At 43.5% G+C, this 243,793-nt stretch overlaps 2 protein-coding genes and 4 long non-coding RNA genes across 12 annotated transcripts; 3 read left to right on the forward strand and 3 right to left on the reverse strand.

Moving 5' to 3' along the window:
* Window positions 1-68,379: 68,379 nt before the first annotated feature.
* Window positions 68,380-121,529, reverse strand: LOC122461147. The gene is made up of 3 exons (XR_006282914.1): window positions 119,621-121,529; window positions 108,069-108,165; window positions 68,380-70,622 (listed from the first exon to the last, which is right to left on the reverse strand). It is a non-coding gene; the product is annotated as an uncharacterized LOC122461147 (long non-coding RNA).
* Window positions 121,530-121,588: 59 nt separating this feature from the next.
* Window positions 121,589-140,694, forward strand: SMNDC1 (survival motor neuron domain containing 1). Of its 3 annotated transcripts, none has more exons than XM_038411635.2 (6): window positions 121,589-121,810; window positions 124,016-124,135; window positions 130,117-130,259; window positions 134,328-134,489; window positions 137,265-137,418; window positions 138,907-140,694. In XM_038411635.2, the coding sequence occupies exons 2-6, from the start codon at window positions 124,016-124,018 to the stop codon at window positions 139,042-139,044; spliced, it is 717 nt and encodes a 238-aa protein (XP_038267563.1). In that variant the 5' UTR covers window positions 121,589-121,810; the 3' UTR covers window positions 139,045-140,694. The 3 variants fall into 3 exon arrangements, with proteins under 3 accessions (XP_038267563.1, XP_038267565.1, XP_038267566.1); XM_038411637.2 differs by lacking the exon at window positions 121,589-121,810 and adding an exon at window positions 127,370-127,525; XM_038411638.2 differs by lacking the exon at window positions 121,589-121,810 and adding an exon at window positions 127,447-127,525.
* Window positions 124,134-134,436, reverse strand: LOC119859469. 2 transcript variants are annotated; one of them, XR_006282913.1, is made up of 4 exons: window positions 134,301-134,436; window positions 129,026-129,101; window positions 128,164-128,492; window positions 124,134-127,501 (listed from the first exon to the last, which is right to left on the reverse strand). It is a non-coding gene; the product is annotated as an uncharacterized LOC119859469 (long non-coding RNA). The 2 variants fall into 2 exon arrangements; XR_005294223.2 differs by having other exon boundaries at window positions 129,026-129,106; window positions 134,301-134,434.
* A 1,355-nt stretch (window positions 140,695-142,049) lies between the features above and the next one.
* MXI1 (MAX interactor 1, dimerization protein) lies at window positions 142,050-233,044 on the reverse strand. Of its 4 annotated transcripts, none has more exons than XM_043519472.1 (7): window positions 232,813-233,044; window positions 215,290-215,422; window positions 190,944-190,973; window positions 157,576-157,690; window positions 156,261-156,432; window positions 153,104-153,273; window positions 142,050-143,037 (listed from the first exon to the last, which is right to left on the reverse strand). In XM_043519472.1, the coding sequence occupies exons 1-6, from the start codon at window positions 233,042-233,044 to the stop codon at window positions 153,110-153,112; spliced, it is 846 nt and encodes a 281-aa protein (XP_043375407.1). In that variant the 3' UTR covers window positions 142,050-143,037; window positions 153,104-153,109. The 4 variants fall into 4 exon arrangements, with proteins under 4 accessions (XP_043375407.1, XP_043375408.1, XP_043375406.1 ...); XM_043519473.1 differs by lacking the exon at window positions 232,813-233,044 and adding an exon at window positions 216,134-216,534; XM_043519471.1 differs by lacking the exon at window positions 142,050-143,037 and having other exon boundaries at window positions 151,370-153,273.
* LOC122461145 lies at window positions 216,895-233,250 on the forward strand. The gene is made up of 3 exons (XR_006282911.1): window positions 216,895-217,052; window positions 227,584-227,707; window positions 232,845-233,250. It is a non-coding gene; the product is annotated as an uncharacterized LOC122461145 (long non-coding RNA).
* Window positions 233,251-236,929: 3,679 nt separating this feature from the next.
* On the forward strand, window positions 236,930-239,275 carry LOC122461146. The gene is made up of 3 exons (XR_006282912.1): window positions 236,930-238,011; window positions 238,239-238,391; window positions 238,946-239,275. It is a non-coding gene; the product is annotated as an uncharacterized LOC122461146 (long non-coding RNA).
* The last annotated feature ends 4,518 nt before the right edge of the window (window positions 239,276-243,793 follow it).

The raw sequence follows: 243,793 nt of genomic DNA on the forward strand, positions 1-243,793 counted from the left end.
AAGGGACATTTTTGAGGTATGGTACCTCCTGGTGATCTGCCTTAACTCCAAGACCTTAAGAACATAATTTTAATAGATACCTAACTGCTTAAATATTATCCCTCCATACATCTCACAATGATTATGATAACCAGTTGGCAACTGGTTCTCAGAGACCTCACCAGCTACCCTATTATTCACATAGCTGACCCAGGGGATCACTGTAAAATCCTATGCACCCCTGGGCCCTCTGCCAGTTGGCATCAAGGGGTCCCTGGACAAAGGAAGTGAATTTTACATTTAAATCTCTGGCATCTCCATTTGTTTTTGTTAACATCTATTGGGCGTTAAACACCTGACAAATAGATGAAGGAGTCAAATGTCCCAACTGTTCAGTTCAGCGATGAAGGAGCTGCTAGGTTAAAAGTAGGTAGAAATAAAAGGCCAGATCCTCAGCATAGTGGTTGTAATATACACCACTGCTCTGAAGTCAGTGGAGTTGTATTAATGTCCACCAGCTGAAGAGCTAGCCAACCCTCCCCCGCCTTTTTTTTTTTTTTAAACAGAAACACACACTACCCCTTTTAAGACCAGCAGACATCATAAAGGTATGACCTCCAATTTCCACCCCTCTCTTCAACTCAATTTTAAAGAGTGCACCAAAACTGCCAGACTCAATAGAAGGTCAATAAGTCGTAATATACTCTGGTTAATTTTTAACCTCGCTTGGCTGCACAACCTGCCAGCTTCATAAATAACACACACCCCTCGAGCATCCATGCCATGAATCAAGTGACAGACTCATGAGGCCTGTTTGTCCACTACCTTGTACCTTTTATAGCGGTTTTATACTAACTTTGCACAGGTATAAATGCTACCAGGGTGTGAGTGGAAAAATCTAATTTGCTAGCATCATAGGCTTTCCAGAGCTGTAGATTACCATGAGGCACATTGCAGTGAAGAATTAGTTCAAAGGAATTCAGAGAGGAGTGACAAAAACAGCCAGAGGGCTGAAATGATTGACGTAGGAGGAAAGACTAAAAGAGTTTGATGTGTGTATCTTAGCACTGTGACTCTGAGCAGGGTCACAGCAAGTGTACAGACCTACAGGAAGGGTGGTTGTGTCAAACAGGAAGAAGATTGGTCTATCATAATAAAAGGGGGTATGTTTAGGAGCATTGGGATGAAGATTTAGGCTGAATATCAGAAAAACCTTCCCAATAGCGAGCTCTTTGCAGTCCTTTCATAAGGAAGGGATGGAACGGAGGCCCCATCTTTTGCCACACTTAAAACTAGACTTGGCAAAACAGCAGGAAATGTACAACAGAGACCAGTCCTTTGCCACCTGGGAGATAGACTAGATGACCCAAAAGGGTATTTTCTCTTAGATTCTGTGGGTCTGGTTCTCCATTGCCTCACATCTTGGGTAGGCATTTACACCTGTGAGGCCTGAATGCTAATTGCTACCAGATCAGAATGGTTGTGTGTTGCACCCAATTCGCATTGGTGAAAAATGCAATAAAAGGCACAAGGAATGGAGAATCAGGTCCTATGATTTTGTGACGTGAGATCTGTCTAATTTTGATGGATGATAGGTGAGTACTGTGACACTGCACTCCACATTCACCATAGTGATATAATTATGATATGTTTTGTACAAAGCATGCCTTGTGAGGTATTTTAAAAGTCAATCTGTTGAATATTAATATCCTGTTAAGTTGTATGTGTTATCATTGTGTATGAAGTTTTGCTATGTGTGTGCCACTGAAACATGTTGTGAGATTGGGAACACCCACAAGCCGCCTTTAAGGTACAACAATAAAAAGGCCAAATAATGTTGATGGCTCATTGAGGTGAATGCGAACACTCACAAGGATTACCCCATGAACTGTGTACAATAGAAACCTCTCTGAGACAGCACGGACCCAATGGAGACTGTGTGACTCATGTCACAGCAAAAGATCTTTCCAGAAAGCTGGAAGAAGATATAAAAGGGGGAAGTGACATCATCGCTTGGACTCACTCCCCCTACAACACAGCACCTGAAAACGCCTAAGGAACAAAGACTAAACTGGGGAAAGGGGGTCCCAGGCGGGAAAGAGGAAAGCCTGCTGTGTATGGAAGCTTGGTGGACTGTTTGTACTATCTACCAGGGTGAGACACTGTTTGATTCAAATCCTATCCAGTTTAGAGAATTTAGATTGTGTTTTTGTTTATTTTTTATGGTAATCTACTTTGATCTGTATGTTATTACATATAATCTCTTAAAATCTATCTTTCTGTAGTTAATAAATTTGTTGTACTTTTTTTTTTTAATCTAAAACAGTTGTTTTTCTAGAAGTCCTTGGGGAATCTGCTCAGGAACAAAAACTGGTGCATTGTCTTCTCCACATTGAGGGAGGGGTGGACTTATACTGGTCAGGCTTTTGACCAGGACAAGATGGTACAATCCTGGGGTCCTAGGCCGTGGAGCTGGAGGGTGAGCTGGCTAAAATCTCTCTATTGTTAGTTCATGAGTAGCTGAGGAGAAGCCTTCAGCTGGGTGTGTCCCTGACTGGGTAAAAGTTTGTGTTTTAGGACCGGAAGCAGTCCACAACTTGCCACAGCAGCACAGTGTGAAAGGAAGCCCTAGCTGATGAGACAGAGGGCTCAGTGGTACCCCCGTTCCAGGTTGCACCCCTGGGGGGCAGGTCATAAGTACAAAAGTGAGACTGAGGCTCTCTCCATATAGAGGGTTGTTCGCATTAGGGTAACCACACCCTCAGCATCGACTCATTGCACTGGTATAAAATGGGGCTTGTGCTAATCTGATTACCCTGATCAATTGCACCAGTGCAATCCCTGTTTTGCTGATGCGATGAGTCTACGTTTGCTTCAATGTAATTATTACATGGGTACAATAGCAGGTTGAGGGAATGATCCTCTCTCCCTCACACTGAAAAACTCCTATGAAAACTGAAACATCTTTCTTTGAAATTTTGACACCGAGGCCTTCCCCCAAAATATTCAGTTTTCAGGTTTTATAGTCAACCTGTGGAACTCTTTGCTAGAGGATGTTGTGAAGGCCAAGACTATAAAAGGGTTTAAAAAAGAACTAGATAAATTAATGGAGGATAGGTCCACCAATGGCTATTAGCCAGGATGGGCAGGGATGGTGTCCCTAGCCTCTGTTTGCCAGAAGCTGGGAATGAGCAACAGGGGATGGATCACTTGATGATGACCTGTTCTGTTCATTCCCTCTGGGGCACCTGGCATTGGCCACTGTTGGAAGACAGGATACTGGGCTAGATGGACCTTTGGTCTGACCCAGTATGGCTGTTCTTATGTTTTTAACCAAAAAACTCCACAACAAAAAACCAAACAGAAATTGTAAACAAAAATGGAATTTTCCCAACACAATTTCCGTTTAGCTGAAAACCAATCTTTCACCAAAGAACAGCTGTCAGAAAATATTTGACCAGTTGTATGAAATATCCTAATCTATACAAGCCTCAAGTTCGAAAGTATGGCTTGGGGGCCGGGTGAGGAAGATGAATGAGCCAGGAAAATATGCTGAAAAGGCAGCTCCATCAAAAGTGTAGGCTATGCCTGAGATTTCATCCAATGGTGGGAGGAAAAAACCCTAAGCACTTCTCCAACCCCACCGGCCACTCACATTGATTAAAGCGAAACTGTTGAATAGTTGAGGCTGAAAACATAGGTGTTTTTGTAACTAAACCTACTTAAACATTCCCCAGCAACTGTGGAAATCTAAATAGCATGAGAACCAGAAAGTGAAGCTCACTAGAAAAAGAAAGTTTCACTGTTGACTGTGAGCGAAATGCAAAACACAATGAAACAGCATTCAGTGATGAAAGGTACCATATGCTCGATTCTAAAAATCATTTCTATTTTAATAAGCCTCAGATGTCAGTAGTAGCATGAGAAAAAGAAACTTCATATGCTTTTTGTTTTCAGAGCAACCCTTTAAAATAGGGCATAAATAAATAAATAAATACATATTTTTTAAAAACTATTGATCACTTTATCAAAGGCTTCCCATGCCCCCATTCATCCTCAGCTTTGAGTGATTAGACAGTCTTTAAGGCAGCCAATAAAATGTGACATGTTAGTACAAATACAATTATTTCTTGCTTCCTGATTCAGGACCAATTTAGGTGGCCAGGCTGACTGGCTGAGGCTGATTTAAGAGGTCTGATTCACTCCAGAGACCCTGCACAGTATATGAGAATCTGCTGCTAGCTACCATTACCATCATTGTCAAACTAAATAAAGCCTTTCTAAAAGCCAAGAAAAAGGAGACTGGCCATAGCATGGTGAAAAATTATCTGCCTGCCACCCCAGCACCGTGCAGTGAATGCTCCAGACTGGCTCCAGAGAATAGAAAGACGATTTGTTTGTTTACAGCATAAAGGGAATGGAGGGCAGTAACTTAAGCTCTCAGCAACGCACGTAATGAGTAATAACGGAGAGGGAATGTGGGAAAATATTCCCTGCAGCCCTAGTGAGACCATACCTAGAATATTGGATACAATGCTGGGCACCCTAATACCAGAAAGAAATTGACAAGCTGGAGGGACAGGCAACAAAAACAACAGAGACAGACTAATGTGGAAAGATTAGAAATACGTGCAACTTGGCTGGATAACTGTAGGCAAGAGAACATAACTGCCCGCAAGTGTTTGAAAGATGCGAACCCAGCCTGGAGAATGAGACAAGGCACTTGTACAGTGGGTGAGTTCACATTTATTGCCACCGTAATGAGCTGTGACAGATGAGGGACTGGAGAGCTCAGGGTATAAGTAATGGGATCTAGAGCTTTTCATCTCTAAATTGCCAATTCTAATCCAGATCAGGTTGGTACTAACCCAGCACTTATTACCTGACAGCTGTTTGGTAGCCTATGTGGAGTGAATTAGCAGTCTGAGGTCCAGCTCAGTGAGCTGGTGTGCCTGTATCAGAGCACAGCCACGGTTTAACACTAATGCTAAGAAAGACCCATAGCTCAGCAGAGGTGCCCAGGACTGAATGGGCTATGGAAATTCAACTCCCTTTGCAGCCCCAGTAATCGCTGGGGGTTCAAGGCAGCCTGTCAGGACAGCATGAGAGAAGATAGCCCTAGTCACTGCCCATATTGTACCTACTGTCCTTTGTTCTAACCAAGGACCCGATCACCGAAAGGCATCTATCTATTGAGACATCTTAGTTATATGGTCCTCTGTCACCATAGTACCTATCTGAGCACCTACAATCTAAGGCACTTATCCTAACAACACCCCTGGGAGGTACTGCAGTGCTACGATTCCCTTTTTACTGGGGAACTGAGGCAGAGAGAAGCTAAGTGACCTACCCAAAGTCACTCAAGAAGTCTGTGGTGGAGCATGATATTGAATCCAGCTCTCCCAAGTCCTAGGCTAGTGCCCTAATCGCTGGACCATCCTTCCTCTCCACTGGAGCACCACTGCCGAGTCAACAGGACTCCACACCAGCATGATCGGATCCCTTTGTAGGATCAGGCCTTTACATAGACTGTTTGGTGAGGCAGGATGCACATATAGAGCACCACTGAAACCGTATATAAAACCAGACAACTGAACTTTGGAGAATTCTCTTCAATGAGGGGGCAAGACAGAGCCTTCTTGCATACAGACAATGTTTGTCCTGGGAGCAATAGGTGGTAAATTAACTAAATCACACATGAGGTCAAGGCTTGTCTTTACAATCTTTCAGAGTTATTCATAGCTGTGAGTAGGGTGGGATGGGAGGATCCAGTCTCGTTTGGGATTTAGCGAAACTTCTACAAGTTTGTGGGAGGGGGTTAATTAAAGTTTTGGTCTATGGAGAATCCCAGAGACAAGCTGAAGCAGCGTTGAGGGCTCACTGGAATAGCTGGGGGCATTAGAAAGGGCCGAACTAAACACCATGGGAGAAAGCATGACTTGCAAAAAGTTCCCTCCTGATCCCCATAATGGCCACCAGCCTCTCCCAAGCCACAGGGTGACTAACGACAACAAGAATGGTGGGTCTGACAGAAACTGTAGCTTTACAAGAAGATCACAATGATTTATTACCATGTAAAGTGATTTTCACTTCCCTCTCTCCCCTTGCTGAGTTTCCAGAAAACCAAAGGGAAACTCAGCGCAAACTACAGGTTTTCCATCAAAACCCTAAATTCCACGTTGGAGCACGTGGGGAATGAAGGCATTTGCCAAGGTTCCAGCCATAGCCAAGACAGACCTAAGAGACAAAGTCCAGAGCTAGATCTGAACATCTTGACTAACATGTGTGCCCAACTCTGGGGTTTCAAATTCAGCCCACTATAAGGAACCCCAAAAGCTCACTACAAAAATTCTGGGGAGAGGAGTTGGTATCTGGTGTTTTGATTTGAACCACTCTCTAGTCAAAGAATCAGAAAACCTCAGCTTCATTTCATCTCAGAGCAGTTTCATAGGTCACTTGGCTCTTCTCATAAGCCCTTTAATTTGCAAACTCTACACATAGTCATCCCATTTTTGCTTTAAAACGTGACAACCTGACTATCAGTTGGAAGCCTATTTCTTTTGCTCACCACATTCTCCATGGAAAAGCAACAGCCTTCAGATCCTTCTAGAGTAGATTCTGCATTTAAACCTAGGTCTGTACCTGTACCTGTCCAGTAGCCTCAAATAGTCCACCAAGCTCAATTTGAGAATCACCCTTAGTTAATTTAAATGCTTCCATCAAGTTGGCATTGTGTGACATGCAGTGTCACTTCCTCACGAAACTTCTTTTAGAGATTCTACTAAATTTGTCTTTTCCTGTTTCACTGGAGTAGGAGAATGAGTAAAAGAATCTGGGTATTGCTCACCTGGCACACATTTGCGGCCAGCACATTCTGTTGAGTTAGAAAAAGGAACTGGCAGGACGGAGCCTGTTCTCCCAGTTCTGCAAGTTCTTCAATGGAAAAAAGAGAGAAACCAAGTGATCACAAATGCAAAAAACCAAACAAACACCACATTACAAACTGAAATAGCTGTCTTTGAAATGAAAAAAATCCAGCTTTTTGGCTGAAAACTCTTTTTTCTTAGTAACAAATTCTGAAACAAACATAAGCCCATGAGCTGAATTATACTTAGATGCTTAGCTTGCATATTTCCCAGAATACACTACTCAGGACTGAAGGATTAGAGGGTTACTATCAAGTTAAAAATAATACGTACAAAGCCCTTTTCTCCCCATACTCCTCCCACCCCAATTTTCTTACCTGTATTACCAACAGAGGTGTGCAAAACAGGTGAAATTCAAAATGCTCAGAAAAAAGTAAAAGAAAGAGTACTTGTGGCACCTTAGAGACTAACAAATTTATTTGAGCATAAGCTTTCGTGAGCGACAGCTCACTTCATCGGATGCATTCAGAATGCAGAAAAAAATAGTTTGGTTGCAAATTTTCCAAAATGATTCCTTTTTCAACTGGTCAAAAAGAAAGCACGTTTCTAAATTTTACATTTCTTTCCAAACAAACCAGTTTGCACTGAAAATACATACAATGTGCATAGTTTCCAATGTGAAACTTTCATGAAAACTATTTCCAGTTTACAAAATTGCCCAAAACAAGAAAAATTATTAACTCTATGATTAGACCAAATTTTTAAAATAAAAGTTCTTTCCCATATATGTTATTTGTTGACATTTTGTATTTTCCTCCAACGTGGACAGTGAAAATAGATTAATCAGATTCATTTCCCTATTTTCATGGGAAAAGGGTCTAATGTCTGGGTTGCACATATTTCAGGGGAATGCTGAAATCCGAACAAAAATGTGTTCAGTCATATTTTAAAAGCTTACAAAAACATTTTTAGTATTAGATTTTGTACGACTGTTTTTGAACAGAAAGCCTAAGACTAGAACCCAAAATATTAGGCAGTGTCCCTTTAAATAAATAGCAAGAAGAGATCTGTTTAGATTTTTATACTAACATAAAACGTTTTTAAAAGGTGAGTGTATTGTAACCATACACAAGTACATATGCATGACTAAAACAGTCTTTAACATATGCTGTGCAACAGAACTTTAGTTTGAAGGAAAACACCCAAGATCAAGTGGTAAATGTGGTGAAGAGACCCTTGTTTACAGAGGTTAATTTAGTACTGTAGGTACCAAGTTACATTTAGGCGGAGCAAGGCTGTGGTTGAATTGTGGATGTTTTTGCTTTTGCAACAATGGCAAAAGCACCTCCCAGAATGAAAACAAAAACGTAACAGGGCTGAATAAAAATGACACATTATTTACAAAGTTTAACTTGAGAAAACATCACCTCTGCCACTAACTTTACAACAACTGAACAAATAGTCACAGGGACAGAAGTTATTTTTATATCTTGAGTTAATTTTGGAATGACACTGCATTTTATTACAAAAATACGAATACATGAATCAGTTATCATGAGTAAAACAAACATCTGGCCAGATCTGCAAAGTATATTTTGCAATGCATTTTATTTCCATAATGTTGGAGGTGTTGAAGTTGCACTACATTACAAACACGCTACAGTAACTTTAAAGTTTACAATAGTAAATGGTGAAAATGTACTAAGAACCATTGGGTTTTTGCAACCCAGACAGATCCTTTCAGTGAAAATGACCTTTATTTTAGACTGAGAAACACTGACAATTAGGAGCAAAAGGAAAATCTCCTGTAGTATGTATGTCTCCCCACACAGTCTTCATTGAACTAAACACAAAATGGATTCCTAAATCTTTAGAGATTTAAAGGTTCAATACACAGAAAACATGTCACGTAGCTAAATACACCACAAATATAAACCACAACCTATTCCTTCACATACCTACTATAGAAATGACATACTGTATAATGTGGAAATTGCATGTGCAATATATTGCACTTTAGTATAAACTTGTTTGATTTTTTCATTTCCCTGCTGTCTCGTGTAACTACACATAGATTATTGGTGTCAATATAATGTAGTGGGACATAGTCACTGATCGACATTTCATCTTTTCCTGAACTGCTCTAACAGGCATTCCTAGCACTCAGGTAAAGAAATGTTGGATGAAGAACATTTCTATCTGCAGTTCTTAACAGGGAATTCCAGGTCTGAGGTCTTACTACAGCTCTAAACCTTGCCCTTCTCAATGTTTCTTCCTGTCCTTTAGCTATGGAGCCTCCAGTCAGGACATCCTTAGTAAACAATTATTTCCTCACTTATGCAATCGAGATCCTATTGAATCACATGTACTAATTAAACCATTATTAACGGGATTTCTAATTAATCCTTATTGTCCTATAAACACAAACTAGAACAGCATTTAACATTCACGTCCATTCAAACCATTGTTGCTAAGGTCAACTTCCCTTCTCTGTGTCACCACTTCCCCTTTGTGTATCTCCATTAGTTCCCCCTACAACCCTGTATCAAGGTCAAGCTTCTCATTGGCCCCTCTATGGCCCTTCACAAGGTAGCCCATCATTACTTATCGGCTCTTGTATCTTATGTGTTCCTCTCCCTCTGCCAAGTACACCAATCGCCATTACTGTATCGTTCGCTTCTCCCAAGAAGCACCTTTGCAGTTTCTCCCATGCAACACCTTCTGCATAGAACACCCTCCCTGATGTAATGTCTGATCCTACTCCCAGTGCAACCAATGGCAAAACTCCCAAACCACCATTCAAATTATAATGTCACCATGCTCCTCTAAATTTCTTCTTGAGAGACCCACGTCGACCATGCTGCATAAGGAAAACAGCCTTGGCTAGGCCAGAAGCCAGTAGGGGATCTCTGATCTCTACTTACTGCTTATTTATCTCTTTAAAAAAAGAAAGGACGATTCAAGCCTGCAATTGTGTGTTCCTATCCCTGTTTCTTTCATCCACCCTCTCCCTTCATTCACTTTTTACACTTGCATGTTGCATCTTGTACTTCAGACTGGACCCACTTAGCTATAGGCTGATCAGATATCAAGTGTCAAAAATCAGGACAGGAGGTGGGTGGTAATAGGCCCCTATATAGGAAAAAAGCCCAGATATCAGGACTGGCCCTATAAAATCAGGACATCTGGTCACCCTACTTAGCTACATGGACTGTCTCTACCTCTGGGTTTGTGCAGTGCCCAGCAAACAGATGCTCCAACACTCCTAACTGGGGTCTCTATGTGATTCTGGAATACAAAAGGTATGGTACTAACAATAAGCCATACCACACCACATTTCCATATATTTGTCAGGTACCAAACACTTCAAGACTATATACTACTGTAGGAAACTGTACTGTGGTATCATTCATGGCTATGCCAATCCCAGTGGTTTAATACTCAGAAGAGACCTCTAGGTTTGGAAGCTACTTTTGTCTCTTCCACATTGCACAACCTTAGTCTCTCCAACTCCACCTTCCAAAAGAATAGGAAGGAAATGAAAATTACAGGGTTAATTTCTCTCTCTGGTGAGCCTTTCAGCGGCTATTCCGTTTCCTTTTAGACCCCATCCTATTGGAGGCACACAAGGTGAAGGACAGGATTACACACTCAGCATATTTCCTGTACTTAGTGGGTGGATGGAGCATGGCTTCCGTAGGAATAATGTCAAGATAATCAGGAAATCCTGCAAAACCTGCACCAGGGAAGAAATAGCTATTGTTTATTATTATTACTATGTCTGAGGTGGTGGTTCCCCTCCAACTCCCATCTATCCTTGCCTTTCGTTTTGTAGTCGAGAGCACAGAGAGGGAATCAAACCAAAGCCACAGATCTAAGTCTCTGGAACTTTGAGGGAATTTTGAATGTGAACCTGGATTTGGATCTGAATTTTGCAACTGCCAACGTAACAAAAGCCTGGGGTATGAATACCTGCGAACTAGGAGTGAAGATCCAAATCTGGATCTAAATGTTGTACCTTTGGCCCATCTCTTTAGTAAAGATTTCTTACATATTGCTAGGATCTTGAGTTACTATATTTTATTTGGCTAGTGTTTTCTACAGATAGGAAGACTGGTTTGGCAGTCAAGGCATTAGATGAAGACTCAGGAGATCTAGGTCCAAATCCCATTTCTGTCACAGACTTTCATGTGACCTTGGGCAAGTTACATAATCTTTCTTTAAAATGGAAATACCAATCCACCCTTTGGTCTTGTCTACTTTGATTGCAAGCTCTGTGGAGCAGGGGTTGTCTCTTACCATGGTAAGGTACATAGGTACATTGCTGACCACAGTTGAGCCCCTAGGTACTAATTAATACAAATAATAGTAATTATTTAATCATGGCTGTTTTCTTTAGTAGCCCTCTCCTAGGCAATGAGTGCTGAGATTTATAAACCCTTCAGAAGAGCATCATTAATTTTCCCCTCAGGTGGAGAATTTCACAGTGCCTCGTGCCTCTTGTTTGCCCTGCCAAACAGACATTTCTGAGAGTAATGTTTTTGCACACATTAAAAAAAAACCCACAACAGCCACATCAGCATCCAGAGGGAACTGGAACAGTAATTAATGACAGTCTTGCTGAAGGTGTCTCAATGAAGCCTGCACACACAGACAGCCTACTAGGAAATTTCCTCCCCATACGTGGAACAAGCTGTTGCAGTCTGCAAGAAATATTGACAATACTAAATGTTTCAGTGCTGCTGCTGGGCTGCACATTTTAAAGGCCAGCAGCTGAGGCTCAACATATATGACAAACTTCCATGTTTGCTTCTCAGAAGGGAGACATTTCAGACTTCATTTGTGAGGGTCACCAAATTCACGTTAAAAAAACCCAGCCATGCCTCAGAGTCAGCAAACCGTTGCAGATGTTTAAATCCTTACAGTGATTGTGAAAGGCTGGTATGTTCTAAAAAGAGATCACACTGGCTTGGGACCCATCATAGAATCATAGAATATCAGGGTTGGAAGGGACCTCAGGAGATCATCTAGTCCAACCCCCTGCTCAAAGCAGGACCAATCCCCATCAACACTGGCTTGTCTGTGGCACAGCAGGGAAAATAATAGTTTACAGCTGATGATGCTTATTCACCTTAAAACAAACACTGGTGTCTAAGCGTGTGTCTATGTGAAGAAATTTTACCAGTATAATGATAGTTCTATAGTTATACAGGTATAACTCCCCATGTGGACACTCAGATTCTAGAACAGAGTGTCAAGACAGGACTTATAGCAGTATAACTATAGCAGTTTAATTGTACCAGTACCTTTCCCCATGTTAACAAGCCCTAAGAAAAAGCCTGCCTAGTTCATTGTAGACACCAAGTTTAGGTGCAATCGCAGGCCCACAGAGGAAAAGAAGCCAGCACACAGGCTGGGTGACCTTTCTACTGGGTCAGTTTATAATCATAGGGCAGAGGGTTACAAAAAGGCCATATTGCCATGGAGCTTTGGAAGAAGCGGTATGGTGGGCAAGGTGACTAAAGCCCTGTCTATGCTACCACTTATGTCAGCAAACCTTACGTCGCTCAGGAGTGGGAAAAACCACCCCACGGGTGACATAAGTGTCGCTGGCATGAGTGGCAGTGTGCCCAGTGCTATGTCAGCGGGAGAAGCTCTCCTACCGACAATAGATACTGCCGCTCGTGGAGGTGGTTTTATTATGTTGATGGGAGAGCTCTCCCCCCGTTGGCATTAGGGTGACCACACAGAAAGTGTGAAAAATTGGGATGGGGGTTGGGGGAGGTAATAGGAGCCTATATAAGACAGAGCCCCCAAAATATTGGGACTGTCCCTATAAAATCGGGACCTCTGGTCACTCTAGTTGGCATAGACAGGGGTGTCAGGTTTGTATAATTTTTGGTGGTGCCCAGAATGGGTCCAAGTCTTCTCCCCCGCCCACACACACACACACACACACCTGCCTAAGGCTCTGGGAGGGAGTTTAGGTGCAGGATAGGGTTTGGGGTACAGGCTCTGGGAGGATATTTGGGTACGGAAGGGGTGTGGGCTCTGGGAGGTTCAGGTGCTGGGTGCAGGCTCTGGGCTGGGACGGGGCTTGGGGTGGAGGAGGGGCGCAGGCTCTGGGAGGAAGTTGGGGAGCAGGAAAGGTTTGGGGTGCAGGCTCTGGGAGCAAGTTTGGGTACTGGAGGGATTATGGGAGGGGGTTGGATGCTGGGTGCAGGCTCTGAGACGGGGTTTGGGTGCTGGGTGCAGGCCCTGGGCTGGGACAGAGGGTTGGGGTGCAGGAGGGGCTGCGGGGCATGGGGCTGTGCCAGGGATGAGGAGTTTGGGGTGCAGCAGGCAGGCTGTCTGGGGGCTAGGGCGGGGGGCCAGAGAAGAGGACTCCCCCCAACTCTATCCCCACCGTCAACACTTGTGCCACTTGTTTCCCTCTGAGAGCAATGGAAGTTTCAATACAAAATGCTCTGTAACTCCCTCTTTGACCTTCAGACTGTGGAGGTTAACGACCAACAGCACGGAAGCCTTGCTATCCATGTTTCAGAGTAGCAACCATGTTAGTCTGTATATGCAAAAAGAACAGGAGTACTTGTGGCACCTTAGAGACTAACAAATTTATTAGAGCATAAGCTTTTGTGGGCTACAGCCCACTTCATCAGATGCATAGAATGGAACATATAGTAAGATAGATAGATAGATACAGATAAGTTGGAAGTTACCATACAAACTGTTTCAGAGTAGCAGCCATGTTAGTCTGTATTCGCAAAAAGAAAAGGAGTACTTGTGGCACCTTAGAGACTAACAAATTTATTTAACAAACTGTGAGAGGCTAATGAGTTAAGATGAGCTACTATCAGCGGGAGGAAAAAAAAAACTTTTGTAGTGATAATCAAGATGGCCCATTTAGACAGTTGACAAGAAGGTGTGAGGATACTTAACTTAAGGAAATAGATTCAATATGTGTAATGACCCAGCCACTCCCAGTCTCTATTCAAACCCAAGTTAATGGTATTTAGTTTGCATATTAATTCAGGCTCAGCAGTTTCTCCTTGAAGTCTGTTTTTGAAACTTTTCTGTTGCAAAAAACGTATTTGCTCCAATCACTCAGACAGAGATAAACACCTACAAGATATCTATCAAGCATTCTTAAAACTACAATACCCACCTGCTGAAGTGAAAAAACAGGTTGACAGAGCCACAAGAGTACCCAGAAGTTACCTACTACAGGACAGGCCCAACAAAGAAAATAACAGAACGCCACTAGCCATCACCTTCAGCCCCCAACTAAAACCTCTCCAGATTTTCTCCTTGTAAGCAAGGCCAGTCCTTGCTTACAGACAGCCCCCCAACCTGAAGCAAATACTCACCAGCGACCACACACCACCCAACAGAACCACTAACCCAGGAACCTATCCTTGCAACAAAGCCCGTTGCCAACTCTGTCCACATATCTATTCAGGGGATACCATCATAGGGCCTAATCACATCAGCCACACTATCAGAGGCTCGTTCACCTGCGCATCTAGCAATGTGATATATGCCATCATGTGCCAACAATGCCCCTCTGCCATGTACATTGGTCAAACTGGACAGTCTCTACGTAAAAGAATAAATGGACACAAATCAGACGTAAAGAATTATAACATTCAAAAACCAGTCGGAGAACACTTCAATCTCTCCGGACACACGATTACAGACCTGAGAGTGGCTATCCTTCAACAAAAAAACTTCAAAAACAGACTCCAACGAGAGACTGCTACATTGGAATTAATTTGCAAACTGGATACAATTAACTTAAGCTTGAATAGAGACCGGGAGTGGATGGGTCATTACATAAAGTAAAACTATTTTCCCATGTTATTTCTCCCCCCACCTGACCCTCCACTGTTCCTCAGACGTTCTTGTTAACTGCTGGAAATGGCCCACCTTGATTATCACCACAAAAGGTTTTCCTCCTTCCTTCCTGCTGATAATAGCTCATCTTAAGTGATCATTCTCCTTACAGTGTGTATGATAAAACCCATTGTTTCATGTTCTCTGTGTGTATATATAAATCTCCCCACTGTATTTTCCACCGAATGCATCCGATGAAGTGAGCTGTAGCTCACGAAAGCTTATGCTCAAATAAATTTGCTAGTCTCTAAGGTGCCACAAGTACTCCTTTTCTTTTTTGCGAACCTATCCTGAAAAATGATCCCTCACTCTCACAGATCTTGGGAGACAGATCAGTCCTCGCTTACAGACAGCCCCCCAACCTGAAGCAAATACTCACTAGCAACCACATACCTCACAACAAAAACACTAACCCAGGAACCTATCCTCGCAACAAGGCCTGTTGCCAACTCTGTCCACATATCTATTCAGGGGATACCATCATAAGACCTAATCACATCAGCCACACTATCAGAGACTCATTCACCTGCACATCTACCAATGTGATATATGCCATCATGTGCCAGCAATGCCCCTCTGCCATGTACATTGGCCAAACCGGACAGTCTCTATGCAAAAGAATAAATGGACACAAATCTGACATCAGGAATCATAACATTCAAAAACCGGTGGAGAACACTTCAACCTCTCTGGCCACTCAGTAAAAGATATAAGGGTGGTAATTTTGCAACAGAAAAGCTTCAAAAACAGACTGCAACGAGAAACTGCTGAGCTTGAATTAATATGCAAACTAGATACCATTAACTTGGGTTTGAATAGTGACTGGGAGTGGCTGGGTCATTACACATATTGAATCTATTTCCTTAAGTTAAGTATCCTCACACCTTCTTGTCAACTGTCTAAATGGGCCATCTTGATTATCACTACAAAAGTTTTTTTTTTCCTTTTGCTGATAATAGCTCATTGTAACTAATTAGCCTCTCACAGTTTGTATAGTAACTTCCAACTTATCTGTATGTATCTATATCTATATCTTACTTTATGTTCCATTCTATGCATCCGATGAAGTGGGCTGTAGCCCACAAAAGCTTATGCTCTAATAAATTTGTTAGTCTCTAGGGTGCCACAAGTACCCCTGTTCTTTTTGTTATCCATGCTGTCCTTGAGCCTGGGGGCTAAGGTACATACCTGGTTGGGATCTCTGAACATGGTCAGATCCACAGAGTCTTCCAGGTATTTTTTACAGATCTGAGCCCAACACAAGCTTTGAAGACTGGTCTTGTTTTGCAATCCTATCCAGACCAGTGGAAGATGTGGGGAACCAAACAGGACTGCTAAGCAATAAAATTTTCCACACAATTTTCCCCCAGAGAGGAAGATATGGGCCATAGAAATTAATGGACTAGAGGACTTAAATCCTCAGCATCATGTCCTTTGGCCAGTACAGGATTGTTTCCTGCTATTGTGTATACCTCAGTGCTCTGCACAATTCAGTTTTCAATGACTCACGAAACAGGGTTTCAATCACTTCCCTTGAGACACCTTTCAACAGTCTAGCTCTCATCACAAGAAGTTTTCTCCCATGTTCACACTGAATTTTCTTTTGCTCTGTTTCCTGTTACTACTTCTCTCCTTTGGTTGGCACAGCTTTCAAATACTTACAACCCTCCACCATGAAAGTGAACATACACAGCTACCGAAAAGCATTTTCAAAGTTTCAGAGTAGCAGCCGTGTTAGTCTGTGTTCTCAAAAAGAAATGGAGTACTTGTGGCACCTTAGAAACTAACAAATTTATTTGAGCATAAGCTTTCATGAGAATGCATCCGATGAAGTGAGCTGTAGCTCACGAAAGCTTATGCTCAAATAAATTTGTTAGTCTCTAAGATGCCACAAGTACTCCTTTTCTTCTTTTCAAAGTTAGTTCAATAAAAAAAGTAGACATCTAGGACACGGACATTTCTTTTTTCTACTGTCTCCTCAGTTCCAAGTACCTTGTAACAACATTGTGGGCTTCAAGTGGCAATTCAGAACTTCACTGACAGCAAAGAAAGAACACACTACCTCTGACTCCTAGAGTGCCCCCTTGGGCTAACGGAGAATTTCCATTAGCTATTAGCCACACAGAGCCTCTGACACACAGCTAAGCAGTTCTAACTGTATCTAGTAGAAGGCAGTGGTGCGTATACACAATAACCAGTTCATTACAATATTAATAGATTGCTACTGCCTCCATAATTCACTCCATGGACTTTCTGAAGGAGTTGTTTTCTCAACAGAATAGGTGCCCAAGATGACGCCAAAAGCCACAATTCGGAATCTGTGCTCAGCGCTGTCTCGCCACTCAGGACTTGGGAACATCGCATAGGTATAGGAACCAACTTCTGGGGGAACGAGTATCAAGCCTGTTATGGTCATGTATGAAGCAACTCTACTGCCTGCACTTAGCTGCTGGGAACAGGGAATGGTCAAGCAAGTCAAGGGGAAGAAGCCTAGTATAAAGACTTCACCAGTCACAGCCACTTCAGACAAAAAATTAACAAACTCCTCCCAACTGAGACCTTTTCAGCAGAGATGGACTGAATCAACAGAGGGGCCTAACAGCAGGCCTCAAACAGACCCATTCCAACCTCCCCCCCCCCAGGATCAGAGCAGGAAGTGAATTCCAGAGTCTAGGGCCTTCATCTGGGAACTCCCTACTGTTAGCGCGAGAGCCTCATTGTATCTCAGCTGTAAGGGCAGAGCATGGACAGAGGTCGGGGTGTTATCTATACATTTATGGAAACTTTCCTAAAGACAGCATTCAAAACCACAGTGCTCTTCCCATCAGTTAAATGGAGTGTGTAAGTATTGTGGGGCAGGGACCGTCACCTTGGTCATAAAAATACCTCTCACACCAATAGCAATTTAATAATAAATACCCTAAACCGCACTTCCTGTCTGTTCAGGGAAGACAGCAGCCTGAGTGGAGTAAGTTCTATTCATTTTTGTTGCTGCCTAATACAGAAGTAACAATAAAAGCAAAGCAAATTCCATATGGTGAAATTTGAGAGAGTCACTGGAGTTTTCCTCTAAGGAGTCCGAAATGGATCCCTTCTCAATAGCTGAGACAGTAGCTTGAGTAAGCAATATTGTGGTTGAGCTCATTCCATTATCTCGGCAGCTGAGGCTTAGTTCAATACAGAAAATAACTGAGGGCTGTTAACACTACAAAGTTAGGTTAGTTTAACTAGATCGCTCAGGGCTGTGAAAAATTTCAATGTAGTTAAGATGACTTAAGCCCTGGTGCAGACACCTCTCGGTGATGAAAGAATTCTTCTGTCGACCTAACTACAGCCTCTTGGAGAGGTGGATTTACTACATCTTGGCGAGGTGATGGAAAATCCCTTTCGTCTCTGCAGCAAGTGTCTATACTACAGCAATGTAGCTGCGATGCCATATCTGTGCCACTGTACCGTTTCTAGTGTAGACATACACTGCGATAGCCTCTCTGGCTCTGCATGGGGCCTTGTTAGGAAATATGCCTTTTTCTAGATCACCCTGAAACCATGTCCCTTCCCTCAGTCCAGTCACATTTATATAGCAACACAAGTATGCTCCAGCACCATCTAGCTAACTCCCAAGGTAATGCACATCCGCACACCTGAAATAGAAAATCAAGCTCAGAAAAGCTCCCCAATAAAGCTGTACAAAACTAGCAACGCCTGTCCCAAAACAGGAAATTCTCGTGGCTTTGCTACAGACTTGAAACAGAACCCTAGTGTGTTGAGAGCTTTGTTAAAGGGGAAGGGCCTCTTGAGCCAACCTGGGCTGCCTAATGGTTTTGGTGAGACAAAGTGGGTGAGGGAATATCTTTTATTGGACCAACTTCTGTGGGTGAGTGAGACAAGCTTTCAAAGCCACACATAGTTCTTCGTAAGTTCTGGGAAAGTATCCTGGTATTGACATGGGTACAACTACATTGCATACAATAATGGTTTGGGTGTCAGACTTAGTCAAGGGTGCAGTTTCTTACACTACAAAAATATGTGAAACCCAGTGGTTTGAACTGGCTTTCACTTCAAGTTTTTGAGTTTCTTTTCATTTGAAACTAGCAATGAAAAGTGTGTGTGTGTATACATATAAAAACCCTGAAAAGATCAAAGTCAAAAGGAAAATTCCTGCAAAGTGACACCAGGGTTATGTTTAGGTCTGTTCATCAGAATCGGAGATGGCCCCTTCCCTTTGGCATACTCCACAGTAAGAACATACGAGGCAGGGTGCAATGGAAGCCAGACATCTCAAATCACTCCAAACAGGCCAATCTATCTGTGGGCTTGGTACTAGGATGACCTTGAAATTAATGTAATATTTGGTACTTATATAGTAATTGCACCTTATATCAAAATGCTTTGCAGGCATTATCTGATTCACAATAGCTGAGTAGTGAGGAATACGTTATGCTTATACTGATTCTGACTGTCCTCCCACATTGAGTAAGCTTTCCAGGAAAACACATTTTAATAATAACCACTATAGAATGGCTTGCCCTCACATTTTCAGAAAATTCTGATCAGGATCTGAAATCTGCTAGAAGCGCTATAATGGGCCAAACATACATTTTGTGTATTATATATATTAATAAAGTTATGGATCCAGCTTGGCTGCATCTCTAAAAGACATGTGGAACAGTCCTGAGTACTGGTACTCTGTACATTCTGTGCTAAAAGTCGTGCTGCTCACACCACACAAGAAACTAAAAATGGGCATTTTGCCATCTCTGCACATAGCCAACCAGTACTGCTTAAACTAAGACATACCAGCATTCACTTATACTAAGACAGCCCAGCATGAATGTAGCTGATAGTGTCTGAGAATGGGTGAATACTCAGGCATGGGGATGCAACTAAAAATCTAAGGCACGGTGGTTTACTTTCTTGTGAAGGACCTGACTGAGCCAATTTCTCTTTATAGCACAAAATATACACTGGAAAAAAAATCAAACCAATAAATTTCACAGCCAGCCATGTCCCTCACGTGGGACAGTGATCCTGAATGAAGGCTACACAAAGTTTAGTGGAGGAAGTGGTTAGAGACTTAGTTATTTAGCATTAACAATGTAGTCTGCATTCTTAGTATTACTGTTAGTCACTTCGATACGAGCAATACAGTCAGGGCCATCCCTAGGCAGGTGTGGGGCCTGGGGCAGAAGTGACGGATTCGTCTGTTCTGGGACTGACTCTGCCGGCCAATCACACCAGCTCGTGGGGCCCCCCAGAGCGCAAGGCCTAGAGCAGTCGCCCCAATTCGCCCTAACCAAGGGATAGCTCTGACTGCAGTAAAGCTGAGCTGACACTAAGCACCTGATTTTTGGGGTACCAGTTTTTGGACACTCAGCTTTGGACATCTTGGGTCTAATGATTTTCAGATCTGCTGAGCTCCCAGTGACTTCCCCTGGAGCTGTGAGTGCTCCGCACTAATGAAATACCAAACTGTAGGTGGCTCAAGTTGGGCACTCAAAATCAGAGACTACTTTAGAAAATCTTGGCCTAACCCTGCATGGGAGAGAGGGGTAAGTTTGCCTCTGAAAGGAAGGCTGGTCCTTCTTAAGGAGGGACAGCTGAGAGGAAAGCCTGCTTATGTCCTCTATCCTCTGAAAACAGAGGAACAAAAAAATGCAAAAAAAAAGAGAATTACGTATGAAAAGTGCCCGGCTGTGAAGGTAAATGCTGACATCCTCTACCTACCGTACAAGTCATGGACGAGGCCAAGTAACCTTCACTCACTGCTGTGCTACCAACATACCTCAAACCTGACCGAGAGACAACCACTAGCAAGAAGCATGGGTCAGCTGCGATTCATTCAATTTCCCAGCTGCAAGTGCCAACAAGGATGCCAACCAGTGCTAAGAGTGATGGCTGTTTATTGTGATGTTGACACTTGTCCCCCAAGAACAGAGCTGAGGACATTAGCTTATTCCACATACCATAGGGCATGATTAAGCCATCAGATGGTAATGAATTCCAATCCCGACCTGCCACCAAATAAATGGTTTCTTAACTATGGCATGCAGGCAAGATTTTGCCGCTATTAAACCTCTCTCACCCCTAAGAAACAAAATAAAACTTAAACTCTCACCCATTGTACACATTGTGTCTATCCAGAAAAATCACTGGACTGATAGGAAGCAATAGCTTTAGATTGTTCACTTTGGGCCACCATCAGTTCACACCTGAGATTTTTATATTTTGGTAGGTTATCAGCAATTTTTTTTTAAACTGGTGATTGATCCAAGTCAAAAATTTGGGATCTGGATTGAAGCTTTCCCACAAGTTGAAGGGTGTTTGGATCCAGAGTTTTGGTTCAGGTCCATGTCTAGCTCTGACCCACGCTTATAAGGGACAGTTGACAAGATCCAATAGGTCCAATTCTTCAGGCTTATAACTTTGACAATGGAGTGAACTTTGCCAAATGGAACATTTTTAGGGCCATGCACTTGTTACATGGACTTTTGCTGATTCAGGTCTTCTGACTTCTTCAATTGGGAAGGCAAAGTGGCTGAATGGGGTATAATTAAGCTGAGATTTAAAATGCAGGTGTGTATATATATTATATATATATAAAGGCTTTCTGTGTTACCTCTATCTTCAGTCTAATTTATTCTATTTGAGGGGTTATCCCTGTATGATTAAAGATAATAATGAAACACATTTTTAAACAGTGAGGGTGATTAATCATTGGAACAAATACCAAGGGAAATGATGTATTCTCCACCTCTTGAAGTCTTCCCATTAAGACTGGTCTTTAAGGAAAGTATGCTTAAGACAAACAGAAGTTATTGGGCTCAATGCAGAGGCAACTGGGTGAAATTCTATGGCCTGCATTATACAGGAGGTCAGAAATGAACGAATGGTCCCTTTTGGCCTTAAAAAAAAAAAAATCTATAAATCTATGAATTTAAGAACATGTTTCAAGTTGACTGTAGCAGCAAGAAAATTATTGTATTATAATAAACAGGCTAGTGCAAAGTGCACCGTGGCCCACTACTGCAGAGAATCCAAAATGATCAATTGTATATTATAACCCTGATACTGTAAACACCTAAAAGGAGATTTTCTGGTGGCTCAACTGATAAAAACCTGTGCTCTTGGAGCAGGAGGTCTGAGTTGCCATGAAGTTTTGAGTGGCCACAATCTTCAACATAACAGCCAGGAAATCAGCCACTAATTTCTCTCACTATTACAGGTCTCAAATGGACACCACTTATCGTCCTATGGTAGCAACATGAGTGAAAAAGCTACAACTTGACTGAACACTGGTGCACATATCAGTGAAATCTATATTGCACATGCAGGTACTAATAAGGTAGCTATTGGCAACTAAGTGATCTTACAGCAAGAGAGCTGTGAATAGTTAGTTGGAATTTCAGAAAAAGGTAGCTGAATGAAGCTATGCCTGGATAGGCAGAAGGGCTGGCTTTCAGATATATTCTTTATTTTGCAGAGGGATAGTTGGCTTGGCAGCACCATTTTCCATATTGTAATATCACTGTAGCCTTAAATGCAGGCTGCTTTGTGCACTGAATTTCTAATTCTGGCATCTTGCTCATCTCAGACAATTTTGGGCTGGTATGTAGCTACAATGACTAAAGCTTTATTAGGTTTAGAAAGGCTACCTTGCAGCTTTTTGTGCTACAGTGGAACAGGAGTATGTTCCCTGGCTCTTTAAGCAATGGCACATTATTGCTCTGTCATCACCATCCACCAATTACTGTGCTCAGTCCGCAGAGTCATCAGGGAAAATGGAGAAATTTCATTGGGGGGGAATGCAGCAGAGGGAGGAAGCACAAGTCTGTGATTTGTAACGGGCTTGAGAGAGAGAGAGATGGTCTGATGATTCTATCAATAGTTGCAAAAAGAAAAGGAGTACTTGTGGCACGTTAGAGGCTAACAAATTTATTTGAGCATAAGCTTTCATGAGCTACAGCTCACTTCATCAGATGCATTCAGTGGAAAATACAGTGGGGAGGTTATTTATATACACAGACAACATGAAACAATGGGTGTTATACACACTGTAAGGAGAGTGATCACTTAAGATGAGCTACAACCAGCAGGAAGACGGGGGCGGGGAGGAAGAAAACCTTTTGTAGTGATAATCAAGGTGAGCCATTTCCAGCAGTTGACAAGTTCACCTTTGGGGACAATGTATACCTTCAAATCAGCAGCACTGCGATGGGTACCTGATGGCCCCACAGAATGCCAACATTTTCATGGCTGACTTAGAACAACGCTTCCTCACTCTCATTCCCTAATGCCCCTACTCTACTTGCACTACATTGATGACATCTTCATCATCTGGACCCATGGAAAAGAAGGCCTTGAGGAATTCCACCATGATTTCAACAATTTCCATCCCACCATCAACCTCAGCCTGGACCAGTCCACACAAAAGATCCATTTCCTGGACACTACGGTGCTAATAAACGATGGTCACATAAACACCACCAGTTTCAGAGTAGCAGCCGTGTTAGTCTGTATTCGCAAAAAGAAAAAGAGTACTTGTGGCACCTTAGAGACTAACAAATTTATTTGAGCATAAGCTTTCGTGAGCGACAGCTCACTATATTGGAAACCTACTGACCGCTATTCCTACCTACATACCTCTAGCTTTCATCCAGATCACACCACACGATCCATTGTCTACAGTCAAGCTCTACGATACAACCGCATTTGCTCCAACCCCTCAGACAGAGACAAACACCTACAAGATCTCTATCAAGCATTCTTACAACTACAATACCCACCTGCTGAAGTGAAGAAACAGATTGACAGAGCCACAAGAGTACCCAGAAGTCACCTACTACAGGACAGGCCCAACAAAGAAAATAACAGAACGCCACTAGCCATCACCTTCAGCCCCCAACTAAAACCTCTCCAATGCATTGTCAAGGATCTACAACCTATCCTGAAGGATGACCCATCACTCTCACAGATCTTGGAAGACAGGCCAGTCCTTGCTTACAGACAGCCCCCCAACCTGAAGCAAATACTCACCAGCAACCACACACCACCCAACAGAACCACTAACCCAGGAACCTATCCTTGCAACAAAGCCCGTTGCCAACTGTGTCCACATATCTATTCAAGGGACACCATTATAGGCCCCCCCCCCCCGCTGGTAATAGCTCATCTTAAGTGATCACTCTCCTTACAGTGTGTATGATAACACCCATTATTTCATGTTCTCTGTGTATTGTGACAAAGCTCTGTCCTTGCCTCCGTGGGTCCCGTGTTTCCTGGTGGATTTCGCTAGCCTCAGAGGCTCACTGTGACCCTCCACATAACCCTTCTTTCTCTAGAGACAAGGGTCACAGTCTACTGAGCCATTTTCATCATAAGCCAGCGAGGGAGGTGAGGAGAAGTTATCCTTCCTTGCACAGTCTCTGTTGTCTCCCAGTCTCAGTGATTAATCAGGGGGCAAAGGTTGGGGGGGAGCCCGGGCCTACCCTCTACTCCGGGCTCCAGCCCAGGGACCCTAATAGTATCAGCTATGGTAGCTGACCTTTTAAAAACATGACATGTACAATTCCCTGGGCTCCTTCCCCCACAGCAGCCCTCACTTCCTCAAGCTCTACTTTACCCTTACCTCAGGGCCTCCTTCCTTGCGCCTGATATGGTGTGTACTACTCAGCCTCTCCAACTGCGCAACTTCTTCCCACAACTCCTGACATGCACTGCCACCTGACTAACTGGGAGGCTTTTAACTAGTTTCAGCAAGCCCCTGATTGGCTTCAGGTGTCCCAATCAACCTAGCCTTCTCCCTGCCTTCTGGAAATTGGCCCCAGGTGTCTTAATTGACCTGGAGCAGCTGCCATTTCACTTATCCTGGTACCAGGGATTTGTTTAGCCTGGAGCGAATCTCTCTCTCTCTCCCTCCCACTGCTCTCCCATAGCCTTCTAGCTTGGAGGGAGGTGGGAAGCTGCTACTCCTGCTGCTGCTAGGCCCTAAGCTCTCCCTGCTGCTCCAGCTGCTCCCCTGGCTGGGCCAGACACCCCCCATTCTCTGCTACTTGGCTGCTGGACCCCCCACTCTTGGGTGCTGCTACTGCTGCAACTGCATCCCCGGGGGGGGGGCTGCTAGCCCACTCCCCAGAGAGGAGGAGTGAGGACCCCAGCCACTGCTGTTGTGGACACCACCACCACCACCACCTGAGAGGGGTCCATTCTGCCTGCCTGGACTACAACCTGGAGTTCCTGGAGCTGCTGCTGCTGCTGTGGAGTCTGCTGCCTGGAGCTGCTGAAGCCCGAGGAGGAGAAGAAGAGGATCATCTGCCAGTGGGGCAGCACCTAGAGACTTTGCAGACCACTGTGGAGGGGGCCCTAAGACTGAGTAATTTTCAAACTGTGCTCTTGTGGTGGGGGTTTTGACTGTTTTTCTAGGGACACGGGGGGTGTGGCGTGGAGCTGCCCCCCCGATCCATCTGTGTGTCCCCCCCAACCCCCACCACTATTACCACCACCGCTGCCCCCTCCACCATCCCCACTAGCTGTATACCATCTACCTCAGCTCCTGCCTCTGGACTCAGCTGCTTGCTTGGCTTGCCACGACCTATTTCCACCCTTTGGGCCAGAAGCAGCAACCAGCTAAAAAAGACTTGTGCAAGTACACATGGGCACATGTGCCCCCCCCCAGACTGCCTAACCCCCAGCTTTGCCCTTTACTACCTGCCCCATTTGCCACTTGCTTTGCCTCCTCTTTTGCTCCAGCCCCCCTTACTAGCTTCAGTTTGTTTGCCTGCCCCGCCCATTTCCTTCTGCAGCCTTTGTTTGTTTGCCCCGCCCCAGCCTCTGAAGCTAGCCCTTTGGTTTCCCTGTTCTACCCCCAGACCGCTTAGCCCCTCGCTCCGTGTGCCCATGCCCCCTCCCATGTGCTTGTGCAATTCCCCTTTTTAGTTGCAACCCTCTTCACTGCACCCTCAATGTTGTTGAATCCCCCCCCCCCGTAGTGCACCAAGAGGAGCCGGAATTTCCACCTTGTGTCGGTGACTGACCCCTAACCCCTGATTGCCCCCCGTCCAGCCCACCCCTTTTGGCGCCCTCCTCCCCTGCCTGCAGCCTAGCGGGGAGGAGTGGTCAACCTGCTTCCCCTCTCCCCTCCTCCTTTTGATGTCCTCCCTTTCCTCCTTGCTCATGATGGCGGGGGATGAGACGGGTGAGACCTCTCCAGTAGCCCGAGCTCTCCCTCCCCCGCCTGCCCCTCTGTCACCCCCCCAAGCTTCTACCTATGCTGCCAAACCATCTGCCATCGCCCCCGTTGGGGCACCAGCAGCGATGGGCACCGGGGTGACCTCCACTGCTGCCACGTCTATCACCCCCTCAGATTTGCGGGGAGTCCTCCCAGCCGGCGGGAAGGGCCAGGGGAAGAAGAAGGGGAAGGGCCCCGCTAAAAAGACCAGGCCCTCCATGGCAGGGGCTGTCCCCGATGCCCCGGCCCCATCTCCAGCTGGGGCGCCCCTCCCCGCTGTTCCCTCCACCAGCTCTGCAGGTGTCCCTCCCCCGGCCCCTAGAGCATACGCCCAGGTGGCGGCAGCCCCCCCGCCTGCCGCTACATCTTTTCTCCAGCCCACCGCCTCCGCTACCATCTATAGCGGCCGGGGCCCCTTTCCCACCATGACCAGGAAGCACGGCGTCCGTTGCCTCCTGGTGCCCGCCTCACCCCACGTGGAGACCTATGTGCGGGCGTTGGCGAGGGTGGTGGGGCCCACGGCCATTGTGGCGGCCTCCAAAATGTATGGCAAGGTCGTCTTCTTCCTAGCATCGGAGGCCGCCGCCCAGGAGGCGGTGGAGAAGGGCCTGGCGGTGGGGGGCGTGTTCGTCCCCTTAGAGCCACTAGAGGACCTGGGCGTCCGCCTGGTTCTGACCTCCGTCCCTCCCTTTCTGCCCAATGCCTCCCTGTTACCCGCCCTTTCTACCTTGGGAAAGCCCATCTCTGTCATCAGCCCTCTCCCGTTGGGCTGCAAAGACCCCGCCCTCCGTCACGTCCTCTCGTTCCGCCGGCAAGTGCAGCTTCAACTGCTGCTGGCGGCGCGCGAAGGAGAGGCACTCGAGGGGTCCTTCCTAGTCCCCTACCAGGGGGCCCATTACCAGGTGCATTATTCCACCGGGGAGGCCCGGTGCTACCTCTGCCGGGCGATGGGGCACGTCCGGAGGGACTGCCCCCTGGCCCGGGAAGAAGGGGCATCCAGGACACCCGAGCCCCGGCAGGACATCGGCCCCGTCATCGCCGACGCCCCTGGCTGCCCGGCACCCGAAACCGCCCCTCCTCCTTCCCAGTCCACCATTGCTCCCGCTCGGGCCCAAGGGGTACCTCCCCCACTATGCCCAAACAAGCGGGAGAACCCCGCCCCCGCTGTTTGCAATCTGGCGGAGCCTGTGGAGGAGGGTGCGACAGGGACACCGCCAACTATGGGAGAGGGCCCGCCCCAAGGGGAATCTTCCCTCCCTTGTGCTGCCCCACCGTTACCCCCTCGAGTCCCTGAGCCATCGCCTTTGCCCCCTGACACAACCCCTGCTAGCCAGCCCCCGGATGATGCCATGGAGGGCTGGGCCCTAGTCCAGGGGAAGCGGGGCAAGCGGAAGGCTCGAGCTCCGCTCCTCCCATCTGATGTGGAGGCCCCCCGGAAGACCAGGAAGGGGGGCACCGATGCCGAGCCTTCCGCTCTACCCACGGGTGTGTTCCACCCACCAGAGCCGGCTGGGGAAGACGTGGCAGCACTGGAAGGCGGTATCTCCCCTCCACGGGAGTCCCTCCCCTCCAAGAACCCCGAGGCACCATCTGAAACCCCAGTGTGCCCCAAAGTAACCATCGCGTCAGGTGCCGGCGGGGAGAATCCTGGGGTAGCGGAAAATAATTTCCCCTCTATATATGAGGAGATCGAGGCCCTGGGTCTGACCCCGGTCACCCAGGGGAAGGACGATCCTATGCCAGCGGGCCTCGATCTGGGCGACTTCTTTCCAGCCCCCCTTTCCCCATACTCCCTCCCCCTAACCGTTGCTTCTGCTCCCACCTCCGAGGAGCCCCTGGACTCCTCCATCAACCCGGCTGCAGAAGGCACCCTGCTGAGAGCCACCGAGCCAGTTGAGGCGACGGCCAGTGCCACGCGGCTGGAACCTGAGCCACCAGGGGCATCCCTCGCTGGTGAGAAGCATTCGACCTCCTTTCCGGGAGAGGACCCTACAGAAGAAAGTCCACCTCCTGATGCCGTGGCTGCCAAATCCACCAGACAGCTTGCGCCCGGCATCGGTGAGAGCCCTCTCTCGACCCAGACTCTCACCTCTACCCCTGCCCCTGCCCTTCTCCCGCCCACCTCCCGAGATATTATTGCCACCCCTGGGACAGTCTCCTTCCCCTTTCCAACAGATGACTCCCAGGGAATGGCCTTTGTGTTTGCCCGTCCCGACCCACCAGGGGCTGCTATCCTCCCTCCGCCGCCCCCTATCGCCCCAGCATTCAGGTCAACCCATCAAGAGCCCCGTCGGGGGTCCGCACCCTGTCTGCCCGTCCCGCTGGGCCAGGGGGCTGTACCAAGGGCCCCATCGGGAAGCAACCAGACCATAACCCCAGCCCCCCATGCGCTGCGAGAGGAGTTGCGGGAGTTCCTAGAAGACGTCCGTGGCTCCCGCAACAAAGTCCAGCTTGCCCTCCAGCGATGGGGGGACTTTAATCAAATCCTCCGGGCCGCAAGGGCCCTCATGGGGGAGGGGAAAAGGACCGGGAGACAGGGCGCCGCGGCCTACCAGCGGGTCCGCCACTTCCGTGACTCCTTACTCACCTACGGGGTGGGTCACGGACTGCTACGCGGCCCGCCGGGAGCCACGAGCATTCCTGCCGGCGAGGATCCCCCCCAGCCCTCCTCATGGCACCCTTTACCATCGCAACATTGAACACCCGTGGCTGTAAGATGGGTCTCCGCAGGTCCCAGGTGCTCTCCTTCCTTCGAGAGGGGAGGTACTCTGTGGTTTTCCTGTAGGAGACCCATACGGATCCGACCGCTGAAGACAGCTGGCGGCTGGATTGGGGAGACAGGGTCTACTTTAGCCACCTCACAGTTCATACGGGTGGAGTGGCGACCCTGTTCTCCCCCGACCTACGGCCCGAGGTGCTGGGGGTCGCCGAGGCTGTGCCGGGTCGCCTGCTGCACCTCCGGGTCCAAATGGAGGGGCTCGTAGTCAACCTCGTCAACATCTATGCCCCAGCAGCGAGCCCAGAGCGGCTGCAATTCTATCAGCAGGCATCCGCCTTCCTCGGCACCTTGGATCCTCAGGAGTGCCTGGTCCTGGGAGGGGACTTTAACATCACCCTTGAGGAACGGGACCGCTCGGGAACCGAGCAGAGCCCGGCCGCCGTGGCCGTCCTCCAGGAGATAGTCGAACACCACTCCCTGGTGGACGTCTGGCGCGACCACCACCCGGATGACACTTCCACGTTCACCTTTGTCCGGGTGGAGGCCCATCGGTCGCGCCACTCCCGGTTGGACCGCATTTATTTATCACGCTTTCATCTTACACGAGCCCACTCCTCCAGCATCCGGCCGGCCCCATTTTCTGACCATCACATAGCCACCGTGACAACCTCCCTCTGCGCGGAGAGGCCGGGGCCGGCCTATTGGCATTTTAATAACAGCTTGCTGGAGGATGCGGGCTTCGTGGCGTCCTTCCGGGAGTTCTGGCTGGCCTGGCGAGGGCAGCGGCGTGCCTTTCCCTCGGCACGGCGGTGGTGGGACGTAGGAAAGGTGCGCGCCCGGCTCTTCTGCCGTGACTACACCCGGGGCACCAGCCGACGGAGGGATGCAGCGATAGAGCAGTTGGAACGGGAGGTCTTAGAGCTGGAGAGGCGTCTGGCCGCCAGCCCCGAGGATCCACCCCTCTGCGGAGCGTGCCGGGAGAAGCGGGAGGAGCTCCGGAGCCTCGAGGACCATCGGGCCCGGGGTGCCTTTGTTCGATCCCGCATCCGTCTCCTTCGGGAGATGGATTGCGGCTCCCGCTTCTTCTACGCCCTGGAAAAAAAGAGGGGGGCTAAGAAACATATCATCTGCCTACTGGCAGAAGATGGCACCCCCCTCACGGATCCGGTGGAGATGTGCGAGAGGGCGAGAGCCTTCTACGCAAGCCTTTTCTCCCCGGAGCCGACCGATCCTAACGCTTGCAGAGTGCTGTGGGAGGAGCTCCCGACGGTCAGCGTGGGCGACCGAGACCGGCTAGAGCTGCCTCTCACTCTGGCCGAGTTCTCGGAAGCCCTCCGTCACATGCCCACCAATAAATCTCCGGGCATGGACGGGCTGACCGTGGAGTTCTACCGCGTGTTCTGGGACGTCCTGGGCCCAGACCTAGTCACCGTCTGGACCGAGTCTTTGCAGAGCGGGGTCCTCCCTCTTTCGTGCAGGCGAGCCGTGCTCGCCTTATTGCCGAAGAAGTGGGACCTCCGCGATTTACGAAATTGGCGTCCCGTCTCGCTCCTCAGCACGGACTACAAAATCGTGGCAAAAGCCATCTCCCTGAGGCTAGGGTCCGTGCTGGCGGACGTGGTCCACCCAGACCAGACCTACACCGTCCCGGGCCGCAGTATCTTCGACAACCTATATCTGGTCCGGGACCTATTGGAACTTGGGTGTAGGAATGGTCTGTCGTTCGCCCTCCTGTCTTTAGATCAGGAGAAGGCGTTCGACAGGATGGATCACGGGTATCTCCTGAGCACTCTGCAGGCATTTGGCTTCGGACCCAGGTTTGTGAACTTTCTCCGGGTGCTGTACGCTTCCGCAGAGTGTCTGGTAAGGCTCAACTGGACCCTGACCGAACCGGTCAACTTCGGGCGAAGAGTACGGCAGGGGTGCCCCCTCTCAGGCCAGCTGTACGCTCTGGCGATCGAGCCCTTCCTCTGTCTCCTCCGAAGGAGGTTGACAGGGTTGGTGCTGAGGGAGCCGGAGCTGCGGCTGGTCCTGTCGGCGTACGCTGATGACGTGCTCCTCATGGTCCAGGACCCGGGCGACTTGGTGCGAGTGGAGGCTTGCCAGGCCATCTATTCAGCAGCCTCCTCTGCGCGGGTCAACTGGGTCAAGAGCTCTGGCTTGGTGGTAGGGGACTGGCGGCAGGCGAGCCCCCGCCCACCCGCGCTTCAAGCCATCCGGTGGAGCACGGGTCCGCTGCTCTATCTGGGCGTTTACCTTTCTGCCACGCATCCCTCTCCGCCGGAGAACTGGCAGAATTTAGAGGGCGGGGTGATAGAGCGGCTCCGGAAATGGACAGGACTACTTCGGTGCCTCTCCCTTCGAGGGAGAGCGTTAGTGCTTAATCAACTAGTCCTGTCCATGCATTGGTACCGGCTCAACACCCTGGTCCCGGCCCCGGCTTTCCTGACCAACCTGCGGACATCGATTCTGGAGTTCTTTTGGTCAGGACTGCACTGGGTCCCTGCAGGGGTTCTCCATCTACCTGTGGAGGAGGGAGGGCAGGGCCTCAAATGTCTGCTTACTCAGGTCCATGTCTTCCGCCTCCAGACCCTGCAGAGGCTCCTTTATGGTGCAGGTAGTCCGGCGTGGAGCATACTGGCGCACGCCTTCCTGCGCCGCTTCCGAGGGCTCCGATACGACCGACAGCTCCTTTATCTCCATCCGAGAGGTCTTCCGCGAGACCTCTCCGGGCTGCCGGTCTTCTACCAGGACCTCCTCCGGACCTGGAAACTCTTTACAACGAGCAGGTCCGTGGCGGCCACCGAGGGGGTAGATCTCCTCGCGGAGCCCCTGCTACACAACCCCCAGCTCCGTTTGCAGGTGGCGGAGTCCCGCTCGGTGCGCCAGAGGTTGGTCCTGGCAGAGGTCACAAGAGTCGGAGACCTCCTGGACTATGACCGGGGAGACTGGCTGGATCCCCTAACCTTCGCTCAGCGCATGGGGCTTTCCAGACATTGTACTCCCCGATGCATACTTCAGGAGGTGAAGGCCGCTTTGCCGCCCGCTGCTCGGGTTTATCTCGACCGGGTCCTGCACGAGGGCACGCCCCGCCCACCCACTACCCCAGGCCCGCCGGACCTTTTAATTGGACCCCTCCCCCGTGGACCCAACCGATCCCTTCACCCCTTCACTAGAAGCCGGCTGCACGAGATGCAGCCGGTCTGTTTTCAAACCGCGCCAAGAAAACATCTCTACACGCTCGTGTTCCACACCCTTCACGCCCGCACCCTCGTGTCCCGCCCCGATACAAAATGGCGGGACCTCCTGCCACCTTTGGAGGGTGAAGAGCCCCGGTGGGCCAGCCTATATTCCATCTTAGTCCCAAAGCCCGCCGGGGATGTCAGTTGGCGGCTCCTTCACGGAGCCGTGAGCACGGGCGTGTACTTGGCGCGGTTCACCACAATCCCAGACACCTGCCCCTTTTGCGGTGTGAGGGATACCCTGGCACATGTCTACCTGGAGTGTGCCAGGCTGCAGCCCCTATTCCGGCTCCTCACCAATATCTTATTACGTTTTTGGTTGCACTTCTCCCCTCACCTTCTCATTTATGCACTCCCTATCCGTGGCCCCACAAAGTCCCGGGATCTCCTGGTCAACCTCCTCCTGGCCCTAGCTAAAATGGCCATCTACAAAACCAGAGTGAGGAGGTTGGCCGATGGAGTCTCCTGTGACTGTGGGGCCTATTTCCGATCCTCGGTCCGTTCACGTATCCGGGCAGAGTTCCTCTGGGCGGCGTCCTCTGACTCCCTTGACGCCTTTGAGGAGCAGTGGGCTCTGTCCGGGGTTCTCTGCTCGGTGTCCCCGTCCGGTTCCCTTCTTTTGACCCTTTGACCGCACTCCTGTCCCTGTTATTTTATTAGTTGTCCCCCGGAATTTTTTGGGTATCTAGGTCCTGTGGATCCCCCTTTTAGGCTGGGGGGGACCCTTTAGCAGTGGACGGGCTTCGCGGGCTTTGGGTTTTACGACAATAAAATGTAGCCTATAGGATTAACCAGCTTGCATATATATCTTTTTTTGTAGTTTAAGTATTTGGTTTATTGTAATAGGTTTATAGATTTATATTAAAATAAGTTTGGCTGTAATGCAAGGGACGTACAGGCCATATATTGTGTGTTAAGCTAAGACAAAGTTAGCATATCTATATCTGAGATCTTTCACCGAGATAGCAAGTCAACACCCACGCATATGTCTGAGATCTTTCACCTAGATAGCAAGTCAACACCCATGCATATGTCTGAGACCTTTCACTCAGATAGATAGATAATGGTAAAATGGCATAGGGGACTTCCAAGCCTGTATCCACAAACTTAACAGATACACCACAAGGAAAGAACCGGAGAACAAAAATAACATATGTTTGTATGTCCATGTCACCAATACATACAAACATACTAGCCTATGGAGTAAGTGTACCCTAACATTTTTGAGGGTGAGGAAATGAATTTTGGGCATAGGAGAAAGAATTTCAGGCACTTGTGCCCTATAAAAGAGGTGACCCACATTGCTAGAGGGGCGTTCTATCTACGACAACTACTACGAGTAGGCTGTACTTGTTTTCCTTAACTTTCTAAGGGTATGTCTACACTACGAAATTAGGTCAAATTTATAGAAGTCGATTTTTTAGAAAGCGATTTTATAGAGTCGATTGTGTGTGTCCCCACTAAGTGCACTAAATCAATGGAGCGTGTCCACAGTACCAAGGCTAGCATCGACTTTCGGAGTGTTGCACTGTGGGTAGCTATCCTACAGTTCCTGCAGTCTCCGCTGCCCACTGGAATTCTGGGTTGAGCTCCCAATGCCTGATGGGGCAAAAACATTGTTGTGGGTGGTTTTGGGTACATGTCATCAGTCGTCCCTCCGTGAAAGCAACGGCAGACAATCTTTTCGCACCTTTTTTCCGTGCAGGCGCCATACTACTTTCAGCAGATGGTGCAGTAGGTCTGCAAGCCATCGTCATCGAACGACTGCTTCCGCTGCCACTCTGCTCTCCTGATGGTCTCGCAGGTCCTCTATATGACTGTCATCATCTGCTGCAACTCCGCTTGGCTGCTCTTGTCTCGCCATATCATGGCAAGTGTGCAGTCCGCTCAGCTGTTGTGTCCTGGCAGCAGATGGTGCAGTAGGTCTGCAAAACTAGTCATCCAACCACCACTTCCCCTGCACCTCTGCTGTCCTGCAGATGCCATACCACGGCAAGCATGGAGCCCGCTCAGATCACCACAGCAGTTATGAGCATTGTAAACACCTCGCACATTATCATGCAGTACGTGCAGAACCAGAACCTCCAAAAGCAGGCGAGGAGGCGACAGCAGCATGGTGACAAGAGTGATGAGGACATGGACACAGACTTCTCTCAAAGCATGGGCCCTGGCAATTTGGCCATCCTGGTGGCACTGGGGAAGGGTCATGCCATGGAATGCTGATTCTGGACTCAGAAAACAAGCACAGACTGGTGGGACCACATAGTGTTGCAGGTCTGGGATGATTCCCAGTGGCTGAGAAACTTTCACATGCATAGGTTTCAGAGTAGCAGCCGTGTTAGTCTGTATTTGCAAAAAGAAAAGGAGTACTTGTGGCACCTTAGACACTAACAAATTTATTAGAGCATAAGCTCTCGTGAGCTACAGCTCACTTCATCGGATGCATCTAAGGTGCCACAAGTACTCCTTTTCTTTTCACATGCATAAGGGCACTTTCATGGAACTTTGTGACTTGCTTTCCCCTGCGCTGAAGCTCAAGAATTCCAAGATGAGAGCAGCTCTCACAGTTCACAAGCGAGTGGCGATAGCCCTCTGGAAGCTTGCAACTCCAGACAGCTACCGGTCAGTCGGGAATCAATTTGGAGTGGGCAAATCTACTATGGGGGCTGCTGTGATCCAAGTAGCCAATGCAGTCACTGAGCTGCTGCTATCAAGGGTAGTGACTCTGGGAAATGTGCAGGTTATAGTGGATGGTTTTGCTGCAATGGGATTCCCTAACTGTGGTGGGGCGATAGACGGAACGCATATCCCTATCTTGGGACAGAAGACAGTACATAAACAGACACCCTGGACAGTAGTCAGGAGCTGTTCAACTATACGCTGAGCAAGTGCAGAATGGTGGTAGAATGTGCATTTGGATGTTTAAAAGCACACTGGTGCAGTTTACTGACTCGGTTAGACCTCAGCGAAACCAATATTCCCATTGTTATTACTGCTTGCTGTGTGTTCCACAATATCTGGGAGAGTAAGGGGGAGATGTTTATGGCGGGGTGGGAAGTTGAGGCAAATCGCCTGGCTGCTGATTATGCGCAGCCAGACCCCAGGGTGATTAGAAAAGGACAGCAGGGTGCGCTGCGCATCAGAGAAGCTTTGAAAACCAGTTTCATGGCTGACCAGGCTATGGTGTGACAGTCCTGTTTGTTTCTCCTTGATGAAAACCCACCCCCTCGGTTCATTCTACTTCCCTGTAAGCCAACCAACCTCCCTCCCCCTTCGATCACTGCTTGCAGAGGCAATAAAGTCATTCTTGTTTCAGATTCATGCATTCTTTAATTTGTCACACCAATAGGGGGATAACTGCCAAGATAGCCAAGGAGGGGTGGGGGAGGAGGGAAGCACCGGGTGGAGTGGGGAAGGTTGTGAGGAGGGAAGGACAAGGCCACACTGCACTTCAAAACTTATTGAATACTAGACTTCTGTTGCTTGGGCAGTCCTCTGGGGTGGAGTGGTTGGGTGCCCGGAAGGGCCCCCCACATTCTTGGGCGTATGGATGAGGAGGCTATGGAACTTGGGGATGAGGGCAGTTGATTACACAAGGGCTGCAGTGACGGTCTGTGCCTTTTCTGCACCTCAACCATCCGCCGGAGCATATCAGTTTGATCTTCCAGAAGCCTCAGCATTGCATCCTGCCTCCTCTCATCACGCTGCCACCACCTGTCTTGTTGCTCCAGCCATCTGTCCTCGCGTTCATTTTGTGCTTTCCTGGACTCTGCCATTGTCTGCCTCCATGCATTCTGCTAGGCTCTTTCAGTGCGGGAGGACTGCATGAGGTCAGAGAATATTTCATCGCAAGTGCATTTTTTTCGCCTTCTTATCTGCACTAGCCTCTGGGACAGAGATGCTACTGGCAGCATTGAAACATTTGCAGCTGCGGGAAGAAAAAAAGGGAGAGTAAAACTGAAAAAGACAAATTGGCCATTTAAAAGGAGGGGCTGATGTTTTCGGGTTAACGTGCAGCACAAACCCAACTAATCCCCTCCCCACACCCAATTCTCTGGGATGATCACTTTACCTCTCTCCCCACTGCGTGGTTAACAGTGGGGATGATTTCTTTTCAGCCACAGGCAAACAGCCCAGCAGGAATGTCCACCCCTGAATGTCCCCTTAATAAAATTCCCCTATTTCAACCAGGTGACCATGAATGATATCACTCTCCTGAGGATAACACAGAGAGATAAAAAACAGATGTTGCTTGAATGCCAGCAAACACTGGGACCACATGCTACCATGCTTTCTTATGCAATGATTCCAGACTACGTGCTAAAGTGTCCTACCATGGAGGACACAATAAGGCTGCCCTCCCCAGAAACTTTTTCAAAGGCTTTGGGAGTACCTCCAGAAGAGCTTCATTGAGATTCATAGATTCATAGATAATAAGGTCAGAAGGGACCATTCTGATCATCTAGTCCGACCTCCTGCATAGCGCAGGCCACAGAATCTCACCCACCCACTCCTATGAAAAACCTCACCCATGTCTGAGATACTGAAGTCCTTAAATCATGATTCAAAGACTTCAAGGAGCAGAGAAGCCTCCCTCAAGTCAACCATGCCCCATGCTACAGAGGAAGGCGAAAAACCTCCAGGGCCTCTCCAATCTGCCCTGGAGGAAAATTCCTTCCCGACCCCAAATATGGCAATCAGCCAAATCCCGAGCATATGGGCAAGATTCACCAGCCAGATACCCAGGAAAGAATTTTCTATAGTAACTCAGATCCCATCCATCTAATATCCCATCTCAGGGGATTTGGCCTATTTACCCTGAATATTTAAAGATCAATTACTTACCAAAATCCCATTATCCCATCATACCATCTCCTCCATAAACTTATCGAGTAGAATCTTAAAACCAGATAGATCTTTTGCCCCCACTGCTTCCCTTGGAAGGTTATTCCAAAACTTCACTTCTCTGATGGTTAAAAACCTTCGTCTGATTTCAAGTCTAAACTTCCTGGTGGCCAGTTTATACCCATTTGTTCTTGTGTCCACATTGGTGCTGAGCTTAAATAATTCCTCTCCCTCTCCTATATTTATCCCTCTGATATATTTATAAAGAGCAATCATATCTCCCCTCAACCTTCTTTTAGTTAGGCTAAACAAGCCAAGCTCCTTAAGTCTCCTTTCATAAGACAAGTTTTCCATTCCTCGGATCATCCTAGTAGCCCTTCTCTGTACCTGCTCCAGTTTGAATTCATCCTTTTTAAACACGGGAGACCAGAACTGTACACAGTATTCTAGGTGAGGTCTCCCCAGTGCCTTGTATAATGGTACTAAAACCTCCTTATCCCTACTGGAAATGCCTCTCCTGATGCATCCCAAAACCGCATTAGCTTTTTTCACAGTCATATCACATTGGCAGCTCATAGTCATCCTATGATCAACCAATACTCCAAGGTCCTTCTCCTCTTCCGTTACTTCTAATTGATGCGTCCCCAACTTATAACTAAAATTCTTGTTATTAATCCCTGAATGCATAACCTTACACTTCTCACTATTAAATTTCATCCTATTACTATTACTCCAGTTTACAAGGTCATCCAGATCCTCCTGTATAATATCCCGATCCTTCTCCAAATTAGCAATACCTCCCAGCTTTGTATCATCTGCAAACTTTATTAGCACACTCCCACTTTTTGTGCCAAGGTCAGTAATAAAAAGATTAAATAAGATTGGTCCCAAAACCGATCCCTGAAGAACTCCACTGGTAACCTCCCTCCAACCTGACAGTTCGCCTTTCAGTAGGACCCGTTGCAGTCTCCCCTTTAACCAATTCCTTATCCATCTTTTGATGTTCATATTGATCCCCATCTTCTCCAATTTAACTAATAATTCCCCATGTGGCACGGTATCAAATGCCTTACTGAAATCTAGGTAAATTAGATCCACTGCATTTCCTTTATCTAAAAAATCTGTTACTTTTTCAAAAAAGGAGATTAGGTTGGTTTGGCACGATCTACCTTTTGTAAAACCATGTTGTATTTTGTCCCATTTACCATTGACTTCAATGTCCTTAACTAATTTCTCCTTCAAAATTTTTTCCAGGACCTTGCATACTACAGATGTCAAACTAACTGGCCTGTAGTTACCTGGATCACTTTTTTTCCCTTTCTTAAAAATAGGAACTATATTAGCAATTCTCCAATCATTTGGTACTATTCCTGAGTTTACAGATTCATTAAAAATTCTTGCTAATGGGCTTGCAATTTCAGGTGCCAATTCCTTTAATATTCTTGGATGAAGATTATCTGGGCCCCCCGATTTAGTCCCATTAAGCTGTTTCAGTTTCGCTTCTACCTCTGATATGGTAATATCTACCTCTATATCCTCCTTCACATTTGTCATGCTACCATTATCCCCAAGATCCTCTTTAGCCTTATTAAAGACTGAGGCAAAGTATTTGTTTAGATATTGGGCCATGCCTAGATTATCTTTAACCTCCACTCCATCCTCAGTGTTAAGCGGCCCCACTTCTTCCTTCTTAGTTTTCTTCTTATTTATATGGCTATAGAACCTTTTACTATTGGTTTTAATTCCCTTTGCAAGGTCCAACTCTACTCGACTTTTAGCCCATCTCACTTTATCCCTACATGTTCTGACCTCAATTAGGTAGCTTTCCTTGCTGATCTCTCCCATCTTCCACTCCCTGTATGCTTTCTGCTTCTTCTTAATCACCTCCCTAAGATGCTTGCTCATCCAGCTTGGTCTACAACTCCTTCCTATGAATTTTTTCCCCTTTCTTGGGATACAGGCTTCCGATAGCTTCTGCAGTTTTGATTTAAAGTAATCCCAGGCCTCCTCTACCATTAGATCCATAAGTTCTTCAGTCCAATCCACTTCCCTAACTAATTTCCTTAATTTTTGAAAGTCAGCCCTTTTGAAATCAAAAACCCTAGTTGCAGATTTATTTTTGTTAATCCTTCCATTTAGTTTGAACTGAATTAGCTCATGATCACTTGAGCCAAGATTGTCCCCTACAACCATTTCTTCTATGAGGTCCTCGCTACTCACCAAAATTAAATCTAAAATGGCATCCCCTCTAGTCGGTTCAGCAACTACTTGATGAAGGAATCCATCAGCTATCGCATCTAGGAAAATCTGAGCCCTATTATTATTACTAGCACTGGTCCTCCAGTCTATATCTGGGAAGTTAAAGTCTCCCATGATCATGCAGTTTCCATTAGTATTTACTTTATTAAAGACATTAAAAAGGGCTCTATCCATATCCAAATTAGATCCCGGAGGTCTATAGCACACCCCAAGCACTATCATAGAATCATAGAATCATAGAATATCAGGGTTGGAAGGGACCCCAGAAGGTCATCTAGTCCAACCCCCTGCTCAAAGCAGGACCAAGTCCCAGTTAAATCATCCCAGCCAGGGCTTTGTCAAGCCTGACCTTAAAAACCTCTAAGGAAGGAGATTCTACCACCTCCCTAGGTAACGCATTCCAGTGTTTCACCACCCTCTTAGTGAAAAAGTTTTTCCTAATATCCAATCTAAACCTCCCCCATTGCAACTTGAGACCATTACTCCTCGTTCTGTCATCTGCTACCATTGAGAACAGTCTAGAGCCATCCTCTTTGAAACCCCCTTTCAGGTAGTTGAAAGCAGCTATCAAATCCCCCCTCATTCTTCTCTTCTGCAGACTAAACAATCCCAGCTCCCTCAGCCTCTCCTCATAAGTCATGTGCTCTAGACCCCTAATCATTTTCGTTGCCCTTCGTTGTACTCTTTCCAATTTATCCACATCCTTCCTGTAGTGTGGGGCCCAAAACTGGACACAGTACTCCAGATGAGGCCTCACCAGTGTCGAATAGAGGGGAACGATCACGTCCCTCGATCTGCTCGCTATGCCCCTACTTATACATCCCAAAATGCCATTGGCCTTCTTGGCAACAAGGGCACACTGCTGACTCATATCCAGCTTCTCGTCCACTGTCACCCCTAGGTCCTTTTCCGCAGAACTGCTGCCGAGCCATTCGGTCCCTAGTCTGTAGCGGTGCATTGGATTCTTCCATCCTAAGTGCAGGACCCTGCACTTATCCTTATTGAACCTCATTAGATTTCTTTTGGCCCAATCCTCCAATTTGTCTAGGTCCTTCTGTATCCTATCCCTCCCCTCCAGCGTATCTACCACTCCTCCCAGTTTAGTATCATCCGCAAATTTGCTGAGAGTGCAATCCACACCATCCTCCAGATCATTTATGAAGATATTGAACAAAACGGGCCCCAGGACCGACCCCTGGGGCACTCCACTTGACACCGGCTGCCAACTAGACATGGAGCCATTGATCACTACCCGTTGAGCCCGACAATCTAGCCAGCTTTCTACCCACCTTATAGTGCATTCATCCAGCCCATACTTCCTTAACTTGCTGACAAGAATGCTGTGGGAGACCGTGTCAAAAGCTTTGCTAAAGTCAAGAAACAATACATCCACTGCTTTCCCTTCATCCACAGAACCAGTAATCTCATCATAAAAGGCGATTAGATTAGTCAGGCATGACCTTCCCTTGGTGAATCCATGCTGACTGTTCCTGATCACTTTCCTCTCCTCTAAGTGCTTCAGGATTGATTCTTTGAGGACCTGCTCCATGATTTTTCCAGGGACTGAGGTGAGGCTGACTGGCCTGTAGTTCCCAGGATCCTCCTTCTTCCCTTTTTTAAAGATGGGCACTACATTAGCCTTTTTCCAGTCATCCGGGACTTCCCCCGTTCGCCACGAGTTTTCAAAGATAATGGCCAAGGGCTCTGCAATCACAGCCGCCAATTCCTTCAGCACTCTCGGATGCAATTCGTCCGGCCCCATGGACTTGTGCACGTCCAGCTTTTCTAAATAGTCCCTAACCACCTCTATCTCTACAGAGGGCTGGCCATCTCTTCCCCATTTTGTGTTGCCCAGCACAGCAGTCTGGGAGCTGACCTTGTTAGTGAAAACAGAGGCAAAAAAAGCATTGAGTACATTAGCTTTTTCCACATCCTCTGTCACTAGCTTGCCTCCCTCATTCAGTAAGGGGCCCACACTTTCCTTGGCTTTCTTCTTGTTGCCAACATACCTGAAGAAACCCTTCTTGTTACTCTTGACATCTCTTGCTAGCTGCAGCTCCAGGTGCGATTTGGCCCTCCTGATATCTTTCCTACATGCCCGAGCAATATTTTTATACTCTTCCCTGGTCATATGTCCAACCTTCCACTTCTTGTAAGCTTCTTTTTTATGTTTAAGATCCGCTAGGATTTCACCATTAAGCCAAGCTGGTCGCCTGCCATATTTACTATTCTTTCGACTCATCGGGATGGTTTGTCCCTGTAACCTCAACAGGGATTCCTTGAAATACAGCCAGCTCTCCTGGACTCCCTTCCCTTTCATGTTAGTCCCCCAGGGGATCCTGGCCATCTGTTCCCTGAGGGAGTCAAAGTCTGCTTTCCTGAAGTCCATGGTCCGTATCCTGCTGCTTACCTTTCTTCCCTGCGTCAGGATCCTGAACTCAACCAACTCATGGTCACTGCCTCCCAGATTCCCATCCACTTTTGCTTCCCCCACTAATTCTATCGTAGGAGAGGCTTTACTAGTTTTCTTCCCCAATGTAATTTTTGCCCAGACGGACTCTGTCTTATCCATTGCATCGCTTCTTATTTCTTTACATTCTACCTCATCATTGATATACAATGCTACTCCACCCCCTTTACCTTTGTTTCTGTCTTTTCTAAACAGCACATACCCTTCAATACCTGTAGTCCAGTCATGACTACTATTCCACCATGTTTCTGTTATCCCTATAATATCTGGTTTCACTTCCTGCACCAGTAGCTCTAGTTCCTCCATTTTGTTACCTAGACTCCTCGCATTGGTGTACAAACATCTTAATTTTTGCTGTTTGGACTCGCTCACATTTTGTACCCTATTAGGCACAGTCATTCTACAGCCAGTATAACCTATTAGACTAGTATCCACACCGCCCTCGCTCCTTATATACATTGTCCTACCCACGGCTGTATCCTTTCTTACTTCATCTTCTTCCCTCTCAATGCTAAAATCTGGTGTGGAGATTTTCTGGACATCTCCCATCCATCTCCCCACAATTCCTAGTTTAAAGCTCTCTTTATCAGTTGTGCCAGCCTCGATCCTAGAAGTCTATTTCCTTCCCTACTCAGATGAAGTCCATCCCAAGAGAACTGACCTCTGTCCGTGAATGCCTCCCAGTGGCCATACATCCCAAAGCCCTCCTTATAGCACCACTGCCTAAGCCATCTGTTGACAGTCATAATCTTGTCAGACCTTTGTTGCCCTTCTCTAGGAACAGGAAGGATCCCGCTAAAGATCACCTGAGCTTCAATTTCCTTAAGTGTCTTCCCCAGCCTAGCATGGTCTCCCTTAACACTTTCCAGCGAGAATCTAGCTGTATCATTTGTTCCCACATGAAGGATAATTAGGGGATTCTTTCCCGCTCCCTTTAGGATCCTTTTCAACCTCAGGTCTACATCCCGTATCTTAGCACCTGGAAGACAGCACACCCTTCTATTCTCAGGATCAGCTCTAGTTACAGGCCTGTCTATTCTTCTCAATAAAGAGTCCCCGATCACATAGACCTGCCTTTTCCTGGTGACAGTGCTATTCTCCAGTCTCTCCCCTGTTCCCTCTGGCTGTAAGTTCTTTCCATTCCTATTTTCCCTTACAATCTTCTTCAACCCATCCTGTATCCTCCTGGGGCTCATATTTGGTGTAGTCTCCCTTGACTCTTCCCCTTTTTCTATAGGACTAGCCTCTCTTCTCTTCTTCCTTACCCTTCCACCTTCAACAAGTACCTGCTGAGCCCCTTCTTCATTTTCCAACTCTGCAAACCTGTTCCTAAGCTCTATTTCTCCTTCACTAGCCCGTCTTTTTCTCTGCCTGGTTCTTTGAGTCACATGTTTCCACTGACCACTTTCCTCACCCAGTCTCCCCTCAAAATTCCCCAGCCCTGCTTCCATCTGTGAGTCTGAGCTTTTCCCTTCAGATACCTCATATCTTTGCTCCATCATCTGCTCAAACCCCTTCCTAAACTCAACCAGACTTTCCACCTGCATCTCCAAACCTCGGATCTTTTCCTCCATCAGCTCTATCAGACGACATTTCATGCGGAAAAAACTCTTACCGGTTCCCCCCCTCCAGGATCATGTACATACCACAGCTTCCACATGCAGTCATCCTCAATGTGTCTTTCACTAGAGGAGTCACTCCCACAGCTGCCTCTGTATCTGTCATCTCCTTCCCACCTAAATCCTGTTAATCTGGGAAACACAAGCCACACCAAAAAGACCACACCCCCCCCAGCAAAAGCAAACCCCAAACAAGCACCACAATACAAACTCCCCTTGCAAACTCCCACTCAAACTCCCCTGTTTAGAGCTCTGTTTGCTAGCTCCTGTGCCGCTGCAGCTGTCTGAGATGTCCCTGGAGGATTTCTGCTCCTTCCCCAGACACATTAACAGACTTTTCCAGTAGCCGTACTGGCCACAAATGCATCCCAAGTCTTCAGGTCAAATTAATCATTAAACACACTTGCTTTTAAACTGTGTATTATATTTACAAAGGTACACTCACCAGAGGTGCCTTCTCCACCTTCAAGGTCCAGGAGCCCAGGTTGGGAGGGTGATAAACAGTTCCTGGCTGTCGGGGAGAACGGTTTCTCCAGTTGCCTGGTGTGCGCTATCTTCCTCATCCCCAAAATCCTCATCCCTGTTGCGTGAGACTCCCTTGCATGAGTCCATGTACAGGTGTGGGGTAATTGTAAGGGCATCCCCTAGAATTGCATGCAGCTCATCATAGAAGCGGCATGTCTGGGGCTCTGACCCCGAACGGGAGTTTGCCTCTGTGGTTTTTTGGTAGGCTTGCCTGAGCTCCTTAAGTTTCACGCGGCACTGCTGCAGGTCCCTGTTATAGCCTGTCCTTCATACCCTTAGAGATTTTTTCAAATATTTTGGCATTTTGTCTTTTGGAACGGAGTTCTGATAGCACGGATTCGACTCCCCATAAAGTGATCAGATCCAGTACCTCCCGTTCGGTCCATGCTGGAGCTCTTTTGCAATTCTGAGACTCCATGGTCACCTCTGCTGATGAGATCTGCATGGTCACCTGTGCTGATCAGCTTGCCAAGGTGGCCAAACAGGAAATGAAATTCAGAAGTTTGCGGGGCTTTTCCTGGCTACCTGGCCAGTGCATCTGAGTTGAGAGTGCTGTCCAGAGTGGCCACAATGGAGCACTCTGGGATAGCTTCCAGAGGCCAATACCGTCGAATTGCATCCACACTACCCCAAAAATGACCCGGCGATGTTGATTTCAGCGTTAATCCCCTCGTCTGGGAGGAGTACAGAAATCGATTTTAAGAGCCCATTAAGTCGACAAAAATGGCTTCGTTGTGTAGACGGGTGCAGGGTTAAATTGATCTAACACTGCTAAATTTGACCTAAACTTGTAGTGTAGACCAGGGCTAAGTTCCAAGGGAAATAGTCTAAGCTTGGTTTCCCTAAGCTTTTATTCTTAATTTTGTTTATTAGGTTTGATTTTAAGTTTAAGTTAGTTAAGTAAACTCTAAGTTAGCTTTGATAGTTCTTGGCATTAGCTTCTTTTAAGCGTTGCACCTCTGACTCAAAAATTGAGAAACCTGTACCACCAGAGGTGAGGCTGGTCCTGTGTGTCTCACCAGCAGGTTATCAAAAAAGGGTGTAAGTATATTAACCAACACTTTGTAGCATATAATACCATAATACCATATGTATCTTTTGAATAGCAATAATGCAATTGTAACTTTGTAACTTTAATTATTTTACCCTGTAATTATTACTTCATTTATTTTAATAAAAAGTCTTTACGGCTATATCTGTCTCAGTGTGAGCTTCCTGTCATGCCCCCGAGGGTCCTTTGTAAATTCTGTGGATCCTGATTCGGACAAGAACTTTTATCTTCTAATCAAACAAATTGGTGAGCCCAAAACCCATATTATCCAAAATTAATATTATTAACACCCTAAATCAGGCAACAAAGAGAGGATTTGAATGTGCCTTTCACAGTGCTTAATTTCTAATGAAAGAGGTGCCAGGGTTCAAGCAATTAGATGCTGGTCTCAAGAATTTATTTTTACTTTCAAAACTGATGCAGCAAGCCCAGAGATGCCAGGGCGATGAATTGCCAAGCCCAGAGGTGCCGGGGCTATGAAATGCCAAGCCCTGGCACAAATTAAGCACTGGCCTTGCATCTACCAATAGGAGAGGAAAGATGAACTTCCAGTTAGAGAGGTGGGTTCTAACTCTTGACCATGCCACAGCCCTCAGGAAAGTCACTGTGCTTTAGTTTTCCTCAGTGTGAATGGTGATGATAATATGACAACTGAGACACTAGGTTGATAAGCATCCTATAAAATGCCCTAGCCCTTGTCTACACACAGAAGTTGTACCACTTCAACCATACCAGGACAAAGTGATATAACCTCCCAATATGGACATAGTTATATCTGTACTAGTATCTCTGTATGCTTATTCCCATGTGGGAAGGAAAATAAGCTACACTATAAGCATGCACACCATCAGTTAAAAAAACCACATCCCTAACTGACATCAGTATGCTGGTACAAAAAGAAAAAAATGTGTAGATAGGCTTGGTCAGATAACCAGCCACTTCACAGGGTGTTGTATGGCTTAATTTGTGAATCTTTAGCTTGCTTGACACTTTTTACTGAATGTGATTATCCAATTTGTATGCATGTATCATTTCTGTATCTAAAGTTCGGAACATGGACTATGTAACAATTACAACTGGGTGTGTATTGGGAAGACACCCAACAGACAACAGGCCATCAGATTTGATGAGCCATCAGGAAGGAACAACAAAACCACGAAGATACTAATCTCTCTCCCTCCTAGGAGGCCTCCGGGACATCACTGTGACACTACTAGGTCAGGTGATCTTGTCACCTGATACTAAACATTATCTGGCACTTCTTGTAACTTTCCACTGAAAGGGAAGGGGGGTCAAGTTTGGGAAACAAAGGATTCCCACCTTATGTAAATCTTATTAAAGGTGGGGAGGAAGGCAAACACGACTTCTCTTCTCCACAGCCTGTCTGCCCAGGAAGAAAGACTGCTAAAGCCACCTGAATGGAAGGCGGAGGGGAGTCCAGCCTGAGACAAGCATCCAGTCATTTCAATAGGGATTCAACTTCCTTTATAGGAACACACTCCTGAAACTCTTACCAGTCCACAAAAGTGGTCCATAGTCGTGCAAATAGTCCCATTGTCTTCAATGGGATTGATCAAATGATTAAAGGTTTACAGGATTAGATTCCAAGTTTGCAAATTGTTCTGGATGAAACTGACAATGCCTGAGCTGACAGATCAGAAGGAGCTTCATCCGAATAAAGGTTGGCAGATGTGTGATAAGTCTTAGCTCCATTGTTAAGATGAGGAACATATTTTCAGCAAAGTTCTTGGCAGATTCCTGAGGCAGCTGGTTTAAGGCTGTTAGTGACCGGCATTATAATGACAGGTTTCAGAGTAGCAGCCATTGTAGTCTGTATTCGCAAAAAGAAAAGGAGTACTTGTGGCACCTTAGAGACTAACAAATTTATTTGAGTATAAGCTTTCGTGAGCTACAGCTCATAATCTTCACTTATAGTTCTCTCACCCACAAAGCTGGAAAATGAGGCATTTGTTTTCTTTGTTTTGCTGCTCCAGTTCCAGTTAACAAAATGCATGTTAGACTAGTTTGGCTGCAAAGAAGAATTCTAGGTACGCTGGGGACAAACACCTGATTCCTGTAAGGCTGCAGAACTGGGCTGACATCAGAATCCAAACATCCTCTGGTCAGTGCAAGCAGAGGCATTCCTCTAATGATTTGGACTTGATGTGATGCAGTATGGAAGTCATGGATAATTGAGACCAATTGGAAGAAACAGAATAAAAAAACCACTGTTTAAACACCTTCTGTCCTCCCCACCCCTGCCCTCTTGAGGACTGCTGACCAACCTAACAACACAATATGTATGCTAACAAACTTAAACAAAGCCTTTGTTTAAGTTTGTTAGCACATGTATTGTGCTGTTAAAGCCATTTAAAGAATGAATGCCCTCCCTAGCCACATTCTGCTCCTTTAAGGAGCAGAGAGCAGTCCCCACCAGTCTTTCCGGTACCCCGTTCCCCCTAAAAATCTCTTGCTGGTACTGTGTACTGGCAGGTACCACCCTACTTGCACTCCTGCTCCCAACTGAATCCCTATAGCCAGCCACCTTTCAACTTCCCACTTACTTGATGGAAGTTGCTCACCACAATGTTTTGTGCTCTGTAGCATGCAGTGTCAATGAGGGCTTATCAAGCCCCAGAGCTACAGGGTGACATTAGGAAGGAAAGTGCTCCCAGATTGTTTTAACCAAACAGAGATGCCTCTGGAAATGCCCCTGAGCCTCCCACCACTTTGAATCTGGATTCAAAACTTGTAGCAAAGTTCATTCCCAGTGCAAACATCTCCGATCTTGTTTTGTTCCCGTCCAGTTTCCCAATTCATCTTGAATTAGCTCTTAGGCCTCATCTGCGCTACTACTCTGACTGGCAAGGACTCAGTTACATGTGTTGCAACCAAGTCAGAGGACAAACGATTTCCATGTTGTTGGAAAGAAAGTCCCTATAATCAGGTTAAAACAAAGGACAGCCCAAAACTTTAGCCCAATTGAAGGCTGATGGTCTAACCTGCACTATAAAATGGAACCCTGTTGTAATCCAGTTCTCTGGCAGGGTTGTTTTTGCAGCAGAAAGAGAGTCTTATTGAGAGCAGATTTCTCTCTCCTTCCTTTCATTCTACCCCTCATACACACACACTTTTGGTGGGTGGCACATCTGGCTCTACATCTCATTGTTTGTCTGACTGAGAATTGGCAGAGGTTGGTGGGTGATTTTCATAACAAAGAATCTTTTGTTTGGTGCCTCTCTACAGCTAGCAGATGAAAAGCGAAGACACGTAGTAATGTACAATGGATGAACACAACAGAACTCTTCCCAGGGTTATTTTTATACTGAAAATCATCTTTTTTGTTAAAAGTTACTAATGCTAAATCCCAAGAATTTCTGTAGAACATTTTATTTGCATTGTTCCTCCAGCTCTAATAGGAGCTGGACTCAGAGGATGGAATAGTCTTGCCTGGATATATATTTTTAACTGGATATCCAGTGTAGTCCTAAACTGCAGCATCCCCTCACCAGCCTGGCCTTCTAATCATGCCCTCATGCTGCTTTCTAACCCTGCCCCGATGCTGCAAGGGGTGGGGGCACAGTGGCGTAGTGGAGCAGAAATGATATTCTGGCTCCACACCAACACTGAGTCTCCCTGCACTTGTACAGCACCTTCCAAGGATTTCAAAAGCACCTAAAAATATTAATTGCTCAGATCAGACCTGAACCTTGCAGCTCAGCTCCATTTCTTAATAAATCAGACCTGAACACTGCGGTGCAATAGGGAAGGGCAATCCTCATTGTACAGAAAACTCATGTGAAGTGACTTGGCCAAAATTACAAAGGAAGTCCTTGGGAGAGACAAAGGTAGAATCCTGGTCTTTTGACTCTCAGGCCTGTCCTTTAACCAGCTGAACATACTAGTTTACATCCACTGAGGTATCATAGTGATGTAGATACTTCTACATCCTGCAAAAAACTCACAGAGGGAGCTGTATCTCTGGAGCACCTTCCAGCAGCCTGTTGGAGTTTAAGGGAAAGTTTTGTCTTTGTTCTTTTATGTCAGAAGTGCAAAAAATGCACAGACAGGAAGCGAGACCAAGACACCTGCATTTCCCATCCCTTCGCTATGGTCCCTGGAAGTTCCACATCCAAAATTAATTACTCACTGCGGGTAGTTTTCAAATACGTATCTGCAGATACTTACGGTGCACGTTTCCTTTTTAAAAACTGCTTTTCTCTAGTGTTTGAAGAAATGCCTATTAACTAATTGGAAGAGAAAGGAAATCCACCAGGGAAAGCCAGAAGGGTATAAAATCTTTGCATAATTTTAATTGGGAAACATTTCTACACACATTAGAATTGGTTGAAGTAAAGCTAGATTCCAGGCTTTAACTATAGGGCAGTGTCCACTGAGAGCTTCACATCTGTCAGTTACAGTTGCAATGCTGGCACAGACAGCCCAAGGATCCTATACCATTTTATCTGGGATGCTGAGTCATGCTGCTCACACTCACTTCATTTTGTTCCAATTTTGTTCACACAGCAGCCAGCATAACTTGCTGAGATACCAACCAATTCTAATGACGAAGACTGTCTTTACAATAGACACCCTTTGGGCGGAAAAGGGACTTTCTGTCTTTTAAATCAAATGGTTCATGGAAGCCTCACAGTACCTCTACCACAGACTTTACATGTCCACCTGACTCAACTTCTATCTAAGATGCTCAGTGAGTTGCTATTACCACTAAAAATAAATGGACTCCATGTAGCCACAGTGTCCCCCCAAAATTCAGTGCTATAACTGGGGAAGAGATTCTTGTTAGAAGAAGACAGCACAGATTCTTGTATACGACTTATTTTAAAGGTGCTCAGTGTCCTTGTGTCTGAAACAAAAGTGATCAGGGGACTCAAATAATATACAGAGAATAAGATCTGTACAGAAAATTCTGGACCAGGGCTTCAATGTGCTAGGAGCTGTACACACGCGCTCTGTCCGAAACAGCTCAGCAAAATTCACACTTGTGCAACCCACTTACAGGCATACTCTTCTGATGCCACTTATCTAGGTAAGTTACAGTGCAACATGGCTACCTTAGGGGGTTGCACTCATGAAACTACACCAACTTATTCAGGTTAAAAATGAGTCCCCACCTAGTCATCTCTTGGGACAAGCTGGTCTTTGAAGCACCAAAGACACCTGGCTGTCAGCCAGGGAAAAGGCCAACATCTTCTCCAGGCTGAGGTCTATAGAACAGAACCAAAATACACTGCGCTACATGTGCCCTTTGAGGATAAATCCTTGGGAAAATGCCTGGGTCTACTTCACGCAGCGAGCATTGAAATTGACAAGAGTTCAGGGCTCACTAGTCAAGGTAATTTGTCTAACATTACCCTAGTCTTGCTTATCTGGGATAACCTTTCCTACTGAGGAGGGTAACTGTAGGCTACATCAATTGGTCCCTCTTAGGAAGAATTACTGTTATTCTCTAGCAAGTGCTTTGTCATAATAAGGCACTTCCCTTTATGTTATTCTGTTCTTTTCTAAATAGATTCATAACACACTCATCACCATAGCATCTGTGAAGAGGGGGGAAAAGCATGTATGCTCTTTTTACTACTACTTGATAATGTAAAAGAGAAGCCTGTTTACATACATAAAATACTTAAAAGAAAGCTTGTTTATTTCACTGGAAATATCGCATATTCCCAATTTCTGCTAAAGAACCGGGAGACTACAAGAGACATTACAAGAGACTGAAGCCCAATCAATCAATGAGAAGGAATTTTTACCTAAATTGTTCAAAAAAACCAAAACAACCACCACCACGCAGCACTTCTTTTGGTTTTGCTAACACCTATTTAATTCAACTAACCAATTTACATTTGGGAGAAAAGCTCTCTGTGGAAAACACATCTGCCTCTTTCCTTCAGGGGCTGAAAAAGCCACCCCTTTATATTATCTGCCCTCCAAGGAAACCTCCAGGCAAAAAACAAGACATCAAGACTTACAAGTTCTAATGATAAAAGAATCTGAAAATACCCTGACTTCTCTTCAGCTATTCAGTACCACATGAGTTTGTTTTTGTCCTGACACCACCTTCAGGTGTGGAATAAGCGAATACAGAGTGCATTCCAAGGCCAAGTGGCTTTAACAAGGAGGCATTAATTGGAATAGAATGGAAGAAAGTCTGAGGGACTGTGTGTCCACAGAAGCATATGGTTACCAATTTGCTGGACATATGTTGTATTCCTCACAGGGCACAGAAGGGTTTTTGGATTACAGGGAGTAAATCATTGGTTATCAACATAGAATTAAGGTCTATTCTATATGTGCAGGGTCTAAATATAGACTTTATTTCTCCAGAGAGATTTTTCTCTAACCACCTCTCAAAACACTAACCATGCTGTGCATTTCTTTCTCAAAGCAAGTGTAAATGTCTGTTGGGGCAGACTTTTGTTCAGTGCTGCGATACCACTTTTTTCTGGGTAGGAGGGGCAAATTATTCATGACACTTTCATCCCACAGTGTCCAGCAAAAGCCTTTCATCACACGAGTCCGTACACCACAGTGGCAACTAATTATTTATTTTTTCAGGCTCACATTATGACATGTTTAGGGAGCTCTGAATAATAGAGTCACATGGCCGCATTGTTAGAAGGGGGAAAATAGAAGTCCATTCTACCAATGCGGGGGGGGGGGGAATGCATTCAGAAATGGATAGAAATAGAAAACAACTTGCCAAATATAGAGTGAGCAAAAAGCAGGAGCATGACTTTGAAGAGAGAAAAAGATTTTTTTAGTGTTCTCAGGAAAAGAGTTTAAAGTGTGTGTGTGTGTGTGTGAGTGAGAGAGAGAGAGAGAGAGAGAGACTGACAAAAAGAGGCTCTTTTCCCACTCCATTTGGTTTTTGACGACTACATACACTCACCTGCGTGGGAGTTTCAAAAGGTAAAAAACCCACTCAGCTGGAATCAAAGGCATCACAAGGTGACTAAGGCTGTACCTGACCTTTCAAGAAGCCTGTGGTCACCACAATCTCCACAGCACGGGACAAGGTGAATGGCAATTGTGGGAAGTGCTTTTTATTCATTACCTTTTATTGAGCCTGCCTTCCTGATTGTGTCTATCCGAGAAACCTTAGGGACATTTCTTTCTGTTGTTCAATGCGATGCAATTTCCTCTCTCTTCCTGGAGAGTGCATTTTAATCAATCTATGATGGACCAAACAGCTTAATTGATCCAGTGAGCTAATTTTAGATTTTCAATTTAAGTTTGTTTCAGGTGCACCATAAGAATGAGCAATATAAATGCTCACACTCAACAGGTCACATTTTTAAAGGGCCTCAGAATCTCCTCTGTAATTGCACCTGCAATCCCTTGCATGCATAAGTAACTACAGTGATAAACAATGGCTCTTAGTTATCTACCTATTCTGCGGACAGCACTGGGTGGCTAAAGTCTCCAGATAGCAATTGTTGTGACCACAGTTGATTTAAGGTAAAAAATTGGAACCTGCTTCATAAAAATGGGCCCATAAAGTGAAAGAATCAATCACTGATGATAGAGATGGAAAAAACCTACAGATTAGGTCATCTAGTCCTGCCAAAGAAGGATTAATTCCTTATATTCTTACTTATATTAGGCCTTGTCTCTATTACCAGTTCTTCTAGCTGTGTATAAAAATAGATTTAGTTAAACCATTGCAAATCCCTGTCTGAACACACTTACATTGGTTTACAACTGGCTTACACCAATTTAGCATAAACCAGTAAGGAATCAGTTTAAGATAAATGAATATAAATCAGGTGTAAAGTGATTTGTTTGTCCACATACAGATTTGCACAGATTGAACTGAAATCCATTTAAAAGCCCCACCTCTCATTAAACCAGTAAGAGTTTTGTGCATAGATGAGCCTTTAATCTTTGCCCATGAGCTAGTCCCTGTATTCTCCCAGTCATTTTGGATATGTCATGACTAGGGAAAGGGGTTGAATTTAGGTTGGGCTTAGTTAACGTGTGTTAGCCAAGCCTGACCTAAACTTGACCACTTACCAGTCAAGACAAAACCTTTATTGCTCTTTAGAGCCGCTTCCAACTGGAGGGCAGATCCTTCCCAAAAGTGGGGGGGTGAGGGGGCCCACCCCCTTTGTGGCCCTGCCCCTACCCACCTCTTCCCTCTCGAGGCCCTGTCATCAGCCAACCCAGTCACTCAGGGCCGTCCCTAGCTATTCTGGGGCCCTAAGCAGCCCCCCCCCCCGCAGGGGGCTGAGGGGGCCAGGCCTCCATGGGGGGGGCTGGCTTGGGGTGCAGGGGTGGGAAGAGGTGGGGCTGGGGCAGAGCAGGGTTGGGGGCCCTGGGGAAGCAGCAGGCCAGGGGCTGGAGCAGCTCGCAGCTGCGTACTTTGCGTATGGGTAGGAACAGCCCTGCAGCCACTGGAATCAGGCCGGGAAGTCTGGGCTCCTCGACCTGCCTCGAAGCCGCAGCCGGGCCATGGTAAGAGCTGTCCAGGCAGCTGTGGGGAGCCACAGCACCTCCTCCCGTCCTGGGACGGCGGGCCTGGGGGGCAGCAACATGGGCTGAGGGCTGCTTTCAGGCCCCCCACCCTGGGCAGGTGGAGGGTCCGCAGCTCCCCACAGCTGCCCAGGATCCAGCTGCTAGCCTGGCTGGGAGGAAGGGAGAATATAAGGCGCAGAGATGGGGCATCAGGGGAAAAAGTGGGAGGGCCATGGCTCCCTGGCCCCCACATTCCAGCACCCCGCTTCCAATTTGTCATGATCTTTCAGAACCTGAGCTCCCAGTGTAATGCTGTGGCCAAAAGGGCTAATACAATCCTCGGATGCATAAACAACGGAATCTTGAGTGGGAGTACAAGAGGTTGTTTTTCCTCTATATTTGGCACTGGTGCAACTGCTGCTAGAATCCTGTGTCCAATTCTGGCGCCCACTATTCAAGAACAATGTTGATAAATTGCAAAGGGGTCAAAGAAGAATTAAAGGATTAGAAGACATGCCTTATAGCAGGGGTGGCCAAACTGTAGCTCGTGAGCCACATGTAGCTATTTTACCATTAAAGTGCAGGTCACAAGCCCCCCCCCCCCCCCGCGCTCCCCATTCTCTGCCTACCAGACTGGGGACGGGGGAGGGAGCTTGGGACTTCTGCCTTGCAGTGGGGTGGTGGGGTAGGAGCTTCTGTCCAGTGGGGAGGAAGGTCTTAGGGCTTCAGACCTGCGGGGTACACCTGCTGGGGGTTGGGGCTTCAGCAGGAGTGGGGCTGAAGCCTGGAGCCCCGGCTCCCGGCAGGTGTGCTCCGGCTCGTGAACTTCTGAAGATTGTTGTATGCAGCTCAGAGGGCCAGTGAGTTTAGCCACCCCTGCCTTATAGTGATAGACTCAAGGAGCTCATCGATCTATTTAGCTTAACAAAAAGAGGTTAAGGGGTGACTTGATTACAGTCTATAAGTACCTATATTGGGAACAAATATTTAATAATGGGCACTTCAGTCTACCATAGAAAGGTATAACCTGATTTAATGGCTGGAAGTTGAATCTACACAAATTCAGACCAAAATAAGGCACAAATTTTTAACAGTGAAATTAATTAACCATTGGAGCAACTTACCAAGGGTTGTGGTGGATTCTCCATCACTGACCATTTTTAAATCAAGACAGGATGTTTTTCTACAATATCTGCTCTAGGAATTATTTGGGGAAGTTCTATGGGCTGTGTTATACAGGGGCTAAACTAGATGATCACAATAGTCCCTCCTGGCCCTGGAATCTATGAATCTGTGTCCAGAAATGAACACACTATTGCAGGAGTTCATCTCAGAGTTATTTAGAGTGGGTGTACTTTCTGATGGGATGTCTTTTCTTATACAGAAATATTGCATTGTTTTTTCTGTCAGATTCCATTGCAATCTTTGCAATCTCATGTCTAATTTGCTCTCCAGTATAACCTCTAGATTTCTTTTTAAAATCACTACTTTCCAGGTTTCTCCCTCTCACTTAGTGTGAGATTTGGATTATTTCTCCCACAGTTTCAGAGACTTTTCCAAGCTGAATCTCATTTTGTTATTTTCTACCCATGTTTTTAATAGCTAGATCAAAGCTAGCATATGGTGACACATGCAGCAGTCACACCTCCAATGGCAGTGTTAGACATACCTTTAGTAATGAAGGCTCTGTTGTACAGGAGCTATCCCTCCCACTTCTCTGTCCCCGGGGGGGGGGGCAATAACAATGTTCAAGAAGCTTCATTTAAAATTAAATTAAAATGCTGATCTTATGCTGTTGGCCCGCTCAGCCCGTTGCCGGCCTGGGATTCCGTTCACGTAGGTTGGCAGCGGACTGAGCGGGGCCTGCGGCTCAGAGAGAACAGAGGCACATCGTATAGAATGAATTTCTCTCTCTCTGACTTTTTAAAATCCCACCATTTACAGGAATGTATAGGATAAAAAGGATGTGCTGAGCTGGAAAGCGCGTTTTGGCTCTCTAGGAACAGGGCACCATCAACATAGAGGTGTTTGAAAATATCCACATGATTAGGTTGTCATCTTTGGTGGCTTTATGATTTCAGGTGGAAATTGTGTGAATGTCTGAGTTTGTTTGGTTTCTACCTGAAAACAGGCACGACTCTGAGGTTTTATCTGAAGGAACAATAATACATCCTGATTCAAGTGCCTTTATCCTAAAGAGATCAGTGGATAATATGCAGCACTTGTTGCATGTGAAGTGGGTAGTTGGAGAGTAGGATGCAACAATAGGAGTAGTGTTTGTAGATGCATAAAAGAGACTAATCAAACCACTGGCAACATGAGGCCATAGAGACATCGCAGGAATAGCAATAGGTGGTAGCATAAAGTGTCGTTCCTATTGTTATTCCTGCAATGTCTTTATGGCCTCATATTGCTATTACCAGTGGCTCTATTACAGTCTGATTTGTACATCTACCAGTAACGCTGCTGCTATCACAGCATCCTGCTTCCTAACAACTATCTCATGTATTTGGGATCGAGGCATAACTTCTTGTTCAGATGAAATCACCAGCGTTAGATTCTCTAGTGCTAGGAGTGGTACAAGATCAGAGAGAGAACCAAAAGCTAAGTATCTTCTGGAAGAAAACAAGCAAAACCCTGGAGCCCTACAGTTCGTTAAATCTACAGGTTTTCTACAAGATGAGCCTAGAGTGTAGTGGAAGATTTTTGCAGGCAGGCCTCTGATTGGATAGAAATTGCTGATCCACTGTGTCATTTGGCACTGATCAGTGCTACATAGAGCTTAGTCTCCCCTCTTAGCCGTACCAAGATTAAGGTTGTGGCTGCATACTCACATCTCGCCCTAGACTTCTGTAGCCCCATGCTATTATGGAAGCTTCAGAGAAAAACCTGTGACACGAACAGAACTGTGGGAGCATGGCAAGAGGCCTGATTGACATGCTGGGGCTAGCTTGCCCCTTTCTGAGATTGCCCATACGTGTGAACTGAGCCTGGAAAAACAAGGTTTCGGTGAAGGGAATTTGATTGCAAGGAATCTTCTTCCAGGAACAGTAGGAGTAGATGCAACCCCTGTCAAAGGGAAAGTACACAGAGAACTCAGAACACCCAGTGAGCCACAGAGTCAGTGAAGAAGGCTCTTCCACTCTTGGGGACCAGGAATACTCCAGGAGGGTGCTACACTTGGATACCCTCTCACTGTACCCTTCATGTCCACTAGCCTATCATGGGAACAAGAGTGGCATACTCATGGGACTGAGGGGTCAGCTGGCCTCCTCGGTTCACTTAGCTTTGAGAAGTGTTTGTTTAAAGGAAAGAAGAGCTTACCCACAGGAATTGGTTCAGCTTTCCTTACCATGTTATAAACTCTAGTAGGCACGAGGACGATGACATAGTGATTCAGTCACACCTCCTTCCCATCTGGGCGTGGGGACCTCAGTGGCTTTGCCTCACCAGGTTTTGTGCAAACATTTTATTGTGTTTTGATGTGGTGGTGATGGTGGTGGTGGTGGAGGAGGAGACGACAGTAGCAAGAGCGAGAAGCCTGGGCTGGTGGGCAGCTTCTTGAGCCTGCAGTCCTATACCTATGAAGAGTTCCTGCAAGCAGCTACATTTAAGGCCACACAAGAGCAGGGGAGGGACAGTGGGTGGCTTTCAAGGAAGCACCTTCTGTTTGACCTCCAGAAATAACAGCATATTTGCAAAGCATGTGTGGTGGGAGAGGTTCTATGTGGTCCTTCAGCTTTCCCCCCCACTTTACTGTTGCCATTTGCCCCTTCCTGAACATAGCTGGGGCCCAGCACAAAGGAGACCAGTCCAGGAAATACTGCATTACAGCTTGCTGCAGCTTTCTCTTTCCTCTGTAATACATCCTGTTCCTACTCTTTACCCAGGAATTTAAATACAGGCATGGAGGTTATTCATGTGAGTGGGAGAAAGCGGAACTGAGGAAGGGAGCAGAAGGGGAGGAGGAGGTGAAAAACTGCAGGAGCACAGCTTTTTCTGTGAGAGAATAGAAAGGAATTTGTGGTGAACAAAGCCGTCGTCAGTTATTTTTGTGCATTTTTTAAAGTTCACCTAGACAAGCTTTTGAAATGGCATCTTGTGTTTTTGGCTGTCAGTATCAACACACCTTATGGAGAGGCCTCATTTTAATCTTTACAATATTGTGTGGATTTCATATTGATGTATTTTCATTACCAAAGCTGCTTTGGATTGTATTTTCTTTTCTTTCAACACAAGACAGGCAGTGATCTCCATTTTTTTAAAAAAAGTCTGGGAATCCCGAGGCCAGTATCCTATCTCTGACAGTGGATAGCATCACAGTCTTCAGAGGAAGGTGCAAGAAACACCACAGAGGCCAATTACAGAATAACTTGCAACAATTAGGAACAATTTACCTTTAGGGGCAAATTAGTGGTTGGCTTGTCACTCTGAAGCATGAAGGATCACCTATATCCCTTTTAGTCCTATCTAATGTAACCAAAGGTAATGAAAGGGACATCTCGGCCCTAACGGAAAGGTACTAAAATGATAGTCATGGACACAGAAGCCTTCTCTTTAGTCACAAACTAGATACAATACGGGCAGCGACAGAGCAAGTCTCCTCATGCTGACCTGTCAATGTCAACCCTGAACCAGAGGCATCATCACAATGAAGGAGATGAGGCTACTTATAGTATTTTGACTATTCTATGTTTCATCTGTTTCGCTGATTGTTATTGTGTCATTTGCTATGTGTTTACAATGGGTTAATTCAAGCACGGGGCAGCTGCAAGCAGACAGTAAAGAGGACAATAGCTTCAGATGGCCCCCCATTTAAACACAAAGCATAGTGCTGATGTCATGGGGAGCAGGCCACAGCTCCTGAAGGGAACCACCACAAGTAGCCAAACCCAGCCAGACCTGCTGAGCAACCCTACCTGGTACACAGGGTGCTGTAGCCTGGGCACATGGTCTTTGAGTGTGAAAATCACAGGATTCCACCCCAGAACTGGGGAAGGCAAGAGGACTAACATCAGCGGATGGTGCAGCCAGACAACAGGATGGGTCAAAGGTGCAGCTAGTCCTGGAATTGTGACTATCATATTTAAGGGAGAGCATAATTCATTCTTCTTGGCCCTCGCCTGAGACAGAGGAGGGTGCCAATTAATCATGCAGACTCCCACCCGCTGGAAATTGGAATGAGATCAAAATAAACGTACAGAGATCACTGATTAGCTATCAAAAGGACAGGGAGGCATCATGTGGCAGGGAATAGGCACTAGTCTCGTACTCAGAGACTTGAGTTCTAGTCCTGCCCCTCCCACTTACCTGTTGCGTGACTTAGGACAAGTCGCTTTATATCTCAACTTCTATTTTCTACCTTGTCTATTTTGATTGTAAGCTCTCTGGGGCAGGGATACCTTACTCTGTGTGCGGTGTGCTGTGCTTAACACAATGAGCCCTGATCTTGGTTGGAGGGCTCCAGAGGCACTCCAGAAATACAAGAAATAAATAACATTTGACCAGCACTGAGCTGAGCTGGACTTGAACTGATGATCTGGAGGTTGCCCATTAACCCATCTCCTAATTCATAGATATTAAGGTCAGAAGGGACCATTATGATCATCCAGTCTGACCTCCTGCACAATGCAGGCCACAGAATCTCACCCACCCACTCCTGCGATAAACCTCTCACCTATGTCTGAGCTATTGAAGTCCTCAAATCATGGTTTAAAGACTTCAAGGTGCAGAGAATCCTCCAGCAAATGACCCATGCCCCATGCTACAGAGGAAGGCGAAAAACCCCCAGGGCCTCTTCCAATCTGCCTTGGAGGAAAATTCCTTCCTGACCCGAAATATGGCGATCAGCTGAACCCTGAGCATATCGGCAAGATTCACCAGCCAGATACCCAGGAAAGAATTCTCTGTAGTAACTCAGATCCCACCCCATCTAACATCCCATCACAGGCCATTGGGCCTATTTACCATGAATATTTAAAGATCAATTAATTGCCAAAATCATGTTATCCCATCATACCATCTCCTCCATAAACTTATCGAGTTTAATCTCGAAGCCAGATAGGTCTTTTGCCCCCACTGCTTCCGTTGGAAGGCTATTCCAGAACTTCACTCCTCTGATGGTTAGAAACCTTTGTCTAATTTCAAGTCTAAACTTCCCGATGGCCAGTTTATATCCATTTGTTCTTGTGTCCACATTGGTACTGAGCTTAAATAATTCCTCTCCCTCTCCAGTATTTATTCCTCTGATATATCTATAGAGAGCAATCATATCTCCCCTCAACCTTCTTTTGGTTAGGCTAAACAAGCCAAGCTCCTTGAGTCTCCTTTCATAAGACAGGCTTTCCGTTCCTCAGATCATCCTAGTAGCCCTTCTCTGTACCTGTTCCAGTTTGAATTCATCCTTCTTAAACATAGGAGACCAGAACTGCGCACAGTATTCAAGTTGAGGTCTCACCAGTGCCTTGTATAACGGTACTAACACCTCCTTATCTCTACTGGAAATACCTTGCCTAATGCATCCCAAGACCGCATTAGCTTTTTTCACAGCCATATCACATTGGCGGCTCATGGTCATCCTGTGATCAACCAGTACTCCAAGGTCCTTCTCCTCCTCCGTTACTTCTAATTGATGCGTCCCCAGTTTATAACTAAAATTCTTGTTATTAATCCCTAAATGCATGACATTACACTTCTCACTATTACATTTCATCCTATTACTATTACTCCAGTTTACAAGGTCATCCAGATCCTCCTGTATGATATCCCCGTCCTTCTCTAAATTGGCAATACCTCCCAGCTTTGTATCATCCACAAACTTTATTAGCACACTCCCACTTTTTGTGCCGAGGTCAGTAATAAAAAAATTAAATAAAATTATTCCAAAACCAATCCCTGAGGAACTCCACTGGTAACCTCCCTCCAGCCTGACAGTTCACCTTTCAGTATGACCCGTTGTAGTCTCCCCTTTAACCAATTCCTTATCCACCTTTTGATGTTCATATTGATCCCCATCTTTTCCAATTTAACTAATAATTCCCCATGTGGCACCATATAAAACACCTACTGAAATCTAGGTAAATTAGATCCACTGCATTTCCTTTGTCTAAAAAATCTGTTACTTTCTCAAAGAAAGAGATCAGGTTGGTTTGGCACGATCTACCTTTTGTAAAACCATGTTGTATTTTGTCCCATTTACCATTGACCTCAATGTACTTTACTTTCTCCTTCAAAATTTTTTCCAAGACCTTGCATACTACAGATGTCAAACTAACAGGCCTGTAGTTACCCGGATTACTTTTTTTCCCTTTCTTAAAAATAGGAACTATGTTAGCAATTCTCCAGCCATACGGTACAACTCCTGAGTTTACAGATTCATTAAAAATTCTTGCTAATGGGCTTGCAATTTCAGGTGCCAATTCCTTTAATATTCTTGGATGAAGATTATCTGGGCCCCCCGATTTAGTCTCATTAAGCTGTTTGAGTTTCGCTTCTACCTTAGATATGGTAATATCTACCTCCATATCCTCATTCACATTTGTCATGCTACCATAATCCCTAAGATCCTCATTAGCCTTATTAAAGACTGAGGCAAAGTATTAGTTTAGATATTGGGCCATGCCTACATTATCCTTAACCTCCACTCCATCCTCAGTGTTTAGCGGTCCCATTTCTTCTTTCTTTGTTTTCTTCTTATTTATATGGCTATAGAACCTTTTACTATTGGTTTTAATTCCCTTTGCAAGGTCCATCTCTTCTTGACTTTTAGCCTGTCTCACTTTATCCCTACATGTTCTGACTTCAATAAGGTAGCTTTCCTTGCTGATCCCTCCCATCTTCCACTCCTGTATGCTTTCTGCTTTTTTTTAAATCACCTCACGGAGATGCTTGCTCATCCAGCTTGGTATACAACTTCTGCCTATGAATTTTTCCCCTTTCTTGGGATGCAGGCTTCTGATAGCTTCTGCATCCACTCCCCTGAAGTGATACTTTTGCTATATCCAGCCTTATGACAAACTGCACTTTTGTCTTCTAATTTATTCTCCTAGATTACTATCAATAGTATGAAGCCAAGCAATAGTAGGAACCCCTTTGCCATACCTTCCCCCATCTCATGGAAGCCCATGCCCCTACATCCTGTTTATCTGCATTTTCAGAGCACCCTTTCTTGAGATTAACTAGAAAAATACAGATAATCTGTTTACAGTAATAAATAGAGTGATTACAATAAGACTTTTGTATGACTGTCTCTCTTCATGCGGCTATTTTTGATACACAGTTAAAAACAGGAAAGATGATGAGAGGATCAGAAAGCTTCTCAGAAGTTACACGATGACTAAGGAACACTGTACTTATGTTTGCCACAGATAAAGAAAAAGCAGTGTTGATAACAGATTTTTTTTCCCGGAATTCCTTAGAAGAAGTTTATTACCATGGACCAAATTATATTTTGTTAGATGTGTTGCTTCTCACTGGTAAGGATGAAGAGGGGACACGATATACTAGTTCAGATCACAGATCCTTTGGTGTTGAAAAGAAGCATTTATCTATCCGCTGCCCTTTGCATAGGCCAGGCTCCACGGCCAGGGTAAATCTCTCTCATGATGCAGCAAGAGTCATGCAACCCTGTAGCGAGGCGGTGTGGCTCCCTGCCTCCCCGGAGAGGGTCGAGCCCCTCCAGACACCAGAGTGGGTGGACCTGCCTCGTGCCCGCTCTCCAGGGGAGTGGCTGGACCTGCTGCTTGTCCACTGCCCCGATGAACCCATGGTGCTGGACCCCCCCCCGCGGAGAACACCGCCGTGACCCAGGTACCAGAAGAAGGGGAGTTAGGAAATAGGTCAGGGACAGCCGACCCTATTCTGGCGTAACTCTGCCAGAGCCCATGCCAGATCCCCACTGACCCAGCAGCAGGTCGTTTGCCGCTGCTAGGGCCTCGGGCTGGGACGCAGGGGCATAGGTGGGCCTGCGTCCTCCCTGCCACCCAACTCGTGGATGGCTGTCTCCCCCTCTCCCAGGGCCTTGAAGGCCTGGGCTAATTCACATATGCTGTGAGCTATTGACTGTTTGTTGCCCTGCCCTGACCCAGGGCCCGTTAACACTGAACTATTTGCTCAGCCCCTACTTGAGGGCCTGAGCTACTGACTATTTTGATGCCCTGCCCTGATCCAGGGCCCGGGGCTACGGTGCTCTTGTTACCGCAAGGGCTGCTGAGGGAGACTCCGGTGGCCGGACAAATTCCCCAAAGTCAACTGTGTGTAGCAAGCCGGTGTGGCTCCCCGCCACCCCGGGGAGGGTCGAGCCCCAGCCTAGCCCCTTTACAAACTCCCACAGTGCACCTTGCAGAGCTTGGACAGAGGGAAATCTATAATGAGAGTCCTCAAGGGAGCTCAGCCCACAGGAGATAATAGGGGCCAAACTACAATTCCCATAAGGCAATACACTCAGAGGGAAATGCAGTTTAGTGTTTTATTAAACTGATTCAAAAGAAGGACTTTCTGCGCAATTAAAATTAAACATTTTCTAGTTCAGGTCAACCCAACCCAAAATGAAATATTTCATTTCAATTTTCCTGATGGAACAAAAATAAAAATTTAGCACAATTGAGAGCTTCCCCATATAGAAAATTTCAATGGTCCTTCAGAAACTGCATTTTCCAGCAAAAAGTCATTCTCATGGGAAACTCCTGACCAGTTGTGCAGGTTGCCCCTCTTCCTTCCCGCCCTCCCCCAGGGATCCAAGTTTCTAATCGCTTTTGAAACTTTACTGTTTGCTCTGGTTTTGCAAACTAGTGAGAATAATTGATCACAGGACTCGAACATCTCTAAGTATTTACTTATTCTCCCCTGCCATTGTTTTCTTAGACTGAACACACACACACACACACACCCTACTAGAAACTCTTTTAGAAGAAAAACAGAAGAAAAAAGTATTGAGCACACTGAGATTACACATCTCGTATGTAACAAGCTGTCGCAGCTCTTAGTACAAAATGGCTGTCATCTCTGCTGCAGGCTGGCAGAGTTCTTAAATACTTGAAGGAGCAACATGCACAAGACAGAGGCTTAACAGTTTCCAGCTATGTACAACACATGCCTAGTTCTCTGAACATTCTCTACTTCATGTATGCTTTTAAAAATCTGGTACTTATAACTAAATGTATAGTTTAATGTATAAATAACAGCTGATGTCTAACCACAACCTAGTACAATGAAATAATTACCTTGTTTTACATACGAGTCTCCCGTTGACAGTTGCTGTCTTCGCAACAGTGTCAGAGTGAGTCATTCAATTCATCATCCCCAGATCTTTTTCTGGGAATATTACTGCCTCATGTTTCTCATACATTATATTTGTGCAATGATTATTCCTGATTCAATTTGGAAAAATGTTAAATGTTCATGAATCTCAAATTGAGCTCAGCACATTTCCAAAGTTTATCACGAAATGTGACTAAGCCTGCATTTGAAAAAATTTCTTTTATATATGAATGGCAATAAATAATTCCAAAGGGTTTGCATCAATTTAAATTTTTCCACCTGTAGAGAATGTATAGAAACCTCCAATACTAAGAGTCATTTATTCAAAATACATTGACATAGAAGCAGAGATGCTGTAATCAGCTGGCAATGTGTTCCTGAAACACCCCACCTGGTTAGGTGTTGATATGGCTGGGAAAGGATTCAGTGGACTTTGCTGGCTCATTGAGGCCTATCTGGTAACTCTGTTGGGATGTCAGAGGTGGGAGTGGAAGTTGTAGGGTATGGGCAAAGCCATCCTGAGGGAGGAACTGTAAGCGCAGTCAAACTGGAAGAAAAATTTCAGCTGATCTTTATGTTTATTAACAGTACTCTAGCATCTAAAAGACCAACTGAAATCATGACTCCATTGAGCGAGGCACTGTACAGACATAGTAAGAGACAGCCCCTCTCCCAAACATCTTACAGTCTACATAGACAAGACTCACCAACAGTAGGAGAAAGGCTTCTATTTTTAAAATTGTGGCCAGTAATATTTCCTACGTTCATATTTAGGTGCTTAGAGGTGGGATTTTTCCATAGCACCTAAATGGCTTAAGAGCAAAAATCCCATTGACTTGCTCCTAAATCCCATCTCTCCTAATCCATTCAGGTGCTTTGGTGCACCTATTTCTGAAAATTTTGGGCACAGTCACCATTGTGCAACTGGGGGAGGTGAGGTACAGAAAGGTTAAGCGACTGTAGCCTAAGTCTCATAATGAGCCTGTGGTAGCGACAGGAATGGACTCAAAATCTTCCCAAGTCCCAGTCCAATGCATTATCTACTGGACCACATTGCCTTTCCTTCCTCCTCTCTATCTTTGTATTCCCTTGTTGTTATCTTGGTTAATGAAGCCAAGCCCCATGCAGAGGTTGAGTATGGACCTCACAAGATGTGTGGACTCTTTGCTGAGGAATTAGGAAGGAGACTGTTTATCATATTTCATTTTTAAGCCTCATGAATCACTGAAGTATTTGCTAGAGTCCCCAGCACAAAATACATTAAAAATAACTTTGCTTTCTCTATACATTTCAGTTATGGTGGCTCTTTGAAGCAGAACTCTCTACTCTCGTGCATGGTACAGTGTCAAATGCACCATTGGCACTCACAGAAACCAGCCTTTTCCTATTTTTTTTTTAAATGGAGGAAGATATCAGTGGTTATCAATACTTATAGATTAAAAACTGATGGGAGGGACAACAGGTTAGCAGGTGAAAAATGGGGCGGGTAAGATCTTTATTCCTAACATAAACAACACTCATGGGGCAAAACACAATTTCAGTTCAAACCTTTCAGGCTTTCCTTGCTCAAGTAAAAGAATGCACGGCCCAAATTTTTCATTTTCTTTACAGGTCACATTTAAAACAAGCCTAGACAACGTACTGCATAATATACCCTAGGGATCACTGATCCCGACTGCACCTGGGGATAACCTACAAGATGACCTACTACATCTCGCATATCTAACTGGACATGTAACACTAGCTATGGCCTGCTTAACTGCAGCTTGGCATGAGCCTAGGACTTGGAGGACATAGGTTCCATTCCCTGCTCTGCCACGGACTTCCTATGTGATCTTAGGCAAGTTACTTGGCCTCTGTGCCTCAGTTCCTATCTGTTTAATGGGGATAATAGCACTGCCCTCCCTCACAAAGGGGCTGTAAGGATAAATATATAAAAGACTAAGGCACTCAGATACCATAGTGATAGGAACCAGATCAGTACCTGAGACGCACACAACCAGAGCTGGGTACATTCTGCAGAAAACTGCTTGCAATCATTAGTTTGAATAAACATGGCAAAGTGACTGGTGATATTCACAATTCTTTCAGAGGCTGCTGTCCCTCTCTTCTCCCATTCCTTATCCCTGATGCTCTATGGAGTTTAATGGTGCCTCTGGATCAACTCTGGTTAAAAACAAATTCCCCTTCCCTCCACCCCATTATTTCCTTCAAAAGACAAACAAAATACCATTGACTCTCCTTAGCTTGAGAAAAGGCATGACACACTAACAGTTCTACTCAGTAAGACTATAGCAGTAGGAATATACTACTGCTTACCTGACCAGAATGATGACAGCAATTGTAAAATGCTCAAGGATATGAGAGAGACTACAAAGGCAGAAAACATAATCGGTGATTTCAGTTATCCTCTTACTGATGGGTATGTCACCTCAGGAAGGGAAACAGAGATAAAATTTCTAAACACCATAAAAGACTTCTTCTTGGAGCAGCTTTGGAACCCACAAGAAAAAATTCTTGATTTAATCCCAAGTGGAGCTCAGGATCTTCCCCAAGAGGTGAATATAGTTGCTGAAGAACAACTAAAATATAATTAAATTTAACATCCTTGTGGAAGGAAAAATGCCAAAGAAACCCACCACAGTGCATTTTAACTTCAAAAGAGGAAATACACAAAAACGAGGAAGCTAGTTAAACAGAAATTAAAAGGACCAGTCAAAAGGGTGAAATGCACACAAATTGCATGGAGACTATTTAAAAACTTCATAAGAGGGTCAAACTAAATGTATACCCCAAATAAAAATAATTATAAAAAAAGAGGACAAACATATGCCATTATGGCTAAATGGGAAACTAATGGCGGCCATTAGCAATAAAAAAGGCATCTGTTTATACTTGGAAATCCAATCTGACTGAGCAAAATAGAAAGAAAAATTCTGGCAAATCAAATGTAAAAGTATAATAAGGCAGGCCAAGAAAGAATCTGAAGAGCAATTAGCTAGACACGAAAACTAACAACAATTTTTTAAAATTACATCTGAAGCAGGAAATCTGCCAAATAGTCAGTGGAGCTGCTGGACAATCGAGGTGCTAAAGAGTACTTAAGGAAGACAAGGCCATTGCAGAGAAACTAAATGAATTCTTTGCAGCAGCACTCACTGCAGAGGATGTGAGTAGATACTCACTTGAGACATTCTTTTTAGGTGACAAATTTGAGGAACTGTTCCAGACTGAAGTGTCAATACAAGAGGTTTTAGAACAAATCACTAATTTTTTTTTTTTTTTAAAAAGGCTCCAGAGGCAAACCTGGCACAGACAGACTGATAAGCCAAACTTCAGTACCACACAAATTGGTTGAAACTATAGTGAATAACAGAATTATCAGGTACATACATGAACAGGATATGTTGGGGGAAGAGTCAGCATGGCTTTTGTAAAGGGAAATCATGCCTCACCAATCTATTAGAATTTTTGCGGGGGTCAACAAGCATATGTAGTTGGTCTCTCAGAAACTTTTGACAAAGTCCCTCCCCAAAGGCTCTTAAGCAAAGTAAGCAGTCATGGGATAAGAGGGAAGGTCCTCTCATGGATCAGTAACTGGTTAAAAGATAGGAAACATAGGGTAGAAATAAATACTCATTTGTCACAATGGAGAGAGGTAAATAATAGGGTCCCCCAAGGAGCTATGCTGGAACATTTGCTGTTCAGCATATTCGTAAGTGATCTGGGAAAGGCAATGAACGGTAACGTGGCAAAATTTGCAGATGATACAAAATTATGTAAGATAATTAAGTCCAAAACTGACTGTGAAAAGTTACAAAGGGATCTCGATAAACTGGTTATCTGGGCAACAAAATGGCAGGTGAAATTCAGTTGATAAATGCTAAGTAATGCACATTGAAAAACATAATCCCAAATATACATACAAAATGATTAACAAATTTATTAGAGCATAAGCTTTCGTGAGCTACAGCTCACTTCATCGGATGCATCCGATGAAGTGAGCTGTAGCTCACGAAAGCTTATGCTCTAATAAATTTGTTAGTCTCTAAGGTGCCACAAGTACGCCTTTTCTTTTTGCGAATACAGACTAACACGGCTGCTACTCTGAAACCATACAAAATGATGTGTCTAAATTAGCAGTTACCACTCTATAAAGATATTGGAGTCATCTCTCAAAACAGCAGCAGTCAAAAATGTTAGCAGAACGTTAGGCAACATCTTCTGTCTTATTATCTATCCTTTTCCTTGCATAATGACAGGTTTCAGAGTAGCAGCCGTGTTAGTCTGTATTCGCAAAAAGAAAAGGAGTACTTGTGGCACCTTAGAGACTAACAAATTTATTAGAGCATAAACTTTCATAAGCTGTAGCTCACGAAAGCTTATGCTCCAATAAATTTGTTAGTCTCTAAGGTGCCACAAGTACTCCTTTTCTTTATCCTTTTCCTATTATCATAATGCCACTGTATAAAGCCATGGTATCCCCATACCTGGAATACTGCATGCAATTCTGGTTGCCCCAGCTCAAAAAAGATATATTAGAATTGGAAAAGGTAGAGAGAAGGGCAACAAAAATTATTAGGGCTCCATATGAGGAGAGATTAAAAGACTGGAACTGCTCAGCTTAGAAAAGAGACAACAAGGGACATGATAGAGGTCTATAAAATCATGAATGGTGTAGGTAAAGTGAATAAGGAAGTGTTTACCCCTTCACATAACACAAGACCCAGGCCTCACCCAATGAAATGAATAGGACGCAGGTTTAAAACAAACATAAGGATCTACATTTTCACACAATTCACAATCAATCTGTGGAATTCATTGACCGGGGATGTTGAGGGTCAAAATATAACTGGATTCAAACAAGAATTAGATAAATTCATGGAGGATAGGTCTATCAATGACTATTAGCCAATATGGTCAGGGACAACCCCTTGCTCCGGGTGTCCCTAAACCACTGACTGCCAGAAGCTGGGACTGGACAACATGGGAATGATCATTTGAAGTTGCCTTGTTCTGTTCATTGCTTCTGAAGTATCCGACACTACCCACTGTCAGAAGACAAGATCCTGGGCTAAATGGACCATCAGTCTGACACAGTACAGCCATTCTTACACTCCTAAGAGATTGTAGCCAGTGCCCTGCTTGCCAAAAGAAGCTTCAACAGTAGGGGAAAGGACTGGTGCTGTAAAAGGTAAAGCAGATACACCGGAAAGAGAATCAACCCCCAGAGAGAAGTAGAAAATATTCAATAGAGAACCAGAAGAAACAATGCTATATACAGACTTCTGCTTCTCTAAATTCAGAGGTGGTGATAGTTCTGTTGAATTTGATGTGAAATGTATTCATGATTTCTTGTGAAGTAGATTTGACAGGGAAAAGGAAGTAAAAAAAAAGCACATTAGTTTCAAAGTGAAGGAAAAGGCAAACCAAGGCCTCTAGCACTAAAGGGTTGCATCTCATTTTCATCACATTTTTAAGTACAGAGAGAATAAAGTTTCCACTGACGTGAAACTGAAAAACACTGGATTTTGCTTATGATTTGCCCAAGTAAGCCATTTGCAAATGGAAAAAAAAATAATAATGTAAAACGAGCAACGGAAGCATGTGAGTTCCCAATTTAGTTTATTCTAGCCTGTTCTGTTCCCGATTACGATACATTTAGGAGAAGGCGCCACAAAAAAGTATCAAGTGAGAAATATGGATATAAAATGAGCAACTGGCATTTATTTAAATCTTTACTGTTCATTTGCTCTCTTCTGTCCCGGAATTCAAGTTTTCGACAAGCTAGATTACACCTGCTAGAAGAGTAGTGTTATCTAACACAAACAAAACGAACAAACAAAAGTGCTCATGCCAAACTTCAACTACAATGTGATTTTATGAAAATCCCTGTCGAGAATTGGCAATCCCCATGCAAGGGTACTTCTTCTGGAAAATTCTCTCTAGAGAAATGCTACTGACTCCTCATTTGACACCTACACCTGTGTGCAGTCAATTTTGGAAATTTTAAATGGAATGTTAATAAGATTTTTTAAAAGTAGTGCTCTCACAAGACCTGGCTCTCCCCAGTCCTTGCTGTGAATCTCCCTTAGTATGTTTGTTCTGTGTAACATACTGTAGGCCAGAGCTCACCCAGGCACCTGAAAGTCAATGGCATTACTTACCTCTGGGTTTAACCCAATTTTGCTTTTACTATCCATCCACAATATTGATCTAAAATTGCACTGAACATTAGCAGCTGGTATGCTTGAGAAACCAGTAGGAACATAAGAATTGCTACACTGGATTAGAGCAGTCTTGTCCAACAGATATAGGCACTCTGGGTGAAATCCTGACCCTATTCAAGTCAATGGAAGTTGTGTCATTGACTTCACTGGGGCCAAAATGTCACTCCTTATCTCCAACAATGACCAGCGCCATGTTCAGAGGAAGGCACAGCACTCATCTCTTCAAACACAAATGAGAACCTGAGAATCTTTCTGCTATAATTGCGTTCTTTGGTGGACAATTGTAAAACGAAAGGAACTGGATGCAGCCAGCTGTGGATGCTCAAAGCTTGACCATATCTAATCCAAGTTCTATCAATATGGAATTTGACTATAAACAAAATTCTCTCATCTCATCATGTAAGGCTGTATTCAACTCCAGTGTACCTGGGCACAACTCCCATTGAAATCCACGGAGTTTTACCCACTTGTACCAGGGATACATTTGGCCCACGGAAGTATAAACCAGCAGGATGGGTAACGTCGTCCTGCACAACTTTTTCTTAAAGAAGTTTGATAAATTGAGGTATATTTATAAATTTTTTTTTCACAACTCTGAACTTCTGGACTCTGGCCAGGACTGGAAATTAAAGGATCAAAATGCCACTGTTCTGGTAAGATTTCCAGCCTGGTTTTGCTGAATCGGGCAGTTCAGATAAGCCTCCAAACTTTAATGTGCTTTTCTAAACTCGATCTCAGTTTGAGAGGAAAGATGATTTGTACTTAAGGCAGCAGAGTTAGAATCAGATTCTATTCCTAGCTCTGCCAGCTCCTCTGTGACCATGGTCACTTACATTTCTCAATTACCACATCTGTAAAATGGGAATAAAAATTCTTACTGACCACACAGGGGTATTGTTGGACTTAACTGGTGCTTGTGAGGATGCTCAGATCCAAATATGATGTGATATGCATCATAGAGGTCTCTATAAATAAATATATCAAACCTCAACATTTTGAAGTTCACCTAATTTCTTTATTTAAAGATGAGCTCAAGTCACAAAATGTGGACCCAGATGTCAACCACCCTCAGAGTTGGTTAGATCTGGGGTTTTGGTATTTGCATATTACCAAGATATGGGCAATTTGCAAACTGAGATCTGAATTTTGCTTTCCAACACCCTCAAAATTCTGGGATGCTTAGACCCAGAGTCTTGGTTTGAACCCCATCTCTAGTTTTATTTCTCTCATAGAATTATATAAGAATTATTAGAAAGGGCCAAATGATTGCATCAGGGCCTAGCTAACATGGCATTGTTAAAAAAAATCATTGTCTATAGACCACGATTTTGAATGTGGATTGGCAGACAAAGAAGGCAGCGGTGAAGCCACTATTTTTACCTGTAGGCATATTGGTCTCATACAAAGTCACCTAGCTTACATTGTTTAGGCATCTGCAAAAGCTGGGTGACTGGTGATATGAGTCATCTGGAAGCATTATCATTATTAATGAGGTAGAAGGGAACCTGTCATGGAAGAGGAATCTGACGGTACCGCAACAACAGGTAAGACCGATGAATCATTGCAAATAAGCTAGAACTATGTGGGAGTTGCCCAAGAAATCTCTTGACTGTGTTGCATATTTTTGTGAACACATCTTTAGAGAGTTCCTTGCTGATGCATCATGCAGTTGAATAGCAAAATGCTACATGGTGCATCAGGTGTGTGGAGTTCATAGCTTCACAAAGCATTTTGCAGATTTCCCAGATGCTGTTTTAAGCACATGTATTTCCCATACTCCTATGAGGAAGGTGAAGTGAGTTTTGCGTTTGTGAAAGGTAGCAAAATTGAGTGACACCTTGGTAAACCAAAACCTGTTTATCCATGGACAGTGGCAGTCAACTTCCCTCCTACACAATACACCTTAACTCTATGGATCCCCTTTAGGGTTGATGAAACAGTCATTCATTCTCTGTCCCAAGACTACCAACTAATGAGGGCGGGGGGTTGGTAACTGGACACCTTCCTACTATAAACTTAACTAAAGCTGCCAAACAGCATTTAGATGATCACTAGAGAACTGTGAGAGTCAGGCAGACACACCATCTAAAGGAGGAAGGGGGAGGAATCCTAACTACCCTCTCACCCTTAAAGAGGGTCCCCCCAGAACTGGGATGAAGCTCAAAAGTGTGAGGAAAATGTACATTATGCACAGTGCATGAGAGCCTATCCAGTTGCTAGAGCACTTCCGTTTCAAAAACTAAAAAGAGGACTTTTTGTGAGCACTATAACTCTATTTCAAACAAATAAGAAAAGGAATTAAAAGTCCAGTTGGTTCCTCCCCAGAAAGTGAGAGATGTCTCACTTGGCTTTATAGAACAGCTGGACTGTCTCTGCTAAACATGATACCCAAAAGAGGAAGGTTAGGCACAATCCACTGACACAAGCCACTGCAGCTACTGACCTCAAAGTATCACTTTTCCTTATGTAGGGGAAATGTAACAATTCCTGAGTAATGAAGTCAGGGTAATTTGCAAACACCTAGAAGATAATAAGGCAATAAGTAACAGGCAGCATGGATTTGTCAAGAACAAATCCTGTCAAACCAACCTAATAGCTTTCTTTAACAGGGTAATAAGCCTGGTAGATAGGGAAAATGGTAGATGTGGTATATCTGGACTTTAGTAAGGATTTTGATAGGCAATTAGGGACATACAACCTAGATGGAGCTACTATAAGGTGGGTGCACAACTGGTTGGAAAACAGTTCCCAGAGAAGAAGTTATCAGTAGTTCACAGTCAAGCGGGAAGCATAATGAGTGGGGTCCTGCAGGGATCAGCTCTAGGTGCGATTCTGTTCAATATCTACGTCAATGATTTATATAATGGCATACAGAGTACACTTATAAAGTTTGCAGACAATACCAAGCTCAGAAGGGTTTGTCAGTGCTTTGGAGGATAGAATTAAAATTCAAAATGATCTGGACAAACTGGAAAAATGATCTGAAGTAAATAAGATGAAATTCAATAAGGACAAATGCACACATACAAAATGAGAAATGACTACCTAGGAAGGAGTACTGCGGAAAGGGATCTGGGGGTCATTGGGGATCACAAGCTAAATATGAGCCAACAAAAGTGTAACACTGTTGCTAAAAAGCAAATAGCATTCTGGGATGTATTAGCAAGAGTGTTGTAAGCAAGACATGAAAAGTAATTCTTCTGTTCTACTCTGCGCCAATTAGGCATCAACTGGATTACTGGGTCCAGTTCTGGACACTACATTTCAGGAAAGATGTGAACAAACTGGAGAAAATCCAGAGAAGAAGAGTAACCATTTTTTTTAAAAACGTCTAGAAAACTACCTATGATGGAAGAATGAAAAAATTGGGTTGGTTTAGTCTGGAGAAGAGAATATTGAGAGGGGACACAATAACATTTTCAAGTACATAAAAGGTTGTTACAAGGAGGAGGAAGAAAAATTGTTATCCTTAACCTCTGAGAATAGGTTGAACATGAGGAAAAACTTCCTGTCAGGGTGGTAAGCACTGGAATAAATTGCCTAGTGAGGCTGTGGAATCTCCATCAGTGGAGATTTTTAAAATCAGGTTAGAAAAACACCTGTCAGGGATAGACTAAATAATACTTAGTCCTGCTTGAGTGCAGGGGACTGTACTAGATGACCTCTCGAGGTCCATTCCGGTCCTACGATTCTATGATTTCCTTAGAATAGTAAGAAGGGAATCTCTAGTTTGCTGTGTATACATGGACACTTCTCTTAATCCCTTACTATTGCACTAATTCCAGCACAGTTCCGCTTACGGTAGTTCTAGAGTAAAACCAGCAATAAGTATTTCTACCATCGTACCATTGAGATTTACTCGGAACCTTACACACAGTGGGCTGTGGTTTGAAGTAGTTATTCTGAGGCAGTTTTTCTTAAGAATTGAAGATTTTCCTGTTATTACTGCAGGGGCAGGACCTTTGCTTGATTACGGAGGCATTGGTAGTTTTTCCCCAACATAAGGGATGTGACAGTTTGAGGTCAGAAGGGCAGCTGTTCAATACAACGGGGATTCCTCCAAGGACTTCTTCATTTTGAGTGTTACATTTAGGGCTTGTCTACATTACCCCCTGGATTGATGGGCAGCAACCGATCCATGGGGGGGGGGGGTCAATGTATCACATCTAATCTAGTAGCGATAAATCAACCACCTAGCGCTCTCCCGTCGACTCCGGTGCTCCACCAGAGCAAGAGGCGCAGGCGGAGTCGACGGGGGAGCGTCATCTGTCGACTTATCACAGCGAAGACACCGCAGTAAATCAATCTAAGTGCATTTCTATGTTCATAGATACTAAGGTCAGAGGGACCATTCTGATCATCTAGTCCGACCTCCTGCACAGCGCAGGCCACAGAATCTCACCCACCCACTCCTATGAAAAACCTCACCTATGTCTGAGCTATTGAAGTCCTTAAATCATGGTTCAAAGACTTCAAGGAGCAGAGAAGCCTCCCTCAAGTCAACCATGCCCCATGCTACAGAGGAAGGCGAAAAACCTCCAGGGCCTCTCCAATCTGCCCTGGAGGAAAATTCCTTCCCCACCCCAAATATGGCAATCAGCTAAACCCTGAGCATATGGGCAAGATTCACCAGCCAGATACCCAGGAAAGAATTTTCTATAGTAACTCAGATCCCATCCATCTAATATCCCATCTCAGGGGATTTGGCCTAATTACCCTGAATATTTAAAGATCAATTATTTACCAAAATCCCATTATCCCATCATACCATCTCCTCCATAAACTTATTGAGTAGAATCTTAAAGCCAGATAGATCTTTTGCCCCCACTGCTTCCCTTGGAAGGCTATTCCAAAACCTCACTCCTCTGATGGTTAAAAACCTTCGTCTGATTTCAAGTCTAAACTTCCTGGTGGCCAGTTTATACCCATTTGTTCTTGTGTCCACATTGGTGCTGAGGTTAAATAATTCCTCTCCCTCTCCTGTATTTATCCCTCTGATATATTTATAGAGAGCAATCATATCTCCCCTCAACCTTCTTTTAGTTAGGCTAAACAAGCCAAGCTCTTTAAGTCTCCTTTCATAAGACAAGTTTTCCATTCCTCGGATCATCCTAGTAGCCCTTCTCTGTACCTGCTCCAGTTTGAATTCATCCTTTTTAAACATGGGAGACCAGAACTGCACACAGTATTCTAGGTGAGGTCTCACCAGTGCCTTGTATAATGGTACTAAAACCTCCTTATCCCTACTGGAAATGCCTCTCCTGATGCATCCCAAAACCGCATTAGCTTTTTTCACAGCCATATCACATTGGCAGCTCATAGTCATCCTATGATCAACCAATACTCCAAGGTCCTTCTCCTCTTCCGTTACTTCTAATTGATGCGTCCCCAGCTTATAACTAAAATTCTTGTTATTAATCCCTGAATGCATAACCTTACACTTCTCACTATTAAATTTCATCCTATTACTATTACTCCAGTTTACAAGGTCATCCAGATCCTCCTGTATAATATCCCGATCCTTCTCCGAATTGGCAATACCTCCCAGCTTTGTATCATCTGCAAACTTTATTAGCACACTCCCACTTTTTGTGCCAAGGTCAGTAATAAAAAGATTAAATAAGATTGGTCCCAAAACCGATCCCTGAGGAACTCCACTGGTAACCTCCCTCCAACCTGACAGTTCGCCTTTCAGTAGGACCCATTGCAGTCTCCCCTTTAACCAATTCCTTATCCACCTTTTGATGTTCATATTGATCCCCATCTTCTCCAATTTAACTAATAATTCCCCATGTGGCACGGTATCAAATGCCTTACTGAAATCTAGGTAAATTAGATCCACTGCATTTCCTTTATCTAAAAAATCTGTTACTTTTTCAAAAAAGGAGATTAGGTTGGTTTGGCATGATCTACCTTTTGTAAAACCATGTTGTATTTTGTCCCATTTACCATTGACTTCAATGTCCTTAACTAATTTCTCCTTCAAAATTTTTTCCAGGACCTTGCATACTACAGATGTCAAACTAACTGGCCTGTAGTTACCCGGATCACTTTTTTTTCCTTTCTTAAAAATAGGAACTATATTAGCAATTCTCCAATCATTCGGTACTATTCCTGAGTTTACAGATACATTAAAAATTCTTGCTAATGGGCTTGCAATTTCAGGTGCCAATTCCTTTAATATTCTTGGATGAAGATTATCTGGGCCCCCCGATTTAGTCCCATTAAGCTGTTTCAGTTTCGCTTCTACCTCTGATATGGTAATATCTACCTCTATATCCTCCTTCCCATGTTATTCACACAGCTGAAGTTGCGTAACTTAGATTGATTCCACCCCCCCAGTGTAGACCAGGCCTTAGCTGGGACAGCCCAGCCATCTTGGGAGCCAAACAAACCATCCTAGGTGGGGCAGTCTGCACTATTGTTCCACACTGGTGCTAGTGCACTGTGGGAGTTATGAAAGATGCCAGTGCAAACAGTCTAGGAGGGCGCTCATGAACACTGCAGACAGTGCTTAGAACCTGCTTCAGAAGCGAGTACTGCATAACATAAGCAATGCAATTCTGTGTGAACACATGTGAACGCAAATGCAAGGAGAGTCACAGGTCCTCAATGACTTCAAAGCATTGTGAAGGCTTGTTTATGACAGTCAGGGAGCCAAACAGCTAATGAATGCAGGCATGGGCCTCAGATTGAAATCAGTGGAAACCCCGCATGTGGATCCAAGGATAGAATGGGATCCGATGGATGTGTGTGGCCAGATACCATGCAGAATTTTGAAAACTGAGGGGGACCTTTTTCATTACTATATGAAGAAGCCACTGTGTGTATGGGCATTTTTCATAACGTTTGCTCAATTTCTGGACGCTTATTTGAACCCAACCAAGTTTCAAAGCCTCTTGAGTTTTGCCCAGCACTAAAACTCCTACGTCTTGAACCTCCTACCCGTACACAGCTCTAATCTGATGCAGGGACAGGTATGTGAGTCAAAGTCTTATGACAGTGATAACACTGAGCTCATAGAATAAACTCACTGATGTTTGTATTCAGTTCCTAGCAGAGATGGGCCCGAGCTGGATAATTTAGTTTTTAGTGCTGTTCCAAACCTTCCCAAAGCTAGGAGATGCTCAGATCCAGGATTTGGGCCCATCCCCTCTTGGCAAGATTATGGGAGGGGGAGGAATTGAAGCAGCAGCAATCCTTAGTCCAGCTATGTGCTGCAATAACATACCATGAAATAATCATCTATTTAGCAATGACAATCTTTGACCTGAAAAGGATCTCCTTTCCCAGGAGCGGGAATCAACAGTGTCTAATCAACGGCTGTCAATCACAGTGCAAGTGCAATTAGCCAGATTTGCTACTGATAATAACAGGCTGCTATTTGGGTTTAAAAAAACAGGTTTAAAAACAGTTACAGATTAAATAAATAAATAAAATAGGAGTCATCACTTCAGCTGCTGAGTTTTCACGACCTACTCACATACCCTATACAGATGCACTTGGGGTTCTGTCAGATGTAAGCAATCATTCTCAGATTTTTCTGGTACATAAGGAAAGATTTAGTTCACTTCTTGCAGTGGGTGGGCTTTTTTTTTTTTAAATACTAATACAGATAAGGGAGCTTGCTTGCTAAGTAGGAGACAATTATTTATTTCCAAGGCTTTCCCCCCACATCTTGCACTTCCATTCCGTTTCTTCCTTGATTTTTAATATACACCCACTGCTTTATGACTGGTGCATTACACATACTCAGCATGTTGGGTGACTAGCTTTGGGTAACAGGGGAGGGGCCTTTCTCAGATTCTAGGCTTTATGTGTATATACTGCACTAAACCAACACCTGATATTTTCCCCTTTTCTGCTCCCCATTCCCATGTAGTTGGAAGGTGCCTGAAAACTAGATGGTGCCCCTGTCTGCAGGTGTACTTCTGCCCAGTACTGAATATCTGCTCTTAAAAGGCACAAGGCTGCTGACTTAGCAGTTCACTATTGGACCAGAACGGGAGGAGAGTGACAGCCTGATATTCTATTCTATCACCTCCACCCACACACTTCCGACATCTCTGGCTCAGTGCCTGCAATGCAGTAGCTTTCCCCTGAGTAGCTTGGACTGGGTGATGGCAAGCCATGTGGTAACTTCTCCCATCCTTCTGAGCCAGCCTTTTTGTTGCTGGCCCTTTTCACTTGCTCTCTGCTGGAATGGTGAGAATAGCAGCCTGGGCTCACATTCCTAGAGTTGTCCCAGATACATACCAGAAACAAAGAGGCAGAGGCAGCTTGGTCTAAGAATGAAGGAGAAGGAGCCATGATTTCCAGTTCTAATTCCAGCTCTGTCCCTGAATCACACTGTTGCCTGAGCCAAGTCACTTAACACCTGTCTATTAGCCCATGTGTGAAATGGGGAGGTTAATTCCCTACCTCTCAGGGATGTTGGGATAATTAGATAAAGTTTGTTAAATACTTTATAGACAAAGCACTAAGCAGCAGTATTATAGATAAGCCAATTTGCTCAGTAGTCTTCTTTTATAATCACTTAATTAGTATATTCAATGCAAAGGAAACACACCAGTACTTTTCTATTTTTAAAGACACAATACCATGATCCTTAAACATCATAGGTGCTGATTGACTAAATTATTACTGCATGTTATCATCAGTTGAGTAGTCTGCTTGACAAGATGTTGCATTTCTGGAAGATGATTAGTTGTATTTTTTAATTCAGAGTTTCTCTCCTATTAGTACAAATCCTCCAGAGGATGTATAGAAGAATTATTTACCACAAAATGTCAAATGCTGGCATTACAGGAGCCCTGCAAAGTATTCCAGCCTTATCTGTGTTAGACAGCTTGTAACTCTGGACTTCCATGGTGTCCTAGTTACTCCCATATGCAGTCTCATACTGCTGCACTGTAGCAGTTCAAAATGTATCAGTCTTTAAAAAAAAAAAAAAAAGAGGAAAATATGTAGCCCCAGCCAGCTCTGGGTTCCCTGCTGTACATTTCAATTGAACATTATAAGAGCAAATAAATTAAGTAACAGGCACATCTACACCTCAGAATTTCCCACAGGGTAGCTTTACTGGCAAATCTAGCCTAGGACATACACAACATAATGTTGCCAGATTACACATCACTAATAAAAACAGCTGGAAATCAAACAGCAGCTATAATAACCCTTGAGACGCCACAGACACAATTTACAAGCAATACCTGTTGTTATTTAACACCTATTGCCACTTATTCTACTTTATTTTTTCCTCTGTTAATCATATAGAGTTCTTTTATTATATGCACTGGCAAGGGAGAGAAACTTGCCAGAGAGATAGAGAGAGAGACTAGATCTGAGCTTTATATAGCTCCTAGCCCCCGCATGGTACTTCAGGGCAGTTGGCCACATTCTCCCACTGACAGTTAAAAAAGTACAGTAAAAACAAAGATCTGCAAAAAATTAACTGTCAAAAGTGAGCTATGTACGTTGGTGCACAGCACGACATCCAGGGCTTAGGCAGAACTCTCAGGACACAGCTACTAGCAAAATGCAGGTTTGCAAAAATTGCATTAAAAAAAAGTTACCAGACTGTGCCAAAATCTAACCCCTTCCTTCACACTTACGGAATACTCAATACTTCCACCACTGTCTCCCCATCCTGGGGAAGTAACTACAGAATGTCACATGATTGTCCAACATAACTGAGAGGCACAAAGGTATTGGCATTGGGAACAGGTTAATGACTAGTAGTGATGCCATCATGGTGAGGGATGTTGGTGTACAGGGAGGTGACAGGGTGCTCTGGGGAAGAGTACTGATGTTGGGGAGTTTCTGGAGGAAGTCGGTAGTGTCTTACAGGAAGCCGGCCCTTTGTGTGGTGATTGGTTTGAAGATGGTTTCTAGGAGTCCCAGTATTTGTTCAGTAAGAGTAATGCCTGGTCTAACTGAAAACTTACACCGGCACAGCTACAACTCTCAGGGGTGTGGAAAATCCCTGAGACATGTGTCTGCATCAACCAAGCCTGCACTAGTCAACAGAAAAATTCTTCCTTCAACCTAGCTACTCCCTCTCAGGGAGGTGTACTGTAGCATTTTAAGTGTAGGCCTAGCCTCAGAATAAACTCACACAGAAAAATGATAAAAATCAAAAACATCACATCACCCAGGGGAGAACACTTTTCACAAAGCAAACACACTATATTTGACCTCTCATTCCTCAGAGGACATCTGCACAACCCCTTCAAAAGACGAACATAGGAACTTACATTCATAGATACTAAGGTCAGAAGGGACCATTCTGATCATCTAGTCCGACCTCCTGCACAGCGCAGGCCACAGAATCTCATCCATCCACTCCTATGTAAAACCTCACCTATGTCTGAGCTATTGACGTCCTTAAATCATGGTTTAAAGACTTCAAGGAGCAGAGAAGCTTCCCTCAAGTCAAACATGCCCCATGCTACAGAGGAAGGCGAAAAACCTCCAGGGCCTCTCCAATCTGCCCTGGAGGAAAACTCCTTCCCCACCCCAAATATGGCAATCAGCTAAACCCTGAGCATATAGGCAAGATTCACCAGCCAGATACTACAGAAAATTCTTTCCTGGGAAACTCAGATCCCATCCATCTAATAACCCATCTCAGGGGATTAATCCTATTTACCCTGAATATTTAAAGATCACTTACTTACCAAAATCCCATTATCCCATCATACCATCTCCTCCATAAACTTATCGAGTAGAATCTTAAAACCAGATAGATCTTTTGCCCCCACTGCTTCCCTTGGAAGGCTATTCCAAAACTTCACTCCTCTGATGGTTAAAAACCTTCGTCTGATTTCAAGTCTAAACTTCCTGGTGGCCAGTTTATATCCATTTGTTCTTGTGTCCACATTGGTGCTGAGCTGAAATAATTCCTCTCTCTCTCTCCTGTATTTATCCCTCTGTTATATTTATAGAGAGCAATCATATCTCCCCTCAACCTTCTTTTAGTTAGGCTAAACAAGCCAAGCTCCTTAAGTCTCCTTTCATAAGACAAGTTTTCCATTCCTCGGATCATCCTAGTAGCCCTTCTCTGTACTTGCTCCAGTTTGAATTCATCCTTTTTAAACATGGGAGACCAGAACTGCACACAGTATTCTAGGCGAGGTCTCACCAGTGTCTTGTATAATGGTACTAAAACCTCCTTATCCCTACTGGAAATGCCTCTCCTGATGCATCCCAAGACCGCATTAGCTTTTTTCACAGTCATATCACATTGGCGGCTCATAGTCATCCTGTGATCAACCAATACTCCAAGGTCCTTCTCCTCTTCCGTTACTTCTAATTGATGCGTCCCCAGCTTATAACTAAAATTCTTGTTATTAATCCCTAAATGCATAACCTTACACTTCTCACTATTAAATTTCATCCAATTACTATTACTCCAGTTTACAAGGTCATCCAGATCCTCCTGTATAATATCTTGATCCTTCTCCGAATTGGCAATACCTCCCAGCTTTGTATCATCTGCAAACTTTATTAGCACACTCCCACTTTTTGTGCCAAGGTCAGTAATAAAAAGACTAAATAAGATTGGTCCCAAAACAGATCCCTGAGGAACTCCACTGGTAACCTCCCTCCAACCTGACAGTTCGCCTTTCAGTAGGACCCGTTGCAGTCTCCCCTTTAACCAATTCCTTATCCATCTTTTGATGTTCATATTGATCCCCATCTTCTCCAATTTAACTAATAATTCCCCATGTGGCACGGTATCAAACGCCTTACTGAAATCTAGGTAAATTAGATCCACTGCATTTCCTTTATCTAAAAAATCTGTTACTTTTTCAAAAAAGGAGATTAGGTTGGTTTGGCACGATCTACCTTTTGTAAAACGATGTTGTATTTTGTCCCATTTACCATTGACTTCAATGTCCTTAACTAATTTCTCCTTCAAAAATTTTTCCAGGACTTTGCATACTACAGATGTCAAACTAACTGGCCTGTATCAGAGTAGCAGCCGTGTTAGTCTGTATTCGCAAAAAGAAAAGGAGTACTTGTGGCACCTTAGAGACTAACAAATTTATTAGAGCATAAGCTTTCTGGCCTGTAGTTACCCGGATTACTTTTTTTTCCCTTTCTTAAAAATAGGAACTATATTAGCAATTTTCCAATCATTCGGTACTACTCCTGAGTTTACAGATTCATTAAAAATTCTTGCTAATAGGCTTGCAATTTCAGGTGCCAATTCCTTTAATATTCTTGGATGAAGATTATCTGGGCCCCCCGATTTAGTCCCATTAAGCTGTTTCAGTTTCGCTTCTACCTCAGATATGGTAATATCTACCTCCATATCCTCATTCCCATTTGTCATGCTACCATTATCCCCAAGATCCTCTTTAGCCTTATTAAAGACTGAGGCAAAGTATTTGTTTAGATATTGGGCCATGCCTAGATTATCTTTAACCTCCACTCCATCCTCAGTGTTAAGCGGCCCCACTTCTTCCTTCTTAGTTTTCTTCTTATTTATATGGCTATAGAACCTTTTACTATTGGTTTTAATTCCCTTTGCAAGGTCCAACTCTACTCGACTTTTAGCCTGTCTCACTTGATCCCTACATGTTCTGACCTCAATTAGGTAGCTTTCCTTGCTGATCCCTCCCATCTTCCACTCCCTGTATGCTTTCTGCTTCTTCTTAATCACCTCTCTAAGATGCTTGCTCATCCAGCTTGGTCTACAACTCCTTCCTATGACTTTTTTCCCCTTTCTTGGGATACAGGCTTCCAATAGCTTCTGCAGTTTTGATTTAAAGTAATCCCAGGCCTCCTCTACCTTTAGATCCATAAGTTCTTCAGTCCAATCCACTTCCCTAACTAATTTCCTTAATTTTTGAAAGTCAGCCCTTTTGAAATCAAAAACCCTAGTTGCAGATTTATTTTTGTTAATCCTTCCATTTAGTTTGAACTGAATTAGCTCACGATCACTTGAGCCAAGATTGTCCCCTACAACCATTTCTTCTATGAGGTCCTCGTTACTCACCAAAATTAAATCTAAAATGGCATCCCCTCTAGTCGGTTCAGCAACTACTTGACGAAGGAATCCATCAGCTATCGCATCTAGGAAAATCTGAGCCCTATTATTATTACTAGCACTGGTCCTCCAGTCTATATCTGGGAAGTTAAAGTCTCCCATGATCACGCAGTTTCCATTAGTATTTACTTTATTAAAGACATTAAAAAGGGCTCTATCCATATCCAAATTAGATCCCGGAGGTCTATAGCAAACCCCAAGCATTATCGTAGGAGAGGCTTTACTAGTTTTCTTCCCCAATGTAATTTTTGCCCAGACGGACTCTGTCTTATCCATTGCATCGCTTCATAACTCTGCTAGACACCAAAAACCATGGAACTAAACAGAGTTTTATGGCTTATTACAATAATTTGTAACACGCCCTACTACTTGCTAACTCTTCACTGGCCACTTCATTTTAAATAGTCTCCTACAGGATGCATGAACTTCTTAAACTTAATCTGTCCCAACTTGTATTTAGCTCAGACATTCTGATTACCTTTCCCTGACCTGAAGAAGAGCTCTGTGACGCTCAAAAGTTTGTCCCTTCCATCAACAGAAGTTGGTCCAATAAAAGATCACCTCACTTACCTTGTCTCATATCCTTGGAACAACATGGCACAACGATTACTGGGCAATGACCAACTTGACACCTTTCCTTTAAATAAAACTTTCCTGCAAAGCCGTCAGATTCATTTTTGATGTACAGCCCCTCCCCCTTGTGTGACTTCATTTGGAGTTAAATGGGGTCCGATTGGAGTTGTAAATAAGGTGACAATTGGACTAGTCCCTATAAAAGCTCACTACATCCTTTCATACTGCACCACCGCCTCAACAGTGCGCATTGGCCTAGATCCTCCAGTTTTTCTTCAGAGGCAAGAGTGCTACCAATTAAACATTGTGAAAGTCCATAGTATATAATTGTGTGTTAAGTTTACCATGAAGAATTAAGAAATATTCCTCTTTCTATATACACTAGCTCAGTGGTTCTCAAAACATTTTAATGGGGTTGCCAAGGCTGATTTAGACTTGCTGGGGCCCAAGCCCAAGCCCCACTATCTGGGACCAAAGCTGAAGCCCGAGGGCTTCAGCCCTGGGTAGCAGGGTTACAGGCCCCCTGCCTGGGACTGAAGCTCTTGAGCTTTGGCTTTGGTCCCCTGCACCCAGGTCAGCAGGACTCAGGCAGGCTCGGGTTTCAATCCCTCATCCTGGGGTTGTGTAGTAATTTTTGTTGTCAGAAGGGGGTCACGGTGCAAAGAAGTTTGAGAACCCCTGCACTACCTGGAGCCCTGGAACACTTAAGCACCTAAAGAATATGTCAGTTTGCAGCAAAGGGCTAAGTAACTCTGGCTGCACTAAATGTTATGTCATTCTCAACCCAAGATTCTTAGAATTCCTGGTGAAGTGACTACTGTAATGATTTCTCATGTTACCTTGGATGTATTCTACATGAAGGGGATTTTTAAAAAAAAATACTTGCATATAATGCCTGCTAATTAACCAGCAGTTTCCCTCTTCTGTCACTATTAATAAGCAATGAACAGCTCTTACTCATCACAAAAGGATAAGAGAACTTTACCATCAAATAAGTCAGTTGCCCATAACAATAAATCAGAGCTGATCAGAGGCAATGTTTGATGTGTGCATGGAGAATGGGAAAGGAGCTCAGCTATCAGCTGAATCAGTGTGTAGAAATGTGTTAGATGCTGGACAAGGCATGTTCATCTCACAGATTCGTGATGGACAATGACATTGGTTTTTGCTAGGCATTAAGATCCCATTAGCTGGTGACTCATACACTATTAGCTGCAGAAATGTTACTTTGTTCCTGCTCTACTGCAAACCAGGCAAATTGAAACCTGTAGTCTGAAGATTCAAATTCCTTTATTCAGAGTCTTTCTTGTGCTAACCGTTAGCCCTGCTTTCTGCTTTGGCAGTATGCCTTCTCCACTGTTCTCATTATCTCAAACTCAGTTGTCAAAAAACTAAGCAGCTAGTTTAAAATATCTACCTTCCAGATTCATAGAGCTTCAATCATATTATGCAGGTGCCAGGTGGGTTAAAAATTTCCCATTCAACCTACTTTAGAAAAAACTAAACTGCAATTAAAATAAATGTAGAGAAAGGTGGGACGAATGGAGGAGGCAGACCATTTCATGTAATTAGGAAAGCCATCTTTTCTTTACAGCATCAGGACTAAAGGGATACAGTAGCATAGGGTTAAGTTGATATTCTGCTGAAGGTGTCATGTTTAAATAGAGTGGTAATCAGCTGGGGACACTAGATTCCATTGCACTTTTCAGAAAATTGTCGAACTATGTAGCCTAATGGGTAAGTGATTGGGATGGCATGCCAAAGGCTGTCCTTTCAGCTCCTATTAATTAATGATTAGGTGCTCATATACTAAGGCAGTAGTTGTAGTATAAGAACCTGAATAGAAAAGAAAGGGGCACATTTCAATTCAGATAACATTTTACCTGCCCAGCTCCAGGGTTCCGCTTAGGATCTGTTTGCCACTGTCCCTTTCTAGGGTCCCACTTGAGTTGGAAATGACATGCTATGCTTTGGCCTACAGGAAACAACCAGCTACCAGACAGCAACTTCTTTGAGTCACTCTGGCTTTGAGCAACACCAGAATCTTTGGGCATGTCTATGCTGGGGGGAAAAAATAACTGTTTTTCAGAATGGTTTGAGCTACAATGTAAACCCAGTCTGAGGTGATCTGACCTGTTTTTACCAAGCTGGCTTCAAGACCAAGATGGGAGATCAATGGTCTTGAAACCAAGAATAGGCCTGGCTGTCTTTAACCAATTTTATAACCATTTATAAAAATTTCTTCAGTATAAAACAGGACCATAGACGTGAAAGAATTGATAGCCCATTGCAATCCCCAGAGACACCCAGCTCCAGCGACAAAACCCAAAGTTGCTCTCTCCTTCATCTGGAAAAGGAATGGGGGAGGGAAAACCTATCCTGGTTATGATTTATATCACAGTAAAGCACAGATAGGTGTCAGCATGTTTAGCATCTAGCTGAATTGGACATTGGTTTGGAATTCTTTATTTGGGTAAAAAAGCACAAGAGTTGGGCAGGAGGGAGAAAACATGGGCTACCTTTAACTCACTGTGAAGCCCATGAAATTGATTTGTGAATGGCCTGTTCATCACTAGCACTATTTGCTTCCAGAATGTTTGTAGGCAGAGGTGACATGTGGGAGGGGCATGCAAGGTCATGTGCCCTTCCATATTTCTTTCAGGGTTTATATGCTCTACCCTGAACCCTGTTGCTTACTACCAGAACCTTTGCAAAAAGAAAAGGAGGACTTGTGGCACCTTAGAGACTAACAAATTTATTAGAGCATAAGCTTTCGTGAGCTACAGCTCACTTCATCGGATGCATTTGGTGGAAAAAACAGAGGAGAGATTTATATACACACACACAGAGAACATGAAACAATGGGTTTATCATACACACTGTAAGGAGAGTGATCACTTAAGATAAGCCATCACCAACAGCTGGGGGGGGAAGGAGGAAAACCTTTCATGGTGACAAGCAGGTAGGCTAATTCCAGCAGTTAACAAGAATATCAGAGGAACAGTGGGGGGTGGGGTGGGAGGGAGAAATACCATGGGGAAATAGTTTTACTTTGTGTAATGACTCATCCATTCCCAGTCTCTATTCAAGCCTAAGTTAATTGTATCCAGTTTGCAAATTAATTCCAATTCAGCAGTCTCTCCTTGGAGTCTGTTTTTGAAGCTTTTTTGTTGAAGTATAGCCACTCTTAGGTCTGTGATCGAGTGACCAGAGAGATTGAAGTGTTCTCCAACTGGTTTTTGAATGTTATAATTCTTGACGTCTGATTTGTGTCCATTCATTCTTTTACGTAGAGACTGTCCAGTTTGGCCAATGTACATGGCAGAGGGGCATTGCTGGCACATGATGGCATATATCATATTGGTAGATGCGCAGGTGAACGAGCCTCTGATAGTGTGGCTGATGTGATTAGGCCCTATGATGGTATCCCCTGAATAGATGTGTGGACAGAGTTGGCAACGGGCTTTGTTGCAAGGATAGGTTCCTGGGTTAGTGGTTCTGTTGTGTGGTGTGTGGTTGCTGGTGAGTATTTGCTTCAGATTGGGGGGCTGTCTGTAAGCAAGGACTGGTCTGTCTCCCAAGATCTGAGAGAGCGATGGCTCGTCCTTCAGGATAGGTTGTAGATCCTTGATGATGCGTTGGAGAGGTTTTAGTTGGGGGCTGAAGGTGATGGCTAGTGGCGTTCTGTTGTTTTCTTTGTTGGGCCTGTCCTGTAGTAGGTGACTTCTGGGTACTCTTCTGGCTCTGTCAATCTGTTTCTTCATTTCAGCAGGTGGGTATTGTAGTTGTAGGAATGCATGATAGAGATCTTGTAGGTGTTTGTCTCTGTCTGAGGGGTTGGAGCAAATGCGGTTATATCGTAGCGCTTGGCTGTAGACAATGGATCGAGTGGTATGATCTGGATGAAAGCTAGAGGCATGTAGGTAGGAATAGCGGTCAGTAGGTTTCCGATATAGGGTGGTGTTTATGTGACCATCGCTTATTAGCACTGTAGTGTCCAGGAAGTGGATCTCTTGTGTGGACTGGTCCAGGCTGAGGTTGATGGTGGGATGGAAATTGTTGAAATCATGGTGGAATTCCTCAAGAGCTTCTTTTCCATGGGTCCAGATGATGAAGATGTCATCAATGTAGCGCAAGTAGAGTAGGGGCATTAGGGGACGAGAGCTGAGAAACAGATTGATAGAGCCAGAAGAGTACCCAGAAGTCACCTACTACAGGACAGGCCCAACAAAGAAAACAACAGAACGCCACTAGCCATCACCTTCAGCCCCCAACTAAAACCTCTCCAACGCATCATCAAGGATCTACAACCTATCCTGAAGGACGAGCCATCGCTCTCTCAGATCTTGGGAGACAGACCAGTCCTTGCTTACAGACAGCCCCCCAATCTGAAGCAAATACTCACCAGCAACCACACACCACACAACAGAACCACTAACCCAGGAACCTATCCTTGCAACAAAGCCCGTTGCCAACTCTGTCCACACATCTATTCAGGGGATACCATCATAGGGCCTAATCACATCAGCCACACTATCAGAGGCTCGTTCACCTGCGCATCTACCAATGTGATATATGCCATCATGTGCCAGCAATGCCCCTCTGCCATGTACATTGGCCAAACTGGACAGTCTCTACGTAAAAGAATGAATGGACACAAATCAGACGTCAAGAATTATAACATTCAAAAACCAGTTGGAGAACACTTCAATCTCTCTGGTCACTCGATCACAGACCTAAGAGTGGCTATACTTCAACAAAAAAGCTTCAAAAACAGACTCCAAGGAGAGACTGCTGAATTGGAATTAATTTGCAAACTGGATACAATTAACTTAGGCTTGAATAGAGACTGGGAATGGATGAGTCATTACACAAAGTAAAACTATTTCCCCATGGTATTTCTCCCTCCCACCCCACCCCCCACTGTTCCTCTGATATTCTTGTTAACTGCTGGAATTAGCCTACCTGCTTGTCACCATGAAAGGTTTTCCTCCTTCCCCCCACTGCTGTTGGTGATGACTTATCTTAAGTGATCACTCTCCTTACAGTGTGTATGATAAACCCATTGTTTCATGTTCTCTGTGTGTGTGTATATAAATCTCTCCTCTGTTTTTTCCACCAAATGCATCCGATGAAGTGAGCTGTAGCTCACGAAAGCTTATGCTCTAATAAATTTGTTAGTCTCTAAGGTGCCACAAGTCCTCCTTTTCTTTTTGCAAATACAGACTAACACGGCTGCTACTCTGAAACCTACCAGAACCTTTAAATCAGAGGTTTTCAAACAGGGGGCATGTCCCCCGTTGCCCCCAGTGGGGAGCCGAGGAACATTCAGGGTGGCTCAGGCTTCAGTCCCAAACGGCGGGGAGGGGGTTTGGGGAGGGAGCACCATCTCCACCTTGACTCACCTCTTTTTTCTGGGTTGGGGTGGGAGACACACAACGAAAAATTGTAACTCACAGGGAGGCTCAGCTCAAAAATTTTTGCCCCCTCCCACTATCAACAGTCAGGCCTGGTCTCTGATTGTAGGTCATTTGCATCTCATTACTGGCTCTTTCAAAGCCTGTGTTTTTGTGGCTTCTCTCATTTTCTTTTTTAAAAGTACAAAGTTGCCTTGATCTGGAAAGACAATAGCATGTTTGACAAGATCTATATATTGTTTGGCTCAGCTGCAAGCCTGCCCACGCACCATTTAGGTATGGAGCACCTAATCTCTTCTCTGCTCTGAAATGGAAAGAGTGAATCTGTTTCTTTCAACACCACTATTTGCTTTGCTGAAGAATGTGATTAACTGACAAGTGCTTGTAGAATGAGCATTCACTTGACGAGATTAGGTTGCCCAGGAATGAACTATCACATTGGTGGGAAATTGTATTGATTCAGTAAGAATCCATTTGAAATAAAGTTAGGTAAATTATGCTCAGCACAGAGGACCATATTATTATAGTAGGCTTGAATAGCTATTGCTAGTAGGGTGACCAGATGTCCTGATATTAGGGGCTTTGTCTTACATATGCAAAGCAACTACACCTCTTCCTCCCCCCAAAAAAGGGTCCTGATTTTTCACACTTGTTATCTGATCACTCTAATTGTCACAGGTTTCAGAGTAGCAGCTATGTTAGTCTGTATTTGCAAAAAAGAAAAGGAGGACTTGTGGCACCTTAGAGACTAACAAATTTATTTGAACATAAGCTTTCGTGAGCTACAGCTCACTTCATCAGATGGATGTAGCTCACGAAAGCTTATGTTCAAATAAATTTGTTAGTCTCTAAGGTGCCACAAGTCCTCCTTTTCTTTTTTGCTAATTGTCACTGTTATTAAGACAGACCATCCATTTCCTGCTACAGCTATTCAGGTTTTTCCCACCACCAGGTAAGATAACTGTAATATGCACCTGCCTGGGCTTTCTTTTAAGACTATCTGAAAGCTACAGCTGTTGCAAATGAATATCTGTGCATGGGAATCAACAGCACATGGCCTCCAGGAACTGCACTGTTCTAACCCAACAAGATCAAGTTCATATTTTTTTTTTAAGAGCTGAGTAAATAATACACATCAAATAATTTATTCAGTGACATCAGACTCCTTTCCTGCTCCTGTTATATCCTGGGCAAATTGTGAGTTCCTCAAATTTCATATCCTTTTAATTTTTATTCTGTGGCTTAATTGCCAATGTTCAAAATTCAGTGTTGCTTAGCTGAGAGTGGTCAAGCAATTCAGACGGTATTATTTCTGTTCTCTGATTGGATGAGCTCATAAGCACTTCTGGAACACATACTTGCATGAGCAAATCTAAAGCCTGGTTCCCGGAGTACTTGCACAAGAAACTGATGTTCATTTTCTGTGCATATTTCTGCCAGTAAAATCCCATTGCTCTAGGGGGACATGAACAGGGCTGAAAAGAAATCATGTACCAATTTAGAGTGATAGTTGTGGGAAATCAAATTGTATTGTTGTACATATACAGCCTTTAATAGTCTTGGAGTGGTTCTGCGAGTACCTTAACTGCCTTATAACCCACTAGGACTATTAAAATCAGGATGACCACCTGCCAATTCAGTCTGGATTATGCTGGAGGAGCAGGACCTATTGAATGTTTGGGCTTATGCAGAATTACTTCCTCCCTCATTGTGGCTGTTAAAATCCTTCGGAGGCAGTTTGCCAAATTCACAAGTTCTTCCCCGGCCTCAGGTACAAGTATTGCTGTGCAGTACCACCACCAAGCCAGGTGCTGGCTCGGTCATCATATACAGTCCCTAAATGTTATGGCTCTGGGCAAACCCTTAAGTCATACATATATCTGTCAGCTCAACTTTTAATGGGGTATATATGTCCTCAGCTACATACTTGGCTGGTGTGAACTTTGGTCCAATTGCCAAATATGACCTGCTGTGGCCATTACGCTGGTTCTGAAGGAGAGTGGGATGCTCACATGCCAGTCCCCAGTACTTCCAGTTCACTGCTATTGTAGAGCAGCTAAGTTGGTTTCTGAGCTCTGGGAACCCATCAAGCTATTACCTAGGCAAGAGGATGATGGGTATATTGGTACTATATAGAGATATTTTTATCTATCTACAAGTAGCATTAACACAGGATGTCTAAAGATGGCTTATCTCTTCGTTTGTATCAGGTAAACATCAGCGGGCTTCCATAGAAGCTCATTTAAGCCTGTATTCTTCAAAAATTGAAAAAACAACAACCTTTCTATGCCTATATTCTTTGACATCCTCTCGACTTGTGGAAAGTTTTTTCAGTGACTTATCCCACAACCCATTCTCCACTCCTCTTCACATGAGCTGTCAGCCACTGGAGTTCTGAGACAACCCTCTATGATGCATATAATGAGTGTGACAAGATTTTGTAATGTCACCTTAATTTCCCACACCGTCCTTCCCACCAGGCAAGGAGTTCAGAGAGTCAGAAAGGAGCCAACCACCCACTGCCATATTTCATCTGAGCAGCTGCAACCTGAGTTGAATCAGAGGCTTTTGAAATTTGGGGACCTTTTGTTCAGTTTGCTCTAATGCGATGAGCTAGAAGTCCTAGCTATCATTAACACAGAATTAATTCAAAATGTGGAGCTTAGATAAAAGCAGAGTCCAAGGAGGGTTAATCGGTGCCTGGCAGCCCACGCTATAATCACATGCCTTTTACTTTGTTAGTCATCTCTTCATCAGTGCTCTCAACCCACTCCCTGCTCCTTCTGCAGTAAACTTTAATTAACCACAGAAACACTGAATTGGAGACACGCGCTGAGCATAACAAGTTACAGAGATGGAGAAGTCCACGGTCTTGCACCTCAGATGCTGGAGATACAGTTATAGGGCCAGAGGGAAGAAGCCAACTATGTAAGTAGCACTTTAATAGGAGCACTTTGTTTAAAAATTATTTTAAATAAACCCAAGTGTAGACTTTGCTCTGTGTAACTGTTTTTATCTCTTTGGCATCTAAACATAGCATCTAGTCTCATCCAATAAATGTAATTGAAAACAAGCAAATACAAAAATACATGAGTCACCCACACCGATGGCTCAGTAAAATTACTGCCTTTCATCTGTCATGCATTTTCCTTTCTCTGATGCAGCGATTGTTAGTCAAAAGACAAACAAGCAAGTAACATACTAGCAATACAGCACTTTGTACTTTCAGCGAAGGGACTAAGTTCTTTATATACCTTACTGAATTAAACTGCACACCAACTCTACATGGCATGATTGTTGCCATTAAAATGACAGCATTTGCCAAGTTGCCACTGAATGGTACCAGACACACAAGTTTTCTTCTATACTTTGGGTACTAACAAACAACTGTTGGAAAATATTGATATTTCAATAGAATGGTGTCATGCCCAATGTACAACGTGTGAAACTGAGGCACAAAAGAGCTGACAAGACTTGTCTAAAGTCACACAGGAAAGTTGTGGTAGAGCTGTGAATACTGTAGGACTTAGAGCTCCTGACTCCCAGTGTTGTGATTTGGCCACACGACCATTCTTCTCCCACCTCAGGTTCTGGGAGAACATCAAAGACAAGAAAGCTCTACAGGCACAGCTCAGAGATCTCTGCCCACCAGTTCTCGGATGCTCCACACAAAGATGGGACACCGAGAGAGAGGCAATTTTCACAAGTCCTAGACCACAAAGGAATATGATCCTGTGACTATCTTGGTCCTAAGTGGAGGGGAAGGCACAGAACACGGATGTTATGAGATCATCCTAGCCTATTAGCATTATGCACTTGCAGAAGCTTCCAACTGGTGTTCAAAACGTAGCACCACATATCTGGCAGACCGAGGTAATGGGAAGCAGCCCAGTTAAAAGGTGATGATGGCATAACTGAGGTAATGTTTGCGTTAGAGGATGTGTCTCCTGGCCAGCTGTAGACAAAGGTACTTCCCTCCATCTTCTGTCCCACTGTCTCATCTTCTCCTCCAAAGCTCTATTGCTGCATCTCTCTCAAACTTTTATTTCCTTCCACTACTCTGACTCTACATGCTGCCCACTTCTGTCCTTTGCCCTGCCCTTCATCCATTCATGACTCAGGGTCTCTCTTCATGCCAACTCCTCTGCCTGGAACAGCCTCCCACTTCCAATGCATGGAGACCTCCCATCTCCTGTGCACCATCACCTGCTTGTGTGTCACATAAAACAAACGGATGCAAATGATCTAAGAACAATAAACCAAGGAGAGATTAATGCCAAACCTGAGAAGCACCCACCGTCTGGACAGTGTTTCATACACAGCTGTCACACAGCTGGACACTTACATGCCAAGGTGATAGACAAATCCACAGATAGGTATAAGTGTGTACCCACACTATACTGCACAGCAGAGCCAAGGCAGAGCTCAAAGGAGCTCTGTCCATTTTTGTATGTTCTTCTTATATCAGACACTGTTATATAATGAATGTTCCCAATTTGGCAGTTGAGATGGCACAGCTGCATTCCAGGCCATGGAACAAATGCCTCAAGTATTAAGGGCATCACCCTTGAAGCACAGTGGAAGCCTATGGGGCTGCACAAAAGGAGGGGGCAGAAAAGTCTCTAAACCATAAAGGCCTCATTTTATTAAGCAGTAAACGTAGTCACCCTAGGAAACATTCACTTCTGGTCTAGCAGGATGCTAGCTTTTTCCCCTCATTGGCAGTAAATGCACTTCACTGCATTTGTATTTTATGGCCTCCAGGGTGGAATGACTGTCATTTTGGAGCAGAAGGGATATACAGGCACTAGGTCAGAAATGATCTAATCCAGAATGTTCAGATCTAATATAAGACTATTTCCAGCCCCTGCCCACCCACCCACAATTAAAATGGGGGTGTTGTGAAGAGTTACAATTCTTGAGTGGCTGGCGTCAGACAGGTAAAGCACTATTTGGAACGTTGTACTTTTGAGGAGTGAACACTAACCCCTGACCACGTCAGCAGAGGTTGCTTAATGGGGGAAATCAGTTTGGTGGCACAGCGGTTTGGTGCAGTAGCCTGTCACCCTAGAGACTTGACTACAAATCCCAGTTTAGATCACACATGGAATGAAGTTTGGTGGCCTATCCTGAATTTGGGAAGATCAAACACATTGCATGACAAGGTAAACTTTTGATTCAGAGTAGCAGCCATGTTAGTCCGTATTCGCAAAAAGAAAAGGAGTACTTGTGGCACCTTAGAGACTAACAAATTTATTTGAGCATAAGCTTTCGTGAGCTACAGCTCACTTCATCAGATGCATTCGGTGGAAAATACAGTGGGAAGATTTATATATACACACAGAGAACATGAAACAATGGGTTTTATCATACACACTGTAAGGAGAGTGATCACTTAAGATGAGCTATTACCAGCGGAGGGGGGGGAGGAGTGATGAAAATCAAGGTGGGCCATTTCCAGCAGTTAACAAGAACGTCTGAGGAACAGTGGGGGGGTGGGGTGGGGGGAAGAAATAGTTTTACTTTGTGTAATCACCCATCCACTCCCAGTCGCTATTCAAGCCTAAGTTAATTGTATCCAGTTTGCAAATTAATTCCAATTCAGCAGTCTCTCGTTGGAGTCTGGTTTTGAAGTTTTTTGGTTAAAGGATAGCCACTCTCAGGTCTGTAATCGAGTGACCGGAGAGACTGAAGTGTTCTCCGACTGGTTTTTGAATGTTATAATTCTTGACGTCTGATTTGTGTCCATTTATTCTTTTATGTAGAGACTGTCCAGTTTGACCAATGTACATGGCAGAGGGACATTGCTGGCACATGATGGCATATATCATATTGGTAGATGCGCAGGTGAACGAGCCTCTGATAGTGTGGCTGATGTGATTAGGCCCTATAATGGTGTCCCCTGAATAGATATGTGGACACAGTTGGCAACGGGCTTTGTTGCAAGGATAGGTTCCTGGGTTAGTGGTTCTGTTGGGTGGTGTGTGGTTGCTAGTGAGTATTTGCTTCAGGTTGGGGGGCTGTCTGTAAGCAAGGACTGGCTCGTCTCCCAAGATCTGTGAGAGTGATGGGTCGTCCTTGATGATGCGTTGGAGAGGTTTTAGTTGGGGGCTGAAGGTGATGGCTAGTGGCGTTCTGTTATTTTGTTTGTTGGGCCGGTCCTGTAGTAGGTACTCTTATGGCTCTGTCAATCTGTTTCTTCACTTCAGCAGGTGGGTATTGTAGTTGTAAGAATGCATGATAGAGATCTTGTAGGTGTTTGTCTCTGTCTGAGGGGTTGGAGCAAATGCGGTTGTATCGTAGAGCTTGGCTGTAGACAATGGATCGTGTGGTGTGATCTGGATGAAAGCTAGAGGCATATAGGTAGGAATAACGGACAGTAGGTTTCCGATATAGGGTAGTGTTTATGTGACCATCGCTTATTAGCACTGTAGTGTCCAGGAAGTGGATCTTGTGTGGACTGGTCCAGGCTGAGGTTGATGGTGGGAGGGAAATTGTTGAAATCATGGTGGAATTCCTCAAGGGCTTCTTTTCCATGGGTCCAGATGACGAAGATGTCATCAATGTAGCGCAAGTAGAGTAGGGGCATTAGGGGACGAGAGCTGAGGAAGCGTTGTTCTAAGTCAGCCATAAAAATGTTGGCATACTGTGGGGCCACGCGGGTACCCATCGCAGTGCCACTGATTTGAAGGTATACATTGTCCCCAAATGTGAAATAGTTATGGGTGAGGACAAAGTCACAAAGTTCAGCCACCAGGTTAGATAAAGTTTGTTCAGGCAGGGCCTGGGAGAAGAACAGCACAGTGCTTGAGAGTCAGGATTAAAGGGCATTGACCAGATCTCCACAGGAATTGTTTGCACATGCCACACTGCCTCAAACCACGTTTTCATGAGCACTAAATTAACTCATTTTAAATACAAACATGTATAAATTAATTCGTGAAATGTAAGAGGGCAGCAAAGTTTAAAGGATTATTTTCTTTTACTGTCACATATGTCAACATCAGATCCTCCTTCTTGGGTTACAGTTCTCACCCCAGCTTTGTACCATATGTATTACAGCTTGACTCATATGGAGAGGTCTCTTCTTCTCTTCACTGCATGGAGGAGTTGTGGTAGGTGAATAATTGCCCACACAGCGAGAGAACAGTAGACTCCAATACGCCTTCCATCACTGCATATTACAATCTCATAGTCCAAAGCAATATCATCATGAAAGTTGTAGTTAGTATGTATTTAGCTTCCTGTGTATTCAGCAAGAGATACAGATCAAGGGTGGGATTCTCAAAAACACATAAGGGACTTGGGAGCACAAGCCCTTGCCCTCAATGGGGTTCATGTTCTTAAGCCACATAGGCACTTGAAAATACCTCAGACATTCAGAAGTGTTAGTGATTTTAAGCGGGTCACCGGGTACCCACCTTGAGACACATTAAAAGGACCTGATTTTCAACACTTTCTGTAAATCAGGCTCCTTTAAGAGGTCTCAGTTAGTTATCCACAAAACAGAGGCACCTAAAAAAAATCACTAGTCATCTTGTAAATCCTTGGCTGTATTTATCGGATGATATTATTGATACATACATAGAATGAACTATTAACTTATCTCCAGGGTCAGACAGACTGACACCCCTAACTCTGGAAATAAATTCTTGCTGTATTCAAAGGTTGTCCATGCCGGTAGGAAGTTTGTATGTGGCAGCTGGCAGAGTTTAGGGCAGAGAGCTAAAGAATGATTTCAGCTAGGCTCTGTGGTCAGCATGAACCACAGATCAATATCAGGCTTCGTTATACGGCCTCATCCATCAGAATCATCTTCCCTTCATTGCCCAGTGGTGGTGTCTTCGGAGTCCTGTCAGATATAGGGTTCCTACCAGGGTCTATCCTGTCAACCCAGCCGGAACTTTGCTTGAAGGGGAAAAAAAAAAAAAGTGTCGCAATAGCCCTTTCTTGATTAGCTAATTGATTTAAAAAAATTAATAATGCTCAAACACCAAGAAGCCTAATTATCCACAGCTTCTCATTTGTGCTTGTTAAATTCCCAGCTGCTTTACAAAGTGGCAGGCTACTGCATAAAGACTCCAAAAGAAAGTGTGCAGGGAAAATCTCCCATTTATTCCATAGAGAAAAACAGACATCCAGTAAAATCAAAATGCTGCCTCAGTATTTGGTGGCTGCCCTCTCACATGAAATAATATTCAGGGACTGAGCAGCAAACAAGCAAGACATGCATTTCCCCCTTCCCCCCCCCCCACTTCCAGCCGGGCATCAAAGCTGTTAATTTGTGGCTAGCCCCTACCTTAACTACCCATTAGAATTCCATGATGTGCCAAGTCTTGCTGGTTAGTTTTGTGGCACTGAAGCGTACCTGAAAAATGAAGAGTTGTGAGTCTAAGCAATTCAAGTAACAGCTGGTGTTCTGGGGGGATTTGTGTGTGTGTGTGCGCGTCTCTCTCTCTCTCTCTGACTTTGGGCAATATTAAATGATATTGAAATGGCACCATTCTTCTGTAATCCATCTAGCTGGGATTCTATCTCAAATGAAACATCACAAGAGCCATTTGAGGCCTGAAATTTTTGAATAGCAGCAGTCATATTTCATTGGCTTTCATGAGTATGGAATTCAATGAAAGTTTGTCAGCTTTAACAGCAAGGTGTTTTAGCTTCCTTACAAATGGATTTGCAGCTATATTTTGGGGTTTCTAGTACACCCCTACCCCACAAACCATAATCACAGACATGTAGACAGAATGTTCGGCAACGGAATTTGTTCAGGAATGGGATTGTCAGCACATGAAAAGCAGAGAACTATACCATTTCAGCGAAAGGAGAATGTCAGTAGTTTTGCTGAAGTAGCAGGTTATTAATTTCTGGGGCCAGCCATTAGAAGGAGACATGATCAGATACACCAAGGATGTTCATAAGGAATACCATGGCACATAGTATGAGTTATTCAGTCTACATGACAATTCCTTGGCCTCTCTACTGAGATTGCCAATAAAACAGTCTCTTACGACAATGGGTTTCTTGTGATGTGGACTGAGACCCATTTACTTCTTTCACATGTACCACTGAAGACCCCTCAGAGTAAAACTTGCACTTCAACTCCTGAGCAGGACTCATGCCAATGCAAAAGTTCTATTTCCACCCATATGTCCTTTTGTAGGAAAGAACTAGGGGAGATAAATACAGAACCTGCAAAATGCTGTATATGAAGCAGTGATCAATGAGCAAACTCAACCTATGGGCAACATTAGTGCTTGGCATGGACTCAAAACAGTGAGTGAAAGGAACATTTAATTCATGTCAACAAACAAGGAAACAGGTACTTCTAGGTGAAACTAGCAGAGAACAGTCATTCATGTCATCCCTCTTTATAAAGGGGATTCAGAAGATAAAATCTAGGCTACAATATCAACTGACAACCCTTGATTTACAAAAACCTTATATGTATATATGTATTTTTAAATTCAAGAATTGTCTACCAAGGAAATGTGTCAATAGGTGGTGGACCTGCACAAAGTGATCACAGCCAAGTACAGCTAGTTGAAAAATTCTCATAATTCTTCATAGGAAATTTTGATTTTTTTTTGTTTTTCCCTCCAAAATTTCTCAAATGATTCAATAAAAAATCCAAAAAGCTATTTCCCCCCCAATTTCTAGTTTTCCATCAGGAACCAAAAGTTCAAGCAAAGTAAACATTCTCTGTAAGAACTATTTTGATTGAAAAGCCATTTCCCCCCTAAAAATGTTTCAGTGAAAACATTTTGATGAGCTCTACAGCCAACTTAAAAGCCTCAAAAGTAAATATCAGTTTGCATTTTATTACACATGTGCAAAGACAGAAGAACAGCCATATTGGGTCAGACCAAAGGTCCATCTAGCCCAGTATCCTGTCTTCTGACAGTGGCCAGTGGCAGCTGCCCCAGAGGGAATGAACAGAACAGATAATCAAGTGAGCCATCCCCTGTTGCCCATTCCCCAGTTTCTGGCAAAAAACACCTGATAAGTTTAACAACTCAGAATTCAAGAAGTGATTCTGTTTCCAAACAAAATTCTCAAGATGTCCATAGTGTCAAATTTTGAAATTCAGGAGTTCAAATTTGGCCAGATCAGTTTTCTCAGAGGCTGCTGAAACTTTAAAATCTGGCATGTTTTATTATTTATATGACCATAGCATATGGACCAGAACCTCATGATGCTAGGCAGAGTACAAAACACACAACAAGACAGTCCCTGCCCCAAAGAACTTACAAGAGAACAAATGGTTAGAGAGAGGTGGGAGGAAGCAAACAAAGCAATGAGACCATGTTGGTCAGCCTGATGATAGGCAGTGGTCTTAGCACAGCAGGTGCCTAATCCTTGTCAAGTTTATTGTAGGCATTGTGGCAGAGGAGAATGTTACAGAACAATCTGAAGGACAATGAGCCCCAACTGCTATCAGATCCCTATTGTGCTAGGCGCTGTACAAACACAAAGTAAAAGACCATCACTGCCCTGAAGATTTTATAACCTGTATAGACAAGAGAGACAAAGGGTGGTAGGAAGGTTTTTTTTTTTTTTTTCAGACGAAGGTTTTTAACCATCAGAGGAGTGAAGTTTTGGAATAACCTTCCAAGGGAAGCAGTGGGGGCAAAAGATCTATCTGGTTTTAAGATTCTACTCGATAAGTTTATGGAGGAGATGGTATGATGGGAAATTGGGATTTTGGTAAGTAATTGATCTTTAAATATTCAGGGTAAATAGGCCAAATCCCCTGAGATGGGATATTAGATGGATGGGATCTGATTTACTATAGAAAACTCTTTCCTGGGTATCTGGCTGGTGAATCTTGCCCATGTGCTCAGGGTTTGGCTGATTGCCATGTTTGGGGTCGGGAGGGAGTTTTCCTCCAGGGCAGATTGGAGAGGCCCTGGAGGTTTTTTTGCCCTCCTCTGTAGCATGGGGCATGGTTGACTGGAGGGAGGCTTCTCTGCTCCTTGAAGTTTTGAACCATGATTTGAGGACTTCAATAGCTCAGACATGGGTGAGGTTTTTCATAGGAGTGGGTGGGTGACATTCTGTGGCCTGCGCTGTGCAGGAGGTCGGACTAGATGATCAGAGTGGTCCCTTCTGACCTTAGTAGCTATGAATCTATGAATCTATGAAGGAAGTATTATCCCTACCAAACAGAGGCACAGAGTTGCTGACGCATGCAATTTCAAGCCCAGTAACTGGCTCCAACAGGGAACAAAATCCTATCTCACACTGATGAGAAGTTCCAGCCATTGAAATTTCTAATCCTGTGCAGGGGAAAAGTCCCCTCTTTTGGGGAAGAGCAGCCAGTCAAGGATGATAAAGGCAGGCAAAACTCTACCCCATCCCTCGGGAGCTGAGAGGGAAGGGTAGAGAAGGAGCAGCTGACACACCACCCTCACAAGAAGAGAAAGGGGAGCAGAAAGGGCCCAGCCACTTCCTCCATCCTTTCTGTGAACCATGGGTCAATCTGCTCCTCAATCCCCGCAACACTAGGCACAGGAAAGGGAGAGGATGTGATGACTCCTTGGAGCTTCCCCCTCCCCAGTTCTGGGAAGAGGGAAGACCCTGCTGCAACCACATCCCCTCCCCCACTCCCAGACCTGGGGCAGGGAGGTGAAGAACCCCTGCAGCTGCAGGAGACAAGTTGGGCTGAGGGACTAGAACAGATGTGAGGGTGCATAAATAATTGCTGGGCTAGGGGATAAGCAGATGTAGGGTTGTGGGGGTGGGGAGAGAATTAGAATTTTTGGCTTTGGGATGAAACTCCGCACTGTAAGGCAGTCAGTGAGAGCTCTTGCAGCAGGGGCAAGGGTCACCTTACTCTATCTATTTGGGAGCCTGGGCAACACTAAATGTTGCATACGTTTTGGGGGTGGGCAGGGAGAGCTCAAAAAGCAAAAGACAGATCTTTTAACTTAAAAATCAGAGGCAGGGCCAACAGAGGAATCCAGTTTTCCAGAGACCCAGTCCAGTGCCTTGGTTGCTGACCACCCTTCCATGACCATGTTTTGGTTAAACTTTGTCAACATGTCATTTCTGTCCTGCAGTTGATGTGATTAAAAAAACAGAATAAATACTTTGTTGAAAAAAAATGCAGTTCAAAAAAATACAGAAGGGGCCTTAACCAAATGGCTAAGGCCCATGATTTAAAAAAATAAAAATAAAAAAAAAATACAAAGCCAAATATGGATTTAAGTCTAGAATTTTGCAAAACTTTCACTTCAAGCTCACAAACCATGGAACATTTCCCTATTCGTCTTAGTACAAACTTGAAGTTCAGCGCAGATTCATCAAGGTTCCCTGATTTGCTCCCCTTTTTAGCTAACCTGAGCCGAACATATGGTTTGTGATTAAACCAAGTGAAACATGTTAGTTTTGCTTTGGATTTGAACACAACTCAGATGAATACTCAAGAGGCACAAGCCCATGGGAATTTAAACCCAAGAAAGCATTCACAGAAGCCTCTGTGGATCAGACCCGCTGTTTCCCACAGCTTTAGTCGTATGGTAGTTTGGGAGCAATAAAATTAGATTCAAGGATTCAATTAGTCACATTAAATAGAATGTTTTTATTTATTTTTTGTTAACTGGGAGTCCAGAAGGTCTCAGAGATTCTTGATAATGCATCACTGGCTGAGTCACAGTGTACTAAATTAGTCATGGCTGTGGAATATGCATCCCACAGTTTCATTCACACTGACAGGCTTACCTGCTCTATCCTAATTTTTTTTAAGTCATTAAAATTATCTGAAATCATGTACTTTAAAGCCTTCTGAGTTTGGTATTTCTTCAGTGTCATACAGGGGGACATGGATCAGCGTTCATGTTGCACTCCCCATCAGTACCCAGCCCATACCGGGGAAGCTAATGATCCAACCTGCGGACCAAATTCTGTGATAAATCCTGGTCACATACCACCTGGGGCATGTTGTGCATACACTAAAAAGAAGCGTCACACCGCATGGCTCACCTCAGAATTTCAGTCACATACATTTCACCTGCAGCATTTAGACAATGATCGGTCTGTGATAGTGTACATGAAGAGAAACATCTGCTGGCCACATTACAGAAAAGGACAGGGATCACAGCTTGTATCTTGGCATATGTTACATATACCACAAAAGAGCACAGTGTGCCTGGTGCTGGTTTGACACTGTTTTAAGCAGCAATGGGAAAACCACACACATTTCAGTTAGAATTGGATAAACCACTATACTTTTTCATTCAATAACATTTTCTGGCTGAGAAGTTAATGAACGTTATGAACTTTCATGAATGAAGCCTTAACCCGCACCCTGTGAATAGGTAAATATCTGCATTTTATAGATAGGGAAACTGAGGTACAGAGAAGCTAAGTGATTTGTCCAACATCACATAGCAAATCACTGACAGAGCCAAGAATAGAACCTCGACCTCACAGAATGATAGAACTAGAAGGGACCTTGAGAGGTCATCTAGTCCAGTCCCCTGCACTTAAGCCAGGACTAAGTATTATCTAGAACAGTGGTTCCCAAACTAGGGGTGCTGCTTGTTCAGGGAAAGCCTCTGGCGGGCCGGGCCAGTTTGCTTACCTGACGCATCCGCAGGTTCAGCCGATCACGGCTCCCACTGGCCGCGGTTCACCGTTCTTGGCCAATGGGGTCTGTGGGAAGGGCGGCCAGCACATCCCTCGGCCCATGCCACTTCCCATGGCCCCCATTGGCCTGGAGCGGCAAACCGCAGCCACTGGGAGCTGCGATCTGCTGAACCTGAGGACACAGATGGTAAACAAACCAGCCTGGCCCACCAGGGGCTTTCCCTGAACAAGTGGCGCCCCCAGTTTGGGAACCACTGATCTAGAATTTAGACCATCCCTGACAGGTGTTTGTCCAATCTGCTCTTAAAAATTCCCAATGATGGAGATTCCACAACCTCCCTAGGCAATTTATTCCAGTGCTTAACCACCCTGACATTTAGGAAGTTTTTCCTAATGTCCAACCTAAACCGCCCTTGCTGCAATTTAAGCCCATTGCTTCTTGTCCAATCCTCAGAGGTTAAGCAGAACAATTTTTCTCCCTCCTCCTTGTAAAACCTTTAATGTACTTGAAAACTGCTATTGTGTCCCTTCTCAGTCTTCTCTTCTCCAAACTAAACAAACCCAATCTTCCCTCATAGGTCATGTATTCTAGACCTTTAATCATTTTTGTTGCTCTTCTCTGGACTTTCTCCAATTTGTCCAAATCTTTCCGGAAACGTGGAGCCCAGAACTGGACACAATACTTCAGTTGAGGCCTAATCAGCCCAGAATAGAGCAGAAGAATTACTTCTCATGTCTTGCTTACAATACTCTTGCTAATACATCCCAGAATGATGTTTGCTTTTTTTGCAACAGTGTTACAGTGTTGACTCATATTTAGTTTGTGATGCTCTATGACCCCCAGATCCCTTTCTGCAGTACTTCTTTCTAGGCAGTCATTTCCCATTTTGTATGTGTGCAACTGATTGTTCCTTTCTAAGTGGAGTACTTTGCATTTGTCCTTATTGAATTTCATCCTATTTACTTCAGAGCATTTCTCCAGTTTGTCCAGATCATTTTGAACCCCATGAACCCCAGTCCCATGCTTTCCTCGGAATAAGCCTCCCAAAATTTGGATTCATGGCTTAAAACTCTTCAATGTGGAAGCCGGACTGTGATCTTGAAAAATCAGGCTCTCCTGTGAAATTTTCAGCACTGGCTGGTTCCAGCTGGACTGGTTTTGCCACACAAAGAACTCTTCTTTGAGGCACTGGCATGCACAAGCTAGCTGATTGTCACTGAGTCTCAAAGGCTCGATGTTGGATGAAAGTGCACTATCAAATATTACTTTATTAAAGATGGTACAAAACTGTCTGGATTCTGCACCAGAACCTTAAATCCTTAGGTCATTTAGCTCTTTCCCGGTCTGTATTGCACCAACTCAGCCCCATGACACTGTTTAGGGATGGAAATCCCAACCATTGTTGCCCATGCCCTTATGTTATCCATGGATTCTAATCCTGCTTTCCTTAAGTTCAGAGCTCAGTTTCTCTCCAAGATATATATCAGTGATCTTCCTCAACCAAGAGGACTAGGACACAATTAAGGTTGTCTCAAATACATGCCTACCTTAATGGTAAAATATAGAACAAGAAAAAAGTATGAAGTAGAGACTGATAATACAAAACTGTACTTGAATAGCAGAGTACTGCAGAAAGAGCCCCATAACAGGCTCAATCCAATTCTCGAAGAATCATGTAACCTTAGTAAGCCTTTCCTGTGACTCTCAGCTGTTCCATATTCTTAGAGAATTGGTCATTATGCTTCATTATACAACCTCATTCATCACAATCCCCTTCCCTTCATTAAGTGTCGTCTTAAGAGTCTAGTCAAGTCAAGCATGTCAATTAAGCATTTTAACCATTCAATAACTAAGGGAAGCATTGTGCAAGTCCAGGAGGGAACCAGGCAGCCCTTGCCCATGGGTGCAGCTTGCAAGTATGTAGTCTACCTTTAACTGGCCACAGCAGCAAAGTATGGGAGTTGCAAAGGCCCCACTTACAGTCCTTATTAAGGCATCTGATCACCGCAAATTGGAAGCGATTGTGCCTTATGCAAAGATGGCGTGGAAAGTCAAAACCAGAACTCTACTGGTGTAGCACATCTTCACTAGATGTTTGCAGTCATTTGAACTGCCCTAATGTGGTTACACTGGGGTATATTTATTTACTAAGGGCATAGCAGAGAGCCCCACACCACAGTTCTGATTCTTGTAAAGTGGATGTGAGGTGTTTACTCAGTTCAATACATCATTGTGGGGTGCATATTTGAGTCAATATATAATACAATTCACTTCTTCCTTCCTTCTTCCACACGCAACTCAACTTGATTACATTGGGGATTAGGGGTGGAGGGGAGTTGCATAGAAACAAAAGCCAATTTCCTGCCTTTTTTTGGCTTATGTTAAATCTCTCCTCTGTTCCTATTTCAGTGTTAAGAGAGATACTGCTTTGCAATTATTAAAAAAGTTTTCCTCCTCGCTTTCAGTGATTACTTAGGCAAATTGTTTTAGGAGGTTTGCATATAATCTCATTAAGCACACTGATTGTCTTCAGTACTTTTTGAACTTGCTTCATTACCATGTTAATGCAGATAGGGACGTATAAAGATGTTACTAGATATACATCTCTTCTGAAGAAAAGCAACAGATCACTAATTATTAAAATCACCAATGTTCATACAGCAGATATTCAGACAGCCAGACACAGCTGTCACATGTTAATACTCAGATCTAAACCCACTCAATACAGTTCTGGTTCCCTGTTCAGATCTACCCTTTTCTGATACGGCTGAAGTCAGAGATTTAATTCCAACATGTCAAAAATTCTCATTTAAAACAGCTGATCTAATGAGATTTCAGCCATTTGAGACCAGCATTTCATAAGAATGGCTCACTAGGTTTATGCCTGTTAATAGGATCCCAAACCTTAATTTAGCCTTGAATCTGAACCTCATCTTAAATCTCATCTGGATTTGGAGGCTCATTTATATTTTATTGGAACTGGATTCCCAATCCCAGGTTTTATATTTTACCCAGGTTAAGCATTTTGAAGAAGGTTTAATGATTTGAGAAGAGACACCATCTGTTTGTAAGCGAATTGTCAGCAGGGGAAGGACAAACAGAGGCTGAAAACTGAGAAAATGGTTAAAATAGCACCCATATGGCTTTTTAAAACCACAGTGGTAGCATAGATTAAAGTCCATTTAGCAGGGGAAGGAGGTCTGTCAGATGCCTTTCACCAGCATTAGGTATCACTAGTTTTATTCATAATTCAGATTTTTTTCATGCCCTTCTCTTGATGGGCCTCCCCTCTCCACTCCTGGAACACTGATATTTTAATATATGGATCACCCAGTCCAAAGCACCACTGTGATTCACAGGGCACCTACAGAAATAAAAAAAAAATAACATCATGAAAACTGAGCTGGGGAAAACGCAAACTCCCTTCTGCCTGATATCCTTTACGATTTGCACAAGGCAGTCACTTTCCTCATTTCCCTTAGGTTTTCATACTTCAGATGCTAATTCCAAATACCCCCTTACCTTTGTGAGTATTGGAAACCCACAACAAAACTTTGCTGCCTGGAATCATCTCTAACAAAGGGCAGAAGAAATAAAGCTGGCATAGCTATGTTTGAATTTTGCTACCAGTTTAGCACCTTGTGGCTTAATGTATAAGCTTCATGACTCACTCTGGGGATTGCGCTTGCTTTCTGGGTAACACAACCTCCTCTAGCTTTGTTCCTCCTCACAGTACAAATTGGTCATCTGCGACCACTAAAGGAAGCAACTCCCTTATTAGTCATATCTAGATATACAAAATTAATACCTGAGGCAACAGTGGGCTAGTTAACACACCAGCTTCTGGTATGTGGCCATCCCACATTTCAGAGTAGTTTAATGGGTATCAGAGTTTCAAATACATGAGACATCTGCATGATAGTCTCTAAACAAATCCCACAACCTGAACACCCCACAAAACGTTTCTAGCAGCCTGTAGATTTGCACAACACACAAATCCCAAGGGGATACAGGGGATGATGCCGAAAGAAAAATCCTTGACATCTGGGAGGCCCAACTTTCAACTGTGCCATATCTCATTATTTAGCCATCATCACTATTTATACAGCAATTCATTATGTGCCCTTCACGACATGATCTGGCACATTATATAATTAAAAGCAACAGATCACATTATACTGTGTACAACAGGCAGCAAGAGTAGCCAGGCAGATACACCGTTGCTCAGCCTTGTCCTTTATCGGTATAGCATGTTACTGGCCTAGTACAAAACTAGAAGCCTGCACAGAAGCAGACTGTGTCTGTATAAACAGTATTACACCATATGCCCTTCTGCCTCATCCAAAAAGATTTGAAGACCGCATCAGTTCAATAGGTCACCGCAAATAGAATTTTAACTCCTTTTAGAAGGGGGGTTTGGGGCAGTCACTGACGTGTAGGCAATGGTAGAAGAGAGGGACAACAGTTGAGAGGCTGAGGCTGTTCACTGGTAACCTACAGAGGGTCAGGGCCAGCACTCGACTTACTACTGAATGCAGTAAGCTCTACCTTGTCAACTGAGCCATTTCTATTTCATTTTTCTTGGTAAATCAAATCAATAGAACTTAACCTGACATATTAGCTTTAATATGAGCTATTCTAAAGGTCATTTACACCTTTTATTGGTGGAATCCTACAATTTCGTTTTCAAAATGGGTGGTTTTTATGTTGAGCTCTGTCCTGTATATAGCAGCCAAAGGTTCAATATTATCAACAACTTCCTCTCCCTCCTCTTGCACAGGAGCAGACAAGTAGTAGAAATGGTCCCACATCCAGCCATACCCAAACTTGAGAAGTCTGGATCTAATTCTGACCACATCACTGCTGCCCTATTCTACCTCTAATTGGACAAAGTAAAATGGACTCCTATCAGATCTCTAAAACTTTGGGGGAAAGTTTGGAACTGGAACCAAACTTAGCAGCTCAGGCACATGATCTAATGAAGAACTGAGACCTGCTCACAATAATGCAAAGGATGGGACTGAGATTTTGGCATCAAGGTTCTCAAAATTCCAATACAGGGTGGAGCATAGTAGCATAGCCTATCAATCATCTCTCAAAGCAGAGGAAGTTAATCATCTGCAATATGCCTTAGCGCATGTCTACACTGCATCAGGGAGCAAGTCTCTCAGCCCAGGTCCACAGATTGGTGCTTGCAGGGCTTGTGCCAGTGCTCCAAAAATAGTTGTGAAGATGCAGCTTTGACATTGTGGCTCAGGCTGGAGCTCTGGCACTCAAGCCCACTCAACTTCCCCCTCGCTTCGGAGCCCGAGCTCCTGCCTGAGCCACAACATCTACACAGCTATACCTAGAGCACAAGCCTTGCCAGCACAACGCTGTAGATCTGGGCTGGGAGACTCACTTCCAGATTGTGGACATAGACGTGCACTTAGAGACTAAGAGCAGATCACCACTGAATGCACTGAAAGACGTTCAGAGTTCTTAGCCATAAGCAAAAATATTCTATAGCGCACATGGTGAACCCACCTTGTGCATGCAAGAATCAATGTAGCTAAGCATCACAGTGTAGGTCTACAGCCTGTGGCAGCAAGCATCGGAGCCCAGGTTGACAGACTCTCGCTTGCGCTACCACTCTAAAAATAACTGTGTAGATGTTGTGGCTCGGGCTCTCAAGTCTGGGAAGAAGATGCTATTTTTAGTCTGAGTCCAGCAAACCCAAGTCTGTTGACCCAGGTTTGGAGGCTCCCTGCCACTGGCTGTGTAGACATACCTTAATTTTTCTCAAGATCTCAGGACACCCTTAGTAGCCACATAGCTATCCATCTTTTTCTCTCCCATCCTAGTAAGGTAGATACCGCTAGCTCCCACTTTGAAAAAAAAAAAAAAAGCATTTAAAGGCATATCAACATGTTCCTGTAGCTGCATGTAATTTTTTTCTTCCATCTGATCTGAAATATAAGGAGACATGGCAAAAAATTCTAAATGCCCTCTCTGTAAACATCTCCATTGACATCAGCAGCTGGAAAGCCACCAAAACATCATTTGGAAACACCTGCAAAGGCATTTAAGAATGTATCACTGTATGAGAAATCCATTTTGTTTGTACAAAAAATACTGGAGTCCCTTCTTTAGACTATTTCCTTAAGAGACCATCAGCTGAAAAAAAATAAGAGATAGTATGCCAGTTACCAGCATCAGGATGCTAAACCACATGAAGCCAGTCTCACCCCACAAAGAGTGGTGACTAATATGATCCAGGAGAGATGATTTAACATGTTTATTCATGTAACAGGATGGGTGGTTGCTGTATCTCCCCACTTCTTACACACTATAGGAATTCTCTCATTTCAGAGGAATTCTGTCTCAAAGCTGCACAGAGAAAAAAAGGATCTAAAGATTTGACACAGGTATACTCATGTTGTGGATATTTGTGTAGACTGTGCATGCACTTCTTACATACATGTTTGCAAAGAAAGTATTACTATCATATGTAGATTCTGCAGTCAACAATTGACTCAACTCTTAAAAGCTAATTTAACTGATTAGTTAACTAATAAACAAAACCCATAATATTCATAATACAGCATTAAAGTAATTCTATTGTGTAATTTCTATACAGGATGAAAGGAAAACTGTGCAAAACAAAGCCACACTTAATTAGCCTTTGGATATTGCTCAGGTATTAGACACCCAGTCTACAGGTTTGGTGTCAGCACGACTCACCAGGATACCCCAAAAAACATGTTTTTATATTAGATATAAAAAACTATATTAAAAGAATGTTAAAGTTCCATAATCAATCACTCAAGAGTTTGGAAATGTCGGAAATAAGGGTTGCCTGAGCAACATTAATTCAGCCCCCTTGCACCAATGCATTATATTACAGTCTTTAATTACAAATTATCACATATGATTTTTTCCATAGGACCCAGGCCTCCTTCAGTGCACATTATGGCCGATACTCACTATTGAGCAGCTATTCAATATTTTGCTTTATCCTCATTGTTCAATGTATGGCACCCCCCCCCCACCCAATACCTCGGTTGCAGTGCACTATTCAAACCCTGCAATGAAAACAGAATTTAATAGTTTCCTTCTGGGATTTTCTATGGCACTCATCGCTTTAGTATCCAAGTGCTTCACAAACATTCATTTTCACAAGTCCTCTCTGAGCTGGTGGGGGATTATCCCCATTTTACAGATGGGAAATTGGGGCACAGAGAGATTAAAGTAAAAAGTTTCCACTAATTTTGGGTGCCCATTTTGAGACTATTTAAGGCCCATTTTCCAGAGTACTTAGTAGTATACAGCACTCCATATTTTTAAAGTACAACTCCCGTTGTCTTCAAGTGCAGACGTAAGTACTCTGCACATCTGCAAATCAGATGCCATAATCTCAAATTGGGCACCCAGAAAATCAAGAACACAGCCAGTGATGGAAGCGACTCACTTAGCATAACATAGCAACTGTGACAGAAGCAGAGAGAGAATCTAATTCCTCAGGGCAGTATTCAATTGCTTTAACCACGAGACCTCTCTCTGCCTCTCTTACAGTCCTCTCTCAATGCCTCATTCAATTCACACCTTTCAACTTCCGCAATAAATGGGGCAAGAGCCCCACAGACCACAGCCTTTCACTAGATAAACCTCAGTCATACTTTGCACTGAATGAGGTAGGACTTCTGTGGAAAAAAAGTTAAGTGATCATGTTATTAAAGACTCTGTCATATGCATTCACAGAAGGGGCCTAAATTAAGGCTGTCCAGGCAACCTTAATTCTAGATTTCCTCATTTGAGTGTTTGACTTGGCAACCTTAATCAGGGGTGAAAATAAAATGCAGATATTTCCGGTACTGGGTGCTCTGGCCCCCCTGGAAGGGGCATGGCCTCGGGCAGAAGGGGTTGGGCTGGGGGTCAGCATCCCCCAACCAGTCCATCTGTGCTCCCTGGCCCGAGGCTCCAGCAGCCATTTAAAGGGCCAGGGACTCCGGCAGGCGCAGCCGCAGTAGCAGCAACCAGAGCCCCGGGCCCTTTTAAATTGCGGCCCCTGGGCAGCTACTTCACCCACGCCCCTCGTCAGCGGCTGGGAGCGGAGGAGCAACAGGGGCAGCGATATTACAGCGCTGCCCTTTTTGCGCCCCCCATTGGCGGCCCTGCTGGGTCATCGCTGTCCCTTTTGTGCCCCCCCATCGGCAACCCTGCTGGTAGGGACCCAGCAGGGCTGCCCGTCGGGGGCGCAAAAGGGGCAGCAACGTTAAAGTGCTGCTGCGGCAGGGATTTAAAGTCAGTGGTACGGTCCGGTACTGGCAGCTACCTTTTACCGGTACGCCGTACCCCCTTACTTTCACCCCTGACCTTAATATTCTTCTGAAACTGAAAGAGACAACTTCCATCATGTGGACCATATTAGCATCTACAGGGTTTGAACCTTTAGGTTCACCACACAGATCTCTGTTATTTGAGCTAACAGAGTAGCCAATAGCAGTGGTAAGTTGTCATTTTGTATGTGGACCAGCACTAGAAGGGAAGAAGACACACTCGCAAGAGGGTTTCACAGATATGTGCTGACAGCAGAGGAATGGTGAAACTCACAAAACTTGGTTTTCACTCCAGGCTCTAGAGAAGAGGGTGTTCTGTGGACACAGCCCCTTCTGCCCATTTCCTCCAAAGCATGAGCCCTCCTGTCCCAATCCCCTCCAATCTGTTCCTGTCCCAAGCCTCCCCTACCAGCTCTTCCTCCCAATCTCTTGCATTTCTAGACTTCTTATCCAGCTTTTGTCATTCTAGGCAGGCTTTTCCTCCTTCTCCACACTGCCTGAGCACCAGCAGGGGAAGAGTGCAGAGCACAGACTCTGATCACTCTTGGTTTCCTTGCCCAACACCACAGTGGTACTTGGCTACTGGGACAGACCTGCTCAGCCCCCACATCCCAAGGCTGGAGTATGCCCACTGCAGATGGAGGCCACATCTACACTACAGGTGCTACAGCAGCATAGTTTCGGCACCATAGCTATGCCGCTGTAACTCTGTAGTGTAGATGCAAACTGCAGCAATGGAAGGGGTTTTTCCATCACCATAACAACACCAGCTCCCTGAGCAAGGCAGAAGTAGATGCATCTGCACTGGGGGGTTAGCGCAGCATAGGTACAAGATTCAAGGGTATGAATTTTTCATAAGTGTAGACCAGGCCAGAATCTTTGAAAAATTTAGCTGCCAAGCTATACTAACCTCTACTGAGTAAGTGCAAATAGAGATATTTCAAAGGCTTATAACTTGGCCAAATTAAGGTGTCTCCCACCTCCCCCCCAGGAATAGCAAAACACACATCCTTGACAGCAGGACAACCCCATACCACATGTTACATCCCTGCTCCAAAACATGGAGGCATTACAGCTTCCCAATGAAATAGTTGTAAGAATTATTTTATTGTGGGGAAAATACATTTTCCTCTAACCTTGTTCTTGATAATGGGCAAACCATTTTTGCTGAAGCTTTCCAAAAACATTCAGTCTGCAGCAGATACTCAGCATGGAAAATATCAGTCCAAACCGTTAAAATTTGGCTAAGTTTTAAGCAACTTGAAAACAAGATAACACTTGGCAATCTTAACTATAGACAACACTGCCGGCTCCGCCTAGAATATGAATAAACAAATGATAAAAACAACTGTTTGACTTTGTCTGAGACTGCACCACCTGCAGGAGAAAAAGAAAATCTAGCCTCAAGAAAACCTACAAGATCTGAAAGTGAAGTCTGTGATAATCTAAAACGATTTAATTGAAGGTTAAACCAAATCTATCCACAGTCTTCAAGCCTGATATGCTGCTACAGAGCCAGGCCAGCCTAGGCAAGGAGTAAGCCCCACTAATAAAGCCCCCAAATCCTTTCATCACACTTTGACCACAAAGGCCTCACTCATGCAACTTCTTGCACGAGAACAGACTACTGTGCCCATGTAGAGACCCACAGTCTTCGGTGACAGGGGCTTAGTGCTGCCACAGCAGTCCTACCATGTGCAAGATGTTGCAGGATTCTGGCTTAAGGCTATTCAGATATAGTTTCTCTAGGGCAGTATTTGCTATTAAGCTGATGTATTGTCATAGAGATTTCAGTCCCCTATCATACGACACAGCAACTCCTAGCTTGAGCAGGTGTTGTAGCCATGTTGGACACAGGATATGTGAGAGAGATATTACCTCACCTATTTTGTCTCTCACAGCAACTCCTGACCAGCCTCAGTAGTTAACATTAAGGGACAGAGAAAACTGCTTGTTTGCCTGCACCTAAGCAAAGGAGATAGCAGCTTTTAAAAGATTTGCCGAGTCTCGGCTGTTTCCTAGGGCAGCTGCAAGAATGTATACTCGTCAGCTTTATATATATCCCACAATAATTTGCAGACGCAAAGATCAAACATCTTACAAAAGGCTGCTTTGTGTTACAACAAGCTTGCAGGAAAAACTCTCAAGGCATCGGAAAATAAGGAAGTTTTGTGCAGCAGCACTGCCGCCTAATGTACAACACAGGAATTTCAAGAAAAAAAAGAAAAAGGACTACTTGTGGCACCTTAGAGACTAACAAATTTATTTGAGCATAAGCTTTCGTGAGCTACAGCTCACTTCATCGGATGCATCCGATGAAGTGAGCTGTAGCTCACGAAGTAGTCCTTTTCTTTTTGCGAATATAGACTAACACGGCTGCTACTCTGAAACAAGAAAAAAAGCTTTTAGTTATTGATCAAAGTTCTCCATTTTCCTTGGTCTTTTCTCTAGTGGTTCCCACCAACTATTCTGCCATTTATCAGACAATTTCCTGCTACTAAAAAAACCTCAATAATGGGGGATTTCAATTATCTCCATATTGACTGAGTACATATCACCTCAGGAAGGGATGCAGAGATAATTTTCTTGACACCTTAAATGACTGCTTCTTGGAGCAGTTAGTCCTGGAATCCACAAAAGGAAAGGCAATTCTTGATTTAGTCCTAAGTGGAGCACAGGATCAGGTACAAGAGGTGAATATAGCTGGACTGCTTGGTAATAGTGACCATAATATAATTAAATTTAACATCCCTGTGGCGGGGAAAACACCATAGCGGCCCAACACTGAAGCATTTAATTTCAGAAAGGGGAACTACACAGAAATGAGGAGGTTAATTAAACAGAAATTAAAAGGTACAGCACCAAAAGCAAAATCGCTGCAAGCTGCATGGGAACCTTTTAAAAACACCATAATAGAGGCTCAACTTAAATTTATTCTCCAAATTAAAAAACATAGTAAGAGAACCAAAAAAGAGCCACCGTGGCTAAACAACAAAGTAAAAGAAGCAGTGAGAGGCAAAAAGGTATCCTTTAAAAAGTGAAAGTTAAATCCTAATGAGGAAAATGGAAAGGAGCATAAACTTTGGCAAATTAAGTGTAAAAATATAATTAGGAAGGCCAAAAAACAATTTGAAGAACAGCTAGCCAAAGATTCAAAAGGTAATAGCAAAAAAATTTTTAAGTACATCAGAAGCAGGAAGCCTGCTAAACAACCAGTCAGGCCATTGGACAATCAAGATGATAAAGGAGCACTCAAGAACGATAAGGCCATTGCTGACAAACTAAATGAATTCTTTGCATCGGTCTTCACGGTTGAGAATGTGAGGGAGATTCCCAAACCTGAGCCATTCTTTTTAGGTGACATATCTGAGGAACTGTCCCAGACTGATGTGTCATTAGAGGAGGTTTTGGAACAAACTAATAAACTAAACAGTAACAAGCCACCAGGACCAGATGTTATTCATCCACACAGGGCCGTCCTTGGGATTTTTGGGGCCTTACGCAGTATTATTAAACTAGTGCACCTATGCAAACTCCCTCATCTCTTCCCTCCCACACCCTGCTCACCCACTTCCAGCCAAATCCCTGAACCCAAATGAAGCAAATGACATTTGAAAAAAAACCACTCTTCTGCAATTTATTTCTAAAGAAAATGAAGCATGTTTTCCACTGCATGCCAGATGGTTAAGACTGGACATGCAGAAGGTAACTAATTAAAAGCACTAAATTTGCGAATAAAAAATGTCAGTCATCGGGTTTTGATATGCCCTGAAGTTTGTCAGAGATCTATTTGCAAAAACTCTATAGTAAGGATGAGTCAGTTGTCTTGCTGAATACAACATTAAATATTATGGAATACATGATGCAGCTCTTCTCTGTTTTACATTTTCTTAATCAGTATTTCTAAGCTCATTTTATATTTTAAATGTACTCTTAAGCCTTCATAAAGTAATCATTCCAGACTACTACATATTTAACTCACTGAAACAAGGACATTATTTTAAATTAATCAGTCACAGAGGTTTAGTGTGTTCCTAACAACATTCGTTGATTTTAGAAAAAGGGAACACTAACTTACTTTGTGTGATGAAATTTCACCAACTTTAAAAAAAATGTTTCCAAAGATTTTAGGCATAACAAAGGATTTTATATCTTACTAGGTACTGATTTTGCTGGAGGGTTCTCTTAAAACTAGTTCATCAGTTAGAAGTAAAGAGAGGGAAACTCTTTGTCCAACTAACTGGAAGAAAAGGGGGTGTTGTCCCTTTACAGGCTCTCTTCAACGAGGGGAGAGGGGGGTAAAGGGAGAAAGGGATGGACAGAAAGGACAGGAAGACTTTGGAAGCAAGTTTTTTTAACTATAGTAATTAAAATTAAAATGTGTATTTTAGATAAGGGTGGTCTTTTGAAGGATTTATTTAAAAAACTGTATGTCTGAAGATCCAAGCATTTAAGGCTAAAGATGATTGTACATTTAAAAATCTGTGTAAGAATTTTTTAGAGACATGATTTTATAACCTTCATCAACTTCACAAATAAAATATTTTTAAAGCAAATTTTAAACTGAGGTCCTGTAGACTAACATGTTCTGAGTAAATATTATAGTAATGCACAACTGTTTTTTTCAGTAAATTCAGAAACTGACAGTATATATCTGGGGATTGGCAAATGCCTGTTAAATGGCTTCATTACCACTTGAATGGCTCTTTAACAGGTTCAATGTTGTGCCAAAAGGTCTGGCAGTCTGAAAGGCTTTTTCACTTAAGTTACTAGATCTTGCATCTGAAGAAGTGGGGTTTTTACCCACGAAAGCTTATGCTCAAATAAATCTGCTAGTCTTTAAAGGTGCCACTAGACTCCTTGTTGTTTTTGTGGATACAGACTAACATGGCTACCCCCTGATACTAGATCCTCTCTGGAGCTAGCTGTGGGAGCCTTCAGGAAGGTTCAGAACAGGGTTAGGAAGAGCTGAGGGTGGACACTAAGACCCAATGGTGCCCCAAATTTTCAGGTGCCTTATGCAACCATGTATGCTGCATATGCCTAACGACAGCCCTGCACCCAAGAGTTCTGAAGGGACTCAAATGTGAAATTGCAGAACTACTAACTGTAGTCTGTAACCTATCATTTAAATCAGCTCCTGTACCAAATGACTGGAGGAGAGCTAATGTGATGCTAATTTTTAAAAGGGGCTCCAGAGGTGACCCTGGCAATTACAGGCCAGTAAGCCTGACTTCAGTACTAGGCAAACTGGTTGAAACTATTGTAAAAAAACAAAATGGTTAGATACATAGATGAACATAATTTTTTGGGAAACAGTCAACATAGTTTTTGTAAAGAGAAATCATGCCTCACCAATCTACTAGAATTCTTTGAGGGGGTCAACAAGCATGTGCACAAGAAGGATCCAGTGGATATAGTGTATTTAGATTTTCAGAAAGCCTTTGACAAGGTCCCTCACCAAAGGCTCTTAAAGAAAGTAAGCAGTCATGGGATAAGAGGCAAGGTTCTCTTATGGATTGGTAACTGGTTAAAAGATAGGAAACAAAGTTTAGGAATAAATGGTCAGTTTTCAAATGGAGAAAGGTAAATAGTGGTGTCCCCTAGGGGTCTGTACTGGTCCCAGTCCTACTTAACACATTCATAAATGATCTGGAAAAAGGTGTAAACAGTGAGGTGGCAAAATCTGCAGATGATACTCAAAATAGTTAAGTCCCAAGCAAACTGCAAACAGCTACAAAAGGATCTCTCAAAACTGGGTAACTGGGTAACACAGTATCAAGTGAAATTCAATGTTGATAAATGCAAAGTAATGCACACTGGAAAACATAATCCTAACTATACATATAAAATCATGGGGTATAAATTAGCTGTTACCACTCAAGAAAGAGATCTTGGAGTCATTGTGGATAGTTCTCTGAAAACATCCACTCAATGTGCAGTGGCAATCAAAAAAACTAACAGAATGTTGGGAATCGTTAAGAAAGGGATGGATAATAAGACAGAAAATATCATATTGCCTCTATATAAATCCATGGTATGCCCACATCCTGAATACTGCTTGCAGATTTTCTCATCCCATCTCAAAAAAGATACATTGGACTTGGAAAAAGTTCAGAAAAGGGCAATAAAAATGATTAGGGGTATGGAATGGCTGCGTATGAGAAGAGATTAATAAAACTGGACTTTTCAGCTTAGAAAAGAGACGACTAAGGATGGATATGATAGAGGTTTATAAAATCATGACTGGTGTGGAGAAAGTAAATAAGGAAGTGTTATTTACTCTGTCTCGTAATGCAAGAACTAGGGGCCACCAAATGAAATTAACAAGCAGCAGGTTTAAAACAAACAAAAGGAAGTATTTTTTTTTTCCACACAACGCACAACCTGTGGAACTCCTTGCCAGAGGATTTTGTGAAGGCCAAGACTATAACAGGGTTCAAAAAAGAACTAGATAAATTAATGGAGGATAGGTCCATCAATGGCTGTTAGCCAGGATGGCCAGGGATGGTGTCCCTAGCCACTTTGTTTACCAAAAGCTTGGAATGGGCGACAGGGGATGAATCACTTGATGATTACCTGTTCTGTTCATTCCCTCTGGGGCACCTGGCATTGGCTACTGTCAGAAGACAGGATACTGGGCTAGATGGACCTTTGGTCAGACTCAGTATGGCCATCCTTATGTTATTTTCTAGGGTGACAGTCCCCAGTGGGGTAAGCTTGTGTGTATCATCCTCACATAGAGACCAACTGAGGATGTGAATTTAATATTCTACAACAGAATCCCGAACGCAAGTAAACACCTGCAGTGCTACAAAGATGCATGTGTGTCTTTCAGTGGAACATGCCCATCTTTTGTGCATCAGACTAGAGTGGTGTTCTTGTCTCCTGCAAACCCCCTTCTGTGGCTGTTCTAGTTACATTTCTCCCATCACCTTTTTATTTTTGGGGCAACTTGTAAGTAGCTCCACTAAGTCTCTGGGCCTACATGTAAATCTGCTACTGGCACTGGAAGCAGAGTATGGTGAGCACAGGTCTCTGACTCGAGTTATGTTTTGGGGGCACTAAAATACGTCTGTGCACAGAGTTCCACTGAGAGGTGTCTGCTGTATCTGTACAGTGTCCTGTGGATAGCGATAGAGGATAAGAAATTCTCTGTTCATTGTCCCCAGTGGTAATTTGCAACTCCTGATGGTCAGCCTTCCCATTTTAAATAAGAGTCGGGGTAAATACTATCCATGAGGCCAAATCCTATACTAACAGACCTGAAAAAGTCAGTAGCAACAGAAATAGACTAAAGAAATTAATGATCTTTTGAAAATGCCCAGGTTTGGCAGACTATTTTGTACCCTTATAACCTGCAAGTTCAATCAGTTGACTTAGTGAGAATCATTTAGGTGTTTTCCATATATTTGAATCTACCAGGGTCTAAATGGTGGATACAGACACAGAAAAGTGATTCATACAAGAAACTAAAAATGCTGTGGGTTTCATTCCATTAGTGTGGTTAAAAATAACTTTGCATGAGCCTTAAAGAATCTTTACGATTCTTTCTTATGGAAACAATTTTAAAAAAATAAAAATGAGGGGACACTAATTTGTGGGAAATGGATGCAACTTCGGGACCAAAATGAGAGCAACGCCTCTTGATACGTGGGACAGTTGAGAGGTATGTGTGTTTGTACAGATAATCAGCAAGTGGTAGAAAGTCATCTTAGTGACTAAGGAGTAGAGCTGCATGGATAAGTGATTTTTAGTTCCAAAAAATAAATACACAGAAAAGAAAATCAGTTCAGGTTGAACCAAAACTTTTTGGAATTTTTGGTGAATCAGAAAAAGCCAGACAATTTTGTTTTGGGTTGAATAAAATGTTTCATTTAACTCAAAATTAAACGTTTTGATTGGGAGCATTTTAAATCTTTTTAAATAAAACCAAAGGAAATGAAGGGCTAGATTCACAAAAACAAAATATGATCCCCCCTCCTCCCCACTTCCTGTTGTAAATTGCTGTTTGATGCTCAATTTTGGTGGGTGGGAGTGGTTTGATTCTGATATAGTGTTTTTAAATCAGACTGCACGCCTGCATGATTAAAAGGCACCATAGCACACTGGTATGAAAGACTGTATAATTATTGATTGATAAAGTATTGTGAAAGTACATGTTTTTAATAATGTATGTCTGAGTATGAAGAAAAATTAGTAGAGCTATAGTTTATGTGCACACCATATCCAGGTACCCCTGCTGTCTCTTATAATTAACTGGAAGTCAGACACCTGGAATTTCAAATCACTCCTCCACAAAGAAACAGCTGGAGCCTTATTCTAAGCAGGCAGATTCTGCTGAAGCTAATACTTTTCAATTGATGTTAACCCTTTAAGATTCCCCATGTGGTTACTGTAGTTAGATGAAGTCCTGAAACACAAAACCTTGTATCAGAGGCCTGGTATGAGACCTAAGCCCTGAACTAAAGTAATGGTAAAGACTTTGTTAACATAAAGCAAAGTTAACCTGTGAGCAAGAGGCAGGCCCTGCTCAGAGTCTTGCAAGGAGAGGGCCGATGTTGCAAAAACACACATACTTGAAAGGTACCGGACACTAGAGATATAAACATATGCCAAGATGGTACCAGAACACTCCGATACTAGCACATTCCACACAGAAAACAAGGAACATGCTGACGCATCGTAAAAACGCGGCAAAAGGGTAATATGATGAATGGGGTTGTTTTGATCGAACCAACATGTACAAGGCGATAGGCGGCACCTTACTATGTAGAGGGGTTATACCTCAATACGTCAGGAGTAACTTGTTTGTACGTATATATAAGAATGCACCCCTGAGGGGTTGTCTTTGTCTGGCGTAGGGGGCAGTGGTAAATCCCGCCACTAACTGAGCCGGTCCATTGTCAGGGAGCACATATGTACTAGCAGAACTGTAGACATCTGATCCAGGGAGCTAGAGACTGTGTTCCCTGCGAATAAATCTGGCCGGGTGCCTTCGTACCTTATCGGAGTCTGTGGTTCTTGGGGTTTCTCTCAGGGTCTGCTACGCCAACTATCTGCACAGAGCCAGGGCATCACGCAGAGGGAACACACGCACGCAGCCAACTGCTATCAACATTGGATAGAGCAGAACACCACACTGGTGATGCTTGATGACAGTTACAGCCTGTAACAGACTTTGAGCCGGGAAGATCCCTGTGCCAAGGAATTGCAGTTGCAAAAAAGCAAGGCCAGCATAAGGATGGAGGGAAGGAATATGGGTTTATAATGTTCAAGTATGCAAGTTGTTTGACTTTTTCTTCCATTTGGTTAGGGACTGAGTGGGAGAGAGTTGTTAAGTACCCTTTAAGAGTGAGTAGAGGGTTAGGAGCCAGTGTTTTATAAAAATGTTAATACGGGCTCTAAGACTGATTTGTTGTGTGGTCTTGTAAAAGTTATCAAAAATAAAGTTCCCCTAAAACAGCAATTTAATCTGCCCATATGGAGCCAATGCCTTTAACAGAACTTCATGCCAGTGTAAACATCAATCTGCTCAGATCAAATTGCAAGGCTAGGAGCTTGGAGTGTAAACTTGTTGATAGATTGACAAGAGCCATAATAGATAACTAGAGACAAATATATAGATGCCCCAAGAATAATAATCATAACTGTGCCTCAGTTTCCTTATATAATTATATTTCACTGTGATGGCATCAGGTATATAGCGCTTTGAATATGTGTACACATGCACATTATGCAGTTATTAGACAGTCTGTGTGGGTGTGTGCAGGCAAACACATAGGCACATATCACTGAGAACCATACCCATGATGTTTTTAAAAGCAGCCACATATGATTAGCTTTCTCCTTCTGAAATGGTCTGTTACAGTTTGCAGAGCGAACTCCTCTATGCATTTCACTGTAGTAACATGCTCCAAACTTGACAACATAATTTAAAAAATAAAGTCTGAGCTATGTGTGCAAAGCTGTCTATGAAAAAATATCTAGCAAAGTTTTCACAGGTTTGGCGCTCTCTGTAACAGCTGAATTGAATATTATGAAACTTTGTTTAAAAAAAAAAATGTTTCTGCTTGTATGATAAACGTCAGCCCCGGGGCAATTGAGGAGAAAGTTTTAAATGTTTGAAGAGAGCGGCTTAGGTAATATCTTTTGCTGAGCCAAATTCTGCTGGGGAAAGAGACAAGCTTACACAGAGCTGTTCTTCAGGCTCGCCTCAGCCAACATTTTTTTTTTTTCCAAACGGGGGTACCTAAAGCCCCTCAAGTTGTGGAGAAGGGAGAGATTTAGGGGGCTTGGCTTGGCAAGTCTGGGACTTAACCAAGCAGACCACTTGTTCGCTATTAAACCCCTAGACAATCCTGCTTTTCTAGGGTTTGTCCCTCCTCGGGCAAACCAGACGTGGTTTAGGGAGGCCTCAGACAGGAGCTGCCCTTTTGAAGAGCGCCCCCCCCCCAACAGTGTGACCGTGCCAGCAATGTCATACTGAGCCTTGGGGGAGAGGGGAGGCGGGGGGGGGAGCAGCACACGCTTAAAAATGGGTTCCCCCCGCCCCCCGCCCAGCCTGACCTTCCTGGCACCCGTGAGTCCCAGTCCCACCGGCGAAGGCAGGGTCACACCGTTCCCGGCACGTCCACTAGGGAGGTAAACCGATGAGTGGCCACCTTAGCCGTAACCGCTCCGTGCCTCAGTTTCCCCAGCTGGGAAGCAGGGACGTTAACAGCCCCCCCCCTTACAGAGGGGCGGGGCGACAGTTAATGGCTGCAGCGCCCCAGCTCTCCCCAGGGCGTGCTCAGACCCCCGCAAAGCGCCTCTCAGGCGTCATGTCTCTCCCTCGGTCCCAGCAGCGCGAGGCGGACGCGCGCCTCAGGCAGCTCCCCCCGCACCGGGCTGCACTAGAGAGGGGGGGCGGGGCGCTCCACCTCACGCGCCGACGCCAGGAAGGTACCCGGATGAGCCACCTCTCGCGCGCTCTTCGCTGAACCTCCCGCTACCGTCACGTGGCCACCCAGAGCGGATCCCTCCCGGCCTCGTGCCCTTTGACCGGCGGCGGGCACGTGACTGACTCGTCGTTCCCCCCCCCGCAAGTCTCGCGATTGTTGGTGCCCGCGGCTCCTGGCTCCGTGTGTCGCGGGGAGGAGGAAGCGGCCCAGGCCTGACGGGACCGAGCGCGGCGCGGACCCCCGCGACCAAGGTGAGAGGAAGCGGCTATTAACCCTTCCCGCGCAGCCGGGGGGAAGCCGAGCCGAGCCCTGGCACCGCCCCGTCTCCCACCGGAGGCTGCTCCGAGGCTCCCCGGCCCGACCCCTTCTCCTCCCGCCCCTCAGCTTTCAGCTCCCGCCTGGCAGGCTGGGTCGCGGGGCCCGGAATTCCTCTGGCCTAGGCCCACCACCTCCTTCTCCCTCAGCCCCGCCCCCACCCTGTCCCGTCAGCCCCCCCAGGCCCTCGCCCCACCTCCACCCGCCGGTCCCGTCAGCCCCCCCAGGCCCTCGCCCCACCTCCACCCCCCCGGTCCCGTCAGCCCCCCCAGGCCCTCGCCCCACCTCCACCCGCCGGTCCCGTCAGCCCCCCCAGGCCCTCGCCCCACCTCCATCCCCCCGGTCCCGTCAGCCCCCATGGGCCCTCGCCCCACCTCCACCCCCCCCCGGTCCCGTCAGCCCCCATGGGCCCTCGCCCCACCTCCACCCCCCCCCGGTCCCGTCAGCCCCCCCAGGCCCTCGCCCCACCTCCACCCCCCCGGTCCCGTCAGCCCCCCCAGGCCCTCGCCCCACCTCCACCCGCCGGTCCCGTCAGCCCCCCCAGGCCCTCGCCCCACCTCCACCCGCCGGTCCCGTCAGCCCCCCCAGGCCCTCGCCCCACCTCCATCCCCCCGGTCCCGTCAGCCCCCATAGGCCCTCGCCCCACCTCCACCCCCCCCCGGTCCCGTCAGCCCCCATGGGCCCTCGCCCCACCTCCACCCCCCCCCGGTCCCGTCAGCCCCCCCAGGCCCTCGCCCCACCTCCACCCGCCGGTCCCGTCAGCCCCCCCAGGCCCTCGCCCCACCTCCACCCGCCGGTCCCGTCAGCCCCCCCAGGCCCTCGCCCCACCTCCATCCCCCCGGTCCCGTCAGCCCCCCCAGGCCCTCGCCCCACCTCCATCCCCCCGGTCCCGTCAGCCCCCATAGGCCCTCGCCCCACCTCCACCCCCCCCGGTCCCGTCAGCCCCCATGGGCCCTCGCCCCACCTCCACCCCCCCCGGTCCCGTCAGCCCCCCCAGGCCCTCGCCCCACCTCCACCCCCCCGGTCCCGTCAGCCCCCATAGGCCCTAGTCTCCCCCCCTACAGGTTTTAGCCCCACCCCGCGTGCTCCTGTCCGCCCCCAAAGGCTCTGGCCCCTCCTCCTCCCCCGTGCTCCCGTCTGCTCCAGTCACCTTCCATGGACTAGCACAACCGTCTTGTGCCCCACCAGCCCTCCCCCACCTTTCGCCCCTCTCCTCAGAGCCTAGCTTTAACTTTCCCCCGCACCCCCTCCACTGCTTGTGCTCAGAGTTCCCCTTTACTTCCTCTTCCCCCAGCCCCTAACCCCAGTCCCTGGGTTGGGAAGGAGGTGCATGCTGTAAACTGTCATGCATGAATATTACTTGTGACAGTAGAGGAAGGCCCCTTCCGTTACAATCGCACTGCTCTGAATTTATGAATCAGTGTGTCATCTTTCCATTTTTTTTTTATCCTGACATCTAGGAGTTCTAGTCATAGAACGCTTTACAAGCGCACAACAGATAGACTGTCCCTGACCCAAAGAGCTTACAGGCTTCACCAATCCATCCCTAACAAAAGGCTAATTTTGTCTCCAGCACGTGATGCAGTATGCAGAAGACATTAGAAGGAAAGGCTAAAATTACATTAACTTTAAAAGAAGTGTGTGTTTTATTATATAAAAAGTGGCTTAAAACAAGATGATAGAACATTAAGTGAGGCTGATTTCATTGTCTCATGTAAGTGGGGTATACGCATCTAAAGAGACTAACTGAGAATGTGAAGATAATGCTGTTTATAAGGGGAAAGGCAAAATTATAATGTCTGGGACCTCAGAATATTTTGAAGATGTGAATCATTATGTGCTAAGTGTTAAAGATAGTGTTATTCATTTGTATAGTGTCCACTATTGTATACACACAACTTGTAAGTTACTTATTTCAAGGCTTTTTTTTGTTGTTGTTGGTTTTGATCAGAATTAGTATGACAGTGGGTGAATGGTTATCCACTGAAATAGCGTAATACTAAAAATTAGTATGCTAGGTGTCATCTATGATGGCTGTAACATCTTTTTAACCAGTTACAAGTTCTATTTTATTTTCACTACAAAACAGTTTATCAAAGCAGTTTTGCTACTTTCTGTTCTAAGGTTTACTTCTTTTACAGATGTCAGAAGATCTTGCAAAACAGCTAGCTAGCTATAAAGCTCAGCTCCAGCAAGTTGAGGCAGCTCTTTCTGGGAATGGAGAAAATGAAGACTTACTAAAATTAAAAAAAGACTTACAGGTGAGGATTGAGGGAATTAGAAACTGAGATCTTTCTATTCTGAGTAATGTCAGCAAAAATGCCATCACTTTCTCTCAAGCAGAGACATAGCTTGTTGCTGGGCATTTGCACTTCAACAAAAATGATAAATACTTGTCAGGGTTATTGCAAAATGTAATAACTTTGCATTATGATCTCAGATTGCTTGAAGGGACAGTGGTATACCTGGCAGTCCCAAAGTCGGGCCTGTCTTTTTAAGTTTATTAAACATTCATGTTATTTTATATGCTTTAAAAAAAAAAAAGTCACTGCTATATGATTTGTTTTGTTTTTTTTAAAAAGAGGTTAGTACCTCACCATCAAGAAGAAAAAGGAGTTCTTATCTGAGATGTGCAAGTCTTTGGCTGAAACACTTAAATATTGCCTCCATTTAAAAAAAAAAAAAAAGGCTAAAAAAAAATTCATGTCTTAGCTCAAGTTGATAATGACCACACTGTTGCATTGCACATGCAGGCTGAAGGAAGAACAAAATTTGCAGAAAGAACCGTTTTAGCTTCCAAAGGGTTGGAGAGAGAACTATGAAAAAATATGCAAACAGTCTTTTTTTTTTTTTTTTTTTTTTTACTATACACATTTTTGTACCTTTTATAAAATTTGTGCAAAGACAGCCTTTCCCAGTCTTCATCATTGGCCTTTTTGTGGTATTAGAATAATACGCCAGTAAATTGTAGGCATCAAATTTTATCACCTTGTAATTTAATCTAATCTCCACTCATGATGTCTGCATTTTTTAAATAAAGCCATTGCATGCTACATTTAAACTATTTAGCTATTTCCATTTATCACAGCATTTGGGCTATCCTTAGCACTGAGTCAACACAAATGTACGTGGAGAAATTAATTTGATGCTGATATGATTTATTCATTATGTACACTTTCAATCACATCTATAAATCAAGTATCAGAGGGGTAGTCGTGTTAGTCTGTATCCACAGAAACAACGAGGAGTCCGGTGGCACCTTAAAGACTAACAGATTTATTTGAACATAAGCATCTGAAGAAGTGAGTTTTTTACCCATGAAAGCTTATGCTCAAATAAATCTGTTAGTCTTTAAGGTGCCACCGGACTCCTTGTTGTTTTCACATCTATAAAGATAGCTGAAATACTTTTACAGCACAAGTCTGAAATCCTGGCACATCTTAGCCTCTCACTGACTTTTTAATAGAAGTTCTGGGTATGTAAGGAATGCCAGATTTGTTATGCAGTGTTAAATGTGCCACCACCTGGATTATGTTTAGACTTAAGCTCATAAATTACTTTTTGTTGATAGATAAAAGCTACTCAAAGTCCTCATTAGACCTACTTTGGACAATGGCATGAACACCTTCAACTTGATTAAAAAGGCCTTTATCGCTTCAGGCAACAAAATTGGCACATAATTGTGCCTGTATTTAATGTTTTCTTAAATGTTAGAGTATGGGTGCAAAATACTACTATGTTATTGCTAGGGAGAGCACGAGCACTATAACAACCAAGTTGTTATTCACAAAACTGAAGTAGATAAAACTACCCACTGCAGCATTCGGTAGCTGCTGCTGCTTGAAGAAATGGTAACAATAAAAATACAACTCAAAAACAAGCTAAATCAATGTCTTCGATCAATAAGCTTTAGATTTCCTTTTAAATGTAAAGGTCTTGTGTCCACAGAGAACTTTGTAGTATAATCAGAATGTACTTTATTGCACATTCTTAAAAGCATGTGTATATTTTTAAAATGCAGAGCAAAAGGTCTGCTTTGATGAGTGGAAATCACTGATGTGAAAGGACAACTTGGAAAAAAAAATAAATAAAACTTCTCTGCACAGAATAGGGAAGATTTTTGCATTCCCAGCTCCAAAAAGTTTGCTACTCATACATTCCACCTTAAAAATGGAAACTAAATCCAACTTTTTTTTCGTGTCCCAATTAAATTGTTGTTTCCTGTTTGTTCTAAAGATCATCAGTTATGTATCTGAAACAATCCTTTATCTCAGTATTGCATCCATCATTACCATAGACAGCATGCTCAGCTTTGACCAAGATATTTTCATATATATATAATGGGCTCCCCGTCTTTTGCTTTACTGAGGGATTTCTAGTAAGGTACCTGTGCAACCAAGGATCAAATCTAACTTGCACGAACTAGAGTGGATTGCAGCCAGCCTCCTCTTTAATATGGCGTAACAAGCTGTGGAAACTATGCACTCCACAATACAGAGCTCCATCTTGACTTGTGTGATAAGCCACTCTCATAAGGATGGATCTTTGCATGCTGGGACCTGTAGTCTCCACAGGTTGCATCTCCATGTCATAGGAAGGTGGCAGCAAGTCACACTGTATAGCTTATTTGGCTGTATGTGGCTACCTTAATTAGCAGTTTTGCTAGGGTAGGCAGTAAGAACACATTCTAACTCTTCCCTACAAATCTTGCTTTAAAAATGAGCCATTCAGCCTTTAAAGATTTCTGTAGTGTTATTTTACTGTAGTTCATGAGCTAGTTCTAGAGTGCAGAGCCACCCCCTCCCCCCCATAAATGCAGTGTGATGCCTGAATACATGACAGTTACAGCTTCTCTTCCTGCTTTGGTAGTGGGTACCACATTATTTTCTGCTTAAATAAACTTCTTGTTTTCAACCTCCTTCAATGCCTGTTCTGTTAGTTTCAGTTGGTGCCCTCATGTTTTTTCCAACTTGCTACTTTCTTTAAGAGTTTTATAGGATAAAGTTCTCTTTTTTTCTCCCATTCCCTTATTTCTATAAATCTAGTTTCCCTAACCCGTGAAACTCTGCATAAACCTAATGGTGCTTTTCTGCGCCTTCCAGTTCCTCAGCTGTTGTTGTAATGTGATGCCCCCCCACTATGTGCAATACTCCAGTTGTGTTCTCACTAGCACTATATGTTAGAACAACAAAACAGATGTATTGGATCCCTAACCAATTCAAGACATGGTGTATATGGTTCAAGTTTCTGTCCACTATCTGTGTCCAGTATTAAGATACATAGGCAAAATAAGATTTTACCACAAGTTTGTTTATAGCCTACCCTTTAAACAACTGGTAAAGTCAGGGAATTGTTGATTGAGTAATCTGTGTGCATATTCACTCTAGTTCTACAATAAGCTATTTTAATAGATAAATGACTTATGAAGGAGGCAGGAGTAAGTCAACTGTCTCAAATTACAGTGGTTTCTGTATATCTGAAACGCTTACCTTCAGGTAATCAGTGCACAGCTGTACTCTATTTGACCTGCTGATACACATATCACAAGCCATGATGCTTCCTGGATTTGCAGATTACTGCTACTACCACCCGCTCTATGAGTGAAGGAGCAGTGTTAGAACTCAGACCTGGGGAAGGAAAAGTAATTAATGGTATGTACTCTAAGGAGCTCCCTCAAATAAAATATTCTAAATATCAAAATCAGTGTTGACCCATATGCAATATTCTGCAAAATAAAGATTATAGTAAAGGTAGACTGTGGCCATATCCTCTGTTCCAGTCCCTGCCACAAAATCATCAGAGGATCTTCTAAAGCAAAAACAAACCCCAAACCTCCTTGTTAGGGAGGTCTGATTGATTGGTTCAGATATCGACAAACAAAAGAGAATCCAGTTGTCAGGCCCTTTGTGCCTCTGTACTAGCTACTCAGATAAAAGTACATATAGGAAAACTAAACATACACTTTATGGGGTTGGTCTCTGGGAATTACCTGAGTAGAATCCTCAAACTTCTGGAGGAATGAAGAGCAGCCTCCCCTCTGCCTTGAGCTTTCCTTCTCTTTATAGGCCCTTACTTTATCAATGAGGTTTAATGAATCAGGCTCCAGCTGTTCTCTCTCATCTCTGCTGAACTGAGAGAGAAACCCTGCTGGGTCCCACAGCCTTCCTGTCCCATTGTCTAGATAGTTGTTGATTCCATTTATTAAGAAAAGTGGGATGGGGGAGTCTATCAAGACTGTAGAGAGTTCTTTTTGGGGGCTTTCAAATCTTCTTTAGGCTGTACCACTTACCAAAAGTACTTGTCATCTTGGATCTTGACTAAGGAAAACGTTGGCATCAGGAACATTGAATCTTCATGCTTTGTATTGTTTCATGGGCTAATGTGGAAATCCATTTTGAAAAAGGCTGTTCCTCATCACAAGTACAGTTTCTTTATTTAAATCACCCCACAGCCAGTAGTCGCAAAGAATGCTTGTGCCTGTGCTGGACCAGCACATTCCATTTCTGCTCTGGCAAAACTGATTAGAATCGCTTCCAATTCATCCTGCTGCTGGCCTTGCCTCTGGGCAATGTTATTTGTGGGAGCAGCAGCATAGACGTAATGTGTTGTGGGGCAAATCTGTGGAGAGGAGAGAGTTATAGTGGGGGGAAATGCAGGATGTCTGTAATCTCCTTAATTGAAAAATTTGCCCTTAATTTTGTGACTTGCATCAGATAAAAATATCGTGATATTGTAAGGGCTGACACCATTTCTTGTTTATGAATTGTGGAGTTGCCTTTCCTCATGTAGGAAAGTGCTTGTGTTTTGCTTTTATCTGCTAGTTGTTGAACTACGTATTTTTTCAGTTGGAGTGATCAAGAATCTTCACACTGGCTAGTAAGAGTGTATCACTGATTCAATTGGCATTTGCTACATTGCAATAAAAGGAGTAGACACTAAATATCTTTCTTATTAAGGTGAAAAATATGCATTCAAATTCTAACCCTCTAAACCATCTAAGTATTTTCTTCCACTGGTTTACAAAGTATGTAGAAAACCTGGAAATTTGCCTACCTATTTTGGCTCCCGAGTCAACAAAGATGGTGTCTATCTAATTGGGGAAGTTATTTTGTTTTAAAATAGGTAACATTGAGACTGAACTAAACACCTACCCATAGAAGTGGTGCCTCCAGGTCCAATCACAATGGCAGGGCAGTGTGTGGAAACTTGCTGTGTACTGTGCTGTATCTGCTCTGTGAATAAATAAGACTTCACTCTGTAGTATCTAAAGGCACTAAAAATCAATTAATAGAAAAAAAGATACATTTTCCTCTGCCATTTGTCTTGTTCAGGTCATTCTGTCAGGTTAATGAGGCGGTTCTGGCCCCACACTTTGAAGCCCTGATTCAGGAAAGCACGTAAGTGCATAATTAAGTCCATCTTTATTCAGGAAGGCAAGTAGGCATGTTCCTAAGTGCTTTCCTGAAATGGGATACTTTCCTAAACTGGGATCTCAAAAAGGAGTCACTCCTCTCTCCAAAATATCTCTGTGGATACTTCAGCTCAGCCAATCCCCACTTTTTCAAAGGAACAGAAAAAATGGCACCTCATATTCAGAGGTGCTTATCATTACTACGCTTATTTTATATGCAGTATTCTAAAACTAAGAAATGTGTAATTTTTGGGCTAACCAATCATTTTTAAAATAATCACCTAATGAAAAATAAACTGCAGTTGAGGTGGAAAAGCAAAACATTCACAGTTATCTATCTTAAAGTTTATTTGAATCAATTTAGCCCTTGTCTGCCTTATGAGCAGTGAATGTAACACTCGCTACTTACTCCCCATTGCTGCGATGTGCTCTTCAGTCAGAAATTGAGAATCATGTGCAGCACACGTGCAAAGAGAGTTGCATCAAGGATTGTTTCTACATGAATAACTGGCTATGTCTGTGAGCCTATGCAAAAGCAGTTCAGCTAGAAAGAATTGCTGTAAAAAGGAAACATTGGGGCATTTCAAAGTTGACCAAGGGTGAAGAGGTGGCCTCATTTCAATATAGCATACAGTCATACATCGCTTTCTTCTACATCTGTAATGTCAAAGGCTAATACATTGTAATTAGTGGTAAATAGCCAGCAGTCTGCTTTACATTAGATATACATTTAATACAATCACTACTACAAAATAGATCTGTCAACTTGGGGAAAAAATAAAGCACAGTAATGGTGTTTGAAAGTGTATTTTTTGCCTCTTCCTTTTCCAGGAAGTAATAGAATTAACCAAAGATCTCCTTTCAACACAACCTTCGGAAGCTCTTGCAAGTTCTGATAGTTCTGCGTCTGCCCTACCCAGTCACTCCTGGAAGGTTGGGGATAAATGTATGGCAATATGGAGTGAAGATGGACAGTAAGTGTAGAAAACAAACTTCTCTAACAGTTACATGAAATAATACAGTACAATGGTAAGAGATTTTCATTCAGCTTGAACTACCCCATTTGAGTAATTCTAACAAAGAATAGCTAAGAGAAATTAAGTAACCGTAATATTTCCTTTTAGTGAAGTTCAGTATTATAGACAAAGCAAATTAGACATTCGGTGATTCTGAAAACACCTTTTCTTGTCACCACCCTCAAAAGAAATATAATATATACAACTTTAAAAAAAAACCCTACACTTTCATAAACTAATTATAATCATTTAGTGTAGTGCCTGTCAAATGTACCTGGGGTATGTAATTGCCATTCTGTTAATATATTTTACATTTACTCACTGTCATGAAAAATGACTGAGAGATTTAAGTCTGTGCATTTAACTTGAAACACCATCGTTTGACTGTAAAGCTGGGGTCGGCAACCTTTCAGAAGTGGTGTGCTGAGTCTTCATTTATTCACTTTAATGTAAGGTTTCACGTGCCAGTAACATTTTAACATTTTTTATAGAAGGTCTCTCTCTATAAGTCTGTATATTATATAACTAAACTATCGTCGTATGTAAAGTAAACAAGGTTTTCAAAATGTTTAAGAAGCTTCATTTAAAATTAAATTAAAATGCTGATCTTACGCCACTGGCCCACTCAGCCCGTTGCCGGCCTGGGGTTCCGTTCACCTAGGCCAACAGGCTGAGTGGGGCCTACAGCCAGGACCCTGGCTAGCAAGGGGCAGGCAGCCAGAACCCCAGACTGGCAGTGGGCTGAGTGGGGCTGCCAGTCTGGGGTTCAGTCCGCCTGCTCCTGCCAGCCAGGGTCCCGGCTGCCGGCCCTGCTCAGCCCGCTGCCGGTCTGGGATCCTGGCCCTGCTGACATGGAGTGGGTATCTACCTTCTCCCTGGTTCTAGCCCATTCTCTTCCTCTTCCTCTTTCTCTGCACTAAGCTGAGGGTGGGAGTGCACTGAGCACAGGGCTGGGGGTTGGGGTGTAAGGTCTGGCAAGGAGTTAGAATGAGGGAGGGAGCTCAGGGTTGGGGTTTGGATGTGGAGTGCTTGGCAGCACCCATTTGGTGCGAGAGGTGCAGGTAGGAATGTGGGGGGGGGTGCAGGAGCTCCCGTTTGGTGCTCAGGGTGGGGGGGAATGTGGGGGGTGCAAGAGTTAGGACATGCGGTGTGAGGGGGCTGGGTATGTGTGTGGGGTGCAGGAGTCAGGGCTGGGGGCATGTGAGGGGGGTGCAGGAGTCAGGGCAGAGGGCTGGGTGTGTGTGAGGGGGATGCAGGGGTCAGGGCAGAGGGCTGGGATGTGTGTGAGGGGGGTGCAGGGATCAGGGCAGAGGGCTGGGATGTGTGTGAGGGGGTGCAGGGATCAGGGCAGAGGGCTGGGGTGTGTGAGGGGGGTGCAGGGATCAGGGCAGAGGGCTGGGGTGTGTGAGGGGGGTGCAGGGATCAGGGCAGAGGGCTGGGGTGTGTGAGGGGGGTGCAGGGATCAGGGCAGAGGGCTGGGGTGTGTGAGGGGGGTGCAGGGATCAGGGCAGAGGGCTGGGGTGTGTGAGGGGGGTGCAGGGATCAGGGCAGAGGGCTGGGGTGTGTAGGGGCTGCAGGGGTCAGGGCAGAGGGCTGGGTGTGTGTGTGGGAGGTGCAGGGGTCAGGGCAGAGGGCTGGGGTGTGTAGGGGCTGCAGGGGTCAGGGCAGAGGGCTGGGGTGTGTGTGGGAGTGCAGGGGTCAGGGCAGAGGGCTGGGTGTGTGTGATGGGGGTGCAGGGATCAGGGCAGAGGGCTGGGGTGTGTGTGATGGGGGTGCAGGGATCAGGGCAGAGGGCTGGGGTGTGTGGGGGAGGTGCAGGGGTCAGGGCAGAGGGCTGGGGTGTGTGGGGGGGCTGCAGGGGTCAGGGCAGAGGGCTGGGGTGTGTGGGGGGGCTGCAGGGGTCAGGGCAGAGGGCTGGGGTGTGTGTGAGGGGGGTACAGGGATCAGGGCAGAGGGCTGGGGGTGTGGGCTGGGGTCGTGGGGGGTGCTCCCAGCCCCCTGCCCAGAGAGGCTCACGGCAGGGGGCTGGAGGGGATATGCCCTGATTCCACCCCCCTTCCCCAAGGCCCCTTCCCCACCTCTTCTCCACTTCTTCCCTGGAGGCTCCGCTTCTCCCCCTCCCTCGCAAACGCCATCAGCTGATCCGTGGCAGGGGGGAGAGGCGGAGGGGCAGGAACGCAGCACGCTGGGGAAGAGGCGGGGGAGGGGGGAGCTTGCCTGCACTGCAGCCGGGGGGGGGGGGGCACAGAGAAGAGCAGGCCAGGGCGAGCAGGATTTTTAATGGCACGCTGCTGCCTGCCGAGGTCCCAGCGTGGGTTCGGCAGCGGGCTGAGCGGGGCCGGCGGCTGGGACTCAGCAGGCAGCAGCGTGCCATTAAAAATCAGCTTGCGTGCCGTCTTTGGCATGAGTGCCATAGGTTGCCAACCCCTGCTGTAAAGGAACTGTGGTTCTATCAAGAGCAATATTGCTCTGTCTTTAGGGGCTTGATGCTTGGCTATACCCTGCTCTGGAGATGCTGTACCAAAATGGTTGGTTTTGACTCCCTCAGCTAATGTTATTGAGAGTTTCTGGGGTTGCTTCAATTTAGTCTGATCTTGTAGTCTTTGAAATACAAAGATATTTATTTTCAGAATGATAGTTTATCCTTCCTTTTGTAACATAGAAGCATTTTTGAATTTTTTCTAATCAAACTGTTCAGATTGAGTAAACATCCCATTTCCTTCTCTTAGAAAAGAGTTGAATCCTTATACAATGGAGCTGCTAATGTAGTGAAAACCAAATATATGCACTGATGCAGAATTATTGATATTTTCATGTAGAAAATAAACTGTTCAAAAATGAAAACACTTCTTCTGTTCCTAGGCATTGATGGCTAAATATTTTCTCACCTGAGATCATAAATGTTACATTTTTTTTAATTCTTGGCTCACTACTGGGTCCTAAGCTCTGGTCCTAAACCAGTGATCAGAATGAAAAGTTTGTTGGATCTGAAAGTATTTGTACTGGTCCACTTAGATGCTTCTAGTTCTGGCATGTCAAGTGGTATTGGACCTTACTCACTTGGATTACTATCTTGTTTCTTTCCACTAAAGCTGCAACATGATTTAAGCAGCCAGTATCTCAAGAAGTGCTAGCTAGAGATTAATGCTTCTTACCACACAAAAGCTGGGGCTCCCCTCAGTTTTCATACAGTATAAAGCATTGGTATTTAACTCAATTCAAGTGTTTCTCAAGATGGTGGCTATATCAAAATGAAGTAGGCAGGTGTTAATTGGAATTATATCTGTAAGTATAGTCTCATGCCTCTGTAGCAGAGCTGGGAGGGAGATTTAGAGACTTCAAATTTTTTCCCCATCCCAAATTGAAACAAAAAGTCAGTTTCAAAAACTTTGTAAACAGATGAACCGAAAAGAATTAGTATGGCCTTTTAAAATTTTTTAGTATAAATTAACTACAGGTTGGAAAGAAAAAGTTGTTTTGAACTAGAAAATGATAAAACAGGGCGTTTAAACAATTTTGAAACTTTTTCTTTTTTAAATTTGAATCAGAAGATTTGTCAAATTCAAAACTAGCCCTTTCCTGTGAACAGTTTTAGTTTCAACGATTCAGCATTTTCTGGTGGAAGAGCATTCAGTCAGAAAATTCCTGACTAGCTCTAATCTGTGTTATCTAGAATGCCATAGTTTTAAAATCTGATATTGCATGACCTACCAATAGGAAAAAAAGTGAGATTCTTAACTTTGCAGTTGCACAAGACATTTGTTTCTAGCCTGAATAGCTTTTGGGCCTTAAAGTTGTCACTGGTTCCTTGATCAGCTAGTGAGGTTAAGCTCTTGTGCAGGATTGATGTACTTGGGTCCTTAAAGAACGTTAACTTTTTGGCTTGATTTGTATTTTGTCCCAGAAAATGAAGCAGATTGGTAGCAGGTACTTAAGTTAATGTTAGTAGCTGAATAACAGTGTAGGTGTTGTAGGGCTGAGTATTAAACCATTACTCACATGCTTACAGCCATGATATCTTTACAGGTGTTACGAAGCTGAGATTGAAGAGATAGATGAGGAAAATGGTACTGCTGCAATCACATTTGCTGGATATGGCAATGCTGAAGTCACGCCTCTGCTCAACCTTAAACCTGTAGAAGAGGGAAGAAAGGCAAAAGAGGACAGTGGCAACAAACCCATGTCCAAGTAAGTGACTTCTATAACCTTAGATGTGTACTCTAACAAAGAACTTAGGCCAGCCAAGCATGTTACGTTCGTGTGGTGGATGGATGGATGGAATTTGCTTAAGGAAACACGCTCTGGTAAAACAACCTGTTAGCATCTCACTCTTAGACCAGTTCTGCTGTCATATTTATCAAGGATATTAATGTGAGAGAGAAAAGTAGAATACTTTCATTGCCAGCAAAGAGGCCAGTTCTAAACAATGTAGGTTCCAAATCATGATCAGGTAAAGAGTAATGCAAGATGGAGGTGATGCTTACAATTTATGTTTCAGGAGAAGATAGAGACTTGTGTGTGTGGTGAAATAGTGAGTATATTATAAATTACTGATTAAAGAAGTGGTAGATGCCTGTAATCTAGCAGAAGCTTTTCAGAGCTCCTGCTTGAAATTGTAAGTGCTGCATAGACAAGTTTTCATTTGGAGAATGAAAAAATAGCTTCCACAGGTGAAGCTTCTTTGACTCTCTTTGTGGGAGTACCCAGGGTTGTGAGGCACCTCATTACCCACTGCCCTTAGCGTGAGGAAGCCTGGTCTATACCTGCCATAGGTCAGCTCCCTGACTTCACTGGCCACGGGCAACAAAAGCACTCCCCTCTGAGCCTCGGCAGGTCCTCTTGCTTCAGGTTAGTACTAGGCATATTCCTGCCGTCGAGCATCTCCCTGGAGTGTCCTGTCCCTGTTCCAGTGGGTGCTGACAGTATTCACAGATTTGCTACTGCCAAAGAAGCAGTGCACCCCAGTTTACTACACCTCAGATTATCATTCTGTTTAACACACAGTACTTAGATATACAAATTTATTAGAGCATAAGCTTTCTTGGGCTACAGCCCACTTCATTGGATTCATAGAATGGAACATATAATAAGAAGAAATATATATATATACATACAGATAAGTTGGAAGTTGCCATACAAACTGTGAGCTATAGCTCATCTTAACTAATTAGCCTCTCACAGTATAGCTCATCTTAACGAATTAGCCTCTCACAGTTTGTATGGCAACTCCATTGTGAGACATACAATGCCTAATACACACATGACCAGACAGAAAGATAAGTGTCTGTTACCTCCTGCTTGAAAGGAACCTGTCCAAGACATGTCACCTTCTGATTACCTGCTTTAAGAACATAATTCTCAGCACAGACATACAACACTTCAAATATTATCTGTACACATGTTTTGCAGTGTTAATGATGGCTAATGGGCTACTGGCTCTTGGTAGAGACTTTGCATGCCACCTTATAGTGAATTATTGTGCATGTATCTGACCCAGGAGATCCCTGTAAAACTCTAGGCACCCTCTGTGCCCTCTGCCAGCTAGCACCAAGAGGTTCCTGATTCACAGCTTCCTGATAAGAAACCAAAATGTAGAGGGGTTACATCTTGGGAACCAGTCTATTTGGAGACCCAAGTACTGGAGCAGCTCTTGCGTCCTTCCTCCAGCCTACGGTAGGTTGTAGGAGAAACTCATAGGATGGGTACTGACTCTGCCTTACTGAACTGGGGACACTAATATGATCCTTGAGGGGAGGGAGTGGCGGGTGTGTGTGCGCGTGCTTAATCCCTCCCCTTTTGGAAGAAGCATGGCATGTGGTTCCTGTCTCTATACAGATCCCTTGTGATCCACATTGGTATGGAGGACTTGTGCCTCTATCCTAGCTCCCCAGCACTCATGTCCCTTCCTTTGGTTCCTGGCATTATGGCTTTATTAGAGTCATTTTGCCCTCCTCTCCTCAGTGTACTGTTCTTGCAACCCCCCTTTCCATGCCTAAAGGGGTTCCACAGCATTAAATAAAGCTTCTGCAGAAAGGGCAATACAAATTTGGGTTTTATCAAGTTCTTTGCAGATTCCCCAAAGAGGCTAGTGGAGGGGATGATATACTTCAGACCATTTCTCCCTTTCCCTGTGCCTAATCCCCACCACAGTTGCTGATGTTTACCTGATCAGTGCAGGAGTCCTAGATCAGGCAGATCACCATGGTGAGATTTGGCCCATGTTGGAAAAGAGCCCTGTACATTCAGAAATGTTGTTTGATTATATTTGAAAGGGCCATTTGAGAATTTGTGAAACTGGGAATTTGTCATCTGTGCCAGCTCTGAGGGTTGCTCTATTTGAAATGGCTTGCCTGAGGCATTTTTATTGCTCCTGATTCTGCATGATAAATATTAAAGGTGTGTCATGCTGTAATGATTAAAAGAAAAGGAGTACTTGTGGCACTTTAGGGACTAACAAATTTAGCTCACAAAAGCTTATGCTCTAATAAATTTGTTAGTCTCTAAGGTGCAATAAGTACTCCTTTTCTTTTTGCGAGTACAGACTAACACGGCTGCTATTCTGAAACCTCTCAATTGATAGACTGACTTACAGAAGAAATGACTTAATATTCTTTCTAGAATCAGAGAATGAATCTGTTCTGTACAGGCAGCAGATGAAATGAGGCTTAAGATGATCTTATCACACCATGGCACCCATGTGTTACACATAACTTACTTCATAGCTTTGCTCTTGCATCTATGGAGTACAGTTTTTGTTTGGAAAGGTTTGCTAGTATTCTTCTTAAGTGTACGTAGTCCTGACTTGGTTGTGTAATCATTCATTTGAGAGTCCTGTTTTACACACCTGATGGCTTACAATAGTTATATTTAGTTTCTTTCTTGGTACTTAGTGTACCTCAGAGTGCTTTATTGAGAGGAAATGTAGTCACAAACATAATCATGGGCTACCCTTCCTTCCTACAGAAAAGAGATGATTGCGCAGCAACGGGAATATAAAAAGAAGAAAGCTTTGAAAAAAGCCCAGAGAATCAAAGAACTTGAACAGGAGCGAGAGGACCAGAAAGTCAAGTGGCAACAGTTCAACAACAGAGCCTATTCTAAAAACAAAAAAGGCCAGGTTTGTATATGCTGCCACTGTGAGAATAGTTAGCAAAAGGGGTAGTCCGACCTACAAGTTACAGGAAAAATACCATGCCCAGACTATGATTTGGGGGCAAATGGCTCAGCTTCACAATCTGAGGCAGCCCAGCTGCAAAACCGACTGAGATGCTGTAGATATGCTGAGTAATCATGGTAGCTTGATGCTGCAGATAGGCTGAGTAATCATGCCTAAATATGAAAAGTAAGTCTTAGGTCTTTGCTTGCGTAGGTTGGGAAATTTGGTCACTTTTATGCAAGAATTGGGGTTGCCTTTAAAACATTTTTTAGTATAAATTAACTAAAAGTTTGCATTTGGAGGAGCAGCCAAACTGCTCCATATCATGCCATATATTGGGAAACCTGTTGTGAGACCATAATGCTGGCAAGTGTGTAATTGGATCTCTTATTCACCCAGCATACCTAGCTTTTCATGGCTGTTCTAACTGGGCAGGAGATAAGGAAAAGCATAGAACAAATACCTGTGAAAGGTGGCAGCACTATTCCTCAAATTGTGTGTATTTTGGTTTTCACTAATATACATTCATGCCACTGTACAGAGAGCTCACTACTATTAGCTTTGTCAATGGTAATGTTAGCCATTGTATAGAAATACAGCGATGCACATTCTGTTAAAGTTATTCAGGGAAGAGAATTCTTGCCACAACCTAGATCTATAAGAAGACCTATGCACAGGTGTGTGCTGGGATTTATCTATAGGTGAGGTACATATGTCTGTGACTTACATCAATAGTATACAGGAATTGGAAGCTGTTACTAGTCACTATTATGACTTATAACAAGAAAATTTAAAAAAATACAATACAAGCTCATAATAAAGCCTTCTGATTGGCCTTGGTTTAGCATGGTGAGGTGTTTTCCCTATTGAAACCAAGCTTGCACTTAGCCAGGCTGGAGCATTGGGTCCACTGTTGAGGGCAGCACAGTCTGGGAGGATTGGGGTCCACTGGAGCTGAGATCCTGAAAGTCTGGCGTGTGGCCAGCTTGGCAGCCATTTCCCATGTCTGGTAGAGTAGCCATATTTCAGAGGAGGTGGTGGGGAGACTGAAGTGTTGCTGTATTGCTGCCCACTTGGTTTCCTCCCACTCACCCAGGGGCAGTGTGGGACTGCTAAAACTTCAGTCCGTTTGAGCACTTACCAGAAAACAGTCTTATGCTAAGGAATGTGGCTTTTATTCATGAACATTGGCTGTAAGTGCTCACAGAGAGGCGTGATTAGTGCACAGGGCTGGGTGCTAGGAAATTCAGTTCTAACATTGCCTCTGCCACTTACTCCTCCTGTGCCCTTGGGTAAGTACATTAATGTGTCAGTTTGCCTCTTTATAAAGTAAGATGTTGAGGATTGATTGTAGAATTAGAGAACTGCCTAATCAGTACTCGCGTATTCACAGTTAGCAATCTGTCTTGAACTGACTAATCAGGAATGGTGTTTTTGTTTCCTTCTCAGGTAAAGAGGAGTATTTTTGCTTCCCCTGAGAGCGTGACTGGCAAAGTCGGGGTTGGAACATGTGGAATTGCAGACAAACCCATGACACAATATCAAGATACCTCTAAATATAATGTCAGGCATTTGATGCCTCAGTAAGGGGGGGAAAAGGCTAAATTTCATCTCTGCAGGGCTTTACACTTATCTTTTTATCATTATATTTTTCTAAAAGTAAATTATTTGTTGGCATGTAGTGAATAGTTCATTTTGTCACCATCACTTGGCTTCAGCTGATGTGAGCCTTAAAGAAATCTACAGCTATTCAGTTGACTCCCTTCATCATTACTAAACTTTTTATATAGTCATCTTAAAGCAAAATTCTGCAGCCAGATGTTTTCATGAGCTGCTGTTAACAGTTATGCTGAAATGCTGGTCTCCAGAATCTTCCATTCATATTTTTAGCAAGGGTCCGGTCAGAAAAATGACTGTAAAAATGGCACCTTTAAAAGCTTCTCATTCCCTCTGTATTCACAGTCCTATCTCCTTGCTTTAGTGACAAACTACACTAGCACTACAGAGCCAGTACAGCTCTGGGAAAGTTAGCTGGATTCCATCCTAGCTTGTATATAAAATAGAATTGTTAATAAAATTCTAAGTTACTCCCTTGCAATCTCACTGAAGACAGTCAGCGTGTACAGCTGTAACTGAGGGCAGAATGTGGCCCACAGAATATATATGAGTAGTATGATGATTCGTGTGCTAGAAACAATACAACTTCACTTTGAGATTCCAGACTGAATTTGCAGGGCTGGAAATTACAGGGAGCAGGAATCTCCTTACATGTATACTGAGCACATTTAAACTGGAAGTCACTGAGACACAACCAGGGAACCAAAAGATGACATTTTTAGAGAGTCAAATTTCAGAGTAAAACTGCACTTTAAAAGTGAAGATTTAAGTGTTGGGAAAATTTAAATCATATGATCTGAAAAGCTTGTTCTCAACCCTTCTACACCTTGCACGGCTGGGTTCCATGGGCTGGTTATGGGATTTGACAACTGTACAGTAAATCCCAACTTGTTGAGCAGCCTGTGTGGGGTTTTTTTTCCCCATCCATTTAGACAGAACTGAAGCACATTAGATAAGAATGCCTGGATCCTATTTAGTTAGTTGGAAATGAGTAAAGGCTAGTCTGAAGTTTCTGCCTTGCTGTAATCCTGGCTGTGGCCCTAGTCTTCATTGTAATTTCAGCCCTACGCTGTCAGTGAGCCCTTTTAATTTTATTCAGGAAACCACATGTAAAAGTTCTTGCCTTTGTACATGATTGCTTCCCTCTGTTACTTGTCTCCCATTTACGGTACTGGTACCACCTCTGAATCCGTAAATGGTTTAAAAAAAAAAGTTAATGTATAGCCCTGTATACAATGTAGATATTTTTTGTAAAATCTAGGGCTGAGTTAATGAACAGGAGTACTTTGGCTATTTCCTCCATTAAATAATTCAAGTATATTTCTTGTTCATTAATCTTGACCATGTTTCCCTTGTATATTATGTTAATGTAGCTCATTTTGTAATTTGTTAATTAGATCAGGTCATGTCAGCAATTGATAATGCACTGATTGGTGGGAATGTCCATCAGTTACCTGAGTCACAACTAAAGCTAAATTCTGCAACTGATAGTGTAGAATCCATGCATAGAAAAAGATTCTTCCTATTAATGGGAGAAAGTGATTTTTATGAATACAAAGTGTGTTAATTTCAGTTTTGTATGTTTAACTTTTATTAAATAAAGTGTTAAAATCTCTTGGAGATGTTTGGAAAAGTGAAAATGCACAATGCTTGGGTACTGCCTAAGGACTATTACAAAATGCTGAAGTACTGTCAGATACAGATAAGGAAACTAATTAGTGAAGAGGAAAACAGACAAAGTGCTTCAATTTTATTATGCTCCATTGCAAAACTAAGCAACTTTTGTCTAGTTTAAGATGTATCCTATTTGTGGCAGGGGTATAAATTTTGCTGCCTGCAGAAGGACTTTAATCTACAATGAAGTGTAAGCTGGTGCAAGGAGGAAAGCCCCACTCCCCCACATAAAACAGCCATTTTAAAAAGCAGTGTGTATGTCAGAGAGATCTAGAACAGCCTGCATTTTAGACAAAGACCCATTCACCTGTCAATCATTAGAGGGGGTATTGGTCCTGCTGGACTGTGAGCTGGCTGAGTAATGAAGCATCCGTCTGTCATTCCATGGAAAACTGTACTTGTCCAGGGTGAAATGGTTCCTGACAAAAGCAGCAGCTCTTCTGTGTGTAAGGAAGAACGGAGACTGGAACTCCTGCTATAAAACATGCAGGACCTGAACTTAAGGATAGTCTGTGCGTTAGGCCGCCCTCCTCAACAGCGCTGTGGTTGCTGTGAATGAAAATGCCTTTTTAAAAAATCATGCATCAGACATTTAAATGGCAAATCTCTTTTGGCAAGTCACTCCCTTTTGGTATAGGGAAAGTCTCCATCATAAAAGCATTTTGTCAATAGCCATTTTCTCTGAAGAGAATGGCGGGGCAGAGGGCTGCCAAAAATGAAACTGTGCAGGCTGATCCACCATTACTGTAGGAAACACCCCTGCCCCAATTAAAGCTAGCTTGTCTCATGAGACTTTTTTATTTAAAAAAAAAAGTAAACTAATTGACATACTGAAAGTTCACATGAGTTATGTGAAAGTGGTATATACTTGATCACTTGAACTGCATTTAGATAATGTACCTTTTCCCTTCAATGTGCTCTTAATGACTGCTGTCCCGAGCTAGACAGCCTTAATGCACGTGGTTGTGTTATCAAACTCTCAGTATCAGTACAGAAAAGTGTCCTTGTTTTTAAAACTACATGGGATCCTTCTGCAAGGAGAATGCTATAAATCCACTTCTGGACTAGCATGATGGATGTGGCATTAATTTTAGAAAGCTGAAACTGGGGGAAATGGAAATAAGCAGAATAGAACTAGAGCTGACCAGGACAGCACTGCTAGTAAATAACAGAGAGCAGTCACCACTTTGGCAAATCCTGTCTTACCCATTAATTTTAATGTATTTCTGAAATGTCAGCTGACTTGACTTTAAATTTGGGTTGACATATACAGAGTGGTAATAAAACCTACTTGGTCTCCATAAAATTTCATAAAATTTATTTGTATGTTTTAAACAAGTTAATACAGATATCCACAAACAAAATTATTTTTAAATCATGAAAAATGCAACATCTTTGCAGCACCATCCCCAAGTTATAAACAGAGATGGGGTCAGCAGTTGTGTATTGTTTCAAAGACTGGCTTTTGTGAGTCAGCACCAATCAATTGCGTGATGGTGTTTTTCTCAGAGTAGCAAGTGGCTATAGCACCTGTGTAGTTACAGCACAAAAAATAAAATGTTCAGGGGAGCTTAGAAAAAAAACCTCATGTACACTGCAACAATCACAAATAAACTCACATTAAGTTAGATACACCTTAGAAAAATATTTTTTTGTCAAAGGATACACATTTAATTTCCAAACTGCATCTCCAGAATAGTAAGATATCATTATGCTGACACATAAGGGACTGTATGTTTCCCATCTTAAAGCACAAATTGCTACAGGAAACTCATAATCTAGTACAGTCTAAAACAGATTCTAACATGCAAATTGTAACCTATTGGGAAAATAATAACAGCACAAACTTGACTCACAAATCAGAGAGATGGCTCTGTACATAGGGAGAAAAGTGAAATATTTATGCTGTATTAGTAAGATCCCACTTTTATTTCCCTCCCAAGTTAATGGAAAAACTCCCATTAGCTCTAAATGCATCACTGGTTTTCAGAAAGAATAGCCAATTTAAATTCTGTGGAGGACAATACTATCCTCACATCAGCTGAGTTTTTAAAAATAAAACAAACAGATAAGCATTTTTGTCAGATGCTTCAAATATTGAGAACAAAGCACTGAGGGCCTAGGGGAATCATATTGACTATTGTAAATTTCATGGTCCGGATACACATCCATTCCTTTGTTTTCTAACTGCCGAAGTTTGATTGTCACTTGACTTAGAGGTCTGTAAATACTAGGAAGGACCTTGTTCATCTTATAATTAAGTTTACTACTATTTAGCACTAGAGCTGGCTGGAAAAAGGAAAAAGATGGCAAATGTTTATTGTTCAATGACATTTCTCAACCAGTTTTATTCAGTACTTAGTTTCACCAGATATTTCTAACCATCTAACTCACGTGTGTCTTAATCACTGAAATAGTAAGCATAAGACAATAAGGTTTCTCTTTCCCTTCAAACAAGTCATGCTAGAATATAGATAACTTGGTGCTCATATTGCTCTTTCATACCTTTGACTGCTACAAGCTGGGACTGGACGACGGGATGGATCACTCGATAAATTGCCCTGTTCTGTTCACTCCCTCTGCAGCATCTGGCATTGGCCACTGGCGGAAGACAGGATATTGCGCTAGATAGACCATTGGTCTGACCCACTAAAGCCATTCTTATGTCTGCTTATCAAAATCTTTTATTTGATCTCTAAACAGGTTAGTTTAAACTCAACATTTCCAAACAAAGTGTTTGTGTAATATGCTAAATTATATGCTTCTATCATCATGCTGTTAACAAGCGATCTGCTTAAGCAATGTATTTTTATTGTAAAAACATCAATACAAAACTAACCCCCTGGAGATGTTGTTTAAAAAGCAAAATCTTATGGATGATGTGTCATTTTGTAAGGGGACACTAGCACATAGCTGAAGCTCAATATTTAACCTACCTTATGACGATCACTTGGTCAAGTTAGGCAGAGAGAATGTTTATCGTAGGAGATGCAAAGCTCTACGAAAACAGCTGTTGATGGAACATGCTTGGAAATAATTTTTCAAACACTTTGGTCTAAAAATTGCTTCCTCTTCCCAGACTCAGCAAAGGCACTACTCCTCAGGGGGACTATGCCCATGCTCAGTTCAAACTCTAGGTGCTCTTGCAGCAACCCTGTTGAAGTGTGGTTCAAATGTTTCTTTTTACAAGGCAATAAGTGTATATTTTTGCACCCTCACATCACTCCAGAGGAGCTGAAGGGATTTTTCTCAAACATCCAAAAAACAAATACCCCCAAAACAGCCAACCGACCACATAGCCAAAAAATTGTGTGGGGAAAAAAATTCAGAAACTTACTGTTTTGAGGAGAGGGTTAAATGGAAACTTTTCTAAACACAACTACAGGGAATGCTATGAGTTGCTTATTAGAATATTAGTATCCCAAAGCAAGTACTCTATGTGATCTATTACGATGAAGTTTGCGTGGAAGTTGAAACCATGATTGTGACGTTAAAACCACCATGAAGATCAGCTTTTATTGTCCATTCTTTGGCTTTCATCTCCTTTACCGCTAAATGGGATAGTTTGCAAATGTTCTTGGAGGTCACAATTAACTGACTGGGCCAAATTCATCCCTGCTGTAATGTTAATCTCCAGGGTGCGTTATAGAAGGGATGAATTTGGCCTATTTTCTTGCGGATTTAGAAAAATGGGTCTTCTGTCTCAGTAACATTTGTTTTAAACAGGAATTAAAGTCAAAGGCAGAACAAAGAAGAATACAAGATCTGAAGATAGCTATGTTGCCCCCTTGGGTCCTTTGCTTGGTCAGATGTACTGGGAAATGTGAAAGTGCCCTCTAGGTCAATAAACTAGGCCTTGAAGAAGGGAAGTTCCATATAACCTTATGCTTTAAACTCCACACCACTACTGCCCATAGAGTTTGAATTAATGGGGCTTATAGGTTTTTACTCTCTTCTACTGTGCCTGCTTGATTTTTGATCCACTTGCACTGTATTGTTCCAGCATTTCTGAGTACACTTCACAAACTCATAAAAGCTACCAGATGTTTCTTAGTATAGATTCTAAATCACCTAGAAATATGCTGACACCAATCAATGTCACTTGACTAGCTGAACAGACTAACAAAGTAACATTTAGCGCTGCCTCCTCCCTGTGTCGTACTTTATATGTTTGAAGCACTGTACAAACATTATCTTAATCCTCACCACATGGTTGTGATGCAGGATATCTATATTTACAGATCAGGAAACTGAGGCACAGAGAGATTAAGTGATTCACCCAAGACCAAAAGAGTCAGTGACGTGCTCAAACCACTAGATCGTGCAACCTCCTTTTAGTAAATATGGTGTTCATGTGCAGTGGAACAAACTTGCAGATTACAGAATTTTTCCATCATCATCATGTGATCCCAAGAAAGTCAAGAGGTGTGCTCTTAAATGACAGCAAAAGAGAAGTATATAGAGAGACTCCTAACTGGAAGCACTAAAGGGTAGGCTAGGTGGAAAAGATTCATTTCTGATGCAGGAACATCCTCCCCTAACAGGAAGATCCCATTCTCCTAAAATGATAATTCAATTGAACAATGTTTTCAAAACCAGAACGCTCAATGTTTGCTGGCCCCTCTCACATCCCATCAGTCCTATTTCCTAGAGCAGTAGGGAATCAGAAGTCACCTGGCTCCATCTACCCATAAGAAGGGTGTAGAATTCTAGGAGCCAGCTGAGAAAGATGTGGTCGGCGAAGGACAGTGTACAGGCTCATAAACATGAAATTCATCCTACCAGCTACATTTCACAGAGCATGCAAGACGTTGCAATGTATAAGAACAAAGATCACCGGGATCGCTGGAGCTTTTCCATAGCAACCTATTTGTCCGAGTTTAGCAGAAGTTGCTCAACAGAATTGTTTGAATGTCGCAGAGTTTTTTTTTTTGATGGTGTGCGTGTGTGTTGGGCTCTCTACCCTGCCATCAAAAAAAAAGGAGCACTGTAGGGTTATCAGTAGGGCTCTATCAAATTCACAGTCCATTTTGGTCAATTTCACAGTCATTAAAATTGTAAATTTCATGATTTCAGCTATTTAAATCTGAAATTTCACGGTGTTGTAATTGTAGGAGTCCTGACCCAAAAAGGAGTTGGGGGGGGTCAGGTTGCAAGGTTATTGGGAGGTGGGGAGGGGATGCTGTAGTACTACTATCCTTACTTCTGGGCTGCTGCTGGCGGCACCGCCGGGCAGCTGGAGAGCGGTGGCTGCTGGCCGGGAGCCCAGCTCTGAAGGCAGAGCTGCCGCCAGCAGCAGCCCAGAAGTAAGGATGGCATGGTATTGTATTGCCACTCTTACTTCTGCACTGCTGCTAGGGTGGTGCTGCCTTCAGAACTGGGTGCCCAACCAACAGCTGCTGCTTTCCAGCCACCCAGCTCTGAAGGCAGCGCAGAAGTAAGGGTGGCAATAATGCGACCCGACCCTCACAACTCCCTTTTGGGTCAGGACTCCCGATTTGAGAAATGCTGGTCTCCCCTGTGAAATCTGTACAATATAGGGTAAAAGTGCATAAAAGACCACATTTCACGGTCCAGGATGCATTTTTCATGGCCGTAAATTTGGTAGGGCCCTAGTTATCAGCCTTCCAGCACACAAGATGCACACTGTGCATCCCCAGGTTAACATAACATCTAGAACTCTTCAGCTGCGGGAGCAAACATAATACACTCTGTCTACGGTCCCTACACTGCAAAAAAACAAAAACAAAACAAAAAACAAACAAAAAAACAGCCCCACAGCACTGCCTCAGAGTCCAAGTCAACTGACTTGGGCTCACACTTTGTGGGTAAAAATAGTAGTGTAGACATTTCCACTCAGGCTGGAGCCTGGGCTCTGAAACCCAGTGAGTGGGGAGGAGCTCAGAGCCAAGGCTCCAGCCTAAGCCAGAACATTCACACTGCTATTTTTAGCCCCACAGCCCAAGAAAAGTGAGTTGGGCTCTGAGACTTGGCACTGTGGGTTTTTCTTTGCTGTGTAGACACCCTTCCATGCTACATCAGAACCTCAATTTCTCTGTCCCACTAGTCAGATAAGGCAAAGCCCATATTTCAAGAGGAGGTGCACATAGAAATCTGAATTAAAGTTATTGTATTAGCTTCAAGTAAGCAACCTACCTTTTCTTTTAATGGTGAGCTTCTCATGTACATCTCTACTCTTGGGGTGAAATCCTGTTCCCCTTGCCATTGACTTCTATGGGGTCAGGAGATCACCCCTAGTGACTGCAGCTACTCCCAGGTTTCAAGGAGTGGGGGTTTTCCTCACTCTGGCCTTGTGCCAGGGAAATACTGGAACTCAAACATAACAAAAGTTATGATCCAGAAAAAAAAAATATTCTCAACTGACAGCAAGTTAACTACGGGCCTATCCTGCTCCCACTAATTTAATTTTGAAAACTCCCATTCATTTCAGCAGGAGCAGCGCAGGTCCTAAAGTTCAAAGAATGAGCAGCATAAATGAGGTCTATGCATAGAGTGCAGCAAGCAACCTAAGAAAAGACAAGACAAGAAGGTGCTGGAATTTGCAGCTCAGAAGCAGACCTTGCCAAAAAAGAAGACCAGAACTAAATTCTTCTGCATACGAGTGTCTAGGATAAAATTTGATTAAAAAAATGTAAGTTAACCCCATTTTTACCGATCTACAGGTCTCACAAGATATATCACTTTGAGACTACCTTCTGTCAATGACATACCTTGAATGGAATGGGCTTTAAAATGACCTTCGAGTGACAGTCCTCCAAAGAGTAACCATACAAAATGCTGCAAGCCAGCCATCCCATGCAACTCATTCTTGGACACAAGATGACATGCTGTAATACACTGATGTCAAAAGGAGGAAAATACTGGATGGCCTTTTGAATAGGTTTTTCTGTAGCACAAGGACCTTTTAGAGACCTAATTTATGCATAGAGGACTCACCAGGATGAGCTTCTGGGGGAAGCAGCATATGTGGAGGGTAATACAGGTGGGATGATTAAAGGAAAGCCACCTTATTTCTGTAAAATTTAGTAGAGGATGGATTTAGAGCTTGCACTAGAGATAGTGTGGCTCACGGAATCTACAAGCCCAAGTAACTGTCACAACAAAAAATAATCTTATGTAGGAAATAAGCCTGAAAAAACATCAGGGAGAACGGGCTTGTCAATTTTATGAGGACCAAAGAGATAGTTTGTGATGCAAAGTGCTACGTGATGAGAATACGTAAGTTTAGACAGAGGAAAAGGAAACATGAGGAAATGTGTCTGCCATGTGGTGGTAAGCAGAAAGCTGATATTGTCGCTAAATGGATTAAAGTGGGAATAAAGTGCTTTAGTAAAAAGGACTCAATTCTGTTCCCACTAAAGTTAATGAGAGTTTCACTCTCTGCTTCTAAGGGAATAAGATAAGGCTTTAGAAGAAATGAGATAAAGATGCAGTTGTTTATAGGGACAATAAGGGACTATGTGATTGGCATCAGAGGAAGGGGAGCCTATAGAATAACATATCTTCTGTTCAAAGCTGCACCTTTACTTGACTCCATTTTGGCAGCAGGGACGACTGTATGGATTCCCCTTCAGACATACCAAACCATTTGGTGCCAGACCTCTCAGGAATGAACAATTTGCACAACTCCCAATCTATGCTACTCTACAATGTAAGAATTCCTGATCCCAAATGGATACTCCACCAGCTCAAAAGGCAACACTGAACCATACGTATCAAAGATGCATCCTCACCTAGACACACACATCCTTGAACTCTAAGACATGGAAAGTACAGAAGGTTTTGAAGTAAGTCTGAAGGAAGTAAATGTAGCTTCACTCTCAACCTTTTCGTTGGGCAAGAGCTCATCTAATGAGACTTTCCTGCTGATTTTATTGTAATTCAAATACCTCAGTAGCATCAAAGGTCACCCTTGCCTGATGCTCCAAAGAGGAAAGGACCTCTTGTCAGAAACTAAGATTATACTTGACCAAAATGCCTTGATAATTTGCCATTTGAGGATCATCATTCACAAAGTCTTTTGAAGGACTTTTGAAGTCTACATGTACCAGAGTTACAGTCTTGGGCACTGAAACTGTGGAATTTTCCAGGCTCAGGGCCTCAATTACCCAACTGTCAAGGAGAGAGTGGGTATAACTAAACATGGTGTTCTGGGGTGGAAAGTACCTTTGGGACAGAGTTCAGACAATGCCTTAAGGGAGTTTATGTTGCAGAAATTCATTCCGGAATGGATTTTCTATAGCTTCTCAACTTGGACTTAACCATATTGATTAACAAACCTACGGAAACTGTACGGTCCCTTCAAATTCCTGCACCTTCCTCGATGCTTCTAACTGTATAGACAATATTTGAAATGTCCTTCAATCTCTCTTTTTTTTTTTTTTTTTTTTGGAAAAAGAGCTGCTTGTACAAAGAACAATCCTGCTCTTCTGAGGGTTGGATCTGATTTCTAAGTACAGAAAACTATACAGAGGGGGGAAAAATGAGGATGTCAACACTCAAATAAAGGCCTTGATCCCAGACTTATGCTGACACAGTGGATTCTCCAGGGACAGTAACCAGTCATGGAGTTCCATCTAAGTGTGCCAGCACAGATGGGTATATTAAGGGCTCAAAGGTTTCAGCTTTGGAAGAACAATGACTTAAGACAACAAATGGGAGACTTCGAGGAAGAACTGCATCGCATAAGCCAGCTGAAGAAATTACTGCTATCTCAGTAATAGCAGAATAGTACATGAGAAGGTACGAAAATCAAAAGCTTTGGGGGGCATTTCTCAGTTCTGAAGAATGGGAAGAAGTAGATGATTTTTTGTTTTATAACCAGAAGGGACCATCACCTAGTCTGATTTACATAGTATAGGCCAATTAGCTATGATGATCTGCTCAATCATTTATGGTGGCTTCTCTGGGCCAACTTGCTGTCTTGGATATTCTGATGCAAAAGGGTAGATTAACAACAAAACAAAATAACCAATGTTAGTTTAGTTTTTAGAATAATGTATAAAGAAAAGCTACTGCTAACAATATAGTGTTGAGCAATGAAAAAGGGACTGAACCAACCCACAAAGCAGCTGTGGAAACATTTCTCTCGCATAGCAAATCTTCCGCTAACGTCCAGAGGTGTGAAAAGAACTGATACAATGAAATCCATAGAAGGGACCCAATCACCAACAAACAGCCAACTTTTGTCATTAACTACTACTATAAAGGTTTGTAGGATAATTGTGTTTGTCCTCTAAAGGCTCTCTCTACTAGGACCCTGATACTTGCTGATCCATTGGGTGGGTCACTTAAGACAGCGTAGATGGAAGCTACCAAGTGGATTACATTTCCCTCCCTTCCAGCTGCAGTATTTGGAATTGAAATTTCCAGACCCTTGACTGCACTCCTAAAGATGACAGCCAACATCAAAGTGATCCCAAAGGACATACAAATGGGTGGCTTTACTGGAAAGCCTTTCAGAAAAATTGGTTCCAAAGAACACACTCTGGGATCGCCCTGCTCTGCCAGGATTGCCCAACACTGATTTTCTTCCTTTATCCATTTTCATTTTTTTAAAGTTCTCTTTTACATTTCTCAAATATGATTTTTTTGCCAAGCGACCTTTTTACCATTGCCCACATCGTGTACTTTTTGATCCAAAAAATACAAAGCCAAAGAGGAACAACTAGAAGGTAGGGATGCCCAGGATGGCTGACGTTCACTAGTGATCGTGAATGGTGGGACTCTTCTCCAGAGAAGCTGAACAGCACAAGATTCCATTGACAGTAACTGAAGATCAGTCTCTGTCTGTATTAAGTTCTTTTCCACCATTTCATCGCTGCAGTGAGACTGCCACAAAATGGTGACTATCAGAGCTCATTTGAACAGTGTCAGATATAAATTCCAGCTGTTGATAATTCTAGCATGGGCAAAAATTGGTAGTTGTGGGGCATCAGTCAATGATTATCAGTTCACGCGTGATCCTTCAATCTTTACTCACTTGATTTCTTCTTACTAATGTGAGTAACCCCATTGACTTAAGCTGATAAACACATGTTACAATCCACAGCTGTCTACATACAGGTTCTAGAATTGTTAGCAAGGATCAATTCCATGATATGCAGCCTGAAAATAAAACAAAGAAGCCCCAACCAATTCAGCTAACGGAAAAACTCCATTAACTGGCCGGTTTGTGCATCTGCTGAGGATAGCCACTAGAGGGAGACATGATCACACACACTAAATCAGAGTATTACATATGCACATGTGTAAAGAGATTAGTAAGAGCAGCAAGCTGACTCAGGCTTTAAGAAAGGAAAGAATTAAAAACCCAGATATAATGCATCAAAGCATGGAAAGATTATTCCTCCACTCCATGAACAGGGATTTTGTCTCTCATACTGTATGATGTCATATCACAGGGGGGATTTGGTAACAAAGGAAACATAGGAATGGTCAAACACATGCAATTTCAGAAATTAGACACAATCTACATTAGAATTATTCAGGATCTTATCACAGGATTAAAGGGGAATATACTTTTTTTTCCTGCAGGCACAAGAACGAACGTGGGTATGCTAAAGTCATATGAGCAACCAAGATGGAGGAACACAATTCATTTCAGATCCATAAATGTTTAATGGTGTTAAAGTGCTACTTTAATGTGGGACCATAGTCTAACATATAAACACAATTCCACTGCACTGCTAAATAAGGTTGTCTTCATTTTTTTGTTTTTTGCCCAACCCTACCTAAAAACAATAAAATCAAAATCAACAGAACTGAAATTAACAACCCATTCAAATCAGCAATAAGTTACGAATTTTATAAAGCATTTTTTCCTTTTATTTTTTTCCTTAGTAATGAGGGGTAGTTAAATTACTTCAAGGTATACAAAATTTCAAACAATGCCATTGGTGAGGTCTCTGTAAGAAGATTTTTAACTTGGAAAACAAAAAAATAATTCTCACCATTTAAAAAAAAAACAAAACAAAACACAAGAAAGCAAAGCCCTCAAAGTGCAGGTTAGAAATCTCACCTCCAAGAAAATTATAAAATATTTAATACAATAGCTCTCAATAGCAACAAACACCTGCATAGGTGAGATAGCGGATACGCACGGGGATGTGCGCAGGCCAAATGTTACATTAAGATGAGACAAGTGCTGAGCTTAACTATTGAACTGTGACTACTGTAGGGGATCAGGCGCCTTCAAAGTTTGCAAGAGGAATGACACTCAAAAAAGGAAACCAAAAAAAACCCAGCAACCCTGACCTTTCCAAGCTAGCACAGACCTTGTTTGTGTTGTGCATAGCAAAGAGCATTTTTGTGTTTCACCAGGTCAAGTGCTACATCAAAACAGTTACCTTTTCAGTGGCGTTAATCCATTATAAAAGACATTGAAGATTTCATATGGACAAGCTCTAAAAAGACGTGTCACATTTGGAGTGTTTTTACTCCGAACACATTTACAAATGTTTATCAAAAGATCTTTAAATAAAAAGGTCATAGTGGCTCAGTATCTGGGCATGAAACACGCTGGTTTCTTTCTGTCCTCAACTGTGTGTGTGTGTGTGTGTGTGTGTGTGTGTGTGGACTCACAGCCTCATTCCACAACGCAGCCTGCCACGTGCTGGTAGATTACAGTTTAGTACCCTAGTGCTAGCAATGTGGTAGAGGTACTTGCTTTAAATCATGTCCAACAGAACGTTGAGCTGAATGATGATTTCTCCTGAACAATCTTCACTGTTGCCTCGCTCTCTGGGCATGAACTGAACAAACACCTATTATTATTCATAGGTTGTGGGACACGTCTTCATGGCCAAGCTGCTGCGACTTCCTGCTATGTTACTATAATGCCTGATGGTGATCAAATATTAGGACAGAGTCATTTCCGGACCAGGAAAGTACCCGAAGGGTCTAAACCAAGTTGTTCTATCTGAATGCAGTATGAGAAAAACTGGACGTTTCTCAGATCTCATGACAAATTGAGAGAGAGAGAGAGAGAGAGGGCTGAATCTCCAGTATCCTCTTTCAAATAAACAAAGTCAAAGCAAAGTAATTTATCATGCAAGGGCCAAATCCAGGTCTCACTGAAGCCAACTGGAGTTTTGTCACTGACTTCAGAAGGACCAAGATTCAGTCTCACTACACTAGGGGAAACCAAGATTTTGCAACATGACCCAATGGACATACATGGGTTCCTATGGAGGCCTCCTATTGCCCAAGGGGGTACATATATATAAGTCTATCATTGTTGACATGTCATTTCTAAAAGAGGATACTGCATCTAGAACCCAGTCTGAACTCAGATTACTCCAGTGGAATAATCCGCCCTGTATTGTTGTCTCACTTTGTTCTAGGAAGTGAACGAGAGTTTGATGCTGGCGCTGGAATAACCCTCGTCACTCCCAATACTCTGCAAGCTGCTGTGATCATCAATGTCACTGATGCTGGTTGTGCTGATATCGTCCACTTCTCCATGGGAGAACTCTGTGCTTTCAACATCCACTTCAATCTCTTCTGCAAAGAAAACGACACACACGCAGGTTAGTGTCATTGCAGGCAGCTACACCTTGAACTCTACAATTGACAAATGATCAACACTCCAGGTATAAAATAAGCCTCACACGGTACAATTCGCAATGATTTCCGAAAGGGGGGAGCAGCAGAGTGCCTGTTTCAGCAAGGAGGATGCTGTCTCAATGTGTTTCAAAGGCATTACTAAACTTTTTTGCTGTCAGCCAAACTTCCAAGCTAGGAACTGGATTCAAAAAAAGAATTAGACATCTTCATGGTGGTTAAGTCCATGAACGGCTATTAGCCAAGATGGCCAGGGACGTAACCCCATGCTCTGGGTGTCCCTAAACCTCTGACTGCCAGAAGCTGGAACTGGATGACAGGGGATGGATCACTCAATAAATTGCCCTGTTCTGTTCATTCCCTCTGAAGAATCTGGTACTGGGTACTGCCTGAAGACAGGATACTGGGTGAGATGGCCATACTGGATCAGCAATGGTCTATTCTTAAATGCTCTGTTCTTAAAATGATGAACTCAGCAGAGTTTGGATTCATCATTAGTCAACGGCTCTGCTCTGCAGGCTGTGGGAGAACCTGTGTTCAACCCCACCATGTGGCATCTAGCTACTTTGCCATCATTGCACCCTGGTTCTGTGGACCTGGGCATTCCCTCCAGCTTGGATTGAATTTATCACCGTGAGAGTGGGCTGCTTGCAATATCCTCTGCAACTCAGATACCAAGATGATAATAAGCTCTCCCAGGTCAGGGGCTGTCACTTTCAGAGCTTGCACAGTGTCTAGTGTAACAGAGATCTGGGTCTTTCGGAGACTACAGTGACAAACAGCAGCGCCGGGGGACACTTTATGGTTGTGATAGCTGAGACAGAGCTACATAGGGCACTGTAGTGTGTTTCTATATGGACACCGGGTACCATGTTGAACAGCACTTCGGTGACTTTGGGCCATCAAAGGCAATAAGACTGAGGCTCCCAAGTCACTGAAATGCTTTTGAAAATTTTACCCAGAAGACCTTAAAAATGAAGACACTAAAAAATAAATGAAAAATATTGGTAAAACAGTGACACTCACAGATCACCAATAAATAGATGGACAATCTCTGTGCAATTTGTTGGTTCTTTATGATTAAGGCTACAATTTAGTCATGGAGGTCACAGCAGTCACAGATTCCATGACTTTACCGGACCTCAGTGATCTCTTCAGCTGCCCGCAGCTGAAGCCAGGGCTGGAGCCGGAGCCATGGCTGTACTCCCCACATAGCCCGCTATGGGGGCCACAGCCGGAACAGTACCTGCCCCGTGGCGTTGGCTGCAGCCAGCGCTGCGCATCTCTGCCACACGGCTTGTACGGTTATTTTTAGTAAAGTCACGGACAGGTCACGGGCTCCATGAATTTTTGTTTGTTGCCCGTGACCTGTCCACGACTTACTAAAAATAACCGTGACAAAAATCTTAGCTTTATTTACGGATATATAAAGGAGACCAGAATTTTTTTTTTTAAAATAATTCTGCTTGATCTTAACATCACACCTCCAAGTCTTCTCTGCCCTTTTTTTCACCAAGAGAGACTTTTATGGACAGTTAGAGCACTAGTAGGATTATATCATCACAGATATCAACCAAGAGGCTGAGTAAAACTTTATGGTTTTGTTAAAAACATATTTAACTCTAACACTTGGCACACAGTTGGGAGAAAAAAAGATCTCTGTGAAAGATTCAACATTTCCCCCCACTCTTCATTGGAGGGAGGAGAAAGCACTAGCTTCATATGCAAATCCTCCAGAGGAATTGTCCAGTAAAATGGGAAAGACAAGACTTTAACTTAGAAATAGCAGGAACAAGCAGAAAATGGAACCCTGATTTTTGAAACTTCCTTCTAGGCCAGAGGTGGGCAACCTATGACCTGCGGGATCCTCCTAACTGGCCCCTGAGCTCCTGGCCTGGGAGGCTAGCCCCCGGGCCCTCCCCCACAGCTCCCCTCCCCGCAGCCACTGCATGGCGTGCCGCCAGTGTAGTGTATTAAACTGCTCCACGTAAGAATGTGCAACTGGTAGCAGTTACGGAGAACAATTTACTACACTACGCTGGCGCAATGCTCTGGGCGGCGCGGTTGTAGCACCGCCAGCCACTGGACCTCTGTGCTGCATAGTAAGGGGGCAGGGAGCGCGGGGGTTAGATAGAGGGCAGAGGAGTTCAGGGTGGTGGTCAGGGGGCAGCGGTGTGGAACGGGAGTGTGCGTGAATGGGGGCAGGGGGATAGTTAGAAAGGGGGGAGGGGCTGATAGGGCTGTGGGGGGCAGTCAGGGGGCGGGGGCACAGCTTGGCACAGCCTCCCCAACCAATCTTCCATACAATTTCTGAAACCTGATGTGGCCCTCAGACCAAAAAAGTTTGACCATCCCTGTTCTAGGCCTTCTTTTTACATTATAAAGAGGAGGAGAACAACCCATATTTATACTTTTAAGCATGTGTTTGGTTACTGACTTGGGATCACGGATCATTTGTTTTAAAACAAAGCTTTTGCATTCTGACTTTAGAAACTGTTCAAATACAGCAGTCAAGTTCAAATGCCACAAGAATCACCTGAATCCACAATCACAACCCCTTTCCTCAACTTAAGCAAGACTGACCAACAACTAAGGCAGAAAGACATGACAAAGCCTACATCCTTTGCTTGACAAATACAGAGACTCATTCAATGGCAAAGCGAAGAGGCAAGTAACACGAAGAGCACAATAGAAGGAAGGAATCATTCGCCACTCTCTCAAATTTTCAAGAGAGGTCAGTCTTCATCCTAATGCATCCCTTTTTGTAGATTCACAGATTCTAACGTTAGAAGGGCCCATTGTGGTCATCTCATCTGACCTCCTGCACAACACAGGCCACAAGACTTCCCTAATTAATTCCTGTTTGAGCTAGAACAGATCTTTTCAAAAAGTATTTTAATTAAGCTGGACGCATGTAGAACACCTACCTCGCTCTGAATCCGAGCGATCAGAGGAAATGGTTGAGCCAATGCTGTCCATTCGTATTCGTTCTATCTCCTGAGGACCTTGCAGTTGTTCCAGCCTTCTCTTTAAGAATCTTTGTTCTCGTTCCAGGTTTTCAAGCTGGTGTTGGCTTCTCCTCTCGGCCTCCTCAAGTTTCTGACATGATAGAATATGACTTAATTATGACTTTAATTCTTTTTTTCTACAGCACAGCCATATATTTTGCTTCAGATTTTCCCATGTTCTGAAAGGATTTATGCTCAGACAAGTATCGGACCATATTGCCCTTCAGTCACTAGTAGAAATGAAATCTACTTGTGTCTTTGTTGGTTTACACCTTTGTATAAGGAGGATTTTTGGGGATGAATGAATATCTATATGGGATTGGGGTTGTTGTTTTTAAATTGTCTTTTATAAACATGTGTAATTAACCAATAAGATGCATCACTGAGTTAATCCACCAGGGGGCCTCAATTCCCTTAATCAAACAGATTCTGTATTTGTTATGATCACTGGTAACACAAAAATTTATCCTGGGATGTCTGGCTTTCTTGTTGCTTGGTTTAGTAGGTATTTCTCAGAAGCAGTTTTCCATTTAAATAGCGATTTATGTAACCTGCTACAGACTCCTTTGATCACAGCTGGGAAATCTACCAGACCAATGTTCTTTGTTTCCGGATGGCCAACCCGTTGCATAAGATGGGAGTCATTTCAGGCTAACACTTTCCTTTAAGCAGGGCTCCCTCCCTTACCAATCCAGAGCTGCAACAAAGGTTTTAGGTATATTCCTGATCCCTACAAGACTGGATTTTCTTTTTACACTTTACTTTGCCAGAAGCAATCTATAAAGGGCTTTGGGAAGCTGGCAGAACCACAGATGAAAGATAATGGAAACAAGAAGATGTCAACCTGCTTCACTCTAGAGGCCTGTACTGATTTGCCAGCGGGGGAATGCACTGGAGTGACAGAAGTTACATTTTCCATCAAATTGCAGCCCCTCAATCACATCAGATGTGTTTCTACTTTAAAAAAAAAGAGCAAGATTTGCTACTGTCTTCCCCTGATCATAATACAGAACAGGATCCCCGCTCCCCAAATCAATAATTTCCAGAGTTAACAGAGTTTATTATGGACCCTCCGAACAACCCATGTTGTAATAATGATGGATGATTTAACGGAAGGAGCAATGCATTTGAGAGGTGTTAGTCTCCGTGAGACCAGATTTACCTCTGGACAGTGGGTGAGTGACTGGTGCAGTTAGAAACAGTGTCTGGGAAACCTGGGAAAAGCAGTACTTACCTTAATGTGTGCTTTGGCTTTGTTAAGCAGCCCAAGCGTTGTGTGCCGGGTGCAGTCTGGCCCTAGTGGTATCAGAACCTTTAAACGTTCTAAGCACAGGCGTAGATGAGCACGTCTGGAGGAGGAGAGACACTGATTAGGAGCTTCAGCCTTATAAAGGACAAAAATCAAACTCATTTTCCCCCCCAGGCAGGCTCAATTTTCCACACATCACCCTGTTTCCTTCAGATACCTTATGCCCTGCCATTAAATGTTTACACTGCAAACACTAGTCACTCAACAACATTAAGCCTATTGCTAACCTCTGACAGGCAGTTTATTTTCTGGTGCTCACACATGATAACCTGTCTTGGATGGATGAACTTTGGGGAGGAAAAACGCACTGAGGCAATGGTTGTGTGTTTGGTTTCACATAATTTCAAGCTGCCAGCTATTTGCAGCCTACCACACTATGTAGAGTTTTATATCAAGGCACTTTCAAGTGTCCAGTGGCGTTTACACACTAGCACATTACTGGTTAAGGAATAAATCGAACATTATATATTGAGCTATGTAACATTCACTGCCCATCTTCCTCTTTTTCCAGCCGTATCAGGCAAAAACACACTGCAGCAAACTCCTTACCGCAAAGTGACTGAATTACACCTCACACTCATTAAAGGGTCAGATCTGCACTCTTTGGGCATTCTGACTGCAAGGAACGCAGGGCTGCATATTTCCTGGCCCGGCGTTTGAACTTGTGATGTTAACACAAGTTCCCTGGGAGCAGGCCTATTTGTGCTTCCACCCCTTGTACTATATTCTACAATAACAACCCCAAACACTGCAGTAATACTGTGACTATTTTGTTTTGGACCATTACTACAGAACACTGCAGTGTTGTTTTTTTTAAATATGGGAAACTGCTCAGAGAGCAATAACCCCACTCAGATACCACAGTAAAACCAGTTCTGTTTTCGCCCATTCTGTATTATGTATTCAGGAACTAACAGTAGATTTATGGAAACCAGTAAAGTTGTTTTTTTCCAGACTCTACATTAATGATTTATGTCTGAATTTGTAATCCCAGTCAATAGCACAATGACATCAGACGATCAGTCTATACTCAAGGTATCCCAGTGCAAAAAAGGTTCTTGAAAGCCTTTACCAGGCCTGTTCAGACACAAAGGGACGGAATCTAAACTCAGTCCATCTGAATGCAGAAAAACAAATTAGTTTGGACGGTTCATTTACATTTTGTATTTGAAATTCACTGTTGTTCGCAGTTTGAAAGGGATGGGGAGAGGAGTCTGTAATCATGCAATTATGTCACTGACAAGCAAGGATGATTAAGGGTAAAGGGGTCAGGGGTTTAGCTGATGAACTGTCAGTACAAGAGCAGCACCCACTAGCACCACTATAGTTACGGGTTTGTCAGTGTTTCCATTATAAAAGCTTCTTACAAAAGGTCTATAATTCAGCTGCAGTAGCTGCCTTGGGGCTGAAATTTGGGCTTTGGCTGAGAAACTTGTGTTTTTAATGAAATATTTATTAAGAGATTTGGTTTTAAAAGTGTCATAAACATTAAAAAACAAACAAACAAAAAAAACCCATGTCAATGTCACCCTCTCACTCAGCTTTTTCTACAATGAAACCCGCTAGTATTTAATCCTTATTGCTGACTAAGAGCTTTTGCTACTTGGGAAAACCAATTTCAGTTGACAGCCATTTCATGTAGATAAACAGCTCTGGGCATGGTCAGCAACAGGTGCTCTGCTAATCACATTACAAGGACATTTCGACCCAACGCTGAGCAAATCTGCAATGTAAGGATCGGCAGGACTTGAACCTGGGCCTGCAGACAGCTCACACTGCCACGAGTCTGTAACCTGACCTGACTATTTCCAGCGACCCACAACCCACAGAGGTTGTACCACCACAGGAAGTTCCACCTCAAGCGATCTAACTGACAGTTGTCTTACCAATCCCCAACTGGTTCCTTGACGCCTATATAAGTCTATGGGGTGAACCAAGAAGTGTTCAGGCAACAATGTGGATCCCCAGATAGCAACCATGACAGCCCCATATCTCTGCCTCTGAGCTCCCGGTATTGACCTCAGCTCCAAACTGGATCTGGACTCCCGACTGACCCCTGGAATGCCAACAGTGACCCTGATACCTGGTACTGTCCCTCAGCCTGATTCCTGATCTTGTCTCTGGCTCTTACCCTCAGCTTTACTCTTGACTACAAGCCTGACCCTGACTTCTACACTCCCACTACTAGTCCTGCCTACCTTTCTCCAGGATTCTGACATGAACAGGTTGGGAAATAGACTTCAGTTTAGTTTGGCATCCAAAAGTCTGAATTCTGACCTGAAGCTCTTGCAAACTAGCTCGTTGTTTGAGTCCACAAAACTGGGCTGGACATTTTGCAAGATACCAGCCACTCAGGAGTTGTCAATCACTGCCACTGCCACTTCCTGTTACAGCTGGAAAAGCTCAGAATGGCAAGAAGGAAGGGTAGCTTTGTAACTAAGGCACTGGGACTCAGGGAAACAGAGTTGATTTCTCCTCGTCTCCACTGTAGTGTTAGGTTGAGTTATCTACACTTGAATTAATTCCTCTCAAGTGAGCTTAGTTCAACTGAGAACGAGCCCACTACAAAATGGCCCTGGAGCTGCAGAGTGATTGGATTAGCAGCAGGGAGTGTTTGCATTAGCAGTACATAGTAGCCATGTCCCCACGGCAGTACTAGCTCCAACATAAGCAGCATCTGAGCTTCAATCCATCTCCCCAACAGGCCAGGTAGGTTGAGGTTAAAGCACCAATGAGAGATGTGCGTGTGTGGATGGGAATCAGGTTAGAGGCAACACTCAAGTTAGACCTCAAGCTAACAAGGCAGCGAAGACAGGTCTCTCTGTGCTTTCCCACAGGGATAATAATACTTCCTTTCTCCCATCCTTTACTCATCTTTATCTATTTGGATTGTAAACTCTTCTGGGCAGGGACTATGGGCTAATCCTACACATCAAAGACCTTCTCAGTACACTTATAGCACAAAAAGGCCCCTCATGGAGATACAGATTATACCAGCAAAAGGAGTTATTTTGCCATTATAGGTAAACCACTCCACAAACAACATAAGCTATACCAACAAAATGGCTTTGTTGGTGTACACTGCAGCTACGTGGGGGATAGGGGGAGGGCATGCTGACATAGCTATGCAGGAAAACCTTGGTAGTTTATATCCAGCCTCTCTCCCCCTATGTCTCTGTACAGAGCCTAGCAAAAATGGGCCCCCATCTTGGTTGGGACTATATGTGGAGTTATCAAAATTGAGGTAACACCAACTGCTACCACCTCTGGTTCCATTCCTAACAGAAACCTGAGGTCACTGTCCCAGAACAAGGATGACTCTCGATCAGAGGTGGGCAAACTATAGCCCATGGGACCGTCCGGCCTGGCCCTTGAGCTCCCAGCCGGGGAGGCTAGTCCCTGGGCCATCCACCACAGCCTCAGCATGCCGCACCGCCAGTGCAGGAGGGGGCTGCACTGCAGGGGAGAGCAGGAAGGGAGGCTCAGCTGCAGCCTCAGGGGAGCAGGCAGGCTGTGGGGGTGGCAGGAGTGCAGCAAACGTGGGCGGAGGACTCAGGAGGAGCACCGGGTGGCCCTGCAGCTGGCTGGAGAGAAGTAGAGCTTTGAAGGGGAAACCGCCGCTTCTCTCCGGCTGTGCGGCTGTCCCTGCTCCTCCTGAGTCCTCTGCCCATGTTCACAGGGCCGCATTCTGAAAGGGGCTTTAGAGGGGGTTGGATGGGGTCGGGGCAGTCAGGGAGCAAGGCGGGGTTGGATAGGGGGTGGGGTCCTGGGGGGCAGTTAGGGGCAGGGGGTCCCAAGAGGGGGCAGTCAGGGGACAAGGAGGTGGGGGGTTGGATGGGTCAGGGGTTCTGAGGGGGGGCAGTCAGGAGACAAGAAGTGGGAGGGGGCGGATGGGGTTAGGGTTTGGGGAGGCACAGCCTTCCCTATCCAGCCCTCCATATAATTTTGGAACCCCGATGTGGTCCTCAGGCCAAAAAGTTTGCCCACCCCTGTTCTAGATGGGTTACCCACCACAGCTTAGTACGCAGAGCTGGACCTGTCCAGGTTGCCACACAAACTCTGTGGTAAGCATCGTTCCTTACCGTGCCTGGGGAGGTTTGTGTTTCAAACCCCACTTTTTCTTTTTTCTTTTATTATTATTGCTAGGGTGAACCTAGGAAAACACTGTAGAACTGTTCTAGGAACCAGTGATGAGTGTAGACACACAAACTTAGAATACGTGCCAGGCGACTGCCTCAGTACCAGAGACCCCTAATGGTTGGGAACAGGATATTAATGTTTGGCTTCTCAATAACCAGTGAATTTCAGGAGCTCTCAAACAGGCCTTGGCATGATATACCATGGCTGTTAGCAGAGGGAAAAAAGAATTACACAAAATTAAGCAATGTAAAAAAATCTCAAAGCCATGGACACTGAGATGCCAACTTTTTCAGTTCTTTCTGCCCAAGAACGGTGGAACACAAATGAAAGCAGCTGTTTGGAGACCTTTACAAGGTCTTATGCGGGAGAAAGCAGTTTGAGGACCTGTCCACATGAAAAAAGTTACACTTGGATAATGTAGAGGGTGCCAATGTAAAGCAACAGAGTCAAACTGGTGCAAAAGGTTCATAGGTCTTTTTAAAATTGGCTTCTTCTGGTTTAACTTGAGTCAGTTAGGAACAGGTTTAACTGAACTCTTATATTTATATTTAACTCTGGCCTGGTCGACACACAGGTTTTGTACCAGTAGAAGTGAAAGTTAAACCAGTACAGCTCCTAGTATAGATGCGTTTATACTGGTAAAAAGGTGCTAATACCAGCATAGTTTATTCCCCTCTTTCCTATGGGAACAGTAATCTTGGTGTAAAGCACCAAAATACATATATTGCTGCATCACATGAGTCGGTTGCACTGTATACTAGCATAGTTAAAGCACTAGAGTTTGTGCATGTGGACAAGGCCTAAATCAATTTAAAAACTGATTTAAGTTACAGTGTGCAGCTGCCCCATGTAGACAAGCCCTTAGTCTCAACAGGCCAATTGTTCCCACTTCTGGAGGGAGAGGGCCCCTTTTTTCAACCAAGTATTTACCACTTTAGCCCACCTCTTCTAGCCCAGCACATTTTAATGGGGTTTAAAGGACGTGTCTGTTTTTTCTCCCCAAATATCTTGCGTTTCAGCTTTCAAATGCTGGCAGGTGCATAACCTCTTAAGTATTTTTGGCTTCTGTGGGCTGAAGTCAAGATGATCACTGATGTTAACTAAGCCACAAAATGTGAAAGCAGCTCTGATTCATTGATGGGAGGCTAAATGTCACACAGAAATCAACTTCTATCAAAGCCCAACTTTTATCAAAGCAGGAAACTGACCAGCTGAGCTAAAATTCCTTGTCAAACAGAGTTTACAGGTGTCACTGGCCAATCTACAGTCCCTTAACAAAAAGTCCTGGAGTTTTTACCTTGGCAGTTATAATCCCATAGTCTAGACAAAGTTATGCATCTCCTTCCCCTTAATCTACCTGGTGCTTTACTGTAAGGTGGCTTTAACATAGCTTCAGGCTCCCTGGCACTTAGCGAAAATACCAGCACTGTCCAAACTTCACACAAGAAAGCCACATGACTTTCCATTTAGACCACTGGATCATGCTAATAACTGGGGGGGGGGGGGAGAGGAAGGTCTAGAAGCATGATTTATAAAAGGGAGAATTAATTTACAATCAGAGGGAAAGGGGCCCCCATTCCAGCTCCCTCGAATCCTTAGGGCATTAGAAGATGGAGATAAATCAGCTTTCAGGGAGTTTCAAAGTAGATCTGAACACATGTGTACTCGTTGCAGTAGTGACAAGTAAAAGTGGAGAAGTGGGGGCAGGATGGGCAGAATCTTCATAGTCACTCCCATCCCTAGGAAGGAAAGATGCTTCAGAAAACAGGGCTACATCAAAAGTTTCTACTCCCTAAGCATGAAAAGTGGTAATAAACATGCCAAAGTCCTGACCCTGTGCCAGGATGAATGCATGAGTATGTGAGGGAGGGGGCTTTCTACTCTTCCTTAACCAGCTGGCCGTTTCCCCGTCATTCCGGTCTATTCTGGGGAACACGGGGAGGCCCACAGGGTGCAATTGTTTGTCTCACACAGGGACAGCCAGCGGATGGTTTGGATTTGTCTGGCTGGAGACACAGAAACCACGACTCCTGGGAAGCAGGAGCTGAGTGCTGGGAGGACGGAGGGCTGAGGAACTTGGTGCCTCACATGCTCCTTTGCTTGGCCCAGAAAAAGCACAGGGCAACATTGCAGCTTACTTTGCAGGCTGGAAACACTAGCCTGGTTAGAGCTACAGCCCACAGAGGGGGGCTGCTTGCCTTAGCTTTTCCCTTTCAATATGTTGGGTCAAATTCAGCCCTGCCAGAAGATAGTTCAACTCCATTAAATTCAATAAACTCTATTGTTGCTGTATTCAGAGGAGCTGCACCCGACTACATCAGGGCCAAAGCTGGCCCGTTGTGGTCCTCTTGTGCATCTGTTACGTGTAAAGAAAGCTAATAATGGAATAGCTGGGGCTCAAGTATCAAAAGCCTGGCCTGTCAGGCTGCAGCCCTGGGCTGGGATGTGTTGCTGGAGTGGGAAAAGTCAGAGGATAGTGCCTTTCTCAGACTCGTTAAGAGAAAAATTCACCCTGGCCGTAGAGGGACTGGCACAGAAAGGACTCTCTCTCCCCACTGCCAGTGGGGAGATCTGCAATAGCCCCAAACTGTCCAGTGCAGAGATTTCTGGATAGGAGGAGGAAGAGGGGCCAAGGAATAAATCCAGTAAAGCTCCAAAGCCCTGCATATATGTTACTGGAGCCTACTGGGGGGAGCATTAACAACGGAGGGGCTGCAATACAGGGGTAGCGGTGTGCATGCACATGTATTCCCATTCCTTTCCCCCCTCGTTAAGTGGCTTTCACAAAGGCAGGGAGAGTTTCACCCTCAAGGCTGATTGGATTTGGATTGGTATTTCACCCCTCCTTCTCCAAGCTATAAACTCTCAGGGTAAGCCCCCACCCCTGCTTTGCTGACGAGTCAGCCCGCATTCTAAGCAGCCCCCTCCAGACGCAAAGAGAGCATTCGCCTGTCTGCTGAGGGCTGTAATTTCAGAGCCTGCTCTTTGTAGTTACCAATGACATCACTGTCTCTGATTATATAAAGCTCTGGTGGGAAGAATATATTTATGTGTTTGCTTCATAGCTTCAGTCATCTTGCTGTACAATATGTGTCCAAGTCCTGCCACAAGAACTGCTCTGCCATTCCTCCCTCCTCCCTGACCCAAACCACAGTGTGGGAGAGAGATTTAGGGGCACAAATCTCCAGGTTTCAAGGGATGGGGGTATTTGCTGATACCCTGAGGGGTGGGGGATAGAATTTGACAGACGGCACTCTGACCACAGCTCGAAAAGCCCCTCAGGGAAGGCCAGTGAAACCAGTTTGTCCCACACAAACATATGGGGGACTGAGGGCCAAACACAAGGACACTCCCCATTCCGCCCTATACCCAGAGCATTGGCAGCCAGGATGGGAAATACTCCTGTTATTCACCTTCACCCTGCCTCAGCTCTGTGCGCGCACACAGAAGAGCACGTAGGCACTAGAAAACAATCCTCCTTCCCCACAAGGTGCGCTACAAGTCTGATGAGACATGGCCCATGGCCCTGCCCTTATAGGGGTAAGCACAATGGCAGCATCCACTGCAAGGGCTTCCCTCCCAGGGAACCAGAAGAGAACATTTCAAACGGACTAGTCATGGCAGACACTTAGCAGGGATGGGGCAGGTGGATGACACATCAGGCTTGCCCCTGAATTTCACCTTGGAACCTGCAGAGGCAGCTTTCAGCCTGGTCTAAGCTAGTCAAAAATGGGCTACAAGAAAATCTTTTACCTGCAGCCCCTGTACAACTCCACCCACAAGAGCCAGGCCTGGACTTTTTACTTGAGGTCTTTAGCGGGGCTCTGGCAATAGCTTCCCCCAGCGTGGCCTGGAAGCTGTAAGTGTTTCAGATGCACCAGGTCAGCTATATCTAACTCCATGCCTCCCATTTGGAAATCACTCTGAAAGTTACTGGACGCTATAAGGGCAGGTGCTTTAGAAACCCCAGAATGCACTGGTACGTGTGGACAATTCCATCAAAACCAGAGTGTCGGTGCAGATGTGATATGGACAAGCAAGGCAATCTAGTATATCAGACATCTACATCCCTGCAATGGGCTCCTGGAGTTGGGCCTGATTCAACTCCCAGTGAAGTCAACAAAAAGACTCTCTTTGAATTCCATGGGAGCCAGGTCAGACCTTACTGTAGATACACCCGCCTTTACTTGTGCACATTTTTCCTTTTCATTACGGAGGCGCGGGGGGGAGGGGGCGCTAGACAGGACAGAAATGGATAAAATAAAATTACCCTTCATTGAGGCCCTGATCCTGCAAAGCACTTAAGGACATGCTTAACTCTAAGCCCTCAGGCAGTATCATTGAAGTCAATGGACTACTCATGCTTTAAGTTAAGCATATGCTTCTGTGCTTTGCTAAACAGGGCCTGAACTCTTTCAGTAAACAGAGAGACCTGGAATAGGCTACAGGCAAACCTCCATGGAAAAGCCACATCTTGCTCATGGAAGGAAAGGAGCCAGCAAAGGAGTAACTTTCTAAAAAGCAAATTATTTCCAAAATGTTGGATTGCATTTTCTTTTTATAAGAATTAGACAACAGGGATAAGTGAAAAAGCCCATTTCCAGTTACCGGCAGATCCCTAACATCCTACTTCAACAAAGCACTTTAGTTCATTCTTCACATTAAGCACATGCTTAAGTCCTTTTGAGGCTGAATCAGGAGCCTGCTCCTTTAAAAAAAAAAAAAAAAAAAAAAAAAAGGAGAAGGATCTCCCTGTGGAAGTGAAAAAATAATTTTATCCCCTCTTTTATCAAGGAGATGGTCTTATCAAGGTCTAATTTAACCATGAAATTCGAAGCTAGCAACTTTGCTTGGATTTCACTGTTAACTGCTTGTTTAAAAAATTCAAGAGAGAGATCACCGTTTAAAGAAAACAATTCCAGGAAAATGGAAGTGACCCTGTATCAATAATTCATCAGGAGACAATGATTTTGAGAAGAAGTAACAAGAAACATATGCATAAACTGGGGAAGGGGGGGAAATAGAGTTTCTTTCTGTAAACAATTCATAGGTCATATGTCTACTTATTTTTTATAGCCATCACATGACAATGTTTTTCCTCTACTCTTGCCTCTAACCGCAAAGAGAACTATCCCTCCCCCAATAGCCCCAACAACCTAATACCTATTGGCTGGTGCAGTTTCAGAATTCCTCTTTATTGGATGCTTCATCCTTTAGCAGAGGAAAGAAAAAAATCTAAGATTTTGCCAAGTAACTAAATCTGAAATTGAAGGCAGTCAAGTGCTGGGGGCCTGTATTTTCTTTGCTGCAGAGTGTTATGTAATTGCTCCAAGCCCTTGAGCCATGCACAGTAAAGCTGCCATGGCATACAGCCAGTTTTCAATAACTCCACACACGCACACACACAATTCCACATGATGGCCGCTGGCATCTTACCCTACACTTGATAAAATTATATAGATATAATTTTTAATTTTTTTTTTTTTTAAAAGAGACACTCTGGTTCAAAAGCATATACTTAAAAACAAAACAAAAAAGTCCTCACTTGTGTTACTAGATCTTTTAAACAAAAAGAAAAGATTAAAAATACCCTCATTTACTTCTCACTATTCACACTGACTGTTTATCTTCTGTGTTTCACTCAGACAAGGATGAGGAAGACAGACTTAGTCAATTTCACTTCTGTTTTGAGTCAGTTTCACTTGCCAGTTCCCATCCATTAGGAACAGTGATGCTATGTGTTTGGGTTGCAAATTCTCCAAGGGAGTGTGCAAATTGTTATATCTATATATAGATATCTATTTATTGGCTGGTCTAATGCTTTATAAAAGCTTTTTGTTGTACAAAACCAAAAACTAAACCCAACACAAATAAAGCAGCTCCATAGGCCTAATTTTCAGCCTGGTCTTAACTAGACCTCATTTGCATGCACAAATAATCAATGTAGATGAGTATGTACCTGACTGTAACTGCATATCGGGGGCAAGGTAAAACTAAGTGCAAAAGAAGTGGCCAGTCTATGAAAGTCAGGCCTTGTGACTTTCCTCTTCTTTCTTAGAAGTAACATTAAGCTTACCAGGGAGATTACTATTTGTACAGAGCCCTGAGTTCAGTTAGGGCTTCCAGATATTACTGAAATACCAATAGTAATAACAATACTTAGTACATTTTAAGAAACAATGTACATTCTATCCATTGTAAACATATGGGACTATTCGACAGATCACTGAGATCAGCAAGATAGAAGCTGTCAATACAAGGGCCAATTCCATAGCTGTTTAATTTCCTTAATTCCACAGCTGATACAGAATTTTTCAAATGCCTGATACATAACAGATACAAAAAACAGAATCAGTTTCCTCCAGGAAAAAGGAAAGTCCATTCAACTCACGAAAGCTTATGCTCAAATAAATTTGTTAGTCTTTAAGGTGCCACAAGTACTCCTTTTCTTTTTGCGAATACAGACTAACACAGCTGCTACTCTGAAACCTATAGAAGAGAGCAGCACCTAATACAAATCCTTACTATTCAAACCCCAGAGAGATGATTCAAAAACTTTTGGTATTTGGTCCAGCAGGGCTTCTTTCAGGGTGTGGCACCTGAAGCAGAAACTCTGCCCCGGCCTCAACTTCAGTACCAGAAGGAGTCCCACACAGCCCCAAAGTGGCTGGGAAGGGGTCATGATCAGGCCAGGCAAAGAATGTGTATAATCGAACAGTTTCTATTGCCCTCTAATCAATCTTCTGCAGAGATAAACATCTCACTGACTTGAGTCTGGGAAGATCTACAAGTCCTTAGGAGTTGATAAATTCAAGAACAGACCACACAGATATTCTTGCTGTATTATTTTGTTGTTAATTGAAAACAAAACAAACATGAAATAGAATAAAACACATCAATAGCAGTCACAAACCATACATCCAGGTTTGTTCTAATCTTTAAAATAGGTCCCTTTAAAATAGCTCATGCAGGTCTTTCCTCAACTCGGAGATCTGTCTGGTATAGGGTTGCCAATTTTGGTTGGATGTATTTCTGGAGGTTTCATTCCTGATTCTTTAATTCCTAGAGACTCCAGGACAATCCTGTAGGGTTAGCAACCCTAGGTTGGTATTATGTTTTCATACTCATAACCATGCTTTTCAGGGTCCAAGACAAACCCCAGGGCAGATTTGAGTAGGGTACAAAAGTCTAGGAAGTTTATCAAGGCAATTCCCTACACTGCCCCTGGGCCTGGGTTTTCTGCAAGAGTCTCGTTACCCCCTTAAGCCTGTCCCAGATAGCCCAGCAGTCCTCCACATAGTAAATCGAAGAAACAGTCCCCAAACCAAACTCAATAGTCCTGTGCCAGGCCTACCTTCCGCTGGAGGGCTCTGGCAGTTTCTGCAAAGGTTCTGGGGTGGTCCTTCTCTCAGGGAGCAAAGGATAGGAAGTCTGTTCTCCTCCTTGGTCAGCCAGCTGCTGCCCCTTCATTACCTGAGTGGGCCCACAGCAGCTTGTTAACCCTTGCTGGTTCAGCATGGGGTTGGTATGCCCCATCACAATCCTGAAGAGACTTCCTATCATGCTCTGTTCTTCTATGGGTATGCACTCCTCACTCTGCAGAATCAGAGAAGAAGGGGAAGACCTGACAATTCCTCCAACCCTGCATGGTGAATGCCACTGAAAAACAGATGTGCCTTTTCTTCAGACAGGTAGCTCCAGGACGAACATGGAGAGATCAGACACTCAGGGCAAAATATCCCCACAGGCTCCTCAGCCTGCCATCCATTGTGCACAGGAATACATTTTGCACACGGGTTCTACTGTTTGGGTACACAGGTGAATATACCGAGGCCCGATCCATGCTGGCACACACATGTTGGGCCCTGTTCAGGTGGCATGATTCAAGGCCAAACCACTATGGATGCAGTCATGAACACGCACAGGCTACCTTCTGCAAACATGGTCCACACAGCACTACACCAATCTCAGATGGCACCCATACGTCTGAGATGAAAGTCTACTCTACTCTCTGGGTTGAGCCTGTGCTGCATTCCTCCCAGCTCTGCTCAGGAGACAGCACCAGGGCCAGGAGCAGCACACTCCAGTGGAAAGGCGTCAGGAGACCTGGCTTCCATTTGCAGCTCTACCACTGACCCACTGGGTGATTTGGGCAAGTCACTTCACCTCCCGGCATTTCTGTTTCCATCCCACACTTAGTCTGTCCTGTCTATTTGACTGGAAACTCTTCAAGATAGGGTTTGACTATTACCATGTGTGCATGCAGTGCCTAGATCTTAACAGAGGCCTCTCAGTTCTAGTACAGAACAGCAGCACTACCAATCTCAACTATTCAAAAATAATCAGTCAGGACCCAAAAGCCATGATATTAGCTTAAAGAACATGAGACTGTTTTCAAACACATTTAGGGATATTTTTATTTGCCTTGTGGATTCTGAGCTTTTAAATTGGCTACATAATTTCAAGCTTTTCTTCACAACCAAGCAGATCTGACACTTAAATAAAAGCTGAAATTCTCATGCAATCTCACAATTCCAGGAGCTGAGGCTTGCAGAAAATACACCAAAAAAATTGCAAGACTCATAATAAACTCACAAGATGTGGCAAAAATGATATACCTAATACAGAACAATCCTAAAGTGAGATGCCCTATCCCAGGATAAATCTCTCTAGTTGCAGTAATATGACCACTGATGCTTTTTTACCCTATTTGATTTCTCTTTAGAAACAGCAATGTGAAACTTAAATTTAGTTTCAACTCACTAGAGAAGGCCAGGTATTTTTGCACATTTCACAAACAGAAGGTGAATAGCTCAGTGCAAGTGGGCATCTAGAAAGAGAAGAATCAAAGAAGTTAGTGACTTAAAAAAAAAAGCACTTTTTTCTATTCAATTCTAATATAAAATTGTTAATGCTTTGTGTTAGAGATGTATGAATAATGGATTTTTAGGTTCACTGACCATTCAAAAAAATTGAAAACAAAATTTGTTTTGACCATTTAAAAACCTTAATTAATTTTATTAAAAAACAAAAGGACATTTTGAAAGCAAAATATTGTTTCGAATAAAAAAAACCCCCAAAACCTGATATTTTTTTTCTGATTTGCATTTAGTTTTTTTTTTGGACCAAATTCAGTGAAACTGACATGAATTTTGGAAATGTTTCAGGGTCACCAAATCTTACATTTTTTGCTGAAAATTTTTGCCTAGCTGTAGGGTTCAGTTTCTCTCCCCCCTGTCCACACAGAGTGTTTCCTCTTCTCTTCGGACGCAATGGAATTTGAACATCCCTGGAAAGCTTTGGAGAGAAACAGCACATTATAGTGGACATTCTGGAGTGGAGTCTATTAATACCAAAGCTAAATGTTTTCCAAAAATTGTATATTGAGGGTCTACTAATAATGATCTTGGCCTTTAGCCGCAAAGTGTTTTAATCACTGATTCTGATTAACTGAACTTTAGTGTACTGTGGTGTTGTGCAATACATGATGTTACGTGCCAAATTCTTTTTAGGCTCAACTACCCATTGCAGTATACTAAACCCTATAGTAATCATTGGCTCTAAATGCTCACTACATCACATTCTTTTTCTAACCGGAAAACAAGGTCTAGTTCCTACTGGTATGGTTACATATTGGTAAATCCTAGACGAGACAATGTGGCACTTATCCTTGGTCATGCACTCCTCTGATAATGCAAACATTTTCCAGCAAGGTACTGGAATTATGATACAGTTATATCCAGGCATTTGGCTGGTTTTACATGCTGTAGAGGTCTTTATCCTTAAAAAACAAACCACCTTGCAAAGCAAGCATTAAAGTCAATATGGAGGTTAACCACGTTAATTACAAAGTCAAGATTAGACTAATAAAATTCTGCCTTTAAGTTAAAAATAGAGGAGTACTCTTTAAATATCCAACTCTGTTTTATGCCCTCATTCTTGCTAATCCCATTATAATCACCCTCCCCAGAATGCACCCAGTGCTGTTAGTTGCAAAGCATGACACACGCTCACAAATGGCAGGAATTTACACCTCTGCTCCACCAGCTGTCCAGCAAGGCATCTGTGCAAGTCTATAGAACGCTGCCAAATCTGAGCGAAGATGAACAACTGACATTCATTAACAAACCATTCTGTCACCACTGGACATGCAACTTTACTGCTCAATGAGGTCGCAAGTGACAGTGGCCAAGATTTTCAGAAGCAGCTAGTGATTTTGGATGCATGATCGGAGAGCCTTTAAAGAGACCTGCTTTTCAGATAGTGCTGAGCCCCAGCCCTCTGCAAATCAGGCTCCTTTAAGGTGTCTCAAGTTGGGGCCCCAAAAATGGAGGCACCCAGAATCACTAGTTACTTCTGAAAATCTTGGGTGATGAGCTCTGTGGAGTGACATGCCAATTTAGGTAAGGAAGAGGCCACCAGTTTGGTACAACTAGCAGTCTCTTTGAAAGGAGCCTAGAACTGTTAGATTTCAGAGTAGCAGCCGCGTTAGTCTGTATTCGCAAAAAGAAAAGGAGTACTTGTGGCACCTTAGAGACTAACAAATTTATTTGAGCCTAAGCTTTCGTGAGCTACAGCTCACTTCATCGGATGCATCCGATGAAGTGAGCTGTAGCTCACAAAAGCTTATGCCCAAATAAATTTGTTAGTCTCTAAGGTGCCACAAGTACTCCTTTTCTTAGAACTGTTAGAGTAAACATGTTGCCTCTCAGAACTGAAACACATTTTTATTGGTGATCTGTGGAGAGGCTCGAACAGCACCTGAGTGTATCATAACTGATTCAAGTCAATGCTATTAGTCACTTTCCAGAGCACACTTACTCAGCCATACTAAAAAAGCCCAAACATTGCAAAATCTTCTACAAAACTCACAATACTTCTTGGCTTATCGTCCTGTATTCTCACAGTATTCTCACACACAGTATTTGTAGTTAGAGTCTAATTTTCTTAAAAATATCATTAAATTGATCCTGGCGTTTTGTGCATAGACATACAGAAAACACACTCTACACATGCCAGAAGCAAAGCACACACAACACAGACATTATTTCAGACTTTTAAAATAATATTATTGTTAAAATCAATTTAAGCAGCAAGGACGTGCTCTCTAACAGATATGTGACTGCTGATGAAAGAATAAAGGCCATTAGCCAATTATTTGGGACAATATATTTCCTGTTTTGTAAATTACAGGTAAGGAATATGCAGAGTATCACAGTTATATAATGCCCTTATATTAAGAGTCACTGTCTGTCATATAAACAAGCATGTCGAAAAAAAGTTGTGCTATTCTCTAAATTACAAAGCTAATCTACAACTTCGAAAGCCAAGATGTTGTTAATGCTCATTAATATGAAACTCGAGATTTACCCCTTCTTTTATGAAACCATATTTGTTCATCTTCAAATAGGGGTGAAAAAAAAAATACCACAATTCTTTGATCAAAATAACTCTACTGGGAATCCCCTCTTCAAAGTTATTTTCAACTTTCCCTTATGGTACTTGTTGACTATCGGTCTCGTGCCAGTGTTTAGTCTTGGATGGAGTTTACCACCAGCTTTGGGCTGCATTCCCAAGAAACCTGACCCCAAGACGACCTGGTCCCGGCGCACCAGGGGCCGCTACTGGCCTCACACCTTCCATGTGCACTGCATGGACCCCACCCGTTTTCCTGTTAATGGTTTCACACCCTCTTGAACTCTACTGGGAATGTTTGTTTACACCAAAAAGAAAAGGAGTACTTATGGCACCTTAGAGACTAACACATTTATTTGAGCATAAGCTTTCGTGAGCTACAGCTCACTTAGATTCATAGATACTAAGGTCAGAAGGGACCATTCTGATCATCTAGTCCGACCTCCTGCACAACGCAGGCCACAGAATCTCACTTCATCGGATGCATTCATTGGAAAATACAGTGGGGAGATTTATATACACAGAGAACATGAAACAATAGGTATTATCATACACACTGTAAGGAGAGTGATCACTTAAGATGAGCTATTACCAGTAAGAGGGAGGGGGGGAAGAAAACCTTTTGTAGTGATAATCAAGATGGGTCATTTCCAGCAGTTGACAAGAACATCTGAGGAACAATGGGGGGAAGTGGGGGGAAGAATAACATGGGGAAATATTTTTACTTTGTGTAATGACCCATCACCTCCCAATCTCTATTCAAGCCTAAGTTAATTGTATCCAGTTTGCAAATTAATTCCAATTCAGCAGTCTCTCGTTGGAGTCTGGTTTTGAAGTTTTTTGGTTGAAGGATAGCCACTCTCAGGTCTGTAATCGAGTGACCGGAGAGATTGAAGTGTTCTCCGACTGGTTTTTGAATGTTATAATTCTTGATGTCTGATTTGTGTCCATTTATTCTTTTATGTAGAGACTGTCCAGTTTGACCAATGTACATGGCAGAGGAACATTGCTGGCATATATGGCATATATCACATTGGTAGATGCGCAGGTGAACGAGCCTCTGATAGTGTGGCTGATGTGATTAGGCCCTATGATGGTGTCCCCTGAATAATATGTGGACAGAGTTGGCAACGGGCTTTGTTGCAAGGATAGGTTCCTGGGTTAGTGGTTCTTTTGTGTGGTTGCTGGTGAGTATTTGCTTCACGTTGGGGGCTGTCTGTAAGCAAGGACTGGCCTGTCTCCCAAGATCTGTGAGAGTGATGGGTTGTCCTTCAGGACAGGTTGTAGATCCTTGATGATGCATTGGAGAGGTTTTAGTTGGGGGCTGAAGGTGATGGCTAGTGGCGTTCTGTTATTTTCTTTGTTGCGCCTGTCCTGTAGTAGGTGACTTCTGGGTACTCTTCTGGCTCTGTCAATCTGTAGACATTCTTGTCAACTGCTGGAAATGGCCCACCTTGATTATCACTACAAAAGGTCCCCTCTCCCCCCACCTTGCTGGTAATAGCTCATCTTAAGTGATCACCCTCCTTACAGTGTGTATGGTAACACCCATTGTTTCATGTTCTCTGTGTATATAAATCTCCCCACTGTATTTTCCACTGAATGCATCCAATGAAGTGAGCTGTAGCTCATGAAAGCTTATGCTCAACTAAATGTATTAGTCTCTAAGGTGCCAGAAATATTTAGGTAGCCATCAAATATCAACTGTACCATCCAGCTACAGAGGGCATGCATCTGCAACAGACGAAGCAGTACATGTAATCTAATCTTGTAGCTGTAAACCATCCCAGAAAAAAAAAAAAAAAAGGTTAGCAATTAAGAGAAAAGCACCATAAATATAGCAAATGTGTGGTTGAAAAACAGCACTGTAATTGGGCAAAGGGATGTAAAAAGACCCCAATACCATTATCTCCTATTAGCTATAAATTTTTGTAGATGAATTAAATCAATGAAATAATACTGATACTGTATTTAAAAAGTCTGAAATGAAATTCCTCATACTGGGTGCCATGTTCAGTGCTGATGTAAGTTACTGTGCCTATTACACAACAGGGGAAGCCAAACAGACGAAAAGACATATCAGTGGCAAAGTAGTGTACATCGCACTAGATTCTGATCTCATGTACAAGTGTGTAAAGCCTTTGATAGAAACCCGTGACTAAGAACAGAATCTGGCCCAGTAGATCCAAAAATGCACATTACTTATTTGTTATTCTGTGGGGCCAGTTTCAGATCTGGGTGCTGGTGCAATAGGATCAGTACTCCAAAGAGCTAAATTTGTCACCAAGAGAGTCAGGAACTATGTGGATCTAAGTAAAGCTCTCTCTTATTTTACACCCATCTTCTCTTGCACCTTTGACCTGCCAAGGGAATAGGATTAAGTCTGCCTCCTACAATTGCTCCAGCCTCAGAACAATGGAAATGCGTGAAACTGACCATCTGGAAATCATTTTCTTGGGCAACAAGCAAAGAAAATGTATTGATGGGAAGTGAAAATCAGCTGTGTTGTGTTGACTTTGTTTTTTCAGCTCAACTAGAAGCTCCACAATCCTTCCCATATGATTCAAGGAGTCACTTTATTAAGAACAGATTCTTGCTAGTTGAACCCTAGATCTGCTGTACAAGGTTACTCAAGGCCCTTGTCTCAGTAAACGATACAGTGAAAGACCACGGTTCTAATTTCCAAAGAACAAGGACAGCTGTCGTCCACACCACTAACATTTGTGGGAGGATTAGCTGCCACATGCTCAGTACCCATCCTGCAATGGAAGGATCAGGATTCAATCTGGGAATAAATCAGGAAACGATTTTGGTGAGGAAAAAAAAAATAAAAAAGGAGCTGTAACATGTAGTCCTTAAGTCTGTTTCTACTTGTTCAGTATCAAACTCTGGGGTAGAACTTATCAAACAAAGCCACATAAGTTACAACTACAGAAATTTGTTAGTCTCTAAGGTGCCACAAGTACTCATTTTCTTTTTGTGAATACAGACTAACACGGCTACTACTCTGAAACTACAGAACTATCTTCAGTAATAAAGCATTACATATTACACACACCCTGTAAAAGTAAAGCACTGGCAAAGAACATTACATACTTCTGTACTGCTCAGGGGAACCTCCTAGTAGTGTTGTTAATTTGGAACACAAAAATACACTATCATTTCCATGCACTGCTTAGACTACACCCACTCCCTGCATGTATCTCAACTAAATCTCTGATCTTTAAAAAAAAAAAAAAAAAAAAGCCATTAAGGAATTTTGATTGGAAGTCATCCAGTCAGGAATGGCTTTTAATTCAGTTTGATGTGAGGCTTACCATCATGAAAAACATAAAACTAATCTCCAAGTGCAGATTTATAGCCTTTCCCAGCAAAAGTCTGACCCGTTTTGCTGCATTCTGATGTGTTTTTAGGCCATGTAAAGTGACAACTCCAAAGAGCAGAATTTTCAGCTGACTGCACGGATAGGAAGGAAGCATAATCTGGTGGAATGGGCACTGGGTTCAATTCCCAGCTATGCCACAGACTGCCTATGGGACCTTGGACAAGTCACTTAACCTTTGTGTGCCTCAGTTCCCCATCTGTAAAATGCAGCTAATACGAATTCCCTACCTCACAACCATGTTGTGAAGCTTAATCCATTAATGTTTGTCAGATGCTCAGACAGTACAGTGATGGTGGCCATGTATAAAGCACCCAGAGAGATGCATGGTTTGAAGTGTTAATTATTTCATTCAGTATTCACACACCAGGTTAATAACCAGCACTGAGTGTGCATAAGTTTTAATAAATCAAATCCAATTAACACTATAAAACCCACACATGGATAAAACTATCCCAACCTCTGAAAAATCTCTTCTTGCAGGCTGTACTTAGGTGGAAGATATACTGAAATCCATGGGATCAGCCGTGACTGCACAATCAGGCTGATTTTGCTGACCCAGCAACCATAACTATTTACAGAGCTTTTCTTCTTTAAACTACCAGTCTTCCCTGCATTAATGCCAACCCCTCTTGTCCAAAAAATTATGAGTCATCCCCATCTCAAGTCATCAGACTAGTTTAAAGAGTCACATGGTTTTTAAAAATAATAAATGTGGGGATCTTTTTATTTTCCTTCTGGGTTTTGAATTTTTAAAGTTACATTTGGGTCATGTGTTTATGCTTTTCTCTGAACCATAAGAGCAAGAAACTTTTTTGTTTTTGTTTTTTTTGTTTTAATTATGAAAGCTGAGTTTCTCACTTAAGAATGCTCGAGTCCAGGCACTGGATCTTTAAGAAAAGCAGCAAATATCAGACTTAAGATAAATATGTGAGACTTGGCAACACTAACATTATCTTCATTTTAAATCCTGGAATTGTTTTAACAAATGCTCTTTATTTTATTCTTTAAAAACTGACAAAACCAATCTGGCTACCCAGAATGACTTAGGGATGAGTCGCTAGGCAGCACTTGCTGGATAGCACATTTTAAACACCAATGACTCTGGTGTGGAGGGTTTATGGAAATCCACTGCTTCTGCTCTGTGCGTTTTTAGAAAGCTTGCTGCTTTAGCAAGTGCTGATTATTCACAACCCTGCTCAGCCCACAGCTTACGCCCTCCTAGGCCCACAACACTAAGGGCATGTCTTCACAGAGTTCACAACCTAAACAGACAAGACCGACAAAGCTTTGTGGGGAAGGGATATGACACAAAAGCAAACTGAACACTGGGATGGTTTGTGAACATCACATTAGTGCCAGGATTTTAAATTTTCTGGGTAGGATTTTGCTGGGATGGATTTAGCTAAAGAGAGACCAAGGAAGGGAGAAAGGACACTGGAGTGGGGAGCTAGATAGAGTGAAGCTGAAGTGAAGAGACTCTGAGTTGCAGCAAACACCCAATCAGCACAGGGGAGAGAACATCCAGAGTAGAAACTGGAAAAAGCAGTTGGACGCTGATGACATCATCAGTGTCTGAATGTTCCTCTCCAGTTGCTCCCATTCATGATCACATAGACCAACTCCCCCACCCATCTTGGATTGTACAATGCTCCCATAGGAAGAGGAGAAATTGGTTACATCACAGTAGTTTGTGTATTTTTAGCTTCTTTTAATGCAATTTAACAGCTGGAAACAAAGGAGAGCCAGCACCATGTGACCAGCCAGCACTCTATAAACCACCAGCAAGTGTTCTGCAGGCCACCAGTAGTTTACTGATGTGCAAGAAACTCAGCACAATGGGGCCCCTGGGCCTCAAGGTGCTACTGAAACAGTGGAAAATAATTATATATTCTGAGATCTTTTTAGATTGTGGAAGAGCAGGGAAGCAGAAGTAGTGCCATCACTAAAGACATTTAAAACTAGACTGGACAAAGCACAAGTAAACATTCTGCAGGGAGCAAGTCTGAGTTAGCAGGAGAAAGCACTAGATAACCCAAGAGACCAGATAACCTTTTTTTCAATGAACTATATTAATTTCCTACCTTTCCTTCTTCAAGCTCACTTCTTCCTGAAATTCAGAGACTCGGCACTCCCCATGTAGGAGCTGGGTAGTAACCACACTCACTATTGAACCAACCCCTATGTATTATGCAGAGCAAAGGATTCAATGCGCTGGGTATTTAAGCAGCGTAGGAATGTCTCTCCTGGGAGGAGGTAGTGCAGAATGTACCATCCATCAGTCTCCCAAGCGACATGTTGCTGGGAGAGCCAAGCAATCTCCCTACCACAACATATCTGTATTTGGGAGCATGGAAAAGGGAAAGTAAATACAATTATGCATCAAAGGAAAGGTCAGGCTGCCTACAGAGCCTCAAAGAGCACTGTTCTAGGCCCTTGGTAGAGCTGCAAAACATAGTGGTTGCTTAGTTACAGCTGTTCCAAGCTCTAGGTAACTTACAAATTCCCCTTGTGGAGGCATGCTAGCTTCCAAACTGTCTCCTGTTGTCTTCAGCCATGTGCTGAGAGGTAGGAATGGGAGAACATCTACCCACACGCTCCCCCACCTTCAGAAACTTGTATCAGACCTGGCTTAGCCCTTACAGGCATCAGCACTTTTCCCCCTCCACAACCAGCCACTCAGGTTGGCACACACTTCTGCTCTTCTTCACCCCCACATAACACTGATCCCATTCCCCCTTATAACTAACACACCCCCTTACTTCTGCCAACAGTGTCCTCTCCCAACATGACCACATCCCACCAGCTCAGCGATTGGGGATGGGAAGGCAGTAAGTTAAGACACACAGAGCTGGGTTCAATCCCCAGCTTCTGCCACTGAGTCACGGTGTGACGTTGGGACCTTTTCTGCCTCACTTTCCCCTGATCTGTATCCATTTTCTGGGAGGCAACGATCTCTACTTCTATGAAATGCTTTGAGATCTACAGATGAAAAAATGCTATATACATAAATTATACTAGAAAACAATTCAATACTTCACTGGACAGTGGCTTAAATCAGTGGTTCTCAACCTATCCAAACTACAGTCCTCCTTTCAGGAGTTTGAAACCCAAACCCTGCTGCCTGGGGCTGAGGCCTGAGCCCCACCGCCTGGGGCTGAAGCGTGTAACTTAGCTTTGCAGGACCCTCTGTAGCATCGGGCCCCAGGAAATTGCTCTACTTGACGCCCCCTAATTCTGGTCCTGCACTTGCAACCCCTCAAACCCATCCCATCACCCCAGGTTGAGGAACTCTGATCTAGATGAGTGGCTGTACCCCCTAGAAGATCTCTGTGTACCCTGAGGGGTATGCATACCCCTGGTCAAGAATCACTGGCTTAAATTAAGGCATATTCCCATTAGGAAGAATTGTGCAATGAAAAAGAACAGCAGAAAAAGGTATTCCTGAATGTACATGACATGACTACTTTAAATGTAAGCACATTTTAAAATACACACCAGAATACAAGACACTCCCGTTCCCTTTTTATGCCCCTGCCCCGTACCAATGTTCTCTCTCGTGTCATGTTCTTCCTTGCCCATGTTAGTTTGTAAGCTTTTTGAGGCAGGAATCACGTCTGATGTCTGAGAAGGATCAGGCATACCTATGACGCTGTATAAGTAACAGGCATGAGGATTTCAAAAGTGCCTACATGATTTAGGCAATGTGAAAGTCAATGGAATGCATACTCCTAAGGGTGCTTCTACACTGCAAAAAAAAAAAGAGACACAGCAGCAAGTCTCAGAGCCCGGTCAACTGACTCGGGCTCATAGGGCTCATGCTACAAGGTTAAAAGCAGCAATGTAGATGTTCTTCCCTGGGCTAGAACCTGGGCTCCGAACCCAGGGAGGGAGGAGTGTCTCAGAGTCTGGGCGCCAACCCAAGTGATAACATCTACATTGCTGTTTTCAGCTCTCTAGCATGAGCCCTGTGAGCCTGAGTCAGTTGACCCGGGCTGGGACTCGCCAGTGAGGTGTTTTTTTTTTTTTTTTTGCAGTGTAGATGTATCCTAAGTGACTGAGGTGCTTTGAAAAGCCTGCCCTAGATCAATAATAGGTCTAAATACACAGACAGTAGGTTCTACTTGACTTTACATTAATATCTAGATTCACAACAAATGTTTATTACTTACTATAATTGTAAGTAGCGCAGCAACTTATCCTAAGAAAATGCATTTATCAGAAGAAGCGGAACATGTGTTAACCCAAATTCACAGCAGCTACTTCTAGGAAGGCAACACTGTATTTCAAGCTTATGTCCTGTTTCCATTGGAGATTTTACTGTGTTTGCTATCTAATTTACATCTGTTGATTTATCAATCCAAGTGTCCTGCCACAGGGTTGCATTACACAGTCAGTTATGAGTTGGTATAAACCTCCCGCCTCTGGAAAAGCATGTATGCTAAAGCTAGTCTCGCAACTTTCCCCATTCACCACAGTCCCCCTCTCAAGAAACTAGGTCCTCAACCTAGACTTCTGGGCAGAATAACAGCAAAGTCATCTGATGCTGGCAAGAGCTTTTTTTTTTTTTAAATAAATCATGCTGCTTTATGTATTTTTCTCTCCAAGATAAATAATTAACAGGGGAAGAACAATCTTACTTACAATCTTGGTGCACTTCAGGCAGTGTAAACCACAAGGCCACACTTGAAAGGCTGCCACAAATATTTCAAACTCAACACACATTGGAAGAGACACATGGGTCACACACAACACTGGGATCCAGGGATTTCCCGAGTTTTGTCCAGGACTGTCCATAGGCTTGGGCAACTCTCACAATATCCGTGTCTTGGCTTCCCTTCTATAAAAAGAGGACAATACCAACCTCCCAAGGGCATCATGAGGCTTTATTAAGAGCTCTGAAGATAAAGAGCCCTGTGTAAGAGATAATACACATTTCTGGACAAATAAAATCTCAGACAGGCAATAACAGAGCCAACAGGCTTCCCTATCACACTGCTGAAAGCTAGGTGGGGATGTGGCACTGGTATAGGTATGGCCTGTGTTATCAGATAGTTGCCCTTGCTAATGCTGCAGGTGGTCTCCCTGGCACTAAGGAACAGGAGGAGAATTCCTGACTCCTAGCTGCACATTGCCCATTTAATTGTTTTAATGCTGTCACATGTGCTGTTTGGGAGTCAACCACAGAGTATTTGCCCACAGCTGTGCAAACCGCTTTTGTGCAAGAAAGAGATGAAGGGGGCAATATGGAGAGACAAAGATCAGGGAAGGACAGAGCTATTCACAGCCAAACAACCTCAACTAGACTAAAATAATGTTAAGCAGAGGTTGCTCCTCTCCCCTGGACTATTTCAAGAATCTCCGTTACAGGGAGAGTTTGCTTAGATACCACAGCTCATGGGATGCATAAGCCACCCAACTCTTTGGCCCCCTAATAAGAGAACCAGCTCAGCTCTAGCATCTAGGCCCCGAGGCTTCACGCTCGTTCTCAGCCAGGAAAAGAAGCAGTGTCCACTCATGGCCAAGAACAATTAAAATGGGCACGAAGGATGGAGGACTGCTCAGGAAAGAGTGTGGTTGCTCCACACGAGGGTGGGGGAGACTTTGGGTCAATTGTAGCCCTATGGCCCCTGGTAGTGAAGGAGGAAAGGGGACTCAGGGGACATTCAGAGACATAGGAAGAATATAAGAACTGTCATATTGGGTCAGATTAGTGGGCCATCTAGCACACTATCCCGTCTCTGACAATGGGCAGTACCAGAGCTTCAGGCAGAGTGTGCAGAACAAGGCAGTTGGAGTGATCCATCCTGTCTTCCCCTCACAACTGGGGTTTAGGGTCACCCCAAGAAATGGACTGCATCCCTGACCATCTTGGCTAATAGCCATCAATGGACTGATCCGCCATGAACTTATCTAGTTCTTTTCTGAACACAGTTATCCTTTGGACCATCACAACATCCCATGGCAATGAGTTCCACAGGTTAACTGGGTGTGTGGAAAAACTACTTCCTCTTGTTTGTAATAAACCTGCTACCTATTAATTTCACGGGGGAACCCTGGTGTTTGTATTGTGGGAATGGGTAAACAACACTTCTGTAATCACTTTTTCCAAACCATTTATGATGTATACATCTCCCTCATATCCCCTCCCACCCCCTTACCATCTCTTTTCTAAGCTGAAAACCCTAATCTTTTTAGTCTCTTCTTGTACAGGAGGAGGATGAACGGGGAAATAATGAGGAAAGGAGAATGTTTTAAAGAAGGACGACGGGGGGATGGGGGGTGGAGAGAAGTATGTAACAAAGAGAAAAGGAAAAGGTTCAGTCATAGTAAGTGTGCTAGCCTGGGATGTGAGAGCTCAACCTCTGCTCCACCACAGACTTCCTGTGCAACCTCGATTTAGTCACGTAGGGCTGGTCTTCACTGGAAAATTAGATCAACCCAGCAACATCACTCACAGGTGTGAGAAATCCACACCTGAGAGATATAATTTAGCTCACCTAAGTCCCCACATAGACAGTGCTAGGTCAACAGAAGAATTGTTCCATTGACCTAGCTACCACCTCTTGGGGAGGTAGATTTACTACAGTGACAAAGAACCCACAGTTGCAGCGCTGCAGCTGTGCCACTGTAGCATTTTAAGTATAGACATAGTCTAAGTGTCTCTGTGCTCCCATTCTCCATCTGTACAATGGGGGTAACAGCACTGCCCTGTCTCACAGGGGTATGGTGAAGACCAACAGAAAGACTGTGAGGTACTCATACACCATGGTGATGGATGCCATATAAGTACTTCAGACAGAATAAAACAAAAGGAGAGAAAATGTAGGCAAGAAAGTTTTTCTATTATAAATTAAATTCCCTTGTTATCACATATATATGGGGTAGCTGCATTAGGGTAATTACAATTCCCTTTGGCATTTTTGTTCTGTTCTGCTCTTAGTATAAACAGTAGCAGGCAATCCTAACTCCTGTCAGAGTGTACAAAGCCCTTAAAGTTGTAGTTAACAGGTAGCAGGATGACCAGATGTCCTGATTTTATACGGACAATCCCGATTTTTGGGTCTTTCTTATATAGGCTCCTATTACCCCCCCACCTCCATACCGATTTTTCATACTTGTTGTCCGGTCACCCTAACTGGTAGCCCATTTCAAAAATTATATTCATTACCTCATCTTCTCTGAGGAAGGAGTTCCCCATGGGGGTTTTAGCGCTAGTGACATTTATGGACCCATGAATAACGTCAGTCACTTGAACAAGGCAAGTCATTGCATCAGAATCTATGACTCAACACTTCAACAAACAGCACTTCAAGCTATAGAAGAAAAAACCTGTGAAGCCTCTGGAGTTGGATTTGGGAAGGCCAGAGGAGTAGCCTGCCTTCCTGTATTAGTGTGCTTGCAAAACTACACTTGGAAAGTAGATTGCTCATCTGTGTACCTAGGACCAAATACTTCCCTTGTGTAATACTACCAAGTTCTGTGGAGGCTCACCATTGATAAATTTGGCCCCGCTCTTCATTTTTAGGCCCATCCATAAATGTAACAAAGACAGGAGTCATCCTAAAATAAAATCTTAGCAACATGCTGAAATGAAAACTTGAAGATGCAAGTTTCGGCAGAGATTTAAGATTCTTGATCCAGAGCTGGCTGTGGTGCATTCCAGGTTAGATACTATCTAGGTACAGATAACTATGTCTTCCACTTTTCCCTACACAGCTCCCAGGCATCTCCTGGGCCCCTTAAGACAATGAACAAACAGCAAGCCACCATTTCATACTGCTTCTATTGACTGGAGCAGAAATTATATTTAGAGCGTTTTGAATGCAATCAGTCAATCCATAGGAGGTTCCTACTTTAGAACTGCAGGTTTCCTCCAAACGTGTGGGCTCACTTTTGGGACACAAAAGAGGAATGAATACATTTTCTACACCAATTCCTCAGAGGAGTGCTAAAGAAGTGGTGGTAACTTTTCTTTCCGCATATTTGCCTCGATTTGATAATCTGGGCTCGGTATCTCTGGATGGTGACCTGATGGAAACAGCTGTGCAGGAGCTTAGGCAAGAGGAACCAAAATCAGGAATCTCCTAGCCAGTAGCCTTGTTTGTTCCTTGATGATGTATAATGAATTCTGGAAAGGTTCCCCTCACCACCATTCCTCAGAGAAAGAGCATGTTTTTGCTTGCTTTTTACTTTTAAAGCATGAGTGACATCAAATCTCACCTTCCCCATTTTTAATAGAAGTCTCCTTGGAGGACCAGAGAAACGGTACAGAAGCTTTCAGAAGGCCTCAATTTAAAGGGGTGGAATTACTGAATGTTTCATCAAAATTTATTTTCTTCCCCGTTTGTCAGATGCTTGAGTTAAACAGCAGTATCAAAAACAAAAGTATGGTGAACAATACCTTCCCCATTCAGTTTCACTCTCTGGGTATTTGTTGTACCTAGGGCTGTTGATTATCGCAGTTAACACATGCCATTAACTCAAAAAAAAATAATCGTGATTAAAAAATTAATCAGGATTAATCGCAGTTTTAATTGCACTGTTAAACAATAGAATACCAATTTAAATTTATTAAATATTTTGGATGTTTTTCTACATTTTCATATATATTGTATTCTGTGTTGTAATTGAAATCAAAGTGTATATTATTTTTATTACAAATATTTGCACTGTAAAAATAAAGGAAATAGTAGTTTTCAAATCACCTCATACAAATACTATAGTGAAATCTCTTTGTCATGAAAGTGCAACTTACCAATGTAGTTTTTGTTACATAACTGCATTCAAAAACAAAACAATGTAAAACTTTAGAACCTACAAGTCCAATCGCTAAGACTAACAAGTTTGTTTACATTTATAGGAGATAATGCTGCCCTCTTCTTATTTACAATGTCACCAGAAAGTGAGAACAGGTATATTCTATAGTATTTCCTGACTTAAGGTCTCGTGCATTTGGAATTTAGGATTTGATCATGTATTATTCATTTCTTGAACTCCAATTAAGAACACATTTTCCTAAAGGGAACACCACACTTCAAATAAATATATGTATTGATGCCAAGTTAAAGGCAATATTCTAAAAGGTAAAAGTTAAACAAAACATAATTAGGGCTGTTGATTAATCACAGTTAACTCATGCGATTAACTAAAAAAATTAATAGCAATTAATCGCACTGCTAAAACAATAGAATACTAATTGAAATTAATTAAATATTTTTGGATGTTTTTCTACATTTTCAAATATATTGATGTTTATTACAACACAGAATACAAAGTGTACAATGCTCACTTTATATTATTTTTTATTACAAATATTTGCATTGTAAAAATGATAATAGAAACAGTATTTTTCAATTCACCTCATACAAGTACTGTAGTGCAATCTCTTTATTGTGAAAGTAACTTAAAAATATAGATTTTTTTTGTTACATAACTGCACTCAAAAACAAAACAATGTAAAACTTTAGAGCCTACAAGTCCATTCAGTCCTACTTCTTGTTCAGCCAATTGCTAAGACAAACAAGTTTGTTTACATTTACAGGAGATACTGCTGCCCTCTTTTTATTTACAATGTCACTAGAAAGTGAGAACACACATTTGCATGGCACTTTTGTAGCTGGCATTGCAAGGTATTTACGTGCCAGATATGCTAAACCAGATGTGGGCAAACTAGAGCCCATGAGCCACATCTGGCCCACGGGATCGTCTTGCCTGGCCCTTGAGCTCCCGGCCAGGGAGGCTAGCCCCTGGCCCCTCCCCTGCTTTCCCCCCTCCTCCGGAGCCTCAGCTTGCGTGCAGCCAGCACTCTGGGCGGCAGGGCTGCGAGCTCCTGCTGGGCAGCGCGGTGGCATGGCTGGCTTGGCTGCCAGTCCTGGTGCTCTGAGCTGCATGGTAAGGGGACAGGGAGTGGGGGGGTTGGATAAGGGGAAGAGGGTCCCAGGGGGCAGTCAGAGGACAGGGAGTGGTTGGATAGGCGTGGGAGTCCCAGGGGGCCCATCAGGGGACAGGGTTGGGGATAGGGATTGGGGCAGTCTGGGAGCAGGGAGGGTTTGATAGAGGATGGGGTCCATGGGGGGCCGTTAGGGGCAGGAGGTCCCAGGAGGGGGCGGTCAGGGGACAAGGAGCAGGGGGGTTTGGATGGGTCAGGAGTTCCAAAGGGGGTAGTCAGGGGGTGGGAATTGGGATGGGGTGGGGGCCAGGCTGTTTGGGGAGGCACAGCCTTTCCTACCTAGCTTTCCATACAGTTTTGGAACCGCGATGTAGCCCTTGGGCCAAAAAGTTTGCCCACCCCTGCTTCATATGCCCCTTCATGCTTCAGCCACCATTCCAGGGGACATGCTTCGATGCTGATGCTCGTTAAAAAAATAATGCATTAATTAAATTCACAACTGAACTCCTTGGGGGAGAACTGTATGTCTCCTGTTCCGTTTTACCCATATTCTGCCATATATTTCATGTTGTAGCAATCTTGGATGATGACCCAGCACATGTTATTTATTTGTTTTAAGAACACTTTCACAGCAGATTTGACAAAACGCAAAGAAGGTACCAATATGAGATTTCTAAGGATAGATAGAGCACTCAACCCAAGGTTTAAGAATCTGAAGTGCCTTCCAAAATCCAAGAGGGATGAGGTGTGAAGCATGCTTTCAGATGTCTTAAAAGAGCAACACTCCGATGCTGAAACTACAGAATCCAAACCACCAAGAGAAAAGTCCACCTTCTGGTGGTGACATCTGACTCAGATGATGAAAATGAACATGCATCAGTCTGCTCTGCTTTGGATCATTATCGAGCAGAACCCGTCATCGGCATGGATGCATGTCTTCTGGAATGGTGGTTGAAGCATGAAGGGACATATAAATCTTTAGCACATCGGGCATGTAAATATCTTGCAATGCCAGCTACAGCAGTGCCATGCAAACACCTGTTCTCACTTTCAGGTGACACTGTAAACAATACATGGGCAGCATTATCTCCTGCAAATTGGAACCAAACTCGTTTGTCTAAGCAATTGGCTGAAGTAGGACTGAATGGACTTGCAAGTTCTAAAATTTTACATTCAGAAATAAAACAATGCAGTTATTTTTTGTACATAATTCTACATCTGTAAGTTCAGCTTTCATGATAAAGAGATTGCACTACAGTACTTGTATTAGATGAACTGAAATATACTATTCCTTTTGTTTTTTATATAGTACATATATTTGTAATAAAAAATACAAAGTGAGCACTGTACACATTGTATTCTGTGTTGTAATTGAAATCAACATATTTGAAAATGTAGAAAACATCCAAAAATATTTAAATAAATGGTATTCTATTGTTTAATCGCGCAGTTAATTTTTTTAATCGCTTGACAGTCCTACATATAATCAAAGGCAGGGATTCCTTAAGTCTCCTAGCCACCTAAAACCCAGATATATTACAGAAGCCCAAAATGACTATACCATTAGATTACCATCACTGCATGCTCTCTACAGCTTTTAAACTTTACCACTGAATCTGAGAGTAAAATGTACTCTTCTATTGGCTGAACCTTGCTGCACATAAGAAACAGTAACTGGTTTCCACTTTATATGCAAGATATGACTCATCTCAAAAGGGAAACAAAAATACTCACTCATTAAATAAAAACACACAAACACAAATATTTCCAACATGAGTATTAAAGATAGGCAACTACAAATTGACTTTAATCTTTTGTAAATAAAAAAACCCACCCTGATATAAACTTCAGGGCAATCACTTTATGTAAGAAACCAAATCAAAGAACATTAGAAAGGTAAAGGTCACCTTAGTATCACAGTTATTTATTTGGGTACCAAATCCACAGTCTCCTTATCAGAATCTCTGTGGTATTTTTGGTCCGTTCACCCTTCCAGAATAAAGTAACGTATGTTCCTAGCTCAAATATTTTCATTTTGCTTTTAACATTCAAATGCTTTCAGTCATCAAAGACAAACAGGACTATAATCCAGATATAGCCTAAACTTCCTCAGTCCTGCAAAAATTGAGCTAGAGAAAAACAGTGTATTTAAATGCAAGGATTAGTAAATGTTTTCTTTTTTCAGCCAGAACTCCTGCCTGCACTTGAAAGCAACTCTGTTTAATTGCTGAATGGGTTAAAGTAAAATTTAACCACACACTAGACAGACTGCTGTTAGGAGGGTGAGGGCGAGAGAACCCGAGTCAAGGACCTAATAGTGGACAATTTTGAAAATTATAGTATGTATCAATAACTGAGAGAACACTGAGATTCAAAAGGAATAATCTGTAATAACAGAAAAATGTAGCAACTGTCAGCAACAAAGCTATTAGTACCAGGGCTTTTGCCTTTGCCATAGCTAAATCTGGAGGTAGTGACATGACAAACAGCCACAGAAAATAGAATGTGATGAAAATCTACACTGGAAGCAAGCCTCTTCTCTCAGAAAACATTGCTTTGGAGCCCAGAAATATATATTTCCAGCATGAAACTCATTGTCCTATTCCCACTCATATAGACTGGGAAACAATGACAATTGCTAATTGTTTTTCTATAGTTGTAAATACCTACAGGATATCCAGTTATATGTGTATGTCACTGAATAAAAACACAACCTGAATGAGAAACCAGGGGCCCCCAAATAAACATGCATCAATTTTCATTCCTCTTGTGCCAATTTACATGCCATTGATAATTAAAATAGGTGTTCTCAATCTATATGTCCTTTAACTTGCTCATCACTGCATCTTCCACTGTAGGTTACGATAATATTAAAAAGTGGCCCATTGCTAGCTCAGTGTCAACTTCTAGAGGAACACGCTATCTCATGAGGCACCCAAGTTCAGAAGGTTCGCACAGGAACTGAAAATACCACAGACAGGAGATGTACAAAGCACTACATACCGGAGATGTACAAAGCACCACAGACAGGAGACGTACAAAGAATGGTGGTATCTATATATAGGAGGAGGGCCTGCTCAGCGTTTGCTTATGTGCACAAGGCCATTCTTCAATGGTTCTTTCCCTAAAAGAAGAAAACCCTGGGGCTTGCAGTTTCTAACATGCTGAGCCCTGATCTGCACTGACTAGGAAACAGAGCTGAAACCCTATTAGCATGTTTTCAGAAAAACTGATTTTGTTATGGTGGTAGCTTTCATCCTAGGGGAAATGGGGAATACGGAGTGTAACTATGGACATAGCAGAACAGGGGTGATAAAGATTATGCCCTACAAAGGTGGAATAGTGGGCAATTAGGAAGGTTTGAGTAAAACCACAGGAAACCAGCCTGTGATTTACAGAACAAAGAAAATTAATTCTGTAGACAAACAGAGGGGAAGGAAACAAGGGCAGTATGCATTGTGAGGTGGCCCTACAGGGACTCAAGAAGGTGGGGAAATGTCATCTTTATAGGTCTGGTCAGTGACACAAATTTATGATGAGGTTAACCATACCTCACCCCCACACCCTCCCCCATACCTCACCCGCATGAACTAATGGGAAAACGTGTGGAAGATGTAGCAACGAGCATTCGGTTGTATACTCAAAGTAACCTATCATGTGGGTTTTTCCACAGGAGCAGCTAGCACAGAAGACTCTTTCTGCTCCAACTGACAAAAAATCCAAGGTACATTTATAATGGAAACCCTGACACAACCTTACCTATACCATCCTGATTGCAATGCTATAATCTGATACGCGTGTGAACTAACTCCCGTTGTCTCAATGGTATTTATCTTATTTTAACTCCTGTTACAAAAGGGTTGAGTCATATAGCAGAGCTAGCCAAGTAACAAAACTGCAGGGCTTGCTAAAACTCCAACTCAAGGATAAAAAGGTTCTGTCCTAAAACAGGTTACGAGAGTGACACTCCACAGGAGCATTGTTAGCCAGACTTCAGATCCTCTAGACAATGGTATTTTCTTCTATGCTGTAGAGAATATTACAGTCCTGCCAAGAGAGGGCAAAAAAATAAAATAAAAGGAAAGCACTGCTCTTCAGTTCTCGGTAACATGTATTAACCAGTGCCCGAGAAACCAGATAACTTAGCAACCTCATGTAGGGACAATCACCCAATCAGATTTCAGTGTCAGGAGAAGAGGAACAGTGTTTACTCTGCATACAGATTAGTTGCAAAACTGGGTCACTTCTCGCCTTTTTTTTGGGGGGGGGGATGTGGAGAGGCAGAGAAGGGCTTCTTTTTCAAATCTTTTAGAGAGTCTTTGCCTGGACTTTAAACCCACCGGGTGCAGGGTGGAAATCCACAGCTGTCTGAGCTGATGAAGTCACACCTGCATGTGTAATGTTAAAGCATGTTACATTGACTGGGCTTTGTATTTCTTAGAACTCAGTTCATTAGCTACTTACCGGTTCTTCTCTAGTTCGTTGTGTGTAGACCTGGAAGACAAACAAAAATTTGGATTAGCTACCTTCAACCTCACAGCACAGTAATCCAATTGCTGCAACCCATAAACATTTCCAAGAGTACAACTCAGCATATATTCAACCATTTGTATATATTAAAATATTCAGCCATAACTATCCACTCCCTCTTTCTGTGAGAGATGTTTCCCATGCTAGGTCTGTATTTACTGGCTCTTCACAGATGCATTACTGTAAATTTACATCAGATATTTAAAAACGTCCAAAACCGAGAATCAAGACAATGGTGAGAGCAGAGGACAGGGAGTCAGGAATCCTGGGTTCAATTCCTGGCTTTGCCACTGACTCCATGTGTGATCACAGTTGAGTCACTTAACCTCTCTGTACTTCAGTTTGCCTATCAGTCAAATGGGAATATTGATACAACCTACCACACAGAGCTATTATAAGGCTTAATCATGTGCCTAAAATATTTTGAGATGTTCAGATGGAAGTTGCTCTGCAAAGAAACATTAGACAAGTCATTCAAAGGATCACTAGCAAGATCTATCCTACTTGCTGCCAGAGCCCAAAATTTGCCCAGCATTTGGGTATGTGAAGGTGGGATATACATACAGAGAGAAGGGTAGAGGAATGCTTCCTCCACCATGCTTGCAAGCATTACAGGGTTAAGGCAGTGCCCGTTGAATTCAAATATGGTTCCCCAGCTCACCTCCAGCACCTCTCACAACCAGGGATACCAGCACCCTCACAACACTCACAGTAGAGCATCTGTACCCTAAAAAGGTACTTAGCCTCATATTTACATCACTAGAAATATCTGAAAACATGTGTTCTTGTCTTTATACCTGTATACCATCAAGCACACCCCTGCTATTCAAACAATAACTCTCAGCTGGAAAATTAAAGCGACTAAAAACAAAAAACAGAAATCGACTAGTCTATTTTCACTGTCTGTGTGCATGATGACAACGTGAATAGACAAACTTAGGTGATGTCTACACTAGAGACAGAGGCACAGCTGTACTAATGCCGCTGAGCTACTGTGAAATCTCTCGTGTAGCTGTAGAGGTCTCCTGTTGATATAATTAAACCATCCCCAGCAAGCAGCAATAACTAGGTCAGTGGGAGAATCTCTCCTGCTGACATAGCGGTGTACAAACCACCACTTATGCTGGCAAAACTTATGTTGCTCATGGGGGTGTTTTTTTCACGGCCTTACATATTAGTGTCTTTTCATCAGTGTTTATGATCAGTGTTATTAACAGCCCAGGTAATTTTATTTTAAAATATACAAATTTTAATCGAACATGTCCCTTTAATTTAACATGTCCCATCTTAAAATAGGAGTAAATGAGCCAAGAGCTTAATAAAAAGGATCTATTTCCTGTAATTTGGCATCACATTTCTTCCGGAGCTCTAAGAAGATTATCCTGCAGAATTCCTGCAGAGAATTCTCCAGTTAGGGAACTGAATGAAGGTTCACAGCTCCAAGGGAAACCCTCTAATAATTCTAACAAATTTATTAGAGCATAAGCTTTCGTGAGCTACAGCTCACAAGTGAGCTGTAGCTCACGAAAGCTTATGCTCTAATAAATTTGTTAGTCTCTAAGGTGCCACAAGTACTCCTTTTCTTTTTGCGAATACAGACTAACACGGCTGCTACTCTGAAACCTCTAATAATTAAGTGCTTCCCAAAAAAGGAAGGGGAAAAAGTGCTGAACAGGTGTTAGGAGTTCAATAACGACCACTACTAAACCTGTAGACATTTGAGAAATAAAATAATTTTACAGAAACAAGCCCTGAAGATTAAAGCTTAACTAGCCACAGTTCAGGGCCTATAAATAGACGGACAAAATCTTTATGGCACATCAGTGGAATGCATCTGATTTGGTATCGAGCACTAGGTCTCTCAGGTTGGATCTGCATTTCAATCTGGAGGTGTAAATTCCAGCTTGAGGAGATACACCTGCACTAACCTGATGAGCACATCCACTTACACTGGTGCAGCTACGCTCTATTTTTAGCAGGCTGGCTTGTTCAATGCTAGCATGTCTTCTCGAGCTGGGAATTACACCACCAGCCATAGGCGCCAACTCCATGGGTGCTCCAGGGCTGGACACCCATAGAGAAAAAGTTAGCAGGTGCTTAGCACCCACCAGCAGCCAGCTCCCCTCTTGCCCCCCACCAGCTCCCTCTACCTTCCAGCGCCTCCTGCATGCCACGGAACAGCTGTTCCGCAGCGTGCAGGAGGCACTGAGAGGGAGGGAGAGAAGCAGGGACAGGGCATTCTTGAGGGAGGGGGAAAAAGAGGCGGGGAAGAGGCAGGGTGGGGGTGAAGCGGGGGCAAGGCCTTGGGGGGAAGGGGTGGAGTGGAGGTGGGAAGAGGCAGGAAGGGGTGGAATGAGGGCAGGGTGTGTGGCAGAGTGGGGGTTGAGCACCTCCGGGGAAAAATTAGAAGCCAGCATCTGTGCCACCAGCTCAAAGTGCAGACATACTTTTAAAGGCACAGTATACTACACAGACGCCTAAAGCTAGACAAGCTCCCAAAGTAACTGTTTTAATTTCCCATCATGCAAATCTCTAAAAAGGGGTCACGCTCAAAGTGAAAGAAAAGAAGCAATTTTTTATTCTCTTGGTTAAATGAGCAACTAATGCTGGATCTTGAGTGTACCTTTTTAATTTTGTTTTTACATACATCTTCTGACAGCTGGTAAACCTAAACACTGAGGATCAAGTTGCAAAATGTGGTCTCCACTTGGCCGTGTGTGACTGTAGATATGCAAGTCACCTGCATATGTATGATTAGTGCAAGTCTAAGTGGCAGCTGCCCATACTACTTAAACTTCTACCTTGGAGGGAGTCTCTGTGCCAACCCAATGTAGGCTGGCCTAGAGAGTAGCACTATTTAGGACAGACAAGGAGCTGACAGATTCATAATTACATGGATACAGTGGCCCTAACAGCTTCTGTAACTGACACAGAGGGCATAAATCTGCCAATTACTTCATAGAATAGAGCAGCTGCACTGCAGCCCTGTGCCCTGACTCTAGGTAAGGGGGCTCTCACACCTTTTGAGTCCCCTGTACTTCATCTACAGAAAGCCTAATTACTTGTTGGGTGAGTGAGAGTGAAGTGGCGTGCACCCCTTTTTTATGCAAGTGACAATTTAAACCAGCAAATCCCATTTGCTCATGCAACTGGATTATAAATTCTATCATTTACACATCAAATGACAGTGCTCATTAACTATCTGCAAATAACTGAACCTCCCAAAGGCTGGGTCAAGGCCCCTTTAAAATCTGACCCCAAAGTCTTTGGAACATGTTATTAGTTTTATTTACTGTATGTTTCTGCAGGAGACTTTGCACTCTTCCTGGCTATTCCATTAACAGTTATAAAGCCAAAGAGATGCAATGAATTGAATTCCTATATTATATTGAGCCAATTATCAAGGCCAGCACAGAAAGAACAAAGTTTGGCTCACTGCTGTGAACAAAATTAAAACAGCAGGTTCCTCCTATTCCTCTCACACAGGAGACTCTTTATTACCTGTCTTCTTTCCAATGAACACCACAATTCTAAGGGGGGGGGGGGTCACAGTCTTTTCATCAAGTCAGGAAATTTATGCTGCGACTTTTAACCATATCGCCTGCAAAAACTTTCCCAGAACAGCTGAATTCGAACAAAAGAAGCTCAGCAAACATAAATGGATCCTGCCAAGTTGTTACCTCTGCTATTAGCACCAGCTACATTTAAGGAAACTACAAACATTTGTCAAAAGTCAGATATCCTCGTTATCATTTAGACCCACTTGTATTTTTATATTTACTCAGCCTGGACAATGAAAATAGAAAAGGCAGTTTCTCTTCTCTTCTTTTCTGTTTATAGCCAGTTTCACTTTCTGCATCTGGCATGATTTTTCTATCTTTGGGTTGCAAACATTACAAAGATTCATTTGGATTTAAATAAGACACTGTTGTCATTGCAATGGAAAAAAATAAAATTTATGACCATGTCTGTTAATATTAAATTTTATAACAACTTTAAAAAAAATGAACCTCAAAAACCAACCACAAAATATTGGGTCTAAACTGACCCTTGAGTTTTACTTAAACAAAAAAATCTTTATTTCTCTTCTGATTAATATCAACCAGAATCTGGACATAAACCAGGCTATTGATTGCTTTTTACTTTGACGGTTAAATATTCAGAATTATAGAACACCATCAACTTTCTGATCCAACAACATGGATACAAGAGATACCACCCACTTGACAATCTGAACATTTTGTTAGTGGTTGCAAGTAATCCTAAAGTTACACCAATGAGATTAGACACATTTCTCTTGATTTTTTGTTTTATTTTGTATATTTGGCAGTGTTTGTATATAGTCAGTTTCACTGTTGATGGTATGTTGTACTTTGTGCCTCATGCATTAGGACATCACTCTCATGCACTGATCTGAGGGAGCTCACATACATGCTGCCACTCAGGCTATGCCAGAAGGTGTTTACCAGCAGCTGAGCAAAGCTGAAACTGAAGAGACAGGATCACAGAGAGAAAGGGGAGGGCCTGAGCATGTTTGCTATTGTTTTTTCTCAGCTTGTCTATATCTGCTGCTCAAAAAGGCCTTTTAAGCATCAGCAGGTGAGGAGGGAAAACCCATTAAAATTTAAAAATCCAGGACATCCTATTCAAAGTGGGCTCAATCAGAAAGGTGATTTGTTTTATACATTAATCATTTACTGAAAAAAAATTGGCAGTGTTCCTTTAAATCTAATAAAGTATCACATAAATGGAAGGACTGTTGTGATAATTGGACTTACAAATTTACTCTAATTATGAGCTCAACTCTAAAAAGTATGTGAAAGTTCATAAAATGTCAAAATAACCTGTAACAACAAATGTTAATGGCAAAAGGTACAAAAGGGAGACAGGCTAACTGAATTAGTCTAAACAAAAAGGCCACATTGATATGATTCAAGGACTGTGTTGTAAGCTTGTTAAAAACAGGAGGCATGGAGCTGGAAGTTAATAAGCCAAAATTGGTATGCCAGGTATTAGGCCTAATTGGTGGAGAAAATAATAGCTTATTCCACCCATGACTCCCTTTTTGGGTACTTAAAAGAAAGATTTTGTGGGGAAACGAATGAAAGAACAAAACAAAGATTGAAAGGACAGAAGCTACTGAAGCAAGCTTTACCTTCATGGCTGCCACCCCCCATCATATCCTGGCACCCCAGGACTTCATCTTCCTGATTCGAGATCTCGTGGCCCAAATGGGCTAGAGTGAGAGATTGACCCAGATAACATCATCACCCGGTGCCCTACTGGCTCCAGCTGAATCCCAGCCACCACCTGGGATGACAGTTATTACCATCTTTAATACTACACTACTGAACATTACACCGAGTGCTTCAGGAAAGAAAACTGAGTGTGAAATCCTTAAACATCACATCCATGACAATCTCTCCACCACCAAGTGAACAGCTATACAGTCCCTGAAATCTAACTACCAGATAGTGATCAAACCAGAAGACAAAAGGGGAGTGCCACAGCAGTCCTCATCCTCTATGACTACGTTAATGAGGCCAAACAACTCTCTAACACCACTTACTATAAAGAACTCGAACACCCTACCCCACAATTTACCCAGAAATTTAAGGATATCATCAAATCCTTCCCCAAACAACTCCAAGAGAAACACTACAAACTCATCCTCTACGGATCCACCCCAGAGACCTTCTACATGTTTCTCAAGATATGCAAACAAGGGAACCCAGGCAGCCCCATCATAAGGAATATAGGGTCTCATAGAAACCACCCTCAAACCACTCGAGACACAAAGGGACAGCTTCCTCCAAGATACAAGTGACTTCCTCAACAAATTCCGCAACACTAACAACCTCTCTCAGACCACCATCTTTGCCACTATGGATGTCACCTTCCTATATACCAACATCATTCACAATGACAGCATAGGTGCCTGCCTCAAATATTTACAAGACAGTGGACAATCCAGTGGACAGACATCCACCCCAAACACATTGCCAAACTCATCCATAACAATTTTACATACAACAAAAACACTTTGTCTAAACCATGGGAACAGCCATGACTACACTAGGATGGCTCCCCAATATGCCAGCCTCTTCATGTATCCCGTGTTGTTGTAGCCATGTTGGTCCCAGGATATGGGAAAAGTACAAAAAGAGTGTCACAGTTAAATACAAGACAGTGGATTTATAATGTCTCTTTTCCCCAAAAAGGACAGTTATTACCATCTTTGATACCATCTACATGACAATCAAACAACAGGATTTTTTTCCCCTAACTAAAATGGTCTACACCAAATTCTCTCTAACAGTGAGACACAGTAAATAATACATCTGCTCAGCCCAGTTGTTTTATTTCAATAAAATGTGTTTTCCATGGCATATGAAATTAGCCTGGAAAAATAAATGCCCATAATCAATGCCCAGTTCCAATTAACTCTCTTCAAATCAGCAGTCTCATGAATGCCTAAGGTTAACACCAAGAGACAAGGTGGATGAGGTAATATCTTTTATTGGACCAACTTCTTTTGGTGAAAGAGATAAGCTTTCGACACCCACGGACGTACAGCAAGAAATGCTTGACAGAATAGCAGCTTTATTGCTTTCCTGGGAATTCATTATAAACCATGGGGATTTTTTTATACATGTTGCATCTCCATTTGAACAGCATCACATCCCAACCTCCCAAAGAAGCAAAAATTACAGTAATGGCTGCAATCCTTTCAGTATAATAGTTTCAACAAAATACATGAATGCAAAATTCTAGTCCTTCTGGGCAAAAAGCCACCTCTAATACACAAACTGAGGAATTGGGTTTTATGCAGTGAACAAAGCAAGGTATGGGTAGAGAAGATAGAATTTACTCACAGACCCAATCCACAGGCAGGCTATGTGGCTGTGATAGAGCTTATGAAATGGAATAGCTGACTCTCCAATGGGGGAATTTAGGGCTCTGAATCTGTATAAGCACAGACCTTCAACTTAGACCACTCTGCTGTGGCAAAGAGACTCCCTCCACAGTTTACCGGGGGTGTAAAGGCTCACTGTGCCACTACTCTACTCTAAGCCCCACACACAGCTCTGCCATGAGGTTTAGGTCATGCAACTAGCTTTCTACTGGGCCTTCACAGTAGAGGGAATTTCATCCTCAGGGAGCAATTTTGGGCTGTTAGCAGAAATAAAGTATATGGCTCAGCTTTGCAAATTTAGCATAATTATTGTGTATTATTAGTAATTATTAGTATTACTGTAGCACTTAAGAACACAGTCATGGTCCAGGATCAGATGTGCTAGGTGCTGTACAAATAAAGAAGATGGTCTCTGCCCAGCAACCCCAACAAAAATCTACTCATCCCACCTTTCACTATGAGGAGGCTTATAATGAAAGGTATTTTTCTAGCCCATAATATAGTTACATTGACCGAGTTTAGGAAATACCATAATATAATACTGATAGATATTGGAACTGCCTGTGTGCCCTATCTGTCTTGCCAGTGACCTGTCATTCTGGCCACATCGCTCTCACCTCTTTATGTCCCTCCACCGGCTGCCCCTTCTCTCGAACATCAAATACAAGATTCTTGTTCTTAGTTTTACAGCCCTTCACAACTTACTTCCCAAATGCTTATCCTTTCTGGTATTCTACTGCGCCACCCCTAGGCTCTGCCAACTACTGTAACCTTTGATCACCTGTTCATCTACTCCTCTAACGCACACCCTGCCATGCCACTCTATGAGCATGTATCAGCCTCCCAGAACTAGTACATCAAATGCTGACCCCTTCTCCTTCAGATCACTCCTCAAACTTTCTTCTGCTGGAAAGGTGCCAACTGACAGTGGCTAGGCAGATGTTCAGTTATTTTATAGTCTCTATTTTTTTTAAATTAATTGATCCAGAGTCATGTAGTTGTGTACACAGGACCTGAACTTATGCCCAGTGAACTCAATGAGAGTCTTTCCATTGGCTTCCAAAGGCAGTGGATCAAACCCATAACTAGTCTATGAAAACTTGGGCCTGATCCAAAGCCCATTACAGTCAAGAGAAGAAAAGGAGTACTTGTGGCACCTTAGAGACTAACAAATTTATTTGAGCATAAACTTTCGTGAGCTATAGCTCACATGAACTTCAGCAGGTTCGGGATCAGCCCCAGCGCACTGCCTATGAATGTTACCCTCGTCTTCCATCCCCCTTTCCTTCCAACAGCTAAGATTCAGTGAGTTTGTCTTAGATTAGAAGCAGCTCATTAATATAGTGTGTTAGATCTCTTATATCAGATGATAAAATGCTTGGTTCAGGGACTATTACCATGGATTTGTACATTGCCTAGCACAATGGGACCCTGATCTTGGCTGGGGCCTTTAGGTTCTATGGTAATGCAAATCATGGTAATAGTACAGCCTATGCATGAAACAACCAAATCTTTTGTTAAGCTGGAGAGACTCATGACTGGGAGTTTCAAAGGAGCTTCAGGGAGTTAGCTGCCCAATTTCCACTGAATTTTTATGAGATTTGGGGGCCTAAACATTCTTTGGAGAAAAAAAAAAATCATCACAGCCCAAAGTCACAAATGCCACATACTACAGTCCCAGCTCAACTTCATTTATCAGTGAACCCAAACATCTCCTGGTGGGTAGCACAACAGCCATAGGTTCTTTTCTTATTCAGCATTATCGTCCAACATTAGCTTCCAATCCCCACAGACATGCTGGCCTTGGTATCTGAAGAAAATATTTTTCTACAAGGGACTAAACCGAGAAGACAGAATCGGCTAAGGTTCACATCCCAACTGACATCAGTGGAGTTGCACCAGATTAATCTGGCCCCAAGTTCTGGCTGGTTCCTTTATCACTCCTAGACTGACATCGGACTCCTTCCAAGGCTGTGATCAAAGCCTTTTTCCCAGGACCAAACGAGTCCCCTTCCAGAGTTCACATTCTCAGTCTCCAACAGGGAGCAGAGCAGGGGACACAGAGTCACTGGCATCTGTTACTGTTTACTCATACTTGCAAAAGAAGCAATGGCCATGCAGATGGTCTCAGCTACTAATCAGGGGAAAGACAGACAATGGGGAAGAGACCCTCAATAGGGAACAGGATAGCAAAGTCTTCAGACAGACACTTTAAGCAGTGTCCCTATCTAACAAAGTGTCCCACAAATCACAGCTAGGAACTCCATTGACTTTATTTTAAAGGCCTGTAGTAACACTGGATCCCAGCTTTACAGAATTAAGGATATTTTCAAGCCCCGTTTTTAGCACAGAAGCCAGGGTATCCCAAGGGGTCACAGGCCAAAGCTGCAGTAATGTTGGCACCATCTTATACTCAGCTCTAACAGGAGAGGATGGTATGTATGGCAACATAACCAATCCATTACAAGCTTTCACACTGGGATGCAGGGCTCCATATAAAGGATGCTGATCCTAGAATCTTGCCCCCATTATCTGTAGAAGAGCCACTCCATTTCACCTGGGCTACGGGGAAAGGGCAGGATTTGGCAATACGGAAGCAGAACCAGAGCATAAGATCATAAGAACTGCCATGCTGGGTCAGTCCAACGGTCCATATAGCTCACTACCCTGTCTCTGACAGTGACTAGTACAGAACGTCAGGCGGATTATACAGAACAGCGCAGTTAGAGTGATCTACCCCACCTTCCCCTCCCAGCTTCTGGCTGGCTTAGGGTCACCCCACGTATGGGGTTTGCATCCCTTACCATCTTGTCTAAAGTCCTAACAGCAATTACAGGAAAAATTTGGATTTATCGCATACCCCTGGGATGATGAATGCTTTGGTGTTCTGTGGGGGGTGGTGCATGTGAATTCGAGTCGCAAGAGCAATAAGGGGGTGGAACACGTTCAATGAAAACAGAATCTTCAGAGTGTGAGCAGCAAAGCTCTTGCAAGTCTCAATTGAGCATGTGTGAACTGAAACTTTAAGTCTTACAAATTTGCCAAATTTGAACAGATTTTCACAGGAAAAGACATCTCCAACAGTAAGGCCACACCCTGACTAATTTCAAGTCCATGCTGCAAAGCATGGGGGCATTAGAGCGTCTCAAAAAATGGTCCTACCAAAAAAAAAAAAAGGGGGGGGGGGGGACATTTTTCTTTAGCCTTATTCTTGGAAACCGCTGAGCCGTTTGGCTGAAACTTTCAAGAAAAATTCAGCTTGACAAAGACAACCAATACAGACAATTTTATTTCAAATAGTTAAAGTTTGGCAAAGTTATACGAAATTGAAAACAAGGTCTTAGAATGGGAAGTATCAGGCAACCTTAAAATAGGCAGTGCTACTAGCCCCACCTACAATATATTGAGAAGAGGTCAAGACATCTCTGTCGCCCTCCACTCCAATGGTCAATACTAGAGATAAACATCTCTCCTGCACAGACTGTTCCTAATATCGTCACATACTCCCTTTGCGGATCTCTCCTAGGAGCCTCCTACAGAAGGATGAGATCAGCTTGTGTAAGTGTACAGTACACTAATCACACATCCAAATTTCACTATATGATAATCAGAAAGATTAAAAACAGACAAACCAAAACAGGTCTAAAAGCAGGTACCAAAAGTCTTTAGCTATGGTTGTTTTCATTTTTAAGTGAATTTAGTACTACTGAAAGGTATCAGATTGACAGTCCCAGAAGCTAAGAGGCTCTGTTTATCTATGACATGGGCAGCAGCATCTTCACAGCTTTATTAAAATCCCTGACAGGGTGTGAGTTCAAAAGCAATAAGTATCCAAGAACAGAACTCAGTGGAACCCTCCTAAATCAAAACCAAAGAGGATTTTGCTCACATACTGAAACAAATGAGCAGAAAGGATGGACCTCAATCATTTGCACGGTACATCCTGAAAGCCAAAACCACAGAAGCTAAATAATGTCAAAGGATTTTTATGATCAACAGTACTAGTGTCAAAGACTCCTGGATAAACCAAGTAAAATGAAAACAGATCAGAGACAAGATTTTGCAGAAATAAAGTAGTTACCAGCCTTAGTCAAATAATCCAAATAATTCGGACCATTCAAGCCTAGTCATGAAATAGCAACCAAGTTTTTCTTTTGGCTGTTGAATATTCAAGCACGCTGGAAACCAACTTAAGGCTGGAACCAATAGGTTCAAAGCAGGGTAGATCAAAATGCACTAAGGAACTTTAATACATGGCAGCTGGGTACACACAGACTCTTAGTGCGCAACAGGCTAATGCAGGGTAGATTTACACCCCACTTTGCTGCAAACTAAATGTTTATATAGATGAGCCCTCTGGCTCTTAAGTGCATAAGTCACTTCTGAAAATGGGCCTGGTACTTCTGAAAATTTGACCAATTGTCCTCATTTTACAGATGGCAGGATCTGTAGATGTTAAATGACTTGCCTAAGTTCTCACAATAAGTTAGTGGCAGAGTCAGGAATGGAATCAAGACTCTTGAATCCCAGTCCTGTGACCTACACCATGCTTCTTCCCACGTGACATTACTTTTTAGTAAGAGGGTCACATCCAAAAACATCCACTGCAATGAAAAACTCTGTTGAGAAAAAAAATATTTCACCATGATCAAACTGCGAGAACGGCTTCTTACCTTGGGAAGTTCCCGCAAACGAGGGTGGTTTCCCTTGAGAGACAGCTGGCAATGGGGTATTTGATTCAAAATGCCACTTGGTTAAAAACAACTTTGTTTGAAGAGAAAATGACTGTACTTACACAGTTCCAATCAGACAAGATTTTTTCCATTTCTGCTCAGAACTGTGAGCTGCCTGTCTCATTGGAACAATTTAGCCGTTATGTTATCTACAACTCTATCTTTCTTTGTGATGTGCTCTGAGAGGTACCTATCATCATCCTCACTTTACAGATGGGGAAACAAAAGCACAGAAGTGCTTAAAGTCACACCAGAGGCCAATGACAAAGTCAGGAATAGAACACAGGTCTTCTGACTCCTAGACCTGAGCACTATCTACAGGAGTGTAGTAGCTCAGCACTCTGGGCTTGGCTACACTTGCGAGTTACAGCGCAATAAAGGAGCCCCGCGCACACTAGCTCAGTACCCATAATAACGTTTGCTGCGCCCTCACTGGAGCACCGTGGCGCCAGCGTGAACGAGGTGTTGCTTTACTGCGCTCTGATCAGCTTCCAGAAACATCCCATAATCCCCTTAAGTCAAGTGACCACTCTTGTCATTGTTTGGAATTGGCTGTAGGAATGAGGAAATGCCCTTTGAAAGCTCCGTTTCTGACAGCCGGCTGCTTATCTGCTCCGAGACAAAGCAACCATTAGTGTGGAATGCTGTATGTGAGAGAGAGAGAGAGAGAGAGAGAGAGAGAGAGAAGCAGGGGAGTAAGGGGGGGGTCTGCTGCTGTCAGCATGCTGTCTTGTAAGTTCAGACATGTTTTCACCCCCCCCCAAAACCCACTCTCTCCCCCCATATACACACAACACGCTCCCTGTCACACTCCACCCTGCCCGCCATTTGAAAAAGACGTTGCAGCCACTTGCATGCTGGGATAGCTGCCCATAATGTACTGCTCCCAATGCCGCTACAAGTGCTGCAAATGTGGCCACGCCAGTGCACTTGAAGCGGTCAGTGTGGACAGACTGCAGAGCTTTCCCTACTGCGCTGTCCGAAGGCTGATTTAACTCAAAGCGCTCTACATCTGCAAGTGTAGCCATGCCCTTAGGAGACCTATAGAAAATGAAGGCAAAGAAACAGACAGATATATCCTGCTTTCACTTGCTCCTGATTTACAATGCCATAACAGAGGAATCTGGCCTAGCGTTATTAAAAAAAAAAGGGAGAGGGGTGAATCTTACAGAGCAACTTTAATCAAGGTAGCAGAAAGAGCAATATTTTAAAGCTGTCCATTGCAGTTTTGTAAGAAGAAAGCATGATACAAACAACGGATTAAGATCATGTTTAAAATCATCCAGATTAATTCAACCTAGACTGGTAAAACAACATAGAGTACTGAAACAAAATATCCATAAAAATCAAACTAGGACCAAAGAATGGATGTATAGTAGAAAACAAAGAAATAAGAGTTGGGAAAATATTTAGAGGGATGGAAAATGCATGACTGTTCCTTACAATATCAACAGGACAGTGTCTCAAGATCTGGGCAAAAGCCAGCCAAATGCACAGCCCTGGAATCCACAGTTTCCAATAGAGTCCAAAATAGTCAACAACAAAAATACAAATCATATTATTGTTGGTTCAAAGGCGATGAGAAGGAGGAGTCAAGTTTGCCAGAAAGAGAAAAAGAGAAGCCAGTCTTTGAATTCAGGCACAAGTTTGTCAGGAGGGCCTGGTAGATAATGAACAGTGGCAACTCCAAAAAACAAGACAATTAACTCAGCAGCTTGATATGAAAAAAAAAAAAAAAATGGACTGGAAGCTCAGGCCAGCAAAGAATCAGATCTTAAAGCTCAACCAGGAGCCAAAGGTAAAGCAAGTACACTCGCTTCTCTCCACTGCCTTCAATAATGAGGAAAAGGATAAAACCACCAAGAGTCAGGGCAGTCAGTGGAGCCAACTCTAAGGTATCAACCAAGTCTCTGCTAAAGCAAAGGTTTAAACTTTAGAGACAGCACGATCGTGAGTTAACAAAAACTTGAGCTGTGAACAAAGCACTCCAGACAGAAATAGACATAACAGAAGTGAAACGAGAGCGAGACAAAAAACTGATGAACAAGGAATACTAATTAAAACTAGGGAATCAACTGCGTGCTGTCTACACTTATTTATGGAAACACGAGAAAACAGACAAAAAGGAATTCAGAAACTAGCAACGTAGGCTAGCCAAAATATCAGTTCCATTGTCCCAGTGCACTAATTCTTCACAGCAGCAGGGGCTTGACATCAAAAAGCCATGAAGCTAACAAACACTTACTGAAATCCGCCATTGCTCTAGCACAGGGTGGGCAAACTTTTTGGCCCGAGGGCCACATCTGGGTATGGAAATTGTATGGCAGGCCATGAATGCTTATGAAATTGGGGTGCAGGGGGGGTGAGGTCTCCAGCTGGGGGCATGGGCTCTGGGGTGGGGCTGGGATGAGGGGTTGAGGGTGCAACAGGATGCTCCGGACTAGGACTGAGGGGTTCGGAGGGCAGGAGGGGGATCAAGGCTGGGGCAAGGGGTTGGGGCACGGGAGGGGGTCAGGAGTGCAGGCTCTGGGGGGCGCTTACCTCAAGCAGCTCCCAGAAGCAGCCGCATGTCCCATCTCCAGCTCCTATATTGAGGTACAGCCAGGCGGCTCTGCGTGCTACCCCGTCTGCTGGTGTCACCCCTGCAGCTCTCATTGGCCATGGTTCCCAGCCACTGGGAGCTGCGGGAATGGCACTTGGGGTCGGGACAGCAGACGGAGCCCCCTGGCTACCCCTGTGCATAGAAGCCAGAGGGGGGACATGCTGCTGCTTCTGGGAACTGCATGGAGTGGGGCAAGCCCCTGATCCTACTCCTCACCGGGAGCTCGAGGGCCAGATTAAAAAGTCTGGAGGGCCGGATGCGGCCCCCTGGGTCGTAGTTTGCCCATCCCTGCTCTAGCACCAGTGCAGCTTCCCCAGTGTAAGCAATGTATATTGGCCACTACTGGTTTTAACATGCTCCTCTAACCATGAGCAGGGCTAGAGAACATGGTGCTAAGAATGCCTGAGTCTTATCTGCTAACAATTTTGCTGCAGCATCTGCTGCTTGGTGCCACTTCTAGAGTAAGCACAGGAGGTTTTGCTAAAATGATTAACATACCTAAGTTCCTAGTGGGTTAATGGACCTTTGGCCATAGAGAAGAATAATTTATAGAAGGTAGGTACAGCAGTATAAATTATATATATAAACCAAACGTATGAGCCCGATTCTTATTTACATTAGGGCTCCTTCATACCACATCAACAGTGTATTTAAATGACATTACACCCACTTAAGTGCCTTAGTATAAATGACAATTAGGCCCAGAGTCAACAATACCCCTGCTGTGCTACTGCATGGTAGCATTTTCCCTATGGTGCTGGTAACAGTGTGCATCAGCTTCTAAGGGCTCCTAAAACTGCAGGGTAAAGCACTAAATTAGTCAGATTCATTCCTGGTAAACTCTGTTGAAACCAATGGAATTACAGCAAGGAAGAATTTGGCCCATTGCATGTTTGGAAAAGCTCATCTATTGTATAGGCTGTGTACACTTATGGTGCTATATTAATAATAAAGCACAACCAGGGGAGCACTCATTGAAACTGTGCAGGATTCTCCCACATGGTGGGTTGTAAAATGAACAAGATGATATAGGATATCACAAGAGTCTCGCAATTGGAAACCCTACTAAATCCAGCCTAATCTCACCTATAAAGGTCTATTTACTTTTTCTGTACTGTGGTTTACATTCCTGAATGACTTTTACCGGACCCTCCCTCATTTTATGTATTTTTCCCACTTACATGACAATTGTAGATAATAGAATGACAACACTAAACTCTGATCAAAACAAATTGTGTATGAGACCTTGTCTATACTGGGAATTATCTCCAATGTCAGCTATCAGGCTGCAGCCACTTGTGCAAATCCCAAGTGGAGACAAGGAAAGCAACAATTTGCATCAGCGGAACTTACCCTGGTTTCAAGCACTCTAGCAATGCGAATGTCTACACCTCAAATGAGGAGAAATCACCAGGTAGACAAGGCCTCAAAGACCAGATTTTGAAGACATTCACACTTGCTAGTCCATTGAGATCAGCCACCAACATCCCTAGTGTAACTCCGTCAAAGCCAATGGTATTACAGGAAGGAATCATTTGGCCCATTGTGCATTTGGCACATTCACCTGCTGTACAGAATTATGTACACTAGTGGTGCTATATTACGGTATTATAGGGCAAAACACTTTCTGGAGGACACCCGCCCGGCTGTACTAACATGCAGTTGTTCCACCAGAGAGCGAGTTCACCTCCAACACTAAAAACTTAAATCTTCTCTCCTTGATCACGGCAGAAACAGAGGTGAAATCTACACCAGTCTGGCCAAGCTGATCTACATCAGGGAAAGGGGAGGGTGGGAAAAATCAACAAACCATTCTCGGAATTGAAGATTCAAAACAATTTGCTCAAAGAAAAGCCCTTGTAAACATTTGGCTGTGCTCTTTAGAGCCTAGCATACTGTCTTAGAAGCCTTAAATAGAAGGCTGCTTTCTCTAACAATTTGGTCCTTTTCTATCTGGCAAATCGTGATTTACTTCCCTGATCCTGCAAAGGGATCTGTTTGCAGTGGGAAACCAGAATATCCACCTGGCTCCCCTTTTCAGGATCAGCTTCTTTGTTTTTAACAGAGCTTGGAAATTAAGGGGACCTTCTGAAGGTTGAGAGACAAAAAGAAAAAAAGTGACCTCCCTTGACAGTGTTTTCAGATCCTCTCCTTGTACATGGTCAGAGTCAAGTTGTACAACAAACTCATTCCAGGTCATAAGCAGAACAGATGAACCCTGTTATAGTCTTGGCCTTCGCAACATCCTCTGACAAGGAGTTCCACAGATTGACTGTGCGTTATGTGAAAAAATACTTTCTTTTGTTTGTTTTAAACCTGCTGCCTATTCATTTAATTTGGTGACCCCTACCTAGTTCATGTGTTATGAGAGGTTGTAAATAACACTTCCTTATTTTCATAGATATTAAAGTCAGAAGGGACCATTGTGATCATCTAGTCTGACCTCCTGCACAATGCAGGCCACAGAATCTCACCCACCTACTCCTGCGACAAACCTCTCACCTATGTCTGAGCTATTGAAGTCCTCAAATCATGGTTTAAAGACTTCAAGGTGCAGAGAATCCTCCAGCAAGTGACCCGTGCCCCATGCTACAGAGGAAGGCGAAAAACCCCCAGGCCCTCTTCCAATCTGCCCTCGAGGAAAATTCCTTCCCAACCCCACATATGGCAATCAGCTGAACCCTGAGCATATGGGCAAGATTCACCAGCCAGATACCCAGGAAAGAATTCTCTGTAGTAACTCAGATCCCACCCCATCTAACATCCCATCACAGGCCATTGGGCCTATTTACAAATGAATATTTAAAGATCAATTAATTGCCAAAATCATGTTATCCCATCACACCATCTCCTCCATAAACTTATCGAGTTTAATCTCGAAGCCAGATAGGTCTTTTGCCCCCACTGCTTCCGCTGGAAGGCTATTCCAGAACTTCACTCCTCTGATGGTTAGAAATCTTTGTCTAATTTCAAGTCTAAACTTCCCGATGGCCAGTTTATATCCATTTGTTCTTGTGTCCACATTGGTACTGAGCTTAAATAATTCCTCTCCCTCTCCAGTATTTATTCCTCTGATATATCTATAGAGAGCAATCATATCTCCCCTCAACCTTCTTTTGGTTAGGCTAAACAAGCCAAGCTCCTTGAGTCTCCTTTCATAAGACAGGTTTTCCATTCCTCAGATCATCCAAGTAGCCTCTCTCTGTACCTGTTCCAGTTTGAATTCATCCTTCTTAAACATGGGAGACCAGAACTGCACACAGTATTACAGGTGAGATCTCACCAGTGCCTTGTATAACGGTACTAAAACCTCCTTATCTCTACTGGAAATACCTCACCTGATGCATCCCAAGACCGCATTAGCTTTTTTCATGGCCATATTGGCGGCTCATAGTCATCCTGTGATCAACCAATACTCCAAGGTCCTTCTCCTCCTTGGTTACTTCCAATTGATGAGTCCCCGGCTTATAACTAAAATTCTTGTTATTAATCCCTAAATGCATGACCTTACACTTCTCACTATTAAATTTCAGCCAATTACTATTACTCCAGTACACAAGGTCATCCAGATCTTCCTGTATGATATCCTGGTCCTTCTCTAAATTGGCAATACCTCCCAGCTTTGTATCATCTGCAAACTTTATTAGCACACTCCCACTTTTTGTGCCGAGGTCAATAATAAAAAGATTAAATAAAACCGATCTCTGAGGAACTCCACTGGAAACCTCCCTCCAGCCTGACAGTTCACCTTTCAGTATGACCCGCTGTAGTCTCCCCTTCCTTATCCACCTTTCAATTTTCATATTGATCCCCATCTTTTCCAATTTACCTAATAATTCCCCATGTGGCACCATATAAAACGCCTTACTGAAATCTAGGTAAATTAGATCCACTGCGTGTCCTTTGTCTAAAAAAATCTGTTACTTTCTCAAAGAAGGAGATCAGGTTGGTTTGGCATGATCTACTTTTTGTAAAACCATGTTGTATTTTGTCCCATTTACCTCAATGTCCTTAACTACTTTCTCCTTCAAAATTTTTTCCAAGACCTTGCATACTACAGATGTCAAACTAACTGGCCTGTAGTTACCCGGATCACTTTTTTTCCCTTTCTTAAAAATAGGGACTATGTTAGCAATTCTCCAACCATACGGTACAACCTCTGAGTTTACAGATTCATTAAAAACTTTTGCTAATGGGCTTGCAATTTCATGTGCCAATTCCTTTAATATTCTTGGATGAAGATTATCTGGGCCCCCCGATTTAGTCTCATTAAGCTGTTTGAGTTTCGCTTCTACCTTAGATATGGTAATATCTACCTCCATATCCTCATTCCCATTTGTCATGCTACCATTATCCCTAAAATTCTCATTAGCCTTATTAAAAACTGAGGCAAAGTATTAGTTTAGCTATTGGGCCATGCCTAGGTTATCCTTAACCTCCACTCCATCCCCAGTGTTTAGCGGTCCCACTTCTTTCTTTGGGGTTTTCTTCTTATTTATATGGCTATAGAACCTTTTACTATTGGTTTTAATTCCCTTTGCAAGGTCCAACTTTTCTTGACTTTTAGCCTGTCTCACTTTATCCCTGCATGTTCTGACCTCAATAAGGTAGCTTTCCTTGCTGATCCCTCCCATCTTCCACTCCCTGTATGCTTTCTGCTTTTTCTTTATCACCTCTTTGAGATGCTTGCTCATCCAGCTTTGTCTACAACTCCTGCCTATGAATTTTTTCCCCTTTCTTGGGATGCAGGCTTCCGATAGCTTCTGCAGCTTTGACTTAAAGTAATCCCAGGCGTCCTCTGCCTTTAGATCCATAAATTTTCAATCCAATCCACTTCCCTAACTAATTTCCTTAATTTTTGAAAGTCAGCCCTTTTGAAGTCAAAAACCCTAGTTGCAGATTTATTTTTGTTTATCCTTCCATTCAGTTTGAACGGAATTAGCTCATGATTACTCGAACCAAGGTTGTCCCCTACAACCATTTCTTCTATGAGGTCCTCACTACTCACCAAAACCAAATCTAAAATGGCATCCCTTCTAGTCGGTTCAGCAATTACTTGATGAAGGAATCCATCAGGTATCTAGGAAAATCTGAGCCCTATTATTATTACTAGAATTTGTCCTCCAGTCTATATCCGGGAAGTTAAAGTCTCCCATGATCACGGAGTATTTACTTTCTCCACACCTGTCATGATTTTATACACCTCTATCATATCGCCCCTTACTCGTCTCTTTTTCCAAACTGAAAAGTCCCAACCTTTTTAATCTCTCCTCAAACAGAAGCTGTTCCATACCCCTAATCATTTTTGTTGCCCTTTTCTGAACCTTTTCCAATTTCAGTATATCCTTTTTGAGATGTGATGACCACATCTGCACGCAGTATTCAAGATGTGGGCGTACCATGGACTTATATAGAGGCAATATGATACGATATATGATATGAGGCACCTCACAGTATCAGTCCCTAAATGTCTCCAAGATACCATAGGCTTTGCAGTGTGCTTGGGAGATCACAACAAATATAAATGATGACGATCAAATATTATAATTTAATTTCTGATCTGTTATAAGCCTTAACTTCATTAAACTGATCACGTTTTGGTAAAATCTCAGTTGGCATCCATGTTTACTTTATTTCCTGTTCATACAACAATTTAAATTGATTAAAAAAAACCTTTGATATTATTCAAAATTTATAAATAAAAGTCAGACATATCAGGCCTTAAATATAACGTATCTTTCACATAATCAGGTCTAAGCACCTTCCACTGATATGTGGAGGATCCACAAAAGTAGCTCCCAGTAATACCAAAGTCAGTAACCTCCTGATATATCAATATAAATATAACCTCCACTGGTATATTTCACTCTCCTCTTGCAAGTTCTCAGAAATCAACTGTTGTCCCACAAATGTCTGCTTCCTAACACATGGTAAATTATATAAATGACACTGCATGTGAACATGAAAAATTACTATTTTCATCTTCACATAAAGAACTTGAAATCACCTAATCTTGTTAAGAATGAGTAAAAAAATCATGTTAAAAATGCTGAGGATTTAATTAAAGCAAAGGAAAGAGTTAAGCACCAAGACACTTTGTTTTTAAACTTCTCTCGTTATAGATTCTGCAGCACAGAAAGCCTCATCTGCAGATACTTACACAGGTGCTTAACTTTAAACACAAGAATAGTCTCACTGAATTTAACAGGTTTCAGAGTAGCAGCCGTGTTAGTCTGTATTCGCAAAAAGAAAAGGAGTACTTGTGGCACCTTAGAGACTAGGTGCCACAAGTACTCCTTTTCTTTTTGAATTTAACAGGAGTAACCATGCAAGTAAAACTAATCCTGTGTCCAGATGTTTGAGTAGAGGGACATTATTATATAATACAAGTCACTGATCCAAAATGATCTTTAAAATACCCATTCACAATAGACATAGGCCTCAATCCTGCAAGCAACATTGATTGTAGAGGGACTGCCCCACAGCCACAGTAATTTGCCCATGTACCATCAACTGCAGGATCAGAACCAAAGTTGGGAAGAGAGACAACACACTGAAAGTGGTGTTCAGCAGAGGACATAGTACTACATGAGACAAACCTTAGACCAGGGCAATACAGAAATAGACTACTGAATTCCAGGAACATCACTGCTTCATGTCGAATATGAGGGGCTTTCCACACAATGGGGTGGAAACAAAGCGCACTTCAGTTAGTGGAGAAACTCCAATAACTGAAATGGGCTTTGAATCGGGTTGTTTATGTATTATCATCTAAAAAAAGGACTTCACTTCTTTCAGGTCCAGCAACTCCCATTTCCACCACAGCTAGACAGCTATACGGCTGCAATGCCAATGCAGTGCCCCAAACATTCTAAATGACGTCATTGTCACCACACATTTGCCACTAGGGCAAGGAAATGGCTCAAGAGGCCACAGAACCTCACCTTTGTTTGTTCCCTTTTTTGTTTCATTATATACAGAGAGAATGTTTTTCTTCATTATTTTATTTACATTTGAGGTATAATATTAAAAAACTCTCACACTTTAGAAGAACTTGTATATTTTTTTAAAAAAGAGAGACTGCATCACCCCTCCTATAGGCTGGCTCTACACTCTTCTGTATTTCTCTAGTAACTGTACCAAGACAGGATGGAACATGCTGTAAAGAAACAGCTACAATGTCTGGGTTGCAGATGTTGCAGGATAATGTTTGGATTTTAACTATATGTATTTTTCATCCAGTGAAAACAAGAACACCCAGAATCTGTAGAACTTTCTGCCATCTAGCCCTGCATGGTTTTTTTTAAATGAACCAAAGTGTCCTAATTTAAAGACACACAAAGTAAGCAAAACAAATTCTGTGTATTTCATTAGATGTGCTTGAGAGAACTTTTTGTCAATCGTACTTTAGATTTCAAAATGCAACACTGGGCATTCACCTACAGGACTTCCCATATTTTTGTTACAATAAATAGATTGCACATCTCATGAGAAAAATAATCTTTAAAAAACCAAAACAAAAAAACCAAAACAAAACACCACCCCAGAACTTAAGTTTTTACCCATAAACTAGTACCAGCTTTGAATACCAAAGTTTAGACGACTTGACTAGACAGTTACTCTACACAGACTAGATTTTTAATCAATAAATGTGGATTACACCATACACGGACACACTGATGAAAAAATATTTCCAGCAATGATCACTGAAATTTACCTACAGGCAAAATAAGGAATATGGTGCTTGAGTTTGATTTAAGGCTATTTAATTTGTATCCTTTGACATATGATGTTGACAATTTGTGTTTTAATGGTTATAAAGCTTTCACTTTTTGTATCTCTACATCTGCTGATGTTAAATATTTTCTGCCTCCCTCCCCCCACTGTCTGAACCTCCATAATTTCCTGCAACTGAAAACTGTAATTGATAAAAATTTTAAAAAATGCTTAAAATCCATAATTTTGTGCAACTGTGAAAATCTGACTAGATAAACGCTGAAAAAATGCTTAAAAATAAACATTGATATAATCCATCTTAATTATAAAAGAGTCAAATTCTGCCAAGCCTATCCATCAGCAGTATAAGGCCTCCGACATACAATTAAGCAGGTCCAATTCCATCCAGTAAAGGGCACTATTAGACACATACCCCAGCCAGTTCATGACAAGCTCTCATGCATGCAACAGCTTTACAAATATCAAAGAGAGAGCCAACATACTTCATGTTAAGACCACAACCCCCCCCACCATCCCAAAAAGCCTTTGTCCTCTGTACCAAGCATACAAAGGAGGCATTAAATAAGGCTACAAAACATTGTCTCTATTTTCTTGTGGCCTCAGAGATTTTTATTTTGTCCATGTCTGTCCACAAGCATACTGGTCTAATAACATATGCTCCCACATGAGGGCTGCATATCAGGGCTCGCTACTGGCAAGGTATTCAGAGCAATCAAACCCCAGGAGAGGAGTGCTTTTCACAACTCTATAGAAGATGCAAGCACTGGTGCTAAGAAGCTCCCAGGGGATCTGCTTCTAGCCCTCTTCATCAGAGGGAAGGTCGCCATGACAAAGGCCTTTGAAGGAAAGTGATGCAGGAGGAAAAAAAGTGAGGGGAAACTTTGGGGCTCCATGGACCCACTCTATGTAGGGTAGAAAACAGATCTTAATACTGCACTCACAATAATTTTCCAGCACAGGCAGACGTTACCGTAGATTTGGGATTAGAATCAAAACGCAGCAGAAATATAAACAGAACTGCACTGAAATCAACAGGGAAAAGATTGTACAGCTATGCAATGAAGCAAACTAAAACACACTCCTCTCTCAACCACAGGAAACCGTCCAGGATGATGCTGATTCCGATAAGGAAACCTTGGCTGTGACAAGTAGTTCCAACACTACTCCCAGACACATTATTACCAAGCATGTGGGAAGTGGAGTGTGGAAAATAGAAGAGAATACACAAGAGCACCCCAATCTACTACCCCTTCCCCATGCCCTTGGGAAAGCTCTATCACTTGAAGAGCCCTCCTTCATTTTACATATCATGTAAGCCTCGTTGTAGTAAGGCTGAGCTCTGTTTGAAGACTATATAGCTAGTTTGGAAATTCCCTGTTTTAATACTAATTCTTTACATTTCTGTAGCATCTTCATCCTAAGAGGTCCCAGTGAGAATGGTCCACTCTCCCAGGGATGAGAGAAAGTAACAGAAAAAGAGTTAAATCTCAGCTGGAAGGAAGAGAAGATGGCAGAAATGAATCAGAGGTAACATGTTAGGGCTGCAGCTAGTTGTCTCTCCTAGATTTACCAGGCCAGCAACCAACGCAACATGGTCTCCTATAAAAGAGTAAATTCCTAAATTCTGTGATTGGCAGTCAGAAAGCAGGGAGCTTCTTATGGAAAGGAGACTGAAACCCCAACTTTCTGAAACCCAGTAATCTGGGTGAAAGACAGCCAGAGATTTTCTAGTATCTAGTTTAGCGTGTCATGTATAGAAGCCAGTTATGCCACTCTGTTGTTTTACGCGATGCTGATTTAGTAAATATCCAGTACCATTTTGGAGATGTTATTTCCTTCCTCTGCCTGAAATTTATCATTACAATCCCAAAGTACTACACTTGCTGTCTACCTGCTGAAATGCAGCAAACTTCTGAGATAGGAAGGTAGCATAAAACATAAGAGAAGAGAGAGGGGACACCTATTGGCCATATTAATATTGCTGTCCCTGCCCAAGATCTCACTATGCTCCCGCTCTTTCCAGCTTCAAGATCATGGTGTGGAATCAGGTGGCGGTGCCAAGCCACCTACAGCCCCCCTGAGCCTCCTCTGCTCCCAGCGTCAAGTCCCTAACATGGCAGCTGTCAGCTCTGGATCCCCCTGTGTTTTCCCCCCAGTTTTCCAGCAAGGTATCTCTCAGTAGCAGGCACAACGGTCTCCAGCCAGGAGCTTTCATCTCATCTCCCCTTTTTCCCCCAGCCCCGGGTTTCATTGAACCCCATGACTTCCCATCCCTGCCTCCCAGTGTGGTACCTGTTGGCAGTGCTTGTACTGCTGCCCCCGCTGCTGTGTTTTCTCACACGGCTCAGCCTCCGCATTGGCTTTGGATCCTGCAGTCCAGGGCTTGGTAACAAGGGGAAGGTCGAGGCATAGCCATGCTCACACTCTGCACAAAAATCAACAGATGAGAGAAACCGGTGAAGAAAGGTTCATTCACTTGAACTCAATGACCTAAGGAAGGAAGGCCAGAGGCATGAAATAACCCAGTGGGAGGAGGGGGGAAGAGGGAGGGAGAACAAGTGATCTGCAATAACCAGGAGGGAGGCAGAACTCTGTGTGAGAAAGGGATTAGAGCCATATCAGCGTGGGAGATAGGGACTATTAACCCAGTACCAGGGGAGGAGGTTTAAGACCCTGTAAACCTTGAGGAGAGGATCCCAGAAAACACTGAAAGCTGACACAATGGCCTGGGCAGCTTGGTCCCTGGTCATTGCTCAAGCTGTTTGACCTGGACATAGTGTAAAATAGGCATTTCCCATTGTGTTTTCAGGCTCTCTGTAGCCCCAGACCTTCCCCATCTCTCTCTGTGGGGAGCTCACCCCAATCCCCAAGAACCCTTCATACCAGGCGTGCTCCCCCCAATCTTCCCCCTTCCGCAGGGATCTCCAACTCCAACCCCAACATCCATGGAAGCCCCTCACCCCTATTCCCACCTCTTCAATCTCCCTGCCTCTATGGGGAATCTCTCACCACCAACCCTCAGGGTGCTTCCCCTCCGTACATGGGATTCTCTCACCACAGCCCTCCCTTCCCCTTCTCCCCCAAACCCCAGTCCTTCCCTGGGGAGCTGTCACCCCAGCATCCCTCCCCCCATTACCTCTCTCCCTTCGCTCCAGATACTCTGCCGCCTCCAGCAGCCGCTGGATGTTGATCATCTGCACCTGCTCCATGGCCCCCAGGTAGGTGGCTTGGGGAGGGGGGTTGCAGCCCTGAACCACCACACCCCAATCCTCCACCTGAGGCACCAGGAGCTGCCAAGGGGAGCGGTGACAGAGCTCCTTCTCTCCCCGAGATCTGGACTCTTCACATCAATGACAGCGTCCCCAGGATACGTCTCCTTCAGGGAGGGAAGGATGGGGGAGCCACACAGGACTGGGGCACAGTCCCGTCTCCTGCTGCCTCCAGAGATCCACTGGGGCAGGAATAACGTGTAATAACAGAGAATCAAATACCCCTAGTCCTAGTCCTAGTCCTAGTCCTAGTCCTAGTCCTAGTCCTAGTCCTGCCCCTCCCCCTCCCGCCACACACTGCCCCTCCCCCCCCCACTCCTAACCCTGCCTCACACCCACTCTCAGCCTTCCCTAGCCCTGCTCCTGCCCCACACTCTGCCTCCTTTCTAGCCTCGGTCCTGCCCCTACATCTCTGCTTCTGCTTCTGCTTCTGCTCCTGGCCCTGGCCCGTCCCCTCGGCGCCCCACAGCAGAGCCCTGCGGCGGCGTTCGTCGGCCTCTCGCAGTTTGTTTACCTCCGGCGAGCGACCACGGGAGGGGGAGGGGACTCACGACCGCCGCTGCCCCACAGCCGCCTGGGAAATGTAGTTCCCGGCCTCCTCCTCGCGGGAGAGGGCGCCGCGATGCATTGTGGGAAGCGTGTCTCTTCCCGCCTCTCTCCAGCCTGTCGGGGCCGAGCCAGGCGCGCGCCGGGGGCGGCCGTTGGCCGTGCTGTGCGTTCCCGCGCCCGCTGAGGGGAGGCTGGCGCGCTCTGCCCCTTACCGGCCGTCACGTGCTTTAATCCCGGGTTAGTCTGGTGCCAGTGAAAGGGGCCCGCCCCGGCAGGGCCACCCCGCGGACGCGCTTCAGGCAGTCCCGCTTCGAGGCGGGCGAGAAGGTAACTTCCACTGGGGCCTGCGCGCTGCTGAGGCCCTCAACAGGAATGACGGCAGCCAGGGTCTCAACGGGCTTTCTAGCTGGGATTTGCACCTTCCTTGCATTGCTTAGCTGCCCCGGCCGGCTAGGGGCTGTAGGCAGAAGGGGGGTGCTGACTCTGGCCCGGTTGACTGGTTTTCTTAAAGCATCAGCTCCCGGAGTCCTGGGATTATGTAAGAATTGCAACTTGCATTTTTAATTTAAAAAACACACGCTGCTAGCCCTTCTCAAGGAGGAGGAAGAGAAGAGTTTGAAAATGCCCCACCCCTTAACGCTCCAGAGCTAAAAGGTTTCAGAGTAGCAGCCGTGTTAGTCTGTATTCGCAAAAAAGAAAAGGAGGACTTGTGGCACCTTAGAGACTAACAAATTTATTTGAGCATCAGCTTTCGTGAGCTACAGCTCAACATCCGATGAAGTGAGCTGTAGCTCACGAAAGCTTATGCTCAAATAAAGCTCAAAGGCAAGCACAATTTCCCCCAAAGTTATTTTTTTAAAACATTTGTAATTTTTAATCAAGTCTCATGATGCGGGGAGGAAGGGGGGGGGGGTCTGGTACATGACTGAAGTTCAAACACCAAGTAAGAGATCTTCTATCCCTTTAGCGTATATTCGAAATAGACAGAAGGGCCACAGAGTAGGAGAAGGGACGTACAGATGAGAAACCCAGGCTCAGAGAGTTAAGGCTCGGATCCTGCAAACTCCTCTGAATGGGCGGAGCCTAAAAGGGATCCACGCAGACAGGGTTATGCTGAAACGAAGCAGCTTGCAAGATAGAGGTTTACATGACATGTCACACAGGGAGCCTCTGTCAGAGCCAAGAACTGAACATAGTTCTTCTTGTGCGTTGGGAAATTTGACTAAGAATCACCAACTCATTTCACATAGTCCACGTGACAAACACCGGACAGGAGTGACTTTCAGACAACCGTGTCCCTGCCCTTAAAAACACTCCAAGTGTTCCACATGAGTAGGCTAACTGCTATAACACCACTAAAGCAGAGTGTACAAAGTGGGTTCAGAATGCTACTAAATCAGAATGGTCGCATTTTACATCTGCTTTGGACAGCTCTGAAATACTACAAGGTACAAGACAGTGAAGAATCAGGCCTAGAGTGGTTGATTTAGTATTTTATAATAAGAGGAATTTAGATTTGAACCAAAGCTGCAGGACCTCTGTAGGGTTATTTTTCTTTCATGATGGTGGTGTTTTTTAATAGCCCTTTTCTTCATACCCTTCAGCTTCCCTGCTACTTAGATACAGAACAGGTTTAGCACATGTGTCTGTGGGTCAGGATATCAGGGTTTTAGCCACAGCTATGATATGACTGACTTGCTGCATGACATTGGTAAACTGGTTGCTCTGTCCCTCATTCCCATTTGCAAAATAGGGGCAAATACCTTACCTACCTCATATAGCTCTGCGAGGCTTAGTTTTTTGATGTGTGTAAAGTGCTTTGAGATCAACATGTAAAAGGTGACACAGAAGAGCAAAGTAGCGCTACATGATGATATTACAGTGTTTTGTACATTTGAAGCACTATACATATGCTAAGTAGCAGCAGTGTTACACCACGGAGAGAGTCACTGGTGCACAGGCTCTGCAGCCCATTGTCTATTATACTCAGTGCCCTTAAAAATATATATTTTAATGTTCCTTTTTTTTGTAAACAGTGACAAACGATCATGTTAAGTGTGCAGAACTTGAAACTTTGCCAGCATCTTTTAAGGTTACTATGGGGGAGCTTGAAATCTGCTAATGACTGAATGTGTAACGCCAGCCTTAGAAGTTGGACAAAGACCCAAAATGAAAGACATGGCGCAGAGCAGATGCAGTATTGCCAACCCCAAATGTCCAAAAGTCATCAGTTTGACCCCCCCTCCCCATTAGAACGGCGTAAAAATCATGTTGTTGTTTTTAACTGGGCTTATTTGCTTTCTGATTTCTGAGTATTTAGGATGCATCTAAGTTAAATTTTCAAGCATTTCTCCACAACCATGGGGGCTAGAAACTTATTTTTTTAAAATGAAAGCTGAGATTGTCACCAAATGAATTTTCTGAAGGAGCAGGCACTTGAAACAAAACATCCCAAGTCTCTCAAAAAAATAAAAAAAGTTGTCAACAGTGAAGACGAGAGAATGTGAAATAATGTGGGTTTAGTTTCTTTACCCTCATTTGGCTCATTTGCCATTTCACAGATTTTTAAAATAAGACAAATTTTGATTCTTTTTATTAGTCTTCTACTTTTTGAGGTCACATTTTCAAGCTTTCCTCCACAACTGGGAGGCCTTTCATTTTTTAAATGAAAGCTGAGATTCTTACATCATCGCTTGACTCCAGGAGCTGGGGCTATAACAAAAACAGCAAATATCATGAGAGTTAGCAAAATGTTTTTCACCCGTCAACCTTCCTGAGCTAGGCAATGCCACTTTTTGCTTATTATATTGCTCCCTTCTAAATCTATAACCTCCAAATAAATCTAGCAAAATCTAAAGGGGAAAAGGCTCTGTTGTGTCACTGTTAAATGACTTTGAAATAGCCTTTTGCCTCAGGTCAAATGTAGTATCAATTCAATATTTATAGGGTTCCTACATCAGGTGATTACATCGTCGACCTCACAAGCTTATGAACTCAATGATCTAACTCTTTTTATTATAGTCTTGTATTATGACCCTCTACTGCATGACCAAATTTGCATATAGTGCTAAGATATAAATGGGGGGCAGGGGTGGTTAGATACGATTTTAAAAACAAATTAAGGAGTTTTTAAATAATATTACTCTTTTTTTAAAAAGTGTCTCACTGTATCAAATAATTCAGCATCTTGATTCTTGGTTGTCTAAACGTTTCTAGGAGAATTTTCCCCATACCATTTTGCATTAGTTTAGTTCCCTCAGAGCTCCTCCGATCACCACTTCAGCTGGTTGCTGGTAGGACCCTTAAGAAACAAATAACATCCAGTTTCACCTTCTGTGGCCCTGATCCTGAAATCTGTTCCATTAATCTGAATTCCTATATCCATGCAAAATCATTAGGGGTCCACACAAATGCAGTTGTCCTACACTGGTCTGATTGCAGGACTTGGGCCTTAATAATTATTCACTTTGAGCAGCTTTTCAGCTTGCCCAAGGTGGGACTTACAGTTGAATTAAAATGAGGGAGCCAGCAGTGGGTTGCAAAGAGAATGCTGTGGCATGTGTGGACACAAACTTCTCTCTCAGTCATCTGAAATGCACATTCCACAAAGTGGGAGCAAAGACAAAATAAGAGAAACAAAAGAATGCGGTAGTGTGATCAAACAATTGCAGGGGAGATTGTACATAGAGCTATGTGGGATCAGTTCTTGGACCCGAACATTGACTATAGCCTCAGTGTCATGAGTCAGTATTTCTAATGCTAATAATTTAAATTAACCTGAGAGAAGTCTGTGCATGGTAAAGGTAAATTTGGGGCCAAAAAAAAAACACAGGACATCCTTCAGAATGAGGAGCATTCGAGAAGTATGCAAGCTGTGTTACAGCAGCATTTGAAGAGGATTTCAGCTGTCATCTCAAGCCCTACTGTGGGTAGGGTCAGTCTGAAAAATGCCAGATTTGTACGAGATGGAGACAAATGTGGGTGGAAAATGAATGACATGAGGCAACTTCCTTGAGAAGGTTAGGGTTGCTTGATGTCATATACATTGATACCAACTAAAAATCCAAAGTCAAATTAAAATGTAGTCAAGCAATACACATGCAAAGCTGGTGAGGGGAAGAGGAAAGGGTATTTTAGGGGACAGTGTGATCATTTCATTTAGTGGCTCAGGATGATCTCTAAGTACAGTTTTCTAGTTATAAGTGCTTGCTGCTTGGCATCTCCTCTGGCAGCTGTGATTCATTTCATTGTGTTCTGCAGCTTCACCCTTTAGAAAGGGGCTTTTTACATTTTATTAAATGGCACTTCGGCAGCCCTCCATTTCCAGCCTTAATAATGGATTTGTTCTTCTCCCTGATGTCCTTTCCCTCCTCCTTAGCAACAATTTGAATCCAAGAAGAAGTCTGCAGTGCAGGAATCAGTTAATATTTATATCTGAAATGCTGCCTTACTATTTTAACCAAGTAGAATAGATGTGGTTTATAGTAATAATACTTAATACTTTGAACTAATCTAGAACCTTTCATGAGGAAATCTTTTAGTGCTTTACAATAAGTAATTAATTAAGCTTCACAAGATCCCATGGCTTTAGATTTTCTTCTCCCCATTTTACAGATGGGTAAACTGAGGCACGGAAGGTTTACATGATTTACTCAAGGTCACACACTCATGAACCTTGATACCCGATCCCTGGCTCTAACCACCAGACCCCAGGCCCTAGAAAATACAGTACTTTGCAAACCTGAAATAAATCTTAAACATGGACTATTATTTTTTGGTTAAAATCAATTGGTGTTCCATCCCTGCTCTGAATATTTTTTTATTTTATTAACCCCTTCTCTCCCAATAGTTACTGCAATCTCCAGAAAGACCACAGAAATGGCAATATTATATATGAACGTCTCTCGTTTGCCACAGCTGACATACAACTATTCCTTTGTATTTTAACAATACATATTCTGCAGGGGCAAAGGGGCAATATTTGAAGCTCCTAACAATCCTCTGCGATTTTTAATCCTGCCTTTCAATCCTCTGATTTTTAATCCTGCCTTTCAAGCATTATATTAGAACCACCACTCTTGTGACCAAGGAGGAGTGGACAGGATCCAGAGGGGTCACCAGTGATCAATAGGGCTTGAACACAAAATGTTTGAGGGGCTTACCTCTGTAGCACTTACAGCTCTTGGTGGCCTGCAGAACAAGAGGCTAGGAGGACTAACATCCAATTCTCCTGCATGCCACTGAGGACCGTAACTACAAAGTCACCCCTCTTTTATTGATAGTTTTAAACACTGCATGAGGCAGAATTTCTCTCACCTGATTGGAGGACTTTCCAAGCACAGCCTGCCACGTGCATCCTTCTAGTTGTTGCAGTGCATTCAATAAAAGACTTACGGTGCCCTTAAAATATGGTTTGTGTTTCCACTCTTGAACATTCTCTTGCAAGGTATGACACAAACACCTTCACCTTTTCCGGATCTTTTAGAACCCCATCTCAAAAGAGGATTGAGTCTCCTCTGGGTTACACTACTTGTGATACACTGTCCCTCCAACAGGCTACAGTTGTAAAGAGTTAAAAATAATGCTGTTGGACCTAAACATGAAATCTAATTCTGTACAGCTTGACTGGAAAAGGCAGAAAGGTTCAGCTCCTCAAAAGTTGATTTCTGTGGAAGTTAGGAGCCTAAATATCTTTGAGGATCCAGGCCAAAGTGTCAATAGGACATCTCACAGCAGGTCAGCAAGAAAAAAAACCCAAAGCCAGATAGGCTTTTCAACTGCCAGTTTCGAGTAGATTGGAAAATGATGCTTTGCTTTGCTTTTAGACTTGCACTCCTCCACGGGTTATTCTAATCCAAGCTGAGTCCATGACTTTGGTCAAGTCACTTGATTGACTTTTGCCTTGATTGATCCAACTGCAAAGCTAGGTAAGAGCAGGATCTTGCTTAAAAAAGGATGTTAATTCAAGAAGAGAGAGCCTAATGTAAAATGCAAGAAAGCTAACCTCTGAATATGGGTAAATAGGGCATTTCTTCAGAGGTTCTCAAAGTGCTTTACCCTTGAGAAGTATGATCAATTTGCAGTGGTCTTTTTGGTTTAGGATTTTACCTTTGAGTGCTCTGTTGTATTTCTCCTGCTGTAGCCTCCTCATGAACTTTGTTAAGAGGCTCAGACAGAGTGAGGCACAATAATCCAACCTGGAGGTGACCAATGCATAAATCACTGTGGCCAGATCAAAATCTGGGAGGAATGGATGGAGCCTCCTTGCTAGCTGGCTGGAAGAAGAGCTCTATACTACTCCATTGACTATATTGCTTTAAGTCAGACGTGGGCAAACTACAGTCCGCGGGCCACATCTGGTTCGTGGGACCCTCCTGCTGGCCCCTGAGCTCCTGGCCTGAGAGGTTAGCCCCCAGCCCCTCCAGCGCTGTTTCCCCTCCCTCCCCCCCCCCGCAGCCTCAGCGTGCCATGCTGCTGGCACAATGCTCTGGGCAGCGGGGCTGCAGAGTCGCAGCCTGACCTGGTGCTCTGGGCAGTGCGGCTGAAGCGCCGCCAGCCACTGGTGCTCCAGACAGTGTGGTCAGGCGGCAGGGAGGGTTGGATAGAGAGCAGGGGAGTTCGGGGGTGTGGTTAGGGGTTGGGGCGGTCACAGGGCAGGGAACAAGGGGGTTGGATGGGGCAGGAGTCCCGGGGGGGGGCAGTCAGGAATGAGAAGGGGGATTGGATGGGGCAGCAGGGAGCAGTCAGGGGTGGGGGGGCGTCCGGGAGTTGTCAGGGGACAGGGAGCAGGGGGTGGTAGATGGGGCAGGAGTCCCAGGGGAGCCATCAGAGGGCAAGAAGCAGGGGGGTCTGATAGGAGGCGGGGGGCCATGTTATGCCTGGCTGTTTGGGGAGACACAGCCTCCCCTAACTGGCCTTCCATACAGTTTTGGCCCTGAGGCCAAAAAGTTTGCCCGCCCCTGCTTTAAGCTCTAAGACCACATTAACGGCCCTTGAGCCATATGTAAAGCTCTCATTGATTCAATGGGAGTTGTGCACACAGTGAAATTAAAAATTCTATCTTTGCTAAGTACAGCTTGGCAATATATATTGCATCGTTACCTCTGTATGGTAAAAAGAGTAACAGCCAATGGGAGGAGTTGCATTAAAAGGATGCTGTTGACTCACCTTCAGGGATCAATTTTCTTCTACCTTAGAAATTACTGTTCAATAGCTAGGGACAATTCTGAGGTCACTTGTTAGCCACTCCCAGCATGCAAGGTCAGTAAACATAGCTAGCAACTGAAAGCCAGGCTTCTAGTAAGTTGTAGTTATTTTCTGCCAGAGGATAAAGTCAACTGTCCCATGAATGAATACCTCTGCTAGGCATCCAAACAAGGACATTGGTGTCCCAAAAAATAGTTCATTTGCACTCAAGCCTTTGAAAAGGAGCTGCGCAACAGGTGGCCATTTGTGTAATAAGCATGGTACATATTGTGTTCTGTACCTATTAGATATGTGGATATTACATCAAATGAGGTCATTGCATGCTTGTGCGACTCCTGTTGACATCAGGAGGAGTCCCATGCTAGTGCAGAGCTGGGCCCATGTTGTTTAACACAGATCATTTTAATTTACTCTACATCCTTCTAACAGTCTTTTTATTCCACAATCCAGAGCATTTAGTCTTCAGTCTTTCAGCCACTTTTGGATGCTGCAATTTATTTCCAGTTGTCACCGTCTTTAACGTAGAATTCCAGAGTTTACGATATGCCAACAGGATTGCCCTCAGCAGACCTTTGATTTCTGAAAATAGCCCTTGGCGTTTTTCACAGGAGGTTTTTGCCCCTTTCAAACCAGGGTTAACTTTCTAGGATAGGAACAGGTCATCTTGAAACCCATACCGAGATGTGTTGGTCCTGAGTTTTTGGTGGTGGTGTAGCGAGCACTATGCCAAACAGCCAGTCAGCAGTGCAACTCATTTCCCGAAGCCCAGTTGGAAAAATAACAGCTCAGTTATATTCACTAGCTCTAATACAGTGTATTAAATGGAGAAACAGATCTTTCTAATGAAGCAATAGCACACCCAGACATGGCTGCCTCGTGCACATTGTTTTGTGGAGAGTTAAGAACTTCAATAAAGTAAAGTGAATTTAACCACTATAAGGGATTTTAATGCTGGTGACAGGTTCTGGACTGTGGAGCTCTCTGGTTAGCCCAAGAACATGTGCAGCTCAGGTAGTGGTGATGCCACCATCTCTATAGTGCTCCATGGACACCTCATCTCTGACCTAGAAGGATCATCAATAGGAATAAACAGGCAGTTCAGTCTCCACATGGCCCATTCAATCCTTGACTCCTTTGCTATTAATCACCATGGTGATGGTGTCTGCGATTATAAATATGTCTGGGGGAACTGCAGAGAAACCATCAACTCATTTCTCATAGGTCAGTGAACTGCTAGCACACTACCAACCTGCCCTACAGGTGAAAGGCTCCATACCCTTGAATTATTAATCCTCTGTGAAGAAAGTTTGTGACAGAGTTTTAAATCTATGTAATGATTAGTTACGTATCAATTAGTTTGGTATGTCAGGCAGGGAACATATGTTGACAGAGAAGAATAGCTGGCAAACTTGATCTTGCTACTGCTGAGGTCATCTTCCTGGCTCAGCGCTTTGACTATGCTACCCTCTATTAAACTCCCTTCATTGGCTTCCCTTCTTCCACTGCAGATGCAAACTTCTTGTCCTTGTCTTATTACTTTCAAAGCCCTTCACAATTTAGTGCTTCTCTTATCTGCCCTGTTATCTTATTGTGAGGTTAATTCCGCCCTTCATTCTGCCCATGATGCCAGCCTCCATCACCTGCCTCTCCACCTCTCCCACAAGCACCATCACGCTTTCTCCCCATCGACATGAGGAAAATTCCCAGCAAAATCCATAAAGCCACCACCTTACCCTCCTTCATGCACTCCTCAAAATGCACCTCTGCAATAACGCATAGAGAAAACTGCCACCTGATAACAGCTAGGCAGGTGGTGAGTTGTGATTGCTGCTCCTGGCTGGCTAAGAATTCCTATTATTTTTTGTTATTCCATCTCCTTCACTCACTCCGGTGTGTGTGTTTGTCTCATCTATCTGCTATGCCTTATCTTTTAGTGGGTAGGCTCTTTGGGGCAGGGACTGGTTTCAGAGTAGCAGCCGTGTTAGTCTGTATTCGCAAAAAGAAAAGGAGTACTTGTGGATCCGATGAATGCATCCGATGAAGTGAGCTGTAGCTCACGAAAGCTTATGCTCTAATAAATTTGTTAGTCTCTAAGGTGCCACAAGTACTCCTTTTCTTTTTGGGGCAGGGACTGTCACTCTATATGATACAGCACCTAACACAACGGGGCTATACCTGGTTGTCCTTTAAAGGCTAGCATAATATAACCATTAAATAATAACAATCTGATCAAAAAGAGTGGGAGAGGTCTAGTGACATCAGCACAATGCAGGGAAGGGGAGACATGTTGATGTTTATTACCTTGAATTTTGCTGCAAAAGCCATCATTAGCATCACACTTTCTGCTCTTTTCACCTATGCTATTGCTGGTTGGTGTGTATAGGCTGTGAAGATACATGAGCAGACATCACCGATGCCTTTGTCATCTGGTCAGCAAAGGGTGCACAGAGTAATAGTTCCTGCTTTGGCAGGCTAAAGGACATAGGATCATTTTGGTGTAATAATCTGAGTTGAGACCATAAATCTCTGTCCAGTAAGACTGAGAATATACTTTTAGATACATCTCTTCCCTCTACACTTTTAGTATAGTAGGGCCTGTAATGCTGAGAGATCATCTCCTAATTCAGGTAGCCTTTTTCTTTGTTTGAGAGCAACACACTAACTGCACAATCCATCTGTTTTATGACAGTCGTATTTTGAACTACAAATAGAATACAGCACAGGGTTGTTGCAGTTCTTTGAATAATGAACCATTGGTTGAAAGGGAGTTTAGGCCTGAAATTTAGATGGTCTAAATATAAAAAATTGAAAGTTTTTGCAAAACCCACCACTACTAGTAGAAATATTTTCATGATTATTAATATTATGGCAAATTTCAATGAAAACAGGGATTTTTCCTTTGGTTGTTGGTTTGTGTTTGTTTTTTCTCTGGATATAAATATTCCCCATCAGGTTTCCTCCAACCTAAATCCTCCAGTTTTGTGTCAAGATGGTGCTTGAGAGAGTGAAACTGACCTGTCCATTTTCATGTTCCCAGCTGAGTGAAATGCAGAAACTAAACAAGGAAATTGATAAGAATTATAAAAATGGGGGGGGATAAAAAACACCCCAACCACTAGGTGTTATGAGCCACAAGAGTAAGAAAATCTCTGTTTTAAAAATATATAATTTTGACAGTGTCCCTTTAAGATAGATCCTAGGTTTTTTATTTTTTTTAAAAAGCAGCAGTAGTAGATTTGATTCCCATAATAGTCATTGTCAGGGTTTTTTACATAAGGAAATAGTTTTTGCTAGGTACTGTGTAGGTTTTCCCTACTCGATATCTAGATTGTTTATATATTCAGATGTCTTGTCATTTGTAGAGACATATTGCAAAATAATTATTGACATGTAAAGAAATAAGTGATTTTAGCTATTTAAAATATGAATATGCACTTTGTTCTTTCATTTATTATTAGCAAAACCATATTTTAGCACTTAGAAGATGCAGCTTTCAATTAATGCCCCCTGTGGCTTTGACAGAAAGGCAGCTTCTCTGAAACATGATCACTTTCTTTTGCAGCTTGTATGGATAAAGCTGTGCCTACTAAACAATGGCATCTTATATTAAAAACTGCATGGCAAATGTGCAGCTGCTCAATGACAGCAACCGCTAATAAGAACAGTCTTCTCAATGAAGATATACGGTAATTAATTTGTATAGTGCCATTCACAAGCATTGTAATGGGCTTCACAAAATTAAAACAAACAGAAAGCAGAGCAGAGTGCTGCAAGCATTTCATAAAGAGGGGGAACACTTTAGTTTTGATTCTTAAAGTGATGATCATGTCCAGGTGCACCGTTGGGGGGGGGACGGGGGACGGGCAACTTTAACTATGATTCCAAGGACTACTAGTTTTTTTTGCTGATAATAACTTAGAAATTAACTGACAGGAGCATTATATCTAATTCCTATATAAGGAAAGGAAAATGTATACAAACACCAATTAAAGCCATATTTTAAATTCATATGTAAGTTTAGAACAATCAGGAGATAATAAAGCAAGATATTCCCAAGCCTTGGGGTGTCAGTTTTGGGGCATTACTACAGATATCAGAAACCTAAGTTTGATACTTTGTACATTACCTTTAGTAGAGATAAATAAAATGTGCTTACTTTCTCTAACAGACACACTCTGTGTTACTGCCATTATATACTTTATTTTAATCAACTGTTTTTCATACCACTAAAAACATATTTACTTAATTTTAATAAATGATTACATTTTTTCCCTCTTTTTTTAAGAACGGAAATTTATTTATTATTTAGGCATGTATGTTTACCAGTCACAACCATGTATGTGACTCACTAACATTTGATTCCATCATTACTATTAGTATCAGACTTGGAACCACATTTATTTTTGTGGAATTATTTTGTTATTTTATATATATAACTACATATACAAATTTGAAAATAAGCAACCACCTGCACGGTGTCTAAAGTTATGTTTACTAGATAATTTTTTTAAAACTGGCACTGCTAAGGTGAATATAAGCTAAATTTACATTCTAGAAGGATATTATTATTTGACTGTACTATTTTAAATAATGAGCAACAAATCATAATATGGTAATAAAAGTAATAATGATAATTACTCCATCTAGGACAGGTTAGGCATTTTAGAACTCACCATTCAAAGAATTAAATTTAAGCATAAAATGGAAATAAAATTATGAAATGGACAGACCAGTCAGAAAAATAACAGTACAGTAATCTTTGAAAGAATACATTACCCATTTTAGAGACTAACAAATTTATTTGAGCATAAGCTTTTGTGAGCTACAGCTCACTGTAGCTCACGAAAGCTTATGCTCAAATAAATTTGTTAGTCTCTAAGGTGCCACAAGTACTCCTTTTCTTTTTGTGAATATAGACTAACACGGCTGCTACTCTGAAAACTGTCATTACCCATTTGGACAGGTAGTACCAAGTAACAACAACACCACCTGTGTGTGTGTGTTGGGGGTGTGTCAGAGAGATTGTGTATGTGAAAGAGAGAGTGTGTATGTGTCAGCGCACTGTCTCTTTAAGCTGAGTTCTCAGGAGCGAGAAAGCTTGTTCAGTACAGCAGCCCCTCCCTCCCAACACCCACTCCTGGGCCTGACGCACCGACCAGCACAGACAGGCTCCCTATCCCCCCAGCCCAGCTCAGCGGAGACTGAGTACAGGGGAGGGGGACGTGGACTCTACACAGGGATCAGGAGGCAGGCTCCTGGTCAGAGCAGCTTGGCCAGCAGCAGCTGTGGGGGGGGAAAGCTGCTGCAGAGGGTACATGGGGGCGGCATCTTCCCTCCTGCAGTAAACTTCACCCAAATGTACGAAACTCAGGGGGAGATGGGGCAAGTGTCCCCTCCGCCCTCCCTAAATAGCGATCCTGGTCATGTTTAACAAGACAGAAAAAGAATCCCACCAGATGGGTGCTCTGTTTTTCTCTCTCTGCACAAAAATCGTAACTAGTTCACTCCCCCCTCTCCATAAAATGCATCTAACGGAAGTACAAGAGCATCGTGCATTTGAGGAAGAACCATTTGCACACACACGGTGCATAAACATGATTTGTTGCACAAGCAGCATAAAAGGACGCAGGCCAGCTGTACTACAAAAGGCAGCATTTTGTCACCTGTTTTGTACTAACATAAAGATCTTGATGGTCCTAACCCGCTGCACAGAACAGGATGGGACTGGGGTACACCTTGGCAGGCACCTATCATTCCCTTGTTATAACAAAATCCACTTTAACTTAGTGAGCAATACAATGTCCAGCGTTGTCCCTGCCACTTTAAGCAGGGACTATGACATCATCTGACTACAACTCCCAGCAAGCACCCTGCTCTGCCGCTGGTGCCACCCACTAAACTCCAGGCTCAGCAACGCGTGACGTCAAGGAGGACACAGGCGCTTCCCATTGGCAGAGAGGCCAGCCAGAACCACGCCTGTTAAGTTCGGTCAAGTCCAGTCAGATGAGGAGTTTGTCTCCATGTGGAAACCATGTGGCTTCGATTGGGAGGAGGAGCCTAGGATCAACTGATGAGGGGAGCAGGCTGTGATACAGGCAGGGAGACAGAGTGCACCTGGGGCAGCGGCAGCAGAATGGATTGTGGCCTCGCCCTCAAAAGAAACTTTGGAAGAGGGGTAGGACAAGAAAGGACACAGTCAAGTAGTTGAGGCCCAATATTTATGTCTTGTTAAAAAATAATAAACCCTCCTGCATAGAAATATTGTCACCCAACTTAGAAAAAATATACACATATGTTTCAATGACCATAGACTTTGGTGTAGATGTAAACATTTCCCTGGCAGCCCTGCAACCCAAACATTCGCTGCACTGGACTAGTGCATCAAGAACAAATAGTGAAACTGGTCAGCCTCATTTTATTGTCCAAACTAAGCAGACAGCGCAAAGAGTGAACCAACAGCAGAAAAAAATGTAAAGGAAACAATTCACTCTCTTTTCATCATCTGAGGCATTATTGACACACAAAGGGTAGTTGCTTTGGGTTTTCTTAAATCATATGTACTGATTGCAGTTGTAAATACAGACGGGATTTTTGTGTGTATTTTTAAAAAATATTAATTTGATAGTGTTCCCTTTAAAAAGAATGGCTCCTGTTTTTAAAAAAGTACTTTTTGCAAGCTGTTAGCTGTATATTAGGATGTTAAGCAAGCCAGTTCCCCATAGCATGCAGAATACATTTAATTCTTTAATGCAGGCTTTATCTGCAGAGATACCTTCTCCGCCTCCAGAGAGGTGTTGGGGATGGACGTGGGATTTTCTGGCTGTAGTTTAACATTTAATATTTCAAATGCATAATACTAGATAATTCCTACAGCCCTTCAGGAGATGCACCAGATCTCTCAGCAGACAGCGGCTGTAACAATATTTTGCATGGTCTTATGCCAGAGAGAGAGAGAGACCAGAGAAGGACTATCATGAGAGGGGAATCTTCAATTGTGTCTCAAGTCCATATTTCTGGATCCTAGTTGCACAAATCTATTGATCCTTCTTCAGTCTGTGCCTCTCCCATTACTCTTTGACAGTCGTAACAAAATGAAGAAAGAGGAATAACTAAAACAGGGTCAAAAATAAGTGTCTGGGTGGATATTTAGTGTGTGTTGTTGTAGAGAACTGCATGCAATTTGCCCTGATTCAGAGATTGGGAGGCAGGTCTGATCCAGTTATTCTAGTTACTTGCACTACCACCTGCGCTAATGAAATGAGGTGACCAATAAAGTGATTAACCTCGCTCTAGCCACGTCCTTTATAGCGACATCCACCTCACACGTTTTTCTACTGGCTACCTGGCTAGTTTTGCTTCTTGCCTACGTGACTGTGCCCATGCGTAGGGGAGAGAGAAATAAAAACAAGGTCGTGTCGCTCAGTTAACTACACTATCCTTCCCCACTTTGGTGACTCCCCTAAACTGGGGAAACGGCCCTGGATCAGTATAAGACCCCTTGTTTTGGGAGACGAAACTGATTTTGTATGTGCACCCCCCCCCCCAAGAACTACTTCCATTGATGCCAAGGCATTAGCTAACATTGATTCCATTGATTGATTCCAGCATCAAGCTTCCATTGATTCCGAGATATTAGCCCTTCTTTTTAAAAAGCCTTATTACACCATCCTTTTAGGAAACAATTCTCTATTTATACACACACTTCCCCCACTCCCTATAAAAGAGACTGCGATCAACAAAGGCTTGGCTGATTTAATTGTGATTGAAACATACAAAGATCATTTTTCTGGGGGGACGGGACGGGGATACTTTATCTAAGGAACATTTCCCCAAGCCAAACAATTCCCCCTTTAAATAAAGATCAACAACTTAATTCGGCAGGGAGCTAGGTTTGGATTAGCGTTGGGGGTTTGTTTGTTTGTTTTTTTTTATTGCGGAGGATGACACGGTGCATCTGATCATTTATTTTTTTCCTTCGCTGACCTTCAGTGTTGTGAGGCTAGATTAAACACCAGCCAGGCTATTTATTTCCTGCTGATATTGTCTATTAGTTGTGCTCAGAGACGTTGCAAACGTATGAATCGTTCTGGATTATTTATTTTTTGCTGACGAGTACACTACCCAAGGTGGTGGCGGTGGAAATCCCTTACTACATATAATTATTCCCCCCCCGCCCCCAGTAATTTGTTATTCGGTTCAGACTGCTTTAAAAAAATGTGGAAAAGGAAAATAAAAGCGTTCCCTTAGCTTTAGGAGACAGTTGAAATATGCACAAGATATTTAATTAAGATCTCGAACTGTTTATAATTTGGTTCCCTGCTTGATCATAAAGTTTGCTTCAAACTGCTCCCCCCCTCCCCGTTCAAAGCCTAGTTTAGTCCATTTTTGATGCATGTTACACTTGTCTTTGTATTTATCGGACTATGGTTGGGATGAAAACATGCGTCTCTCTTTCTCCCCCTATATATACACACATACACATAATATTGTGGGCCAGTGTTCTTGGGTGTCTTAAAAAACAACTAAAAAAACCAAATCAACTTTAGCCTACGCACATGATTTTAAATTAAGAAACTCGGTGCATTTTTAAATGATTGGCCCCTGCCCCCTCCGAATATCACTGTCTGGTTGTCATGAAACTAACAGTTTAGTCTCGTCTGGCAGTCAGAGCCCAAGTCGCTTTCTCTCTTTGTTACATCTTCATACGCATTTTCTGTTGTCATCAAACATTCCTGCTCTTTTCCTCTTTAAGGAAAAACAGAAGGGGGAAGGGAACCAAACCAAAACTTACTTTTATTCTCCTTCTCGATTTTCTCCAAGTAGCTGGCTGCTTCTAGCAAGATCTGCACATTCTCCAGGAAAGTGTTGATCTTTTCCATGGAGTCCCCACTACTGTTGAAAATATCACTGAATGGGCACCTGGACATTGCTGCTGCTGGCATTTCTTGCTGCTGACCTAAAGAAGGATCCAAAACATCACCCTCGCATTTCAGTTCTTTCCTTGGCCGGCCACGTTTCCCCATTGCTTTTGGAAATTCAAACTTTAAAATTTAAAGCTCTTTCCCCGACTTCTCTTGTTCCACTGTCCTTGTTGCAGTGTGTGTGTGTGTGTGTGAGTGTGTGTGAGAGAGAGAGAGAGATTGAATGAATCAAGGGACCTCCTGACTTTGAGACTCTGCTGTGGTCCTAGTGCTAGTTGAATTCTAAACAATAAAGGGGAATGGAAAGAGTGACTTGATTTTATTTTAATTTGAACTGCTCTTCACTCGCCATTTAAATTCATAGCAATTTTGCTTGGGCAGATAGTAAGTACATCATCAGGCCCTGTAAATTCAGGCTAGACTACACAATGTTAATCCCGCTTCCAATCAAACAGCTATGGGGGAGGAGGGGGAAGATGTTGGGATAGAGTGAATTTAGAATACCTTGTAGTGTGACTATGGAAGATTAAAAACTACTGTGTCATCCTTTTTCTCAATCCTACATATTCTGGGTTCACCTTTCAACTGCAAAGTTGTTTTTTCTGCCAAGTGAAAAAGTTTCACTGTATAAACCTCTGAGGTTTTCAGCTACCATCTCATACAATTATAATAAAGAGAGGAAATATTTTCCCTACTGGGCCAGCTATATACAGCACTTTATACATTCTGATGAAACCTACAAAAACCAGACCCTCCCAGTTGCTTCTGCTCTTTGTATGGATACTGACGGTTACCATCTTTATCTTGTCTTTTGGGGCAGGGACTGACTCTTACTATGTCTTCATACAGTGTTCAGCACACTGGTACTCTGGTCTCAGCTGGCACCTCCAGTGTCCTGTTACTGTGCTACATACCAACTGTGTATTTTCCATCCCAGAGCTGCCTGCACTCTAGTGGTGTTTATATGGTGACTAACACAATATGGCCCCAATCTGTCAGGGACTTCTTTGTGCTATCGCAATAAAACTAAAGATTAATAATAATTTATAGTGAGAAGCATGTTATGATAATAATTTATAGTGAGAAGAATGTTAGAATAGTGTGAGAAACATGCTTGGGTGTGCTTTATAAACAAAATGATTCTTAGCATTAGAACAATGTTTCCATACATGCCCTCTCCATTTTACTATTTTTAATCTTGAGGCAATCTGAAAAAATTGTTTGTGAAATTGATCGAAGTATAGAACAGATAGGTAGTGTGCAAGTGGCACCTCCCTTCTTTCTTCCATTGATACCTCTGATACTCTCACACTCTTTTATGTGAGGTTGTATAGACAAACATCGCCTAGAGACTAAATTGAGAGCACCACATTTGTTAAGTGGGGGAAAGGGTTGTACAGAAGCACACTAGAACAGCGTGGCCTACATTTTCAAAGCAATTAGTGATCTTGGGTGCCTCTGGTTTTGGGTGTCCAATTTAAGGCCTGCTTTTTAGGTGCTCAGCAGCCAAGATCAGACTCAACCCCTATCAGGACAGAATCATTCAAACACTTACGCACCCAGTGGCACTACTGACAGCTATAGAGCTATCCAGTTTAACTGAAACCTGTACCCTGATAATTTAGGTTCTCATTAGGCAAGGTACTTAAGAATGTGCCTAACTTTACACAAGCCAGTAGTTCCATTGAAGTAATGTGCTCAAAGTTAGACATATGTTTAAGTACCTTGCTGAGAGACTAAGGGAGTTAGTTTTTAAAAGATTTGCTATTACTACATAGTAATGGTTACGTAGAACACTACAGTGTCATTGAAGGGCCATACACAAGTGGACAAAGTACTAGAGAATAGTGTATACAATGAAGGTTGTGCGATGGCAGCAGGCACTAGATCTGTGATCTCATAGATCTCTCCCATCTCTTATTTCTATACATTTATGCATAATATTTACCCAACTTTATTACTATTATTTATTATTTGTATTATGGTAGCCATAGGAACCCTAGTCATGGACCTGGGTCCCATTGTGCTAGGTGCTGTACAAACACAGAACAAAAAGACAGTCTCTGCCCTAAGGAACTTCCAATCTAAGTATAAGACAAAAATGTGGATACAGACAGACAAGGGGCCATAAGGAAACAATGATGCATCAATTACCCTCCTTTAATTCTTTACTAATCAAGTCCCTTATTAGCAGCTCCATTATCTTCGCTGAGATCAGTGTCAGGCTGACAGACCTCTAATTAGCTGAGTCATCCTGTTTATCCTTTTTAAAAATTGGCATAATATTACCTTTCATCCAGTCTTTTGGAGCTTCCCCAGTGCTCCAAGATTTATTGAAAATCAAGATTAATGGTCTACAAAGCTCTTCAGCCAACTCTTTAAAAACTCTTGGATGCAAGTTATCTGGACCTCTGATTTAAACATGTCTAACTTTAGTAGCTTCTGTTTAACATGTTCCAGAGATACTCATGTAATAGAAAGAGTATTACTATCACTAGATGATGAGACTAAATCTGTTTTTCCCCCAAGTGCAGAACAGAAATATTTATTGAACACTTTTACATTTTTTGGATTATTATTAATTAACCAGTACCATTGTCAGGATTGTTTTTGTTCCTAATGTATTTTAAAAACTCCCTTTTATTGTCCTTATCTCTGCTAGCCATAGATTTCTTCTTGTGTTCCTTTGCTTCCCTAATCAATTTCATGCAGTTTCTGATTTATGTTCATGACTAGCAACTTCTCCCTTTTGTTATATTTTTTGTAGCTGCTTTCACTTCCCCTCTAAACCAGATCAGCTTTTAACCAGAACGGCCTTCTTCCTCAGTTGTGGGATTTGGGCTTTTTGGATATCTAGTAGGATGCTCTTAAATTATTCCCAATTATCATTCATGTTATGCAGGAAGAAACCGTAAGATTTAGACCCAGTCTGCATGTGAGGATCTAGAGAGAGGTTTGAGTCAAAGATGACACCCGGGGGGGGGCAGGCCTCTGCAGGGGGAGGAGCTGGCCCCAGGCTTCCGTAGGGGGGCCCCAGGCCTCCGTGGGGGGGCAGGGCTGGCTTGTGGGGCGGGGGGAACAACCCCCCAGCACTCACAGGCAGTGCGGCTGGGGCTGGGTCGCTGCACTTCCCACCGCCGGTGAGTGCAGCCCCGGCCCTGCTGCAGAGCTCAGGGGAGTGGGGGTGGGGCTGGGGTGGAGCAGGGGCGGGAAGAGGAAGGGCTGAGGCGGGGCTGGGGTAAAGCGGGAGTGGGAAGAGGTGGGGGCCCTGGGGAAGAGCCAGAGCGGGGCTGGAGCAGCACACACCTGCTTTGGGTAAGGACATCCCTGAACCTGGGTTATGAGCTAGAGTGACAGAAAAGATGGTGGTACTGTCCACAGTGATTGAGAAGAGGGAGCAGGCAGGGCTAGGGTAGAAAAATTAAGAGCTCTGTTTTAGCCATGGTTAGCTTGAGCTGGCAGTTGGCCACCCACAAGGAGCAGTCAGAAAGACAGGCTGAGATTTTAATTTGGACAGCGGGAGACAGGTCCAGAGTAGAGAGATAGATGCGAGTCATCAACAGAGACATGGGAGGTGAATTTGCCTTTGAGGTGTCATTAAAAACACTTGAACATGCCAAAGGTTTTTAAAATGTAGTTTTATTAGTTGCACTAACTGAGCTAAGACCCAGTCCATGTTTTACAAATGTGCCCTGAAAAACAGTCACATTAATACATCAGTCACAGAAACTATTGCTTTCCAACCACAGCATGAATTGAATAGTAAGTAATCAGAGACTATTGCCATTCGGGTCCAGCACTATCAACATCAGCCTAAGACTCAGCAGCACACAGAGGGATACAACACACTCGTAAATCTGAAGACAACTTCATATATTAAGGAATTTTACTATAGTTGTGCAAACTCAATCAATGTGTTTGCCATCATCGAAGGAGGATTGAAGGGAATGCGGCAAAGGAAAAGTGCCTACCTGGAAAATGTTCTTTTCACTTGAAATCATAGAACTTATAAATCTTGGACCCTCTCTCTGTAGAAGGCAAGAACATTTGTGAAGATCCACAGCAGAAGAGCCTCAGACCTTGTAGGACAGATCACAAGCCCTCTCCCACCTTCATCACATCTACTGGTTCCCTGCTTTCACCTGAGCTTCCCGCTCCGTTGGGATTTTAAAGGCATATTGGGTGAATCAGAGCTGACTCAAGGATCATTAATTTACACTGCTTTTCCCAATGTAATATCCACAGGTTTGAAGAAAGAATCATAATAATTGTGACCTGGCTCTCCCACTTCTCATTTGACCACAGTCCAATTTTTGCTGTGATTCATGAAAGTTACGACAGGGAAACCAAAATAATCTAAACTCCGATTATTCCCTGAAAAGTTCATCCCCAAATTCCTAAAGAAAACACATTTTGTTCATGCAAATTTCAGATTATGCAAAGGGTCCAGGTGTCCCTCAAGAAATCTGGATCATCAGGCATATTTTTGCAACAACAAGTAGGGGACTATGGGCGCCTCAGTGTTTGGGAACCCAGCTGGAGACACCTTGAGGGGCCCTGACTGTCAGAAGGTCAATGCTCAGCACTTTTTGAAAGTAGAGCCCCTTTAAGGCATCTGAAGCTGGGCGCACAAAAATGGAAGTGCCCAAAATCACTAGTCGCTCTTGAAATTTAAGGCTGTATTTATTAAAAGTAACTGCTGAGCACCAACACTATGATCAGCATTATATAGACCTGGTCCTTGCCCCAAGAAGTTTATCGTCTAAGAGACAAACAAAGACAACAGATCAGACACATTCATTATATAGAGCAGATTTTTCTCAAACTGTGGGCAGTGTCTGCGAGGGCCCAGAACTCTTCGTCCTTTGTATTTACCACCTGGAAAAGAAGAAAGTGCCAATGGCTACTTAGGATTTTGGACCCCCTGTGCACCTGTCCTGGCTCCACTTGCAGTCTCTCCTTGACACCCAGCCAGGGTGCAGGGAGTGAGCAGGGATTCCACTGCAGGGACTCTGCCTGGACATTGGAGGCATCGCTGTGGTGCTGATACTGCCCAGCGTGTGTGGTGGGTGGGTAATGGCAGCAGCGATGGATAACCATGGGGCCTTGCCAACAGGGGCCATGAATGCAGGGATGGCCACTCAGGCAGAGAAAACCCAGTGGTGGGGATGGGCTGGTGGGGGATGAGGTCTTCAAGGGGAACAGACTGGGGGTTTGGGGGAATGACCAAATAGTGGGATGAGCTGGGGATGAGGCATTTCCCCTTAAAGGCCTGTTACTTTATAATCCCATTCAGCCACCCTCCCCAGCATGTGCCCCCCAATGGAACCCTGTTCCCCGGGGGAGGGATTTCTTGGTCACCCTCCAGCTCCAGTTTGGCTCAGTCTCTCCACACCTGGCTAAACTCAGCATAGAGACAAGCTCATCCAGCCTCGTGGGACCTGTACAGGTAAGTCTTCTACAGCCGCATATACCTTAATTGTCTAGTGCTTCATTGACAGCTGACCTGTAGGAAAACTGCGTGCTCACGACATGGGGAAGTGGGGCCTCAGCCCATCTGCTTTGATAAAAATGGGACTGAATGGTCAAGATTTTGGGGCACCCTGACATAGAAGGACTGAAGAATAAAAAAAATACATATATGTTTGAACCATTGGAGTAATTCTGGGAAATCTCACAGAAGGAGCATGTGGGGAGAATGATCTGGAGGAGGAAGGAGTAGGCATATAGCACACTGACATCAGGAATGTGTTACATGCATGGGGGCAATGTGCAAGAAAGCAGAAAGAGACAAGTCCAGGGAAAAGATACTGTAGTGAGAGGACATAAACACTATAACCACAACACAGATGCAAAAAATCGTTAAGGCATGAAGTGTTGCAGCATTGCTAATGCCATGCATTTAAAAATCAGGAGTCAGGACCCCAAAATCACAAGACTGACTTAAAAATCATTACATTTTAAAAAATAATAAATGTTGGGTTCTTTTTATTTGCCTTTTAGTTTCTGAGCTCTCACAAGTACCCTGTTTTCAGGTCTTTCTCCACAGCCATGAGGGCTAGAAACTTCCTTCTTTCTGAAATGAAAGCTGAAATTTGCATGCATTCTCTTGACTCCAGCAGCTGGTATGCTCAGAAAAACACCCAATATTGTGAGACCCACAATAAGATCACAAGAGCTGGCAATACTGTGTTGACAGAGCATTTGCTCTGCTGCCTAACTGGAATGATATCCTGTTCAGAAAGCATATTGCTTCAGCATTACTTATCTGTGCTGGAAGTTCCGGGTCCCTTTGAGCAACAACTTGTGCCATCTGTTTCCCTCCGTGTTGTGCAACAGAGGGGAGCATGCTCCTAAAGATCACAGACTTGAGATCAGAGGGCCTGTCTCTCCTCTCAGCGAGGCCAGTTTTACGACTCTGGACATCAATTAAAATTGGTTGCGTCCAATTTACAGCAGCGTAAATGGAAAGAGAACCAAGCTCAATATTTTCGGAACATATCAGGTAAGTGTTAAGTTTCCAGAGGAGAGTCACAATAAATAAAACAACATGAAGTGTCTTTATTCTAACTCTAGACAGTTTAGAAAGTTTAATAGTACAGGACAATATGTTCTTAGTGCAAATCTAGCGAACACCATGAGATCCAGAAACCCAAGGATTATTGTGTGCCTATATTGATTTTGAATGGCATGCTTTACTGTTCTGTGATTTTGTTTTTTCATATTCTACTGCATAATCATGCATAGCAACTGAAAACAAAGCCATCAATTTGAGCAAAAATATTGGACCAGGTCAGCAGCTGGGGTAAACTGACCTAACTCCACCTGAGGATCTTTCCCAGCATCTGTAGTTATACCACAGATGTTTTTAATCCAATTCAACAAATACGTGCATTGCTGCATATAAAGCCCTATTCAGTGCAATGGCAGCGATAGATGTGGTGGTATTTGTTCACTGGGTACTAACATTCAGAACAGACATTTGTATTTTTTAAAATAATTTCTTCATGGAGGGCCAGACAGCAGCAATGGTGTCTGAGCTCTGTAAAAAAATAGAAAGGCTTGGGCTAGACTTGAGCATGTTTTCTAGTTTGAATAGTAGAAAGCTCCCCCTACTTTTAGCTTCCAGACCTTTGTAGTATTTTTCATTCAAAGAATGAAAGCAAGCATGCAAAGTATTCCACTTAGGAATATTCACTTGTTTTTCTGGTAGCCGTTCTAACTTCCTGATCCTCACTGATGCCATCTTGGGTGTAAATTGCTGTATGAAACACAAATCGCAGACTTTGAAGGAAGAAAAGGAATACTTGTGGCACCTTAGAGACTAACAAATTTATTAGAGCATAAGCTTTCGTGAGCTAGCTCACTTCATCGGATGCGGATGTAGCTCACGAAAGCTTATGCTCTAATAAATTTGTTAGTCTCTAAGGTGCCACAAGTACTCCTTTTCTTTTTGCGAATACAGACTAACACGGCTGCTACTCTGAAACCAGGCTTTGAAGGGAATATTTTAAAGTATGTAATTAAAAATGACTGTGGATTTTCTCTCAGCAGAGGATCTTTGATGCACCTGTTCTCTCTCTCTTAGGGATAATCCCATTCTAATCTTTTTTTTAAAATTTCACCTACCTTTAAAAGTCTGTTGCTGCCCTTTTGAAGGATGAACCTGTTTTTCTAGTGATAATTATACTGACTGTCTGTTAATGGCAGGCATGTCACTCCATATAATAATGGTAATATTAAGATGAAAAAAAGAATTGGTTTGGGTTGCTGTGACATCTATTTCCATGTTGTTCTATGAATTAGTATTAATATAGTGATAGAAAATTATTACTGCTACAATTATTTTGGAATAAATGTCACTCTGATGATTTACCAACATCAATTTGTGATAGACGTGTGGTGATTGCTAACGGACTCAGAAATTCACTTGACCTTTAAGTGCATAGCCTGATCATGCTCCCATTATTATTTATATTGCAAGAGCATCTAGTCATACACCAGGACCCCACCGATGCTCCCTACGCCAAAGAACTGATCTGTGCATGTAGGAGACCCTGCATATGTGGCCCATACCACTTCAATATGGAAAGTGGGGGGAGTGACCTCATCTGACTCTACAGCAGGTTGAAAGCATTGTTATTGTTTGCTAAGAACAATAGCCAGGATAATAATTTATTTTCTGGGACTTGTTTACACTGTAGCTGCTGCCTTTCCATTTCCAAATTGATCAATGTATTTATTTTATTTTTCTGTTTCTAACAAGAGGTTCTGAGCATGTATACAAAAACTTACTATCTAGACACGGTGTTCATTGGCAATGTCACACTAAATGAACTCAGGCCTGGATCCTCAAATCCCATTGATTTCATCGCAGCTAGGCCGCTCAGTACCTTTGAGGATCTGGGTCTCAGCCTCCAGCCCACATCCTTCATTATTAGCATCATCTTTTGCTGACATCCAGTTGTGCTTACGCCTGTACTGAACATGAATGACATGTGATGCTCTGGCTCATAGAACTTCCAGACTATGGCCCTTAACCCCTGTGCACACATGAAGTCCCATTTGATCCCAGTGCGGGTCCACACAGACACAGGGATCCACTAGCACAGAGTGGATTGCCAGATTGAGGTCTAAATAGTCACCCACCTTCCCGCAAGACATTGAGGGCCAAATTATGACTAGTGAAATTGATGGCAAAATGCCTATTGATTATAATGGAACCAGGAGCAGATGAAACTTACACTGTGCCTTAAATGACAACAGACTTGGGCTCTGACAGACCAGTGAAAGAAATGAATTCCAGAGTCAAGGGACTTCCACTGAGGGCATCCTGTCCATGGGCCCCAGGCATTCAAACCTAGAGACTATTATTATTAGCAGTGCCACAACTGATGTCTAGAGTCATAGTGGTACATAGAGAGAGTGGGAATTTCCAAGATACTCAGGACCAAGCTGGCCCTTTAACTCTGTTCAATGCAGCCCACATTAAACCTTGATGACACTGTCTGTTCTACTAACATTATCCCTGCTGTAGTGGTTTACTTATGGAAAAAAAGACATTATCAATCAGCTCTTTCCCTTGTTAATATGGAAAGGCTGCTGAACATAAGGTAGGAACAAACAGCAAATCTAAGATTTATTTAGAGTTAATAAGAGGTATAGAGAGGTAATGTTTGTACAAGTTTACACCAGTGCTGTCTTCTCTTTTTTCAAAAATGCACAGATAAAACCCAAATGTTTTCTACCTCTAACCAGGGGAACACATAAAAGAGCAGAGCTATTATCATGTACTTTTCTTCTAAAAGATATTCAATTTCTTCCAAAACCTTTAGAGATAAATTTCCAACTTGGCCTCTAAAGCTGAACCCCCACATTTTGCACAGGCAACCATTTGGCAGAAGAGTTAGCAAGTGGGATTTTAAAGGCCCCTTTGGAAAGTTGCTCATTGACACACACACCTTAAACCTTATCTACACTGGAACTTTGTCCCAAATCCAGCAATCAATTGCCACCCACTAATGTGGCTCATTTCCACTTATGCCAACACACAAGTGTCAACAAGGGAAGGCAGGATTTGCACTGGTGGAATTTATCCTGGTAGCAGGCAGGAATAAATTCACGTGGACTAATCACAGCTTTCCTTGTTGACACTTGGGGGTTTCCCTCATGCAGTTACATCAGTGGCTGAAATTCCCAGAGTAGACAAGACTTGAGTAATACTGTACAGAGGGCCAACACAGGCCATTCAATCCTGCTTAAGCCCTCAAAATATGACTTAAATGGTGTATAAGCCCTCTGCACAGCAGTGAATTTCATCTATAGATGACAGAACAACTGTTCTGTTACCTGATACTCCTGAAACTTTATTTTATTGGCACACTGTGGTTTTCCTTTTTGGTTTCTTGTATCCTTACTTTTTTAGGACCCTACAAGCTCACATCAATGCTATTTTCTCTTTTCTTTAATGCTCAAAATGTCACTCATGGGCATTTCTGGGTAAAGCGAATCAGTCTCTTCACCTGGGATACTTGGTGAGATCAGGAAACTTCTTTTGCAAGCTGTTTTCTGATTCCACCTAAAAAAGAAAAGCAAAGTTTTACTAAAGAATTAAAAGGGAATTTGGGGGATTTTTAGAACTTCATGCAATAATGGGTTTTGATGGCCTGATCCAAAACTCAATGAAGTCTTTGTTGATTTCAGTGGGCTTTAGATCAGATACAGTTGTCAATGACTCATTCAAAATGATATAGGAGTACTTTCATTTTCTTTTCTCTCTGGAGCAAATGCAGCCCGAGCAGAAGTGGGCACAACTTTACACCCGATCTGGTCCTATGTCACGAGACGATCTGTAACTTCCACAAAAGCATTTCACTCTAGCGCATGTGATTTACATTCTTCTCTCACCGTAGGAATGTCAGTGCTTTCAAAAATAACTTACAAGCACATAAAGCCCTGGAAAATTAAGTTTGCCTTCCCCCTCATGATCCATCAGCTTTCCTCTACTCTGCCACAACACTGACCTCAGCCCATTGTCTGTAGGAAACTTCTTTTCAGTGAGTGACAGGTAATTCATTCTCCATCATGACTCATTCCTGGGCATTTTGAAGAGCAGAGAAAGATCATCCCCGTACTCCAAATTGTGACAATGCACACTGTGGAGAATGTTAATGTAATGCAAATGATTATCCTCTCAATACTGGGTGAACTTGAACTGCAGCCCCAGAGGTGAATGGACAGGTCTTTTTCACCTAAACCCATGGGCCTTTTGGATTTTTTGCTTGTAATGTTGATGGGGTCTGTTCCTGCAGCCCTTACTCATGAGATTAGTCCTCACTTGGGTGAGTCTAC

This window comes from Dermochelys coriacea, chromosome 7 (genome assembly GCF_009764565.3).
Source record: "Dermochelys coriacea isolate rDerCor1 chromosome 7, rDerCor1.pri.v4, whole genome shotgun sequence".
NCBI lineage: Eukaryota > Metazoa > Chordata > Testudines > Dermochelyidae > Dermochelys > Dermochelys coriacea.

Excerpts from the sequence above, each read along its gene's own strand:
- SMNDC1 (XM_038411635.2), top strand. The coding sequence starts at position 124,016 with ATGTCAGAAGATCTTGCAAAACAGCTAGCTAGCTATAAAGCTCAGCTC. Across the intron at positions 124,136-130,116 it reads AATTAAAAAAAGACTTACAG|GAAGTAATAGAATTAACCAA; the intron begins GTGAGGATTGAG and ends TTCCTTTTCCAG. Across the intron at positions 134,490-137,264 it reads GGCAACAAACCCATGTCCAA|AAAAGAGATGATTGCGCAGC; the intron begins GTAAGTGACTTC and ends TCCTTCCTACAG.
- MXI1 (XM_043519472.1), bottom strand. The coding sequence starts at position 233,044 with ATGGGGAAACGTGGCCGGCCAAGGAAAGAACTGAAATGCGAGGGTGAT. Across the intron at positions 190,974-215,289 it reads AGTACAAGCACTGCCAACAG|GTCTACACACAACGAACTAG; the intron begins GTACCACACTGG and ends TTTGTCTTCCAG. Across the intron at positions 153,274-156,260 it reads TCGCTCGGATTCAGAGCGAG|AAGAGATTGAAGTGGATGTT; the intron begins GTAGGTGTTCTA and ends TTTTCTTTGCAG.